General features: G+C 44.7%; 5 protein-coding genes, 2 long non-coding RNA genes and 1 other non-coding gene across 26 annotated transcripts; 3 read left to right on the forward strand and 5 right to left on the reverse strand.

Moving 5' to 3' along the window:
• Positions 1–4,436: 4,436 nt before the first annotated feature.
• On the reverse strand, positions 4,437–6,376 carry LOC129624487 (uncharacterized). Its single transcript, XR_008700985.1, has 2 exons — positions 4,960–6,376; positions 4,437–4,777 (listed from the first exon to the last, which is right to left on the reverse strand). It is a non-coding gene; the product is annotated as an uncharacterized LOC129624487 (long non-coding RNA).
• Positions 6,377–15,596: 9,220 nt separating this feature from the next.
• Positions 15,597–48,537, reverse strand: POLR1D (RNA polymerase I and III subunit D). Its single transcript, XM_055542488.1, has 3 exons — positions 48,376–48,537; positions 26,463–26,537; positions 15,597–16,619 (listed from the first exon to the last, which is right to left on the reverse strand). The coding sequence occupies exons 1-3, from the start codon at positions 48,399–48,401 to the stop codon at positions 16,355–16,357; spliced, it is 366 nt and encodes a 121-aa protein (XP_055398463.1). The 5' UTR covers positions 48,402–48,537; the 3' UTR covers positions 15,597–16,354.
• A 135-nt stretch (positions 48,538–48,672) lies between these two features.
• Positions 48,673–49,293, reverse strand: LOC129624488 (uncharacterized). The gene is made up of 2 exons (XR_008700986.1): positions 49,204–49,293; positions 48,673–49,062 (listed from the first exon to the last, which is right to left on the reverse strand). It is a non-coding gene; the product is annotated as an uncharacterized LOC129624488 (long non-coding RNA).
• A 749-nt stretch (positions 49,294–50,042) lies between these two features.
• LNX2 (ligand of numb-protein X 2) lies at positions 50,043–140,053 on the forward strand. 6 transcript variants are annotated; one of them, XM_055542480.1, is made up of 13 exons: positions 50,043–50,266; positions 51,175–51,282; positions 79,813–79,856; positions 97,438–97,959; positions 106,422–106,526; positions 107,318–107,544; positions 109,006–109,205; positions 112,941–113,309; positions 115,357–115,497; positions 119,205–119,382; positions 124,646–124,877; positions 135,986–136,144; positions 137,820–140,053. In XM_055542480.1, the coding sequence occupies exons 4-13, from the start codon at positions 97,553–97,555 to the stop codon at positions 137,953–137,955; spliced, it is 2,154 nt and encodes a 717-aa protein (XP_055398455.1). In that variant the 5' UTR covers positions 50,043–50,266; positions 51,175–51,282; positions 79,813–79,856; positions 97,438–97,552; the 3' UTR covers positions 137,956–140,053. The 6 variants fall into 6 exon arrangements, with proteins under 6 accessions (XP_055398455.1, XP_055398456.1, XP_055398454.1 ...); XM_055542481.1 differs by lacking the exon at positions 79,813–79,856 and adding an exon at positions 95,123–95,266; XM_055542479.1 differs by lacking the exons at positions 51,175–51,282; positions 79,813–79,856.
• Positions 90,786–184,181, reverse strand: LOC129624485 (uncharacterized). Of its 8 annotated transcripts, XR_008700981.1 has the most exons (6): positions 183,557–183,973; positions 166,339–166,422; positions 153,362–153,449; positions 140,399–140,506; positions 91,965–92,025; positions 90,786–90,919 (listed from the first exon to the last, which is right to left on the reverse strand). XR_008700981.1 is itself a non-coding variant. In XM_055542486.1 (4 exons), the coding sequence occupies exons 1-4, from the start codon at positions 183,928–183,930 to the stop codon at positions 90,878–90,880; spliced, it is 585 nt and encodes a 194-aa protein (XP_055398461.1). In that variant the 5' UTR covers positions 183,931–184,181; the 3' UTR covers positions 90,786–90,877. The 8 variants fall into 8 exon arrangements, 2 of the variants coding, with proteins under 2 accessions (XP_055398461.1, XP_055398460.1); XR_008700982.1 differs by lacking the exons at positions 90,786–90,919; positions 91,965–92,025 and adding an exon at positions 140,200–140,304; XM_055542486.1 differs by lacking the exons at positions 153,362–153,449; positions 166,339–166,422 and having other exon boundaries at positions 183,557–184,181.
• Positions 184,182–199,750: 15,569 nt separating this feature from the next.
• MTIF3 (mitochondrial translational initiation factor 3) lies at positions 199,751–213,392 on the forward strand. 7 transcript variants are annotated; one of them, XM_055542489.1, is made up of 6 exons: positions 199,774–200,380; positions 203,240–203,404; positions 205,202–205,275; positions 209,619–210,064; positions 211,237–211,394; positions 212,325–213,392. In XM_055542489.1, exons 4-6 carry the CDS (start codon positions 209,620–209,622, stop codon positions 212,541–212,543), a joined length of 822 nt encoding a protein of 273 aa, XP_055398464.1. In that variant the 5' UTR covers positions 199,774–200,380; positions 203,240–203,404; positions 205,202–205,275; position 209,619; the 3' UTR covers positions 212,544–213,392. The 7 variants fall into 7 exon arrangements, with proteins under 7 accessions (XP_055398471.1, XP_055398464.1, XP_055398468.1 ...); XM_055542493.1 differs by lacking the exon at positions 199,774–200,380 and adding an exon at positions 200,416–200,794; XM_055542495.1 differs by lacking the exon at positions 199,774–200,380 and adding an exon at positions 200,811–200,949.
• GTF3A (general transcription factor IIIA) lies at positions 212,384–226,874 on the reverse strand. The gene is made up of 10 exons (XM_055543124.1): positions 226,858–226,874; positions 221,697–222,219; positions 219,702–219,802; positions 218,091–218,187; positions 217,164–217,252; positions 215,470–215,543; positions 215,223–215,303; positions 214,387–214,616; positions 213,405–213,458; positions 212,384–212,783 (listed from the first exon to the last, which is right to left on the reverse strand). The coding sequence occupies exons 1-10, from the start codon at positions 226,872–226,874 to the stop codon at positions 212,631–212,633; spliced, it is 1,419 nt and encodes a 472-aa protein (XP_055399099.1). The 3' UTR covers positions 212,384–212,630.
• A 20,043-nt stretch (positions 226,875–246,917) lies between these two features.
• Positions 246,918–246,990, forward strand: TRNAG-CCC (transfer RNA glycine (anticodon CCC)). The gene has a single exon. It is a non-coding gene; the product is annotated as a tRNA-Gly (tRNA).
• The last annotated feature ends 41,368 nt before the right edge of the window (positions 246,991–288,358 follow it).

Here is a 288,358-nt window from a genome sequence, read left to right on the forward strand (position 1 = left end):
GGGCACTGGATGTTTTTATAGTGATGGGAACTGGTGAAATGTCCATGGGAAGCTTGACTCTGTTGTCTGGTGGTGGGCATAACTTTGCTGTAGGCCAGCAGGGCTGGCGGTCAGGGAAAAGCCCAGATGTGAAAAAGGACAGAGAGGCAAGCCAGACCTGCAAGAACCAACTAGAACCCATGAAGACAACCTGGACCTGTGCCTGTCCCTCACCCAGGAGGCCTGGGAAACCCACGGAAGAAGCTGGCCCTCTCCTTACTGAGCTGCATCTGGCTCTGGCCTGGAGCTCAGAGGAGCTGGGGGAACCATAGGCCCAGCCACGCCCCCCATACCCCACCCTCGTGGAGAAGGAGGCCTGCATGTTGGCAGCCATGCGCAGGTCCCTCCATCTTGGGCTTCAAGGGTGCTACTTCAGTTTCCCCATTCAAGTTATGTACAAGTTTCCCTGCAGCCAATCTTAACAAAACCATACAGAAAGGGGATTCTGGGAAACTCAGCTCCAGCTTAGCTAAGTTGATCCCGCACAAAACCGCACCTGCCATTTCCCTCCAAGCTTGCCAGTCCCCTGGGAGCTGTCTTCACCTCTTTGCCTGAGATGTTCCTAATACTGGGCTATGGAGAGGCAGCTCCAGGTTAGTGCAGTGGAGGAAATCATCATGACATTCCTTCTGTGATAACATTATCAGGCAGGCCCCAAGCTTTAGGGACTTCTCGTGTGTGTGTGTGTGCATGCTCTGTCGCTCAGTCGTGTCCAACTCTTTGCGATCTCACGGACTGTAGCCCGCCAGGCTCCTCTGTCCATGGGATTTCCCAGGCAAGAAGATTGGAGAGGCCTGCTATTTTCTTCTTTAGGGGATCTTCCCAATCCAGAGATCAAACCTGTATCTCTTGCATCTCCTGCACTGGATTTTTTACTACTGCACCACCTGGGAAGCTATAGTCAACATTATTCTAGAAAATGCAAATTAATCTATAGTTATAGAAAGGATATCAGTGGACAGAGGTTGTGGAAGAGAGTAGGGTGATGGGTTAGAAGGGGCATGAGAATACTCTGACTGTGATAGATAGGTTGCTTATCTTCTTGATAGATGTTTCATTGGTATAAACATATCCCAAAGCACATCAAATTATACCTTAACATATATGCAGCTTATCATATATCAATGATATCTCAATAAAGCTAAAAATACCAACTATGTAAAGGCTTCGAAGAGTGACCAAAAACAAACAAAAGATCATTCAATCTGAAAAGGAGTCCCTCCCTCCTCCAAAAAAAGAAAAAGAAACTGAAAAAGAAATGTTAATAGAGCTTCAGAGACTATGAACTAATACAAAAAAGTCTGACATACATAGACTTGGACTCTCCAAAGGAGAAAACAAAAGAGAATGAAGCACAAGAAATATTAGAAGAAACAGTGAGAAAAAACTTTCCAAATCTGTGGAAATATATAAACTCATAATTATGAGAGATTTAGCATATCCCAAACAAGAAATTTATAAAGGAAGCCACATCTAGGCACATTACAGTGAGATCTATGAAAACCAAAGAGAAAGTCTTAAAAACACAGAGAGAAAAACACTTTACTCAAAGGCAGGAAAATTACCAGAACCTCTTACCTGCCTCCTGAGAAATCTGTATGCAGATCAAGAAGCAACAGTTAGAAGTGGACATGGAATAACAGACTGGTTCCAAATTGGGAAAGGAGTATGTCAAGGCTCTATATTGTCACCCTCCTTATTTAACTTACATGCAGGGTGCATCATGCAAAATGCCAGTCTGGATGAAGTACAAGCCTCAAGATTGCCGGGATAAATATCAATAACCTCAGATATGCAGATGACACCACCCTCATGGCAGAAAGTGAAGAGGAACTAAAGAGCCTCTTGATGAAAGTGAAAGAGAAGAGTGGAAAAACCTGGCTTAAAACTCAACATTCAGGAAACAAAGATCCTGGTGCACTGGGATGACCCTGAGGGATGGGATGGGGAGGGTGGTGGGAGGGGGTTCAGGATGGGAACACATGTACACCCATGACCGATTCATGTCAATGCATGGCAAAAACCACTACAATATTGTAAAGTAATTAGCCTCCAATTAAAATAAATAAAGTAATTTAATTAAAAATTAAAAAAAGTAAAATACAAATAAAAAACCACACAAAGATTATGGCATCTGATTCCCCAAATAGATGGGGAAACAGTGGAAAGAGTGACAGACTATTTTCTTGGGCTCCAAAATCACTGCAGATGGTGACTGCAGCCATGAAATTAAAACTTGCTCCTTGGAAGAAAAGCTATGACAACCCCAGACAACATATTAAAAAGCAGAAACATTATTTTACCAAAAAAGATCCATCTAGTCAAAGCTATGGTCTTTCCAGCAGTCATGTATGGATGTGAGACTTGCACCATAAAGAAAGCTGAGCGTTGAAGAATTGGTGCTTTTGAACTGTGGTGTTGGAGAAGACTTGAGAGTCCCTTGGACTGCAAGGAGATTCAACCAGTCCATCCTAAAGGAAATCAGTCCTGAATATTCATTGGAAGGACTGATGTTGAAGGTGAAGCTCGAATACTTTGGCCACTGGATGTGAAGAACTGACTCATTGGAAAAGATCCTGATGCTGGGAAAGATTGAATGTGGGAGGAGAAGGGGGTGACCGGATGAGATGGTTGGATGCCATCACCGGCTCAATGGACATGAGTCTGAGTAAACTCCAGGAGTTGGTGATGGGACAGGGAAGTCTGGCATGCTGCAGTCCATGGGGTTGCAAAGAGTTGGACATGACTGAGGGACTGAACTGAACTGAGGAAAATTATTCACATGGGTGCAGACTTAACCAGAACCAATGAGGTCAGAAATAGTGAAAACACATCTTTAAAATGCTGAAGAAAAAAGAATGTCAACCCCCAATTATATATCTAATGAAAATATCCTTTAAGAATATTGTACAGAACAATACAAAATTTCAAATACAAAATTTCAAATAACCTCTCCTAGTCAGTGATTTGTCTTTTTTTTTTTTTTTTTTACAAATTCATTTAAACTTTTCATTTTGGGGTAATTATCAATTCAGATGCAGTTGTAAGATCTCATACAGAGAGGGTCTATTGTACCCTTTACCCAGTTTCTCCCAATGGTAACATCTTGCAAAACCCTAGACAATATCACCACTAGGACATGGGCATCCATCAGTGAAGGCATGGGGCATTTCCATCACCACTACAAGGATATCTCATCACTCTTTTATCCTCCTCACTCTCGCTCTTTCCTTAAAACTGCTGCCAACCACTAACCTAGTCTCCATTCCTATAATTTTGTCGTTCCAAGAATGTCACATAAGTGGCATAATATGCAACCTTTTAGGATTGGATTTTCCATTCATAATTCCTTGGAAATTCAACCAGGGTATGTGTCTATAGTTTGCTCTTGTTCATTGCTGGGTAGTGTTTCATGGTGTGGATGTATACTGCCTTTTGTTTGACCATTCACTCATTGAAGGACATCTGGTCTTATTGTTGCTTGTTATGAATAAGTGAAGTGAAAGTCATTCAGTCGTGTCTGACTCTTTGTGACCCTATAGACTTCAGCCTGCCAGGGTCCTCTGTCCATGGGCTTCTTCAAGCAAGAATACTGCCATTCCCTTCTCTAGGGGATCTTTCCACCCCAGGGATTGAACCTGGGTCTCCCACACTCCAAATTCTTTACCATCTGAGCCACCAGGAAAGCCCCTATTATGAATAAAGCTGCTGTAAATATTTTTGTACAGGTTTTTGTGAGAACATAAATTTTCATTTCTCTAGGCTAAATACTTAGAAATGCAATCACTGGGTTATATGGCAGTTGCATGTAATATATATATATAAATATAAATATATTTTTATATATAAATGCCAAATCATTCTTCATTCCCACCAGCAATATGTTGGTGATTCATTTCTTCACCTCAGAATTTTCTCTCTGTTGTTCTGTTTGGGTAATTTCTATCTATCAGTTCACTGATTCTTTCATCTGGGCTCTCCACTCAGCTGTAGAGCCCTACTATTGAGTTTTTAATTTGGTTATTATAATTTCTATTTGGCTCTTGCTTACACCTTCTATTTCTCTGTTGAGCTGCTCTATTTTATTCACTATCAGAGTGCTTATAATCAATGAAGCATTTTTATGATGTTCGCTTCACATCTATGAGAATTCTATTACCGATGGTATCTTGATATTGTCCTCTATTGATTGTCTTTTTCATTCAGTTTGAGATCTACCTGGTTCTTGATATAATGAGTAATTTATTAATGCAACCTGGAACTTTGTGGTATTATATTATGAGACTTTGGTACTTATTTAAATTTTCTGTTTTAGGTGGCTTCATCTCACACCACCCAAGAAGTGGAAGGGAGGGTGCTTCCTCTCTGCTGCCAGGTGGGAAGAGCAGTCACGTGTCACTGAACCTTCCGAGTTGGCCCCAAGGAGGGCCACCTGCCTGGTGTTGTTTGAGTCAACAGAACGAGACTGAGTCAGATTCGGAAGCAAAGGAAAGCTTTATTCCCTGATCAGAGAACAGAGAGGTGTGAGCTCCTGGTCCAGAGCACAGGCTGTCCTGTAGGCTGTGGGCGGGGCTGCTTTATAGGGTCCCGGTCAGCAGTGAGGGGGCGGGGCTCTTTGCGCACAGCCCTGAGCCCAGGTGTAAGTGCAGCCACTACCCATCAGGAACCCTGGTCTGAAGTGCCGGGTTCGAGGTCTTTGTCCATGGCTGCCTGTGAGCCAGCGACACTAGACTCAGCACTGAGGAAAAGAAGAAAAGGTCAGACTTGATTTTATTACCCAGATTCTGCTTTTATTCTCCTGGAATTGTGCATTGGCTTTGCTGGTGATGAATCCCTCCACTCCCATTTGTCTAACCTCTTGGAGACAAAGGAGATGGTTTAAGATACATGCTCAGATATCAACAAGAGACCGGTGGTTACCTGTCACATTCTCCTGAAAAGGCAGGACTCCAGGTCTTTGGGCTGGATGCACCTGAGTGTCCCTGGCCCATTTTGGTGGTATTTCGGAAAAGAAGCTCCAGGTCAGAGCATGGTTCACGCGAGTGGTCAAGGGGCCCATGGCCCCAGCTTGTTTCTCTGGAGGCTGGGGCTTGGGGGCCTCTTCGCTAGAGTATAGTGTCCCCATGGAGTGGCCCCTGCGACTTCAGAGCAGGGAGGGTGGTGAAGGTCACCAGGTGGCGTCTGCTCCACTTAGGGGTGAGCAGGGCTTGCAGGCTGCTGGTTTTCCAGATTTTCAGATGCGCCTAGGCTCCTGGCTGGAAGGCTGGGGCTGGGTCAGTGAGTGCAAGCAGCAACTGGGTCCCATATTCCATGAGAGCTTTCCTGGTTTCTCCTAACTGGAGCGCACACTTGAGTTGTTCCATTTCAAGGGGACTGAGGTGTCTTTTCTCTCCAGCTATGGAAATGGGAGTTCATTTCCCATTAAGTTCAAGGGCACTTAACCTGGAGCTGACCGCATGTGGAGTAGGGCAGTCAGAGTTTCCTGACATAGCTTGGCTAACACCTGTTTCCCGATCTGATTTGATCTATTTTCTCTATTGATTGAGGTCTCTGGGCTGAGAGGAAGGTCCAGCCATCCCCTTTGTCACTTGAGATTCAAGTCCTGGACCATCATTTGTTGTAGGGATCCTGGGAGCCCAAACCTGGGGATTCTCTCTCTTACTACTGCCTTAGCTGCTTCAGCTGCTGTTTCAATTGTAGCGGGGAATTCTTCTATCCACTCAAAAAATGTGTTTACTAGCACCAAGAGATACCTGAAATTGCCAGCTGCCCTCAGCATGAGATCAGTATGTCAGTCTTCTCCAGGGTATGTCCCCCTGATCTGAATGGTCCTTATCTGGGGCTTTGGTGGAGAAGGGAGTCAGGCGTGTTTCGACAATCCCACTGATTATACCTTTCATGCCAGGAGTTACCGTGACCCTGCTAACCAATGATATAGGGCTTCCCTCCTGGAGTGAGTTCTTTGATGAGCCTCCCTTATCCTTGACAAGCTGCAGTTGGGGAAAGAAGTATCTCCTGTGGTCATTAACTGGCCGCTGCTGGCCTCCTGGATCTCTGTTGAAGTAGCTCAGTCTGGGAGGGCCAGGACGGGGGCCTGAAGGAATTGCTATTTCAATTCTTGAAAGGCCCCTTTGAATTCTGGTTTCCATTAGAAGGATCATCATCCTTTCCATTCAACATTTCAAGTAGAGGCTTAGCTACTAGACTAGGGCTGGGGATCCAGGTGCTGCCATCCCCAGGAGACCCCCAAGAAGTCTTCTAATTCTAGGAGGGGTGAGGCTACATATGCATCTCCCATCTCCTAAGGTGGGCTTCCCTGACCTTCTGTTGAGAATGCTGCCAGGTGGGTGATCCTGGTTTGTGATATCTGAACCCTTTTCTTGGACACTGCATACACTTTATTGGCTAGGTGGTTTGGGGGTGGTTATAGTATTTTTTATCCGAAGCTTCCTTAGTAGGCCTGGTGATCAGACTGTTGTCTACATTTTGGAGGAGGTGATCCCTCCTTCAGATGTAGATCTTTTAGGCCTTTAGCTGTTTCCCCAAAGATGATGAGGGAATTTTTGAATTCTTAGAGCAGTACTGTCTGGAAGTATTGTTTTTGTTGAGTCTTTGGGTCCTGCCACTCAAAAGCAAAAATTCCGTGTGACTTTGGGGCAAATGGAATATAGGAGGTGTGTCTTTTTTTTAAAGTGCTTTTAAAAAAGATTTTTTTGGTGGGGATGTGGATCGTCTTTAAAGTCTTTATTGAATTTGTTACAATATTGCATCTGTTTTTTCAGGTATTTTTTTTGTTCTAGAGGCATTTTGGGATCTTAGTTCCCTGGCCAGGGATCAAACTTGCAACCCCTGCATCTGAAGGCAAAGTTTTAATCACTGGACTGCCAGGGAAGCCCCAGAAGGCATCTTATAAATCTTAACACAGAATACCAGGTCCTGGTGGATAGAGAGTGGCCAGTAGGGTGTATGGAATAGGGACTGTTGGATGTGTTTCTTCAGGGGCTTCATTACTGCCCTGAGGTCCTGTGGGGCTTCCCTGGTGATGCAGTGATAAAGAATCTGCCTGCCAATGCAGGAGATCCAGGAGACTCAGGTTCGATCCTTGGGTCAGAAAGATCCCCCAGAGAAGGAAATGGCAACCCATTCCAGTATTCTTGCCTGGGAAATTTCATGGACAGAGGAGCCTGGTGGGCTACAGTCTATGGGGTCACAAAGAGTTGGGCATGACTTACAGCAACAAAACAATCTGTACCATCCTGCATTCCCCACTGGGTTTCTTTATGCGAAGAGGCAGGGTATTACAGGCCGAATGAATGGTCGAATAAGGCCCTAGCCAATCAGGTCTTGTACAGGGGCAGTCAGTGCCCAACAAGGCCCCCTGATGGCGAGGGTACTGTTTTCTCTTGGGTCATGTGTGTCTGGGTTTTAGATGGACTATTACCGGACTTTCTCTGACAGCTCATCCCATCCGTCCCTGGTCCCAGACCTGGAGCTTCACTTCAGGCAGGTGGACTCACTCTGTCTGGGGAGGTTTGTCCTCAGCTATCAATGTCATTCATTATCTTGTGCCCTTTGTCTATGGGGACCCCAGACTCTAGCTTGTCTCCCGTTGTGGAGAGTAGCCCCTAGTTTATGTAAGATGTCTCTTCCCAGGAGGGGTACAGGGCATTCAGGGACCTGCAGGAATGAATGGGTGAGTGTGTGCTGGTCCACTTTACCTTCGAGTGGCTGCAAATGCCCATTCTCAGGCCTCCCCTGATACCCCATCATTTTACAGCTCTTGGGACCAAGTTTGCCTGGTCTGGTGCTCAGAACTGAGCAAGTGGCACTGGTGCCGACTAAAAGTATATTTATAGCTTTTGTTATATCAACCTTCCCATTGATCATTTCAGATTCTCTTGATTCATTCTTATGAATTCAAGAACAACTCTTATGTTGTTTTAGGTCAACCTAGCTTTGTGCTCACTCACCTCATCTATGTTGTTATTGGCAAAATTATTACACTTCTATATGTTACAGGATCAAAAATACATATTGTTTCTTTCAATTGCTTTTCAAATAATTTAAGAGAGGAGAAAAGAGATGTATTTTTACTATATTTTATAATTACATAAAGTCATGTCTCTTTTGTGACCCCATGGACTGTAGCCTGCTGGGCTCCTCTGTCCATGGGATTTCCCAGGCAAGAATACTGAAGTGGATTGCCATTTCCTTCTCCAGGGAATCTTCCCAATCCACAAATCAAACCCATATCTCCTACACTGAAGGCATATGCTTTACCACTGAGCCATCTGAGAAGCCCCCTTATGTAAGTGAATAAATGTATATATACATATTTTAAGCTAAAATGTTTAAATGGAGGTTGGCAAATGGTTTCTGTAAAGAGCTATATAAATGTTTTAGACTCTAGGCCCACGTGGTCTCTCTTGCATACTCTTGGTTGTCTTATTTTTTCAAACCATTTAAAAACATAACAATTCTCAGAATAGGAAAGTATTCTCTCTATTACAAAGTATACATCTAATTCTCAGTTACCTGAAATAACCTCTCCCCTGAGCCCAACAAAAGCTTTAACATTGGATTTATAAAAATAGCACACTGTTTCATGTGTCATGTATTAGTTTCGTAACTTTTCCATTTGAGATGCACTACCTCCAAAATCACTGCAGACGGTGACTGCAGCCATGAAATTAAAAGACGCTTGCTCCTTGGAAGGAAAGTTATGACCAACCTAGATAGCATATTCAAAAGCAGAGACATTACTTTGCCAACAAAGGTCCATCTAGTCAAGGCTATGGTTTTTCCAGTGTTTTTCTCACATCCATGTATGGATGTGAGAGTTGGACTGTGAAGAAAGCTGAGCACTGAAGAATTGATGCTTTTGAAGTGTGGTGTTGGAGAAGACTCTTGAGAGTCCCTTGGACTGCAAGGAGATCCAACTAGTCCATTCTAAAGGAGATCAGCCCTGGGTGTTCTTTGGAAGGAATGATGCTAAAGCTGAAACTCCAGTACTTTGGCCACCTCGTGTGAAGAGTTGACTAATTGGAAAAGACTCTGATGCTGGGAGGGATTGGGGGCAGGAGGGAAAGGGGACAACAGAAGATGAGATGGCTGGATGGCATCACTGACTTGATGGATGTGAGTCTGAGTGAACTCCGGGAGTTGGTGATGGACAGGGAGGCCTGGTGTGCTGCGATTCATGGGGTCGCAAAGAGTTGGACACAACTGAGCGACTGAACTGAGCGACTGAACTGAACTGAACCTTCATTTTTACTGAGACTTTTTAGTTAAAATAGGTGAAGCACTCTCTACTTGGTTTATGTGACATTTACCAGTGCTCATTTATTTATGTGAATTCAAATTACCCTCTGGGGTCACTGCTTTTGGTGAAAAAATTATAGTGTGTGTGCCAAAAACAAACTCTCTCAATTTTTTTTTTTTGAGTTACTTGAAAATTTTTATTCTGGCCAAGATTTATATCCTCCGACCATCCTAAGTTTTTGTTTATTGGGTAATGTCTTTGTTTTGTCTTCTTTTTTGTTTGTTTGTTTTTTAAAAGATAGCTTTGCTATATCAGATTCTTGATTGACAGGTTTTTTTTTTTCCCCCTTTGGATTATGTTATCCCATTGCTTTTTGCCCTCCACTGTTGCTGATGAGAAGTCAATTGCTAATCTTTATTGAATTTCTTACAAATGGAAAGTCTTTTTTCTCTTGCAACCTCAAGATTTTCACCTTGTATTTGCCTTTCAGCCTTTTTTTTCAAACTGTCACATATCTCTTTGTGGATTTCTTTGTGGAATTTGTGGAGCTTTCTGAATGTGTAGTGTTTTCAATAAATTAGGAATGATTTCAACCATTATATCTTCACATATGTTTTCTTTCTCCTTCTTTTCTGATATTTCTCTTACATGTATCTTTTTTTTTTTATTCATAAGGTTCCAGTCATTGCTGATTTTATTTATTTTTTAATTTTATTTTATTTTTAAACTTTACATAATTGTATTAGTTTTGCCAAATATCGAAATGAATCCGCCACAGGTATACATGTGTTCCCCATCCTGAACCCTCCTCCCTCCTCCCTCCCCATTCCATCCCTCTGGGTCGTCCCAGTGCACCAGTCCCAAGCATCCAGTATCGTGCATCGAACCTGGACTGGCAACTTGTTTCATACATGATATTTTACATGTTTCAATGCCATTCTCCCATATCTTCCTGCCCTCTCCCTCTCTCTCAGAGTCCATAAGACTGTTCTATACATCAGTGTCTCTTTTGCTGTCTCGTACACAGGGTTATTGCTACCATCTTTCTAAATTCCATATATATGCGTTAGTATACTGTATTGGTGTTTTTCTTTCTGGCTTACTTCACTCTGTATAATAGGCTCCAGTTTCATCCACCTCATTAGAACTGATTCAAATGTATTCTTTTTAATGGCTGAGTAATACTCCATTGTGTATATGTACCACAGCTTTCTTATCCATTCATCTGCTGATGGACATCTAGGTTGCTTCCATGTCCTGGCTATTATAAACAGTGCTGCGATGAACATTGGGGTACACGTGTCTCTTTCCCTTCTGGTTTCCTCAGTGTGTATGCCCAGCAGTGGGATTGCTGGATCATAAGGCAGTTCTATTTCCAGTTTTTTAAGGAATCTCCACACTGTTCTCCATAGTGGCTGTACTAGTTTGCATTTCCACCAACAGTGTAAGAGGGTTCCCTTTTTTCCACACCCTCTCCAGCATTTATTACTTGTAGACTTTTGGATCGCAGCCACTCTGACTGGTGTGAAATGGTATCTCATAGTGGTTTTGATTTGCATTTCTCTGATAATGAGTGATGTTGAGCATCTTTTCATGTGTTTGTTAGCCATCTGTATGTCTTCTTTGGAGAAATGTCTATTTAGTTCTTTGGCCCATTTTTTGATTGGGTCATTTATTTTTCTGGAGTTGAGCTGTAGGAGTTGCTTGTATATTCTCGAGATTAGTTGTTTGTCAGTTGCTTCATTTGCTATTATCTTCTCCCATTCTGAAGGCTGTCTTTTCACCTTGCTAATAGTTTCCTTTGATGTGCAGAAGCTTTTAAGGTTAATTAGGTCCCATTTGTTTATTTTTGCTTTTATTTCCAATATTCTGGGAGGTGGGTCATAGAGGATCCTGCTGTGATGTATGTCAGAGAGTGTTTTGCCTATGTTCTCCTCTAGGAGTTTTATAGTTTCTGGTCTTACGTTTAGATCTTTAATCCATTTTGAGTTTATTTTTGTGTATGGTGTTAGAAAGTGTTCTAGTTTCATTCTTTTACAAGTGGTTGACCAGATTTCCCAGCACCACTTGTTAAAGAGATTGTCTTTAATCCATTGTATATTCTTGCCTCCTTTGTCAAAGATAAGGTGTCCATATGTGCGTGGATTTATCTCTGGGCTTTCTATTTTGTTCCATTGATCTATATTTCTGTCTTTGTGCCAGTACCATACTGTCTTGATGACTGTGGCTTTGTAGTAGAGCCTGAAGTCAGGTAGGTTGATTCCTCCAGTTCCATTCTTCTTTCTCAAGATCGCTTTGGCTATTCGAGGTTTTTTGTATTTCCATACAAATTGTGAAATTATTTGTTCTAGCTCTGTGAAGAATGCTGTTGGTAGCTTGATAGGGATTGCATTGAATCTATAGATTGCTTTGGGTAGTATACTCATTTTCACTATATTGATTCTTCCAATCCATGAACATGGCATATTTCTCCATCTGTTAGTGTCCTCTTTGATTTCTTTCACCAGTGTTTTATAGTTTTCTATATATAGGTCTTTAGTTTCTTTAGGTAGATATATTCCTAAGTATTTTATTCTTTCCATTGCAATGGTGAATGGAATTGTTTCCTTAATTTCTCTTTCTGTTTTCTCATTATTAGTGTATAGGAATGCAAGTGATTTCTGTGTGTTGATTTTATATCCTGCAACTTTACTATAGTCATTGATTAGTTCTAGTAATTTTCTGGTGGAGTCTTTAGGGTTTTCTATGTAGAGGATCATCTTACATGCATCTTGATGTACTTAATGGCATTCCACATTTCTTGAGGCTCTATTCATTTTTCTTCATTCTTTTTTTCCTCTTTGTTCTTTGGCTTGCAAAGTCTCTGTCAACTTCAGGTTTGTAAATTGTTCTGCAAGAATTTGGTCCTCTCTAGTTAATTTTTCATTTCAATTGTACTTTTTAAGTCCAGAATTTTTATTTGGTTCTTTAAAAGTTTGTATCTCTTTATTGGTACTAGCTATTTGATGTAACATTGTCAGCATACCTTCCTTTATTTTGTAAACCATGGTTTCCACTAGTTATTTGAACACACTGTATTTATAACTACTTGAAGTCTCCATTAACTGTTAAATCCAACATCTGGTCACTCTCACGGGCAATTTGTGTTGTCGGCTTCCCCCGCCCACCACCACCCCCCCCCACCATGTATAAGTCATGTTTTTCTGTTTCTTTGTATGTCTCATACATTTTGTTGGAAATTGGACATTTTAGATAGTTTAGGATAGAAATTCTGGGTTCTGGTCCCCCCTTCCATTTACTTGATTGCTTAAGTGAAAGTGAAGTGAAGTCACTCAGTCATGTTTGACTCTTTGCGACCCCGTGGACTGTAGCCCACCAGGCTCCTCCGTCCATGGGATTCTCCAGGCAAGAATACTGGAGTGGGTTGCCATTTCCTTCTCCATTGCTTGTTTAGTGACTTTTATTTCAGTGAAGTCTATTTTACACAAACACATGGAGTGTTAAACCTTTGATGTTGCTTCTCAACCAATGGTGTGCAGCCTTGAGTGTGCCCAGCTGCCCTGGATGACAGTGCATTGGCAGGGCTTCTTTTTGGCTGTCTTTTCCCCTGATCGCACCTAGCTGTTAAGCTCCACAACTTGTAGGATAATTGCTCTATTGTTTTCAACAATGCTCTAAGGCATCAGTTGTTCCAGAGACTAAACCAAATAGTTCCTGAGATCAGTGTTTGATATTTGTTATTATCCTAGGAGAGCTACTCCCAGCGCCCCGCTCCCACCCCAAGTTCTCTACTGCAAACTAACAATCTTCAGTTTAGCTTCTGTCTTCAACAAATCTACCAATATCCTCTTATTTCTCACCACAATCTCCAGTTTTTGAATGCATCATTACGCGCGAACTTCTCCATGTTCTTTGGCAAACAAAGTCAGTTTCTCTGGGAAGAGGCTAGGAGCTATCTGTTTATAGCCTGTTTCCTCCTCCAGAAAAATCTCTGAGCCAGGGCTCTGGAACTGGGAAGTGGTATATGGACAGTGATGTGCTTCTATCTGTTATACCCCCACCTTAGGAACTGAGCAGGAGGCGGAGGTGGGTGCAGTGGCTTCAGGTCTTCTTAACGTGGAAACAACTGTCTCATGAGCCGGGGCGAGGGTGATCAGGGACTCAGAACTCCCAGTGGCTTTGTGACCGATAGAGTCTGTGTCCCAATGGGAACCAGATGGGAGGAGGCAGCCTCATCTCCTGGCCACTCTTGCTCAGAACTTAGTCTCAACAACGGGTGTCTGGGGACACGATGAGAAATGCTGGCATCCCGCCCTCTGGGAGAACAGCCTACATGCTGGGGGCAGAGCGAGATTTGTGTTCTGGGCCGCGCAAGTCTGGAGTGGGGTTTCTGTGCCACTGAACTGGGAGAGGGGAGGGAGTGGGTGTGATTAAAAAACCAGACTATCACTATTACTATATCTTTGTTGACTTATACAAAAAAGTGTATGTGCTGCAGTGCCCTTAGTATCATTTCTGGAGACTTTAAATAATTGTTTCTTAGATAGTTTTCACTGGGAGCCCCTCTGCAGAAGTCCTCATCCTGTCATCCTAGAAGTGCACCCCCCACCAACTTACTTTTTCGCTTTTGTCAAAAGTCATTGTAACATACATGTACAGTCGGTTTCTGGACTCTCCGTCTGTTCCAGTGATCTGTTTGTCCATTTTGATGTCAATGCCACATTCTCCAAATTACTGTAAATTTATAATAAGCCTCGAAGTGAGATAGAGCAAGTCCTCCAGCGTTGTTTTTTTTTTTTTTTCCAAAATGGTTTTGGTTACTCTAGGTCCTTTGCAGTCCCATCTAAATTTTAGAGAAAACTTATTAAAACTTGCTAGGTTTTAAAATTGCAGTTGAATTGGATTGTATGCTTATTGTCAACAATCTGGGATGGTATAGGGGGTGACAGGGAGGTTCCAGAGGGGAAACACGTATATACTTACGGCTGATTAATGTTGTTGTATGGCAGAAGCCATCACAGTGTTGTAAAGCATTATCCTCCAATTAAAAAAAAATTAAAAAAAAATTAAAAACATCAATCTAGAAAAGAAATGAAAAATTTTATTCAAGCCGAATTCAGGATTATAACCCAGGAACAACCTCTCAGCTCTGAGATCTATTTTGCCCATCAGAGGTCAAAGCATAGGTGTATAGGTTTTTCAGAGAAAAGTAAAAAGTGAAAGTGTTAGTCACTCAGTTGTGTCTGACTCTTTTTCGATCTCATGGACTGTAGCCCTCCAGGCTCCTCTGCCCATGGGATTCTCTAGGCAAGAACACTGGAGTGGGTTGCCATGCCCTTCTCCAGGGGATCTTCCCAACCCAGGGATCAAACCTGCATCTCCTGCATTGCAGACAGATTCTTTACCCACTGAGCCACCTGGGAAGCCCTGATGAAAGTTTTAAAGACTCTAATAAAAATTTCAGAAGTGGGGTGGAGGTTTTTAAGGGGAAAATGGTTTTGAGGAATGCTTGTCCTTTAACAGCTGTCTGAGAAAGGTAAGTGTGATGAGGCTGAAGCACTTCCTTTACTGTCGAGGGGAAGAACATGCTTATCATGATCATCCCCTTTTTCAGAACAATGAGCTTGCCAGTGTGCTCTAACTTCAGGGCACATAGACAAATGAGAGAGTTCAACTTTTACTTAATTAGAAGTGTTTAAAAACCACAACTCTGTGCTGTCTCTAATAGATGTTTAAGTACAAAACATTTCAAATTTAGCACAAATGATACAGGCTAATGTGTAACTGGACTTGGATAAAGTCATATGAACCAAACCGTCCCTTTTCAGTGTTTGAGAGGAAAGGGTGTTTGTACAAAGTCATGGGGGTGAGGCTGGGTTCTCGGGGAACAGGGCTGTGCAGAAGCTTTGGGTCTGAGCCCCAGGCTTTGGACTCAGAGCAGGCTGAACAGGTGTGGCAGGCGGCTCTGCGGCGGGGGCAGAGTGGGTCCGTTGAACACCCTGAAGCTGACTTTGCGGACGGTCTCCTTTCTAGCACTTAGAAAGGGCTTTTTTCTGCTGCTGGGAAGCAGGGAGCAGGGCTGCGTCAAGTGATTATCTGGGAGCAGCCAGGCATAAGCTCAGATGCTTTGGGAGGTGGGAGGTGGTGTGAACAGAGATTCTTCTTCCTTTCGTGGATGGGGGAAGAGCGTGCTTGGTGACATTTTTCTGAGTATAAAAGGAAGAATACAGGTGTGAGTAATGATAACTGTATGTTAAAAACAGAGCCACACTGATATTGAAAAAAACAGAAAAAAGGCATTGTAAACACACTTTTATTTAAAATTCAGATTTCTGAAACAACTGTACAACACCTAAGAATGGCATCGTACGTCTTTAGCTAAATAAGACATAGCACGGAAATAATAGGAATTTTAACTTTAGAAGGTTCTTTTAAAAGCACCACTTAAAACGTACATATTGTTCTATCTCAGGAATGAGTTTGAAAATGCACAAGGAAAGAGAGAGTTTTTTAACCCCTGGTTATTGATGGTGGGGGGAGGCGCTAAATTCAAAAGGATTTTGAGATTTTCCTACGTTGTTCATTTAAAGGTCAATGGGTGCAGAGCTCTCAAGAATTTCTGGGTAAATAAGGGCTACAGCTTTTCATAAATATGGTCACTGGCCAGGTTTCTAAAATCATCACCCCTAAAAAGTATAGGATCGACAAGTATCTTTCTGTTTTGAGAAATTCTGAGAAAAGACCACAAGTGCAGCACATCAAAAAACAAAAACAAAAACTGGAACTAGTTTTAATAATCTCCAAAAACTTGTAAGTTCTAGATTTATTTTGAAACCAACTTCCAAACAAGACAGAAGAAAACCCAGACGAATGTATATTACACCGCCGAAGCCGCTTAAACCTGCCAGGACGTCGCTGTGCTCCTTCCTTCGTGGAGCCTCGGGTGACTATCCGCCATCAGGACGGAGGCCCTGCTGTAAACCCGTCCTGGTGTCTCCGCACCACCCCAGGCCCGGGCACTGGGAGGGTCTCGCTGGGCCCCGGGCCCCCACCTCACCGCTTGCTGGACCGCGACTGCGATTTCTCGTGGCCACCCCGCTTCCCCCGCTTCCCAGGCGGCGAGCGCCGGGTGTGGACGCTGTGCTTGTACGGGTGAGACCGGTGCTTCTGGCGCCCTTCCTCCTTCTGGCTCTGGCTTTTCGCCGGTTCCTTGCTGTCCTCTTTTTGTTCATGGTCTTGCTCTTTGTGGGAGGGCAGGGTGTTCTTAATTGTGTTAATTAGAAATCTTTTATTTGTCCCGGCAAGAGGACACTTCATCCTGGGGGCAAAGAGAGAACAATCACAAATCAAATGTGGACTCCAGAGCCGAACCCTCCCATCAGGGCCTGTGCCAAAAAATCTTGCTTCCCCGGAGTCAAGTTTCTGAATTTGTTCAGCTTTCCTTGCATGCCACCTAGTGTAAACTCCGAGTACAAGGGGGAAAACCCAGAACACTGAGAATTCCCAGACAGACTGGCTGGACCCTGTCTGAAGACCTTGACCCTGTCTTCCAGGCTGGGACTAATTAAGCCAAGGAATACACACAATGTGTGTACAGGTACTGACCACAACACACATCACCTGAGTCATTTAATTCCTTTTTTAAATTCCTGAGTCATTTATCTCCTTTACCGTAACACCTGATTTGACTAGGCATTAACTCAAAATGCAGATTTATGTTTATGGTGGCCCGCTTTTAAATATCAAAGAATAGGGGTAAATCCCTCTGTGAGGAACAAAAAAAGTATCTCCTGCTATACCCTGAATACTGGATCTACATGATCTACTCTAGAAATAAAAAAATAATAATCTAAAGAGTCTATTAAAATGCAATAACCACCTTTTACCCTCTGAAAAACTCAGTTTCTAATTAAGGACTTTCTGTTTCAGAACCCTGCTCTGCCAGGGAGCTCTGGCCACACATCTCCCCTCCAGGCGAACTTCTGGGCCATGTACATGTCAGGGACTTCATGATTCAAGTTCACCCAGGAGGAAGGATGTCACTGATCATATCATTAATTTACATGTTGACACATATTTACATATGCAGTATTTGTTTTTCAGGTGTAGCCAATCTTTCATTTGGCTACACAAACAAAAACCGCACACAGTGAAAACTTGAACCTCTCTCTTGGCCTTGAGCTCTGGTCTGTAACATAGTAATTAATTTTGCTGAATCTCATCACCAGTTTTTCTTCTGCAACGAACTCATACAATGCGGTGCACACATGTGCTCTGGGGTCACACTGTCTATCAGAGTGGACCTTGGGCATGTCAGATCATCTCCCTGTTGCCCATTCTCTGTTAAATGGGGACCATCATAGTGACCGAGTTAGAGGGCAGGTTGATGGAGGCTGAATGTGCGCTCACAACAATGCCTGGTAGGTAACAGGCACTCAGTAGAGGTTTGCTCTGGTGCATACCCTAGCCCTTCGGCTTCACTGGCTTTGGGATCCTGAGAGTTACCAGATACCTCTGTGCTTCAGTTTTCTATTTGTTAACAGAATCACCCATCTATTGCAGGAGTTGAGTGAGATAACCCACGAAGCACTTAGCACAGTGCCTGGCATAGAGCAAATTCCTGATAAATGGTACCTGTGTGTCTGTGATTTCTTATGCATGATTCCAAAATTTGAAAACCAAGTCCTTTTTTGGACACAACTTATTTGGCAGCCAGACCTGACCTAATCTGACGCTGGGCACTTATTTCTAGTCTGTGTCCCCTTTGGGGTAACATTCATTTGCTTTGCTGGGGAGATGACTGTGTGCTGAACACATACCATGGGGGTAGTTGTCGTGCACGCTGTCTGTGCTAAGGTACCTTTCTAAGAAACTTCTCTGGATCTGAGGGCTTTAAACAAGGGACTGTGGACCCTTCTTATTACTATTCATTATAGTAATAATGTAAAGTAATGTTATTACTGTTCATTCTCCTTTCATGAAAGAGAATATATATAGCACTCAAATTCATATATTCAGGATTTGTCCAGGATGGAAACTCAAGACAACTAAGTCTCAAATCACCTGAGATAGTAAGTTAATTAAGAACATAGCAGAATATCTGATGTCTCTCAATGAAAAAAAAATTATTAAAAAAAAAAAACCTTGAGCCATCAAGAAAAAAATAAGATATTTTACAGAAATGTTCATAAAAATGGTTACAGTTTTAAAGTTTTGGTGCTTAAAATGGTTAAGCTTCTATATCTGCAAGCGTCACTCTCCAGGACACCTCAATTCTCCACTGATGTCAGAGCCAGTGGGCCAGTGGGCATGACCTCTGAGCTTGTTATCTGCATTTCCTAATGACCCGTAAACTCCATATATAGGTACTCCTCAGATACAATAACACTGGAGGCTGGAGTGATGTGTGATCTCAAAGGGCCCTTCCTGTTTGGAGTGTCTCATGTTCTCTACGTTTGTTGACCCTTTGGAAAATGACCGTTCTCTCCTTCACCACATTAGGAAATTATTTCATTGCTCTCTGACTTCTTGTGTCTCAGCTCTCTTTTAGTGCCACTTTTTCTGTATTTGAGATGACACGATATGCTAGTCTTAGATCCTCAACTGTCCTGAAGCCTCTTCCATGTCAGCATTGCGGGGAAAGTGTGAGCCCTGGGGCGTGGGCACAGGCCTGGCTGCTGGGCGCAGGCCTGGCTGCTGGGCGTGTCTGCAGCGGCTCTGTCACTGGCTGTGCCGGGGATGAAGGTGGGGGCCACGGGGTGTGCAGCTGCTTTCCTGAGGAGCTGTGACCCCACAATGTCAACCTTCTCACCCTGGCTGGTTACTCTTATTTTTGGTTCATTTTTGATTTTAGAAAGTTATACTAGCTCACATGGGGAGAGCCAGATTTAAGGTGCTAACAACATAAATGGATATGAAATTCTATAAATAGAATGAGATGCGTTAAAACTGCTTTAGAAAGTACCCATGACAGCAGCGTCAGACTCAAGACCTGGCGTTCTATCCATGTTAAACCAAAAAGTGAAGCAACTTCCTTCTGCTTTCAAAGCTGCTGATGCAGAGCCTGAGAGGAGGGGTCTCGCCTGCCCTGGCAGAGACTGAGATGGACCGAGGCCAGGAGTGTCAGCTCTTCAGCCTGCTCTCCCCATTTCCCAAGTAGGCGTGCTACGGAACGTCCTTCACAAAAATGAGGCACTTTCTCCTGGCAGTAATCAGACTCCACTCATGAAAAACAGTCAACTGTTTTTCATGATTGTTTTGTTTTGTTTTTCATGACAGCCTTGTTTCAAACAAGTGCAGAGAACAGCAGGGGGAAGATAAATGTTTTTTTTTTCTTTCTGATTTTAATACTTTGGACAGAGGTAGTAATATCCAACACTCTGCAGACGTAGAGCTGCCATGTCAATTTCTAAAAGACTTTCATGAATGTGACCCATCGAATAAGTGGTACGTGACCACTCGCCAGTGAGAACCAGGAGGGTGGAGACCATACTGACGGGCAATTCCTGTCACCAGCGTCGCCTCCCTCCATCTCTCCCGCCATTGCCTCTCTGACAGATGCACAGGAGGCTGCACGCTTGTGGGTCCTGAGCTGGGAGGGCATGGAGCCTGGACGGGAACCAGGGCTCTGACTCCAGAGTCCATCCTTCCGGCACGACCCCAGTTAGTAGCCAGCAGGGGGGTCCTCCCTTCGGGACAGATGCATAGAAACTGATAGTATGTGGCGTCGGGTGGGCTCGAGACCCTGGCCGTGCGGGAGCCCAGGTGAGTCTGACACAGACGAGGAGGGGGCGCAGAACGCCCTGGACACACGTGACTTGGAGATCTGCGAATGCGTCAGGCCGGGGGAGATGATGGTGGTTCTTTCTCTGTTTAGGGAAGCAGAGCCTTGGGGTCAGGGAGGCGGGCTCCATGCCTTGTACCCTGATCCAGTCCTTTGTTTTGCTGCCAAAGCCCTTCCCATGCAGGCACACAGCATTTTATCTTCCATTCTGCACTTTTCTTTGTATGCTTGCGAGTAATGCAGAGTAATTAAGGATGAGCAGTGCAGCTATAGGGATTATAACACTCTACTAGAACTTCTCAGGCGGCTGAGGCATTTGATTGCCAGATTAGCACCTGTGGCACCGTGGGCGGTTATGGTGAATGTGGCGCCTTAGGCGAGCTGAGTTGTTACCAACTGCAGGCTCAAGATCCAGGATCACCTGGCTCCTTGGGCTGTGGCGATTGTAGCTGGGCTTCTTTCTGCGGCTGTTACCTCAGACGTACATCTGAAAGCACGCAAAGGAGGTGCAGAATGGAAAATAAAATGCTGTATGGGAAGGGCTTTGGCAGCAAAACAAAGGACTGGATCAGGGTACAATGCATGGAGCCCGCCTCCCTGACCCCATGGCCCTGCTTCCCTAAACAGAGGAAGAACCACCATCATCTCCCATGGCCTGATGCACTTCACAGATCTCCAAGTCACGTGTGTCCAGGGTGTTCTGTGCCCCTGTCCTCGTCTGTGTCAGACTCACCTGGGCTCCCGCAGGGCCAGTGTTCCGAGCCTACCCGACGCCACATACCATCTTCTGTGCGTCTGTCCCAAAGGGAGCAGCCCTGGCGACCAGCGTGCTGACAGCTTTTCTGTAATGAGGTAGGTTTTCAATACACTCCGCCTCCAACACTACACCTAAAAGTAATGACTAGCCGACACATATGTGCATCTGTATCTGCAGTATTGATTTCTAAAAATCGGAGGCTCTTTCATGTGTAAGGCATTATGCTAGGTCCTGCAGCAAAAATACATCCCAGGCTGCCTATGTTTGAGGCGATGGCTAGGAGGGACAGAAGGTGGGACAAGGAGAGGGTCAGAGCAGGGGTGTGAGCAGCGGGGGCTCTGGAACGTACGACAGGGCATGGCCCCTGGGCCCCTGCTCCCTCAGCCATACAGGTCGTCTCCGCCACTGTGTGAGCTGACGGTCGCTCCTTCGGGGCTCCCCACCCACTTTCGTAACCAGGCAGGAAGGGGGGTGAACGTGGGAGGCAGGGGCGGGATGCCCAGCGTCCTGTGTGCTAACAGACGACAACCACTGGGCCCAGGACGAGGAGGGGCAGTGCTGGTCCCCTCAGACGTTTAAATGAATAAAGACACTGCGTGACTGGCTCAAGGCCGGGGAAATGATTCGCTACTGACATAAAATATCAGAAAATGTAGGAGTGCTCACCCATGTCACCAGATTGACCCCAAGCGAAACAGAAAAGCACCCAAAATATCATTCCCCTTAAAACAACTGCGTTATGAAAACTGGAGAATCGTTTTCTGTCAAATCCAACCTTTGGGACTTTTTGTAGCAAAGTACAAGCCTCTCCATGTCTAAGGCGGAAGTTACCTGGGCACTGGACTCGATTATTACACTGGGCTAGGATCAGCCAAAGTGAATGGGACCAAATAAATACAGCTTTGTAGAACATGAAGCTGAGCAAATTTCTGAAATTTGTGCTTATAAATTCCTTTATGTTGACTGAAAGGAAGTCACACGGGCCAATACTTCAGCTTCTCTAAGGCGTCTGTCAAGAACAGCTTCTCAAGAGATTCTTTTTGCTGAAATATGTCCAAGGAAGTACATAGCACCAAATGGTTTCTTTCTTTATGATATAAAAAAAAGTTCATCCCACTTGCATTTTCTCTAGTTCAGCAATCTCTTTCTGGCAACAGCTCAACTGCCTCACTTGAGATCTCTCTTACGGAATATCCAAGAGGAAAAAAAGAGTGTCACTTGCTCTAGTTCTATTTTAAATTTTAGAGCAAATGTAAAAACCTTATAGATGCTTAGAAAAGCAGACCACCGCCCACCAGTAGTTGACCAGTTGCTCCTTTTGGGTATCTGCTATAATGATTACATACATACAGATTGATCCACACTCGATCTTTGCAGTTTATTATATCACTGCATCCATAAAAACGTAAGAATGGATTTCTGAAAGATAACAGCTTAAAAAAATAATAGCAGTACTATAATCACAGCTAAACAGAAGTCAACATCAATTCCTTGTATCATTACATACCTTTTGTTTCAATGAGTCTGGATAAGAATGCAGACAAGGTTACACTTAGAGTTGTCTCAGATCTATTAATTCATGGGGTACTCCTCCTCCCTTTTTGCCATGGAATTCATTTGTTTAAGCAACTGGTTTGTTTGTCCTGTAGAATTCCTCATATTTTTCATTTCTGTAATTTTATCTCTATAGTCATTGAGTATGTTCCTCTGACCTCTATTTCCTGCCAACTAGTAGTTCTCACTAGAGACTTGATCAGATTCAGGTTCTTTACAAGGATGTCTCATAGTGGTGGTACTCTCTTCCTATTGCACCTTTCTGTGGTATAAGGATCGATGGATGAGTCCAGTGTCATCAGCCTGACCCACTCATCAGAAGGTTCCCCATCAGCTTCTCCTCTGATAGATTTAGCAAGTCATAGACAGAGCTTTGCCTAGATTCAGTCTATCATTAGGGATTGTAGAATAATGACATTCTTTTTATTTTTAAATCATTTAAATAATCAAATTTTTAAATCATAAATTTATACGTCTGTCTTCTGTATAAGCAGACATATTTACTGTCTGCTTACACAGAATCACATTTATCCTTTTAAGTAAATAGCGTGATGAGTCTTGACGAATGTGTGTAGTCATGTTATAATCACAACAATCAAGATGCAGAACACTTCCATCACCCAGAAAAGCTGGGCAGTAAATGCAGTCCTTTGGCCCCCACCTCTTGGCAAGCGATGAGTGGGTTCTGTCCCTCTGGGTCTGGCTTTTCTCCGGGTCATATAAATGGAATCTTACACGGTGTCATGTATTGAGTCTGGTTTCTTTCATGAGCGCGGTGCATCTGAGACTCATCCATGCAATATGTTATCAGCAGCTCTGCTCCTTTGTGTTACTGACTAGTATGGTATGTATGGGCATCACCAGGGTGTGTCCACACATCAGCTGATGGGCATTTGGGCTGTTTCCAGTTTTGAGCTATCACGAGTAAAACTGCCGTGGACATTACTGGACAGATTTGTGTGTGGGCTTACATTGTCAATCCTCTGGTCAGCGGTTAGAAGAATAATTCTGTGAGTGCGTATTGTAAGAAACTGCCAGTTGTTCTCCAAGTGGCTGTATGACTTTACATTTCTGCCAACAATGTGTGAGCATTCTAGTTATTCCACATCCTCCTCTTTATCTGCTGCTGTCCGTCTTTTTAAATTTTAGTCAGTCTAGTGCATTTGTAGTGAAAAACTGTGGTTTTAATTTGCGTTTTCCTAGTAACTGATTTGAGGATCTTTTCATATGCCAATGAAAAGATATTGGCCAATTTGATATCATTTTTGGTGAAATGTTTATTCAAATCTTTTGTCTATTCTTAAATTAGATTGTCTTATGATGGTTATGATGGAGTTCTTGAGAATACAAATGATGATAATCTTATTCTGCAGTTCCACATTTAACAGTTGCAATTCTATAAAGAAGTTTTCTTTCATCAGTTGTTATATAACTTTGATGTATAATTTGTACAAGCAAAAGGATAAATACTTGGTTCTTTCTCATTGCTTACCAGTTATACAAACAATGGTTCGGTTCCTTAGCATCATCCAACAGGGACCACTGAGTTTCCTGATGTGATTATTGTTATGACCTTATGGATTGTGACATGTTTTAGGTATCTCTGCCACTACAGCTTTATTTTTTTGATGATTCAATTAGCAGGAGGCCTTTCAAGTTGGTTCCCAGTCTTTCTGACCTGACTACTGTAGTCTTTGAAAGTTTTGCTTTCTGATATGATAAGGTTTTCTGGCTCGGTTTTATATGTGTCCTGACTGCACAGTAAACAGTGGTCTTGCCCACAGAGTGGTCTGGACTTTGCCCTGGCTTCTGGGAGGTAATATCAATTCTGGGAGGCAACGTCATACCTGATAAAATCGTCTCTGCTTGGGGTGGAGCTGGCCACACCTGACCGTGAGGGCTGCCCATGCCAGAGAGACAGTCCACATGATTCAGGGTGGGGATCTGGGTTACTGGGGCACTGGTGGGCAAGAGACTGAGATCAGTCATGTGAGCAATCTATCAATCATCCTACAGAGAGGAACTCCAGTGAAAACTTTGGACACCTGAGGCTCAGGGTCGCTTCCCTGGTTGGCAGAATGCCAAGTACACTGTCATAGGTTGATGCTGGTCATAGGGTTGGGGGGTCGTGGTAACTGTCCTGACTCCATGGGGGGTGGGCAATAGCAACTCTGTGTCTGGAACCTCCCCAGACCATGCCCTTTGCATTTCTTACTTTGGCAGATTTTAATCTGTATGCTTTCCTTGTAATAAACTGTAACCGTAAGTATAATAGCTTTCTGTGAATTACATGAGTTTTTCTAGCAGATCACTGAGGCTGAGGGTTGCTCTGGGAACTCCCTGAATGTGCAGTTGGCACAGGGAGTGCGGGTGGTGCTGGAGGCTGTGAGGAGGCTGTGCCAGCTCGCGTGCAGCTCAGCTGACTCCAGGCTCAGCCTCGGATCTGCAGCCAGTTATTTCTCTAAGGATCTCTGGCTCCTGTCAGTGAGACATGGCCTTGTATACACCCCTATAGTATTATATGCCATCTCCGGGTGCTGGGGGGTACTCACTGCTACTGAGTGGAAGGTCATTGTTTCTAGGGCTTTTCTGTGGACAGAGTTAGAAAAGCTTATTCCTCTCTCTCTTTTTTACATTATTTATTTATGGCTGCGTTGGGTGTTTGTTGCTACGTGTGGGTTTTCTCCAGTTGTGGCAAAAAGGGGCTACTCTTGAGTTGCAGTGCACGGGCTCCTCATCGCCATGCTTCTCCTGTTGTGGAACTCAGGTTCCAGGGTGATGGGCTTCAGTAGTTGTGGCTCCTGGGCTCTAGGGAGTGGGCTCAGAGCTACAGTGCACCAGCTTAGCTACCCCATGGCACGTGGGATCTTCCTGGACCTGGGATCAAATCCGTGTCCTCTGCATTGGCAGGTGGATTCTTCACCACTGGGCCATCAGGGAAGCCCTTTCTTTCTCTTCTAAAGTGAAAATCTAGCACAACTTCATAATGGTATTACCAATTAAAATTTAGGGTTATGGATTTTTATGTCTTTAATTTTATATTTGTAGCTTTTATACTAAAAACCTTAGTATCTCTAACAAATAAATATTTACTTACTCGCTTTATCCTACTATAGAGTATTTTCAGAATAACAGTATCAACATTATTACTAACAATGTGATGACTAGAGAAACAATTTAAAGTTTCTTTCTAGTTCTTGTCTGTCTTTTGGAAATACAGTCAAGTTTCACAGATCACCTGAAATAGTTCCTCTGTGTGTGGCTAAGCTGTCTACTATATGGCACATTTAGGTCCATTTATTTTATGTTGCTTGATTTTTACGAATTGCCTTTTCCCTCCGTTTCTTTGACTTTAACCTTGGTTTGTATCTGATGTAGGCCCTGTTCTTGTAAGAGTCAAATCCATAGACACCTAGCTTGTACTCCCATCCCATTTTTACATTTTACACTGTTTAACAGCATTCCATTAGAGCGAATTTTAAATTGTAGATAAAACATCTAAGTCAGCATATTTATTGGATGCAAATGCTATTGCTAAAGTAACACTGAGAAGAGTAGATGTGGTTTTTAAGGTTAAATTCTTCCTTTGTTTATATTAAGTTTTAACAAGCTCTGTTTAGTAAAAAAAAAAAAAAAAAAACGCAAAGGTTAAACTTTTGTTGTACACAGCTGAACTGTCACAAAACCAAAATACTTAAAATTAGAATTTTTACAAGTAAATTTTACTTTATTGAGGACTATAGTTAAGTCAGAAATTCTTCAACAACGAACACGGACGTAATATTACTCGCACTCTGGTGGCCTCAGGCACAGCAGGGTCGACCCATCTCTCGGGGACTTGTGGGCGGGAGGGTGTTGACACCATGGCAGGTGTTCTTGGCCCGCACCCCTCTGCCCACTGTTCCTTGGCCACAGCACTCAGCAGTGTTCTTCCTCCACCACCTGTCTCTGGGTGATCGCCTCTACACCCATGGTTCTACATTCCCTCTGCATGCTAATGCAAACTTTTCTCTTTAATGTATATTTACATATCTTTAAATTTTTAGGATGATGACTCAAGTACTTACCAGCCCATTGGTCCCATTGTTTCTGCTCTTGTTTTCCCACGTTTTGCCTCTTTCAGCAGCTCTTCTATCGCTTTCCTGGTAGGAAAAAAAGGAAGAAATTTGAGAGGTCGTCACCCCTCTATATTCTGAAAATCTATATATCCCACATATGTGACTCTGGGAAAGGAACAGCTTTTGAGGCATAAAACTTCAAAATTGGGGGACAAATTTTAAAAATTTTCTTAAATGGTTGACAGTTTTGAATACATAAAAATTAAAAAGAAATCCTTTCCATAAAGAAGAAAAATAATGAAGAAAAAATTGAAGGCATCACCCTTCCCTACCCACCAAAAACTTCAACTCCTTTTTATCTGTTTCTCCGTATTTACCTCCAGGTTTCAAACAGTATTCTTTAAAACTGTTTCACCACCCTCTTAGTCCTCAGCAGATATATCTGGCTATTTTTATATTAACATAACTTACATATGTTTTAATACACTCCTATTAATAGTGAGATCTTCAGAAAATGTCATTTCAGCTAACTCAGCAGCTGGATGCTTTCTGGTCCATCCTGGGAGGGCCCACTGATGGGCTGATGAAAAACAGAAACACGGACCAACTTGCCCACTTCTCACCCCTGGACTCAAACCAGGGGTCACAGCCCAGCCCCCTGCTGCCGGGAATACTAAGTGCAGCTGGTCACCACACAGCCTTCTTCCATCTCCTTAAAATAATAATATATCCTACTGATGTGATCTGAGGGCTTTGCCTCATAGGGCATTTCAGGAAAATTTTATCCTGTCTGGCTCCAAAACAGAGATCCCTACTTCACCCTTATAGATGTAAACAAAAAATAATAGTAATCAAAAGGTAAAAATATTCCAAATACACCCCTACCTTCCCATCAATTAGAGAGGTAGTTTTCAAAAAACCAACAAACAAAAACAACTAGGAAGTCAGTCATCCTTGGATCCACATGAGTCTTCCCTCCTGACAGCAGAAACACTGAAAATCATTAGGGAGAGAACTTGCTTGTGCAGGGCCCCAGTCATGAACAAACGAGCCAGGATGCATTCTCCCATAAAAACTGGTAAAACGTCTGCCTGGCTTTCTATACACGCCTACAAAAGCCACTTTGTGTGGTGATACAGTGGAAATGCCATCCATCTGCAGGAGACAATGCTCAGTCAGGACCCTTGCCCAAATCCTGAAGACCCATCCAGGCACTTTCAAGAGGATGTGGTTGGATTGATTCTTCTGTAGTTGTCATTCCTCTTAAAACTGTCTCCAGCGCTGCTGTTAACCTGATCTGCCACAATTAAGGATACCTTCTGATTTATGATAACAGTCCAAGAGAAAAGAAGGTATGAGTATGAGAAGGACCACCTGGCATGTACCAGCTCACGAGTGATGGGAGATGGTGACAGGTGGGCTGCGACGCAGGCCCAGCAGGCTGCCTTTGACTGGGGCGGACCCAGTAATTGCAACATGGAGCAACTCATGTTGCTCCGAGCTCTACAGTTTACAAAGTACTGCCCTATCTGAACATGACTATGTAGTTGTCAATACCAGTTTTCAGATGAGGAAGGAGGTAGTGGGGACACAGAGAGCAGGAGGAAGAGGAACAGAACAAAAGGCCCAGCGTGTTTAAGGCTGCCTGCCTCCATCTGCTTGTACTTCCTGTCTCCTCCACAAGCACTGGCATGGCAAGACCTGGAGAAGTCGTTTTCTCTTTATCATTAAAAGGCACAAAATAAATGGAAAAGAAGAAAAGGGATCTGACAGAGCTGCCACTGCTTCACACTCATTCAGAGAGCTGGAGAGGGGAGGAGGGACCCCGGGGGCTCAGACTTGGTCCTGGGAATGCGGACCTTCTGGCGCCTCACACCCCTGACTCCTCACATGCTCCTGCTGCAGGGCTTTCCTTCCGAACAGGAAAACGACAGCTCCCAGCTGTCCTGTGTTTTGTCCTTGAAATAACAACATCACCTTCAAAATCAAGGAGGAAAAAAAAAGTCAAGTATTTTTCCTCACTCCTGTAGCCTCTGCTGTTTTCCCTGGAACTCTTGACTAACGAATTCCTGGGTAAGGAAATAACAAAGTCAGTTCCTACTGCACATTATCATAGAGGCCAGATACTGAAATGATCAAAGATGACCAAGCATCGGCATCATGAAACAAGATAGTTTTTAATGAGATCGTGAAGCAGGAGTTATAAACTGCAATTAAAGTATAGGAAAAGCAAACAGGAGAATATACAAGAACTAAGTACAAGGAGAACTTGAACAATGAAATTTCAGATACAAAATTAAGTGCCATAATTTTATACTTAGATCATTTACACATCCTAAAGGTTTCTTTGTAAAACAAATTCATTGTATTAGAACAGACAGTGCAATGGAGACAAGAAGTCCAAGGAAGCCAGATCATTAAGCAGACAGCTTTCTGGGCATAGGGACAAACTGCAGTCAATTTTCGATGATCCATGTGTGTATCATCCATAGCCAATTTCCATCCGAGTGCGGCTTCCTCAGGCCTGCCTGTTCGTTCCATTAGCCAGCTGGTACATGCTTACGGAATGTAAACTGATCATAATAGCGGCTTAAATAAAATCCAAGTGGGGACGCAAATCTGGTGCAAAATCGTCTTAAAGTCCAAAGTCAAACAAATTAGTTTTGAGTTTTATCTGGGTCTGTGTTCCTTTTTATTCACATAACTTGACTGAATGTTAACTGTGTCAGTATAGACAAAGGGTATATGCCCTTTGGGCATGCCCTGGGCATGTTCCTATGCCCAGACAAAAGGCGAGATATTCAAGGCAACTACAAGGAAACAACAGAAGTTAAATAATGAACACAAGAAAATGAGATTTTAAAAGAAGTAATACCAGAGAAGCTAAATATCAAGTAATTGCTCAAAAAAGACATCTGCACATACTTTATTGAGAAATGGTGAAAGAAAGTGTTATGGACTCAGACAAATGCTTGAGTAATCTGATTTAACATTACAAATACTAGTCAGTCTCCAAGTATAACTATTCCTTATACTGAACAAAGTCAAGTCATGAGAACCTCCAGAACACTGACCTGAAATCCTGAGACAAGCAAGCAAATGGAAACTTGGCTCGATTGGGAAATGATATTTCCTTATGGCAAAACCTACTGCATTCATGCTGATAAGAAGATCTTGACATGCTCATGTGTCTTTTCTCTTTAGATCACTTGTGGCTCAAATCCTTCCTGGACTCTGAGGCAGTATCCGCTCTGAGGTCAACAGAGCACAGCCCCACATAGCCACAGACCCCACTGTTTCTTCACTTGAGGACACATGTCGGAACACAAGGAGGGTGTTTCCTGGGCTGGGAGCTGCCCCGGCAGGGGACTCGCATGTGTCTGTGATACTTGGGGCTGTGCAGGTTCAAGGAGACTCTCCTTTGAATATCAACATACTAGATAAGCTCTTAACATGCACCCCAGGAATATGATGAAAACTGACAGTGGACCATGTATCTTACACTTCACCCTCACGACTGCTCTAAGAGACTACTATTTCAGTGATAAGGGGAGGATAAGAAAAACTGGAGAAACTGGTGCTGGGACGTGAACCCAGGCAGCTAGCTGACCCTTAGCTGACTCCAAGGCTAGCTGAGGTATGGGAAGGCGAGACCCCAGCCTCACACAGCTCAGCTGAGCGAGAGGAAGCAAGGAGAGGGGTGGCCGCACGTGTTCTGTGCTCACGACAAGCACTGCTGCCATGAGGGCGAGCTCCCGGCCCTTCACCTGGACGTGGACCTTCTCAAACGTCCACACCTCCCCATCCGGGGTGGCCTCTGAGGGTGGGGTGTTATTACTGCGAGATGACTTCTTCAGGTGACATGGGGACCAATTCCTAATAGTTTATTTTTTTAGAGGGAAACCTGATTTCTCAGTTCACAAAACATCTCACCACAGGAATCACCTCATCGTCAAAGTAGCATTTCTACAAATATCTATTCTTAAGTCCTGATTAAGAAAATACAGTGAAAATACACACACAGAAAATACAGTGACTCATTTTCAGTTCCAATTATAAGACTGAGTTAAATGTGCCATGGTAAGCTGTGTATGGGGTTTCCCCAGTGGCTCAGCAGTAAAGAATCCGCCTGCCCAATGCAGGAGACTGGGGTTCGATCCCTGGATCAGAAGATCCCCTGGGGAAGGGAATGGTAACCCACTCTAGTTTTCTTGCCTGGGAAATCGCATGGACAGAGGAGCTTGGTGGGCTATAGGCCATGGGGTCGAAAAAGAGTGGGACATGACTGAGCGACTAAATAACATATCGTGTGTGTTATGAAGAAAAGCAGCTCTTACTGGAAAAACTGTGGAGATGGGATGGGGATGGCAGAGAACTACCTTAGAAATTAGTCAGTTCTGACTAGAAAAGCCTATCAATCACACCATGCCAGGAACAACATGCCTGTTCAATAGGTCAGTTAAGCTTAAAAGTATATACACCTTCCACAAAAAGACTAGTTGGGAGAAATAAACTTGGTCAAAGGACATAAAGTCAAAATAATTATTGAGGTCTCTTACCCAATGACAAACATTTTTGTCATCTCTCACCAAATAGCTGTTTCAAATGCAAAAAGGAAAAAAAAATCACAACAGTTGATACAAAAGAAAATATTCCAGTATAAAGCCTCAAAGGTTTGCCTCTACAGCTTTAACAAGGGCTGACATTTGGAATGCTGTCCTTTGATAAACACACCACATACCAGAAACACCACCTCACTGAAAGTGTGGTCTATAAATCACTCTTAATCTTAAAAGTGCTTCGTTTCACACCAGAGACCAAGGCTCTTGCAGACCGTCCTGGACGGCGCTTCAGAGTCCTTGGCTCTTGGCCCTGAATGTGGCCTGTGCGGTGGAAAGCCTGGTCAGCCCGCGGAAGCTGTTTCCTTGAGTGGTGTCAAGGCTGCAGCAGTCTGCCGAAGACAAGCTGTCCACCCCTTGTGGATGTCTGATTCATCAAACGATTATAAACTATCCTTGGAGCTAAGAGCCAAGGACTGGAGAAGACAGAGAGAACGTTCCAGAATGTGTAGGATTTTCTACTCAACGCCTGCTCTTTAAAAACTGTTTTCATTACAGTGGAATTAAGCAATGTGGAACCCAGGAAGAAAACATACTGATGCTTCTAATTCTTAGAAGTCCCTCAGTGCATGATGAGATGGGAGGGAGAGAAAGCCTGTGTTTTTCAGGTAACAGCTCAGGTTCAACAGCTGCCTGGGGCCTTTCAGGACAAGGCAAGAGATGAAGACAGAGGGTACGGCCCACTCCAAGGCAGTGAGTGCTCCCCCACCCCGCTGTGTGGACCTCCACACCCTGCCACCTCCGGAGTGCCAGGAGTGCCCTGTCTTTCACACTCCAGGGATCAAGGAGAACGTTGAGATGGTGCTTCACCCTACTAAACTGGCAGGGAGAGTTTCTGAAAACGAACAGTACACACACGCACAGGCATCTTCCACATCAGTAACTAAATGGGAGGATCTACAGTACAAAATAATTTATTGAAAACAACCAGTATGTTCTTGTAAACCTCTAGTGTCAAGTTTTCAAGTTGATTTCCAGGGGCTAATGTATCTAACAATGTATTTAAGTAGGACAAGGCAATTTTAAAACCCATTAAAACAAAAACCAAAAACTTACTTAATATACATACAAGTGCTTTGGGGGAAAACTCTCGAGTCCTATAATACAGTTCATGGAACTGAGCGGTTAGACACACAGACCTAACTTGGGGAGTAGTGTCTTGTTGAGGAAAATGTTTATTGCAGTTCAGTGTACTACTTAACTTAGATGGCTCACTGGATAAAGCCAAGGAGATTATGGTTTAGAGGTTAAGAACTTGCCTAAACTAGTTACCTGGTATTTTTTTTTGGGGGGGGGGTTTAATTCACAATTATTTGATTCACAATTATTGTCTTCTCCCTAGAAGCTAGATGGCATGTTTGTCATCCTGGGGAGAAATTAGGACAAGATAGACCGTAAGTCCAACATTACCTTTGGAGTGTAACACTGCGAGGACCAGCACTGGCTGCTATTCAGGTGTAGTTCTGACTGAAACTCACCCAGCCTGGAAAATGTTACTTGAATAATTTGCTATGATTGCTTAGTCATATAAAAATGGAAACCTATGTAAAAGGACCTAAATTAATAACGTCAAAGCATGACAAATCAAAAGCTTTTACTGTGGAAACTGTGTTTTACCTTGGAGGACAGTGCGGTACGGTGGGAGCTAGCCCCACCAGCCGCTGGGTGCTCTGGGCCAGTTGAGGACCTTCTCTGAGCACCTTTCCTCTCCGTGAAAGCAGACTAAGCCCTGCTCACGGAGGCGTTAGGAGAACTCAAGAGATGAGACGTGTAAAGGACTTTCTTTGTATTGATGTTCCTTGGGAGGGACAGGGTTCACTTAGGTATCTGAATTTGCCACAGCATTTTTATTTTAGTCTCAATTATCTCCTTCCATTTATTCTCTGTAAAGAAAAACTTCCAGAATGTTAATTTTTATCTGCTGCACAATTCTGGCTTTTTGTTTTATTTTTAAGTATTTATTTATTTGGCTGCATTGGGTCTTAGTTGCTCCTGGGCCTGTGGAATTTTAGCTCCCCAACCGGAGTTCGAACCTGTGTCCCCTGCATTCCCAGGGGGATTCTTGACCACTGGATTTCCAGGGAACATAATTCTGTTTTGATGAGAAGCTGAGGGATTGTTTATCAATGCAAAGAATATGAAGGAAATTCTATCTTTCTGTGGTTAATAAAGTGGGAGGAGATTTTCTGTGTACAGTGTACCTGATATCAAAATCACCAGCCTGCTTGACAGAGCTCCCCAAATTCCCTCATGACACTGAGTGAGATTTTAAGGGGCCGATAGGGAGATGGGCAGACCCAGTGGGCACACAAAGCCCTCACATGGCCATGACCAATGAACTCCCTGACCAGAAGCACATAATGTGAAAGGTCCTATCCCATGTGTACAAAAAGAAAGCTGGTGCTCCTGGTTCTTCAGCCTTTCCAACAGTTCAGTGTGTTCACTGGAGAACTACGTCTGCTCTGTGCAAAGTCAGGAGCTGGACAACTCCCTGGAGGACGTGACCAACACGGGGACATACTCTGGACAGTTCACCCTTCAGAGCAGAGCCTCTCACCTGGAAAGTTCAGACTGAGCAGAGGTACCTTGATACGTTCTCTACCACATCTCTCGACACTCTTAGAAGAGGGAGTCAGCAGTTCCCTCTTCTTAGGTCTGAATCAAGGACATGTTCGGGTCACCTTAAAAAAATGAGGAAGCAGCCACAATGCGTGGAGAGAGGGTGATTCCACTGCTGCCCTCACTGACTCTGTGACCTTGTCATCTTGGTTACGTACGTCATCTATAAAATGAAGATATTTCTACTACCCTTTCAGAGTTTATATGAGGATCAAATACAGTTATATAATTATTCTGTAACTATAAAGGACTGAACAAATGTAAGGTTTTAAGAATAATTTTAAGTGTGGGTCTACAGTATCGATTGTTACGTTAAACTGTTAACTAAAACACAAAAATACTATATAATAGCATCTATCAGGTGCATAGTGATTAATAGCAGAACATATTATCTCACTGACCCTCAGAAGAACTTTTAAAAGCTATTGTTCCCTTTATCCGTTAGACCAGGAAGGCTCAGGGAGGCTCCCTCGTCCGGGGTCAGCGGGTCAGGGAACACCTGGTCTGACCTGGACAGCTCTGACTCCACATCCAGACAGCCTTCAGCTCACACACACCCTGATTGTATCCCATCCATGAAGATGTTTTCTACATTTGAGGATGATCAAGTGCTGCTTTGTCGGACACGGCCGAGTGACTCAACGAGTGACTCAACTTAAGTGCTGCTTTGGTGTAACATTGATTACAAGTTAATGTATTTAAAGATGATACCCATGAAGTTTAATAGTAAGGAAAATGATGTTTTCATGAACCAAGTTTTGTGCATTCAGTCTGTCAGTCATGTCCGACTCTGCGACCCCATGGACCGTAGCCCACCAGGCTCCTCTGCCCATGGGATTTCCCATGCAAGAATTCTGGAGGGAGTTGCCATTTCCTCCTTCAGGGGATCTTCCCGACCCAGGGATCGAACCCCCATCTCTTCGGTCTCCTACATTGGCAGGTGGGTTCTTCACCATTGTGCCATCTGGGAAGCCAGGTTCTTGACCAGATAGTCTCTAACTCAAGTGACTCTTTTCATGGTTAAGGTTAACAGAAAACAGCCCCATTTCCAACATGTTTCAGCTTGAACTTAGAAGTCAACAAGGGTTACTTGCCAACAGTGCCATCTCTCAAACTGACCTCTTGGAACATAAACTCCAACAGAGCTTTGCTGTCTTCCTGTGAACCTGTGGGAGGTCTGCAGGCAACACCGTGGACACAGTCAGCTGGACCTCAGGGCTTGGGCTGCCCTGCGTTCATATCCACTTACTAGCTGTGCAGACTCAGCACGGTTACTTAACTTCTCCAGGCCTCAGTTTCTTTTTCTATAAATGGGAAAAACGCCATCTACTTTGAAGGAGATTTAAACTGGTTTTTCCACCTGGCTGGTCTTCTTACTTTACAGTCACTGTTACGTGTCTGCTTTTGGCTAGAAATAAGCCTAGCTGGATTCTTCATGTCCTGGCTTGCTATGAAGCACACTCCCCTCAGATGGGGACCAACTTATTACAACAAGAAAACAGAAAGGGAACCCCTGACTGCTACAAGTCTGGGCAGCAGGCAGTGACACACCTGTAGGCTGACACTTTTAAAGACTGACATTTTCAGTAGAATAGGTTCTTTTCTCTTCATTTTATTAAGATATAATTGACATGCAGCACCATATAAATTTAAGATGTACAATGTACTGCTCTGACTCATATACATCATCATGAAACGATGACCATAAATTCAGGGAACATCCATCATCTCATACAGAGGCAATGTTAAAAAAAAAATGGAAAAAAGTTTTTTCCTTGTGATGAGAACTCTTAGGATTTACTCTTAGCAACTTTCATATATAACACAGCATTGTTAAATTATCATTGTCATGCTGTACTTACACCCCTGGTTCTTATTTATCCTATAACTAGAATTTTGTACCTTCACCGCCTTCATCCAATTCTCCTCCCCTCACCTCCTGCCTCTGGAAACCAGAAATCTGATCATTTTTTTCTGAGTTTGTTTTTGAAGTAGAATTGATCTACGACACTATGTTAGTTCCTGGCATAAACACAGTGATTTGATATTTTTAAACATTTCAAAATGATCACCATGATAAACCTAGTTGTCATCTGTCACCAAAGACAGTACATAATTACTGACTGTATTTCCATACTGTGCATTTCATAATGTGACTCATTCATCTTGTAACTAAAAGTTTATACCTCTTGATAGCCTTCACCTATTTTCTCTCCCTTCCCCAGATCCCTCCTCTCTGGCAATTACTTGTTTTTACTCTGTATCATGACTCTGATTCTGTTTAGTTATGTTTGTTCATCTGCTGCATGTTTTAGATTGCATATAAGTGAAATCACACAATATTTGTCCTCCTCTGACTTATTTCATATTATCTTCTAGATCCATGCATGTTGTTACAAACACCAAGACTCCATTCTTTTTTATGGCTGAATAATATTCCACTGTGTGTGTATGTACACACACACACACACACACATCTTCTTTACCCAGTCATCTATCAATGGGCACTAAGGTTGCTTCTGTATCTTGGCTATTGTAAATAATGTTGCAATGAAATAGGGGTGCATATATCTTTTTGAATCAATGTTTTCATTTTCTTTGGATAAATACCTAGGACTGGAACTGCTGGGCTGATGGTAGTTGTACTTTTAATTTTTCGAAGAAACATCACACCATTTTCCACGGTGGCTGCACTGATTTATATTCCCACTAGCCATGCAGGAGGGTTCTCTTTTAACACATCCTCAACCAGCACTTGTTATTTCTTGTCTTTTTGATCACAGTCATTCTGCTGGATGGGAGGTAGGATCTCACGTGGTTTTAGTTTGCATTTCCTGGGTGTTTAGTGATGTGTCAGCAGCAGAATAGTTTCTAATCGTAAGGCCCTAGAATCCCCATTTTTTTCTCATCCATTTGATGACAAAGTACCGTGTTTGCCATGTAGACAAACAAAAAACTAGGAGAACAATCATAGAACCAAGTTCTGAAGGCTTAGATTACAAGGTCTGTGGAGAACATAAGTTGGACTCTTTTACTTTGATGGACACTGAACTAGATGAGAATAGTCGCCTTTCTTTATCTTCAGGGAATGAGATGATAATTGATACTTATTTCCCCAACTGTATATTAATCACTTCTGAATAAAAAACCTGTTAAGTATTCCAAGCACTGGGATTTATGCTTAAGTATGCAAGTATGCAGAACACAGTAAGCAAGCAAAACGGGATCTGAAATGATTTTAGATCAGGCATCTCTATGATACGTGACCCTTATCTTGAAATCTAAGCTCCAATTAAAATTCATTCTGAGATCCCATATAATTTACCAAGTGGTGGTGAGACATTAAGAGTTGTGGACCAAGTCCTTTGAAGATCCAAGAGAAAACTGAAGACTCTGTTGTCTTAGTGTGGAGCCAATGTGATGAACATGGCATAACAGATGTCAAATTACAGAATGCGTAATTTAATTCTGTTTTGGTCTTACGGTATGCTGATTTACTGAAAGAAGTGTATGTTTGGTTTTCCCCCGATTCCTGAGGGCAGGAGAAGGGGCCGTGGCAGAGGGTGAGCTGTAGGATAGCATTACCACTCAATGGACCTGAGTTTGAGCAAACTCCAGGCGAGAGTGGAGGACAGAGGCCCCGGGTGTGCTGCAGTCCATGGGGCCGCAAAGAGTTGGACACGACTCTGTGACTGAACCACCACCTGGGGATGGGGGCTGGTCACCCAGGGCAACCAACTAGTGATTAGAGACTGGGAACTGTCAGTCCCATCCACAGACCCCTGGGAAGGAGAGAGGGGCTAGAGATGAAGTTCAGCCACCAGGGGCCAATGATTTAATCAGTCGTGTCTGTGGAGTGAAGCCTCAGTAAAACCCTGAAAGGACAGGGTGTGGAGAACTTCTGGTTCTCTTTAGATTCTCCAACTTCCGGTTGGTGACTGCATGGAGATTTGAGGAGAGGTGGAGTGCCCAGGAAGGGCATGGAAACTCCCACCCCTTCCCACAGGCCTTGCCCCATGTCCTTCTTCATCTGTATCCTTTATAGTAAACCGATAAAAGGGAGTAAACGTTTCTCTGAAATCTGTGACCCACTCGAATGAATTAACTGAGCCCAGGGAAAGGGTCATGGGAACTTTCAGCCAGTAGGTCAGAAGCACGAGTAATACCCTGGATTTGCAACCAGCGTCTGAAGCGGGGGTGGGCAGGAGAGCCTTGAAGGTCTGAGCGTGCTCTGATACCACCTCCAGGCTGACCGTGTCAGAACCAAACTGCCCGACCGACTGTCGGAGGGGGTGAAAACACACCCTGCAGGCCTCCACGTGCTGTCAGGCCACATAGTGACTGGGGTTTCTGACAATTTTGAACCAGAACAAAGTTGATTTTCAACGGCGAAATAAAACTATGCAACTCTACAACAGTTCACCCTATTAGGTTTCATTCTTTGAAGTGTTATTGATCAGCGAACTCCCCAAATCTGGTGCCATGCAGTAGGTGTGTAAAGTGTAGAGCAGGCACTCACAAAACCAGCCGCCACTGCCTTGGGGGTCAGTGCTCACGACTGTGCGACGCACTCAGTGGGAGCCATTTCCTTTCCTTTCCAGACCCAGAGAAAACAACAGAGCCCACTCGGCTAGGCTCGGGTGAGCTCTCTGCACTCCTCCGCCCCATCAGTGTGTGTGAGATCCGCTTGGTTCCTCCTGTGCAGACTGCTCCACCAGGAGCAGGTCCTCCGCCTCTGCCTGCTCCCTTCACGACCACCTTCTGCCTAATGAACTCCTCCCGCCCATCCCAGCATGTGCTCATCTCCGTATGGACAGAGGACGCTAAAGACCATCAACTACCAGCTGGTGGTTTGCAATCCCTGAGCTTATAGTTATCTCAGCCTCACAAATTCAGATTCAGTGCAATTAAAAGTGCAGGATGCCCATCTTCTATTCGCTCTTGTAATGAATGTTTTATACCAACAGGAGGAAAGGTACCAAACACGCCATGGGAGAGGTGGTGAGGGAGGTCAGCACCTAAGGCTCTCTCGAAGACATCAGAGAGTGGGGTCACCAAGCATGGCCACCTTCACTGAGCTGCTCCGTGATGCGCGTGATGCTCACGCCTCAGCCCTTCCTCCCTTGGAAGCCACAGGATGGGTCTGCTTCCTTGCTTGTCGAGAATTCCTTTTCTTCTTGGAGCTTGTCACTGTCCTGGCTGAGTTTGCAAGTGTCAGCTTGTGAGTGTACATGGTCATGTCAGCGTGATCACAGCTTTCCCTCCCTGCCGGGGCAGTCGTGCTCACTCACACTCAAGTCACGCACGCAGTCATTCATTCACTGGCCTAGCATGAATGAAAGCCTGCTGCCTGCCTGGCCTGTTTCAAGTGCTGGGGACACAAAGGCAAACAGGTAAAGAGCCCTTGCCTTCTGGAAGTCGATGTTCAAGTGGAATTAGACGATAAACAGAGAGATACAGAATATGACGTCAGTTAACGTGAGGACCAGGGAGGAATGAAGCCGGGTCAAGGGACAGACAGTGAGGGCGGTCTGGATGGATGCACACGTGTTATCCTGGAGAAGGCAGCTGTGGGTCGGTGGCCTCTGAGATGGTCTTGGGGATCCCCACCTCTTGGTATTCCTGTCTGTGTACAATCCCCTCCCCCCAGTAGGAGCTGGACCCACTTCTCTCAGACAGAACAGGGTGGACGTGGTGGGCTGTCGCTGCTGAGATGGGGTATGAAGACTCAGCTTCCATCTTGCATTCTCCCTCTTTCCCAGATCTGTTGCTCTGGGGGAAGCCAGCTGCCCTGGAGCAAGGCTGTCCCACGTGAGCGAGCTTGGAAATTAATCATCCCTGTTCAGGCCTTGAGAAGCTGCAGCCCAGATGATGCCTTGATTGCAGCCTTGCAAGAAGTCCTGAGTCAGATTTTTCTACCTTAGCTCCAATTAGATTCCTCTGTTGCTGAGTTTTAGGACAATCTGTTACACAGCAATGGGTAACTGACACAGTGGTCAAGGATGGCCTGAGCAAGTACTCTGGAAAGACACAGCCGGGTGAAGACTTGGGGAAGAGGGGCTGGTGAAGTCAAGGGCAAGCACCAAGGCCCTGAGATGGAACACTCCAGGCAAATCTGAAAGAAACGGGAAGGCCAGCATGGCCTGCGGTCCCAGCTGGCCATGTGGCGAGAAGAAACAGGCAGGGACCCCGCGAATAGAGACATGCCCAGTTCTAGAAGGCAGCTGTTCTAGCCACCACTGATTGTCTTCAACGCGGCCAACATGACAATGGTAACAGTAATGGCTAATGATTGAGTACTTAAGTTTACGAGGAACTGTGCTGAGTGCTTTAGGGCATTTACACTTCACCATAACCCTGTAAAGTAAGTATTACTACTAGCTCTGTTTTACAGATGAGAGGACCCAGGCTCCGAAAGGCTATGCTGCTCTTTCACACATTTGCGAGTTAGGAAGCAGTGAAGCAGAGATGACAACCAGGCCCTGCCTTCAGAGTCCTTACACTTCACCTCTACACAGTCCTGTCCAAAGAGGCCCCTAGGAAGAAAGCCTCTTTCACCCTTAAAAAAGAAAAAAACAAAAACCCAAACCTCCAAACCACAAACTGTTGTTAAAAGCCAGCCGGTCTAGCCCGTCTGACTAGATGCTCCGGGCAGCTTCATCTTCTCCAGGAGCCCTTTGGACAGAACTGTTCTGGGCTTTATCTGCACTTGCTCTGACATCTGACCCAAGTTAGCATGTAAACTAAGAAGAGCACGTGGGTGGTAGCTTTTCTTTTTGACATTTATTAAGAGTCTTACATAGCAAACATGGAATCTATGGAGCACTGGCAGATAAAATACCAATATATTACATTTTATGCAATTAGATGCTTGGCTAGCATATAGCTTGAACCCTGATTCCCCATCAGTATTCACGTACTTGGCACCAAACCAGGAATCCATCTGCTATGGAACTTACTTTTCCTTCCTGCTTAATCTCTGTCTTACAGCTTAAGGAAGACTGTGCGTGTTCCATTAGAATCTTAATTTCTTCAGGAAAAGAAGAAACAATCCACTTATCTTCGATTTTTACCTATATTCAATTATATTAGGAATGCTATTTTATTTAAACTATCTTTTTTAAAAAAAGCAATGGCTTTAGCATACTAATAACCTTCCACACTGCTGCTAAGTTGCTTTAGTCGTGTCCGACTCTGGGCAACCCCATAGACAGCAGCCCACCAGGCTCCCCGGTCCCTGGGATTCTCCAGGCAAGAACACTGGAGTGGGTTGCCATTTCCTTCTCCATGCATGAAAGTGAAAAGTGAAAGTGAAGTTGCTCAGTCGTGTCCAACTCTTTGTGACCCCATGGACTGCAGCCTACCAGGCTCCTCCGTCCATGGGATTTTCCAGGCAAGAGTACTAGAGTGGGTTACCGTTTCCTTCTCCAGGGAATCTTCCCAACCCAGGGATCGAACCCAGGTTTACTACATTGTAGGCAGATGCTTTACCCTCTGAGCCACCAGGGAAGCCCAATAATATCAACAGCTAACACTAATTGAAAGCATGCTATATGGGCCAGATACTATCCTAAGCACTTTGACTCTATTATCTAAATTAATATTCAGAATATCCCTGTATGGTAAGTATTGTTGTCCCAATCTTACAGGTGAAAAAACTCAGGCACAGAGAGGTCAAACAGCTTGTCTGGGGTAACACAGCTAAAAAGCGTAGCACCGAGACCAAGACTCAGGCAGCGTGATTCCAACAGTGTGAGCTCTTAACTCACAGTTATTTAGCCTGAAAAGGGGTGCAGGATTCCAAGCACGTTCACTTCTGCTTCTAAGAAAGATGTGCTTCTCTCAAAAATGCCGAAACCGAAATTAAGGTCAACTCTCTTAATACACATACACCTATCCGTGGATCCCAAACTGCGACCATACCCTACTGCCCCACACAGTAACTCAGATTCTTTACTATCATTACTAGTAATTAATACACAGATTAAAGATAAATGATATGAATTTGGGTACTAATAAAAACTACACACACATCCAATGCTGAAAGTTTATTCCTTTGAAAAGGTTCATCATTCTGCTTTTTCTTGGCTGAGTAACTTTAGTTTATCGCCCAGGAAATTCCGAGTGTATTCTCATTTTTCCACGGTCTCTCCTTTTCTCTGCTCAGGTCGCCACCTCAGAAAAGCCTTTCTTAGATATTCAGACTCTGAGTGCCTTCTCCCCCAAGCCCATGACTCCTCCGCTTCCCATTTACATCACTACCTTAATTACATGGTGCATTTATGGATGCACTAGTTCTTTATTTTCTACTTCTGCCATCAGAAAACAAACTGTACATGGGACACCTTGTTCCCTGCTGTCCATCTGGTACCTAAACCATGTCTGCGTCTAAACTGTGCTCATTTTGCCAAACGAACGAATGAATGAATGAATGGCGATGCTCCCTTTGAGGAGAGCCGCGTGGTATGGGCAGAGGGCAGCAAGGGCTGGTCAGCTCACTGCCCGACTTCCTCTCCCCACCCTCAGTGTCCACATCTGTAGCCCTGGAGTCTAGACCTTGTTAAAGGCAGCTCTTCTGACAGGCAGGGAAGGAGGTTAAGGGTGGACTCGTCAGCAAGGACAGGTGGGGAGAGGAGCTCACGAATCCCGCCGTGCTGGTTTTGGTTGGGGGGCAGTGGTAGCAAAACGCTGGGCTGAAGGACCGGGGCTGTGCACAGCCTCTCACCTGCTTCCCTGGCGGACTCTGGCTCCACGTTATTTTTTTCCACCAGCTTTCTGGTATCCATCTTTTTACCTCCACGTCTACAATGGTACTCTCCTTACATTACACCTGGACTGGTACAAATGCCCCCTGATCCACACTGTCTTCCCACGTTTCCTCCCCCTCGTCCATCCTGCATGGGCATTCCCTAGCTTGAGAATCGGTAATGGCTTCTTTACACTGGGAAAAAGGAAACCGTTTATCTTGGAGCGCTAATTCTTTCACAGGTTTGCCTGCTTCAGTGCTCCATGAGTTATTGGAAGGCACACTGCCTGTGTGGTTTAATTTCTCCAGGGCCCAGGGTAGTGGCGGGCAGGCTGCATGCGCATGGAACGATCTCTGCTACAGGAGTGTCCCTCACCAGTTCCATTCTGTGTTCAGCAGGTAATGCCCTACACTGCACATTAGGGCGCTTCACTGTAAATGCAGTTGGCTACCTTTTTCATGTGTATGGCTCTTGTCTGTCCTCTTCAAAATCAGGGGGCTTTGGAGGGCAGACTCGTATTCTCTTATCTCCACCATTTCTCAGGACTGATACCACTACTAGGTACGTACTTGCTGTTGTTCTTTACTTGTTCAGTCCTGTCCGACTCTGCAACCCCATGGACTGTAGCTCACCAGGCTCCTCTGCCCATGGGATTCTCTAGGCAAGAATACTGGAGTGGGTTGCCATACCCTCTTTCAGGGAAATTTTCCTGACCCAGGGATTGAACCCGTATCTCTTATGTCTCCTGCACTGGCAGGTGGATTCTTTACCACTAGCACCACCTGGGTTATACACTTTCAAATGGCAAAAGAAAAACCAGCATTAAGAATCTGAGCACAGAAGGGCTAGATCTGGGGCCATAAGTACTTGAAAGCAGACTGGTGGATTTGGGCAAATTTCCTGGAAGCCCAGTTTGAGGGCTAGTACAAACGTTCTCTGGTTCTAAATTTTGCTTATAGGAAAAGATGACATTAGTGATCTGGAGACTACCTATAGTCTTAACAACATGTTTAAGGGAAACAAAAAGAAGGGTGAGGAATGGTGGCCACAGAACTTGGTGTGCTTTCATTATTTCTAAAAATGTGAGACACTGGTTCAGAATGACACTGATTGGACCACTTTCTAGGTAGACACCTTTTCATCTCCACAGAGGTTCTACAGGCACCTATGCGTTATAATGACCAATTAGAACACTTAGATGTTGCAACTGTATGCAATTTATAAATAATTTGTAAAGTGCTTTGAAAGTGGGAAGTGCTTGGCAAGTACTCAAGTTGTTATATATTAAAAAAGCCTTTAGCATATAATCATTTTATTTAATAATTGCCTCTTTAAAAGGCATAGATATTTTATAGATGAACAGAATTTGAGCTTGAACCATTGATATTATTGCTGTTTGTAAATCAGAAATACTGAGTAAGTTTTTTCAGTTAAGTAAATACATGATTCATATCAATCTCCCTCACTTTCTCATAGACCAATTCTGCCTTCCCTTAGGTTCTGACAAACTTTTTGCAAAGATTCTTCTCTGGTCTCCAGGACTCTTGGTTATCCTGCCTGCCCTGCCCTGCCCTGTTTTTTCCTTTCACACACCTGCCTTGTGAAGGTGTTTTTGTAAGAACCTGTGTTTAGGGCTGGGCTTGCCTGGTGGCTCAGCTGGTAAAGAATCTGCCTGCAAAGCAGGAGACCTGGGTTCAATCTCTGAGTTGGGAAGATCCCCTGGAGAAGGAAAAGGCTACCCACTCCAGTATTCTGGCCTGGAGAATTCCATGGACTGTGTCCATGGGGTCGCAGAGAGTCAAACACAACTGAGCAACTTTCACTTTCACTTCAGTTTCCCTGGTGGCTCAGTGGTAAAAGAATCTGCCTGCCAATGCAGAAGACGTGGGTTTGATCCCTGGGTCAGGAAGATCCCCTGAAGGAGGAAATCCTCTCCAGTATTCTTGCCTGGGAAATCTCATGGACAGAGGAGCCTGGTGGGCTACAGTTCTTGGGGTCGCAAAGAGTCGGACAAGACTGAAGTGACTAAACAACAAACAGATTCAAGACTCCATGCCAAACCATGAGTGATGAGCCCTTTTAGGAGTAAAAAGGCCACAAGATGTGGCGGGTGGCCACCAGCGGGTACATCCCCCACGGGTACTGTTACTGATTACTTCAGCCTACTGTCACCATTCTGCACTGCTGTGTCCACTAATTAATTAAATTTGGCCTTCATCTCCTAACAGGTCTTGGCTCATAGGTATTAAACTTCATTTAAGTTATCCTGTTTCTGGTCCTCACTGAACTACTCATAGGCAGAACTTTTGAAGAGGCAAATAAGTGTTTGATCATTTCCCACTGATCCCTTTAGGACTTCCCTGTGTCTTCAAGTGCTAGGTTCCTTATGCTGACATTGGCTTTCTGTTAATTGTTTCTTACTGTCTGTCACCCTAGGAGAATGTTCCCTGTCCTTGCCCCGGAACTTTTGATCTTTCCCCACCCACTCCTGCTCCCACTTAAATTTAGCCTCTAATGTCCTACAGTGTATTTTCTTTATTGGAAACCCCAAACGAAGCCATTCTTCTGTTACCAGGGTTAATATTTAGCCTTTGTAGGCACTAAACTAATGCTGCCAGCTGCCCAGTGACTTCTCTGTTAATTTCAGCCGACATTTTTTCTGTCCTCATGTGACTCATTCATCACTCTTCTCTTTGAGAGCGTTGTCTTCCACAACTTGACTTTCTACAGGCTTCCCCACCACCTCACTGGTTGATCTACCAACCTTTAAATACTGAGCTTGCCCAAGGCTTGGTTTGGACTCTCTTCTTTATCACTCCAGTTTTTATGCATTTACCTCATCTTTGTGGCAAGAACTAACAAAGCTGATCTCGACTTGAATCTCTTTGATGGCCTTCAACTCATATCTACTGATTACCTCATTCAAGATGGAACTTCTGATTCTCCACCTCCCAACCAATCCGATCCCTGCAACCCAAGTTTTCCATCACTCTACCTCCCAACGAATTTCCCATTTCAATAAATTTAGCCTCAAATCTAGGTGGAAATCATCCTTCTCTTTCCTCATCTTCTACACCCACTTCCTGAGGTCTACCAATTCTGTACCATTTGGCTCGCAAACATATCTCAAATCCACTCGTCTCCATCACTAGCTTTTGGACCTTACAGCTCTTATAGTTCGTCTGCTTCTACCCTGGCCTCTCCACAGTCCATTCCACCACACTGTCGTCAGATTCCCAGATGCCTTCCCCTTGTACTTTCCAAAGCCTCTGCCCCAGAGCTCTTCCCCTGGAGCCTATCACAAGCCTTTGTCCTCCCTGCTTGCCCTGCTCTAGACATGCAGATCTCCTTTCAAGGCCTTTGATTCCTCAGACCACTGGTGTTCTGCTTCAGAGTTCTGCAAGTGCTACTCCCCCAGAATGCTTTTCTTTTTTTGCACGGCCAGCTCCTTCTCTTCCTGTGACCTCTGGGAGATCCTCTCTGACTTCCATAGCTAAAGCAGATTCCCCTCTCAGATTACTAGGGTGGGGCCGGGGTGGGGTGCTGAGGTTCTAAGGTTGACAGATATGTAGGCTGAATTATCATTCAAATTGGGGTAGGACAGGTATAAGACACAAGGTTGAAGAGGTTAAGTAGGGCAGTTCTTTAGTGTGATTCACCAGTATTTTAGGTTTCCCCAAAAATCATTTTCTGCACATTCAATTTTCCTCCTGTCTTTACTTTCTCTCAAATACTGTTTCTTTTCATGGAACCTTGGGCTATACTGAGATACCTACCCAGAACTGAAAATGTTATCTGGTCATCCCAGTTGTCTCCTCTTATATTAGGGTCCTGAAATTACAGCAGTAAACTGGAATCTTCCTCTAAACACTACCATAAAGATGAAGCCTGAGACCACCTAACTTCTCTCACATGAAACCAGAATTCTCTCAAATTATTTTCCTCCCTTGCACAATCTGCCAATCATAGCAAAGGATGCAATTCTCATAAATTACTAAAAAATATCTAGGAAGAGGCCAAGTCTTCCCCTCACTCCCACCTTTCTTTTATAAACCATCCACAGCCTATGTGGGGTCATGCTCTATGACATAGGGTCTCGAACCTCCCTGCCTCAGGCGGGTACCTCCTGTCAGATCAGCAGCAGCATTAGATTAGAAATAAAGTGCACAATAAATGCAATGCTCTCAAATCATTCTGAGACCATCCTTCCCATCTGCGGTCCGTGGAAAAATATGTCTTCCACAAAATCGGTCCCTGGTACCCAAGGGGTTGGGACCACTGCTCTACAGCATCTTTCCCTCTCCTGTGACTAGGGGAGGGAAATCCTTTTAATTTCCTCCATCAAGGTCTTTCTCTAGGTGCCTGGTTATCTGTTTCCTCACTTTAAACCTTGGTTCAATTAAAAGGAAAAAACCCCCACAAAATCCTAAGAGTCCAGGTCCAGAACAAAGGAACAGAAACCACTCAAATCAGTTTGAGTACAAGAGGGAATTTATTAGAAGAATACAGTTTCTCGCAGGGACTCCAACAGCTCAGATGAGTTATGAACTAGAAGCAGGCCTTTCTGCAGGTCACATCGTGCTGTCACCACAATCTTTTACTTCTTTTGCCAAGAGCACATACAGAATATCCTAGAGGTCAGTTCTCCCTGTATGGTGCGTGAGGGACTAGAATGTGGCTTCGTTTCTGCTGGCCTTTTGATCTTTATATTCCTTTATGCTGGCCTCGAACTTGTCAAGCACATGCTGGCAGACATTCATGAGGTCAGTCAGGCCTCTCTGAAAGGGCTCGACCGCGGGGAGGGCACCTCGGGTCTGTATGCGCAAGTTAATTTTGCTCTCTGAAGGATGGGTTGTAGTGTAACCACAGAATTCCACTTCCGGGTTCTTCATGATCATGTACCGAAGAGAATTTCCTAGGGTATGGTCCTCCTCGTGCAACACAAATGTCACACAGTGTCTATCTGTCCCAGCCGCCTGGACCATCTCCAGGGCTGTCTTCCTCTCGCCTTCAGCCATTGAGGTCTTCACTCCAGACATTTTTCTACACACATAGTTTTTATAAAAATGAGATCATACTGAGTACGGTTTTGAAACTAGCTTTTTTTTTTTAATCTATCACAATTGCAACAGGTTACTGCTCAATTACACAGAACTATTAGCATTAGCCCTTATTATTATCTTCTCCTGCCTCCACCTATTCTACCACTAAATAATTTACTGCCTCCAGTTTCTCCCTACTCCATTTGGCCGTCCACATGACGACCAAGGGGAGTGTCATTCAACAAAAAGTTTACTAAAATATTCTTTTGGTAGAGTCACAAGAAGAGGGGCAGGATTAGAATAGGGTGGGTCCTGCTAAAGGATGAAAAGGGGAGTTGAAAGGCGTGGGGGAAAACGCAGATGATAAAAACAGAAACTAAACTTCATCAACATGCAGTTTTCCAACTACGGTTTCCGTTTACAGGAGGTACGGAAACTAGAAAGTCTGAGAAGAGTCTCCAAGCACGGGGAAAAAAAAGAACTCGGCGCACAGAGACGACCAATTAGCGCTCGGCCCAGAGGAGTGGCCTGGGCCTGGCCCACAGGCCAAGCCCATCACTCGGGGAACGGTATCTTTTACTGACTCTGGCTGTTCCTAACGGGGATGGGCCGTTGGGGACTGAACTCCGCTTTAACAACCCGTCTTCCCTCCTTGGTATCTAGTGCACTGAGCGTCTCCACTCAAGCAATCCAGCTCTCCCCTCCTCCACCCCTTCCCAATCCGGGGCCCCGTTCCCCACCCTGGCGCGCCCACCGCGCCCCCTCCTCGCCCGTCCTCCCGGTCAGGCCCTCGCTGCCAGGCCGGGCCGCGGAGGCGGAGGCCCTAGCCAGCCGCCGGCTCCCAGGGCCCTGCAATGCCCGCTCCTCCCGCCCTCCCCACCCCCTCGGCCGTTACCTCTCCAGCTCCTGGTCCTCTTCCATGGCGGGGGCGGCTTCCGGGATCCTCAGGTGGCGCGGGCGGGCCGGAGGCTCTGCCCCATGCCTCGAAGCGTGCGGGCGCGGCAGGCAGACAGGCAGGAAGGAAGAACCGACGGAAGAAGTGCGGACGGAAGGAGAAGGGAGGAGCCGCAGCGGCGCGGCAGGGCCCGGCTGCTGGGCGGGGCGTGAAGGCTCCGCCCCTGGCCCCGCCCCTGCCCCGCCCCCGGCGCGAGGAGGGTGGAGGCCGAGCCTGAGCCGCTCACCTGAGCTGCTGAGTGAGCCCGCCCCCCGAACCGGTGGTGGCAGACAGGTGGAACCGGGCTCCTGCCCCGCCCCGAGGCCGAGACCTGCCTGTGGGCGCCAGAGCTCGGCCCTTGGCACTTGCCCCCTAAGGTGATGGCAGACGGGGCGGGGCCTTACCTGACTCCCTCAGATCCCCTTTTCCCCCTGGGGCCAGGATCAAGCCTCTTTCTGACTTGCTGCTGGCCCCCTGGCAGTGTAGCATTGTCAGTCGCTTCAGTCATGTCCGGCTCTTTGCGCCCCACGAACTGTAGTCCGCCAGGCTCCTCTATCCATGGGTTCTCCAGGCAAGAATACTGGAATGGAGTATTGCCATACCTTTCTCCGGGGAATCTTCCCGACCCAGGGATCGAATCCAGGTCTCCTGCATTGCAGGCGGATTCTTTACCATCTGGGCCACCGGGGAAGATCTTGGCCCCATGGGGGACGGGATTAATCCCAGCTGGACCCCGCCAGCCCCGGGAGGCCTTTCCGGGGACAACGGACAGCTATAGTTGATCGATACCTTTTGATGAATTTCACAACAGTACAAGATGCACGTGTAAGACGGTATTTGTCTCATCCGCGATCTTGAATGGTTTCACAGCTCAACTGGGTCAAAGGACAAGCGTTTGTTTATTTTTGCCGGGGGGGAGGCGGGAGTGGGGGTGAGGATGAGCGAGTTTGGATGTAAACCGTCCCCATCTCGCATCCCCATCCTTTCCTTCCTGGATCTTTTTCTCTCCCTGGAGTACGTCCTGCCTCGCTTTGGACACGTCCTTTCCTTTTCACCCTTTTGGCCTCTTCAACCTCACCCGCGGAACCTCCCTCTCACCTTCGTTCCCAGGTGCTCGTGCCCCCGCCTCGGCAGCCTTTCACCACCCAGACTCGCTTTCCGCGCCTCGACCCCTCAGGTGTTCTTTACCAAAAACCCCCCTTCTCCCTTCCTGTCCCCCCTCCCCCCCGCCAGCTCCCGTCCCTTCCCCCCACCCCGACCCCCGCTGTCCTCTCGCCCGACACGCCCACAGTCCAGCTTTCCGGCGCCACCTGTTCTCCTTACCCCACCCCGACCCCCTAGATGTTCTCCGCCTCCCCCAGCTGTTCCCCTGTCCTCGCGCGGTCGGTAGTGAGCGCAGAGGCGGCACTGACCCCGGTGCCGGGGGCTTCAAGGCGGACAGCAGAGGGGATGGCTGGGGTTGGGAGGGTGGAGGGAGGGCGCGCGGCGGGGGGGGGGCGGAGCGGGCTCACTCTAACCCGGAGTGACGGCCCGGGCCCGGCCCGCCCTCCGCGCTCTCGGATAGGCGGAGCCGCCCTGTGGCCCGCCCCCTCCCCGCCCTGTGCCGCTGCCAATTGGCCGGGGTGCGTGTCGGCTTGCGTGGCTCGGCCCTGGCGTTCGCCCGCGGGAAGGCAGCAGGGGCGGTTGAGGAGCGAAGTCTTGACTAGAGTTTGCTCCTTGCCAGGAAATCTGCGGCGGCGGTGGCGGCGCCAGGTCCCGGCGGAGCGGAGGCCAGCTGGCCCCCGCGCTCCCTCAGCGGGGCCGCGGAAGCGGAGCCGACGCTCGGCTGAGGCGCGGGAGCCGGGCTCACCCGGTGAGTAACTTTGCCCTGCCCGCCACGCTCGGCGCCTGCTCGCGGTCCGGCCGCGCCTCAGGTGCGGGCGGCGTGTGGGGTGTGGGGCGTCGCGGCGCCCGGGAGGCGGCGGAGGCGGGCGGCCGCTGCGTCCTTCGAGCTCCCCTGGCCGGGCCGGGCTGCGGGGACACGGGGTCCGGGGAGGAGGGCGCGGGGCTGCCGGGCGCCGGCGGGTGGCCTCGGCTCTGACAATCTTGGGGGTCCCGGCCGCCGGGTGGCCGAGCTTTTTGCGTCGTATGCTCTGGTTTTAGGGAGGGGAGAGGTGGGGTGATATTTTTGTCCCCTGAGTATCTGTGGCCGTGGGTGAGAGAGCCACCGGCTGCCTTACCCGGACTTGTCCCCTTTGAAAGGAGCGGGGCGAGGTCGTACACTCCGTCCCAGCCTGTTGCCCGCGAATTCTCACCTTTCCCTGGAGGCTGGAAGAGAGACGTGACACCCTCGAGGGGGGTAATTTGAAAACACGGCCCTTGACTTGGAAGCAGCCGCACACAAAGCACCGTTCAGAAAGGACCTCACTCGCTTTTCAGAACCTCATGCCCAGATCTAGACGAAGGACTTGCGGCTTAGATGTAGCGTCTCTTCGGAGGTTTCTGTGTGCATTTACGGTTATGAATCAAGAGGTTCAGTATATGCCAGGAGCTATAGTACGCTCATGCCTGGGCTTAACTCTGGTAGATGGTTGCTTTTTAAATTACAGAAATGAAGTTGAGCGAAAAGCAGTGGCGATTCAGAAGGGGGAAAACAGTTGTGAGCTTCGGTTTATTGCAACTGTCTTCGCTTTTAAAATTTTGCATTCTGGCCGCAGTCATACTAATTTCTAAATTAGTCTCAGGACAGATTTTGATTTTTTTTTTCTCTCTTCCTTGCAGCATACTGTGACGTAGCCCTGTTGAGTTCATCCCAGTAGATCAATATTATTTACTTGGATAGATTTGATTCCCATCTCCTCACCCCTTTAGACAACGGACTTTCATCTTGTATCCTTTTTGGCCTGTCCGAGCTTTCTAGAGCCACGAATAACAAAAGTTGTGGCCTTTTAGCTTGTCCAAGTCCTGCACGTGAGTTTTCCCATAGGAGGAAAAATATAGGCCTGTTTGTAACCCGGGCAAAATAACTGCTGCTGCTTTTAATGTGGCCCACCTGTGTGTTACCATCCCTAATTCTGTACTTTGTTCCTCTCCTTTGCTCATCAGGTTATACTTTTTCTACTCTTTTTTCATTCAGCAAATGAGTGTCTTCTGCAAACCGGACATGCTTGGCAAGGGTCAGCTCTTGCCCTGAACTGGCTCACAGTGCTGTTTGGAAGCCGATATATGCCTCTCTTCGACCAGCCACCTGAAAGCGATTTGAGCGGGTATTGAGGGACCTTAAAAGAGGGAGAATTTCTGCCTGGAGTTTGTTAGGGAAGGCCTCACACCTGCACTTACTCTTCAGGTGGCTGGGGGATTTTCATTCTCTGCAAAGGGACTAGCGTGTAGGGTGTTGCTTTATGAGAGCCGCATCTGGTTGCTCTGGCTGAAGAACATGGTGTCTGCGGTTGAAGTCGTGGTCAGGGCCTGGGATGTGTTATTCATTTCGGAGCACTTAGCACTTGGCCTTGCTTACAGTGGGCACTCAAATATTTATTGAACTGGGTTGAACAGGAACATAAAGGGTTTTGTGTGCCAAATTAAGAAATTTGGACCTGATCCAGTCAGCAATACGGAGCTGCCAAGTTTAAGCAGGAGAATGTCATGATAACATTTGCCTTCCAGAAGGATGTCTGCGGCAGGCTGAAGGTTGGTGGGGGTCCAGATGGGAGGTAGGGAGCCGGCGCAGGGCCTCTTAAATCCTGGAGGGTTTAAGTGCTCAGCATTTCTCAGTTTACATTGTCTGGGTTTGGATCTGGCTCTGTCACTCATTACGTAACCTCTTTCTTCTTTAGGGTCTTCACTTCATAGGATTTGGGGGAATAAAGCTTGAAAAACATGTATGTTACTTAGAATAGTGCTTGGCACATAGGAAGGACTTGGTAGATGCTGTTTTTTGTTCTCTATGAAGGCAGTGGAAGTAGAGATGATGTGGCATCCATGAGGTATAATTGGTCCAACCAGATAGGTGACTACGAATGATTAATGAGAGAGGGATGGTTCGGAGGGTTTTTGACTTGGGGGCATTGGAGTATGCTGGTTAAGCTGGCTGTGGAGTCAGAACGGGGTTGAATTCCATCACTTATTCTGAGCACTACTGTCCTCATTGAACTTTGGTTTCCTAACATTTAGAAAATGAAGTATACCTGTCTAGTGGGGTTTGAGGATTAAAGGAAATTACGCATTAATGCCCTTGGCAGAGTACCTAGCACATTACAAGTGCTCAATAAATATTGGTTGTTCCTGAAGTGGTTATGACACTAAAGAGCTAGTGGAATGCTGGAAGTTACGAGAAGGAACAGTTAGGAACAGTCGTGGTAGGGATGGGGAAAGGAAGATAGTTTGGGACCAACCCACTGAGGTACACATGGGTGGTTGAATCTGTGATGCCGTTATTAGATAGATGTGTCAGGCAGGAGCTAGGAAAGAATGGAAGATAAAAAGATCAAGAGCTCATATAAAGCCTTTGTGAGTGTGGTCAGCTTTAGGGAGATTTGCAGGGGGTAGGAGTGGGGAAGTTTACATTATTGCAGTGCCAGGAGAGTTGCTGTCACATGCTGGGATCTCTAGCTCTAAAATGTGTTTTGGTCACCATCACAAGGGAACTCAAGGCTCCTGTAACCTGGTGGGCCCTTTGCCCTCATCCTCTGCCTCCTCTTCTCCTTTTTGATTGCTCCTCTCAAAATCCCGGTACTTTTTAATTTTATTATGCAGAGCCATTTAATTTTTCCTGGGGCCAAAGTTCACTTTAGGCCTACCTTCCTATATCAAAATCCAAGGTTTCTAGAAGAATCAGAGGTCTCATCTAATAGGTTTACTTAGGAAGTAATGTTGGTTCTAAAAATAGATGTATATAAGCATATTTTAAATACATATCTGTGTATATCTTGCATGTACAGGTACAGTTGTAGAAGACTTAGTCAGGCCTAAAATGATTCTGTTAAGGGGCCTGGGAGATTGACAAACTCAGTCCCCTTCAGCTTTCCTGTCATACGTCTCTCTTCCTCAGAAAGTACAAAACTGAAAAAATCTGTGGTTACATAAGTTTTTTGGTCAGTCGAGTTAGAAGAAACGGCTGTTTTGTGTATTCACTGATGAGAAGTTGTTAAGAGGAATTTTTTAAGAAGCAAATGTTGGTGATGTACATTATGGTGATGGTGATAGAAGCATCCAGTCAGTGTGCTTTTAAAGAGGCAGATATGTAGGCTCTGTCCTCAGAATGCACACTTCGTAAGAGCAGGTATCCTGATTTGGTCACTGCAGTAGAGTCCCCAAGTCCCAGAACCAAAGATACTAATGTAGGCATGAATAAATGAATTGGATCCATTGACTTTGATCTGTCTTGGCCCACAGACATACTGAAATCTTTGGAACAGTCATTGGTCAGAGGGAAAACAAAAGAGGCATTTGAGCCAGCCAAGCTGCTTAAAGTACTCTATGTTCTTATAGAAGATACCGGAACAGAATTTATGGCCATTATGATTCAGTGATTTTAGTGCCAGCTGCTGTAATTTATTTGCATGATTCCCTTTTTCTCCCCTTTTACTGTGATTGTTGTGGGGTGTAGTTGGGAAGAAAGGTTTCTGTAGGGGTATTGCCTTGTTCAGTGCTAAACTGATGACACCTGTATCGTCATTTTGTCCTCTTATTAGTAAAACTCCAGACCAGATAAGAGATGAAAGGAGCAGAAGTGTTGTGGGTAGAGAGGGCCAAGCACAGTTTAAACCTTAATTTCCCCACCCTTGAGGTCTCCTTCTATTCTTTCTGATGATCAGGGTCCTTCATCAGAGTAATTATGTGGAGAATTTTGTTTCTCAAAATTGGACCGGGAAGGCAAAATGAGAATTAGAAACAAATGCAGAAAATAGGTGATGGGCGACTAAAACTTTACCTACACAGAATATATATGCCTAAGTATACTATAGGAATTACATATATCGTGTATTTACGTGCTTATTGTATGTATAAGCATAAACTACCATGTGTCCACTTAAAAAGCATTCCATTTGCATGTAAACAAAATAAGTTTTGTTTCCTCTATTGAAAGAGTAACCTTCAGTTCAGTTCAGTTGTTCAGTCGTGTCCGGCTCTTTGCGACCCAAAGAGTAATCTTCAGTTCAGTTCAGTCGCTCAGTTGTGTCCAGCTCTTTGCAACCCCATGAATCACAGCACGCCAGGCCTCCCTGTCCATCACCAACTCCCGGAGTTCACCCAGACTCACGTCCATCGAGTCAGCGAAGCCATCCAGCCATCTCATCCTCTGTCGTCCCCTTCTCCTCCTGCCCCCAATCCCTCCCAGCATCAGAGTCTTTTCCAATGAGTCACCTCCTCGCATGAGGTGGCCAAAGTACTGGAGTTACAGCTTTAGCATCATTCCTTCCAAAGAAATCCCAGGGCTGATCTCCTTCAGAATGGACTGGTTGGATCTCCTTGCAGTCCAAGGGACTCTCAAGAGTCTTCTCCAACACCACACTTCAAAAGCATCAATTCTTCGGTGCTCAGCCTTCTTCACAGTCCAACTCTCACATCCATACATGACCACTGGAAAAACCATAGCCTTGACTAGACGGACCTTTGGTGGCAAAGTAATGTCTCTGCTTTTGAATATGCTATCTAGGTTGGTCATAACTTTCCTTCCAAGGAGTAAGCGTCTTTTAATTTCATGGCTGCAGTCACCATCTGTAGTGATTTTGGAGCCCAGAAAAATAAAGTCTGACACTGTTTCCACTGTTTCCCCATCTATTTCCCATGAAGTGATGGGACCAGATGCCATGATCTTCGTTTCCTGAATGTTGACCTTTAAGCCAACTTTTTCACTCTCCCCTTTCACTTTCATCAGGAGGCTTTTGAGTTCCTCTTCACTTTCTGCCATAAGGGTGGTGTCATCTGCATATCTGAGGTTATTGATATTTCTCCCTGCAATGTTGATTCCAGCTTGCTCTTCTTCCAGTCCAGCGTTTCTCATGATGTACTCTGCATGGAAGTTAAATTAGCAGGGTGACAATATACAGCCTTGACGTACTCCTTTTCCTATTTGGAACCAGTCTGTTGTTCCATGTCCAGTTCCAACTGTTGCTTCCTGACCTGCATACAAATTTCTCAAGAGGCAGATCAGGTGGTCTGGTATTCCCATCTCTTTCAGAATTTTCCACAGTTTATTGCAGTCCACACAGTAAAAGGCTTTGGCATAGTCAATAAAGCAGAAATAGATGTTTTTCTGGAATTCTCTTGCTTTTTCCATGATCCATCGGATGTTGGCAATTTGATCTCTGGTTCCTCTGCCTTTTCTAAAACCAGCTTTAACATCAGGAAGTTCACGGTTCACGTATTGCTGAAGCCTGGCTTGGAGAATTTTGAGCATTACTTTACTAGCGTGTGAGATGAGTGCAATTGTGCGGTAATTTGAGCATTCTTTGGCATTGCCTTTCTTTGGGATTGGAATGAAAACTGACCTTTTCCAGTCCTGTGGCCACTGCTGAGTTTTCCAAATTTGCTGGCATATTGAGTGCAGCACTTTCACAGCATCATCTTTGAGGATTTGGAATAGCTCAACTGGAATTCCATCACCTCCACTAGCTTTGTTTGTAGTGATGCTTTCTAAGGCCCACTTGACTTCACATTCCAGGATGTCTGGCTCTAGGTCACTGATCACACCATCGTGATTATCTTGGTCGTGAAGATCTTTTTTGTACAGTTCTTCTGTGTATTCTTGCCACCTCTTAATATCTTCTGCTTTTGTTAGGTCCATACCATTTCGGTCCTTTATCGAGCCCATCTTTGCATGAAATGTTCCCTTGGTATCTCTAATTTTCTTGAAGAGATCTCTAGTCTTTCCCATTCTGTTGTTTTCCTCTATTTCTTTGCATTGATCGCTGAAGAAGGCTTTCTTATCTCTCCTTGCTATTCTTTGGAACTCTGCATTCAGATGCTTATATCTTTCCTTTTCTCCTTTGCTTTTTGCTTCTCTTCTTTTCACAGCTATTTGTAAGGCCTCCCCAGACAGCCATTTTGCTTTTTTGCATTTCTTTTCCTTGGGGATGGTCTTGATCCCTGTCTCCTGTACAATGTCACAAACCTCCATCCATAGTTCATCAGGCACTCTATCTATCAGATCTAGTCCCTTAAATCTATTTCTCACTTCCACTGTATAATCATAAGGGATTTGATTTAGGTCATACCTGAATGGTCTAGTGGTTTTCCCTACTTTCTTCAATTTAAGTCTGAATTTGGCAATAAGGAGTTCATGATCTGAGCTACAGTCAGCTCCTGGTCTTGTTTTTGCTGACTGTATAGAGCTTCTCCATTTTTCGCTGCAAAGAATATGATCAATCTGATTTCGGTGTTGACCATCTGGTGATGTCCATGTGTAGAGTCTTCTCTTGTGTTGTTGGAAGAGGGTGTTTGTTATGACCAGTGCATTTTCTTGGCAAAACTCTATTAGCCTTTGCCCTGCTTCATTCCGAATTCCAAGGCCAAATTTGCCTGTTACTCCAGGTGTTTCTTGACTTCCTACTTTTGCATTCCAGTCCCCTATAATGAAAAGGGCATCTTTTTTGGGTGTTAGTTCTAAAGGGTCTTGTAGGTCTTCATAGAACCGTTCAACTTCAGCTTCTTCAGCATTACTGGTTGGGGCATAGACTTGGATTACTGTGATATTGAATGGTGTGCCTTGGAAATGAACAGAGATCATTCTGTCGTTTTTGAGATTGCATCCAAGTAATCTTAGAGTTCTTTTAAATACCACATTTCCCTAAAGTATGTAATAGGGGGCATTGTAAAAAAATGTTTATAAACAAACTGTGAGGACCTGTATCTTATGTAGAATAGGTGTCTGGTGTTGGTGGTTTAGTAGCTAAGTAGTGTCTGACTCTTGCAACCCCATGGACTGTAGCCTGCCAGGCTCCTCTGTCCATGGGATTCTCCAGGCAAGAATACTGGAGTGGTTTGCCATTTTCTTCTCTAGGGGATCTTTCCGACCCAGGGATTGAACCTGGTCCTCCTGCATTGCAGGCAGTTTCTTTACCAACTATAAACAGGTGTCTACTTGGCTTTAATAAAGCTCCCAAAGGCTCTGTTGGTTATCACTTTGTTTTACTGATAAAAGTGAAGTAAGTCTGGTATATATTTGTACCCCGTGCCCCCTTTACCCCTCAGATAGGGATTTTGGCTACCAAAATTAAAAATTAATCCTTTATCAGAGTTCTTAATCCTGTTCAATTGAACTATCTAATTATTGAGCAAATAAATTGAAGTCCTTATGTCTTATTTCATTGTTTTATTCTATTTCCACTTTTCTTCCACATGATTTTAATGTTTGTAGACTTCCAATTTAATTGTATTCAACAAGCAGCGTACATGATGGGATTGACACTGGGCTGTGTGGGACACAAAACATTCTCTGCCCTTGGAAAGGTTAAAATCTTAAAAGATGTTAAGTCAGAGTTAATCATTCTGAGGCAGAAGATAGATGGACCCTGGGTTAGACATTTACAACTAGCCTCCTGTTTATGCTTTGAGACAAAGATAATAACAGGAACAGGATAAGCAGCTGGATTTAGTCTCCTGTGGACGCCAAGACAACAGTGATGGCAGGAGCAGAGAAGGGCTGAACCCTGGCTAGGTATGGAGGTCGCACATTCCTCATTCTTGGGGTCAAGGCAGTATCCCAGATTACACATGCGCAGAAAGGGTCCTCAAGGGAGGGGGACACTAGCCCATAATATGTCCAGTCAACCTCCCAGAGACCTTCACGCTGGAATCCATCTTGGCTAAAAGATACACAGACACACAGGGGAGGGCCATGAGTCAGACCAAGTGTGGGGTTAAAGCAAGGTAATTGGCCGGAGGGAAACAAAGACCCAGAAAACTGCCTCCATATAGCAACCAGGGCTTCCCAGGTGGCTCAGAGGTAAAGGATCTGCCTGCAATGCAGGAGGCACAGGTTCAATCCTTGAGTCGGGAAGATCCCCCGGAGAAGGGAATGGCTACCCACTCTAGTGGGAAATCTTGCCTGGGAAATCCCACCTGGGAAATCCCATGGATAGAGGAGCTTGGTGGGCTACAGTCCATGGGATCACAAAAGAGTTGGACATGGTTTGTTCGGTCACTGAGTCATGTCCTACTTTTTGCAATTATGGACTGTAGCATGCCAGGCTTCCCTGTCCTTCACCATCTCCCAGAGTTTGCTCAAACTCATGTCCGTTGAGTTGGTGATGCTATCCAACAGTCTCATCCTTTTGTCTTCAGTCTTTCCCAGCATCAGGGTCTTTTCTAATGAGTCAGCTCTTTGCATCAGGTGGCCAAAGTGAAGAGCCAGCTCATTAGAAAGGACTCTGATGTGACTAAACAACAAGCCACCCCAAAAGCACTTGACTCTTTCTCTGAGCTCACCTGCATGTATTTTTCTAATAAACAATTTATCAGTTTCTCTTTTTTCCGTCTTTTTGCTAAAATTCCTTTGCAAAGAAGGCAAGAGCCAGTACCCTGCTTCTGGCCAGTAGTCCCTGGTGGTCTAGTGGTGACGATTTGGTGCTTTCACTGCCACAGTCTGGGTTTGATTCCTGTTCAGGGAACTGAGATCCCACTTCAAGCCTCCACCCTCCATGGCCACCCCCACATCATCTCAGAGCATGACGAACACCTCTGACTTCAAGTACCTTGTCTCCTCTTCTCCTCGACCTTCACTTCCACTGTCCTTGGACATTCCCCCAGTTCTCCACATTAGACCTTATGTTTCTGTACCCTTACCTCTGACCGCAGCCTCTGAGCCTGTCCTTCCAGCTGTCTCACACCCACAGTCCCTCTTCGGTGCCCTTTGGGCAGGGACAGTTTGCCTGCCATCCTGTTTATCCCACCTCCCATCCTGTTGTATTAACATCTGTGGGATCTATATTTAAGCACCTGGAATATGTCTCCCTGGCACCTTAGCTTCGCTTGAACTTGCTTTTGTTCTGTGCCTGCTTCATTAACTCTGCTTCTCCCTGAGTTATTTTGGCAATCCTGTTAGAAGGCCAGGCTCAGGGAATCACTTCTCAAACGGCCCCTCCCCTACATTCCCCTCAGGCAGTTCCCTTTTTTTGGCACCTACTGAGTGCTGCGACACTGAGCTCAGAGTTCAGCGGGCCAGAGTATCTCACAGAGCTTACATTCTGGAGGAGATGGACATTCGGCAAATAGCAGCACACATTATAGTCACAAATACGGTAAGTGCTTTGACGAGAGAGAGAGCTATGCTGTCCAGCACGGTAGGCACCTGCATGCGCAGCTCCTGAAACGTTCCTGATCTGAACTGAGATGTGCTGTCACTGCCCCCTTCCCGATTTTGAAGACTTAGTACCCAAAATGTTAAAATAGCTCAGTAAGTTTTATATTGATTACAGGTTGAAATGATAACCTGGATATATTGGGTGAAATAAAATATTCAAACTAGTTCATTCACTTGGCTGCTGGAACATTTAACATGGTAGGTGTGGTTCATCTTTGGTTGGGTACCTGTGGTATGGGGTGTTGTGGGGTGTTGTCAGGGGTATAACAAGGGAAACTAATCGAGTCTCTGGGGAGCTGGCTGTCCCTGGAACCACCCCGAGGAAGTTGTCTTTGAACCGATATCTGGTTGTGTAGATGTTACAGGTAAAGCCTTCTCAGAGGAAGCAGCAGAGGAGGGTGGCACTTTGCAGGAGGGTGAGGAGGTGGGTAGCAGAAAGTTGGGAAAGTGCAATGGGAGATAGGGCCTGGGAGGTAGGTAGGGCCGGGTCATGTGGGCCCTGTTGGCCCTAATCAGGCTCTTGTTCTTCGTTTCTCGTGAATGATTCTAGACTGTCCTCATTCAGAAACCTTTTATCAAACCCTCTCTTTTGCAGCCTGCAGATAATCTGATCAGTTCGTGAGCACCTGGTTTGCTTTAGCAGATTTCTGTCCCTCTCTTTTCCAGCTTGTCTGAATAAGTCTCAGTTGTGTTAAAGGCTCATTTTTCCATGTGCCCATGATCCCATCCTTCAGAGTCTCTTTTAGGAGACCTTCATCAACCCCCTTCTGTACTGAGTCTCTTTCTCCCTGATGGCTTTTTCACCTACAAATATACTCCAGTTCCAAACTTGTAAAACAAGTACCATTGACCTTACATCTCCTCTAGTTATTGTTCCTAAAAAGTAATGAAATATTTTGCAATTTAATATTTAAAATGTATAATGTGTTAACATGTCAATATAATTATATTGATATATATAATTAATAAGATTTGACTTTTTCATATTATGTATTTGAAATATGGTTATACAGTTTATTATCCCTTGAACAACGTGGGGATGAAGGGCACTGATCTTCCCAGGCAGTTGAAAGTCCATGTACAACTTAGGGTCAACCCTCCCTGTCCACAGTGCTCTGTATCTGATGATTTCAAATGCAGACCGTGCAGTACTGTAGTATTTGCTGTTGAAAGCAAGCTGTAAGTGGACCCATGTAGTTCAAACTTTTGTTGTTTAAGCCTCAACTATATTTTACACGTATAGCCTATCTCTTCAAGAAAATTAGTGATACGAAGGGAACACTTCTTGCAAAGATGGGCACAATAAAGGACAGAAATGGTATGGACCTAAGAAGCAAAAGGTATTAAGAAGAGGTGGCAAGAATACACAGAAGAACTATACAAAAAAGATCTTCATGACCCAGATAACCACAACGGTGTGATCACTCACCTAGAGCCAGACATCCTGGAATGTGAAGTCAAGTGGGCCTTAGGAGGCATCACTATGAACAAAGCTAGTGGAGGTGATGGAATTCCAGTTGAGCTGCTTCAAATCCTAAAAGATGATGCTGTTACAGTGTTGCACTCAATATGTCAGCAAATTTGGAAAACTCAGCAGTGGCCACAGGACTGGAAAAGGTCAGTTTTCATTCCAATCCCAAAGAAAGGCAGTGCCAAAGAATGTTCAAATTACCGCACAATCGCACTCATCTCACACACTAGCAAAGTAATGCTCAAAATTCTCCAAGCCAGGCTTCAACAGTATGTGAACTGTGAACTTCCAGATGTTCAAGCTGGATTTAGAAAAGGCAGAGGAATCAGAGATAAAATTGTCAACATCCATTGGATCATCAAAAAAGCAAGAGAGTTCCAGAAAAATATCTATTTCTGCTTTATTGACTATGCCAAAGCCTTTGACTGATGGATCACAACAAGCTATGGAAAATTCTTCAAGAGATGGGAATACCAGACCACCTTATCTGCCTTCAGAGAAATCAGTATACAGGTTTCTCAGCTGTTGTCAAGAAGCAACAGTTAGAGCTGGACATGGAACAACAGACAGTTCCAAATCGGGAAAGGAGTATGTCAAGGTTGTATATTGTCACCCTGCTAATTTAACTTCTATGCTGAGTATATTATGCGAAACACTGGGCTGGATGAAGCACAAGCTGGAATCAAGATTGCCAGGAGAAATATCAATAACCTCAGATATGCAGATGACACCACCCTTATGGCAGAAAGTGAAGAGGAACTAAAGAGCCTCTTGATGAAAGTGAAAGAGGAGAGTGAAAAAGTTGGCTTAAAACTCAACATTCAGAAAACTAAGATCATGACATTTGGTCCCATCACTTCATGGCAAGTAGATGAGGAAACAGTGGAAACAGAGAGAGACTATTTTTGGGGGCTCCAAAATCACTGCAAATGATGACTACAGCCATGAAATTAAAAGACGCTTGCTCCTTGGAAGAAAAGCTATGACCAACCTAGATAGCATATTAGAAAGCAGAGATGTTACTTTGCCAACAAAGGTCCGTATAGTCAAAGTTATGGTTTTTCCAGTAGTCATTTATGGATGTGAGTGCTGGATTATAAGAAAAGCTGAGCGATGAAGAACTGATGCTTTTGAACTGTGATGTTGGAGAAGACTCTTGAGAGTCCCTTGGCCTGCAAGGAGATCCAGCCAATCCATCCTAAAGGAAATCAGTCCTGAATATTCATTGGAAGGACTAATGCTGAAACTGAAACTCCAATACTTTGGCCACCTGATGCAAAGAACTGACTCACTGGAAAAGACCCTGATGCTGGGAAAGATTGAAGGCAGGAGAAGGAGATGACAGAAGATGAGATGGTTGGATGGCATCACTGACTCAATGGACATGAGTTTAAGCAAGCTTTGGGAGTTGGTGATGAACAGGGAAACCTGGCTTGCTGCAGTCTGTGGGGTTGCAAAGAGTCGGACATGAGTGAGTTGACTGAACTGATCTTAGTGCATATACTAAATTTTCAGTGTGCAAAGTAAAAGGAATCTTATCAAGATAATAATAATCTAACAAAAGTATTTTATACTGCTTCAGTTTTTATTGTGGTAAAAAAAACCATGTCGCATAAAATTGACCATCTTGACCACTTTAAGTGCAGGTCAGGAGTCTGAGGTGTGTTCACATTGTTGTACAGCATGGTTCCAGAACGTTCTCATTTTGCAGAACTGAAACTCTGGACCCTTAACAACAGCTCCCCGTTTCTGCCTCCCACTTTGTCCCTGGTAACCATCATTCTGTTTTCCATTTATATGAATTTGATTGCTTTAAATACCTCAGGTAATTAGAACCATATAGTATTTGTCTTTTTGAAACTGGCTTCCTTCACTTCATATAGTATAATGACCTCACAATTCATCCATGATGTAGTATGTAATAGGATTTTCTTCCTTCGGAAGGTTGAATATTCTTCTCTATGTCTATACCCTTCCTCTGTTGATGGATATTTGGGTTGCTTCCGTCTCTTGGCTGTTGTGATGAGTGCTGCAGTGAACATGAGTGTACAGATCTTTCTTTGAGATCCTGCTTTCAGTTCTTTTGAATCCCAGTTCTTTCAGTCCTAGACGTGGATTTGCTGAATCATGTGGTAGTTCTACTTTTAATTTTTTTTAAAGTAGTTTTCTATAGCTGCTATACAGTTGTAAAATCTCAACAACAGGACTCAAGAGTTCCACTTTCTCTGCATCCTTACCAACCTTTTATCCTGATTTTTTCAGTAGTAACTATCTTAACAGGTATTTAGAGGTATCTCATTGTGGTTTTCATTTGCATTTCTCTGATTAGTGATGTTGAGCATCTTCTCATTATGCTTGTTGACCACTTGTAGATCATCTTTGGGGAAATGTCTATTCAAGTCTTTGGCCCATTATTAAATTGTGTTATTTTATTTTTGTTGTTGATTTGTAGGCATTCTTTCTGTGTTTGGATATTAACACTTTATCAGATACAAATTTGTGAATGCCTTTTCACTTCATTGGTGTGTCTTTTGTTTTAAAGTTTGATATAATCCTATTTGTCAATTTTTGCTTTTATTTCCTGTGCTTTTGGTGTCCTATTCAAGAAATCTCTATCAAATCTGATGTCATGGAACATTCTCCCTATATTTTGTTCTAGGAGTTTCATAGTTTTTAAAATCCAGATGAATCGTATTTTGGATACGGTGTAAGTAAGGGTCCAAACAAAATATTTTGAACATATTTTTGAGACAGTATGTAAAAGCAAAAGGTCTGAAATACATGGAATCGTTTTAGTGGGAGGAGGAAATGGATGACATTGATGAAGGACACAGTTCTCAAATGGTACTTACTACAGGTGGCCCTTGAACAACAGGGGTTTGAGCTGTGTGGGCCCACTTATTTGTGGATTTTTCTTCTCAATAAATAGTGCTGCAGTACTACCCGGCCTGAGGCTGCTGCTGCTGCTGCTAAGTCGCTTCAGTCGTGTCCGACTCTGTGCGACCCCATAGATGGCAGCCCACCAGGCTCCCCCATCCCTGGGATTCTCCAGGCAAGAACACTAGGAGACCACAGATGCCAAGGGCCTGCTGCAAAGTTTAATGGCTTTTCAACTGGAATTTCTGTTTCCTTTTTGTATCTTATACTTGTGAGAGACACCAGTATGGAAACAGCAGCCTAAGGCTAGCTGAAGCTGCTTAAGGTGATTGGGAAGGAGCCAGGTATCAGACTGCATATGGTTGCTTTCTGTGTCTCTTTTACTAAATATGTAAGGTCAGTAGTCTGCCTTTTAAGACCATTCTGTCAGGGGCCCTTTGGTAAGATTTCAGAAGTATCCATCACAATTAGATCTCATATGAAATATTTATTAATCTCATTAATTTCTCTAATTTTAGGCTCTGTGCTTTCATTATAGATGAGATACATTAATTGATACTTCAATAGACTAATTTCAGAGTTTGTTAAAAATAGATATAGTTTTTCTGGGTCTCTGACCTGTTCTTTTTCCAGGTATATGGAGTATATTAGTCAGCATCTTTGAATGATGTGTCCACCTTTGAAGGTTTTGTTGTTGTTTAATAATTTGTGTCTGACTCTTTTGTGGCCCTGTGGACTGTAGACCACCAGGCTCATCTGTCCATGGAATTTCCCAGGCAAGAATACTGTAGTGGGTTGTTACTTCCTACTCCAGGGGATCTTCCCAACCCAGGAATCGAACCTGTCTCTCTTGCGTCTCCTGCATTGGCAGGCAGTTTTTTTTTTTACCACTGAGCCACCAGGGAAACCCTTTGAAGGTATATAATAACATTAAGAAAACTTTCAGGACTTATTCTGAAAATCTGGATGGTGAGTTTTAATATATGTTAGCTGTTTACACAGAGGACTAAAAAAATTTTTTAATGAAACCATTCTGTAGGATACAGAAGGATGATAAAGTCTCAGCTTATATCTAATGTGTATTAACTTTTTTCTTATAAAATGTTTACATGTTATAAAGTTGCTCAGTGTGATTTTAGTCTGTGACAATGTGACTTAATTTTCCTTCTTTATAGTTTGGATTCAGAGGCAGTAAATCAAACCTGATCCTGGAAGAAAGCAAAATAGACCATTAGGTAGTTCTGAAAACGCTTATTCATAGTACAGAGTTCTTTACGTGTCCATAAAGAATTATTCTTGGTTACTTGAGCTTCTTGAAAACAAAATTGCTCTGTTAATAGAAAACAGATTGCTCTCACAGCATACTAGGATTTAAGGAAAGATAATCTATGTGGGAGATAAAGCTTGATGTTCTTGATAATATTTGTAATTCAATATTAAAGTAGTAACATCACCATCTTAAAGAATGTCTTTCTATTTTCTTAAAAGAGAATTGAAAAAAATCAGAAATTGAGATGAATCAGATAACAGTTTTATTACAGTTACTATATTTTGATGCAAATATGGTATTTAAATGGTAAAACATAAGCATAGAGAGTATTGTGGCAAGGTGAAAGTTGATATATCATTACAGTTATAAATTGTAGGTAAAGAGTGGGAGCCACCCTGGTGGCTCAGTGGTAAAGAACCCACCTGCTAATGCAGGAGATACAGGTTCAATCCTGGGTCCAGAAGATCCCCTGGAGGAGGGCATGGCAGCCCAGTCCAGTGACCTTGCCTGGGAAATCCCATGGACAGAGGAGCCTGGCAGGCTACAGTTCATAGGGTTGCAAAGAGTTGGACACAACTGAGCGGCTAAATAGCAACAAAGGTAAAGAGTAGTCTCGAGCAAATTTCAGTATTTTTATGACTGTTGGTCTGGAGACAGCTGAGGTGTCTTTTCTCCTGCTGACTATTTATTGAATGTCTGTTACACGCCAGGCACTGTTCTAGGTGGTAAGACAGTTCAGTGAACAAGACAAAGTGGGATCCCTGTTCTTACAGTGGGGCAGTGGGGCAGGCAGATTAATGAGAAGCATAGTGACAAATGCTGGGAAGAAAATCAGACAGTGTGGTCAGATCTCAGCGATCTGTTACACCGGTGGCTAAAAGCTACAGCTGGTCTTCAGGTTCAGCTATTAATATTTCTGCTATTAGTCGTCTTCTTCACCAGGAAAACTTCTTGCTAACACTGCCCAAAGGACACCAGTAGTCCCATCTGTTTCTTGCCCTTTCGTACCCTCTCCTGGAGATTTTTTACCCGGTCAAATGACTTCAAAGCAGAAGTGGGAAGGAAGGAAGAGGAGAAGCAGGGCATCTGGAAAACTGTGTCTCAGATAATCTGGCTCTGCATGGAGCTGAGGCTTTGTTGACTTTGTACCTGTCAGTCTCTCAACAGCACTTACTGTTTGTAGGTTCTGAATTAGGAAAAACAGAGCCTGCCAGTTATTAGGAAAGGGATCAAGGGAAAATGATTTTATCAATCTTTGCAGTTTTATTTTAAAGTTCTCACATCATTTCGAAAATCCATCGTCTGTGTCACTTTATATATCAGCTGGTGAGACTGTCTTTACGGTTGATGTGTAAGACGTTCATGCCCTGCTTTTTTTGGTACAGAAGAGTTTTCAGTGTGACCCATGACTCATCAGTTGACGTTGCAGAGCATTTTTAGAAACAAAGAATGCAATAGCAGATTTCCCCTGAGCAGCACTAATTAATGCAAGTAAATACAAGAAAACACAAAGTCGTCTGTATCTCCTGGTGTTATTACAGCTGTATGTTGATTCTTAGAAAAGTGTTACAACCCTGGACATTTCAAAGAGCTTAAGCAGAATAGGTATAAACTATGTTGTGGATCCTGAAAAAGATTCTTACTATGCAGCAGTCACTGCATTTCTCCCTTTCTTAGGATATAAAGTCACTTTGTAGATAAATACAGTACTTTAATATTAGGCTTGTGTTTTACTTATTTTTGAAACAGATGAAGCAGTGAAGAAAAGGCATTATCTTGGGGATACTACTTCATTTTTAGTGCTTCATAAAATTGTTTTTATTTTTGATGTGGACATCTTGTTTGTTCACTTAGCTTTTTAATTTCATGTATGTGACAACCAAGCGTGGCTGCTAGAATTTATTATTGTTTAGGTCACTCAGTCATGTCCAACCCCATGGACTGTAGCCTGCCAGGCCCCTCTGTCCATGGGATTTCCTAGGCAAGAATTCTGGAGTGGGTTGCCATTTCCTTTTCCAGGGGATTTTCCTGACACAGGGGTTGAACCCTCGTCTCCTGCATTGCAGGAGGATTCTTTACCACTGAGCCGCCTGGGAAGCCCTACTTCTGACTTTATCTCCTTTTGTACATGCTCCTGCCATGGCATACCCCCACGCACATAAAGTCAGTCTGTACAAATAGATACTTAATGAAAGTGATACTTGCACTTCTTTCCAACAACCCAGCTCCTCCAAAGTTGACTATCACTAGTTTTTTCTCTCTAGCCATGCTTTACACCTATAAACCCATGTGTGTATCTGTACAGACATTTTTAAACACATACTGTTCTGTACCTTGATTTAAATTAGCTAACAGACTGGTTTCAAATAGGAAAAGGAGTTCGTCAAGGCTGTATATTGTCACCCTGTTTATTTAACTTCTATGCAGAGTACATCATGAGAAACGCTGGGCTGGAAGAAACACAAACTGGAATCAAGATTGCCGGGAGAAATATCAATAACCTCAGATATGCAGATGACACCACCCTTATGGCAGAAAGTGAAGAGGAACTCAAAAGCCTCTTGATGAAAGTGAAAATGGAGAGTGAAAAAGTTGGCTTAAAGCTCAACATTCAGAAAACGAAGATCATGGCATCTGGTCCCATCACTTCATGGGAAATAGATGGGGAAACAGTGGAAACAGTGTCAGGCTTTATTTTTCTGGGCTCCAAAATCACTACAGATGGTGACTGCAGCCATGAAATTAAAAGACGCTTACTCCTTGGAAGGAAAGTTATGACCAACCTAGATAGCATATTCAAAAGCAGAGACATTACTTTGCCACCAAAGGTCCGTCTAGTCAAGGCTATGGTTTTTCCTGTGGTCATGTATGGATGTGAGAGTTGGACTGTGAAGAAGGCTGAGCACCGAAGAATTGATGCTTTTGAAGTGTGGTGTTGGAGAAGACTCTTGAGAGTCCCTTGGACTGCAAGGAGATCCAACCAGTCCATTCTAAAGGAGATCAGCCCTGGGATTTCTTTGGAAGGAATGATGCTAAAGCTGAAACTCCAGTACTTTGGCCACCTCATGCGAGGAGGTGACTCATTGGAAAAGACTCTGATGCTGGGAGGGATTGGGGGCAGGAGGAGAGGGGACGACAGAGGATGAGATGGCTGGATGGCTTCGCTGACTCGATGGACGTGAGTCTGGGTGAACTCCGGGAGTTGGTGATGGACAAGGAGGCCTGGCGTGCTGCGATTCATGGGGTCGCAAAGAGCTGGACGTGACTGAGCGACTGATCTGATCTGATCTTGTTGCTAGTCTTTTTGAAATTTAACTCGGTCATTTGTTGGTCTCATCTGAATTATATTACATTAAGAAAAATTGTTTCTCTTGAGAAACATGTGGTGGCTCAGAGGTTAAAGTGTCTGCCTGCAATGCGGGAGACCCGGGTTCAATCCCTGCATCGGGAAGATCCCCTGGAGAAGGAAATGGCAACCCACTCCAGTATTCTTTCCTGGAGAATCCCATGGACGGAGGAGCCTGGTAGGCTACACTCCACAGGGTAGCAAAGAGTCGGACACGACTGAGTGACTTCACTTCACTTCACTTCAAGAAAAATTGTTTCTCTTGAGAAACATGTAAACATTACCATGCAGAGCTTTTCTCTGCTGATTATGATTCTAGGAAAAAAAAGATTATTTGAACTTTTTTTAAACTATACATCATACCCTGTTGCTTATTCCTTTTTAAAAATTTAATTATCTTTATGATGACGTAAGAGAAAATGGAGCATTTGCTGATTTCTACAGCCATGGAAAAGTAGTTGTTTAGTACATTTTATATTTTGCTAAAAAACTTAGTTATTAGAGCCTATTTGGTAAAAATTATGGTGAATTAAAAACTACTTGTTTAGCAAATCTCCTTGCTGATTTGAAATGTCTTGGTGCATCTTACAGTGTTCATCAGTTCTATAGGTTGTATATTTACAGCATTAACATTTGTAGTGGGCACTCTTAGGATACTTTGCAGTTTGAGAAGTGTTGAGAACATTGATTTTATTCTAAAAGTAGAGGGGGGAAAGCAGTCTTTTCATTGAATTCGATTAGAATACAGTGTTAGATGTGGAGGGGGAAAAAATAAATTGTTTTAGTGATTTAAGACTATCACCCTAGAAGGCTTTAATATTTTAACTGTATACAGCCTTCCTTTTGGTTGTGAGGTGTTATTGGGCAGAACTGTAGAACTGCAAATATGAATCATTGCAATAACTACCGTTTGAATGACAACTCTGGCTGTCACCCTACTGGGAGCCTGAAGCACCCTGCACGGAGACGCCCACCCATGTGCATCCCCGGCATGTACAGCCCTTGTTTGGGGGCTTCTTTCCTGCCTGGTGAGTTCACAGCTAGGCTTCTATGACTCCGTGTCGTTATGTAATGGTTACCTGCTGGTTAGGTGGTCAGTGCTCTGAGGGACGGCTCTTCTTAATCTGTCAGATACACTTTTTATCCTCGTATAGTATATGGATACACATGACACTATGTATAGTATATAGTGCATGATACTTAAAAGGAAGTGAGAAAATTTGTGGATTGGAGAAGTGAAATCAGTGAGGATTGTAAGATATAAAAGTTAGAAAGTTAAGTCAGAACAAAGTTCTGCAGAGTGAAATTGGTAGGACTTTGTAATGGGCCAGTTGCGGGAGGTGAGGGTGAGGGCCGCATCACAGACAGCCTCTAAGTCTCTGGATTCCTTTGTCCCAGAGGGTAGAGAATCCGCCTGCAGTGCAGGAGACCCGGCTTCTATCCGTGGGTCAGGTAGATCCCCTGAAGAAGGGAATAACTACCGACTCCAGTATCCTTGCCTGGAGAATCCCATATTCAGAAGAGCCTGGCGGGCTACAGTCCATGGGGTCTCAAAGAGTCAGACACAACTGAGTGACAGACACTCTCCATGACCACATAACCAGTGCTGGGGACCTTATTCACTAGAGGGGACTGAGTTTTGGTGAAAATGATCTTGGGTTTGATTCTGAACATGTTATGCTATCTCTGAGACAACTAGGTATGTATTTTGTTTTATCAAACTATGAAGGAAGACACCTCCCCCCACATAGTTTTGTTTTGTGACTCCTATTTGTTTTCTCAGTCCTGTAAGTATAGTGTGATTTAGGCGTCTCTGGTCCTTGCCTGCGGAGAAGGCAATGGCACCCCACTCCAGTACTCTTGCCTGGAAACTCCCATGAACGGAGGAGCCTGGTAGCCTGCGGTCCATGGGGTCACAAAGAGTTGGACGACTAAGCGACTTCACTTTCACTTTTCACTTTCATGCATTGGAGAAGGCAATGGGAACCCACTGCAGTGTTCTTGCCTGGAGAATCCCAGGGATGGGATGCTGTCTCTGGGGTCACACAGAGTTGGACACGACTGAAGCGACTTAGCAGCAGCAGCAGGTCCTTGTCTGCCTGATGATCTTCCTGATCCTTTTCTTTACCAAATAATTTAGATGGACAGGTTGAATAAGCTCAAGATCAATTATATTCTTTTATGTTGCTCTTGAGGTATACTTAACAGTCCACAGTGGATGTTTGTTACAAAACACAAGTCAGAAGGTGACATTAGTAAGTATTGAGGTTTACTGGTCCTTTCCCTGTTCTCTCACTACCCTCTGTCCTCAATGACCTTATACCTACTTTTCATGGCCTCAGTGCCTCCATATACTAAAAACTCCGTACATCCCTCGTGCAGACCTGTCTTCTTGCCTGCCCATGGGACCTGGGTCCTGGTTAGGATGGCTGTCTCTCACAGTCATGTCACACTATGTTATGACCTCTCCTCCACCAGACCCTAGGGAATGGCACTGCCCGCTCTCTGTTTTAAAAGCCCGAGAATGACCCAGACATTTTCTCTTGCCCTCAGCCCTGCTCCCCCAATATCTAATTCATCCATCTAACCTTCTAAATCTCTCAGACTGCTCCCTTTACACCTCCACCGTATGAGTTCAAATTGGCTTTTTACTCTGCTGGCTTTTTAACCAGACTCCCCATCCATTAGTATATCGGGAATGCAGATCTCATCGTGTCAGTCTCCATAAGTAACCCTTCATTTGCTGCTTTCTGTTTATAGGATAAACACCTGAATCCTTAACATTGTCCATGGCGCTTTGTGAGTTACTTGTGTCCCGCAGACTCCCCAGCTTTCCTCACACCTTCTAATGAGCTTTCTTTCTGTTTCCTTGACATTCAAGTACTTTGAGCCTCCTTGTCACGCTTTCCTAATAACACATTATGTACTCTTCCTGGCTCTTACACATCTCTGTCCCTGGATGCCTGGTGTCTGCACTGGAGAAGCTCTGTGAGGGCAGGCACTGTGAGTGCTCCACAGTCACCCGGTGCGTGGCAGGCAGCATGACTGACAAATATGGGTTGAATGAATTGTGAATTTTCTGGCAGTCAGTTTCTGTACCTGTTATGTGCCATGTTTAGTAAAGTAAAGGGGTCAACAAGGTGAATTAAAAAAATGCATTATGTTTTACTGTTATGTTCTTTGCCTTCAGTCGGTTTCCATGGAAACAGGAAGCAAAAGATTGGGCTGCTGTAATAGTCTCTGGGTGATGTTTGCTGCCATTGTTAACCAACACCCAGAAACTTAAATATTTAGATCTGTGTTTCTCGAGTTTACCATCCCAAGTGTAAAAATTTGAGGAAAGTTGTCAACTATTCACTTTTTTTCCAGATATTCTTTTGAAGCTCTTTATTAAAATAGTCTGCCAGAGAGCAAAGAGTTGCTAAAACACAAGGATTGTTCTGACTAGATACCTTTGTTGTTTGCTTTCATTTGTATTGTTTGTCACTTGTTTTCTTTCCTTTTTTTTGTTTTCTTTCTTAATGAATGCTTTGTAAATAAGTGTTTTAGTTGACATTTACATTGTTAGAACAGAATTATATTGTCTGTAAAATAAGTGAACTTCTCTTACTGGGAATCTTAAGGTCAGACTGCACTGAGGATGCTAGTAGGGAATAGAGATAGTTGTATTTCAAATTATGTAACCCAGAGCTATTGGCAAAAAAAAAAAAAAAAAGGGAATATAGATTTTGAGACATTAATATACACAGTAGTAGTAGATGGCCTTGGATGGCAGCGTCGTTGCCATGAGGAAGTGTAAAGGCTCCTTTTGTACTATAAAGGCACAGGAAGAAAGCTCTAAACATAGTTAAAACCCTCACATAGTACTCTCTCAGTACCCATGAGGACTGGTTCCAGGACCCCCAAGGTCACCAAAATCCAGGGGTTCTCAAGTCCCTGATATAAAATGGCATAGTACTTGCATATAATACTGTACGCATCCTCTCATATACCTCACATCATTTCCAGATGGTATAATGGTATATGAATAGTTATAAATACAATGAAAAAGCTGTATAAATAATTGCTGGTTTGCAGTAAATTCAAGTTTTCCTTTTGGGGACTTTCTGAAATTTGTTTACTTGGATATTTTCCACCTGACGTGGATTGGTTTCAGTGAATCTGCAGATGCAGAATCTACCTATACAGACGGCTGACTGGCCACCCTTTTATTTAAGAAGGCATTCAGAGCCTTGTGCTCCACTGCAGATATAAGTGAATGTTTTCCAGAAAGTGTTTAGAAAGATTGATGAACAGCTCAAAAATGGAGATGCTCTATGGTTATATTTATTCAGATTGATTTTGATATCTGAATGCAGAAACACAAAGGTATTTTAATTTTGTGCTTGTAAAAAGGAATGTCAATTTTGAAAGTTTTATTATGGTAAAAATTAAAATATAAAATTGTGGAAAATTCCTGTGAGATTAAGAAATCAGGTCCATCCAGCATTCTGGCCCTTCTATAAATAGCAGCATGTGTTTTCTTCTGGAAACAAGCCTCCCAGATGCGAACAGCAGAAGATAAATTATTTTCCTATAGGTCCATCATCCATTTATTTGTAGGACTATATGTGCGTGCATGTGTGCTCAGCTGTGTCCATCTCTTTGTGACCCCATGGACTATAGCCCACCAGGCTCCTCTGTGCATAGAATTTTCCAGTGAAGAATGCTGGAGTGGGTTGCTGTTTCCTCCTCCAGGGGATCTTCCTGACCCAGGGATCAAACCTGCATCTCTTGCATTGTAGGCAGATTCTTTTACCACTGAGCCACCAGGGAAACCCATTAACATATGTATGTCTGTGTATACATTTATGTGTGTGTATATACCAGAGAGTGTGTGCCACCTCTACATATTTACTTTGTACTTAATTAAGTACAGTATGTACTTTTAAAATTATAGCTCTGGAGTCAGAGTGCCTGATTTGAATCGTGGTTGCATCAGTTACTAGCTTTGGGCTCTTGGGCAACTTAATGTTTCTTACTTTCAGTTTCCTCATCTGAGAAGTGGGGATGCTGATGATATCAAACTCAGGGTTATCATGAGGATTGAATCTGTTAATTCCCCAGTTTAGTTAATGCCATGCCTGATGGAGGGTAAATAAATATTAGCTCTTACAATTATCTCCTGAAACCCATTCCTTCTAGATGTCAAAATTGCCCCCATTAATCCCTGTTAAGACTGTGTTTCTTTATGACATGAGTCATATCCCTTTTGTCTAACAGCAGAAATCCTAATAATTCTGTCCCATCACATGTTCTAGTTCCTTTCACTCATTCTCATTTTAGTTGCCTGCTTCTCAGTCTTTTTCTGACTACACTGTGTTTTCGTTGAGGTTATCGGACATTGATTGACATTTCACTCAGGTATATGGTCCCTTGGTGTTGAGCACAGTGTTTGCCTTTGGTTGTAAACAATGCTGTGACGCCTCTCCTGAACAGTCCCCCACTCTGCACCCATCAGTGTGCTTCCTGGAGTGTTTGAGCTGAAAGAAGCTTAATGGATTGTCTAGCCCATAGCCCTGGTTGTTTAAAGCAGAAGGCTGGGGCTCAGACCACACTCCTGCTGAGGATGGACATTTTTTTTCTTTTTTTTTTAAATCTTGAAAGAACTTTTATTTTCAGCAGAGTATAATTCACAGATTAAAACAGTAAATGGACGTGTAAATTGGGGAGAGAGTAGGAAATTCTTAGATTTATGACTGAGAAACTCACCTGAATTATAGGGAACATATGTATATTTTGATGGAACATAGGAGAAAAGTTCACTTACAGGTCTATTTTCTTGGATACGTCTGTGATGGTTTTGGTTTGCGAACCCCTTCTTTTACCCTCTTGCCACTCTTTTCTTTTATTTCCACATCCTAAAACCCTGCGCAAATTCACTTTTCCTTTGACTGTTCTGTATCACTTGATAGAGATTTATTTCCTTTAAGAGGTTTTGTTTCAAAAGGAAATAGGTAAGGGTGGAAAAGGTAGTATTGAAATGGAGGAAGGAAAGGACATAGAAAAGGAAAAAAACGGTTAAGAAAACAAAATGTATGAGACAATTAATTAATCACATGTATGTCTCATGTACCTTCATAGGATCCTTTCCTTCTCACTGTCTTTTCCTTTAGAGTTTTTTTTAGAAATAGTTGATCGAGCTTTGTTAAAAGTAGAGAGTTGTGTAATAATAACGAATCTTTAATTCTGTGTGCTAGAACTTCAATCATGTAGATTGAGTCATCCTCACAATTTATAAGTAAAAATAAATAGTATATAATTGAAAATATATTTTTGTTTAATGAATATTTGACCTTTGTTCTAATATTGTTCTGTAAACCAAAGGTTTTCATTTTATACCCATTTTAACTTGAGTGTCTATCTACTTTCCATACTCCAGTGAAATGAATTAAAATGAAAAGGGTGTACATGGAAAACAATTTATCTGGCAAGAACCACAAATAAATCTGAAGCTTTTCTTTTATTATTTCCAATTTTGATCAATTCTGTTAGTTTTCTTGAAAACTACTGTAAAACATACACAATATGTTGAAAATAGAGACTTAAAAAACTGTTTGATTAATAGAATCACAGATAGATATTCAATTTTATTTGCCAAGTACCCAGCCTAGCACAGAGTGGGCACTCAGTAAATATTTGTTAGGTGCAGTTTAATTGACTAAAGTATAACATCAGTGGCCACAAAATGCTCAATCCATTCAGAAGCAATATCCTGAGATGATAATTTGAAAGACTAGTACATTTCTCAGAAGCCAGAAATTTCCTTTTTGTTTCTGTATATGGGTAGAATTATTTAACTTGAAATAAAATAACATCTACCATTTTAACACCTTTACTTTTGAAAACCTGGTTTTCTTATACTTAACAGAAGTTATCATTGGTAATGTAATATATACTTTAAATACTTTACATAATATATATTTTTAATAGAAGTAGTTCAGTTGCTAGGTCATGTCTGACTCTCTGCGACCTTGTGGACTGCAGCACACCAGGGTTTTCTGTCCTTCACAATCTCCCAGAGTTGGCTCAAAGTCATGTCTACTGAATTGGTGATTCTATCTAACACCATCTCATCTTCTGCCACCCTCTTCCCCTGCCCTCACTCTTTCCCAACATCAGGGTCTTTTCCAGTGAGCCAGCTCTTCCCATCAGGTGGCTAAAGTATTGGAGCTTCAACATCAGTCCTTCCAATGAATATGAATAGAAGTAGTTAGGCAACATTATTGGAAATGTGGAAATTGTGGTGAGGGTGTGAATTAATTAATGTTATTGGGCTGTTGGTGATTGGGGTTAGTGCTGAGTGGACTGGAATGGTCCAAGAATAGTAACAGTAGGTTGTTGCAGTTATATCTGAGATGTAAAAAGGCTCAAAAGTTAGTGTTTGGAGGATACGGTCTTAAGGGTATAGGATAACTGGGCATGACCCTTTTGAGTTGATCAAAGATGTTCTCTTGACTATTATGCTTTTCATTGGCATGGAGAGGGTCAAAATTGGACCCTTAGTTCTCAGTAGAGACATCTTCACAGATAGAATTCCACAAATCTGGTGAATCCTTTTTATGTAAAAAGGCTAGATACAACTAAATGACCTCTTGTCACAGCAGTCTTGGGCATTTGGCCTAATTCTGGACCTTCACAGTTACTTCTCCTGCGGAAGTGGGGAGGGGTGGCTTCTGGTCACAGTCACATGCCCGGCTACTTGGGTGGTGTCCTCCGAGTGCGTGGACTTCTAGACAAAGCACTTATGGGGATAGGGAGCTTCCTGGAGTCGGAAAGGGCCATTTTCTGTGATTTCCTTCCTCTGAGATGTCTTTGTGGTCTAACCCGTCCTCTTGTAACAAACACCTCATGTGATATGTTAACTGAAATCTACCGCTTTGGAGAGAGTTTAAATGCAGACATTTTCTGTTTGGCATTTGAAGGAAATAACCCTGCTGAAGAGACTGTGAACACCCATCTGCCGCAGCCGCATGGTGCTCCTGCCGTCGGCTTGCGGGGTGCTGCACACTTACTGGGAAGCCAGGGACGCCTGTCTGCCCCTGTCCCTGTGCAGGTGCTCTTTCTTTCCCTTTTTCATTGACCAGTTTCACACTTTGTTTTTTTTCCATTAATTTGGAGAGTATGCATTGCTTCTTAAATAAACAAACAATTTTTATTGTACAAGTTATACATGGCCATCTTAGAAAACTTTGAAAACACATATAGGTAAACATAAGAAAGTCAGTCACTTGTGATGTACATCTCAGTCAGTACTGCTTTTAATGTTCTACATGCTGAGTTTTAAATTATAGAAAGGATATATTAAAGTCTAACATAGTTCATTTTTTTTGACCAGTTGGCCAATGATTTATAGTTAACTGATGTAAATGGGTATAATAGATGGCTTTAAAATCTTTAAGTAAATATTTTAAAGTGATAAATGTAATCATTCCCTATTCTAGCTCTCTGTAAAGAATCGGCTTGCAATGCAGGAGACCTGGGTTTGATTCCTGGGTCAGGAGGATTCCCTGGAGAAGGAAATGCAACTCACTCCAGTATTCTTGCCTGGAGAATCCCATGGACAAAGGAGCCTGGTAGGTTCCCAGTCCATGGGGTCACAAGAGTTGGACATGACTTGGCGACTAAACCACCACCACCCCTTAAAAGGAGGGCAGTTGCCTGAGTAGCTAAAAGAAGATGATAGTGTTTGAGGGAGAATGTTCTACAAAATCAGTAATTCACTACTCAGTAATATCATTGCTATACCTTTTTATTTTCTCCTCTAACTTTGAAATTTGATATTCATAAGTCTGAGCACTTGTAAATTATATTGTGTAAAGACTGACTCATCTATTGCCCTTTTCAATTATTAAGCACTCTACAGCTAGTATTTTCTATTTACATTTGAGTAGTTAATAGCATTTCATCTACTTTAAAAATAGTACACAGCCTAACTATGAGCTGTTATATAATTAAATAATATTTTACATATGGTGCACTGTACTCCCCCACATCGACCCAACCATATACATCTACCACACGGTGCTTTCTCATGGGTATTTTTGAACTTCTCCAGCCACTGCAAAATACAGCTAAAAGGACACAGTCAGCATCTAGGAAAGCAATAAGCATATGGTATTGAGCTATTTATACCGTGTTCAGTTCAGTTCAGTTGCTCAGTCGTGTCCAACTCTTTGCAGCCCCATGAATTGCAGCACGCCAGGCCTCCCTGTCGATCACCAACTCCCGGAGTTCACTCAAACTCACGTCCATTGAGTCAGTGATGCCATCCAGCCATCTCATCCTCTGTTGTCCCCTTCTCCTGCCCCCAATCCTTCCCAGCATCAGAGTCTTTTCCAGTGAGTCAACTCTTTGCATGAGGTGGCCAAAGTATTGGAGTTTCAACTTTAGCATCATTCCTTCCAAAGAACACCCAGGATTGGTCTCCTTTAGGATGGACTGGTTGGATCTCCTTGCAGTCCAAGGGACTCTCAAGAGTCTTCTCCAACACCACACTTCAAAAGCAGCAATTCTTTGGCACTCAGCTTTCTTCACAGTCCAACTTTCACATCCATACATGACCCCTGGCAAAACCATAGCCTTGACTAGACAGACCTTTGTTGGCAAAGTAATGTCTCTGCTTTTGAATATGCTATCTAGGTTGGTCATAACTTTCCTTCCAAGGAGTAAGCGTCTTTTAATTTCATGGCTGCGTTCACCATCTGCAATGATTTTGGAGCCCCCAAAAATAAAGTCTGACACTGTTTCCACTGTTTCCCCATCTATTTCCCATGAAGTGATGGGACCAGATGCCATGATCTTCGTTTTCTGAATGTTGAGCTTTAAGCCAACTTTTTCACTCTCCTCTTTGACTTTCATCAAGAGGCCTTTTAGTTCCTCTTCACTTTCTGCCATAAGGGTGGTGTCATCTGCACATCTGAGGTTACTGATATTTCTCCCGGCAATCTTGATTCCAGCTTGTACATCTTCCAGCCCAGCGTTTCTCATGATGTACTCTGCATATAAGTTAAATAAGCCAGGTGACAATATACAGCCTTGACATATTCCTTTTCCTATTTGGAACCAGTCTGTTGTTCCATGTCCAGTTCTAACTGTTGCTTCCTGACCTATATATAGGTTTCTCACGAGGCGGGTCAGGTGGTCTGGTATTCCCATCTCTTTCAGAATTTTCCACAGTTTATTGTGATCCACACAGTCAAAGGCTTTGGCATATTCAATAAAGCAGAAATAGATGTTTTTCTGGAACTCTCTTGCTTTTTTGATGATCCAGCGGATGTTGGCAATTTGATTTCTGGTTCCTCTGCCTTTTCTAAAACCACCTTGAACATCTGGAAGTTCATGGTTCACGTATTGCTGAAGCCTGGCTTGGAGAATGTTGAGCATTACTTAACTAGCGTGTGAGATGAGTGCAATTGTGTGGTAGTTTGAGCATTCTTTGGCATTGCCTTTCTTTGGGATTGGAATGAAAACTGACCTTTTCCAGTTCTGTGGCCATGGTGAGTTTTCCAAATTTGCTAGCATATTGAGTGCAGCACTTTCACAGCATCATCTTCCAGGATTTGAAATATTAGGACATGCTTAATAACAGGAAATGACCTGAATATGAGATAGTTTGTAGTATGAAGTAAGTGTTTAGGTGAATCCATTGGTTGATTTTTTTTTTTTTTTTTTTTTAAGGAAAGTACAGTTTTTGAACTTCTGTATTTAAGTAAAGACCTAGGAAATATGGATAAGTTTTGTTTTTTGCAAACTAGGTTTCCTGCTAGTCAAGACTATAGGCACTCTTAAGAGTGAAGATGCATTTTGAAGTGTTATAATGAATTCTGAATATTTTTAGTACATAGGGGAAATGATATAAGGTTCCAATAATTAGAGAAAAATGTTCTGCTTAATTCATGTTTTAGTAGCTTATGTTGAACACCTATCCTAAGTTAGTTTTTTTCCCTAAAAGTGTTAAAGTGTGTGTGTGTGTGTGTCTGTGTAATTGTTTATAAATTAATCCAGATTCAGTCAGATTGTTTCTAGAAACAGAACAGTTTCTCATATTGGACTGCTAAGCAACATATTTTAAAGTTAAAAAAAATCCTAACTCAGTTCTCTAAATACAGAAATTTGAAGAAAGAAGCAACAATATATAAGTTTTGGAGGAGTGGTAAGTGACTATGTCAGATAGCTATTTTATATGTACAATTTAATTCTAAAATTTCAAGAAGTGTTCTTTCAACAAGACCATTAGATTTTATTTAGAGCTAAGATTTAAGAACAGTCAAGAATTATGGAATCTCTTGTTTCTTAGGTTGTCCTTGTTTAAATGTCTCAATGTTAGTGATAAAACCACTGAAATATTTAATGATAATTATTATCATTTCTTAAAAGTTGGAGGCCCTTATCAGGACGACAAAGAAAATACTTAAGGACAAGTTCAGGAACTGTCTTTGAGAATTCTAACAAGAATCTGCATCTTGTATTTTAAAATGGATGTTGATTATGAACATTTTTAACATTTAACATTTATAACCCTTTTTTGCAGTATGATTTGAAGCGAGTTTCCTCCTCCTGTAATCTCTCGCCTTACGTTGTATCTGAAATGGTGAATCTCATAGGTAAAATCTGTAAAGTGTAAAATACTGTAAAAGTAGGTTGAGGCAATGAATGGTGACTCTGTAGTGGCAAAGACCATCAAACGGTTATAGATATAATTGAGAGTAAGGGGCTCATCAACAAGTGAGAACGTGATTTGTTCAGTCTCTTGGTTTGGCACTTACATGTCTCACAGTAAATCTCAAAGTTGGCACCTTGGTCTGTGAGTGGCTCACTTAGGCCGTGGACAGAGTGAGGGAAGAGACTGAGCAGAGCCATCGATAGAGGTGTGTGTCCAGTTTGCAGCACTGAAGCCATGAACTCTGCTCCTTTCCCAGACCTCACCACTGGCTGCTTTTTAACGCATGGTTCCTGATGGGTTGGAGTATCTGAATGACCAGCCTAGAACAGATTAGCAGCAACAGGTGGAGAGTTTGGGGGGTGTATTTGTGTGAGGACAGGCTTTGAGGGGCGTGGCAGAAAAATGAAAAACTAAAATTGACTTATTTATAGCACCATTTATGGTAATGAATTGTTAGATAAAAAGTTATGTCTGCTCTAAGAAGATAAGGAAGTATGCATATAAGAAAAAAGAGGCCTTGAGAAATTGGTGAGGGGAGTGTGGTGTGGGGCGTGGAGAGGAGGGGATTGAGGGAGACAGGAAGGAACCATATCAGGAAGAACCCATCCTGTCAGAGAGGAGTTCCCAGCTCCCCGGTTGCTGGGAGCATGATGGGGTGAGGCATGTGATCAGGGAATGGTTTGCAGCAGCATCCAGCTAGAGCATTCATGTGGGGTAACAGAGACAGACAGATCCTGTTAAGATGCCTGATTGCTCTCCTGAAAGTGAAAGTTGCTCAGTTGTGTCCAACTCTGCGACCCCATGAACTGTATAGTCCATGGAATTCTCCGGGCCAGAATACTGGAATGGGTAGCTGTTCCCTTCTCCAGGGGATCTTCCCAACCCAGGGATCAAATCCAGGTCTCCCACATTGCAGGCAGATTCTTGACCAGCTGAGCCATCAGGGACGCCTAAGAATACTGGAGTGGGTAGCCTATCCCTTCTCCAGCGGATCTTCCCTACCCAGGAATTGAACCGGGGTCTCCTGCTTTGCACACGGATTCTTTTTTTTTTTTTTTTCTTTTGCACACGGATTCTTTACCAACTGAACTATGAGGGAAGCCCTGATCTCTCTCCTAGAATCAGATTTTTTTCTGGAGGGGAATGATAGAATCATAGTTGTGTAGAGATCACCTTAGTGATGGAGAGGTGAAAGGGCAGGCAGGCAGGCAGGAAATAGTCAAGAAGTCATAGGAACCTGAATTAGGACAGACACAGTGGGAATAAAAATGCTAGAAAAGGATCGGGATTTGGTGGGGCAGGCGACATTTGAGGAAATTTGTTCATTCATCCCCTCTGCGTTTCTTGAGATTAACCACATACTTTGTCTGTCAGGAGTGCTCCAAATGCCAGGGTTATAGAGATGAGGCTTGATTCTTATTGCTGTTGTTTTTTTAATTTTTATGTTATATTGGAGTGTAGTTGTTTAACAATGTTGTGTTAGTTTGGGGTGTACAGCATAGTGATTCAGTTATATCTATACGTGTATCTATTCTTTTCCTAATTCTTTTCCCATTTAGGTTATTACAGGATACTGGACAGAGTTCCCTGTGCTGTATAGTAGGTCCTTGTTGGTAATGTGTTTTAAATACAGCAGTATGTACATGTCTGATTGCTGTCTTTAAAGGGACACTTGGTCTGTAGAGAAGACCCATGCAAGCAAGCGCTTGCTCACCCCAGCAGTGAGGAAGAACACAGCGACTGTAGTAATGACGCACTGCGTAAGGGACAGGTGCGTAATTATGTTCTGGTGGATCAGGAAGAGCTTCGTAGCCAAGGGTCTCTTGAGCTGGTCCTTAAATGCATGGGGTTCTGCAGACCAGCAAGGTAGGCAAGGACATTCCAGGCAGAGAACAGCATGCTGAGGGCAGGGGTCATGCACAGAACATGTGGAATTGTGTCAGGAGAGGAAAGTACAGCAGCCAGATCCCAAGGGCGTAGGCACCAAGTTGAGACTTCGGCTTTCATTTTGTAGAAGCAGTTGGGGCTCCAAAAGAGTACTCAGCAGGGACAGTAATATCACTGGTGCTTGGATGCCAGTGTCGTAAAGCATGATGGGAGAGGAAGAAGCTTGCAAAGCCTTGAGTGATGGCTCAGGGAGCCAGTGCAGTGGATAACAGAGCAGTGGTGGGAACCGGGGGAGAGGAGGCAGGGGTAACACATTCTGGAGGTGGAATCGATAGGAACCTGGTGACCAGTGAGGGTTGGGGAGAGGGAGGGGATCAGGCAGTGGGTGAGAGACCCCGGATTCCCTGGCCCTGGTTACAGGATGCTAGGAGTCTAGAAGGGTTGTTAGCAACCACAGTAATAGTATTGGTTAGGGAGAAGTAATGATATGGCTTCTGAACATAAGTGTGAGTTAGACATACAAGAATTAGGACAGTTACTTATCTACTGGGAGACAAAAATGTTTTCATACTGCATTCCAGTTGAATTGAGTGTTATGTTTTAAAATAAACTATGCAAATGAAGAATATAGAGGCAAATCTTCATCTCATTTTGTTATATGTGAGTGTGCTCACTCACTCAGTTGTGTACAACTCTGTGACCCCACGGACTGTAGCCTGTCAGGCTCCTCTGTCCATGGGATTTCCCAGGCAAGAATACTAGAGTGGGTAGCCATTTCCTCCTCCAGGGATCTTCCTGACCCTGGGATCAAACCTGTGTCTCCTGCATCTCCTGCACTGGCAGGCAGATTCCTTACCACTGAGCCCCAGGGAAGCCCTCATCTTGTTATAGAGGAGGGGTTAAGAGTAGTGGGGGAATTTTTAAAGAGGAAAATGAACGCATTCAATTACATTAAAGTTGACAACTTTTTAATGCCTGTAGACAACTAAAAGCAAATAGGAGGAAAAGTAGTTATAATAATGTGATAAAGGATTGTTATCTTAATATATTGTTCGTATCAATTGAGAAAAACACCACTATTCAATAGGAAAAAAATGAGGCCAAGGATATAGAGGCACTCCATAGAGAAATAAGTATAATAATCATAAATTTAACTAGACTCAAAGAGATGCTAATTAAAGAAAAAATGAGGTGTTATTTTGTATTTCAACTGTCAGATTTATAAACGTTTAAAAAATAAAAGTAATCAGGATTAGAAGACTCTTGAGAGTCCCTTAGACTGCAAGGAGATCCAACCAGTCCATCCTGAAGGAGATCAGTCCTGGGTGTTCATTGGAAGGACTGATGTTGAAGGTGAACCTCCAGTACTTTGGCCACTTAATAGGAAGAGCTGACTCATTGGAAAAGACCCTGATGCTGGGAAAGATTGAGGGCGAGAAGAGAAGGGGACGACAGAGGATGAGGTGGTTGGATGGCATCACCGACTCAATGGACATGAGTTTGGGTGAACTCCAGGAGTTGGGAGTTGGTGATGGACAGGGAGGCCTGATGTGTTGCGGTTCATGGGGTCACAAAGAGTTGGACATTACTGAGCGACTGAACTGAAAACTGAAAAGAGTTTGGGAGAAGTTAGCATACTAGGGCTGCTGCTGCTAAGTCGCTTCAGTCGTGTCCGACCCTGTGCAACCCCATAGACGGCTAGTAGGAATCAAAATTTTGTTCACCATGTTGGAGAGCAGTTTAATGAAGTGAATCAGAAGACTTTTTCTCTTGGCCCAACAATTTAAATTTTTTAGAGTTTGCCTAAAAAAAAAAAAAAAATCGGACAGCTGTCATAAAAGAGTGATATGTAGTAAGAAAACCAGAGCCGAGTGGCATAATGTAGACAGCGGAGCAAAGAATTTCAAGGAGAGGGAAATCAATGATGGTGCAGAGAGAGCAAGTACAATTCAGAACTGGGAGGTGACCATTGGAGTTGGCAGCCAGTCACGACGACCATGAGTGGAATCAGCCTCAGCACTCGGAGAGGGTAGAGGCCCTTCGGATCAGGAAATGGAGACTGCAAGCATGGTCGTGTATTTCAGAAATATTGGAGGTGAAATGAAGGTGGGGAAAAGGGTAGTAACTGTAGGGGAGTATTTTGTTTTCATTGTTCAAGTTATTGAAATGTAAACTTCTTTTATGTGGAAGGGAAAACATTAGAAGAGGTTGAAGAAAGATGAAATAAGTGACAAAGGTTGCCAAAAAGAATGGAATATTGAGCCCAAGTGAAGGAGAAGTCTGACCCAAGAAGGAAGTAACTAGGGATGTGTAGGTGCAAATAATGAACTTGTACGTCTTTGTTAACTATTGAGGGGATCCCCAGTAGAGTCTCAGTTCCTCCCAGGATACAGAATTTCCCTTTCTTATATTGCACAGTTTCTCAAAACGATTGTCGGTGCTCTCATCCCTCTTTTCCAGGTGGTCTCTTGAACTCTTTCCCAGGAAGCATTTCTGGGAAATGCCTGGTCCACCAAACCCCTGTCGAGGTCACTGGTGAATGCTGTGTTGCTAAATCCCATGCTTGATTAATTATCAGTCCTAATCTTATTTTACTTGCCTCTCACATCTTACACAGCTAATCTTTCCGTCCTCCTTGAAATACTTTGTACATTTGGTCGGCACCACGCTCTCCTGATCTTCTGCACTGACCACTCCTGCTCGGTTTGGTTCCTCCTTCTCTCCCAGGCCTTACCATACCGAACATGCCCCATGGCCCAGTCCTCAGACCCCTTCTCTTCTCCTTAGACTAATCCACTCCTCTTTGGTGATCTCTCCCAGTTGAATGGCTTTCTGTACCATCTACACACTGATGCTTCCTAAATTTATATCACCAGCCCAGTCCTCTCGCTTGAACTGGACTTGTATACTTAACTGCCTACTCTGTGTGTCTACTTAGAGGTCTAACAGGCATTTCCAATAGAACCTGTTTGAATTTGGCCATACCCATTAAACCTGCTCTCTTACAGACTTTCCCATGTCAGATGTGTTAATTCTGTCTTTCCAGTTCAGACCAAAAGCCTTGGCATCATCCTTGACTTCTGCCACCGGCAGCCCACACACACATTTTATTCATCAGCAAATCATAGCAATCTGCCTTCAAAGTAGATCCAGAATTGGGTCACTTCCCACTCTCTACTGTGTGCACCCTGGTTCAGTCCACTGTCATCTCTTAGAGTATTTTAGTAGGTTCCTGCTTGCTTCTGCCTCTGGTCCTTTCAGATTATTCTCAGCGTAGCAGCCAGAGCGATCCAGATTTTTATGTATGTAAAACTACATAACATGTAAAAGTGACCCTCTGTTAGGGTCTGCTGCGTTTCCTTCTCTCTGCTTGTGTCTCTCATCCACACGGGCCTCCTGACTATTCCCTGGACATACCAGGCACCTTGTCAGCTCGGGGCCTTTATCCTTACTATTAATAAGCCACATAGTTAATATCTGGTATAGAATGTTTATGTCTATAATAAATGTTCTATACCAGATATTAACTATGTGGCTTAGTGGCTTTCTAGTTACATCCTTGTGGCGTTAACTCAGGTGTCACCTTCATAGTGAGTTTTTCCCTGATTACCCTGTTTAAAAAGCCCTCCTTCTCCCAGTATTTTATTTATTTTGTGTGTGTGTTGTCTATCTTCTCCCCAGCCCCCACCCAGAATGTAAACTTCACAAGGGAAGGGATTTTTGTTTTTGTTCAGGGCTGAATGCCTGGCCCTAGAACAGTGCCTGGCTCATAGAAGATTCTCAGTAACTCCTGGACAGACAGACAGACGGATGAAGGGATGGAAAGGAGGGAGGAGGGGAGATTGAAAAGGAGGTTGGGATTGGAGGTTAGGGAGATGGAGATGAGTAGTTTGCTTTTGAATATTTTGTTTGTTAAAGTTTCCTAGTGGAAATGTCAGAAAGGCAGATAATAACTACAAAACATGTAAAACCTGGGATTTTGTTTGACTCTGTTTCTGAAACTTGGGAAACTAATGTAATTTAGGGTGCATTGTTGATCATCCTAACACAGCACAGCCCCTTAACAGTTGCTGGCTTTATGGCACAGACATTTCCCGTCATGTGATGTAGGCAGTTGTACTTTGGAGGGTGGTTTTATCTGTGACACAGCTGAGTCTGGACCAAGAGTCTCATCACATGAAGATATCCCTTTTTATTTTTCTCAGTATTGGAACTGTCTTTAACTCAAAGAACTCATTTTAATCATTAGAACGACCTCTGGGAACACACGAGAGTCATTCTGGATACACACCAAGGCCAGCAAGGCTGTGGTCCCTGTGCCTGACACCGTGGCATGTCACCTGGTCCTGAGAAAGTACCAGATCTGGCCACTCAGTGATGGTCCTTTGAGTCTGGTCCAGAGTCTGGACCAGTCTTGTCTTGAGCTGATCATTCTTGTATGTATTGAAGTATAACTGGATAACTGGGACAAACTGAGCATCTTAAATAGCATCTATTCTTTTAATTATCAATGTCCCTAAATGAGCTTAGAAAGCTGGAGCATTTAAATTTCTTATATCTTGCTCACAGTTAAGATAATGAAGCCTGGGAATCTTAATTATTAGTAATACCACCACCATAAAACCTATCCTGTCTGTGATTTAGTTCCATTTCATTTATTTTATTGTGTGGGCTTGATCACAGAGGAGTAAGTGTCCTGCTGATTTCTTTGCATTTATCGAAGAAAGTAATGCTGAAGAGTTTGTCCTTTTTCTGTAGCTTCAGATGTTTCTTTAATGGGAAAATACGAGATTAACTCTGGAGCAAAATCTGCCATCTAAAACCATGTGTTTATACTACTGACAATTACCTACACTTGTCTTTAAAAAAAAAAAAAAAAGACAAGCTAACTGTATTAGTCCTTCAGATAGATGTACCTGTGTCTCCTAAATGGCATTTTTCTGGGAGCCAGGAAGAAGTTATTTTTGTCTTACAGCACTATAGCATCAGACGTTGTAGCACCATAATAAACATAGGGAGATGTCCAGTTCTATATCTAGCCCTCCTCTCTTGTACATAGACTTGTCTGCAAAAAGAGAAACTTTCAGGTCAGGAGATAAGTGTCTGGTACTATAAAAATCAAACAAAATAAAAAAACAAAAAAGAAACTCAAAAAAACCTCCTGATAAGCTTTGGATTTATATCATCTTTACAGTAATTACAGCGCTGCTGCTGCTGCTGCTAAGTCGCTTCAGTCGTGTCCGACTCTGTGCGACCCCGTAGACAGCAGCCCACTAGGCTCCTCTGTCCCTGGGATTCTCCAGGCAAGAACACTGGTGTGGGTTGCCGTTTCCTTCTCCAATGCATGAAAGTGAAAAATGAAAGGGAAGTCGCTCAGTCGTGCCCAACTCTTAGCGACCCCATGGACTGCAGCCTACCAGGCTCCTCTGTCCATGGGATTTTCCAGGCAAGAGTACTGGAGTGGGGTGCCATTGCCTTCTCCGAATTACAGCGCTGGGTAACAGTAAAGAAAAATGTTTGTCCTTTGGGAACAAATGTGTGCTCAAGCACATTTCTAGAATCATGGAATGAGGGACCTGTAGGTAACTTAGAGCCTGTCTGGTGTGGCCCACTGGTCTGTAGGGAGAGAGAGGGGAAGCCTAGAGAGGAGGAGGGCTGAGCGGGACAGCCTGGTTGCTGGTCTCAGAGCCGAGCATCAGATGCTTTCCTCCTGTGACCAGTCTAGTGGAAGGAGCCCGGGCCACCCAGCAGCCAGCTGTCCGCTCTTATCTGCGTTGTCCCTTACAGGCCTTAATCTACTCCGAAGTTTGTGTTACAATGCCTTGTGGTCTGTGGGAGGGTTTTCTGGGAGTGTAACATTTTTAGCCTCACACTAATCCTGTGCCATAAGCAAGATGCTATTTCTAACAAGAGGAAGTTGAGGTTTATAAACTTCTAATTGCTGTGCCATGTTATGGTGTCATGTTGCTAGTGACTGGTGGGTGGAGCCAGATTTCAAACCTCCAGCAGTGCTCTTTCTGATGCCCTTGGCTTCCTTGGATCACAGAGTTGATGGAGGAGTTCTGGTCCACACTTAAAGAAATTAGGGACTGAAAAGACCTGGAAAATAAGAATTTTATCAATCACTTGAGAACAAATGTTTTCTAAACTTAGTGCAAGAAGATAAATGTTTGAAAGTTTTCACCCTTAAGAAGAAAATCAATCATTTAATTTATTACAATTAGAACATTTGCCTTTGAATGTTATATTGTTGTTGTTCAGTTGCTCAGTTATGTCTGACTCTTTGCAACCCCATGGACTGCAGCACACCAGGCTTCCTGTCCTTCACTACCTCCTGGACTTTGCTCAAATTCATGTCCATTGAGTCAGTGATGCTGTCTAACCATTTTATCCTCTGTTGTCCCCTTCTTTTCCTGCCCTCAGTCTTTCTCAGCATCAGAGTCTTTTCCAGTGAGTCAGCTTTTCGCATCAGGTGGCCAAAGTATTGAAGCTCAAGCTTCAGCATCAGTCCTTTCAATGAATATTCAGGGTTGATTTTCTTTAGGATTGACTGGTTTGATCTCCTTGCAGTTGAAGGGACTCTAAAGAGTCTTCTCCAACACCACAGTTTTAAAGCATCAATTCTTCAACGCTCAGCCTTCCTTATGGTCTAACTCTAATATCCAGACATGATTACTGGAAAAACCATAGCTTTGACTTTATGGACCTTTATCAGCAAAGTGATGTCTCTATTTTTTAATGCACTGTCTATGTTTGTTGTATCCTAGGAGCAAGCGTCTTTTAATTTGGTGACTATAGTCACCATCCACAGTGATTTTGAATGTCATAATAAATAAGTATAAAACTATATCCAGCTGGTAAACATCACATGCAATAAAGCTAAACCTATGCAAACTGCTTCCCCTCATACACCCCCACCGCGTCATTTCTGTAGTGTGCGACTCCTGAATTTGTGATGTCTTTAAGATGTTAGGCAACCATCTCGGTCAGCTGGTGCTGTGCTGAGCTCTGCTGTGAAGCTGTCACGTGTTGTGGGAGTGTGTCTTACCTGTTTGGAAATGTTTAGTGTTCCATATGGTGTGTTTCCTTTTTGAAATAGTTTTATATCAGTTCTGTTTTAAAATTACTCTAACATCATTTAGTATAATTTTTAGAAGTATAACTCTCTGAGCCTACAGGAATTGTGTAGGTAATCGGTCTGGTTTTTGCATTAGAAAAGTTTTCATAGCTTAGTGGTTCAAAATTAGAAGAACTAAAGGCAGAAGGATGTTTGAAATTTGCAAAGTCTTTGGCAGCCACAATTTACCTCCTTTTTATAAAATACTTAGGAGACTATTAAAGTTATCAAAGAACAATAACAGTTGTCAGGACCAGAAGATAAATACAACATATCAGTAAGTATTTTATTGTGTATAAAAAGATATAAAATCATGAGAAGGATGGAGCAAGATTTAAACTCCATGTGTGTGTGTATGTGTATGGTCAGTTACTCTTTAAACAAAGCTGGTAGTACACAGACAAGAAGCCAAGATACCAGAATCTCTCTGTAATTCCAGCATCTAGTAGACTCGGGATAAACATGTGGTGAATGAAAATGAATTGTGTAGTGACCTAATTACCCAGCTGGCATGGAATTCAGAGCCTAAGTTTCATAGCCTCCAGCATTTTTTTCTTAGCTTATTAATTTTCTAGCTTACTAAATAGGGTACATCTAACTACAAGTAGCATCTTAAGAATTTTAAAATGGTTTTTCAGGCATTTCTACTTCATAAAAAGGAAAAAGGAGGCATATCACTGAGTGTGCTGAATCACACTTTTATGTTGACAATGAGAGAATTATAAATTACAGATGTGGAGTTGTTGGAAACTGGTATTTGGGTTTTTCCTCATGTCTTGCAGTAGGAAATAAATTTTAATTAATTGAAGAATAGACTTTCTGTTAGGGTCTCATAGAATATGCAAAGTACTCCGTACGTACAGAGAAATATCCAGACACACATCTTTAGGGTAGAAGGCTCTGGCGAGAGAGCTCCATTCTAGGACAGGCAGACTTATCCAGCATGCACTCACCTCCAACATCTTGCCTTTTTCGATTTTTGTCTTTTTAAAAAGTTGTGTTGGTTGCTGACTGGGAGCTCTTCTTATGGAAGAGGGTGTCAGAACCCTTCAGTACTCTGTGCCACATGTCCACGTGTGACCCAGGACACCCTGTGTTCAGTGGGTCTACAAGGCCAAAACTGTTTTCCCAGGAACGCTAAGATGTTTCCTTCCCTTTTCACTCTGTCTCTCATGAGGGTCCAGTAGAGTTTCCAGAGGAAACTTGACAGGTGAGCTCACAAGACTTCAGATCTGCAAAATACATGCTTCATAAACAGGGCCTCCCCTCACTGTGTTCTTTAATTTTGAAAAAAAGTTATTTTTCATAAAAATGTTAATGTGTAAAAGTGAGCTTTATTGTTTTATTAACAGATGAATAAACATAAACATTTTAATTAACTTAGTTGCATTGTCATTTCAAGAATGTTATATACATGGAATAATAGAGTATGCAGCCTTCTCAGATCAGCTTCCTCACCCCGCATAATTCTCTAAGGTCCATCCAAACTGGTGTGCACGTCAGTAGTTCATTCTTCTTTACTGCTGAGCTGTGTCATGTGGCGTGTCACCTGTTGAAGAACACCTGGGTTGTTTCTGAATTGGGTTTATTACAGATAAGGCTGAACCCGTATTTGTGCGAACGTAAGTTTTCATTTCTTTGAGATAAATGTTCAGGAGTGCAGTTGCTGGATTGCATGGTAGTTTTGGAGTTTTTTTGGAAATAGCCAGACTTGTCCAGGGTGGATAAAGGGATCCTTAGGTGTGAAAGGTTGACAACTGCGGCTTTATACAAAGTTAGCTGTGTGAGCTGATATGTAACATAGACAATACAAGAAGATTTTGTGGTATTGATATCATCAAGCCAAAAAAAAGAGGCAATTTTTCCTTAGACTTTTGAAGATTAAAGGAAGTAATACCTTATTCCTAGTGTGTTTATGGTCATAGTGCAGGGTCCAGTATGTTGACTACTTGCAGTACCACAGGTTAATACAAGATTTTCTCATATATTTACATAGTTATGTAATAGTTATATAAATCTCAGGACTGTACTTCAGGCTCAGTCTCAGTTTTTTTATTGCATAGTATGTGCTGACACATGGGAATACAAGAGAGAAAGCAGATACTGTCTTTACCCTCCAAGAGGTGAGAAGACAGCTAAAAGTGTGAAAGTGTTAATCGCTCAGTCGTGTCAGACCGTTTGCAACCCCATGGACTGTAACAGCCCGCCAGGCTCCTCTGTCCATGGGATTTTTCCAGGCAAGAATACTGGAGTGGATTGCCATTTCCTCCTCCAGGGGATCTTCCTGACTCTGGTCTCCTGCATTGCAGGCAGATTCTTTACCATCTGAGTCACCAGGGAAGCCCAAAGACAGATAAACAAGCATGCAAAGGTAGTAACTGCTAAGAGGAAGGCGTGTGTACAGAGCAGCAGGAACAGGAGGGCAGGCCGTGGTCCTGAGAGCAGGAAGGAGCCTGATGGGATCTGACAGGAGGTAGAGGCAGAGCTGAGACAGGCAGAGCTGAGACAGGAGAGGTTTTCTCAGCTATGTCAGAGGAACCGGTGACGTGTTGTGTCCTGTCCCACCCCAGCCATACTTTCGTGCTAACTCTTACCTTATCATCTTTTATCCTGGGCTGGATCTTCCAGGTTAGGGCCAATGAGGACCCTTTCAGCCTAAATGAAAAGTAACAGTAAGAGAAATTATCTGAATAACATAGTTTGGGAGTGTGCAGATTAACTGAAAACTACTCTCCATCTGAGTTTCTAAGATGTACCAGGATAGTCTTGTCTCATAAACCAGGAACAGCAAGCATATTAATAGTGACTGGAGTTAGGTGGTAAACAGTCTTATAACTCCCTCTCCAGTGCTATTTAAATGTGTTGTAATATTCCCAGCCAGTTTAATAGCATCCATCTATTTACTTCAGAGAATATAATCAATCTGATTTCAGTGTTGTCCATCTGGTGATGTCCATGTGTAGAGTCTTCTCTTGTGTTGTTGGAAGAGGGTGTTGGCTATGACCAGTGCGTTCTCTTGGCAAAACACTATAATAGTGTTTTTGCCCTGCTTCATTCTGTACTCCAAGGCCAAATTTACCTGTTACTCCAGGTGTTTCTTGACTCCCTACTTTTGCATTCCAGTCCCCTGTAATGAAAAGAACATCTTTTTTGGGTGTTAGTTCTAAAAGGTCTTGTAGGTCTTCATAGAACCGTTCAACTTCAGCTTCTTCAGCATTACTGGTTGGGGCATAGACTTGGATTACCGTGATATTGAATAGTTTGCCTTGGAAATGAACAGAGATCATTCTGTCTTTTTTGAGATTGCATCCAAGTACTGCATTTCGGACTCTTTTGTTGACTATGATGGCTACTCCATTTCTTCTAAGGGATTCCTGCCCACAGTAGTAGATATAATGGTCATCTGAGTTAAATTCACCCATTCCAGTCCATTAGTTTGCTGTTTCCTAGAATGTCGATATTCACTCTTGCCATCTCCTGTTTCACCACTTCCAATTTGCCTTGATTCATTGACCTAACATTCCAGGTTCCTATGCAATATTGCTCTTTACAGCATCAGACCTTGCTTCTATCACCAGTCACATCTGTAGCTGTGTGTTGTTTTTGCTCTGGCTCCATCCCTTCATTCTTTCTGGAGTTATTTCTGCACTGATCCCCAGTAGCATATTGGGCACCTACTGACCTGGGGAGTTCATCTTTCAGTGTCCTATCTTTTTGCCTTTTGATACTGTTCACGGATCAAATTGCCAACATCTGCTGGATCATCAAAAAAGCAAGAGAATTCCAGAAAAACATCTATTTCTGCTTTATTGACTATGCCAAAGCCTTTGACTATGTGGATCACAATAAACTGTGGAAAATTCTGAAAGAGATGGGAATACCAGACCACCTGACCTGCCTCTTGAGAAACCTTTATGCAGGTCAGGAAGCAATAGTTAGAACTGGACATGGAACAACAGACTGGTTCCAAATAGGAAAAGGAGTACGTCAAGGCTGTATATTGTCACCCTGCTTATTTAACTTATATGCAGAATACATCATGAGAAACACTGGGCTGGAAGAAGCACAAACTGGAATCAAGATTGCTGGGAGAAATATCAATAACCTCAGATATGCAGATGACACCACCCTTATGGCAGAAAATGGAGAAGAACTAAAGAGTCTCTTGATGAAAGTGAAAGAGGAGAGTGAAAAAGTTGGCTTAAAGCTCAACATTCAGAAAACTAAGATCATGGCATCTGGTCCCATCATTTCATGGCAAATAGATGGGGAAACAGTGGACACAATGTCAGACTTTATTTTTTGGGGCTCCAGAATCACTGCAGATGGTGATTGCAGCCATGAAATTAAAAGACGCTTACTCCTTGGAAGGAAAGTTATGACCAACCTAGATAGCATATTCAAAAGCAGAGACATTACTTTGCCACCAAAGGTCCGTCTAGTCAAGGCTATGGTTTTTCCTGTGGTCATGTATGGATGTGAGAGTTGGACTATAAAGAAAGCTGAGCACTGAAGAATTGATGCTTTTGAAGTGTGGTGTTGGAGAAGACTTGTGAGAGTCCCTTGGACTGCAAGGAGATCTAACCGGTCCATCCTAAAGGAGATCAGTCCTGGGTATTCATTGGAAGGACTGATGCTGAAACTGAGACTCCAGTACTTTGGCCACCTCATGTGAAGAGTTGACTCATTGGAAAAGACTCTGATGCTGGGAGGGATTGGGGGCAGGAGGAGAAGGGAACGACAGAGGATGAGATGGCTGGATGGGATTACCGACTCGATAGACATGAGTTTGGGTGAATTCTGGGAGTTGGTGATGGTCAGGGAGGCCTGGCGTGCTGTGGTTCATGGGGTCACAAAGACCCCATGGGGTTGGACACGACTGAGCAACTGAACTGACTAATCTGTATACTGTGTTCCTGGAATACTAGATACAAATAATGTAGCTTGTGAAGATACACATTTTGCGACATTTTGTCTTTATGTTTTGGAGAGTATTTAAAACTAGTATTTAACTTGTATTTTAATATTTCAGATCCTGCTCATAGAATATCTGAAATCAAAATTAAACATGGGCATATGCTTCTGTATGTATAAGTGTATTTATAGCCACCTAACTAGCAGGAGTGAACAAACATTTTGTTACTCAGTTGGTCGCTCCACATTTACGGAGGTTCACCCCTGTGGGAGGCCCAGGTTGTGAGGAGCTCACAGTTAGTGAGGGATGGCAGTGTGAAATGCTGTAAGAGCCATTATCATGGACTTGCTCCCAAAGTAGAATTAAGTCCTGGGCTGTAAGGAGAGGAGTTGGGCTGGGGGTTGGCAAAGCAGGCTCAGGCTCCCTGGTCTTCACAAAATTCATACACTAAGACTTTCATGAGATACCTTTCTTCTTTCATGTAATTACTTAATGTTGTTCAGTTGCTAAGTTGTGTCCATCTCTTCGCAATGCTATGGACTGTAGCCCACCAGGCTCCTCTGTCCATGAGATTCTCCAGGCAAGAAGACTGGAGTGGACAGCCATTTCCTCTTCAAGGGAATCTTCCCGCCCAGGGATTGAACCCACTCCTCCTGCATTGCAGGCAGATTCTTGACCACTGAGCCACCGGTGGTAGCCAATTACTATTGGGTTATTTTGAAACAAGAAGGAACTGGATTTATTTTCCTTCTCTCTTACTAAGTAATTGTAAGTTGTGTGGCTTTGAGCCAATCATAAAATCTGTCTGAACGTTTATTCCTTTATCTTTGATAATAGTAGTGAGAGCTCATATCTGAACAGCACATATTACGTGCCTGTTTGTTCTGTGTATCACCCCTCTGAGATCGGCACCGTCACTCACCTCATTTTACTTGTGAGCAGGAAACAGCCACAGAGAAGTCCAGTCAGGCCACAGGGCTGGTAAGTGACTGAACAAGGGTTTGAACACCTTGCAGACTGGCTCCAGGGTATATGTACTCTTAACTTTCTAGGGTCTATGGTCTTGACACTCTCTAATCCATACTTACATGAGCATGTTAGTGATTTATCCCTTATAAATTTTCAATTAACATTCGTGTCATGGTACCATGGAGGTATTTCTGGGCTGGCTGTGATGATGCAATTGTTATTTGGAATTTTAAATGGGAGCGTGTTATTTTTCCTCATGAAAAGGTTTTGTGATAAAATAAAAATAAAGAACTAAAAGTTATTTAGAGATTTAGCAAATAACTAAAATATAAAGTGTCTTAAGAGAAATGCTTCCTTAGTCATTATGTGGGAGGTCAGAATTGCAGTATATTTTCTTGAGAAAAAATTAGCGTGAATGCTATTACAAACCAAGAAGAGCAAGGGATATATGGATTTTCTTGCTATCTCACATACCTCGTACTGACAAAAGTTATGGTGCTCAGAGTAAGGCCCATGAGTTACAGAATATGAGAAGTGTTTGCTATCTTAATGCTGTCCTGGTTGTTTAAGATCACAGGCTACTATTATTATTGTATTAAATTGCTTTTGAAAACACAGTTGATCTGAATCAGCTATGCCAACTGAATCTTGTTCCACTCCCTCATAGTTCATGGCAGTTCTTGTTAAATCTCTTAAAATGTTAATATTGTTTTTCTGATAAATACTCCACAAAGAAATACAATAGCATATATATATATATATATATATATATATATATATACACACACACACACACACACACACACACACATATATATGGATGATCAGGGGAGAATTATCACAGAGACAAATGCCAGCAGCATTAACATGCTGTCTGCTCTTTCTCATCTGGTACCGGACCCCAGGTTTCAGGACCGCCCTACCTTGAATTCCTTTCTTGTCTTTGCCATTTCACCTGCTCACGTGCCCAAATTGCTGTGCCAGTTCACGTGTGACTTAGTCGAGCTGCCCTTGTCCATTTTCTCCTCTGGCCACTGATTCCTGCCACCGCCCAGCAGCCACAAAACCAAACTGAGTTAGATACCAGTTCTTCTCCACTTTCTCTGTGTTCGCATAGTGTCCTGTCCACAACTTTCTTAGAAGTTTTAGTGCCTTTAGTTTTCACACTGAGCTTTCTTAACCATCCTCTCCCTACATCCCCTCTCTCCCTGTTCAGTGTTTGGCACCTACCAGGGTCTGTAAATATTCAGAGTTAATATAGCTGCTGCCTTTGGAGGTGAACTTTTAACCCCTGGTCCTGCAGTAGCAAGAGGTATGGAACCTTCCCTGCTGGCCCTGCACTGGAGTGGGCTGCAGTCTCAGAGGAGACACATACATGTACACACACATACACACACACCCCTGTGCTGAGTAAGCCAGAACCAGTGGGTGTGTGGAATAATATGAGCTGAGATTGACATTTATAACATAGCTTATCTCTGTAATTGAATTATAGCAGGTTTTTTTCTCCTAATGGCATATATTGGAGTTTGCCAAGATGTCATTCATATATGCCATGTCTACCAATACAGACAAAATCTGTATTAGAGGGAGAATATTATAATCATACATACGTTCTTTGAAATCCATTTTTTCCTAAACAGTGTAGAGCAAAGGTCATTTTTTCACAGATACTGACTTATCCTTCCAAAGACACCATCTTTGGGATGGCACTGTAAATGTGTAAAAATCCATCAGAAGCAGGGAGCCATGACTGGGATAGCAAATGCAAAGATGTTACATATAATATACCTCAATTTGCACTGTTAGCATACTGTACAGATTAATTGGCATTAAAACTACCATTAAACAGTGAAGTCTTGAGTGATTTCAGTCAGTAGAACATGTGATTCCTGTATTACATCATATATAAATATGACTTCTCTGCTTTTAATCCTGAATTCTTTTCTTACCAATGACTTGGCATGGTTAAGTCATTCTTCTTAGCCAACAAGCAAACTAGTTAATTTCTTTTTTTTTTAATGTTTTAATGGCTAATTTATTACATGACCTAAATTTTAATTTTTTACTAAAAATTTTTTAGTAAAATTTTTATTAAAATGTTAACTGCTAATATTATGTTGATTCTTTTAACCTATGTTGATTGATATTAATTACTTTTTTGGTTATTTTGCTTTGTCTAGTTTAGAAAACCAAGCCTGGGTTTTAAAGGACAGCATCACTGACTTGTAAAGGAAACCAAACCTTTGGTGGAAGTCCAGCATATGAAGACACAGAAATTGCTGCAGTTGATTCACAATGGGAACCACAAGTGACGAGATGGGGTCTGTGGAACAGACCTCATCCTCCTCCTTCAACCCTTTGTGTTTCGAATGTGGCCAGCAGCACTGGACGCGGGAAAACCACCTGTACAATTACCAGGATGAAGTGGATGACGACCTGGTCTGCCATATCTGCCTTCAGCCTCTGCTGCAGCCGCTGGACACTCCCTGTGGACATACCTTCTGCTGCAAGTGCCTCAGAAACTTCCTACAGGAGAAGGATTTCTGTCCGCTGGACCGGAAGAAACTCCACTTTAAGTCGTGTAAGAAGTCTAGCATTCTGGTTCATAAACTCCTGGACAAATTGTTGATTTCATGTCCGTTTTCTTCAGTGTGCCATGATGTGATGCAGCGCTGTGACCTGGAAGGCCATCTTAAGAACAGGTGAGCGAGAGAAAGGGAGAGCGCGGCTCTAGGCTTTGTGGAAAGGCTGCACAAGCAGACAGAAATCAGAAACATGAATATAAAACCTACAGACAGAAAGTACCATTTTATACCTATCAGTATTTTTTTTTAAATAATATTTACTTATTTATTCGGCTGTTTGGGACCTTAGTTGTGGCCATGTTGTGTCCATTGCAACTCTTAGTTGCAGCATGCGGGATCTAGTTCCCTGACCAGGGATCAAACCCAGGCCCCCACCAGGGAAGTCCCCCTATCAGTGTTTTTGGTGGTATAATATGAAGTTGTTACATTCACATGGGTAGCAGGATATGCAAGGCAGTTTCACAGTTTATTTCAAAACTGGAACTGTCAGTATCATCTTACCTAGCATTTCATCCTAAGGACATAATCCAAAAGGAGGGAACATTGTATATAAAGATGTTCATTGCAACCTTGTGCAGAGTTCAATAAATTGGGGTCAAGCTAATTACTTAACAGTGGTACATCAGTGCATCGGGATACTATGCAGCTGTTAAAAATGACAACATTGCTACAACATGGAAATGGGCATAGGCACACCTCAGAGATGTTGCGGGTTGGGTTCCGGACCACCACTATAAAGCGAACATCAGGGAGCATAACACCGCGGGTCACAGGAACTCTTTGGTTTCCGAGTGCTTATGAAAGAAGTTATGTTTACACTGTGCTGTGCTCTAGGAAGGGTTCAACAGCATTAGGTAAAAATGTACCCACCTTGATTGAAAATCCTTTACTGCTAGCAAAGAAAGCCATCATCTGATGACACACAGGACTGCCACAATTTGTAAAACACGGAGTATCTTTGAAGCACAGTAAAGGACGTGCGATAAAATGAGGTCTGCCTGTACCCATGATTCCATTCTTTAAAATCTTATAAAATTCTGTGTTCAGGAACTAGACTGAACAAGAACTAGAGGTTGGAAACATTTTAGTAGGGGTTTTTGTTCTACTAACAAAGGCTTTTTAAAGGGTGAAGTAATCTGTTCAGCTGATTGTTTAGTGAGTTTTAATCATTTGACTTTAATAAAAGACTTGTTCTTTAAAATTGTTTATACACTTTGGGAAGGGTTAAAACTTACCTTTTCTTAGATAGAATCATATAAAATGACCAAAATAAATGTATTGATGTCTACATTTCATAGTTAAACCACTTGTGCAGTGTAAATCTGCAGTAACTGTGAATAACAAGGCTTAATGTAAGATACTGGATTTAGAAATAATATAGTATATGTCTGGTATAGAACAGCTTGTCACTATACTACACTTGAAATCATAGAGTTGAATCTAAGTTCATCCCCTCACTTTATAAATCAGGAAACTGAGTCACAGAGAGTTGGAGATAGGTAAAAGCATGGTTAGACTTAAACTTCAGTGTTCCTGCTTACTGTTCTGCCATACCATGCTGGCCTTACGCAGGGTGAATCCCATTCTCTGCTGTGTGGTAGTAAACGTTTGATATATATGTGAATATGTGTTCATTCTGATCCTAAATATCAGTGTTATACAATGAGTGTACTCATTAGAAATAACTTACATTTATGAGAAAGAATGAGAAGATTTACAAAGGAATTGCTTAAACTTAAGCTCCACTGAACTAAGAGTGGGATAAATGTGTACACTTTTGAAAATGCATGTGGTGTTTATCTTTGATCACCAGCAGGCATAGAATCTGAACACAATAACAGAGGCTTCCTGGAAACTGACCCAGACTTTTGAGTCTACTGTCTGGTTCAGGCCTAGTTGTGGCTGAGGTTGAAGATTTTAGGCTTTTCCGTTTTCTCTCAGTAGAAGTATTCTTTTTAGGAAATGTTTCTTTTCTGGCTCTTATGAACATCAGTTTTGGGATATTAGAGGAACTGAACAGAGTCTCAGTTAATTATTTTGATAGCAGTAAGATAAAAATTACACAATTATTGTAGGAATGTTTACTTAAAATGCATACAAGAATTTAATATGTAGTTGAAGTATCATGAATTTTTTCTGTCAAACTTTTATGTTGATGATGTAAAAACTTGGGAACTGCAAACTGTCCCTTCACTTATAGGTTGATAAAAGCTAAGCAGTTATGTCCAGTTGAAAGTTCCATTTTCCAAGTGTGCTTATTAATATTTGAGCTACTCATTTAATCATTTCCAAAGTGTGTTAGGCTTGTGTTTTGAAAGATAACACTGAAAAAGGTGAATGATTTAAAAAGGTGAGGTGACTTGTTTGATGTAAAGAGCTAAGATTGACTGCTGATTATCAAAATTAGAACTAACGTTTGTTCAGTTAAGTTGTTAATCTGTGTTCTGGTTATCTATTGTTTGGTTGCTAAGTCATATTTGACTCTTGCAACCCCATGTCCACCAAGCTCCTCTGTCTATGGGATTTCCCAAGCAAGAACGCTGGAGTGGGTTGTCATTTCCTTCTTCAGAGATCTTCCCGACCCAGGGATCAAACCAGTATCTCTTGCATTGGCAGGCAGATTGTTTACTGTTGAGCCACCAGGGAAGACCCTGATTTCACTTACCTATTGCCTGACTGACCTCACAAATGTTAAATGTCAGTATTGGTAAGAAACCAACCACTGCAAATATAACCAGATAAAAACAGTGAGCACATGGAAACATATTCCACTCATGGATTCGGTGAGTCCCAGGGACTCAGGGCATAGCAGGGCTGGCTTGTCTCTGCTCTGTCCATTCTGGGCCACAGCTGAGAACTGAAAGCCCAGGACTGCAGCCGTTGGCACTGGAGTGTTTACATCCAGGACAGAAGCTTCATTCACATGTCTGGCACATTGATGGAGGTCACAGGAGGCATGGGCTCAGGCAGAACTCGTCCACAGGAGAGCCTCCAGGTGCCTCTCCAGCACAATGGCCTCCAGCTATGTTAAGTTCTCACATGGGTTCCAATAAATTTGGAGAAGCTGCATGGCCTTGTATGGTCTAGCCTTCAAGTCACATAGCATCCCTTATGCCGTCAGTCATAAGACCCCCCAGATTTGAGGCATAAACTTCCCTTTGTGGGGAGAGAACAAAAAATGTGCAGTCATATAAAACCAGCACAAACTAGCAATAAGGGTGATGTCATGAGAGACAGAATTATGATAATTTTATTAGTAGAAATAGTTTGTTAAATCTGGTAGTTTTGAGTGCAAAATTACCTTCCCTATTTGAACAAAATTCTACTCTTAAGAAATCTGCTTCAGTTTGAGAACAGCTGACATTTTGTCCTAGGGCTAAGAGTAAAACATTTGTGAAAGATGACTGTATTTTTAAATAAAATTACTAGTTATTAACTGATTATATATTAGGAAAACAATGAAGAATTTTAAAAGATATGGGAAAGTGCTCATCTTTGAAGGGAGAACTAAAGCCCTCAAGAAATATTCCATATACTGTATGACGCATGTAACATTTTAGTAATTGCCTTATGAAGTTCTGCCAAGCAACATCAACTGTGAGGATTCCTCTTCCCCTCTCAACCCCATCCTGCCTTATCCTCAGCAATTTAACATTTAAAGCTTATGGTAATTGTAAGTGATAATTTTTTAAAAATTGATCATTTGTGCCCTAGTTTATGGCAAAATTCAGAACCATTTTTTCTTTTCCTCTTAGAACTTGAGTTTAACAGTATTCTAAAAGAATGTACAATGCAGAGAAAAACTTACAAAGAAGTCTTTCTGTGCTGAGAGTTTCTCTAGTTAACATGGTTTTGAACCTTTTAAGGGTTATGGTACGCTGAGAGAAGATTGCTCTTTTAAATTCAGTTTGTAACTTGGAGAGAAGTATGTGTCTAGCACATGCTCACCAGCATTTTTTTGTCCTACATGATGTAAAAAACAGATATATATTTGTAAATCGTATCCAGTAAGGGTCTAGTATCCAGAATATATAAAGAGTTCTTACAACTGAACAAAAACTCAATACAATTTTAAATGGTCAAAGGATTTAGGTAGATATTTCTCCAGAGAAGATATGTAAATGGCCCATAAGCTCATGAATAAATGCTTAACGTCACTAGTCCATTTTAAAAGTGATTGTCTTTTTGTAAGTTTTAAACAGTCTCTGTGTATTCCTGACCCTTATTAAATATGTGGTTTGCAAGTATTTTCTCTTTTTCTGTCAGTTGCCTTTTCATTTTCCTGTGCCCTTTGAAGGACAAACAAGTTTAATTTTTATGAAGTCCATTTTATCTTTTCTTTCTTTGCTTGTAGTTCTGGTGTCATAGCTAAAAAACCACTGCCTAATCCCAGGTAATGAAGTTTTGCGCCTATGTTTTCTTCTAAGACTTTTACGCTTTTAGCTCTTACATTTGGGTCTTTGATCCAATTTGAATTAATTGTCATTGGAGAGCATGTGTATGATTTAATACTTTAAATTTTATTGAGGCTTTTTGTTTTTAGTGGCCTGGCACACAGTCTGTCTTGGAAAATATTCCATTTGTACACAAGGTGTGTTCTACTGTTGATGGGTGGAGTGTTCTATAGATTTATCATAGGTCTAGTTGATATATAATATTGTTAAAAGTCTCTATTCTTTTCCTTATGTCTAATTATTCTATTCATTATTGAAAGTGGAATAGAGACGTCTTAGACTTTTTTTTCCTTTTTTTAAAGACTATTATTTTTTTCCTCTAATTCTGTCATTTTGAACTTCATGTAAATACTTTGAGGGTCTGCTATTGTGTTTGTTTATAATTGTTATAGTTTTGTGAAAAATCAAACCCTTTTCATTATTGTAGAATGTTCTTTGTCACTAGAAAGTATTTTTGTCTTAAAGTCTCCGTTGTCTGAAATTAGTATACCCATTCAACTCTTTATGTTGTTTGCTTGTATATTTTTTTCTCTCCTTCTGATTTAAACCTATTTGTATCTTTGAAATGTGTCTCTTGTAGACAGTATATAGTTGGATCCTGTTTGTCTTTTTAATCCATCCTGCCAATTACTGGTTTTTGATTGGAGTGTTTAATTTATTTATATTTGATTCTATCTTGTTGGTAATTACCAACAAGATAGAATTTATATATTTTTTATTTTGTTATTTGTTTATATATATCATTTCTTTTCAGTTTCTCTAAAGGTTCATCTACTTCTTCCCCTGTTCTTGTTAAATAGATATTTCCAAGAATGCCATTTTAATTCCTTTGTCGTTTCTGTTCATACCTGTTTTTTGAATTGTTTTCTTAGTGGTTGCCTAAGGGATTACAATTAACATATTAACTTCAACAGTCCAGTTCAGATTAGTATGGACTTGATTTCACTGGTACACAAAAATTTAGCTCACATGTACCTTCTGCTGAAACTGTCATTTTTCTTAAATAAATGCATTCCAGATTGCTACTGAACCCTGGCTTATTTCCAGAGTTCAGTAATAGTTCGTACTGAACAATTTTTCCCAGTGTTCGCATGGCTTTATGGAGGAGAGGCTTTTCGGATACCCCAATCTAACAGTTTTACTAATGCCATTTAAATTGATTTTTGCATGCTATAATCCGTAACTATTTTTATCATTTTTATTGGTTCTAAGATGCTCATATTCATTGAGCTTCGTTAAGTGCCTGGCATTGTGCTGGCACTTAATCATGTGTTATTTTATCTTACGTCTACTGTTCCTGCCTGTTCCTGCCGCTGCCACTCCCCCCCCCACTCCCCCCCGCCAACCCCACCACCACTAACACTGCTACTACTAATACAGTGTGTTCTGCTACACTCTGCATCTCCTAAAGTGAGTCATCGTATATCAGGGAATGGTGCCACTATGCCATAAATCAAGCTAGTTCATATGTGATTTTCCTCCATAAGGAGAGCCAGAATAGGGGAGTGAAATTACAACCTTCAGTAGGAAAGAAGTCCCTCAGTTTGCTCTGGCTGCTGCAAGAGCCTTTGGGATTTATTTAGGAAAATTTTAAAGACACACCTGCATGTAGAGGGCCTTCCCTGGGGAGGGACAAGTGCTCGGCCTGTGGCCAGTCACATTGTGTCCAGTGCCCTTGGTGAGGGCCCCCCACTGTCTCAGGGTTCCCCTTCCACCTGCACTGAGTGCACACCTACCCCCATCTTGTTCAGGGCATGTAACTTGGATCAGTGTGCACTTGTTTTCTGCTGTTTTTAATCATGTACAATAGCGTCCACACTAGCCTCCTAGTGTACTCAGTTACCTGCCTCCTGGTGCCAGTTGCGGTTTGTGTTGTTATTGTTAAATGCACCATTTGAAAAGCAGAGGTTTTGTTGTTGCTTGTGAGTTTTGTGTTACCAAGGCCTTTCTTAGTCTAACGTTCTATGACTGTGTTTCTAGGTAGAAGTTTGTGAAAGGAATGCAATTTATGTTTTCTTAAGGCACAGAGATGGGACTCCGTAAGAATGAACTGGGTATGATCCACTATAAAGAGCAGGCATGTTTGAAGTCAGATCTGAGTTTGGGTTTTGACTCTATAATTTGATAGCTCTGTGGTTTTGGCTTAGTTCAGGTTTCCCATTTGTAAAATGGGGATAATAGAGCGCTTGTGAGGATTCAGTGAAATACTGTCCATAACATCTACACAGCAGCAGGCACAGCTTAGACACTCAACACATGCTGGTGTCTTCTTTCTCTTTCAGGTCCAAATGTTTACAGATGGGAGGGACACTGACTCTGGCCACCTGTGTCAGCTTTGCTGTGGTCTATTCGCTCCCTAATTTTTGTTTAAAAATTAGTTTTATTGATATATATTTCATCTACCATAAACTTCAGCTATTTTTGAAGTGTACAATTCAGTGGTTTTTAGTATATTCACAGAACTATGTAACCATCATCACAGTCTAACTTTTAGAACGTGTCAACACCCCAGAAAGAAGCCCTGTACCCACTAGCACCATCCCCATCCCCAGACACCCTGGTTTTGCATGGTCTGCCCCAGCCCTCTTTTCCCTAAGCTCTGTGCAGATTTTGTGGAATGCATGTATTTTGTTAACAGAGCTGCATGTGTTTGGTCTGTGCATCTACCCTCGTCACTGAAAGTGTTCTCTCTAAGGTCACCATGACCTTCTCATTTCCAGATCAAACCAGTGCTGTGGCCCTTATCTTATTTGCCCCTTCATGGCATTGACACACTTGGCTGCTTTTTCTTTGTTGCTGCTCTTATGTGGTTGTTCTATCTCCATCTACTCAGCTGGTTCATCGTATTTAAACATGGGTGTTCCCAAAGGTTCCCTCTCTAACTTTCTTCTGATGCTAGGCAGGCTTATTCTTTTGTATGTTTGTATGGCATCATGTTTAATGTCTTTAATTCCTGTTACCAATTTGCTCTCCTACTGGGAACTTATATAGACCCGTTTCTTTACCTCTCTAGCAACTTTGTTTTGCTTTTTAATATTTAATATTAATAACATATTTAATAACTATTTCTTAGCCTTTATGATTATTTACTTTGTAGGATTTTTTTAGTCATTCGTTAGGCTAATTCCCAGGTGTTCATATTGTTTGTATTTCCTCTTCAATTCCTGTTCCTAGTCCTTTTTTCTAGTCTGTGTAATATTTGTGTATGATATATATTTTGAGAACTAAATCTTTACCTATCTTAGTTATAAGTATTTTTATGATTCTGTTTTTTTGTGTCAATTTTTTGAGTAAAATATTTAAAAAATGAATTTCTAATTAAATTCTAATTACTTCTCGACAGAAGTAATCTTTTCAGTGATATAATTTTCAAAAATATTCACCAGGCCCTTACAGAAACACTCAGTGGAGCGCTGCCCCGCAGTGCAGTGCAGAACATCCACTGTGCCCCTTAGAAGCAAGGTGAAGGGAATGCGAGTCAGGAGAGAGTGCCGAACAGAGAGACTGCATAATGACCTTCTCCAAACCTTGAAATCCAGGACCTAAAATAAATCTTCGGTTCATGTGGGAAATTGTATTACTCATGCTGCTGCTGCTGCTAAGTCACTTCAGTCGTGTCCGACTCTGTGCGACCCCATAGACGGCAGCCCACCAGGCTCCCCCGTCCCTGGGATTCTCTAGGCAAGAACACTGGAGTGGGTTGCCATTTCCTTCTCCAATGCATGAAAGTGAAAAGTGAAAGTGAAGTCGCTCAGTTGTGTCCGACTCCTAGCGACCCCATGGACTGCAGCCTACCAGGCTCCTCCGTCCATGGGATTTTCCAGGCAGGAGTACTGGAGTGGGGTGCCATTGCCTTCTCTGTGTATTACTCATATCCTTAGAGAATAGCTTCTACTTTTAATTGAATTCTGTACTTTAATTGAATTTAATTCTATACTTAATTTGTTTGAAATTTTAGATTTTTTAAGAATGCTGTCATTGAATGAAGGACTGCAGTCCTGAACACAAGACTGTCGTCTACCCTGCCCCACCTTTTCTAAACTTCTTCCCCCAGTAGGAGAGTCGATGGGGTCTGTGGAGTCGTGTCAGGGTCTAGGGGTGTGTGCCTGGCTCTCTCCTTCACAGATGCCTGACTCCTCCTGCTCACTCCTCAGACGGCATTCATTATTCATCCTGTGTCTTGTTGAGGCATCATGTGGACAAGAGCTGGCACCTTGCAGCATTTCCAGTGTGTGTATAAGACTTTCTTTAAATGTTTAAACAAGCATGTATCTTGCCCCCTTTGTTTGCCTAAATAAGTCAAAACAAGCCAAGTAACAGTTCTTATTTCTTGGTACTTATGGAAGTTGCCCCAGAACTTAGAAATACCTTCTTTAGGTTTCATAGCATACCTGTAATTCCCCTGTTGCAGCTTTGCTTTTACAAACCAGGAGGTATGTTTTCACCTGCTTCCGTGTCTGTCATAAAGTAGGTAGTCTGAGCCTTGGCTGAGCTTCCCGCAGCTGGTGAAGCTTCATGTGGATCTCTGCTCCTAGCGGGTGAGGTGCAGTGTTGGCTGCAAGAGCAGAGGCCAGCAGTGCTCAGGGTCTGAGGCAGGGTGCCGGTGGCATGTGGAGAAAGGTGCTCATTCCTACTACTGCGGTTCAGCTATCTACCCTGTGAAAAGGGGGATTAACTGGAGCCTCAGGACAGCCCTCATAGGGCAGAGACTACTGTAGTGCTGTATACTGTGTATGTATTTCTGGTACTAATATATTCCTAAACACAGCTTCTTACTGAAGTATTCTTTGAGATATACCAAACCCTTGTTTGTGCAGATGCCTTGTTTTAAATTTGCTGCATGGAGTGGTAAGAACTTAGTTTCTGTGTAAATTAAGATCAGAATTATGTACTGCTTGCGGGTACTTCTAGGTGCTTTTTGCATAGAAGCCTTTGCTGTTGTTTAGTTGGGGTACAAACTATTAGTCATTTTTTTTTTCCCTTTCACACCGGCTGGAAACCACCTGCTGTTGTCTTTCTAGATGCCCTGGAGCTTCTCATCGGAGAGCTGCCCTAGAGAAACGAAAAACTAGTAAGACTCAGATGGAGATCGAGAATGAAAATGGAACCACTGTCATAGACCTTCCAGCTGCTTTATCACCCGAAACGGACTGCTCAGGGCGGACCCTGACATCGGCATCCCTTCCCTCCTGGACTGAGGAGCCCGGCCTGGACAATCCCGCCTTTGAGGAGAGCCCGGCTGGGGACAGTACGTGCCGCCCCCGCCTCTGTTCTCCACCTTGTCTCAAATCAGGCGTTCCTTCCTTCCTTCCCACCTCTCCCCGCTGCCCTCCCACATGTGTTGTTTTCCTCTTTAAACAATTAACTCTGAGATATGGTTCACATACCACAGAAGTCACCCTTTTAGGGGTATAGTTCTAACAGCTTGCAGCTTAGAAGCAGGATGTGGAACTTAGCCCGAGAAAGGGGACCTTTCCACTCCCTCTTATATTCAGTCCAAGATTCACTGGTCGTTAAACTGCTTCTTACTGTGTTTGTGTTCAAACGTTTGCTTGTCACTTCTTGACTAAGAAAACAACAACATCAAGAGCAACGAAAATAATGACCCCAGTTAAGTGCCTCTTGTGTCAGGCTTCGTGCCAGACCCTCTCCATCCACTAACTGACCCAAAACCTGTGTCAGTGCCGTGAGGAGGTTGTATCAGGGAGAGTCTGGAGAGACTGCTCGGTCAGCATGTGCGGCCAGAGAAGGACTGGGTGTGTCTCTGACGCTGAGGCCACTCCTCTGACTGCTGCGATGCTCTGGTGGCCCCCTCGACTCCCGCCTGCTGGGAAAGCCTATAGTCGTGGCTCCTGGGCATAGCTTGGTGGTTGGCCCTGGGTATTTACTTTTAAATACTTAAATTACTGTTAAATATACTTTGCTTGAAGAAGTTCATACAAATTCAGATTTTGCCTGCCACAGCCATAACCCCTTTTTAAGATGCTCCCTTTCTCAGGGCCTGTGTGACTTCCCTCTCACCCTGTGGTGACCACATATGAGAACTGTCTTTTCTTTATACTGCTGTGCACTGTTGACATTTGTTCCACCCTCCAGGGGCTTCCTTCATAGCTCAGTTGGTAAAGAATCTGCCTGCAATGCAGGATACCCCAGTTCAGTTCTTGGGTCAGGAAGATCTGCTGGAGAAGGGATAGGCTACCCACTCCAGTATTCTTGGGCTTCCCTTGTGGCTTAGCTGGTAAAGAATCCACCTGCAATACGGAAGACCTGGGTTTAATTCCTGGGTTGGGAAGATTCCCTGGAGAAGGGAAAGGCAACCCACTCTAGTATTCTGGCCTTGAGAATTCCATGGACTATACAGTCCATGGGGTCGCAAAGAGTTGGACACAAGTGAGTGACTTTCACACATACCACCCTCCAGACTGTCTCATCAGTTAGGATGAGGTGATGCTCTCTTAATACAACTTTCAGATCTCTGTGTCACCCCTCATGATCTGGTACGTAGTAGCTGGTTGCAATAATTTACTGATCACCTTTAGGAGAAGAAATGTTCAGATAATCTTAGCACACAGATATTGTTTGTCATTCTGTTTTCTTATCCAGTGGTATTGCATAGCTGTTAATGTAATATGACTTCTTTGCCTGAAGATAATCAAGATATAAAATGTTTCTCTTTCCATCTATTTTTCTCTCACTTTTAACTTGGCAGCCACACCACAACCACTTAGCTTACCAGAAGGTGAAATCACCACCATCGAAATCCACCGGTCTAATCCTTTTATTCGGCTAGGAATTAGTATTGTGGGTGGCAACGAAACGCCACTGATTAACATTGTCATCCAGGAAGTCTACCGAGATGGGGTGATCGCCAAAGACGGACGCCTCCTTGCTGGGGACCAGATTCTTCAGGTACTCGTTTTAATTCCTCTGTCACCTTGGCGCTTTCTCGTTCTTACTCATGAGATTAGAACAACATTGTGGTACTGTGGGACCTGCGTTGTATGTAAGTGAGTTTTGCTGTTTTTATTTGCAAAGTGTGTCAGAATTTGTTTGCAATTTCTCCCCTTTCCCAAGAGCTGGCTCGGGACAGGTGGTGTTTTCTTAGCCTTAAGGCTAAGGGGAGAGGGAGGTGAGGCTTCTGTGTGGGATGAAGTTCCAGCCTGGTGCTGGCTTGTCCACCTTCGTCCTTCCAGTTCTGCTTAGCCCTTCTCCCCTCTCCTTATGTGAGCCACTGACCACCTTCATTGCTCCATTCATCACTTGGCACATCAGGACAGTGCACTGTGTAAGTGGACTTGTCTTTTCTGTGTGACCGCAGCCACCCTGATGGAGTGGATGTGGCTCTAACATCCTGCCAGGCATAACCACCTCCTTTATTGAAGTAAACCTGGAACCTCTAGGAATTTCCCCACCCCTAGGTGTATGCTGCCCCTCAGGTATGTTATCCCCACTGTAACACTTGGGCCCCAAACCCTTAGCACAGCTGATACAGACGGAACTTTCCAGCAGGGTTTTGTTTAGAAATACTAAGAAGAAACAGGGTACAGGAAGCGTCACAGTCCTGCTTATGTAAACTCAGCTTCTTGACTGTGCAGTGTTTACCAGTAAGCTCACTCTTGACTGCACAGCTGTGATTGCTCTCACCTTATGACATTAGTCTCTAGCTGTACAAGGCTGGCAAAACCTGTGGGTACCTCACCTGTACTCCCAGCCCCGAGGCTGGGTCCGCGGGCTGCCCCCACATCCTGACATGCGGGCGGTTCAGGAAAAGAAAAGAGCCCAGCTGCCCTTTTCTGCAGCTCATATATTGTCTTTTTTTTGTCCCATTTTCTCCAACTGCCAGCCATTCTGTTAATAAGTGTACATGGGTTTTTCTGTTTTCTTTTTTGCCAATAGTGATATACTAGCATTAGGTACTCTTTTTCTAAATTTTAAAGGTAAAAATAAATACTTTGTTTTCATTTGCATTTGTTTGATTACAACTGAGGTTAAATAGTTTTTTAGGCTTTGTTAGCTAATATAGTTGGGCAGTAGACTTTTTACTCCTCTGTTTTAGAGAATTGTGTTAAGTAATATAACTGAATCCTTATAACTCAACATTACAGTTATCTGAAATTATTGACTATATTTTTTGAAAATTAACTCAAAGCTATATACATTTACACTGTAGAAATTCCAAGGCACTGTTGTTTATGGAGGCATAATACTAATAACTCTAGTAATAGTCATCTGAAATCCAGTTTAATGATTCAAATTGGTAACAAAAGTATGAACACATAACTTGATTAATGAATTCAAAAGGATCTCTGCTACTGTGGGCCCTGACTTCTGCTTGGCCTCTTGACTGGTTGTGCTGGAACCAGTAAGTAAAGCCACACCCCTCACCCACGTGGAGTATTTATTAATGGTCACTCAGAAGTGAAATGGCAACCCATTCCAGTACTCTTGCCTGGAAAATCCCATGGACGGAGGAGCCTGGTAGGCTGCAGTCCATGGGGTCGCAGAGTCGGACACAACTGAAGCGACTTAGCAGCAGCAGCAGCAGCAGAAGTAAATACTGGGAAAGGAGGCTTCTTGGAATTTGTTACTATCTGGTTATCTCCATCTTTGTATGAGCTACATAAATAATACAGGGAGCCCAATTTTAAAATACCCGAGAGTTGTGAAGATGGTATATTTATAGAGCAAAGAGCTCCAAGCCTGTGCTTTTATTTTAGCAAACTATTTGCAGTAACAGGTGTGGCTTTGGTTTTCCCACATTAAACACACACCTTCTTCTGCTAAATAGGCTCTTTGACTAGGAGACCCATATACCTTCAGGGCCTTTTGTGATGCAGCCTTTTGAGCAGTTGGAAGGAAAGAAATACTGCAGGTATAAATTACATCAGTGTCACAATTAAAGATAATACAACTTTTAAAAGCATTATGAAGAATGAGTGTTCTCAGTTGGAGTTATCATCAATGATTGAGGCATGTTCAGTTTTAAAGGAAAATAACCACAGCCATGTGTTGATTGAAAGTGAAGTGAAAGTGTGAGTCACTCAGTTATGTCTGACTCTTTGTGACCCCATGGACTATAGCCTGCCTGGCTCCTCTGTCCATGGGGTTCTCCAGAAAGAATACTGGAGTGGGTTGCCATTACCTTCTCCAGGGGATCTTCCCGACCCAGGGATCGAACCCGGGTCTCTCATACTGCAGGCAGAGTCTTTACTGTCTGAGCCACCAGGGAAGCCCCATGTGTTGATTACACTGGTACAAACCACATTTAACCAAAATGGTAGAGTTTACTCTTCTGGCACTGCTTTTACAAAGCCTAGAAACAATTATTTATTTGGTCTCTTCTTTCTCTGCATTTTCCAGCAACCACACATTCATGAGGGAAAACCTTTTTCCCTTGTGGGATATTCCACACCTACTGCTCAAGGCTAGTTAAGAGGGTATATGCTTTCGCATGCCTACGACTGGGTTTTGGCCAGAGTCATGTGATATCTGAATGCAAGAAAGACAAACGTGAGCTGAGAGCTAGGTCGCTCTTAGCTGAATAGACAGAAAGAATGGTTTTTGAATCATAGATCCATGGCCGACTAGTCTTTTTAGACACTGCTTTAATTATGTACTTGATCCCGTGTTATAAAGTGTTCTTATTGAGGGCTTGGGTAGCTACCAAATGCACAAAAGTCTCAGATTTGGGAGAACAGCAAGTTTGTGTACGATACCTATGAATTTGAAGTTTTAAAGACATCAACAGGCCAAAATAAACAAAATTTCAAGGTAATAGTGTTCAGAACTATCAACCCTAGATTAACAGGAAGTGGGGAGGCCTTGCTTCATGTAGATTAACATGAAAAAAATGTAAGGAGTTCAGGTGATCACACCTACCTCAGCCAGAGCCTTATCCCCCTCACTGTTGCGTTGGGTTGGGAACAGCTCTCACTGTGAAAAATACAAGAGCTAATCTCCTCCCACTGGGTAAACAACTGGAGCTGAGTGTATTTTCTTAGTGATGTTACATGTCTAAGGATCAGTCACTGTACTTATTTCAGAGTTACAAAGTTTAATAAGTGTTCTGTGAGTACAAAATTATGCTTATGTTTGTTAGATACATTACACTTGTGAGCCAAAGAATTAGAGTGAAATTATGATTATCTGCTTTAAAGTAAAAGTCACTCATCTGAAATGAGATACATTTGGAATGCATCAGTTTCCTTAAGTTTATTTTCTCTAACTTAAGTGGATTTCATTTGATCAAGCAAACTTATAATCCAGTAGACCTTCCATTTCTGTTCCACTACAGCTAGTCTTTCATCACCCCTTGCCATACCATTGTTGACTAGTTAGGCTCATCCTGACTCGGTGGAATGGATAGTGGTAAACACATTTTACACATGAGACACTCAAACAAGCTCTGAAATCCACCACAGGTTATCCAGCTATCATTAAAGGCTGTGATCTAAACTACCAATCTCTACATACTGCTCTTCATTTTAAGTTAATTTTAGGAAGTCTGTCTTTTAGAATGTCTTTATAAAGCGTTCTTTGTAAGTAATGACTGTATATGTTTTTCACAAGGTTGGTCTCCTTTAGAAATGTTGCACATTTCCACAACTTGGCAAAATGAGAGTTGTCCTAATGCCTTCTTTCCAGGTCAACAACTACAACATCAGCAGTGTGTCACACAACTATGCCCGGGCCGTGCTGTCGCAGCCCTGCAGCACTCTGCAGCTCACCGTGCTTCGCGAGAGGCGCTTCGGAAGCCGTGCGCATGGCCACCCCGAGGGCGGCTCGCCCCGGGAGGAGGTCTTCCCGGTGGTGCTGCACAAGCGGGACTCTGCTGAGCAGCTAGGCATCAAACTCGTGCGCAGAACCGACGAGCCGGGCGTCTTCATCCTTGACCTGTTGGAAGGCGGGCTGGCGGCCCAGGACGGCCGGCTGAGCAGCAACGACCGGGTGCTAGCTATCAATGGCCACGACCTGAAGCACGGGACACCTGAGCTGGCCGCCCAGATCATCCAGGTGAGCCCTGCCCACGCCCACTGCGCTTGCCCAGTCTCCCCTCAGAGCTCAGTGCGCGTTCTCACCAGCAGGTAACAGCGATCCGTCCGGGGTGGTGCGACGTCACCTCACCATCCAGCCGGGCCACCTAAATTCTTCCACACTGTCTAATCCACGCTAGTCCTGCCTCTTCCCAGCTGATCTGCACCCCCGTGACCACCTAGGTGGGCTGTTTCTAAAGGCCCTTTGGTGTCAGGTGGCTGGTGGTGGTGTCCACACTTCACATGTGGACTTGTGGGAGCAAGACCCCAGGGGCTGTAGTCACCGAGGGTGCGACTCACCTGGTGTCTCCACTCCCCTGCACTTCTCAGTCCATAAAAATAGGGGAAGGTAACTTACTATTCAGAGTATCTCTATAGTGCCTTTTTTTTTTAAATATAATATTTTCTGGAAGTAGGTAGTCATTATTAGAGAAAAGAAATGTGTTTTCAGTAACAGCATCAAAACAGATGAGTTAAAAACCAGAGAAGATCTTTAGGTTCTAGGATGCCATGGCATCTAAGGGGGAGTGGGGAGGCAGGGGGCTTAAGCAAAATGGGTTTTTTTAAGCAGGCACAACACATATTGCAGTGGAAACCAAGCATCTGTTAATTGAATATCTGAAATTAAGGTAGGTTGATAGTCATGAAATATGTATATGTACATAGAATCAAATAACAGTGAGGTTTTAAGACTAAGAGAAGGTTTCACTTCCTCTTTAACCTACTCCTTTTTTTTTCCCCACTTTTTGGTTAAATGTAGCCTTCAGGAAACATGCTCACAGCCATACTGCACTGACAGGAGGTTCAGGCATTGGTCTTATTTCATAGACGTCAAGCTTAAAGAAATCGAATGCCTTGACATTCCCTCACATCAGAGGCAGCACTCAGGGCACCAGGGGCTATACCTGTGGGTCGCATCAGCTGCTGCCCTGCTGAGAACAGTTTATCTTGTGTGTGTGGGGGGGTGGGTAGTTAACCCAGTTTGGAAATTTGTTAAAGGAAATGAGTGAGTTGGATATGCTTTTTGAAGTGAGAAGTTAGTTCAGTAAGATAGCCAGGAAGAGAGAAATATATATTGACTGTGTCTCAGGCAGTGTTCTAAATTTCTAACCAAAATGTGGAAAATATAGTTACACAGGTAGAAAACACACTTAAAGTTTTTCATCAGTAATACATTTATTTGGATTTTTATAATTTAAATAGTTACATCATAATTTGTGTTGTGATTTTTTTTCCCCAAGGCATAGAAAACTCAAGTTGCTCAATTTAAGTTTCTTTTTGAGAAAAATGAATGGGTTAGATCCCTGGGTTGGCAAGATCCCCTGGAGAATTCCATGGGCAGAGGAGCCTGGCAGGCTACAGTTCGTGTGGTCACAAAGAGTCAGCCACAACTGAGCAACTTTCACTTCCAATCATCTTATTGAGGATTGTAAAAATAACATAGATTCTGTGTCTAAAGTGGAAATAAAATACTGAAGATAAAATATTGAAAATATGTTAAAATTGAATTTGCACTAAACACTGCAGGCAATGTCAACATTGTTTGGAGAACATCCTTACAAACTCCTGAGTGTATATGTCCACAGAGTTCTGAATTCGCAGCTTTGTGTCTGCAGTATGTTGTGAACATCCTAACGATGAAAGTAAGTGTAGAACTATGTCCTGATCTTCACCAGCTGATTGACTCAGTCATCTCCTGTTGACAGACTTGCATGTTTTGTTTTCATTTTAAAAGAGAGTTACCCTTCAAGAAGTCCTGGGGAGGAAGAACACCTCCTTGGGGAGGTGGACTGCTCTGCCTGGGTTGTTGGGGAGGGGGTTCTGGGGGGGTCTGTCCAAGAGCTGTGTGTGTATTTCAGCGGCAGACACCTTGAACCACAAGCTCACAAGACCAGCTCCCTTCCTCCTGCCACCAGGCACTCGCAGCCACCCCAGGCAAGGCGCTGGCGCAGTGATGGGAAGTACCTGTGCTCTGTGAAATGAGAAACATTGGTAATGACTGGTGGCTGTGTCTGTATTTCCTCCAGGCCAGCGGGGAGAGGGTGAGTTTAACAATTGCCAGACCAGGGAAACCGCAGCCTGGAAGCACCGTCCGAGAGGCAGGAACTCAGAGCAGCAGCCAGCACCACACACAGACGCTGCCTTACAATAGACCCAGCTCGCATAAGGTGAGGCGCCTGCTCATGGTTCTGAATTCATCCACCCTCCAAGGATAAGTCATTACAAGCTGGTGAGACTCTAATGAGGGCTGTGCACTCCTGGAGAAGGTGCACAGAAGTGTTTGTGCATTGTGTGCATCCTGCCACCTTGGAGAGTGCCTGTCTCAGCCCCTCAGTCATTAGTTTCTTGGTGGGGAAGGCCTCCTGCCAGGTGATTAATGAGAAGTAATTGTCCAGAAATATCTTTGGTTTGTTTAGTTCTGTTTGAAAGTGGGACTTAACTTGCTCATTTAAATATAAAGTTTACATAATTGCAAAGGCATAATGAAGACAATGATTGACAGCCTGTACTTAGCAACTGTAGGTAGCTTGCCTAAAACAGAATTAGACATGTGAATATTAAACACATAACTCATAAATTTTGATAGCTACATGTATAGCATATAATTTTAACTTCTAGAATAGGAAGACTATTCTAGAAGAGGAAGACTACCCTAAATCTTTTTAAAATTCCTGTATGTTTTATCCCTGCTTCTTCAGTATTTCACTGGTTTTGTAACATATTCCAAGGTCTTTTACTTGTGTTGAGAATTTTGATACTGTCTCACTTAAGTTGCAGAAATTTAAAGAGGGTTTGTAGTTCCTTCTTGCTAAATGAGCTTCCACAGTCAATCTCTTTAAGTAAAATTAATTTCTTTATTAAACAAAAACATCTGTTGGTCTGCTTAAAACCACAGGAAGTTCCCTGTGTGTTCAAATGACTTCTTAGTGTAAGGAGAGTATTTGAGAGAATACTTACCTTTGGAATGTCGCAGGGACCCTGAGAAAAGCACCCCTTAACAGCAGAAGTATTTTTGGCCTGTCAGGTGTATCCTGGTTTCCTAGCTTAAGTACAGACTTGTCACTGGTTTCTGGTTTAGTTTATACTTGTAAGAAATTGTACCCACAGGCTCGTTCTCATTTCTGAACTGAAATTGAAGTATATGAAGGAAACCTGTAATTTCGCCTTCATGGTGATGACCATGAAAAAGGACTTACTGTTTTTAGTAGGAATTTCAAATAGTTGTTTCATATGGCTTGTCCTTGCTTTATGCATATAATGTATATTCCTAAAAAATCATAAGGCAAAAATAGATTACTGAATCTATTTTTGAATTTTATATCATTGAATTTTATGGTAATTTGAGATATGAGTGTATGTACATAATTTTAAGACACATAAAAAACTGTACTTGGTCGTTCCAACATTCATATAGAAAACTCTGCTTATTTTATTTGGGGCAAATATTTTTTTTTATTAACTCTCCTGCTAACTCTTGTTGTCTTTAATGTTATATGACAACTGACTGATGCATTTGAAAAGACCCTGATGCTGAGAAAAATTGAAGGCGAGAGGAGAAGGGGATGACAGAGGATGAGATGGTTGGATGGCATCACCAACTCAATGGACAGGAGTTTGAGTAAACTCCAGGAGTTGGTGATGGACAGGGAGGCCTGTAGTGCTGTGGTCTGTGGGGTCGCAGAGTCAGACACGACTGAGCAACTGAACTGAACTTACATGACAACATTTTAAATGGAATAAGTTTAGCATTACTGTGTACTCTGCAAATCTGATTGGTTAGAACAACCATATGAAGTATACTTTAAAGTGCTAGCTATTTACTACGAAAATACTGCATTTGTTATATAAAATCCTGATTTGGAAAAAGGGTCTCCTAGGAAAACAAACACAAATTCACCCAAAAAACCCTGTTCAGATGATTATAATCATTGTAAAAATCACAGCATACATGAGCCTGCTACTAGGCCTCTAGCTGCTTAGATAAACATTTGTATGATTTAGTACTTTAACTGAAGTATACTGAGTATAATCTTTAAAGTTTGGTTTGGTTGCATTCCCAAGGAGAAATTGTATTTCTGAGCCCTCTAGACAACTAAAACAACTAATTGATTAAATACCTGAAAGCCAAAATTGCTTGTAAATATACTCAAGACTACTGAATTTACAGGAGTTGTCTTAACAAAGTGGGTTTTGTCCATTTTTGAAGGATACTAAGATAGATTTCATACCTTTAAACAGGCTTAAGACATTTCCAAGTTTTCTACTAGGTCATAACATTTTCTAGGAGTGCTAGCCAGTTCTTGCAAGTAGCTCCCTTAAGTAAAATTTCAAGAGTTATATGTGTTCTAGGATCAGAGAAAGGGAAATGGGCCTGCAGTTTCAGGGGCTGGATTAACAGGTACATGTCAGTGTTTTCAAATCATGTCATTAAAGGAGTGCTACAGTTCTGTAACCATAAACTCATATTTCTATTGTTGATATTGTTAATAATGTTAATTCTTACCTGCATTTTCTCATAGTTGCTAAATGTTGGAAACCTTCTTACATTAGCTTTCCCTGTGGGATAGTAGTGGTGTGGTGTGGGCGCACACAAACATATGTATACGGAGTGCATCATATTATGTGCACATGTTCAAATATTTGCATCTGCTCAAATCCCTGTGCAGGGACTTAAAGAGCTGTATGATTTGGGACAAGTTACAAGAGCTGAGCTGTTTCCTCATCCATAAAAGTGGGGTGGAGGGGGGGCAATAGTACACTTACTTTGAAGACCACAGTGAAGATTAAATTAAATAATGTATATAGCGCTTCCCTGGTGGCTCAGTGGTAAAGAATCCGCCTGCTAATGCAGGAGAGACGGGTTTGATCCCTGATCTGAGAAGATCCCATGTGCCACTAAGCCCATGCACCACAACTGTTGAGGCTGTGCTCTAGGGCCTGTGCTCTGCAACAAGAGAAACCACCACAATGAGAAGCTCCTGCACCATAATGAAGAGTAGCCTCCACTTGCCACAACTAAAGAAAAGCCTGTGTAGCAATGAAGACCCAGCACAGCCAAAAACAAGTAAACTTAAACAATAATGCATAAAAGCCATGATTTGCACACAGTAAGCCTTCAATATTGTTTTAATATTCCTATTATATATATGTACCTTGATTTTATTGAATTCTATTTTCAAAAGAAAATTGGTTATCAAGAGTATCTCAGTAATAAGTAACAGTAACAGATGTCAATAAAAATAGCTTTTCCTTGAGAATGTAGTTCATTGGGGATTTATTTCCCTGTCATTAACTTCAAAAATTCAATTATTTTATATCCTTTTAGTTTTTCATAAAAGGTTTGAAGGTATATTTGCATCTGCTTCATGACTGAGTGCTCTGATAACCTTTGTTAGTCAGAATCAGAAGATAAGTATGTAGCTTTTTTGTTTTTGGCAGTTAGTAAAATCCACACTTTAATACTACTGTCAACTTTTCTCTCAAAGAATATAAGAGAAAAATGGAAGTAAAATTAATTGGCTTCTCTTCAGGATCTTAAAATTCAAGTGCATTATTTACTTTTGTAGATTGATCCGACCTGGGAGCTCATGGTAACTATATACAAATGATGAGCTTGTTTTACTTGGACTTGCCTGTGTCAGCAGCCCTGAGTGTTTCAGTTCCATGTACAGTCATGTGAAGAGACAGTAGTCCAGAGTTTGCCATTGTGATCCACAGGGTTCCTGTGCCTGTGAAGAACTGTGTATTAAATTTCAATGCTATAGTGATTTTTTTTAATGTCTTTATAATTGCCACATAAATTTTTACTTCAGCTGTCTTTACTTTGCCTATATATATTATTTATTATCCAATAAGTTTTTCCTCTCACATTTAGGATCTTGCCCAGTGTGTAACATGCCAAGAAAAACACATTACTATAAAGAAAGAACCACATGAGTCCCTTGGGATGACAGTAGCTGGAGGCCGAGGAAGTAAGAGTGGGGAACTGCCCATCTTTGTGACCAGTGTGCCACCTCATGGCTGCCTTGCACGTGATGGCAGAATCAAGAGAGGTAAGCTAGGGGCTTGGACAGTTTCACCACATCTCTCAAATTCAGCTTTCATTCTTACAAATAAAGTATATCTAACAAAGGTTTCTCTTAAGCATAGCTTCTTAAAATATCCCTTGCATCAAGAATCTCTGGCCTCCAGGATCTAATGCCTGATGATCTGAGATGGAACTGATGTAATAATAGAAATAAAGTACATAATAAATACATTTATTATGTAATGTGCTTGAATCATCCCAAACCATCCCCCGGTCCCCAATCCCAGTGGAAAAACTGTCTTGCGTGAAACTGGTCCCTGGTGCCTGAAAGACTGGGGACCACTGCTTTACATATGGAAGCATTAGGCTTCTATAAGGTTAGAAAAATTCCTAATGTAAAGGGAAATTGCTGGAGCTTAATAATGGTTCTGTTACTTTCTAACAGTTACTCAGACTGTTGGGTTACTTTATGTTGGAAAAGATCCTCTAAGAGATTTATGTTCCCAGCATTATGGCAGACTAGATACTTGGAAAGATTATCTCTCTTGATTTTACTAACTGCCAGCAGAAATACACTTGCTGACTATTAAAGTGTCTGAGTGGGAGGAAGCTCACAGAAGAGGTCGAGCAGAAGATAAACTTAATAAAAAGGTAGTGGTTTTAGGGATTAATTCATTCACAATTTCACAACCCCTGTCAATACTACTAAAGAAGGAAATGGCAACCCACTCCAATATTCTTGCCTGGGAAATCCCATTGATAGAAGGAGCCTATAGTCCATGAGGGTCACAAGATTTCAACATGACTTAGCAACTAAACAACAGTCAAAACTATATAATTTGTATGGGGGGTGGTAGTTGTAAAAATAGCATTCTCAATATATTTGGTTTGTTTCATATGGAAAAGTAAATCTTAAAAGCTATTTTCCAAAAGTGAAGTTGGAGCCCTACCTTACACCATATATAAAAATTAACTGATCCAAGACCTAAATGTAAGAGGTCAAACTTTTAGAAGAAAATCAAATGTAAATCCTCATGGCTTTGATTAGGCAATAGATTAATCAATGGTTATCTTAAAAACAGTAGAAAAGATCAGTGAAACTAAAAGCTTGTTCTTTGAAAATATGAACAAAATTGATAAACTTTTTTCCAGGCTCAGCAGGAAAAAATGGAGAGGGCCTAAATCAGTAAAATTAGAAATGAGAAAGAAGTTAACAGCCAACACCACAGATATACAAATACAAAGGACTTTAGAGACTACACTAGCAACTATAAGCCAATAAGATGGACAATCTAGGAGAAATGGACAAATTCTTAAGAGAAGTACAATTTCCTAAGACCGAACCGGGATGATATAGAAAATATGAACAGACTGATTACAGGTACTGAAATTGAATGTCAGAAAAAAAACTCCCAGTAAATAAGTCTATTACCAAGTGACTTCATAGGGGAATTCTGTCAAACATTTAGACAAGAGTTAGCACCTGTTCTTCAGAAATTATTACAAATAACTGCAGAGGAAGAAACACTCCCAAACTCAGTGTAGCCATCGTCACCCTGATACTAAAACCAGACAAAAATACCACAAAAAAATAAAAATTACAGACCAGTACCACTAATGAACATAGACTCAAAAGTCCTTAACAAAAGACTAGCAAATTGAACAATACATTTAAAGGATCATATACCATGATCAAGTGAGATTTATCCCAGGGGTACAAGGATTTTTCAATATCTGCAAATCAATCAGGTTGATAAACATTAACAAATTGAAGGATAGAAACTATATGATCATTTCAGTAAATGTAGAACAAGCTTTTGACAAAATGCAACACCCATTTATGGTAAAACTTTCCAGAAAATGAGCATAGAGGGAACCTACCTCAACATAATAAAGACAATATGTGACAGACCCAGAGCTAACAAATTCAGTGGTGAAAAGCTGGAAGCATTCTGTCTAAAATTAGGAACAAGACATGGTTGTCCACTCTTACCATTTTTATTGAATATAGTTTTGAAAGTCCAGGCTACAACAGTCTGATAGAAGGACTCTAAATTGGAAAAAAAGTAAAACTGTCACTTTTTGCAGATGACATATTAATATTTAGAAAGTCCTAAACGTGCTACCAGAAAACTATTGGAGTAGTTTTCAGTGAATTCAGTAAAGTAGCAGGATACAAAATTAGTGCACAGAAATCTGTTGCAATTCTATACACTGAAATAAGTCTATTACCTGCAGAGGAAGAAACACTCCCAAACTCTAACAATGAAAGATAAAAAAAAGAGAAGGGAACAATCCCATTTACCATCACATCAAAAAGAATAAAATACCCAAGAATAAACCTACCTAACGAGTTTCCCTGGTGGTTCAGACAGTAAAGAATCTTCCTGCAATGCAGGAGGCCAGGGTTCAATCCCTGGGTTGGGAATATCCCCTAGAAAAGGAAATGGCAACCCACTCCAGTATTCTTGCTTGGGAAATCACATGGACAGAGAAGGTTGGCACACTACAGTCCGTGGGATCATAAAGAGTCAGACACGACTGAGTGAATAACACTTTCACTGTTCAAGGAGGCAAAACACCTGTACTCTAAAAGCTATAAGATGCTGATGACAGAAATCAAAAATGAGACAGATGGAGAGATGGATACCATGTTCTTTGATTGGAAGAATCAGTATTGTCAAAAGGAGTTTATTTTCAGATTCAGTGCAATTCCTATCAGATTACCAATGGCATTTTTCACAGAACTAGAACAAAAAACTGTAAAAATCTGGAAACACAAAATATCTGGAATAGTTAAAGCAACCTTGAGAAAAAAGCAGAGCTGGCGGAATCAGGCTGCCTGAACTCAGACTATACTACAAAGGTACAGTAATCAAAACAGTATGACACTGGCACAGAAGAGAAATATAGATCAATGAAACAGGACAGCCCAGAAATAAATGCTATAGTCAATTAATTACATACCTATAGTCAGTTACAAAGGAGGGAAAAATATACACTGGAGAAAAGACAGTCTCATCAGTAAGTGGTGCTTGGAAAACTGGACAGCTACATGTAAAAGAATGAATTGAGAACACTCTCTAACACCATATATAGAAATAAACTCAAAATGAGTTAAAGACTAAATGTAAGACTGGATACTATAAAACTCCTAGAGGAAAACATAGGCAGAACACTGATGAAAACTGAAGCAATGTCTGGATCCATCGCCTGCAGTAATGGTAATAAAGACAATTGAGATCTAATTAAACTTAAAAGATTTGCACAGCAAAGGAAACCATAAACGAAACAGAAAGACTACCTACAGAATGGGAGGAAATATTTGCAAACGATACAGCCAACAAGGGGTTAATCTCCAAAATATACAAACAGCTCAGATATCAAAAACTAAACAACAAAACGATCAAAAAACATGCAGATGATGATCTAAACAGATATTTCTCCAAAGAAGACATTAGATGACCAAAAGGCATGTGAAAAGATGCTCAAGATCTATGTATTTATATATATAAAACTGAATCAGTGCTGTACACCTGAAATTAACATGACATTGTAAATCAACTAAAAATCTAAAACAGTAAACTGAACTTTATCAAAATCACAGATTTTTGTGCTGCAAAGAATACATCATTAAAGTGAAAAAACAACCCACAGAATCGGAGAAAATATCTATAAATCATGTATCTGATCAAGGGCTTGTATCTAGAGTACTTATAGAACCTTTATAACTCAATAATAGATAAACCAATATTAAAATGGGTAAAGGATCTGAATAGTCATTACTCCCAAGAAGATACACAAATGGCCAATAATCATTTGAAAAGATGCTCAGTGACACTAGTTATTAGGGAAATGCAAATTCATCACTAGGATGAATATAGTTTAAAAAGACAATAACAAACATTGGCAAGGATGTAAAGAAACTGACTTATAATTTGCCAATAAGAATACAGAATGGTACGATTGTTTTGTAAAACAGTTTAGCAGTTCTTTCAAAAGTTAAACAGTTCTCATATGACCCAGCAATTCCATTCCTAGAAAAATGAAAACGTGTTCACAAAAAACTTGTACATGAAGGTTTATAGCAGTACTTTCCATAATAGCCAAAAAGTAAAAACATCCCAAATGTCCATTTACTAGTGAATGGATGAAGAGAATGTGATTCATCCATACAATGGAATATTAATTAGCCATAAAAAAGAATGATGTATTCCCACATTCTATTGTATAGTAGAAATGAATCTTGGAAACATGCTAAGTAAAAGAAGCCAGTCACAAAAGACTACATGATTCCATATATATGAAATATCCAGATTATATGTCTATATATCTATCTTTAGAGATAGAAAATAGATTAGTAGTTGTTTAAGACTAGTGGTACAGGGTTTTGGAGGTGGTAATAAAAATGTTCTAAAAATGACATGTGATTGTTGTACATCTCTGACTATAAAACCATAAAATTACAGACTTTAATTGAATGGTATATGAATTGTATCTTTATAAGGCTGTTTTTTTAAAGTTATTCATTCTGTTGTGGAATTTGAGGTAATTTTATTTGTTTATATATATATATTTAATTTTCTACAAAGAGAATGTTTGCTTTAATAATCTGAAAAATGATGAATTGGGAGAGGATTACTGTGGACTTTCTTAGTACAAATGTTTGTGCTGCTTATAAAACTAATCCTTTCCTTCCTAACCTTTTATATAAGCTGCATTGCTCTTTTTCATTATATTACTCAGCCTAGCAACAGACAGTTTTTCTTCCTCAAGCAGGACATGTTCGAATCATGAATTTCATTTGTGTTGGCCCAAGGATACCCTCTGTACATACTCTGATAGGTTTGCACTGCGTGAGCTATGTAGACCTGTCTAGATGTATAAAACTGTATAAATATAAACTAGAATGTATTAAAAATCCATTTCTAAGGGCAAAAGATCAAATCATTTTCTTAATTGGAAGGAACTGTAGATAGAGAAATGACAGTGTCCAGGGCCTGTCTGCTGCTACACCAGCGCTGACAATATGAACCCAACTGAATCCCACAGCCACAACTTTTCCTGTATATTACTACATTAAAAAAAAATTTTTTTGAATTGTTTGGGAGTGTTCTCTGTGAACTGGATTTTTCCTCAGTATTCTAGAATTACAAAGAAGAGAAAAATGGTCTCTTATCTCATCAGAGATTTTGGACCTAACCTTTGTTGATTAGTTTACAGATAACAGGATTCATAGGGAAGTAATTACTTGGTAACTCATTTTCCTTGTTTCTTCATTTGAACAGGTGACATCTTGTTGAACATCAATGGCATTGATTTGACCAATTTAAGCCACAGTGAGGCTGTGGCGATGCTGAAAGCCAGTGCCACATCCCCCACAGTGGCCCTGAAAGCGCTGGAGGTGCAGGTGGTGGAGGAGGCTGCCCAGGGCCTGGACGAGCCACTCAGCGCCATCAGCGAGAACGAGTACGACGCTAGCTGGTCCCCATCGTGGGTCATGTGGCTCGGGCTGCCCAGGTGCTGAGGCTTTTCTGTTCTTTTATGGAAAATTGTCATTACAGCCTTTATCAGGGTGTAGCACAGCAAGTTAATGAGGAAGGAAAGAGGCTTTAGTTAGATAAAAGTAACAACCCACTCCAGTGTTCTTGTCTAGAGAATCCTGTGGACAGGGGAACCTGGAGGGTTGCCATCTGTGGGGTCTCACAGAGTCGGACATGACTGAAGTGACTTAGCATGCATGCATGCATGCATTGGAGAAGAAAATGGCAACCCACTCCAGTATTTTTGCCTGGAGAATCCCAGGGATGGAGGAGCCTGGTGGGCTGCCATCTGTGGGGTCGCATGCATGCATTGGAGAAGGAAATGGCAACCCACTCCAGTATTTTTGCCTGGAGAATCCCAGGGACAGAGGAGCCTGGTGGGCTGCCGTCTATGGGGTTGTCCAGAGTCGGACATGACTGAAGCGACTTAGCAGCAGCAGCAGCTACGACTTCAAATCAGGTCAGTTTTTCTTCGTGCTTTGTGACCCCATGGTTTGTAGACCAGGCTCCTCTGTCCATGGGATTTCCCAGGCAAGAATAATGGAGTAGGTTGCTATTTCCTACTCCAGGGGAACTTCTCGACCCTGGGAACAAACCCATGTCTCCTGCATTGGTAGGCAGATTCTTTACCACTGAACCACCTGGGAAGCCCCCAGTTTTTCTTAGGTTATTAGAGTCAAAAAGGTAAATTTAACAATAAGAACTAAGCTGAAGAGATTTACATATGCTTATAAAAATGACCCCTACTAGAGGCTCCCACGTGGGCTGCCGTGAGAGTGGGCGTTCGGTCTCCTGCTCAGAAGACTGTCCTTTACCAGCCTTACTCTGACACGCTGCTGGGAGGTGCTGACACATGCTACTAGAGGCTCCCACGTGGGCCACCGTGAGAGTGGGCGTTCATTCTCCTTGCTCAGAAGACTGTCCTTTACCTTCACTCTGACATATGCTGAGACTCGGGTGTATTCTCCACTGGGAAAACCAGGTCAAAGTGTCTTCCTGTCCCAGAGCTGTTCTAAAAGCCCTTTCTTACTCCTTTTAACTCTTCCTTAAAAGGAATATAAAACTGAGTTTTTACTGGACATAGAGAGTCTGTAGGCCAAATCACTGATGTTCACGAGTACGTGCTCTTAACCCCTGTTAGAAAGAGGTCACGGGTTTTGACCAGCTGACCAGCCAGGACATTCTTCAGCTGGTTAGTGTCTGGTCATGAGACGTTTGGGACCTCCAGACCATGGCTGTGTGGTTTGGTACTGAGGCAGAGAGGATGCCCATTACATTATCATCTTCTTCTCCAGCTCAGTTTAGGTTCTTACTGTAGAGAAGAATACTGAAATTGAACTATGACAGAACATTCTTTTAACCCAGTGTGAAAATGATTGATTCTTTAAGTAGTAAGAATGTACCAGTTTCTGAGCCATCTGGTTTCATTTGGAATAAATTACTAATAGTTAGCATTTATATGGTGCTGTACGGTTTATAAAGTATTTTCACATAAAGAATAACAGAAAAAAGTAAGAACATTATTGAACTTAGTTAGAAGGGGAAAAAAAAGAAGGCCCCAAATTGTTATAGAATTACTGTCACAGAGACCTATAGGGCTCTTGTGGAGAAAGATTTTTTTTTTTTACAACAGAGATGATTAACTGCTTCATAGGTTTATTTCAAGCACCAAAAGTGATCTTTCCGCCCATTAAAAAGTCAACATAGCTATAATGCTTTTCAATTCCTACAGACATGCCATCTAAGTTGTGAGGTGTTGGCCCTGAGAAAGAGCCTAACTGATTATAAACACTTATCCCAAAAGTCTTTGTGTGAAGTTGTGCCCTCATGCTGAGCAGTTCTGAACAGGTACCTCTGCCTCTGGACAGGACAGGACCAGTGAAGTCCTGAAGAAACACCCCTGCTACTTGTAGCTCCCCTTTTCTGTTATCCCAGGCTAGTTTTGGGGTCAGCACTTCTTCCTGTGTTCAGAGCATTTTCTGATGTGCCAGGAACAGTAACAAAGATTTTAGGTGAGAAATACACAATATAGTACAAGGCAATAAACAGATTCAATGCAATGTCTATCAGTGGCATTTTTCACAGAACTAGAACAAAAAGTTTTAAAATTCGTATGGAAGCACAAAGGCCTCGAATAGCCAGAGCAATCCTGAGAACGAAAAACAGATAAGTGGTCAAGATGGTGGAGTAGAAGGACCTGAAGCTCACCTTCTCCCACAAACACATCAAAAATGCATCTGCACATGGATTGAGTCTCACAGAGTGCCTGCTGGATGCTGGCAGACGACCTCAGAGAGCTGAAAGGGCAAAGAGAATCTTGGGCTTCAGAAATGAGACCCGGGAGAGGACTGGGGTTGGCTGTGCAGAAACAGCCAGGGAGTGGTAGGCATCTGCTGCGACTGCAGAGGGTGTACACGGAGGACGGCTGGCCACCCTTGAGACCAGGTGCCAGTGTCTGGGGATGTGCAAGGCGAGGGGCAAGACCCGCCATTTTCCCCATATGCACACTTGCAGAGGGCAGGACACAGCCTGCACAGGATGCAGGAGCCGCCATGAGCCACCACTGCCGCCCGCCCAGACACCAGGAGGGTCACAGCTGCTGCCATCTCCCTCTCGGACTCCAGGTGTGGTCGCAAGACACCATCATGTGAGCCACCACCTGCCCAGATGCCAGAAACAGCCACAAACCACCATCGCTGCTCCCCTGGGACTCCAGGAGTGGTCTCGAGCTGCCTCCACGCCCACCGTGTGCTCTGGGGGTGCACCCAAACCACCCCTGCCACCAGCAACTCCAGGAGCAGGCCAGCCACTGCATCTGTACACCCCCATCAAGGGGACACGACCGGCACATGCTGAGGAGAGGCGGCAGGCATCCATGCTAAAGACAGCCCTCGCACCAAATATATTAAACCTTCACAAGTGACACAGGGATGCCCCCTCATATAAATAGGCCCCCAAGACCACAGTTTCTCCTAAACTCAGAATAAGAGAAGTAGAGGTAAAATAAAGCACAGGAACCATTTCCCGTTAAAAGGCCAAGAGTATTCCCCTGAAAGAACAAACAATGAAAGCCTCTTCAGTCTAATAGACACCAGTTTTAAAAAGGAGATGATGAAAATATTGAAGGAATTAAGAAAGGCTATGGACAGAAATGCAGAGTACTGTAAAAATGAAATATAAAGAAAAACCGAGAAAAATAAGAAAGCTCATTTGCAGAGACAAAAGCTGAGCTGAAGGCAATGAATAGCAGAATGAATAATGCAGAAGAATGAATAAATGGCCTGGAAGAAAGAATAATGGAAATTACCCAGTCAAGACAGCAGAGAGCCAAGTAGGGGGGAGGGGGGCATGGAGTGAAAGCAATAAAGAGTGCCATGGGGTAATATAAAGTGTGCCAGTCTACTCATAGTAGGGACTCTGGTAGGGGAAGAAAGAAAATGAAATCAAAATGTATTTGAAGAAATTATGGCTGAAAATATCCCAAACCTAAAGAAGGAAATAGATACTCAGGTTCAGGGATCACAGAGGGTTGCAAACAATCTAAACCCAAACAGATCTACACCAAGACGTAGTATAATACAAATGACAGAAGTTAAAGATTGGATCCCAAAGGCAGCAAGAGAAAAAGTTGATTACAAGGGAACCCCCACAAAGCTATCAACTGACTTCTCTGCAGAAATGGCAGCAGGCAAGGGAGTGGCAAGATAAATTCAAAAGTCCTGAAAAGAGAAAACCATACCACCCAGGATGCTCTCCCCAGGAAGATTATCATTTAGAACAGAGGGAGAGAAAGGATTTCTCATACAAGCAAAAACTAAAGAATACGGCAATACTAAACATATCCGAAACTCCAATACTTTGGCCACCTGATGCAAAAAACTGACTCACTGGAAAAGACCCTGATGCTGGGAAAGATTGAATGCAGGAGGAGAAGGTGATGACAGAGATGAGATGGTTGGATGGCATCACCAACTCGATGGACATGAGTTTGAGCAAGCTCCAGGAGTTGGTGATGGACAGGGAATCCTGGTGTGCTACAGTCCATGCGGTTGCAAAGAGTTGGACACAACTGAGCGACTGAACTGAAAACATATCTGAAAGGAAAGATCGAAAGGTCTTCTCTAAATAGAAAAAAGTAACAATCTACAGGAAAGAGAAAATCATAAGTGGAAAATAAATCACTTATATAAGCCAGTACACAGATTAACATATCATTGACCAGAGACATATGTTTTTAGAGAATAATACAATTAATGTGCTCAGTTGTGTCCAACTTTCTGTGGCCCCTTGGACTGTAGCCTGCAAGGCTCCTCTGTCCATGGAATTTTCCAGGCAACTTTATTGGAGTGGGTTGCCATTCCTTCTCCAGGGGGTCTTCCTGACCCAAGGATCGAACCCACTCCTCTTATGTCTCCTGAATTGGCAGGCAGATCCTTTCAAAACTGATGCATCACGAAATTTTGTGTTTCTAAAAGAACCCTTCTCAAAGATCCACTTTGTTTACTATTGTGGAAGATAAAAGAACATATTCTAGAGGAAATACCACCCATAGGACTAAAAAAAAAAAAAAAAAAGCCACCAGAAAGTGTAGCATCTGCTTTTTCAGGGAAAAGCACAGTGAAACACTTATGTTTTTGTAATAGATGTTGTGATCCCCTGAACAGAGGAATCTGCCACACTGCCTGCCATGCTTTAATGAAATACTAGAAAGCTTTACAGTAGGACATGTACAAAGTTTCAAATAAATACATTAAGTGCAAAAAAAGTTGCTGATACGATTTGAGTTTACTCAAATGCAGGTGTTTCAATCTTCACTTACATAACAAATTGCTAGCACAGGTGTTAAATTTCTGCAAAGAACCCCCCCCCCCAGTCGATAATATGTTAAAAAAAGAAATAAAAAATAATTCCATGAAAGTGATGACCACACTGAACAACAAAAGAATGAACACGAAGATATAAAAGAGGTCATCAAAATTATATAAAATGTGGGGGAGGAGAGTAATTAAATGTAGATTTTTTTTTTTCCCTCTAAAATGAATTTGAGGCTGTATGACTACCAGTCTAAGGCAAATAGATATAGGAAGTGGGTAACATACTTGAAAAAAGATAACCACAAATCAAAAATATAAAATAGATTGACAGAAACCAGAAAGAAGAGAATGTAAATATAATACAAAAGAAAAACCACAAAAGGAAAAACAAAAAGAAAAAACAAGGGACAAAGAAGAAATATAAAATCAATGGGAAAACAAAGTTTAAGATGACAATAAATACATATATACTACAATAAATATTATGTCTACTACTGTGGACAAGAATCCCTTAGAAGAAATGGAGTAGCTGTCATAGTCAACAAAAGAGTCCAAAATGCAGTACTTGGGTGCAGTCTCAAAAATGACAGAATGATCTCTGCTCGTTTCCAAGGCAAACCATTCAGTATCACAGTAATCCCAGTCTGTGCCCCAACCACTAATGTCAAAAAAGTTGAACTTGGACAGTTCTATAATGACCTTTTAGAACACCAAAAAAAAAAAAAATAAAAATAAAAAATGATGTCCTTTTCATCATAGGAGATTGGAATGCAAAAGTTGGAAGTCAAGGGTTGCCTGGAGTAATAGGCAAGTTTGGCCTTGGAATAAAAAATGAAGCAGGGCAAAGGCTAACAGAGTTTTGTCAAGAGAACGCACTGGTTATAGCAAACACCCTCTTCCATCTACACAAGAGATGACTCTACACATAGACATCACCAGATAGTCAATACCGAAATCAGATTGATTATATTCTTTGCAGCCAAAGATGGAGACACTCTGTAGAGTCAGCAAAAACAAGACCAGGAGCTTACTGTAGTTCAGATCATAAATTCCTTATTGACAAATTCAGGTTTAAATTAAAGAAAATAGGGAAAACCACTAGGCCATTCAGGGATGACCTAAATCAAATCCCTTATGATTATACAGTGGAAGTGACAAATAGATTCAAGGGATTAGATCTGATAGAGTGCCAGAAGAACTATGGACAGAGGTTCATAACATTGTGCAGGAGGCAGTGATCAAAACCATTCCCAAGAAAAAGAAATGCAAAAAGCTAAAATGGTTGGTTGAGGAGGCCTTACAGATAGCTGAGAAAATAAGAGAAGTGAAAGACAAAAGAGAAAAGGAAAGATATATCCATCTGAATGCAGAGTTCCAGAGAATAACGAGAGATAAAATCTTCTTAAGTGAACTTTGCAAAGAAATAGAGAAAAACAATAGAAAGGGAAAGACTAGAGATCTCTTCAGGAAAATTGGAACTATCAAGGGAATATTTTGACCAAAGATGGGCACAATAAAGGACAGAAATGGTATGGACCTAACAGAAGCAGAAAATACTAAGAAGAGGTGGCAAGAATACATAGAGAACTGTACAAAAAATATCATAATGACCCAGATAACCATGATGGTGTGATCACTCACCTAGAACCAGACATCCTGGAGTATGAAGTCAAGTGGATCTTAGTAAGCATTACTAAGAACAAAGCTAGTGGAGGTGATGGAATTCAGGCTGAGCTATTTCAAACCGTTAAAGATGATGCTGTTAAAGTGCTATGTTTAATATGCCAGCAAATTTGGAAAACTCAGCAGTGACCACAGGACTGGAAAAGGTCAATTTTCATTCCAGTCCCAAAGAAGGGCAATGCCAAAGAATGTTCAAACTACCACACAATTGTACTCATTTCACATGCTAGCAAAGTAATGCTCAAAATCCTTCAAGCTAGGCTTCAACAGTATGTGAACCGAGAACTTCCATATGTACAAGCTAGATTTAGAAAAGGCAGAGGAACTAGAGATCAAATTGCCATCATTTGTTGGATTGTAGAAAAAGCAAGGGAATTCCAGAAAAACATCTACTTCTGCTTCATTGACTATGCTAAAGCCTTTGTGTGGATCACAACAAACTGTAAAATTTCCAATGAGAGCCAACTCATTGGAAAAGGCCCTGATGCTGGGAAAGATTGAAGGCAGGAGGAGAAGGGGGCAACAGAGGATAAGATGGTTAAATAGCATCACTGATTCAATGGACATGAGTTTGAGCAAACTCCAGGAGATAGTGAAGGACAGGAAACCTGGCGCGTTGCAGTCCGTGGCGTAGCAAAGAGTCAGACATGAGTGATCAATTTAACAACAAAATACATATCTTAGTAAATTACCTTTAACATCAGTGGACTAAATGCTCTAGTCAAACAGAGTGGCAGCTGGATAAAAAAAAAAAACAACAACAAGAGCCTATAATATACTGCTTATGAGAGACCCACTTTAGGGCAGAGGACACATAGATTAAAAGTGAGGGCGTGGAAAAACATTTCATGCAACAAATCACAAGAAAGTGGGGGCTGTAGTACTCAGACAAAATAGACTTTAAAGGCTATAAAGAAAGATAAAGACGGACACTATATAATGATAAAAGGATCAATACAAGAACAGGATTTTATACTCGTCAACATATATGCCTCTAATACAGGAGCACCCAAATACAGAAAACAAATACCAGCAGACATAAAGGGAGAAACTGATGGGCATACGATAATAGTAGGAGACTTTGATACCCTAGTGACATCAATGGATAGACCTTCTAGACAGAAAATCAGTAAGGCAACAGAAATCCTGAATGATACAACAAAACAGTTAGGCTTAATTTCTATTTTCAGGATATTACATTTTAAAAAAACCCACAACACACTTTCTTTTCATATGCACATGGCACATTCTCTAGGAATTAACCACATACAAGGGCACAAAATAAGCCTCAAGAAATTTAAGAGTATAGAAATTATATCAAGCATCTTTTCTGATCACAATGGTACAAAACTAGAAATTAACCACAGAAAAGAAGAAAAATCAATTACATGGAAACTAAACATGCTACTAAAAAATCAATGGGTCAACAAGGAAATCAAAGAGGAAGTTTTTTAAAATACCTTGACAAATGAGAGAGAAAGCCAGTCATACAAAATCTGGGAATGCAGCAAAATTACAGGGAAGTTCAAAGCAATATAGACCTTCCTCAAGAAAACAAGAAAAATCTGAAATAAACAACCTAACCTACCACTTGAAAAGATTAGAAAAAGAACAAACAAAACCTAAAGTTAGCAGAAAGGAGGAAATAAAAGATCAGAGAGGAAATAAAATAGAGATTTAAAAAAAATTAGGAAAAAATCAACACCAAGAACTGGTTCTTTGAAAGGATAAACAAGATTGACAAATCTCTGGCCAGGCTCACCAGGAAGAAAAGAGAGAACCCAAATAAGCAAAATAAGAAATATAAAAGGAGACATAACAACCAATGCCACAGAAATACAAAAAAACATGAGAGAATACTATGAATAATAAAATACCAACAAATTTGACAATCTAGAAGAAACAGATAAGTTTCTATAAACATACAGCCCACCAAAATTGAATCAAGAAGAAATAGGTAATTTTAGATTACTAGAAGTGAAATAGAATCTGTAATTTTACTGTCTTAGACTTTTTACTTTATATTGGTGTATAGCCGATTACGAATGTTGTGATGGCTTCAGGTGCACAGCAAGGTTACTCAGCCGTATATATGCATGTATATGTTCTCCCTCAACTCTCCTCCCATCTACTCCCTGCAAACAAAAGTCCAGGACCGCATGGCTTCACACCAAACATACAAAGAAGAAATTAAACCATACCTTCTCAAACTCTTCCAAAACCCCGAAGAGGAAGGAACACTCCCAAAGACGTTCTGTGAGGTCACCATCACTCTGATACCAAAACCAAACAAATTGCCAAATTCATTGGATCATAGAGAAAGCAAGGGAATTCCAGGGAAAGCCCTTGATGCTGGTAAAGACTGAGGGCAGAAGGAAAAGAGGGCGTCAGAGGATGAGATGGCTGGATGGCATCACCAATGCAATGGACATGAACTTGGGCAAACTTCAGAAGATGGTGAGGGTCAGGGAGGCCTGGCGTGCTGCAGTTCATGGGTCTCAAAGAGTCGGACACAGCTGGGCAGCTGAACACCACCACCACCTGTGGCTGGCAATTTGTTATGTAAGTGAATATTGAAATGTCTCTGGTCAAATATACTTTTGTGTGACAAAAGACATATTAATACGTCTCTGGTCAATAATGTGTTTAAGTGGCCATACTACCCAAAGCAATCTACAGATTTAATGCTATCCCTATCAAATTACCCATGACATTTTTCATAGGATTAGAACAAATAATCCTAAAATTCATATAGAACCATAAAATACCAGAATTGCTAAAGCAATACTGAAGAAAAATAACAAGGCAGGAGGCATAGTCCTTCAGACATCAGACAATACTACAAAGCTGCAGTGCTTGAAACAGCATGGTAGTGGTACAAAAACAGACATGGGTCATGGAGCAGAACAGAGCCCAGAAATAAACCTGCATACCTACAACCAGGTAACCTCCGACCAAGGGGGCGAGAGTGTACAATGAGGAAGAGTCTCTTCAGCAAGTACTGTTGGGAAGGTTGGACAGCTGCATACAGATCAGTGAAGTTAGAACACATCCACTCACCAGACACAAAACAAACTGAAAATGGCTTGAAGACTTAAAACCAGACACCATAAAACTCAGAAGAGAACATAAGCAAAACACACTTTGACATGATCATACCAATGTTTTCTTAGGTCAGTCTCCCAAGGCAATAGGAATAAAAACAAAAATAAGTGGGGCCTAATCAAATTTACAAGCTTTTGGATAGCGAAGGAAGCCATAAACAAGACAACCTACAGAATGGGAGAAAATATTTGCAAACATGTGACCAACAAAGGTTTAATTTCTAAAATGTATTGATATAAGCCGCTTAAACACTGAAACAACAGCAACAAAGAACAACCCAATCAAAAAATGGGCAGAAGATCTAAATAGACATTTCTCCAAAGAAGAAATACAGGTGGCCACTAGGTACATGAAAAGGTGTTCAACATCACTAATTATTAGAGAAATGCAAATAAAGATACAGTGAGGTACCACCTCACAGAATGACCAGCATCAAACAGTCTACTAATAAATGCTGGAGAGTGTGTGGAGAGAAGGAAAGTTCCTACACTGTGGGGGGGAATATAAACTGCTACAACCCCTATGGAGAACAGTATGGAGGTTCCTCAAGAAATTAAAAACAGCTACCATGGAATCCAGCAATCCCACTAGGGGGATATATCCAAACAAAGCTATAATACAGAAAGATACACGCACTCCTGTGTTGACAACAGCACTTCTCACGATGGTCAAGACATGGAAGCAACTTAAACGTCCACTTACAGAGGAACACATAATGAAATGTGGTACACAACACAGTGGAATATTACTCACCATACAAAAAGAACAGAATGCCACTTGCTGACACATGGACGGACCGAGAGATTATCATGAGTGAAGTCAGACTATGAGAAATATCACATAATGTCACTTATATGTGGAATCTAAAAAGAAAATGATACAAATGAGCTTATTTACAAGACAGACCCACAGACATTCAAAAATAAACTTACAGTTACCAAAGGGGAAACATAGCAACAAGGGATATTTAGCTGTATACCTAAAGCAACATTATAAATCAACTGTGGTGGTGTTTGGTCACTAAGTTGCGTCTGTCTCTTTGCGATCCCACCACGCTTGTGGTGTTACTACATCTCTGGTCATTAATGTGTAAAAAGGCTTCCAGTAGAGAGGAGTCCCATGTGTTGGCCTGATGTTTTAGGACAGTACAGGTTGTTTTCATTATTCTGAATCTTCTGCAGAAGATCAAACAATGCAAATAAGCAGGTGTGTGTACGTGCCAGCACACACAGTGGAAGGGCCCCCGCCCCCACCCCCGCCCCACCAGGGAGAGCAGAGCTGTTGGCCCCAGATGACAGCCCACTGGTGTCAGTGTTCTTTAAATGCTTCTCATTGAGCTAAGAAACCAGAGCACATGTTCTAGCATGTTGTATGTTGCTCCCCGTCCGTAATGGATGCACGGACCATGGTGTGGAGTTACAACAAAGATGAACAGGCTATAAAAGGCCCTCACACTAATTTTTCTTGGTCTCTGTGTTGACAGTGCCCTTCATAGCTGCCATGACATAGTCTTACGAAGAAGCTACTTGGGAAGCTGGGGCTTTAGTATTGTCGGCGGATACGAAGAGAACCACACCAATCAGCCTTTTTTCATCAAAACCATCGTCCTGGGGACCCCTGCTTATTACGACGGAAGATTAAAGTGAGTCTTATTGTGTTTAATGATGTGGTTTGCATTTACTGTGATGGACACGGTCTAGACCAAGGTCAGCTCCCAAGTCCAGCCTGTTGTCCATCCTTGTAATTAAGTTTTATTGGAACATACCCACGTTCCCTCGTTTACCTATCTCCCCGGGCTGCTTCTGAGATGTGATGGCAGAGCCAAGTGGCCAGTCCCGAGACCAGTGACTCACAGAGCCCGGGATGGTAACCTACCATCTGGGCCTTTACAGAGACAGATCTGCCAGGCCTGATCTAGACTGAAGCATCTTGGTACCACAGGTCAGTGCCTGTTGTGAGATTAACAGTAACGCAGAGTCATGCGGACACATCGTGACCTGAAGCTGCCCTGAGCACCTGAGTCCAGTCCTGTCATTAGGTGACTTTCTCTATAGCACTTATGTCAACATAACGCTCAATTCATGCAAGTCCACGTGGGAGGGATTTTGTCACATTTTGTGTTAGATCCCTGGCAGCCAGTGTGGGGCCTTGCATTCGTAGTAGAGGTCTCATCAGTATTGATGGATGATGTGCGTGCCAGGCGTGGTGCTAGGTGCTGGCTATGGGCCCGCGAGGTAGGTGCTGCTGGTGTTCCTATTTTATAAGCAAGACACTGAAGATTCGGATTAAAAAGCTGCCCATAGTCAAATAGCTGGAAGTCGTTGACAGCAATTAATCTAGGAGTCTTGGCCATTCGGCCCCTGCTGTTGTCACCACTGGGCAAAAAGTACCCTCTCAGCCTCCGTGCCGCCTTTCTCAGAGCTCAGGCACCATGAGAAGAAAGAGGCATTCCATCAAGAGATTATACAGACAGAGGAGAGGGGTGACTGTAAGTTCTTGGGACCTAATTTTGGATGCAAGAAACAGTTCTTAAAAAGTGGATGCTGACATCCTAGTCAGAGTGCTGCACAAATCGGGGAGTTTACATTTTGCAAACACAGAACAACAGCTCGAGAATATAGAGGAAAATGCATCAGGGTCAGTGTGCTCCAGACCCCACTATCACCTGGTAGAGATGGAAAAATCACTTCAGAGAAAAGAGTGGGAGGCGGGGATGAAAAAACCGTCTCTTAGCCAAGGGTTCAACCAGTCTGGGTCTCGTGTAAATTTTAGACTAATTAACTTCCACTTCCTAAAAGAAGTTGAACTAGATCACAAGAAAGTAACATATTCATATTCAAAATAAAGATTAAAAATTATAAAAGATAGAAAGGCCTTCAGATTCACCATCCATTTGTGATAATTCAGCCGAAGGACAGTGAGCATCCTTGGCTGAAAGAGGTGTGGGTCTCATTTAATTGAAGCCTCGAATGAATGGGCTGTAAAAAATCAACAATGAAAATAGCAGCCCCCTCCAAATGTACCATGTGATATTTTTAAAGGAGGCAGCAGATTTATTCTCTTAACTATACATTGCTTAAGCTTCTGTGAAAATTACTGTGCTTTCCTTTGAAATCATCCACCAGTTACAGGAGAGGCTGGCACGGGGGTGTTGACAAGGGAAAGCCAACATAGGCTTAAAAATCACCCAGATATTTCTCAAAGAAAGTCATATAGCCTGATCATCGACAGTTAATGGGTAAGTGTGCCAAACAAATCTCAGGACAACATTTCTGATACCGTAAAAACAGTGACTGTTTCTGTCTGTCGTTGTCCAGATGTGGAGACATGATCGTGGCTGTGAACGGCCTGTCGACCGTGGGCATGAGCCACTCGGCGCTGGTCCCCATGCTGAAGGAGCAGAGAAACAAAGTCACGCTGACCGTCATCTGTTGGCCTGGCAGCCTGGTGTAGATTTTGAATTTGGTGTTAAGTCGAACAGCTTCCTTTTTTTTTAGGTCTTGGAAAGAGACCCATTTGGTTTTGTTAAGTTTCTGTTAGGGCCTGCTGACGCAGCTGGGACACACAGGGCCAAACCCACTAGGCTTGTCCTTTTGTTATTAATATTTAAATGCCTCCTCCCCCGAGTTTGTCACATTTCTCTCAGCTCAGAACCCGTCTTCCCCTAACCCTCGTGGGGTCACATTTTCAGAATCCAGGTTCTCAGTTGTCAGAATGTGAGCTGTCATAAAGAATGAAGTCTGCCCAAACCGTGAGCCAGCTGGCTGCATCAGGTGGCTTCCAGTAGCTCTGTTTTCAGTCACTGAGTCATAAAATGAGTTTCATGTGCCCGAGACAGGCCAAGTGGGCTGTCACTTGGGTGGCCAGTGCCATGAGTGGCCGCCTGCTCAGTGTGGAAAAGCCGCTCCCCATTTTCATCTGTGCCAACATTTCAAACTATACTGTTTAAAAGGTCATTTTTCTGGCTTATTTTGTATCTACTTTCATCTCAGTACTCATAGATGAAGACATAAGTCTGAGACCACTAAAGGCATTTTTTTTTAAATAATGTACCATTATTAGAATACTGCAGAATAAAAGATAATATTATCCAATGAAAAAAGAATTTGGGAGGTAATTATAGTTTAGTGCTAGAGATGGTAAAAGCTGCATTTACTTGACAGTCTAAAAGATTTCATTTCCAAAGGAATGTTTTGTTATGTAGGAAAATTTTGAAGCAGTTTTTGCTAAAAATCATTTTCTAGAGTTTGTATTATACTTCTATCAGCAAACTTGGCTGGGAATGTTTTTGTGATTTATGCAATTAGATGATAAAAATAAAGGCATATTGCTATTAAATGCACACTCATATATCACAGCTAAGTAGAAGATAGGCCTTTTAAATTTTATTCTCTTGAGTGTTTTAGAAGCCCTTATTTTCCCCCATTATTGCTTTACTTATGTTATACACTTACTTGTTTCAGGAAAAAGTCTGAAAGATATTAATGTCTGAAACCACCTACTCCAGATTTTAAAAAAAAACTTTTCAGTCAGTCCTTGATCACTAGACTGTCTCATGTTTTTTGACATGTTTTTGAAAACTGACCAGCCCATTTTGTTTATCCTTTAATCATCACAGTTGTCCCCTGGAAGAACACATGGAGTGAATAAGAGGAAAGTCTCTACCTTATGGATATTATGCATACTTGAAAAGTTTCATTTATAAACCTAGTTCAGAATCTGAGCTAATTTACAAGTGCCCTCTGTAATAAACGGTGTTAATGATCAGAGAATGTATTTTAGAACACTACAGTATATTGTGAAGCATGACCATGTTACTTTAAAACCTAGCCATCGCATCGTTTCTGTAGCGTGTCACAGATTATTCCAGTTAGTTTTTAAATTGTTTTTTTAAACATATCTCTTTACTAAACAAGAAATGGCAACAATGACTGTTACGACACTCTAAGGGCAATAGGGAACCAAGACAGATGGAAGGCCCCTGCGGCCGGTCACTGTCCTATGGTGACTGGCTTCTGAAGCAGTCTGGTATTGCTGCTGGTTACTCTAATTGACATGGAACAAGTTTTTTGGGTTTTTTTTCCCCTGTTCCCCAAACAGAATTTTGTAGCCCGTTTTGCTATTTTTTAAAACATTTTAAAAGAATGTGTCATCCTTGGCGAGTGGCAGTCCATCAGCAAACATCCTGACTACCACTTTGTTATAAGTAAAAGGCTTACAGCGGACCCAGGGGTCAAATGAGTATTTTGAAAGGCGACTTTTTTCCAATATTATTTTACTGTGGAAATCTTGAAGTCAACTTAAGCTAATTTGATTTTACTATGAAAGACCAGAGCTTTTGGTCAGAATGATGTTTGGTGATGGATACTTGTTCATAATTTATTGTTACTGAAAAAAAATACTCGAATTCCCTCATCTCAAGCTTCAGTTAAATGTGTTGATTTGTTCTGTGCCTTCAGTTTACATTACTTCAGGATTTTTCAAATGTGTTTAAATAATAATGTGATAATCATTTAGGATGGAAATAAAAATCATCCTTTCCACAAGCGCAGCACTGTCTTTTCTTGCACCGCAGGTGCAGACTCGTGTGCTCCTTACTTTTGTTTGTGGCATTGCGTCACACTACAGCATCCCAAGCTTGACGCCTCGGGATCACACACCCGTCTTCTGATCATCACTGCCGAAGGCGGAGCCCACTCGCTCCCTTCTGACTGTCGGGCTGTCAGCCTGTGCCAGACCTCTGGATGGCAGCCACTGAGCACCAGAAACGTGGCAGGTGCCACGTGCGGAAGTGCGAATACCCTGGATGTATTGTGTAATATAAAGTTATTAACCTCACCAACTTGTTATTTTTTGAATGTGGTTACTAGGAAAGTAAATCTCGAGGGTGGCTCACCTTGCATTTCTGTTGGACGCAACGCTGGTCTCCTTACCCCTTCCTCTCACAGCACCTCTCAGGTGGTCCTCACTGGGGTTTCCATCCTTATAGAACTTTGGGTACTGCCTGCATTTAAAAAAAAAGGTTATTTTTATTTGAAAGTTGGTTCCCAGTTTCCTAGTAAGCTCAAACCGAGGCCTCTGGTCCAACCTCAGTCAGGATTTCTATGGCTCTGCAGCCACACTTACCCCCATCACTCCAGCAGGTGCCCCAGGTCCCACCCTCACGCACGCTGGTCATCTTCCCTCTTGTGTCCCTGTAATGCTGTCCCTTCTCTGCCTGCTCACATGGTCCCATATTTGGAGGCATAGCTTGAATGCTGCCCACTTCCATCTCCACTCCCCACTTTCAAGAGAATGAACCTCCATGTGATGACTCTCAGCAGGCCTTTGTGTTGGTATTTATGGCTCCGATCACCTACTTCCAGGCATAGTTCTAAGCACCATCTTTGATCGCCACCTTGGCATTCTGAACACGCTGATGCCCTGTAACTCCTATAGTCTGTAGACCAAGCATCCTACTCCTATGTGAAGTGAAGTCGCTTAGTCGTGTCTGACTCTTTGCCACCCACCGTGGACTGTAGCCCACCAGGCTCCTCTGCCCATGGGATTTTCCAGGCAAGAATACTGGAGTGGGTTGCCATTTCCTTCTCCAGGGGATCTTCCCGACCCAGGGATTGAACCTAGGTCTCCTGCATTGCAGGCAGATGCTTTAACCTCTGAGCCACCAGGGAAGCCCTACTGCTATAGGGCCCCTGAATTCCAAACCTGAAACATGTTTTCCCAAGCACTTGCCTGCTTCCACTCTTTAAATCCAGACTCCCCTCCATCAGCGTAACTTTAAACCCCAACCCCAGTCATCACCGACCACGTCCTCACCCCGTTCACAAGACCACTGGTTCTGTGTTGTCAGAATGACAGCCCCATGTGACAGGCTCCCCAACACCTGGCCCTGGCCTTCTCTGCCTCTCTGCTAACCCACCACCCATACCCACCCCCTACCTTCCTGCATCACTGTGGCTGGCCTGGCTCAAGTGACATCAACTTGAGAAATCATTATCAATCTCTCAGGGTGAGCTCCTGTCTTCTAAAAGATTTTACTAGCCGACTCACTGGAAAAGACCCTGATGCTGGGACAGATTGAGGGCAGGAGGAGAAAGGGTTGACCAAGGGTGAGATGGTTGCATGGCATCACTGACTCAATGGACGTGAGTTTGAGCAAACTCCTGGAGATGGTGAAGGACAGGGAGGCCTGGTGTGCTGCAGTCCATGGCGTCGCAAAGAGTTGGACACAACTGAGCGACAACAAAACTTTTAACAGACATGGATGTGCACTGGAAAACTTATCAGGCAGATCAAGCAGTTTTTAAAACTAGACATTAAATACCAGATTCTGTACCTTCTGAAGAACCCAAGTTATCCCAGAGGGAAAATGTGGGCCTCCTGGGCTTTTCTGCTTCAGGGTCCCATGAACCACCAGTTGTCAAGTCTCCTTAGGCTTTCCTTGGCTGTGAGGCTCCTCTCGACTTCCCTTGTTTAGGAGGCTCTTGAAAGTGTTGAAGAGGATGGTCAGGGACATTGTAGAACATGCTCCATCAGCATTGTCTGCTGTTCCTCGTGATTAGGTGGGTTGTGGTTTGGGGTAGTAAGAGCACCATGTCCCCATGTCCCGTCGAAGGTACCTGCTGTCAACAGGGTTTATGAACCCCGCTGCTGCCCTTGACCTCCTGGCCCAAGTGTGTCCGGCTTCTCACAGTGAAGTGCTCTTCCCTCCAAGCCTCCCTCCACCCCCAAGCTCTGTCCCTCCTGTACTGTCGACTCCAGTCACCCCTGCAGTCTAACATGGGGACCACTGTTGTGGTCCCTCCTTGTCTTCTCCAGTTCATCGTTATGATTGTTCTGAACAGACAGGATTTGTTTAGATTTAGTTTATAACTACATGAAATACAGAAAAGCTGACACCAGCACCGTGAGTAGTAGTTCTACCATTAGTAGTGGTTCTTATTACCATCATGTCCCACAAGGAACACGAGGAGAAAAATTACTGACACCCCCATCTTCACCACCACACTATTCACAAAAGCCAAGACCTGTAAACCACCTACCTGTCCATCAGTGGCTGAAGACGGTGTATGTAAACAGTGAAATATGGTTCAGCTGTAATAAATAGATCTTCCCATATGGGGCAGCATGGATGGACCCCCAAGGGCATCTTGCTAAGTGAAATAAGTCAGAGAGAAAACAAATACCAAACCATCTCATATGTGGAATGTTAAAACAGACTGCCCGAGTTGGGGTGCAGGTGTGGGAGAAACAGGTGAAAGGGATCAAACGGTGTAAACTTGGAGTTGTAAAATAAGTCGGGGGGCGGGGGAGGCTTCAGAGGGAGGGGATATTTGTATACACATAGCTGATTCACTGTGTTGATACAGCAGAAACGACACTGTAAAACAACCTATGTGTGCTAAGTCGTTTCAGTCGTGTCCAACTCTCTGTGACCCCATGGACTGTAGCCCGCTAGGCTCCTCTGTTCATGGGATTCTCTAGGCAAGAATACTGGAGTGGGTTGCCATGCCCTCCTTCAAGGGATCTTCCTGACCCAGGGATCAAACCCACATCTCTTATGTCTCCTGCATTGGCAGGTGGGTTCTTTACCACTAGCACCACCTGGGAAGCCCCACTATATTCCAAAATAAAATTTAAAAAAATATTTAAAAATAAGTCATGAGGATGGAAAGTGCAGCATGGCGACTATAGTTAATACTATTTCTCTATTTGAGAGCTGCTGAGCAAGTAGATCTTAAAAGTTCTCCTCACAGGGAAAAATGTTCTAACCATGCACAGTGATGACATTAACAAGACTTACTGTGGTCATTCTGCAATGTATACAAATGTCAAATCTTGTACACCTGAAGCTAAAGTTGCAGGACAATTATACCTTAAAAAAAAAAAAAAAAAAGAACACATGCAGGAAACAGGCCAGAAGGGGAATAAAGGCAACATATTGACCCAGCCCAGAGGTCCCCAGCGTCCAGCATCTAATGCCTGATGATCTGAAGTGGAGCCCATGTAATAACAATAGAAATAAATTGCACAATAAATGTTTGAATCATCCCAAAACCACCTCCCTACCCTAGTCTGTGGAAAGATTGTCCTCCATGGGACTTCCCTGGTGGCATAGTGGAAAGAAATCTGCCTGCCAATGCAGGGGACACGGGTTTCATCCCTGGTCTGGGAAGATTCCACACGCCCCAGAGAAACAACACCCATGGGCCTAGAGCCCATGCTCTACAAGAGAAGCGGCCTAGGTGAGAAGAGTAGCCCCCTCTTGTGGCAACTAGGGAAAACCCACCCACAGCAATGAAGACTCAGGACAGCCAAAAGGAAATAAATTTAAAAAAAAAAAATTGTCATCTACAAAATCAGTCCTTGATGCCAAAAAGGTTGGGGACTGCTGACCTAGACGATCTGGCAGCTGGTGCTACAGCCCAGATGTCAGGAGAGGTTTCAGAGAAGTGTGAGTGCAGTGCCGTGGTCACTTCGTTGCCAGCTTCCAAGCTGTATGAAGTCACTAAAGCAGTTTTTTCATTTGCAGGGGATGCGGGGGAGGGGGCAGTTGCATAGATCATTGTCAGCAGCTTGTCCAGAGCAAGGACAGCTTGTGTTAAGCCCAGAGACAGGTCCCATAGGAAGAGTCGGGAGGCAGATCTGGAGGGTTGGTTTTCAGACCACGGAGCCCTACAAGACCACGGCGCCTCCAAATTCTATTGCTGCACCTTCCCGATTTCCATTCTCCTGTGTGTTAAAGTGGACTGCTGCTTTATGATTTCTCAAATGGATGTGTGCATGCGTGCTCAGTCGCGTCTGGCTCTTTGTGACCCCATTGACTGTAGCCCTCCCAGGCTCCTCTGTCCATGGGGTTCTCCAGGCAAAAATACTACAGTGGGTTACCATTCCTTTCTCCAGGGGATCTTCCCAACTGAAGGGTTGAACGTGCATCTCCTGCACTGGCAGGTGTATTCTTTACCACTGAACCACCAGGGAAGCCTCTCAAATGGATAGTTAAAATGAAATCTGAAGTTAACCACCCTGGATAGCTTCTAAGGCCGCATCATCCCATTTATCCTGCCTGAAACTCTAGTGGTGCAGTAAACTCTACCATGTAGAGTGAAACTCCATTCATTCAGATTTAACCAGTTTGCAGTATTAAAGCTTAGAGCTTAAGTAAGATAACTGTTCTTAAAGTGCCAAGTGAAGTCAAGGTGTCAGATAAGTGGAGGGCGGGGTGTTGAAGCTGCATGCAGACATACACTGGTTAAATTGCCTTAAATACCCAAGCACCTTCAAGTGATTGAAGGGTCTCTTTTCCACGTGGTTTTTTTAAAGAAGAATTTTATCTAGCACCTATGTGTGCATGAGACACAGACGGGTCTGAATCACTGCCTTAGAACACCTGACTACCTCTTTCATAACCCAGACTCTCCTCTGTTTGTCTGCACTCGGTGATACACGAAGCCCTAGAGACTCCACCAGCTTGGTGGAGTCAAGTCACTAGACTGCCGCCTAGTCGCAGGCTGGGAATTCAGAAAGGGAGCTTTTCCTGTCAGTCTCTTTGCCTGAAGGGAAGGTTTCAGCTCCTCAGAGTCCTTATTAGAAAGCTCTTTGCTATTTTGTAGTGTAAATCTGTGCCATTTAACTAAGCTACCAATTAGTTTCTATGGCAACGTGGAACCTCTCTGGAAGTAAGGTACAGACGCTCAGGGCCCAGGGTCTGTCTGTACAGAGCTAAGCAAGAGATGGAGAAACTTCTTCAGCGCAGCAGACCAGCAGCCCATGGGGGCCCTGCCACCCCTGCCCGTGGGCCGGGGCACACTTCCCACCCGGAGGGCGCTGCACACACACACACCCCCACCCCGCAGTGAGCACAGAAAACTCCCCCAGCTCTGTTCCCTCTCACCTGCAAGTCATGAAAGCTGGCCTATTTACCAACTTCGATCAGTTCTCACCTGCTTCCCCAAGAGCTTCGGGTTTAGGGATGAACCAACAACCACACCTCCTGGCACTGCCCACAGACTGGTCACCAGTCCTAGAAAGGCCGGGCAAGCGCTGCTGCTTAGACTCTGATGGAAGAGAAGCAACGACTACCCAACGGGAGGCTCCAAGAGTGGAGGCAGCTGTTAAAAAGCAAAGTTTTTCTCCACTTTGCTTAGATTCAATGAAACAGTACTCTGTCGCCCAGGACTCAGAACCAACCTGAGAGTGTCCAAGGTCACGGGAGGTGTGGACTGGCCCCTGCCTCTCCCCGGGCCGTTTGTGCAGATCCACACCCTCCCCAGCCTCCTGCTCCTGGGACCCAGCCTGTGGACCCAGCCAACAGCAGAGTTGGCCTGCGCATAATTTATAAATGTTCTCAGGGAAAAAGAGCTCCTGTCTCACCTTGTTACAGAAATGAACCAGGTCCGGGTGCCTGCCACATGGGGAGCCACAACACAGGGACGCCGGGGTGTGCAGCCAAGTGGGGGTTATCCACAAGGTATCGAAGCAAGAAGATGGCAGACCAAGCCTCAGACCTGTTCCACCGAAGGCGAGGGGTGAGGTGTTCACGTGAAGAGGGATGGAAAGGTAGGCGCTCGGGCGTGGGGGCTGTGGGCAAGGGGAAAGGTGATTGGAAGGTGAGGTTTACAGTTCTGCGCAGGCCTAAAGAGTCCGAAATGCAATCTTCCACGCAATCTCAAAAACAACAGAATGATCTCTGTTCGTTTCCAAGGCAAACCATTCAATATCACAGTAATCCAAGTCTATGCCCCGACCAGTAATGCTGAAGAAGCTAAAGTTGAATGGATCTATGATGACCTACAAAACCTTCTAGAATTAACACCCAAAAAAGATGTCCTTTTCATTAAGGGGCTGGAATGCAAAAGTAGAGAGTTAAGAAACACCTGGAGTAAGAGGCAAATTTGGCCTTGGAGTACAGAATGAAGCAGGGCAAAGGCTTAATAGAGTTTTGCCAAGAAAACCCTCTTCCAACAACACAAGAGAAGACTCTACATGTGGACATCACCAGATGGTCAATACAGAAATCAGATTAATTATATTCTTTGCAGCCAAAGATGGAGAAGCTCTATACAGTCAGCAAAAACAAGACTGGGAGCTGACTGTGGCTCAGATCATGAACTCTGGATCATGATCTTGGAATTATTGCCAAATTCAGACTTAAATTGAAGAAAGTAGGGAAAACCACTAGACCATTCAGGTATGACCTAAATCAAATCTCTTATGATTATACAGTAGATGTGAGAAATAGATTCAAGGGATTAGATCTGATAGAGTGCCTGAAGAACTATGGAGGGAGGTTTGTGACATTGTATAGGAGACAGGGATCAAGACCATTCCCAAGAAAAAGAAATGCAAAAAAGCAAGATGGTTGTCTGAGGAGGCCTTACAAATAGCTGTGAAAAGAAGAGAGTGAAAAGCAAAGGAGAAAAGGAAAGATACACCCATTTGAATGCAGAGTTCCAAAGAATAGCAAAGAGAGATAAGAAAGCCTTCCTCAGTGATCAGTGCAAAGCAATAAAGGACAACAATAGAACAGGAAAGACTACAGATCTCTTCAAGAAAATTAGGGATACCAAGGGAACATTTGATGCAAAGATGGGCACAATAAAAGACAGAAATGGTATGGACCTAACAGAAGCAGAAGATACTAAGAAGACGTAGCAAGAATACACAGAACTATACAAAAAAGATCTTCATGACCCAGATAATCACGATGGTGTGATCACTCACCTAGAGCCAGACATCCTAGAATGCAAAGTCAAGTGGGCCTTAGGAATCATCACTATGAACAAAGCTAGTGGAGGTGATGGAATTCCAGTTGAGCTATTTCAAATCCTAAAAGATGATGCTGCACTCAGTATGCCAGCAAATTTGGAAAACTCAGCAGGGGCTACAGGACTGGAAAAGGTCAGTTTTCATTCCAATCCCAAAGAAAGGCAATGCCAAAGAATGCTCAAACTACCACACAATTGCAATCATCTCACACGCTAGTAAAGTAATGCTCAAAATTCTCCAGGCCAGGCTTCAACAGTACATGAACCATGAATTTCCAGATGTTCAAGCTGGTTTTAGAAAAGGCAGAGGAACCAGAGATCAAATTGCCAACATCTGTTGGCTCATTGAAAAAGCTAGAGAATTTCAGAAAAACATCTATTTCTGCTTTATTGACTATGCCAAAGCCTTTTACTGTGTGGACTGCAATAAACTGTGGAAAATTCTGAAAGAGATGGTAATACCAGACCACCTGACCTGCCTCTTGAGAAATCTGTATGCAGGTCAGGAAGCAACAGTTAGAACTGGACATAGAACAACAGACTGGTTCTAAATTGGGAAAGGAGTACGTCAAGGCTGCATATTGTCACCCTGCTTATTTAACTTATATGCAGAGTACATCATGAGAAACGCTGGGCTGGATGAAGCACAAGCTGGAATCAAGATTGCCAGAAGAAATATCAGTAACCTCAGATATGCAGATGACACCACCCTTATGGCAGAAAGCGAAGAAGAGCTAGAGCCTCTTGATGAAAGTGAAAGAGGAGGGTGAACAAGTTGGCTTAAAGCTCAACATTCAGAAAACTAAGATCATGGCATCTGGTCCCATCACTTCATGGCAAATATATGGGGAAACAGTGGAAACAGTGACAGACTTTATTTTGGGGGGCTCCAAAATCACTGCAGATGGTGACTGCATGAAATTAAAAGACGCTTGCTCCTTTGAAGAGCAACCTAGACAGCATATTAAACAGCAGAGACATTCCTTTGCCAACAAATGTCTGTCTTCAAAGCTATGGTTTTTCCAGTAGTCATGTGTGGATGTGAGAGTTGGACTATAAAGAAAGCTGAGTGCCGAAGAATTGATGCTTTTGAACTGTGGTGTTGGAGAAGACTCTTAAGAGTCCCTTGGACAGCAAGGAGATCCAACCAGTCCATCCTAAAGGAGATCAGTCCTGAATGTTCATTGGAAGGACTGATGCTGAAGCTGAAACTCCAATACTTTGGCTACCTGATGCGAAGAGCCGACTCATTAGAAAAGACCCTGATGCTGGGAAAGATTGAGGGCAGGAGGAGAAGGGGACGACAGAAGATGAGATGGTTGAATGGCATCACTGACTCAATGGACACGAGCTTGAACAAACTCTGGGAGTTGGTGATGGACAGAGAGGCCTGGCGAGCTTAGTCCATAGGGTTGCAAAGAGTTGGACATGACTGAGCAACTGAACTGAACTGACCCATGGTTCACTCTCATCCATAAAGTCATTTCAAAGAATATTATGTCCTTGTGTCTATCAAGTCCCCACACCCTATATACTAAAGTCTATCCCTGCTGCTGCTGCTGCTGCTAAGTCGCTTCAGTCGTGTCCGACTCTGTGCGACCCCAGAGACGGCAGCCCACCAGGCTCCCCCGTCCCTGGGATTCTCCCCACTATTGACCCCCAAATCATAGAACCTTAAAATTGTTTCTGGTATGGGAATCACGTCTATAAAATGGTTATCTAACACCTGCTTGAATGTTCCCATGACAGGGACCTCACTACTTCATTTCTAAGTGTAAGTGGCTTTTTTATTAGAGTTTATTAGAGTTTGTCCCTGTCCCTCTTCCCAGCTAAAGTGTGGAAATTTGGGTGTATTTGGGAAATTTGGGGTGTGAGTCTCTCCATTTAATATCTAAATGAATATCTACTTTTAATATCTAAATGAATATCAGGCAGGTACCATACAAAAAATACTGATTCCTCTTTTCACCCAGAAAATATTTATTGAGCATCTACCGTAGGCCAGGTACTATGCTCAGAATCCACCAGTTACCAACACAAAGCTACCTCCTGAGCTTATATTCTACAGAGGGGAATAACAAACAATCAAATGAAGGGATAAAGTAATTTTAGATGGTGATGAATGCTATGAAGACAGTTAAGCCAGGTACCTGGAGAACATGAGATGGAAATGCACTGGGTGGAGAGGGGGTCGGGGAGGTCTCTCTAAGGAGACACACAGGGCTGCTGTTGCAGGTTGGGTGCTATGTGTCAACTGTGTACTGACCACGGGAAGCTTCTATCCCTTCACAGGCGACCTCACTCCAGGACAGCAGTGGTGACGTAGAGGCTCCAGCTTGGGGCATGCTGTGGACCCCCCTCCCCCCGCCACACACACACACTTCTTACTCAGGCTCTGCAGCAGGAGCACCGACGGAGGCCGGTCCACACACGACACTAACCTAGAGCGAGGGTATCTGCTCCTCACAGGGGATGGAGCCAGAGCCCTAGATCTGCTGTGGCCACTGCCTCCCCAAGAAGAGGGGGCAGTTCTCAATCTCTGACCTCAGCGTCTCATGTGTCAAAGGAGAACACCACTCACCTCACTAGATGGCTGCCCTCTCTAGAGATGGTGCGTGTAGAACGGTGAAGCATGTCGCAAAGAGGTGATGCCGCCTTGACACCGAGAGAATGAGCAGGAATCGTGCTGCAAGTGAGTTCTCTACTGTAGATTCCTTTGAACTCAAGCTTTCGTCTACTCCCCAAATAGTGCGTGTTTCCTGAACACGATGCACTGATCTGCAGGATCACTCACGCACCTGGAATCACAGACCTGCATCCTGTTCCCTACGTGTTGCCGAGATCTGCCCTGGCCGGGCTGTGCTTGCACTGACCCCTCCACGGACACCCCAGCCCAGCCCCTCAAGCCCTGCGGATACTTCCAGCCCAGCCCCAATGCCAGGCTTGCAGAATGGCCTGTCCAGTTCTGACCCCCCGCCTGCAGCCCTGCCCGCCCCTCACCGTTCCTGCTTGTCCCTCCAGTGCCCTTGGTCCTTCGGGCTGTGCCCCCAGGGGCTGTGAGCTCCTGCAGGAGTGGGGGTCGGTTGCCACACCCGACAGTGCCTGGCTCACCCATTTCCATTCACCAGGGTGGGAAGCAGAGGATGAGACTGTGATGCCATCTCTGGATCACATCCTCGGTGACTTTTATGAGAACACACTCCACAGTGGGCTGAGGCTGGGAAGACCCAGGGCTGAGGGCAAGGGAGGGGATAGAGCCCCCCAAGGAAGATGCGGGCTGCACTGGCAAGACATTTGGCGGACATGCAGGTATCTGTGGACAAAATGACATGACATCTGGGATCTTCTTTCAAACTGTCCAGCAAACAAGGAAGAACGTATGGAAATAAGGGAACAGAAGGGAGTAAGGGATGTTTGACATTTTAACAGCAACAAAGCAACCAACAGAAAAGTTTGGAAGTGAGGAAAAAAAAAAAGCTGTCACTGGCCATTTGAAACTGGAACTGTGAGTCTGCACAGGAAACACAGGTGTGGTGTATCTATTTTCGCTTACCCATTCGGACATCATTTCTAGGCAAATTCGCTGGTTTTTGTCTCTCCACACGTTCAAGTGCAAGACACCAATGAAGCCCACACGTCTAATAATTTTTCATACATATCATAGCTTCACTTTCATACTTTCTGCATGTATCACACATTTTCCATTTGATTCTCAGAGGCACCTTATGGGGTCTGTTCAGTACAGATTATTCCCATTTCACAGCTGAAGAAAACTGAGGTCCAATGGCTTATTTGCCCCAAACTGGCAAATGGAAAAATACAGACCAAGTCAGAAGAAAAGATGGTCCTGTTCTGCTGGAGCTCGGAGAAGCCAGGAGTTAAAGTTCTGCTGAGAAGGAGAGCAGCAAGGTTGCAAACTATGCTAAGTCTATGTTGTAACTGCCTCTTGTCCTTGATTCTGAAAAAGATTGGCTTTCTTGGTTTATAGTGTCCAACCTAAAGAGTTCAGCCCATCCTGCATATCGGAGCTCTTTGCTGTCAAAATGTCTCATTTTAATTTCTAACCAGGAGAATGTCCTTGGAGGCCTCTTCTCAACCTCTGCTCTTAGCACTGACCTTAACCGTGTCTTGGAAAGCCTCAAGCATACTTCAGAACTCCGAGATTGCACACATGAAGAACCTGACACTGAAATGCAGTATAAGACCTGGAGAACTGCAGAAATATAGCCATCTCCACCTGAAAATGGAGAAGGCAATGGCACCCCACTCTAGTACTCTTGCCTGGAAAATCCCATGGATGAAGGAACCTGGTGGGCTGCAGTCCATGGGGTCGCTAAGAGTCGGACACGACTGAGCGACTTCACTCTCACTTTTCACTTTCCTGCGCTGGAGAAGGAAATGGCAACCCACTCCAGTGTTCTTGCCTGGAGAATCCCAGGGACGGGGGAGCCTCGTGGGCTGATGTCTATGGGGTCACACAGAGTCGGACACGACTGAAGTGACTTTAGCAGCAGTAGCAGCCACCTGAAAAACATTTTCCACTGAGCACCCATGGGCGTGAGTGTTTGCCTCATATTTCCCCAGCTGCATGGTGGAGAAACTGCCCCCTCCCTGCGTGCCGCCGTGGTGACAGCCAAGGCCCGGCCAGACCTGGTCAATCACTCCCCAGCTCGAAAGCTGCTGCTGGCTCCTCAGTGTTAGTCACTCAGTCGTGTCTGACTCTTTGAGATCCCATAGGCTGTAACCTACCAGGCTTTTCTGTCCATGGGATTCTCCAGGCAAGAATATTGGAGTGGGTTGCCATGCCCTCCTCCAGGGGATCTTTCCAACCCAGGGATCCAACACAGGTCTTCTGCATGGCAGGCCGATTCTTTATGGTCTGAGCCACCAGGCTAAGGAATCTGGACTTTATTCAGTGACCTGAGGAGTCAGCAGGGCTTCCCTGGTGGCTCAGATGGTAAAAAACCCGCCTGCCAATGCAGGAGACAGTGAGAGATTCGGATTTGAACCCTGGGTGGGAAAGATCCCCTGGAGGATCTTTACTGGTGTGGCAACCCACTCCAGTATTCTTGCCTGGAGAATTCCATGGACAGAGGATCCTGATGGGCTACAGACAACAGGGTCACAAAGAGTAGGACACAACTGAGTGACTCACTCCTTCACTTTTTTTTCTTCACTTTTCCTTAGCCTAACTTAGGTTAAGGCTGCGGACCCATCACCTGCTGGTCTCCAGCTGCCTGTGGGGCTTGACCCCTGCTCTCCTGGGAGACCTGCCTGAGACAATCCCTGCGGATCCCCCGCGTTTTCTCCTGTTTGTCCCTCAGCTTCCCTCCACCCTGGATCGCAGCTGGTTCAGTGACCCTTACTGACTTTGCACCGCCCAAGGCCTGAGCATCACCCGCCTAGGGAGGCAGGGAAGGAAGGTTGAACTGGGGCGCAGGGCTGGCAGGCCTGCGGGGGGAGTCAGGGGCACGCCCCATGTCTGTGGCCCCCTTGCTGGGCCGCTCCTGTGGCAGGTCTGTGTGTGCGTGTGTGGGGTGTGGGGTGTGTGTGTGTGTGTGTGGTGTGTAAATTGAATTTCAGTTCCGAATGAGCGCGGACGTCTCTCCTGCACGTGGTTCCTCCTCCCCACAGGAGTGGAGGCAGCGAGGTGGCTGCAGCGGGACGCCCCCCTGCGCTCTTAGCGTCCTTCCTTCTTTGGGGGCGGGGAGAGGTCTGTGCTCCTGGCATGGCAGCCAACGGAGGGCGACGCTCCCCCCCACCCCCCTGCCCGCCTGAGCGCCTGTGACCCCGGCGTCGCGGGGACCAGGAGGCCAGGCCTCGGAGGGACCGCACGTGCGCACCCGGGCGGCGGGGATCTTCCAGACGGGAACGCTGCACTCCATCCTCCTCCGGAGCGGTACCGAGAGCTCACATCCTCACAGTGCAAGAGACAGCAAGGTGTGCAAACACTGCCGACCTTCCCCGTGGACGCGTCTCCGTCCTGAGTCTCCAGGACCGCAATTTGCCTCGTTCCCGGCATGCGAGTTCCCCGCATCTATAGTTGGGGCTCTTTGAATGGCAATGTGATTGAGGTTTTCATAATTATGCACCTTCAAAAGACGTTCCATGTAATTCTGATCATCCTCCTCGGAAAATGCCTCAGATTAAAAGCTTCTGCTGGCTCTTTAGGCCGTGGGCCTGCAATTACAGAAAATGAACCGCCTTTTAGCTTTCCATTGAAATTAATAACAGCAGCTCCCCGGTTGACTCCCCGTGAATAGTTTAATGGAACAAACAGGATACTTCAGTACAATGTGGGTTGGGAAGCCATTTGAGTGAGTTGCTGAATCTCCAATGGGAAAATAATTCATGCTATGCAAACCTTTCTTATGTACACTCAGTGTTCCTCCAAAATAAAAACTGAACTATTTAACAGATGAGTAATGACGCCTGGGTCTGCCTGTTACTCTGCCAGACAAGGAAGGTAAGTCACTGAGCATGGGGCATGGAGGCCTGCAAATAGATGGACCTCCTCTGACAATGAAAAAGCTCAAGTTCGGCTCCAAAATCACTGCAGATGGTGACTGCAGCCATGAAATCAAAAGACGCTTGCTCCTTGGAAGAAAAGTTATGACCAACCTGCTGCTGCTGCTGCTAAGTCATTTCAGTCGTGTTGGACTCTGTGCAACCCCATAGATGGCAGCCCACTAGGCTCCCCCATCCCTGGGATTCTCCAGGCAAGAATACTGGAGTGGGGTTGCCATTTCCTTCTTCAATGCATGAAAGTGAAAAGTGAAAGTGAAGTCACTCAGTCGTGTCCGACTCTTAGCGACCCCATGGACTGCAGCCTACCAGGCTCCTCCATCCATGGGATTTTCCAGGCAAGAGTACTGGAGTGGGGTGCCATTGCCTTCTCCGTATGACCAACATAGACAGCATATTAAAAAGCAGAGACATCACTTTGCCGACAAAAGTCCGTCTAGTCAAAGCTATGGTTTTTCCAGTAGTCATGTAAGGATGTGAGAGATGGACCATAAGGAAATCTGAACACCGAAGAATTGATGCTTTTGAACTCCAGTGTTGGAGAAGACTCTTGAGAGTCCCTTAGCCAAGACGTACATGAAAATATGCCTAAGACCACTAATCATTGGGAAAAATGCAAATCCTAATTGCAATTAGATCTTACCTCACACCTGTCAGAAGGCTAATATCTCAAAAAACAAGAAATCAGTATTGGTGAAGATATGGAGAAAAGGGAACCCTTGTGAACTGTTGGTGGGAATGTAAATTGGTGCAACCAATTATGCCTCCATTAGTGGATGCACGGGTAAAGAAATTGTGGCACACACACACACACACACACACACACATACACGGGCTTCCCATGTGGTGCTAGTAGTCAAGAACCCACCTGCCAGTGCAGGAGATGTAAGGGACGTGGGTTTGATCCCCGGGTTGGGAAGATCCCCTGGAGGAGAAAATGGCTACCTACTCCAGTATTCTTGCATGCAGGATCCCACGGACAGAGGAGCCTGGTGGACTACAGTCCACGGGGTTGCAAAGAGTCAGACACAACTGACATGATTTAGCATTGTTTATTTATCACTCCCATTAATCCATTGTTAGCTGTGGAGCCCGCATCGCTGGAGGTGTCTTTCAGTCCTTCTGAGCAGAAAAAAGTCACAGGGAAGATTGTGGCCTGGTGCTGCCGGAGGTGTTTGGTTACGAATCCCCTCTGGGGCACAGATGCTGTGCTGGAAACTTTGGAACCTCCTTCCCTACTGTTTCAGCAGACCCTGGTCCACCACCCTGCTCTGCAGCAGATAGGGTGACAGAGGCGGTGTTCCTGTACCTGGCACTCCAGTCCCCCTGGTTGCTATGACAGGGCTCCAGGCTCTCATCTGGCTGCCCGCCTCCCAAAGTCCTCCTGACCTCACTCAGACTTCACCACTTTCCCCAGCAATGTCCTTTTGCCATTTCAAGAGCCAAGCCAGGATGCCACTGTGAATTTCATATAAAGTTCCTTTATGTCGTCTTTTCATGCCTGGAGATCTTAATTTTAATGTAGTTGCATTTACAATCTTTTCATATATAATTAGTACTTTGAGGGAATTTTTGACGGGATTCTTCTGTATGCCTAGGTTACACTGCCTCATGCACTTATTTAAGTTTTGCTTCTCATGTTTAAGTCTTTCTTCATCAGAAGTTACCTCTGGGCGTGGTGTCACATGGGGAGGGGGGGCGATGTCGTTCTTTTCTTATGGTTATAGCTATATAATGAGACTTTATATTTGATCTGAAAGTCCCTCTGTTTTTTCCTTCTTTGAGAATTCTTTGTCTATTCTTGATTCTTTACGCCTACGTCAAGTTTTAGATTCAGCCTAACCTAAGGAAGGGGCAAACATGATTCCTTTTCTTGCATACCAGCAAACTGCACAACTGCATGTTTGTTCGTGGACCTGAGCTCTACATTTTTTTGAGGCACAGTGTGTGTTTCATTGCACTAACTCCCATCTGCTAAGGATGTGTTTCCAGAATGAATTTCAGCTTCTATGATGTTTTAAAAAATTATTTACTTATTAAAAAAATTAACCCATTTATTTTTGACTGCTAGGTCTTCGTTGCTATGCAGCTTTTTCTCTAGCCGCAGCAAGTGGGGGCTGCTCTCTAGTCGCGGTGACAGGCTTCTCGTTGCGGTGGTTTCTCTTATTGCAGAGCATGGGCTCTAGGAAACAGGCTCAGTAGTTTGGTGCCCAAGCTTAGTTGCTCTGCAGCATGTGGGATCTTCCCGGACCAGGGATCGAACCCGTGTTTCCTGTATTGGCAGGTGGATCCTTTACCACTGAGCCACCGGAGAAGCCCTATGATATTTTTAAAAGAATTACTTAAAAAAATTTTTTATTGGAGTATAGTTGACTTACAATGTTGAAGAATTATTTTCTAATTTTGATAAAATACACATAACGAAATTCCCCATCTTGACCATTTTTAAGTGTACAGTTCAATGGCCTTAAGTACAGTCATGTTGTTGGGCAACCATCCCCACCATCTATCTCCAGAATGCTTTGCATCTTGCAGAAGTGAAACTTTGTTCCCATTAAACACAACTCCATATCCCCACTCCCCCAGCCCCTGGCAGTCACAACTCTATTTTCTGTCTCTATGAATTTGATGACTCTAGGTACCTCGTGTAAGTGGAATTTTACAGTATTCATCTTTTATGACTGGCTTGTTTCACTGAGCACAATGTCCTCAGAGTTCATCCATGTTTTTGCATGTGTCAGAATTTCCTTCCTCTTTAAAGCTGAACAATATTCTGCTGTATGGATAGACCACATCTTGTTTATCCATCATCCGGGGACACTTGAGTTCTTCTACCTCTTAGTTACCGTGGAAAATGCTGCTCTGAACATCAGGTATAAACATCTCTTTGAGACGCTACTTTTGATTCTTTTCAGTGTCTACCCAGTAGCTTACATGGTTTTTGAAAAAGAAAGAAGTTCCAGAGTTCCAGCACAAGGCTTCCTAGCTATTGCTGCCCCCATCACTCAGGGAAGATGCTGTTTGCCCTAACTGTCTCACAGAGGTCACGAGAGGAGATATATGTACGTCTGACTGGTCTGCTCCAAAGCCCATGTTCTACACACTGTAATTTGCTGTCTCCACCACCAACAGAAAACTACTGGAAGTAATTCAGGTTCCCAGAATCGACACACTGACAGAAATCTACGACAATCAGTGGCTTTCTAATATACAAGAGATAAACAGAAAACATAGTGAATGAGGCAATCCCCTTCACAGAACCTTTAAGAATATGCTTGGAAGGGGACTTCCCTGGTGGTCCAGTGGTTAAGACTCTGTGCTTCCAATGCAGAGGGCACAGATTCAATCCCTGGTTGGGGAACTAAGATCCCACATGCTGTGTGGTACAGCAAAAAAAAAAAAAAAAAAAAAATGCTTAGAAATTAACATACTGTGGCAATTTCAAGATCTGTTGAAAGAAAAATATAAAATTCTTGTGAGAGAAATAAAGGAAGTTTTAAAAAGTTGGGTGTTGGGTTCTATTTCAAGCTACGAAGATACAACACAGTAAAGATTTTTAAAACTACAATTAGTTACAGATAAAGTTCAAACTCCTGGGTGTAAGATAGGATGTATTATACACAATGGGAAGTATAGCCAATACTTTGTAATAACTGTAAATGGAGAGTAACCTTTACATTGTGTTAAAATTAATTAAAAAGTCTACAGTTCAAAAACTAATTAAAAATTTTCACAGGAATTTTACTAAGAATCCAACTGGAAAATTAAGTAGCTAAGAACAGTCCATTGGGGAAGGAAAATAAAATTCTCCAGAATCAGAACTCACTTCCCAGATAATTATAAAATATATAACCAAATGATAATCAATAGGACAGTGACATTGGCTTAAGAACAGAAAAAATAACCAACCAAATAAAGCATAGATTCCAGATACATGCCCTAAACTACTAGGATCAGCTGGAAAAAGAAAACAAAGGGGAAGGGAGCAATTTTTAATAAACATCATTGCAGAAACTGAGTGACAATAATAGCCAATATTTAGTAAGTATTGATGTACTTAGTGTCAGGGGTTATTCTAAAAGTGCAATAACTTATTTAATCCTATTAACAACTTCAAGAGGCATGTTCTATTGCTTTCCCATTTTATGGATGAAGCAACTGAGTCGCCAAGAGGGTGAATAAACTTTTGCCCAAAGTCACATAGCAGCTCTGGCAGCAGAGGTGGGATTCACCCCCACAGCATCAGTCCACACCCAGGCTCTTGAACCCACACTGCTCCTCCACTCACCCCACAGTGAGGACAGAACCTCAACCCAGTTGTTCAAACAGTTAATCTTCGAAAGCCCTGCTAAAACCCACAGACATGGAAAACGAACTGATGATTGCCAAAGGGGAAGGGTGGAGGCGGGGATAAATTAAGAGGATGGGATTAACACATACACACTACTATATATAAAATAGATAAACGAGGTTATTTGGTAATAACCTATAAGGGAAAAGAATCTAAGAAAGCATATATATATATATATGTATATGTGTGTGTGTGTGTGTGTGTGTGTAGCAGCATTGTTCATGGTAATCAAGAGGTAGAAGCCACCAAAGTGTCCATCAACAGATGAACAGATAAGCAAACTGTGGTGTGAACACACAATGGAATATTACTCAGCCTTAAAAAAGGAAGGAAATCTAGACAGAGGCTACACAGTGGATAAATCCTGAGGACATGATGCTCAGTGAAGTAAGCTGGACACAAAAGGACAAATAATGTGTGATTCCGCTTATATGAGGTCCCTAGAGTAGTCAAGTTCACAGAGGCAGAAAGAATGGTGGGTGCCAGGGTCTGGGGGGAATGGAACGGGGAGTTGCAGGGTTTGGCTTTCAGGACGAAAAGGATCCAGGAGATGGGTTGCACACACTGAGAAGGTCTCCAGCGGCATCTCCTGGGAACACCTGTGCCTGGGAATGTCCCCACCAGGCAGAGCTTGGCACACAGAGACTGTCATATGCACGCAGCCAGCATGTCCCCAGTCATGCAGGACTTCCCCTCTATGCAGGCTGAACAAATCCCGAGGCCCAAAGGCCCCTGTGCCAGGCAGACCTGAGTTCCAGTCCCACTTATGTCATTACTTACTGTCAGATGAGAGCAAATTGCTGCACCTTCTTAAGTCTCATTCTCTATAATATAAAAGAACCAGTGTGACCAAACTCAAACACGTGTGGTGGACGATAAGGTGTATGTGTCTGACGAATGAGAGCCGCAGGGTTGGTGTTAGTGTCCAGGGGATGGGCAAAGCAAACCGCATATGCTCAGAGTCCACGTTCACCGCACACTCGGGCCCCTGACCTTCTCTGGATCCCAGGAACCTGAGGGCTGACAGGTCAACTCCCCAGACACTGGGGAGACTGGGCTTAAAGCCTAAGGTCGGTGTCTTGGCCCAGGCCCCCTAGCCGATCAGAGGCCACCCCAGGCCAGGAGAGTTTGCCTTTCCCTCTGCATATAGTGGCAGCTTTAATAAACATCTTCTCTCCTTCCAGCAGTGGCTTTTGGAATAAAGCTCAACACCTTTGGACTAAAAAGACATTGGAATGTTTGTGCGGGCATCACAGCACACAGGTGGGCTTGGACTCCTGGGGTCCTCCAGACCAGCGGGACTCCTGCCCAGGCTCCCTGCATGGGGGACAGTCCTCTCTCCTGGCATGGCATCCCCCCAGTGGACACAATGCTCCTTAGATGGGAGCCTGCATTTCATGTTGTATCCCAGCATGTTGTAGCTGCCCCATACATCCTGAGTGAGGAAATGCATTCTGCATTTCTTAAAAAGAGCCCTGAGATTTTACTCTCTTCTCAGCCTGTATCTGCAGAAAAGCTTCTGATCTTCCCTGACAGCTCAGTTGGTAAAGAACCTGCCTGCAATGCAGGAGACCCCAGTTCGATTCCTGGGTTGGGAAGATCCACTGAAGAAGGGAAAGGCTACCCACTCCAGTATTCTGTCCTGGAGAATTCCATGGACTGTATAGTCCACGGGGTTGCAAAGAGTCGAACACGACCGAGCGACTTTCACTGACTTCTCTGTCAAGCGTGGGGCCACCTTTGCAGTTTGTCTTCTCTTGTGTCTCACTGAATTCAGCAAAGGTCAAAATCATCTGCTGTTTACTTATCAGATATATATCTTAAAATATTTGTTTTTATTTTTGGTTGGGCTAGATGTTTTTAGCTGCATGCAGGCTTTCTCTAGTTGCAGCGAGCCGGGGTTACCTTCTAGTTGAGGTGTGTGGGCTTCTCATCATGATGGCCTCTATTGTGATGGAGCATGGGCTCTCTGCTAGCTCAGATGGTAAAGAATTTGCCTGCAATGTGGGAGACCTGGGTTCAATCCGTGGGTTGGGAAGATTCCCTGGAGAAGGGCCAGTCCAGTATTCTTGCCTGGAGCATCCCTACGGACAGAGCCAGCCTGGCAGGCTACAGTCCCTGGGGTCACAGAGAGTCCGATAGGACTGAGCAACTAAGCACAGCATGGGCTCTAGGCACACAGGCTTCGGTAGTTGTGACACACAGCTAAGTTGCCCCATGGCATGTGGGATCTTTCCAGACCAGGGATTGAACCTGTGTCCTTGGCACCAGAGGGTGGATTCTTAACCACTGGACCACCAGGGAGGCCCACTCATTAAATATTTTTGAGCAGCCTTTATGTGCCAGGCACCATGTTCAGTGTTGGCGGTCTCGCCCTTGGAGGGTGACAGAATACAGTTGTATAAGTTGTATAACCCCAGGCTACAGCCTTCACAGCACAGCCCTTCCCTAAGGCATGGCCGAGGGCTCCAAGCCTGAGGACAGAGGAGCAGATCAGACCCCCCCTTCTCTAGGGAAATGCTCAATTCCGTCAAATCAGGTGCTTGGGAGTCCTACTCAGGTGGAGGAAGGGGGCAAGGCTCAAGGCTCGCCAGCATCTTGTCTCCTAGATCACCCCTACTTTGGCATTTGGGTGCCAGAATACTCCCTGGGGGAGATTCTTTTTCCTTAGTTCCGCACTGGGCTCCAACTTTCAGCATTGGTCAAATTTTCCCAGATGGATTTCTAACCAGTGAAATGGAGGTTTCTAATGGAAATCCCTGCGGCCCTTTACTTAGAACCGTGCTGGTGGGCGCTCCTCTAATTATTCAATTGCCTAATCCCATTTCTCTTGCATGATCCATTATGCACCCCTGCTGACAGGATGCCTCGTCCTCAGCAGATACATGACCTGGTCTAATGGACTCTGGGTGAGACCAACCACACTGACTAAGGGATTCAGCTGGTACCTAATTCCCCTAAACTATTATTTGATAAATGAACAAGGCAGACAGACACATTTTCTGCTTTAGGATAAATATTTTATGAATCGCCGCCCCCCCCCCCCCCCGCCCGATACATCACATTATTAGTACATTATCTGTCATTCCTCTCCAGGGTTTGCAGGGCCTGGGCCTACATACACTCAGGAGTGCATCTGGGTGATTTTATTGAACAAGCCGATTTTAAAATCTGTTTGTATCCGTGGAGAAAAGAAATCATCTTGTCCCATGAAAGGGACTAGGAACCAGGAAAGGTTCTTTAAATGTTGATTTGCTATTTCAGCGAGAAAGTCATAATTTTGGGGACTGTGGGTTTGACAGATGTGTCCTGCGTCTCATTTTAAAAACTCAGTGCATCTTCTTTCCTTGGCATCTCCCGTAGAACCGTGCTAGCCTGGGGTGAGCTCTGCATAGACACAGCAAGGAGCATCCCCCTCATCTTGAAAAGAAAGCATCCTGAGAAAGTCAGTCTTTCTTTTTGGTCAGGTTTCTTTTTTTAAAAAAAGATGCAGCTTTAATACAAAGCCTGTTTCTCACCAAACATGGGCATTTCAACCTGGGGTGGGTCAAGGCACTCAGGCTAGGAATTAGCACATACCTGCCCAGGATGGAAAAAGAAACCCACCTGGAATTGCAGTGGCTTTTCTCTTGTCCAGAGTAAACAGTGCACACTTTTTTTTCATGCTAAGGTCCGTCTAGTCAAAGCTATGGTTTTTCCAAGAGTCATGTATGGATGTGAGAGTTGCACCATAAAGAGAGCTGAGTGCCAAAGAATTGATGCTTTTGCACTGTGGTGTTAGAGAAGCCTCTTGAGAGTCCCTTGGACTGCAAGGAGATCCAGCCAGTCAATCCTCAAAGAAATGAGTCCTAAATATTCATTGGAAGGACTGATGCTGAAGCTGAAACTCCAATACTTTGGCCACCTGATGTGAAGACCCAACTTACTGGAAAAGACCCTGATGCTGGGAAAGATTGAAGGCAAGAGGAGAAGGGGACGACAGAGGATAAGATGGTTGGATGGCATCACTGACTCAATGGACATGAGTTTGAGCAAGCTCCGGGAGTTGGTGATGGACAAGGAAGCCTGGCGTGCTGTAGTCCACGGGGTCACAAAGAGTCGGACATGACTGAACAACGAACTGAACTGAACCATAATATATCCATTATTAAAATGATAAAAAGCTCTAATCGGACTATTATTTGAAAGCCTTCACATGATGACACAAAAGAAGAGGATGCATACTTAGAAAATGCTGAGGGACAGAAGCAACTGATTTTATGATCTCTCCCAGTAAATGGGAGAAATACAGACAAAGATCTGGAAAAAGCGAACAAACCAAATCGTAGGAGTTTTCCAGATGATAAAGAGCCTTCACATTTGTTTCAGATATTATGTCAACATATCTGCTTACAGAAATGAAATGAGTCGTCCTATTTCTTAGGGGTTAATTACAATGGAATTTGTTAGGAAACACTGCCTGCTCACCTTTGATAAATGCCCCGGGGAAGTTGAGACAAGAGTGATGTGGAAGGGAGGTGTAAGTGTGGTTAATGCATTTACACCTTCTTAGAGTCTCCCTTGAGTATATTTTACCTTTGCCATAAAATGAAAACATTTAAATTTCTTTAAAATTACATTTGACTTAATTACACCCAGGCCCTGATACCAGTAAGCACCCCATTTCTGCCTGTTTTTCTGTCATAAAGAGCGACCGGGCTCATCATTTCATAAAGAGTTGTTTTCTATGGGATGCTCGCTATGTGCAGAATGTTAATAGCTGGCTGAATACGAATAGGCTCTGTGGCTCCACTTGAAATACAGAAAAATGGCCCAGACATTAAAAAAGATAAAAGGGAAAAGGGCAGTAATGAATTTAGAGGAAAATGAACATTAATGGTACTAGCATTACTCATGTTCCACATAACAAATTATTGGAAATCTGTCAAGTACACCAAATTATCTACTCGTCGGCGGCTGTGGGGCCCTCTGCAGCCATCCAAAACCAGCAGAAGCAAGACAATTTGAGCTAATTTTACTATTTATAACAATAGAACAGGCCATTAAGATAAATTAATGTCATTATCAAGTTTCTATGAAAATGACAAATACCACTATTTCGAGCAGCTTAGAGGCTGTTGACTATAATGAATTCCCTGCACAGGTACTAAAGAGAAACACTCCAAGTAATTATTTTCTAGTAGCCTGTTTGTTTCCTGACCATTCATTTGCTTTCACCACAATTAGTTCTGTACACAATATGGTGGTAACTAAACAGTCAACACCGCACAGCACTGGGACTAATTGGCCCATTACGATGTGGTTTCTAGCATTTTCCTCCCCAAAGAGAGTCGGGAGTAAACAGACCAGAGACAACAATGAGAGGACCATGCGGGCACGGACGGTCTTCATTTCAAGGAGCTCCAGACGGGACAGTGACCCACCAGGTGAAAAGCTCTGCAGAGAACACCCTCGAGCGAGTAGGGCAACCACCAAGTGGATGGCATGGGAGTGCACCCCCGCACCCCGTTCCCAGGCACGCCGGCCTGCTAAGCCTTCTGAGGTCGCTTCCTTGGGCCCGGAGGAATGCCACTTAGAGGAGCTGAGAATACCTTGTTGAACTGACAAAGGATTACTCTCTAAAATGCATGAGCAGCTCATGCAGATCAATATTAAAAAAAACAAGCAATCCAATCCAAAAATGGGTTTAAAACCTAAATAAACATTTTTCCAAAGAAGACATACAGATGGCCAAAAAACACATGAAAAGATGCTCAATGTCGCTCATTGTTAGAGAAATGCAAATCAAAACTACAAAAAGTATCACCCTACAGTGGTCAGAATGGTCATCATTTAAAAAATCAAACAATAAGTGCTGGAGAGGAGGTGGAGAAAAGAAAACCCTCTTGCATTGTTGGTGCAAATGCAAATTGATATAGCCACTATGGAGAACAGTATGGAGGTTCCTAAAAAAAAAAATAAACGTAGAACTATCATATGACCCAGTAATCCCACTGCTGGGCATATGCCTTGAGAAAAACATAATTCAAAAAAACACATGTACCCCAGTGTTCACTGCAGCACTGTTTACAGTAGCCAGGACATGGAAGCCACCTAAAGGTCCATCAACTGATGAATGGATAAAGTTGTGATGCATACATACAATGGAATATTACTCAGGCATAAAAAGGAATGAAATTGGGTCATCTGTAGAGACGTGGATGGACATAGAGTCTGTCACTCAGAGTGAAGTAAATCGGAAAAAGGAAAACGAAGATTGTATAGTAACACATATATGGAATCTAGAAAAATGGTATGATGACCCTATGTGCAGGGAAGGAATAGAGGCACAGACATAGAGAACAAATTTGTGAACACAGCGGGGAAAGGAGAGGGTGGGACGAATTGGGAGCGTAGCATTGACACATATACACTATCATATAGATAGCTAGTAGGAAGCTGCTATATATAACACAGGGAGCTTATCTTGGTGCTCTGTGATGGCCCAGAGGGATGGGATGGAGGGGGTGGGCTGCTCTGTGGATATCACTCAATAACTGCCCATTGGCCAGACCCACCATCTTTACCCTCTTCCAGCTGAGACAAGGGTTCGGGCATTCGGGATTCTAACACATGGGACACCAACAAATATTCCAGGTCTCTAAAGAACTCAAAGCATGTGAGATGTTCACACAACAACAGAACGGCTAAGAAGACACAGAGAAGAGGGCCTCAAACGGAAGAGGGACAGCGTGACCAGCCAACCACGTTACTTAGGACGTTTGTCTCCACACCCCGTTCAAACTCACACTCCAGTCTCCACTGTCAACGTCCATTCTCTCTTCCCTTCTGCCCCTGAGGAAACTGAGGTTCCCACAAATCAAGAACATGCAACCCCAGATCACCTGGCCAGTGGGTGTGGAGGAGGGATTCAAGCCTGGGCCATCTCGTTTGGGAGGCTTTTCCTCCCTCAGGCTGCTCCACTCCCAGTGCCAGGGACCAGAATCCAAGAGGGTTGAGCCTCAGCTTCCCTGTCTGTAAAATGGGGCTGATCCCGACGCCCTCGGGTGACTGTGACTATGCAGATAAATTCGCTCACGTCCCACACCAGGCAGACAGCCTCCTTCCCTGCTCCCCCTTTCCAGCACACAGGCCTGCCTTGACCCCATCTGCTTGATTTCAGGCCTGCTGGTGCTGCCCGAGCTGATTACTGGCTGCAATAACCTCATTCTGCAAAAATCACACTGGCTTTCACAGGTCTTTACGGGAAGGAAATAGGCTAATGCACTGTTTTCCCGTGCGAGTCAGCAGCCCAGGCTCTCTCTAATGGGCTCAGATTGCAGTTTTAGAACCTAAACTAGGAACTTAAACTCTCCTCAGGACATGCTCAGGACGGGCATCCTCACTCCTCACACTTCCAGTGAAAATGAGAGGAAAACATCCTGTCCTGTCTTCCTCTGAGAAGCCAGGCTCAGACACAGGAGTGAGCCCGGCCCCGGTTCAGTTTTTCCGCCTAAAGGTGAACAAGAGACGGAAAAGTCAGGAAAGTGCTCTGATTTCATAATCACAGTAGCTTCCAGCACTCCTCTCTCTTGCTGCCCCAGGTACCCCCAGTCTGCAGTCTCAGGAACTGCCGAACAGAGTCTCGGGGCAGCCCTGGGGTCCAGGGCCACCCCTCTCTTTGCGACAGCCATTGACCTGCCTGCCCTTCCAGCCTGAACTCTGCAATCATATTCCCTGATCACCTACCAGGCCCCCTAGCTGCCAAGATTGTTGTTACTGTTAAGCAAATAAACTGAACTGCCCTCAGTAAACTAAAACTTCAGGCCAAGATCTCTTGGCAAGCCAACAGTTAACACTTCCTGTGTGCCAGACACCCAGTTGGCACTGGACACCAGCACAGACATGGCCCCATCAGAGGCCAGGCGCTGGGCACACTTCTACATGGAGGGAACAGGCTCAGATGTGCACGGTAGACTTGGCAGAGGTCACCGCAGCACGGTGAGGGACAGGGACAAGACTGTAACCTAGGCAGTCTAACTCTGTAAAGTACCCTCAATTCCTCTGCCATCTAGGGCCTGCAGTCTGGCTAGATCCTTGGTCCTGGCCTCAGGGAGACAGACCTGTCCCCTTAGCACCCAAAAGCCCCTGTAACAAATCACTGGGTATATTCATCGGACAAGCAAAAGGGGCCTTGTGACTTAATCGTTTTACCTGCTCTCCGCCACTGGACCATGTGCTCCATGAGGTCAGGAAGAGCATCCACATTCCCCACTGTCTTATCCTCAGCACTGGTGCCTGGGGGGATAAGAAGGTGGACGGTCACAGATTTGTTGAATAAAAGAATTATGGTAAAAGATGAAGCTCTCTGGCTGGGTGCCCAGCACAGGTCCGCACTGTTTCTGTGGTACTTGAATGTGGTCCAGGAGTGGACTGGCAATGGTCTCCCTCTCAATGCTCACTCGGGTCATGGAACTGTTCAGAACAGATCAGCAAGCATGTGCGACACAGCCCAGGCTTGGAGGCTGAGTGTCCGTGGTCCTTGCTTTCTCATAGCAGAGGGGACGGCACACACCTGGTTCTGGTTGGAGGGTCCGGGGAGCGGGAGGCGGGAGGCTGATTGTCTCCTGGTCCTGCACACAGTGTCTCCTCAAACTCCCAGCAAGGATTTTCTTAACACCGTTTGTCACGTGTTCGGCTTCCAGTAACCACCGGCACAGGAGGGAGTTAGACTTGCCTCTTTCTTCTCAGCCCACAGTAACTGCTACGTGGATTGCTGCCTCCCAGCCTCCCCAGGACCCAGGCACTGGGTGGGAGGCTGTGGCAGGCACACGGACTACATCCGGTTAAGCCCCTGAGGGCCTGGCTTGGCCATGCTGGCTTCTTCACTTTGCTAAATCTGCTGCTCCTGTCTAAATTTAGCAACCTGTTGACTCCAAAGACGAGGCTTAGGCCAGGTCCAGCACAGCGAGGCCAGTGCATCAGTGGCCAGGCCCCAGAAGGGTGCACACCTCAGGGCTGGCAAGAAAACAGTAAGCGGGGAGCCTCAGCCCCCTCCCGGGTCAAGGAGACCTGTGTGCTCCTCTGGAGGCTGGGAGCTGGTCTGGGCCTCCTTCCACTCTGTCCAGTTGGCTTGAAACAAGTATCCCAATCCCTTCAGTCTACCTCTTCTCATCTGGGCTGTGAGTGCTCCATAATCTCAAATTCCATTTTGGTGCTTAAAAAAAAATTCATTGATAACCAACCAGGACCTACTGCATAGCACACCCAACTCTGCTCTGAGTTCTGTGGCAGCCTGGATGGGAGGGGAGTCTGTGGGAGAATGGAGATATGGATATGTATGGCTGAGTTCCTCCACTGTTCATCTGAAATGAGCTCAATATTGTTCATCAGCTACACCCCAATACGAAACAAAAAGCTTTTTAAAATAATGTGTTGATTCCAGGACCATACAGTTTCTGTGACTGTCCTGGATTTTTGTGCTGGATTCAGAATCCTTTCATCAGACACAAGGTCTGATTGATTTAGTTTACTCCTCATTGTGGGTGGGGGTGGGGGAATCCCACCTCATGTACAAACAGGTGTTCCTGGAATGTGCTGCTTCAGCTTCCCTCCAGGGGGCGTCAGACAGAGACTGGCAGGCGCAAGAGCCTCAGAACATCCTCCATCCTCCACCACCATCACTCCATCATCTCCTGAACATCCTCCCAGGTTCACCAAGCACAAGATGGTGACTCAGTGTCTGCAGTGAGTGTGGGAAACGCCCAGTGAAGAAGGAGTTGGTCCAGGGGCAAACAGGTGGTCTTCGTCCTAAGCAACGACAGTGACCATCCAGCAGTTTCCCATTTTGATTCTTAAAACACGGAGTCGAAAGCCAAGCCAAGCCATTTCTGTTTAACTGGGTTTTCCAATTAATTTGAATCTTGTGCATAGAGATTTGTTAAACAGATTTATCGTCTAGATAATGGTGGCGATGAATTCTGACTTCTTGTCATTTTTCAAGTTTATTGATCCAGAGCAGTTGAATTGGAATGTGGCTGTGACGTCCCCGTGGTGTGCCCAAGAGAAGCCTGAGGAGACAGCCAGGTCCAAAGGCAGGCCTGGAAACACTCTTAAATCTGAGCCCAGGTTCTAAAGTGAAGCCAGAAGGCAAATCTGACCCAGAGGGTTAGTGAAAAGGAAAGAGGAATTCATTTCTTCGTGCCCTGTCCTTACTATGTTTTAAATTTTTTAATTAATTAATTTATGTATTTATTTGTTTTTGCTGCGGTGGGTCTTCATTGCTGCTCGCCGGCTCTCTCTCACTGGGGTGAGCTGGGGCTACTGTTCACTGAGTGTGTGGGCTTCTCAGTGCTGTGTCTTCTCTTGTTGGGGAGCATGGGCTCAGCTCTTAAGGTTCCAGACTCTCGAGCACAGGTTCAATGGCTGTGGCACATGGGCTTAGCTGCTCCACGGCATGTGGAATCTTCCCAGACCAGGGGTCAAACCTGCGTCCCCTGCGCTGGCAGGCGGATTCTTATCCACTCGCCACCAGGGAGGTCCCCTTACTGGTCTCTTTTAAGTGTCTGTAACCAACTAATAGCAAATGTTTTCTTAAAGAAATGGTGGCTTTGGAGTGTCACATATCCTGGAAGCTACTTTTTCTAAAATGGTGTCTTGATCCCCAACTGGACCACATCCTAGCCACTTATGGTATTCACAGAAAGAGGAGATAAAGACCCCCGGCCGGCTTGGGGCTGAGAAACCAAGAAAGAAAGCCCACAAAGCAGGGAGGTCCAGCTCAGCCCCCCAGGAAGGAGAGACATGTCTCCCCATTCAGGACAAGGGGAGCAATAAAAAGCCTTAGAACGCAACAGAGGTGGGGGAAGAATGGGTCCACAGCCCAGAGAGACGAATAATACAGAGGAGAGCAAACACCAGCACGATTTCACTCCTAATCAGGATCATGAAGTATTTCACAAATGGACCACTTTCCTCCAACACTTACCGTATTGAGTGGCTCTAGGTAGACCATCAGGGCAGACTCGGCCATCTGCATTTAGAAAATTGCCTATACATTTATTACAGTGAGATTCACCCATTAATTAATGCCGTTCTCCCTGAAGACTCTCATTAACACATTGAGCTAATTACTGAAACCACAGGCCCAAGGGCTGGGTTGTGGTGGGTTGTTTTCATTTTTTCCTATTACAGTAAGATTTGCTCCTGCCTTAGCTTTATCGGATTTAAAAAGAGAAAACAGCAGAGGCAGAAGAACCCTTGGATGCTGGAACCAAATCACTGTTCGGACCGCTTTCAGGCTGGCGGCCTTGTCCTTCTCTGTGGGAGGCCCGGACAGCTGTTATCTCAGCAGGAAATACTTCCAGCGAGGAGAGGACCGAGCATCCAGCCAACACTGCTGTAGCTTAGCCGTGGGGCTGGGATGAGTTAAGAAATAAACTTAGGATGGAACAGCCAAGCTTCCGTTCATGGCTTCCTCTGATCTCCTCTTCCCCACCATCCAGGTGGTCCGACAGGCCCTTCTCATCCAGCAGAAAGCAGAGATCATGAAGGGTGAGGAAGGATTAGACGTATTTCCAAAGCTTCCCACTGAAGTGTCGGTGGTCCAGTGGTAACGAATCTGCCTGCCAATGCAGGTGACACAGGTTCGATCCTTGGTCCAGGGAAGATCCCATATGCTGTGGAGCAAATAAGCCCATTCACAACTACTGAGCCTGCACTCTAGGGCCCACGCACCCTGACTACTGAGCTCAAGCCTCCTAGAGCCTATGCTCTGAAACAAGAGAAGCCACCTCAATGAGAAGCGCGGGCACCACAGCCGGAGAGTGGCCCCAGCTCGCCGCAGCTAGAGAAAGCCTGCACACAGCGATGAAGACCCAGGATAGCCAAAATACAAATAAGTAAATAAAATAATGAAATAATTTTAAAAGTATATATATGTATAACTGAGTCACTCAACTGTACAGCAGAAATTCACACATTGTAAATCAACTACACTTCAATAAAAAAGTTAAAAAAAAAAAAAAGGAAAATGTCAGCTGAAAAAAAAGATGCACAACCTAAAAGTTGAGAATGGTGTTTTACTCAGTGGACGAAACTGAGGACTTAAGCCCAGGACACAGCGTCTTGGGTAGTTCTGAGGGACTGCTCAGGACAGATCAGAGTTTTTGCAACAGAGAGCAGGTAGTCGAAACAGCAAAAGATTCCTGCTAACTAAAGAAAACCAGATGTCTCAAGGTAAGGAATTTACCTCTCTTTTCTATGTTTGGGAAGATACAAGAGTCTGGGATTGTTGAAATGATTCCTTTGATGTGCCACTCTGCTCTCTGGGGCCAGTTTCTCATCTCAGTCCCTCCAGGCGGTTTAAGAGGCTTAAACCAAGAGGCTTAACTCTCCTGTTAACTTATTCATTTATTGAAATATTTATTTTGTGAGCGCCCCCTCTGGCAGGGCTCTGTGCACTGGGCCGGACACACAGAGGAGCCACCGTCTCAGCTTCAAGATGTCCACAGGCTGCAAGCTGCAAAGGTTCAGGGTGTGTTGGAGGCAGAGTCTGCACCCCATCCTCTGCCCACTGACCCAGATGTTCACAGAGAAGGACCTCAGTGAGAGGAATTCACACTAAAGACCCAGGTGGAATGAAAGAAATAGGAGAAAATACTTATTTTTTTTTAATTTTGAAAAACTCAACACATAAACAAAAACAAATGACGAAGGATCCCATCATCCAGCAACATCCTGCCATTCTAGTTTCATCCACACTTTTCCCCCCAAGCCCACCCCAAAGGCGATTGTGAAATGTATGTCTGTTGAAATGCACACAGCTTGTAATTCAGGTATGTGTGCGTCCTCAGTCGTGTCTGACTCTTCGCGACGGTATGGACTGTAGCCCACCAGGCTCCTCTGTCTATGGAACTTTCCAGGCAAGAACACTGGAGTGGGCTGCCCTTTCCTTCTCCAGGGGATCTTCCCGACCCAGGGATCGAACCCACATCTCTCGCATCTCCTGCAGGCAGATTTTTCATCACTAAGCCACCTGGGAAGCACACCTGTGTCACAAAACAGAACACTGCCTTCTCCCAGAAAATTTCCTTGTATCCCTTCCTGGGTAATCCTCACGCTTCTCCGAGGTCACCATGTTCTGAGTTTTTTTCCCTAAAAGCACTTTCTCTTGTTCTAGATCTACGTGAGAGGTGAGCCATGGAGGATGCACTGTTTAGTGTCTGGCTTCTTTCGCTCAACATAACAAAACCCTCTGTGACATCCATCCGTCATTGCATCTATCAATAATTTTGTCTTTTTACTGCTGAGTATGATATCAGAACATATATAGTTTTAATCATTTTATTTATCTATTTACTTATTAATTTTTGGCTGTGCTGGGTCCTTGTTGCAGCTCGGGCTTTTCGCTCGTTGCAGTGTGTGGGCTTCTCGTTGTGGTGGCTTTTCTGTTTGCAGAGCACGGGCTCTAGGGCACAGTAGTAGTGGCTGCTGGGCTCTGGAACACAGGCTCAGTAGTTGTGGCGCACAGACTTAGTTGCTCCATGGCATTTGGGATCTTCCTGGAGCAGAAATTGAACTCAAATCTCCTGCATTGGCACGCGGATTCTTTAGCACTGAGCCAGCAGGGAAGCCCCAGGACTTATGATTTTCAAACTATCTATTTAGCTTTCCTTCAGACAAGCCACTCAAAGACAGGACAACAAAGACACAGAAGGCAGGACCTTTGCCCGCCTTGGGATGTTTGGTCTACCTTCAAGGAAAAGGCAAGAAAAAAAGTGATCCTCAGCTGACTGGAGATGACCTTCCTTCCAGATAACTAGTCCCCTTTTCTTATGCATAGAACCATGTGGTCTGGTCAATGGTGAGCTCTGTCCACTGGTCTAAGAGCCTTGCTCATCTCCTTTTCTCCTTGACATTATTTAAACTAAGGTGGGGCACCTGGCCCAAGATGGGCAGTGAGGTGCCCGGAGAAACACGGGGGTGGGGAGCTTCTATAAGAAAGAGAGATGAAGGGAGAGAGAGAGAAAGCTTGACTCCCTTCCTTCTTTCTTGGATAAGAAGCCGATACTTGTGTCCACAAAGCAAACTGCACCCCAAGGACGGCAGAAGGGGCCAGAACTCCATGACTTTACTGAGGTGCCAACCAATCCCTGTGCTGCCCGCCGCCTTGTTTTTTATATAAACAATACTTATCTTTCTGGTTTCAGGAGCATTCAGCAAATACTCTTATTTGCAGCCAAAGGGAAATACGAGCTGGGCACACAGAATGTTTAAAGGGGTGTCAGGAAACACCTCTGTGAGCACCCGTTCCCCCACACAGTGCTGGGTCTCAGGTATAAAGAAGACACCAAAGTGGAACCAGAGCAAAGGGCCTGAGGCCTGAACAGCGAAGGGGACCTGGAGGGCACAGAGGGCCCATGGGCTGGGCCCCAGGAGGGAAGGCTGTTTGTTACGGCTGGGGTTTACTTTTAAAATATCCACATGGATCCAAAAATATGGAGCTTTGTGGTTTTGGCCAGCGCTAGGGTGTCTTGTCATCATGTCACGGCTCCTCACAGGATGCAAAAAGAAGTCCCTATTTCTGGTGAATAAAGTACAATTTGAAGAGTCGACTCCACTTCCTGGTAAGCACCAGAATAACGGTGTCACACCACATTACAGAACATTTTAAGGTTGTCTTATTTGTGAAGATATTTGTGATCAAAACAGAATCGGTATTTGATGAAAATCAGTTTTGTTTTGTTTTTTACTGTGATTGGGGGTTCCATAACTTTGCAAAGTTATTAAAACTACAGCCCTTGTTATGGACAAAAAGGGACCCCCCCACCACAGTGTTGGTGGGAATGTAAATTGGTGCAGCCATTGTGGAAACAGTATGGAGGTTCCTTAAAAAACTAAGAATAGAATTGCATATGATCCAGCCATCTCACTCCTGGGCATATATTCCAGATAAAATTCTAATTCAGAAACATATATGGGGATTCTCTGGTGGCTCAGTGGTGAAGAATCCACCTGCCAATGCAGGAGACATGGGTTTGATCCCTGACCTGGGAAGATCCCACATTCTGCAGAGCAACTAAGCCCAAGGGCCACAGCTATTGAGCCTGTGCTCTAGAGCCTGGGAACTGTAACTGCTAACCCGCAAATGTAAATGTAACCCGCCAGCCCCAGAGCCCATGCTCTGCAGCAAGAGAAGCCATGGCAATGAGAAGCCCGAGCACCGCAACTAGAGAGTAGCCTCCACAACTAGAGAAAAGCCCACACAGCAACAAAGACCCAACACGGCCAAACATAACTAACTAAATAAAAATTATTTTAAAAAGATATATGCACCCCCATGTTCACAGCAGCACTATTCACAACAGCCAAGACATGGAAACAACCTAAAGATCCATCAACAGATGAGCGGATAAAGAAGATGTGGTGCGTATATACCATGGAATATTACACAGCCATAAAAAAGAACAAAAGAATGCCATCTGCAGCAACATGGATGCAACTAGAGATTATCATCCCAAGTGAACTAAGTCATAAAGAGAAAGAACAAATATCATATGATATCGCTTATATGTGGAATTAAAATATGACACAAATGATCCTGTCTGTGAAGCTATAACAGAATCACTGACTTAGAGAACACATTTTGGTTGCCAAGGGGGCGGGGCTTGGGAGAGGGATGGAGAGAAAGGCTGGGGTGAGCAGATCTAAGGGTTTATATCAAAATGGATAAACAACAAATCCTACTATAGAGCACAGAGAACTATATTCAATATCCTATGATAAACCATAATGGAAAAGAATATTTTAAAAAGCAGGAATGCATGTGTATATATATGCATGTATATGTATAACTGAATCACTTTGCTATATAGTAGTAATTAACACAACATTGTAAATCCACTATCCTTCAATTTTAGAAAAATTCTAAAAAGATTCAAGCACCCTTATGTTCATAGCAGCACTATTTAAAATAGCCAAGACATGGAAGCAGCCTAAATGCCCATGGACAGAGGAATGGATGAAGATGTGGTACATATATATAATACAATATCAGTTCAGTTCAGTCGCTCAGTCGTGTCCGACTCTTTGCGACCCCATGAATCACAGTACGCCAGGCCTCCCTGTCCATCACCAACTCCTGGAGTTCACTCAGACTCACGATATCACTCAGTCATAAAAAAGAATGAAATAATGCCATTTACAGCAAAATGGATGGACCTAGACTAAGATCCATCATAAGGTCCATTTTCATACTAAGTGAAATAAGTCAGACAGAGAAAGACAACATATGATACTGCTGACATGTGGAATCTTAAAAACTGATACAAATGAACTTATTTACAAAACAGAAATAGACTCACAGACACAGAAAACAAATTTATGGTTACTGAAAGGGGAAGGGGGAGGGATAAATTAGGAATTTGGGGTTAATAGATACACACTCGGAGAAGGTGATGGCACCCCACACGACTGAGAGACTGCTGCTGCTGCTAAGTCGCTGTGCGACCCCATAGACGGCAGCCCACCAGGCTCCCCCGTCCCTGGGATTCTCCAGGCAAGAACTCTGGAGTGGGTTGCCATTTCCTTCTCCAATGCATGAAAGGAAAAAGTGAAAGCGAAGTCGCTCAGTCGTGTCCGACTCTTGGCGACCCCATGGACTGCAGCCTACCAGGCTCCTCCATCCATGGGATTTTCCAGGCAAGAGTACTGGAGTGGGTCACTATTGCCTTCTCCAATAGATACACACTACTATTTATAAAATAGATGCATTAACTTGCCTAGAGTCACATAGGAATTCATGACTAGGCCAGGATTTGAGCTCAGGACTTATGTTTCAGTATTGTAAAATTTATTACTTATTTGGAGAGGGGGAATATGGCGTAAAATATAAACAAAAAGACATGAGAAATGTACACATCTGATATCTAAATAGATAAGAACTTATTTAACAACAACTATAATTAACAGTACTATAGGATATGTCAGGAAGTTAAGAGTTGATCTTAACTATTGTTCCTCACCCCCCACCCCACACACAAGGTAATTATGTAAGCCAATGGAGGTCTTAACTAACATTATTATGGTAATTATTTCACAGTAAATGTGTGTCAAATTATCACACTGTACACTTTAAATGTGTGTATCTTTTACATTAATAATATCTCAATAAAGCAAGGAAAAAACTTATATAAGCATAAAGCAAGAAATTTTAAGACAAATTTTTGACAATTAAAATATTTTTACTTTAACTTTTATAAATTAAAAATTATTCATAATAAAGTAAGAAAATTTTAAGGCAAATAACTGAATGCATGTCAAAAAGCACAGCTGAAAAGCAAAAGGGAAACTGGGAGAATATTTGAATTAACTAGGATAAGGAATTAGTATCTTTCACATATAAAAAGCTCACAAAAATCAACAAGAAAAATATTAAGTCTCTGTGAGAAAAATTAGTAAAGGATTTATAGAGTAGAACAACATTCAAAAGTAATATAAATAGCCAAAAGTTGTTTTACAGTCTCAAATAAATATCTTCATAATAGCCAAAAACAAGCATCTGGGAAAAAATGCTTGACTTCATCATTAATGAACTGCTACCCTCAAATATCCTTCTGTTTTGCAAGTTGGCTAAGTTTTTGAAACTTAAAATAAGCAATATTGGTAAAGAGTCCATGAAATTGTTATTACACCCTGCTGATGAGAATATATACTTGGTACAATATTTCTGAAGGACAACTGGTCAATTTTTTCCAAAAGCCTTAAAATTGTTCCTGCCTTTTGACAGGTCCTCAGTAACTGTCTTTAGCAATGAGCACATCTCCTGCACAAGTTATCTTCATGTGCTACCTAGTGTCTGGCCCATCAGAGGGGTGACAAGAGTAGCATCCTGTAGAGCACGCTGCTGGGAGAATTCAGATCTCCCTTGAGATTCTGGGGCTTTTTGACCCAGGAGTAGCTAATCTCAGCTTTATTTTGTCCTCCTCCCCCACTCCCCTCCCCCCATATTCCTCTCCATTATGGATCATTACATCCCGGTGGCTCAGGCGATAAAGAATCCGCCTGCAATGCAGGACACCCAGGTTCGATCCCTGGGTCGGGAAGGTCCCTGGTAGAAGGGAATAGCTACCCACTCCAGTATTCTTGCCTGGAGAATCTCATGGACAGAGGAGCCTGGTGGGCTACAGTCCACGGGGTCACAAAGAGTCGGACACGACTGAGCGACTAACACACACACAGGACATTGAATATAGTTGCCTGTGCTATACCGCAGGACCTGGCTTTTCATGTACTCTACATACAACATTTCACACCTACTAACCCCAAGCTCCCACTCCACCCCTCCATCCCTCCTCCACCCTTTTCCCCCTTGGCAACCACAAGTCTTGTCTGTGACTCTGTTTTGTTCTTCACTGAAAAAAAAAAAAAAAAAAAGCTTCTTGGGTGTGGACATAGTATATAATAACATATTGCAGCCAGAGAAGACAGAATAAAAACTCAAACTCCACAAACGCAGTATCTGCCCCACACCGCTGTTGAGTTTTTCTCGCCTGTGAAATGTTTCAGAGGAGAGAGGCTGGGGTGATGGCCAGGGAGAGTGTGTTAATGAAAAGCAGGATAAATGCTCAAAATGATTTGCATAGAAGGAAGCTGACCGGCTGATATTCAAAAAGGAAATCCCAGTGGAGATGCCCCACATAACCCAGCTTCCTTTGTCAGCCCTGAATCTGAAAGAAGCGTCTGAAATAGCGAGTTCACGGTTTCTCCCTCACCGACCAACGCTTGCAAGCTCCACACCAGCATTTCCAACCGCGCTCCTTGTTAGGGTTCGCAAGGGGCTCATAGCATATAGTTTAAAAATGGCCCATTGTGGTGACCTGACAAACAAGGGATGAAGTCACAGTGGCCACATTGCCCTGGTGGGCATCCTGTTTTTTCCTTAAGGCGATATCCTGTTTCTCCCTGCTGGTGCCAGTTTCTCAAGACTACGTGACCACCCGACTGTGAGACCCCTTTGACTACGTGACCACAAGACCCCAGCTGCAGGCTAAAGATAAACTAAGGCCCCCTCCCTTCTGGGCACGATTTCCCATTGATAGCGTATAAGAAGGCTTGGCTGTAAAGGGAGGGCACTGGTTTCCCTCTAAAGCCAGTCACTTTCTTCCTTTCTTCCTTTAACAAATCCTTCTCTACCCGAATGCCCGGCTTGCGTTCGCCTTACATTCCTCATTCTGCAGTCGTCTGTGTGTTTTTATCGATACTAACCTTTGCTCTCCTGATGCCTGGTAACCCCCCAGGGCACTGCTCTCCATGGAGCCCAGTGCCCCAGGCTTGAGGCTTGCAGATGCTCTGGGCTCTCTCAGTTCACCCTCGGGAGAACAGTGCCAGGGAGAATGGGAAAGGATGCCCCAAACCAGGGGTGCCATTCTGCCATCACCTGGGTCTTCCTCATGGCAGGAACAGTTCAATGGTCAAGTTCAATGTCAAATCCTCTGGCGAGGATTTCCACCAGCTGCCCCACCCTCTGCCTCCCCACACTTGTTCCTGTTAGCATTAGCATCTATGGGGGACTGCTGATGGAGGCGAGGGGAAGGGTTCAGGTCACGAAGGCGCAAGGTGCCCGGAAACTCAGAGCCTTCTCCCACCCTTCCCTCCCTGGGAAGCAGCACCGCAGGTGGGCGGCACTTAGGGGAGCAAGTGTGCTCTGGCCCCTCCCCCACAGTGCCCTCACTCACGCTCAGAAGAATTACAGCAGATGTTCCAAAGCTCTGCACCCAGACCTGGCTTTCCATCCACTTCCATCCCCTCTGGCTGCGAGAGCTTTGGCAAGTACTCATAAGAGGTATTGCTCCTAGTAGAGGCTTGCAGGGAGGGAGTCTAGCCACATGTACAGGTTAGGAGGGGCTTCTTATCTTCCAGAAGGTTGGGAGGATGCTCATGCCTGCTAAGCCACTTCAGACGTGTCCAACTCTTTGTGACCTTGTAGCCCACCAGGCTCCTCTGTCCATGGGATTCTCCAGACAAGAACACTGGAATGGGTTGCCATTCCCGTCTCCAGAGGATCTTCCTGACCCAGGGATCAAACCCAGGTCTCCTGCATTGCAGGCAGGTTCTTTACCACTAGCACCACCTGAAACGCCCCTTGAAGGATAGTGATAGAAAACCACAAGGCCCCACAGAGCTCTGAGCTGCAGAGGTAGGGTCACAGGAAACTTCACCTAAAGGAGCAGATGTCTCCAGTTGTAGCTGTTTACACAGACAAGCCTTCTGCAGATAAGATCCAAAGCTCCTTTCAGGCAGCAATCTCAGTGTTTTCTTTAAGATAAGATCATTTCAGCTCTTGGGTTCTGTGCCCACAGAGCCAGTCTCCTGGGGTGAGTCTCAGAGTGACCACTTCAAGGAGGATACTGTGGATTCTAGTAAACAGGGCCGTGTTGAAACCCAGGGTCCCCCACACCCAAGGAGCAGCCGTCCACAGGGAGGCCCAGTGGTTAGTACTCCCTTATCATTGGGCTCCCGTGGAGACAGGTGCTCTCTGGAAGGTAAGGAAGCACTGTGAGCTGTGCAGGTCCAGCCCCCAACTCCACAGGCTCGGCTTTGCTCCTGGTGAGGCCCCAGCCGAGCATCTCACACTTCACGTAGATTCTGACCCTGCAGGGCTGGGGCAGAGCCTGAGTCCCTGCACTTCCAACAAGCCCCAGGGACACCGATGCTGCTGGACCCAAGGACCCCACCTGCTGTGCCTTGAGAATCCAATGAGTCCAAGGCGGTCCAGGGGGCCACTGGAGTTCCCTCCACTGCAATGCAGATACCGTGCCCAGCTTCCAGTGCTCCATGGGGCTTCAACCACAGCCAGGGTGCTCAGACCTTGGTATCCAGACAAACACTTCTCTCTGTCCTTACAGTCAGGTTGTTAGCCAAATTCAGATCTGCATTATTCCACACAGTAGGGTGGCTGCCATCTAAACCTGACTAGCTCATCTTTTCTGAACTGTTTCTTCTTTTGCTGATTAACTATTTTGATTGAGAACTTCATATGTCATACATATATGTATGAACATAAATAATAAACACAGAATATTCTAACCCATCATTAAAGATTGGTTTGAACTCCACATTGTTGAGGTTTTGTTTTGTTTTTGCAATAGACTATTTTTTTAGAGCGAGCTTCCCTGGTGCCTCAGCAGTAAAAGAACCAGCCTGCCAGTGCAGGAGACACAGGTTCAATCCCTGAGTCGAGAAGATCCCCTGGAGAAGGAAATGGCAACCCTTCCAGTATTCTTGCCTGGAGAATCCCATGGACAGAGGAGCCTGGTGAGCTACAGTCCATGGGGTCACAAAGAGTCAGACACAACTGAGCACCCCACCCCCAACACACACATACATTTTTAAAGCAGTTTTAAGGTTCACAGCAGAACTGAGCAGAAAGTAGAGAATTCCCATCCCCACACAGCCAGGGCCTTCCCCACTATCAACACCCCCACCAGAGTGGTGCCTTTGTTACAATCAATGAACCTACATCAATCAACCTCATCAACACCCAAAGTCCAGTGTTTAGCTGGCTTCACCCTTGGTGGGGTCCATCTTGTGGGTATAAGAACATGGACCCACCATCACGGGGTCACGGAGTATTCTCACTGCCCTCAGCATCCTCTGAGCTCTGCTATGTATCCCTTCCTCTCCCAAGCCCCCCACAGCCACTGCCCTTTCTCTGTCTCCGATATCTGTCTTTTCCTGGATGCTGGAATCAACTGTACCCTACTTCGCTAACTACCTTCCAAACGGGAAGTCAGAACCACAATGAAACAGCAAGCTGCAGCTGGCCCAACCCTGAGACACTTACTCATTCTCTTCAAGCTTCAAACTCGGGGTGGGGCAGCTGAGTTCCGACGTGCCTACACAGGTCCTCTGTGTGGTGTGCACAGCTTCTAGAACACTGGCAGGTAGTGGGTGCCCATGATTTGAGCAATGAATGAATTGTTTTCATTATTTGACTTAAAGGTAGTGATTTGCCTCAACCTTAAAAAAAAATTATTTTGAAACAAAAATATCCTCCAGGGCTTCCCTGGTGGCTCAGTAGGCAAAGAATGTGCCTATCAGTGCAAAAGACATGGGTTTGATCCCTGGTCCAGGAAGATTCCACATGATGCAAGAGCCTGTGCTCCAGAGGCCAGGATCCACACTACTGAGCCCATGTGCTGCAACTACTGAAGCCCGAATGCTCTAGAGCCTGAGCTCTGCAACAAGAGAAACCACCACGATAAAAGGCCCTGGCACCACAACGAAGAGTAGACCCCGCTCACAGCAACTAGAGAAAGCCCATGCACAGCAACAAAGACCCAGTGCAGACAAAAATAAATCAATTAAATTTAAAAAAAGAATTAGTAGTCTCCCAATAAAATACTCTCCAAAGTCAAACTATGAATTTCATCCTGATCATCCTTATTTTAACACTAGTTAAATAACGTCCTTATTTAACACTAGCCTCAAGTCTGGCATAATAACACGCTGCTGCTGCTGCTAAGTTGCTTCAGTGTCCGACTCTGTGCAACCCCATAGACAGCAGCCCACCAGGCTCCTCCATCCCTGGGATCCTCCAGGCAAGGATACTGGAGTGGGTTGCCATTTCCTTCTCCAATGCATGAAAGTGAAAAGTGAAAGTGAAGTCTCTCAGTCATGTCCAACTCCTAGCGACTCCACGGACTGCAGCCTACCAGGCTCCTCCATCCATGGGATTTTCCAGGCAAGAGTACTGGAGTGGGGTGCCATTGCCTTCTCCAAATAACACACTAGTGTTAAATAAAGAAGAGAGTAAAAAAAAAAACTGGCTTAAAACTCAACATTCAAAAAACTAGGATCATGGCATCTGGTCCCATCTCTTCATGGCAAATAGATGGGGAAACAATGGAAACAGTGACAGACTTTATTTTCTTAGGCTCTAAAATCACTGCAGATGGTGACTGAAGCCATGAAATTAAAAGATGCTTGCTCCTTGGAAGAAAAGCTATGACCAACCTAGACAGCATATTAAAAAGCAGAGACATTACTTTGCCAACAAAGGTCCGTCTAGTCAAGGCTATGGTTTTTCCAGTAGTCATGCATGGATGTCAGAGTTGGACCATAAAGAAAGCTGAGTGCCAAAGAATTGATGCTTTTGAACTATGATGTTGGAGAAGACTCTTGAGAGTCCCTTGGACTACAAGGAGATCCAACCAGTCCATCCCAAAGGAAATCAGTCCTGAATATCCATTGAAAGGACTGATGATAAAGCTGAAACTCCAATACTCTGGCCACCTCATGCAAAGAGCCAACTCATTGGAAAAGACCCTGATGCTGGAAAAAATCGAAGGCATGAGGGGAAGGGGATGACATAGGATGAGATGGTTGGGTGGCATCACCGACTTGATGGACATGAGTTTGAGCAAGCTCTGGGAGATGGTGATGAACAGGGAGGCCTGGCGTGCTGCAGTCCATGGGGTCGCAAAGAGTCGGACGTGACTGAGTGACTCAACTGATCCTTATTTTATCACAAAGATAATCTAGACTCTACTAATTTCTCTCTTATACAAAATTATAAAAAGATACAATGCATCACCCTTAATAATTCCTGTGATTAAAGGTCAGAAAAGGATGTAACATTTGTTTAGGGGAGACTGAAGCTTTACATTTTACAGATGCTGAAACCTGGGGCAATCACTTAGCAGGCACGGCTACCTAAAGAATTCTCAGCACACTGATGGTCCACAAAATAAAGATTCGCTAAGGAAACACTCCCCAGGACCTTCCTGACTTTACTTCCTAAGGTTCTAACATACCCGGGGCCCATTCTCCCTGGGACTTACCCTGAAGTCCCCCACATCCTCAGTTCTGATGAACCACCTGTGGAAGAGCACTTACCCTTGCCTCCCTCTGGAGCATTCTAACTCTGCCAGTCCCTGGAACTGGGTCACTGAAAGATACTATCTCATTTGTGGTCCACATGATAACATTTTTACTTATTTTTGTCATCATATGCATGCATTTTCACTCCAGTACTCTTGCCTGGGAAGTCCCATGGACAGAGGAGCCTGGCGGGCTACAGTCCATTGGATCAGAAAGAGTCAGACGTGACCAAGAGACTAACACACACACACGCATTTTAAATTTTCTTCACTTAACACCAAAGACACTGCCGTGTAGTGTTATGTATGGTGCTCATGTACTCTTCACACTCTTTCCTGCCTTCCACTTAAGCGGCATCATGGCCTGGCCGTGGTCTGTGCCAAGCCTGCTCGTGGATGGCCATGCACAGGCCCATAGGGAGATCAGTGGCTGGGTCTCCTGCATTGCAGACAGATTCTTTACCATCTGAGACACCAGGGAAGCCTGAAAAGTCATTATATGGGCCCAAAAACTCAAGATTTCAAGGGCATGTGAGTCTTTATTTAATTTATTCCAAGAACGCTGCTTTAGCTAGAGAGGAATAGGATTCCAGCTGCCCTCCCCGAGCAGTGGGAGTAGACGCTTATGAGAAAGCTTTTGTTCCATGGATGAAGTTAGTAATTACTACTTTCTTTTTTAAACACTACTTCAGCAAAGCCAGAGTGTCACCAATATAGGAGTTGACTCCAAAACAAAGACCAAAATGTATAAATAGCTCCTCTGAAAGCACCACAAAGGCTGGGCTGTGACCTCCCCACAGGAATCAATATTTCAAATGAACCGCAGTGCTTCTGGAAACATAACTCTGTTTTATCACCCCACCCTGGGGCCCTCCCGCCTCCCCCACCGACCCCCGTCTCCTCCACATCATCTCCCCACCACCATCTTCCTCTCACTTCCCAACTCCAAACAAAAGAGCAGCCCCTGCACAGGCAACCAGGATTGCAGGACTGCACACCCAGCCAGGGCTCCCAGCACAAACTTCTAGAATGAACAGGGGACTTAGCAGAGAGTCGGGGCACCAGCCCTATGTTTAGGAAGGCTGCGAAGACTTAGAATGTCTTCCGGAGGGTTCCAAGTGGCCAACTAATAAAAAAAAAACCCCTCTGGCTGGGTCGGGGGTGCTGGGCCCTGTGTTTTTCTGTTCCATGGGGAGCTGCCTGAGGGCAGGACCATTCACTGCAGCTACCACGTGCTTTATAGGTAGAAGACGCGAAAGAAACAGCTAGAGTTTAATTACATTTGTGGGTCATTTCAAGAGTTGGGCTTTGAAAGGTTCCTTCCACGTGGAAGACAAAATCACCCGGTTTGCACAACAGGTGAATGGAGGTGATGCCTTCCAAAGAAAAAGGCAAACGCCGCTCTCCGCCAACCCTCCTGCCCCACTTCCCTGCTTTGTCTCCCACTACCTCCTGGGTCTTCCCGCCGTGAACGTTATCAAGCTCCAGAGATCTAGAAATTTAAAACACAGGCTTCTGTTTAGGGGAAAACTGGACACAAAACGCCTTACCTTATGACCTGAGAAAGACCTGGTGGAGGCACACAGTGGGTGCAGAGGGACGGACACGTGGCTGACTTATTGGAGGGCAGGGAGGCCTCCTTTGAGCCCCCGGGAGGATGGAGGAGGAGGAGAGGGAAGGCTGCCGGGGCAGAGGCCAGGGAGCTCAGGAGCACGGAGGCCACACCGAACACAGAGCGATTGGGAGGAGCAGTTCGGAGGCTGGACCTCCAGGTGGGAGGACGGGTGGAGGAGAAGGTGGGGCCACAAAGAGGCGGCCCACATGCCCCGCCCACCAGGGACAGTGGGGCCTCCAGGGGGCCCTGGAGCAGCATCTTGAAGGATGAGAAGGGGTTCACAGAGAAGGACCTCTTTGAGGAGACCATCTCTGTCGTACCCTCCAGACCCAGCCACCGGCCCCTTCTAGAGATACTCCATCAATATCTGTTGACGAATGGACTAAACGTACTCCACACCAGTGCTGCTCGAACCTTGGCGTGAATCAGAATCACCTGGAGGGCTTGTTAAGCATGACTGCGGACTCCGTGCCCACAATCAATTTCTGAATCGGTAAACCTGAGAACAAACCGCGAAACAACGTTTCCGAGGAGCTTCCAGGGGCTGCTAGCGTTACTGGTCCCCACACCACACCTGGAGTAGCACTGGTCCACCTAGCTTATCCCCTTATCAGTTCATGCCCAGCAAATGCTCAGAGGTAAGTATTTCGAGGGGACCTGGGATCAGGAAATGAAGAATATCTTTACATTTCTATGCCGCTTTATAGTTTCCAAAATAATTTATCCTGTTTTATCCTTGCACTCTTTGACAATATTATCCCATTTTAAGGATGAAGAAGCAAGGGTCCAGAGATTTAAAACTAACTTGATTCATGTCAATGTATGGCAAAACCACTACAATATTGTAAAATAATTAGCCTCCAATTAAAATAAATGAATTTATATTTAAAAAAACTAACTTCTCAAGGAACCTTAGGAGGTAAAAGATGGAGTTGGCAAATAAATCTCCCAACAGAGCTCTGTCCTCCACACGGAAGACAAAGAATTTTGAAAATAAAGTATAAACTAACATAAATATTCCTCTCTAAATGATTTTCAGTATCACCTCCCTACAAGTTTTTAAAGGAAGTTCTGGGATTATAACTCACTTTAAGTCAGACATAGGTGTATAATCAATTTGATAATGTCACTATTTTTATTATTACATAGATAAAATACCACATAAAATGAAATACATAGATAAAATATTATTTTAACTCTCACTGGTAGTACAGTAGGCAAGAGCATGAACTCTGGAGACAAACCTCTGAGGTTCTAATCCCAGCTCTGCTGTTAATTAGCTGTATGATCTTGGTCAAGTTACTTAAACTCTCTTGTCTCAGCATCCTTATTTATGAAAGAATATATAAGAACAAGGCGAAGGGGATGACAGAGGATGAGATGGTTGGATGGAATCACCGACTCGATGGACATGAGTTTGAGCAAGCTCCAGGAGTTGGAGATGGACAGGGAGACCTGGTGTGCTGCAGTCCATGGGGTCGCAAAGAGTTAGACATGACTGAGCGACTGAACTGAACTGATATAACAACAAGAGTAGTACTTAATCAGAAAGTTTTTATGAGAACTAAATGAGTCAATAGATGTAACATGTTTAGAAGGGCGGCTGGCACACACAGTAGGCAGTATACATATATGTGTGTGTAGATATATCACATATTATATCATTATTATTACTAATGCCCTGAAGCCATTCAGCCTTCAGGCCGGGGTCAGGTAGGACCTACAGGGGGCCTTGATTCAGACCAGGACTCCTAGGTGTCAAGGCTTAGTTTTCTGACTCAGAATTCTCAAAAACAAAACAGAATCCCTCTATCAATAAGACCAGTGAGTAGGCGACCTCAGAAAAGAATGTCAGGGAAGGATTCGCAGAGCAGCTGGGACCCAGCCCTGGCCACGGAGGCAGGAAAAGCCACAGCCCCAGGTGGTGGCAGTGGGGTGCAGCAGACCCATGCCAGCCAGGAAGAGCAGGGGGTGGGAAGTGCTGGGGGGTCCTCGGTGGCTGAGCCCCCAAATGGCTGGCATCTTGCCCCTCCTGGATCTGTATACAAGGCTGGTCACCCAGCTGGGGCTAAGTTACAGTGTCCTTTCCAAGAAGCTGAAGCTGCAAATTAGACATCCAGTGACTACACAACACCGCATCCAGTGACCACACAACACTGCGTCCAGTGACTACACAACACCGTGTCCAGTGACTACACAACACTGCGTCCAGTGACTACACAACACCATGTCCAGTGACTACACAACGCTGCGTCCAGTGAATACACAGCACCACATCCAGTGAATACACAACACCATGTCCAGTGAATACACGCCACGTCCAGGGACTACACAATGCCACATCCAGGGACTGCAAACACCACGTCCAATGACTACACAACACCGCCTCCAGTGACTACACAACACCATGTCCAGTGACTACACAATACCATGTCCAGTGAATACACAGCACTGCATCCAGGGACTGCAAACCCACGTCCAGTGACTACACAACACCATGTCCAGTGAATACACAGCACCACATCCAGTGAATATACAACGCCACGTCCAGGGACTACACAATGCCACATCCAGGGACTGAACAACACCACGTCCAGTGAATACAGTACCAAGTCCAATGAAACATGCTGGGCTACACCAAGGGCATCCCCAGGCCTGGGGCTGTGTGTGTGGTGGCCGGGGGGTGGGGAGCAGGTGGGGGTAGGGGTAGGTTACTACTTCCAGGTGCTGGACTTCAGGAAGTTGCTTCCCAGGGTGGTTTGAGCCCTGTGCACTCCCTTTGTCTGGGCTGTTTTTCTCAGTGTTGGTGCTTGATTGACAAACCCTTGCTGTGGTCAGAGCCCCTCCTGCACAGCTTTCTTGTGCATGGCTTTGCTAATGGTTGTGTGTGCTGCCCCCCTCAGGAAGCCCATGGGGCGTTCTGTTGTGGAATTAGGGACACAGTTCACCAAACAGTTCCTGGCCTCTGAGGCCTGATTCCCTCTTAGGAAGGGGTCCTCAGGGCAGGTGAGAATGATTCAATAACAGCACCAGGAGGGAGACCTGCCGACCAGCAAGACAAGATTTTCCCTAAAGAGTCTGATGACCATAGAGATTTTTGTGGGATCTGCAGGACCGATGTCCAGGCCCAGTGTCCACAGAGCGCCCTGGACACGCACACACTTTGGATATGAAGGGTCAACTCAAGTGCAGCCTCCTCTGATGAGAATGTTTAGACAACTGGTGGAGAAAATATGAAACCTATGTTCTTGTGGAATAATAAGCATTACTGTTTATACAGGTTAATTTGTAAAGGAAATCCTATTTACACTCAGGCTGAATTTATAAAATCTCTCTCACTGAAACTGACTCAAAACTTATGCAAAATGTAGCTGTATTTTAATTTGCATTTTATGTAATAAAGTATCCTGTCAGCAGCAGTCCAATTATACTTTCAAGTTATGAAAATCCTGCTATAATGCCATAATTGCTAAGGCAAAAGTATAAAATCTGACCACCCTCAATTCCACGGAATACTGACTCACTGGGGAAAATAAATATATTCCTATCTAATACCATATGAATTGAAATAAATACATGCTGCCTTTTTGCAGAATGATAATTTTAGAAAAATTAAAATGCCATTCATATTTAACATCCCAGTGAGCATTTTACAGGTCACTGAGTGAGATAAAATGGATGTAATACTAAGAACAGAAATTTGGTAAAATGATATTTTTATATAATAAAGATTTTCCTAGAAGAGCTTGGATTATTATTAAAATAATAAATCCTTTGGCTTTTTAAAAATAGCCTTGTGTTCAGTCATGTCCGACTCTTTGCAACCCCATGGACTTGCCCACCAGGTTCCCCTGTCCATGGGATTTTCCATACAAAAATACTGGAGTGGGCTGCCATTTCTTACTGCAGGGGATCTTCCTGACCCAGGGATTGCACCTGCGTCTCTTGTGTCTCCTGCATTGGCAGCTGGATTCTTTACCACTGTGCCATCTGGAACATCCCCAAAATAGCCTTATTGATACCTAATATGAATACACACCATAAAATTTACATCCTGTAAAGTCCACCCATTTTTACAATGGAGTTTTAGCAAATGTATAGAGTTGTATAACTATGACCACAATCTAATCTTAGAAATGCTTCCATCACCTAATTAGAGAAAAAACTTTTCTATTCACAATCCTTCCCCATTGCCAGCCCCTGCTCTAAGTAAGCGTCATCTACTTTTTGTCTCCATATAGTTGTCATTTGGGGATGGTTCTTATAAATGGAAAAACAATACGTGTTCCTTTGTGACTGGCTTCTTTCACCAACCATCACGTTTCTGCAGTTCATGAGGCAGCAAACCTGCTCCCCTGCCACCTGTCCCTGGGTGCACCCTCTGGCAGCTCAGCCTCCCTGGCCCAGTGCCGGCCTGGGGCTCTCCCAACCTCCTGCCCACGCTGAATCCCTGCCGTCCTGCGTTTTCTTCTCCAACTCTGTCACATTCACTGTATGAATGTGTCTCTCAGTCTGGGTGTATACTTCCACTGATGCCAGCACCAGTGGAAAAAAAAACACCTTTGGGCTTCCTTGGTGGCTCAGATGGTAAAGAGTCTCCCTGCATACGGGAGACCCGGGTTCCATCCCTGGGTCAGGAGGATCCCCTGGAGAAGGGAATGGCAACCCACTCCAGTATTCTTGCCTGGAAAATCCCATGGAGAGAGGAGCCTGGAGGGCTACAGTCTGTGGGGTCACAGAGAGTTGGACACTTAGGAAAACAGGTGTCCCCCTCTGCGGCAGCCCTGCAAGTGTGCAAAGCTCCCATGGGAGCACCCCTGGCCACACTCTGGGAGTCCAGCAAGAAGCGAGAGCCTGGCCTAATCAGGTCTGGGGAGTGACGCACCCCCTGCTGTAACTTGGCAGCCGACTCTCCCCGACTTGAGAGAGCAAGTGAGCTGGCAGCCAATTAGCAAAGGAGTAACTTCAAATCCATTCTAATCTGCAAATAATAAAGTCAGTGGCAACATTTATGACTTAAACTATTGCTAGTGTAAAACACTCACCTACACCAGTGGATCCTGACATGATGGCTGAGTGTGAAAGGCGATACTAGAAGTTGTGAAAGGCCATCAGTCACAGCCTATATAGGACGCAGCAGAAATGTGGGGTGGGGAGGGGGCTTCCCTGGTAGTACAGCGATAAAGAATCCGCCTGCCAGTGCAGGAGACACGGGTTCCATCCCTGGTCCGGGAAGATCCCACATGCTTCAGGGCAGTTCTTCTTCTCATTAGTTCTCATTATTCTGTTGCATGCCCTCATAGTGATCATTTAAAGATACAATTATAATTACACATGGACCTGTTATATGATGTCTGATTCTTATAATGAGATTCATGTGAAAGTGAAAGTGAAGTCGCTCAGTCATGTCCAACTCTTCACGACCCCATGGACTGCAGCCTACCAGGCTCCTCCGTCCATGGGATTTTCCAGGTAAGAGTACTGGAGTGGGGTGCCATTGCCTTCTCTGGCCTGAGGTTAATCAAGTTTTTATCACAAAATACAAATGGCGGCAATGGGGAGAGATTCAATTGCATGCCTAATTCATGGGGGGAAAAAAAGTAGCTGCAAAAAATTTTTCTATAGTTAGATAGTTTTTGTTTTTTATGGAGAATAAAAATTCAAATAGATGAAAAGTGTACACAAAGAATTTAAATAACAAACAAGCTTGATCTAAATTGATACTTTCAGATACACAACTTTATATCCATTTAAAAAGCCTGGCATACTATAGAATAAAATGAAAATATCTTGGTAGATCTTGATTTAAAGAGGAAATGAAATATAAAATTTCAAAGTATTTAAATATGAGTGCATTACATGTTATCAAAACATTTGACCACGACAGTCGTAAAAACCCATCAACCACATACAGAAAGTTAAAGAAGTGATTAAGACTGGGTGTTCTAGTTCCTTGTGAACTTTCTGTTTTAGAGGCAGCAAGGTCAACCCAAGGTTATACATGTTTGATGGTTTAATAATCCTTGGACAATTCTTATGATGACTATGGGCTTCTCAAGTGGCACTAGTGGTAAAGAACTCGCCTGCCAATTCAGGAGACCCAGCTCTATGCCTGGGTCAGGAAGATCCCCTGGAGAAGAGAATGGCTACCCACTCCAATATTCTTGCCTGGAGAATCTCATAGACAAGGGAGCCTGGTGGGCTATACTCTATGGTGTCAGAAGAGTCAGACACGACTGAGCAACTGAGTATACACACATGCGTGATGATTATACAGAATGTCAGTTGCAATTATAGAGTCCATAACATGGTAATTAGCACAAAAGTTTGGAGACCCAGCTATTACCCCTTTACAGACACTGAGCTTCCCTGTGACTTTTTTCATAAATAGTTTATAGACTGTTCATGCTTCTAATTCAGCAGGCATGCTACTGAACATAGCAATTTGTTTCAACAAAAGATGCTAACCTCAGAGAGCTTCCCAAGTGGTTTAGAAAGTTTCCTCCTAAAATTGTGACCCAGCACCTGTGGTCTCTGGTTAAGGACTGTCAGCTCCAAGAGAGCAGAGAGGGGGGAAACATCTAGAAGACATGAAATCCTGCAGCAGAGCTCCTACAGTTTATTCAGAGACCCCCATCTGAAAAGGCTTAGGTGTGTGCTTCACAGCCCACAACAGAGTCTTAATGTGCATTAAAGAAATGCAGGTCCAAGGCTGGCCTCTCTGCAGGACACAGGGACCAAGGGGCCCAGCCTTGAAGGTGCTGACACTGTAGAGGGTGGGATGTGCCAACGTCCACGTAAACGCATTAGGAGACAGAGAAAAATAAATGGCACAGAACAAGCATATGAGAAATAACAGGATCTGAAGAACGGAGAAACTCACCCACTTGGGTGAAGGGAGGTTTCCGTGAGGACAGGGTGCTGGGCTGGATTCCAGAAAGAGGGCAGGGTGTGAATGGCAGACACAGAAAACACAAGGAAGATAGGAGCAAATCATGGTCTGGCTGCTTGGCAGAGGAGGGTGAAGAGGGTTAAAGCTGTAAAGATGTTTGGTTTCAATCGACAGACAGATAAGAAAATCCACATCAGGATGTCCCTGGTGGTCCAGTGCTTAACAGTCTGAGCTTCCACTGCACGGGTTTGATCCCCAGTTGGGGAACTAAGATCCCACAAGCCTTGTGGTGCAGCCTAAAGATAGAGAAATAAATAATATGCTTTTAAAAGGGAAGAAAAAAGAAAAAGAAAATCTGCCTAAGAGTTATCCAAAGACAGGAAATGAAACCCTGTGGGCCCCAGGGGATTCGAGTTGTCTTTATTCTGGGCAGCTATGTGCTCAGTTTTATTTCTTGGGCTCCCAAATCACTGCAGGTGATGACTGCAACTACGAAATTAAAAGACGTTTGCTCCTTGGAAGAAAAGCTATGACAAACCAAGACAGCATATTAAAAAGCAGAGACATTACTTTGCCAACAAAGGTCTGTCTAGTTAAAGCTACAGTTTTTCCAGTAGTCAGGTATGGGTGTGAGAGTTGGACTACAAAGAAAGCTGAGCACGGAAGAATTGACGCTTTTGAACTGTGGTGTTGGAGAAGACTCTTGAGAGTCCCTTGGAGTGCAAGGAGATCAAACCAGTTAATCCTACAGGAAATCAACCCTGGAATATGCATTGGAAGGACTGATGCTAAAGTGAAGCTCCAATACTTTGGCCACTTGATGCAAAGAGCCAATTCATTGGAAAATACCTTGATGCTGAGAAAAATTGAGGGCAGGAGGAGAAGGGGATGACAGAGGATGAGATGGTTGGATGGCATCACTGACTCAATGGACAGGAGTTTGAGCAAGCTCTGGGAGAGAGTGAAGGACAGGGAAGCCTGGAGTGCTCCAGTCCATGGGGTCGAAAAGAGTTGGACGTGACTGAGCAACTGAACAACAAATGTGCTCAGCTAAAACCTGGGAGAGGAGAATGGATATCGAATTAGTTTCTCTGCCCCAAGTGCCCTCTGACACCCAGCAAATCTCCCAGGTTGACCGCAAACTGTCATGGCGGATGGACCATTCTGCTGTAGGTCCTGCCTTGGTCCAGTGAGCTGAGAACTGGAGAGGGTCTGCAGGCTGGACATTTGGACTGTGAGGCTCCCCTCTCAGGGGTCATGTCCAGGAGCCAAGATGGAAAAAGGAGTCTGGGCAGAACAAACAAATTGAGCAGCTTGTCGACTACAAAAGGCTAATGGATCATCGCAGAGGGTGAGAAACCCTGCAGTGGAAACTCACAGTCCATTTCAGCAGGCAGGCCGTGCAAAATCACCGGCAGTGTCTCCAGCAAGGCACTGGTGTGAACAGAGCTTTTTACTAAAACAAGATTACCCTGGCAGCAGTGTGTGGGCTGACTTGGAATAAGGTGGGCCCCTGCATGAGGCCAGACGAGATTGAACTTGACCTTGAGCAGAACTTTAGAACTATTAAAGATGCAAAGGCATGTAGAGCAACAGGGGGTAGCTGGTAATATAATGGCAAGAGAGGAGTAAGAAACTCTATAAAAAGAAGAATCACAAATTCAAAATCATGCCAGTGTGGGCATGTAGCAGCATTGATTATGATGGGAATGCCATATACACCATCATATGGAGACGTGTAGTCATAGCAAGACTGCCATTCTTTTTCATTATTATTTTAAACGTTTTACTTTGTATCAGGGTATAGCTGATTAACAATGTTGTGACAGTTTCAGGTAGACAGTGAAGGGACTCAACCACACACAGACATGTATCCATTCTCCCACAAACTCCCTTCCCATCCAGGCTGCCACACAACATGAAGCAGAGCTCCCTGTGCTATACAGTAGACCCTTGTTGGTCATCCATTTCAAATATAGCACTGTGTACATGTCCACCCCAAACTCCTTAATTATCCCTTCCCCCTGGCAGCCATAAGTTCATTCTCTAAGTCTTCGGGTCTCTTTCTATTTTGTACATTCATTTCTATCAGTTCTTTTTAGATTCCACATATAAGAGATGTCATACGATATTTCTCCTTCTCTGACTTCACTCTGTATGACCATCTCTAGGTCCATCCATGTTGCTGCAAATGGCATTATTTCATCCTTTTTTAATGGCTGAGGATACTCCCATTCTTGAAAACAATATTCATTATACCATGCGTCAGAAAGCAGTAAAGTCTGTAATAGATTCTATAAAACACTTTTATTCAAAATGTTAGGAAGTTTTGTGTTCACTTGAGAGGTACGCTTAGGTATCTGGAAGATTAACATCTCTTATACAAAGAATTTCATTTCCAAAATAATAATTAAATGAATCCTCACCAAACTGGAAATCGTTATGCTGTCAAATATATACATTTGTTGTTGTTGTTGTTGTTGTTCAGTCACTTAGTTGTGTCTGACTCTTTGCAGGCTCATGGACTGCAGCATGCCTGCCTTCCCTGTCCTTCACCATCTCCTGGAGCTTGCTCAAACTCATGTCCATCGAGTCAGTGATGCCATCTAACCATCTCATCTTCTCATCCCTTCTCTTCCTACCTTCTATCTTTCCCAGCATCGGGGTCTTTTCCAAAGAGTCAGCTCTTTGCATCAGACGGCCAAAATATTGGAGCTTCATCTTTAGCATCAGCCCTTCCAATGCATATTCCAGGGTTGATTTCCTTTAGAATTAACTGGTTTGGTCTCCTTGCTGTCCAAGGGACTCTCATGAGTCTTCTCTAGCACCATAGTTTGAAAGCATCAGTTCTTCAGTGCTCTGCCTTCTTTCTGGTCCAACTCTCACATAAGTATACAACTACTGGAAAAACCATAGCTTTGACAATATGGACCTTTGTTGGTAAAGTGATGTCTCTGCTTTTTAATATGCTGTCTAGTTTGGTCATAGCTTTTCTTCCAAGGAGCAAGTGTCTTTTAATTTCATGGCTGCATTTACAGGACAGCAGTTGGATGTACAGGTCACATTTACCCTGCTCAACATACAATAGAAAGCACAGCTCTATAGACCCAAGCTCAGCATTTTAAAACTCCAGCTAAATAAATGTATGAAACCCATTCCAAGAGAGTCCAGCCTCTTACATATGGTAGAAATGCAGCTAAATAATACACAAGGCCTTTGTGTGATACAGGACATTCAACGTCAGCCCTGGGTAATCATACCTATTGAACGATGTGGGTTTCCCATTGAGAAGCTAGAGTTTACATGACTCTCCTTTGAAAGACTAATTTCCACAACATTTCCATCCTTGAATAGAAAACATGGACTAACAGAATGACGGGAACATAGAGCGCATGAACAGAAATCTGTGGCCATCTCTTTTGCTCACACAGAGATACAATGAATAATACCATGCTCTAAATTTAAAGAAATACACATATGAAAAGATAAGGGGAGGTGTCTTTGGTAATTTTGAATAAAAACTTGGAAAACTATCCTAGAATGGCTGAAAGCAAAATACAAAGAAGGTTCTAGAAATCTGAGCCTCTGTATCTGGACTGCCAAAGTTGTCCCCCATTTCCAATAGAGATTTTTTTTTTTTTAAACATCCCTCACAGATTATTTTTGACTCAGCCAAGCAGGGAGTCTATTTTAAAGCTCCCAATTTGAAAGTCATGGAAGCTTTATAAAGTTCTCCACCTGCATCTCTTTTTAGGAACAGGCCTTTATCCTCTAAAAGGATGAAAACCTCTAGCATATAAAAACTTTGTTAAGCTGTCACTATCAATAGGATAAAAAAAAAAAAATTAACAGTTGACAAAGAAGAAACAAATTGCATCTTCGAATCAGTTTTCTTAAAGCTGTTGTTAAAAGCTATAACCACCAACGTTAACTAAATTTAAACCCCCTCTGACCTTCGTTGTGGCCCTTAACCTTTTCTTTCTTCTGCTTCCTGTGGCCGCTGCAGAAAACTGGCACAGGCCTTGGAAAAGCGTTCTCTGCAGCACACAAAGGCCCAGCTTTCCTGCTCCCCTGCCAGGAGGCCCCGGATCAACCGAGGGGTCGGCACCTGTGCAGAGAAGCAGGTGACAGTGGCCTAGAGCAAGCTGTAAGAGTGTCTGCCCTTCAAAGATCGCGCTGCTGCGTCAGGCATTCAAGCCACTGAAGTTCAGGTTTTCTTTGTGAACACAGACTTTAAACAAATTCATCTATTGCTGTTCAACTGACTGTAAAATTGGTAGTTTTACTGTTGCAAAAAAAGAAAGAAAAGAAGAAAAACTGAGAGCTTTCATTTCCACTTTGCTAAGGTCATGGATACATCCCAGGCTGCCAGCAAATCACCCTTTAAAATCTTTGCAACTGAACAACTTGCAGGGGAGAAAGCAGCCCATGACAGAAACGCACAGTGGGACTGTACGTGTTCCTCCCCGCAGTGAACTGATCAAACTCCGCAGCCGAGGACTCTCCAAGATGGAATGATCCATTTTTTAATTCCATGTCCCTCAAAGATGGGAAGCGGCAGGAGCACAAGTTTGTTTCACCACTAACATTATATTTGCTGTTAGTCCTTACTTCTTTAAGCAGCCTTGTAACTAGAAGATCTCATGTGAGTGTTTAAACACATTAGTGAATTTTATCACAGAGAATACTCATGACTTGGTCCTGCTTTAGGCTGACTTCACAGTACAAGACAACGCACATTTCCTAAGGGTTTCTGCACCAGCTCTTCGTGTTTCTACACGACGTCTCATGATGGTAACAGAAATTATTTTCATCAAGTGTTTCAAAATGACCAAAGTTAGCTGACTCACTCCTGAATGGAACATCTTTGAAATGGAAGCATATGGCCCTGTTGTTTCTCCAAAGGAGAATTTTGAACCGATTTTCTGCTTTATTTGGTTGCATAACAGGCTGTCTCACAGACAATTAAAGGACCTTTCATATATAAACATGTTTTTACTTAGCAGACCTGTTGTTGAGTCCGACTCTGCTGTTGAGTCACGTCCGACTCTGCAACCCTATAGATGCCATGCACGCCAGGCTTCCCTGTCCTTCACCATCTTCCAGAGCTTGCTCAAACTCATGTCCATTGAGTCGGTAATGCCATCCAACCATCTCGTCCATGTCTTGGCAGACATGAGAACTTTTTAAAAAAAATTCATCACAATTTCATTCATTTGACAAATTTGTTTTGGTCATTCCCAACCACTGTCATGTTTTAATTATTGGTGTTATAACTTTTTTTCCTTGACCACATCACACAGCCTGTGGAATCTTAGTTCCTGGACCAGGGATGGAACCAGTGCCCTCTGCAGTGAAAGTGCAGAGTCTTAATCACTGGATCACCAGGGAAGTCTGGTGCCATCACTTTCAGTAAGAGAAACGATTAATCTGGAATCTAATGTTATGGGAAACTTTTCACATGGTAAAGAAATTTATTCTGAATCTAATAATAATTTAAGAGTATGTGAAGGGTTTTGACACAGACGTGGTCACCAGATGGTGCAGCTCTTCTGAGGAACCAGCAGAAGTAGCTGCCGGATGGATTTAGGTTCGTAAAGAAGGAGTCCCTGAGCCCCTTAAAACACTGAGATGAGCTCCTGATGGAGGGCTGGGTCTTCTTGCCTGGGTTTTGGTGCTTTGTTTTTTAAGTGTCTAGCTGATTACATGTTCAGAATGGATTCATCGCAGTCCTGCCTGGGGATAATGGTAGAGATGCCATAAGAAGGCTTCCGGCTTTCAGGTGTTAAGAGCTGAGGTTTTGAAGTCACCCTCTGTCAGCCAAAGTCCTGAGCATGCCGTGCTTTCTCTGCCCCTTTCCACAAGTTTGTAAACACATGCTCAAGAGAGCAGAGCACAGCTCTTCTCCGTTACTAAATGGCTCCGAGATGAGACAGTGGCTGCCATTCAAGCCAACACTCTCCCTGGACTCAGTCTGCACTGTACAGGTTCTTGCACGTAATAGACTCCAGTTCTTTTGTTTTAGCAAAACAGTTCTAATGGGAGTTTACAATCTAATGGATGGCGGGAAGAGGGTATATAAACTACCTACAATCCATTAATAGCTACTTGTTGAAGAATAGGCTGAGTATTTGACCCCAGACAGGCTTTGCCACATCCACATAACTTCAAACTAAACACAGGACTATTATCAGATTAGCTTCTTAATTTGTTGCAGTCACTGGGGCATCATGAAGATACGGTCTACAGTTAATAACTTTTGATGAAATCACAGAGTAAAGACTCCTGAACCTCAACGACCAGGGCTAAGCAACTGTCTCCCATGCCTCCCTCTGCATCACGGGGGAAGAGAAGGGACTCCGAAAGCTAACAGGCAAGGATAGGGACAGAATTGTTTCCTTTAATCCTTCCTCAGGGCAAAAACACCAATATCTGCAGTATGTGAGGAAATGTGCCATTCAGGGACCAACCAGGAAATAACGTGGAAATTACGCTGTGGTGGAGAATGTAGGAATTTTAGTCACCAGGATGTGAGTCATATTATGGAGTTACAATTTTACATTCTGGGCTTTGTAGGGTTTTTTTGGTGAATTATAGGTAGAGACAATAACAATTGGGAAAGCTCTCTATACTGAGAACCCTCTTCCATGCACATATCAAATCAGACAGCTTCCAAGGGCTTTGTGGCCTAGTCACAGAACATGCCCAAACCAAGGAGGGAGCCTTAGCAGGCAGAGGCCATAAATACAGGGAGGGGTCCTGAAAAAGCCAGCTGCCCGCTCTACTTTCGTTAGTCAAGGGCCTTTAAAGTCGGCCCCCAGTGGGGCTGAGTCCAAAGCTCTCAATGGTTCTTTGAAAGCCGTCTGGTCCCATTTCAGCTGAGGTCAAAGCAGAGTTCAGAAGAGATAAAAAGAGCCTGTTTCTCTCTCTGAGGGCATGTCTGTGACACCCACCCTTTCTGCTCATCTCCTTCCAGGAGCACTAACGTCTGTCTCTTGAAGTTGAGACACCTGACACCGGCAGTCTAGAAAACTCCTCAAAGCATCCACTCTGGCTACACGTACTTCAGAGGTGCTGCAAAAGGGGTGCTGACAGGAAGCTCCAGTTACTGATGATGACTTGGTCATAATCTCACCAAACTGTTATGTCCTGAGTTTGGGTATTAAACTCTTCATTCAGTTCCACACATTTCACTTAGTATCTTCACAGACTTGAACCCCACTGCTTCACTCTTTTCATAAGAGACATTCAGCATTGAGAACACCAACTCTCACACTGGGCTGCCTGGGTGGATTTTTTTTTTTGAGTCTATTAGCTGCCAGACTTTGGGCAAACCATTAATACTTACCTTCTTCAGGCTTCGTTCCACCATTTGTGAAATGGGGTAATTGGCTTTTCCTGAAGATTAGACGACTTGATCCCCACTCCAGTACTCTTGACTGGAAAATCCCATGGATGGAGGAGCCTGGTAGGCTGCAGTCCATGGGGTCACTAAGAGTCTGACACGACTGAGCGACTTCACTTTCACTTTTCACTTTCATGCATTGGAGAAAGAAATGGCAACCCACTCCAGTGTTCTTGCCTGGAAAATCCCAGGGACGGGGGAGCCTGGTGGGCTGCCGTCTATGGGGTCGCACTGAGTCGGACACGACTGAAGCGACTTAGCAGCAGCAGCAGCAGACGACGACTTGATAGAAGGAAAGCATGGAGCACAGTGGTCAGCACCCACTATTTCCCAAGTTTTGTGCTGGTCACTCCATTCCCAGACTTACAGTAAGTAACCACGTTGTTATTAAAGAATATTCCTGGTAAAATGAAACTGAAACTTTAACTCTTCTTATTTAACTTCAAAAAGGTCAATATGCAAATACTAACCATCAGCCTTTGAGGCAGATAGTTTTTCCTGGGTTTACCACTTCATTGTTCATATTCACCTTCTGGGCCGGACCCCGTGATTTGATGAGCAAACAAAAAATTGGCTCATTGCTCTCAAGGAGCTATTCAAGACTGACCTAGTTTCCTCATCTGTGATCAAAGAGGTAATGCTTGAGGAGCTATTTAATGAGAATAAACCGATGCATCCTACTGGATTACAAGTACCCTAAAGAAGTCACCGGTTCTGAAATAAACCAGAGGATTCTCTACCTAGGTGGGTTCAGAGAGCCCCAGCCAGGGATTCCCACTGCCACTGAGGACTTTCCTATGGAGAAGAGGCCAAAGGGGCAGGCCTGGCCAGGCGGGCTGCAGGTTTGTGGACCCCAAAGCCAGTGAGGGAAGAGACCAGGTACTTGGCCCCTCCAGGCTAGAGCTGTCCCTGGAGCCAGCACCTGCCATGCGCGTGTCCCCTTGGTTGCACGCTGACCACTCTGAGCTCTCCTGGGTGGCGGGCCATGCGGGCCTTCCCCACCTGGCCCAGTGCTCTTGCAGGTGGCTAGCGCCCCTAACCTGGGAACAAGGGGAGCCTCTACTTCCCAAGTCTGCCTGTCCACCTGAACTTTGAGGCAGGGCTCCAAAACTCACAGTAAGTATAAAGATGTTTACGAAATAGCTTGTTACCATCCTGTCACTGTCACTGACTGCAGCCATGAAATTAAAAGACGCTCGCTCCTTGGAAGAAACGCTATGACCAACTCAGTTTAGTTCAGTTCAGTCACTCAGTCACGTCTGACTCTTTGCAACCCCATGAACTGCAGCACGCCAGGCCTCCCTGTCCATTACCAACTCCCAGAGTCCACCCAAACCCATGTCCATTGAGTTGGCGATGCCATCCAACCATTGCATCCTCTGTTGTCCCCTTCTCCTCCCGCCCTCAATCTTTCCCAGCATCACGGTCTTTTCAAATGAGTCAGCTCTTTCCATCAGGTGGCCAAAGTATTGGAGTTTCAGCTTCAAAATCAGTCCTACTAATGAACACCCAGGACTGGGGAAACAGTGGCTGACTTCATTTTTCTGGGCTCCAAAATCACTGCAGATGGTGAGTGCAGCCATGAAATTAAAAGACGCTTACTCCTTGGAAGGAAAGTTATGACCAATCTAGATAGCATATTAAAAAGCAGAGACATTACTTTGCCAACAAAGGTCTGTCTAGTCAAAGCTACGGTTTTCTAGTAGTCATGTATGGATGTGAGAGTTGGTCTCTAAAGAAAGCTGAACGCCGAAGAATTGATGCTTTTGAACTATGGTGTTGGAGAAGACTCTTGAGAGTCCCTTGGACAGCAAGGAGATCAAACCAGTCCATCCTAAAGGAAAGCAGTCCTGAATGTTCATTGGAAGGACTGAGGCTGAAGCTGAAACTCCAAAACTTTGGCCACCTGATGAGAACTGACTCACTGGAAAAGACCCTGATGTTGGGAAAGATAGAAGGCAGGAGGAGAAGTGGATGACAGAGGATGACCGAGTGGGTGGACATGAGTTTGAGTAAACTCCGGGAGTTGGTGATGGACAGTGAGCCCTGGTGTGCTGCAGTCCATGGGGTCGCAAAGAGTCGGACACGACTGAACTGGACTGAACTGATTAACCATCCTATCAAAGTAGTATTTTATTAAATAAGAAAGACGTATGCAAGCTGTAAGCCCACTGGGCACGCAGCTACACTGAGGTCGGCGCCAACGTAAGGGATCGAGGGGAAGCGGGCCTCCGATCGCCGAACCACCTGCGGCGGCTGGAGCCAGGGAAGCGGCCACTGCGCGCCCTTTTCTGTCGGAGGACTTGAAGCCGCCAGCCGGAAACGCTCTCCTCCTAACGTCGCCTTCCCTTTAAAGCCGGGAGTCGAGGCCCCTCCCACTACGGAAGGCGAAGAGGGTCTCACCGGGGAGCCCGCTTGCGGGCTGCTGCCGCCAAACCTCATCAATCAGCGGCTCGGTACAGGTAAAGCCAAAGGCCAGGGGCGCTGCGCGAGTGAGGGGACCTGCGGCGGGAACACGGGGTCGTAGGGGCGGGCCTGCAGCCTAGCGCTCGGCCGTGTCGTCGTCCTTTTGGAAGGCCAATGCCGCCCACCTGCCGGCGGACTGCAGACGCTGCCGTGCGGCCGCACTGCGGCCTTGGTGTAAAGTTGTCTTAGAGCCCTGGCTAGGCCGGGCGCCCGTCCTTCCGGCCCTTACGTCTTCCGTCCGGCCATCATGGCGCACGTACGGGGACACACGCACGCCGGACGTTGCTACGCCTGGCTCCTACCCGGGCGCGCCGCAGCGCGTGGGTGGGCGTGGCCATCGCAAGCGCACCTGATTGGTCCGTTTGGCGCGCGTAGCCCCGCCCCTCGGCCCCTGGCTCAGCGCCTGGCAGGTGAGACAGCGCAGAAACCTGCATACCCTTGCTGTCCGCGGCGGCCCAAGGAGGGATGCTGGAGGAAAGTCGCCGAACCATCTGGGATTTCTTTTTCTTTTTTTACCCCCTTTTATCATTTACTGGGCTCCCCGGCATAGGGCTCCTTGAAAAAAGTAAAAACATTTTCTTACTGAATAGCCGCAGTTCCGAGGGCAAGCTGTGAGGTTTTACTGTGCCAGGCGCGGTTCCGGGAAGGGTATGCCACGTGTGTTCCTTGCTTCACAGAACTCACCGTCTAGTGAAGGAGAGAATCAGTAATAATCACAAAATTATAATCGTGGAAAGAGAGGTTATACTGTGGAAATATTTGACCGTTGACCTCGAAAAACAAATGCGGGGGGGCGGGGACGCTTGGGCCGGGGGCGCTTTCAGAGGAGATCTGGCTTAGTCTTAGAGATGATCAGAGGAATGTCCTGAGAAAGACAGTGCTCGGCAGGAAGGGAGTTCCCTAAACCAGCGGGGAAGAGCATTCAAGATCAGCAAGGCCAGTGTGGTTTAGGCATAAAGGAAACTTGGTGTGGAATGAGGCGGGAAGGGCCTTTTGGCCTCCTGAACTGTAGGTCTTTAGTCTGCAGGCAGTTTTAAGGGGGCGAGCACTGCGTGTGGAGCCATCACCAGCAGTACAGAGGGGAGGAGTTCAAGGTGCAAGAGCCTAGTTAGGAGACTGATGGTGGGAGATGTCCTCAGGAGGGTGGTGGCGATGGACATGGAGAGAAGTAGGTGGATTTGATTGATGTTTGGAAGTAACATTCAGAAGCCTTGGTGTTGGATTAGCTGTGGGAGTGCTGGAGAGCAGACCTGGAAAAGATGCTGGTCTCTGAGATGGGGGTTCTGGAAGGTGAGATGACAGATTAGAAGAATAATATACAGGATTTAGTACATATTTTAGTATTGAGTCTTGAACTCAGGATTTAAAAGCTTTTTAAAAAATGTTTTCTGGATGCTTATTTCAATAAAATAACTAAAAAATAAATTTAAAATTTTATGGCTAAAGAAATGTGGCTAAATAATTAGCCAGGATATTATGTTGGCTTTTTCCAGTGTTTTTAGTCACTATTCTAGCTCTTAAACAGCCCATCTCGGTATGGAGAATACTTTGTGCAAAATCAGAGCCAGCAGACAGCAACCTGCAGGCCTGGGGTTTGCAGTGTTCAGCCCCTACCAGAGCGGGCACATGGGGCAGGGGGCAGGCCTGCAGGCAGAAGGACTTAGTGAAACTCCTTTGGAAGACGTGACAGAGGCTTCTTAAAAGTCATCAGAATTGGAAAAATTAATTTCATAAATATTTTAGTCCACTAGAATCCATGTAACTTTTGTTCCAATCTCCCAGGAAATAATAGATATCAATATACAATATCAGCTATGTAGGAAAGAAAAGCAGTGAGTGAACAAGTAAATAGAAGTTATCTTCATCTCATCAGTTGATAGGAGTTTGGTTACAGAGGTGCTGTCAAATTATATGCTTAAGACTTGTACATGTCATTGTTTGTAAATTTTGTCTCAAAAGAGTTGTAAATGAATACTGAACTCTAGGTAATGATATGCCTGCTGAAGTATTTGAGGGTGAAGTGTAGCAGTGTCTGCAGCTTACTTTGAAATGTATCAAAACATAATAAAATGGATGGAAAGAGGAGTAAATATACATATACCAAGGAGAGCAACAGTGGAATCTAGGTGAATGAGTATTGGGGTGTTGACTGTATAATATTTTAACTTTTCTGAATATTTAAGCATTTTCTTAATGAAAGTTGGGGAAAGTTGTCTTATAATAGGGAAGCGCCACTGTATTCCAGTTAATCATTAAAGAAATGTTGCCTGCAAGCTTAAATTACACAGTGGTCCATCTTTAGAAACCCTGCCTCCCAGGTGAAGCTCAAATACCTTTGTTCAGGTCCCGGAAAACACCTTGTCCAGTCCCACCTCTGAATGGCTGCAAGGAGGAAGAAATTAACATATCCCCTCTGGAGTCTGGCTGGAACCTGACTTTACCCCTTTCCCTTTTCATGTAAAAGAAGTCAGAATTCTAACTCAGGGAAGTTGGTTCTTTGGGACACGAGTCCATCATCTTCTCAGTCTGCTGGCTTTCTAAACAAAGTCACCATTCCTCGTCCCAACAACTCGTCTGTCGATTTGTTGGTCTGTCGTGTGGTGAGCAGTACAAGCTTAAACTTGGTAATAGTCCTCAAAGAATGTGATTCCTTTGAGACAACTGAAGACTGATGTGACAGTGTGAAGGATGCAGCCCTACAGGCAGCACAAGGAAGTGCCACACATTTCAGGACTGCCCACTTTATGGCTAAATGTTTACATTCCAGTTCTTATGAAATATATGGATCAAACACAATTCCCCTGTTGTGTACATCTGGAATAATGTAACTTGACATTTTTTCTTATATCATTTAGGACAGTCAGGGATGATGCAGAAGAGCCCCGGGAAGTGGAGTGAGGACAGAAAGTAGCAGGAGCTGCGGAAGAGGAGCCACGACCAGAGGAGACGGGCTCTGGGGATACCTGTCAGTCTGTTCCAGTGCTCAGAGGATGTGGAGTTTTTCAGTGATCCTGTCCCAAGTAAGTAAAGAACAACAGTGAAAAAGAAGCCTTCTGTTTCTCTCTAGAATGTGGAGTTAGCTACTCAATCAAAACTACCAGTAGATGCAGCTAATACAGCACAGCATGGTTTCAGTAAGGTCTGAATAAATACAAAATCAGAAATGGATATCTCATACTATCAAATTGTGCATTTTAAGTAACTGGCTTTAAGGTAACTGGCTCTTAAAATATTTGGATGTCTCAGAAACAGTAGTTGTGGGAGTGACCAAGTGTACCAGTATTGTCCTAAGAACATAAGCATTTTCATTTTGATAGATCTGATTCAGTCAGGCTGTTATATGTTTGACAAAGACATCTCATCAGAGAAACAGGCTTCCTATTTTGCATCAGTCTTGAAAGGTTAAGGGTAGCCCAAGACATCTCAGCGTAAGTTACTTGAATCCACTTATACTGTAATGCTTTATTACTCACTTTCTTATGCCATATTTTTCTGGGGGTCCTAACCCTGGAGCTGTTAACTAGGAGAGGGGTGAGGACACATCGTGGGTTCTGAAAAAGCATCCCCAGATGATGCAGGTGGGCCCCAAGCTTCTGAGAGCCCTTCTCCAAAATACACATTAGCTTTTAGCTACTTCAGTTAGCAGAAAATTGTACACATTCTACCTTAAACTGAAATCATCACCATTTACCAGGTAAGGCACTTTTGGACTTGATCTGATGAAAACCAGATGGAGAAAGAAAGGCAATTTGCAATTAAAAAAAAAAAAAAGTCAGACCATTAAGTTTGTAAAGTTCCTTAGGCTCTGCTTAAACATAGACTTACAGCTAATGAAAGAAATATTTGTTAAGGATACATAAAGTCAGAGTGCCAGTTTATTAAATTACAGTAAATATACAATTACACAGACTGGAATAGTCATATTGGCATGACTAGTGAATTTTTTCCTCCCTGTAGGTTGTTGATTCTTTCTAAAATGAACTTTTTAATTATGAAAAAAAAATTTAAACATAGAAAAGTTGAAAGACTAACAACTAAGCACTCATACAAGCATAATTGAGCTTCTGCAGATGTTGCCATAATCACATTTATTTGCTGCTGAACCATTTCAGAATAAGGAAGCAGATGTCGTGACTAACTCCCTAAGATTTCCTAAGAATGCCATTTTCATGGCTGAGAAAATAGTACTTTTCTGATAGTCTAATCCATCATGAATTTAGGCCATATGTAGTTCTTCCTCCCTTATCCCCATGTGTCTTTTTAATTGTTTCTTTTTCAATCATTGAATTTTATGATTATGTTTCCTTAGTCTTTTAATTCAAGTTCCCAGTGACACTGATTTTTTTGTAAGGCTTAAAGCCAGAGGTCTTGTCCCATAGTCTGGATTTGTCAGTGGTTTCCTTGTTGTGTCATCTGATTTGTTCCTCTCAGAGTCTGGCCCTTACATCCTTGAAAACCAGGAGGCTTGATGCTGTTCCGGTTCAGCCATTTTGGGCAGGCCTGTTTCACAGAAGGATCACCCATCCCACGAAAAGACAAGTGTTAGGGTGTCAGAGTGCTGAGTCTGACCCGTTATGGGGTGACAGCTGGAGCATGTGTTTCCTGCTTCCATTTGGAAGTGTACCTTGGGTCACCCTTTGGCACCCCATGAACTCCTTATTTCCTTATCAGCCTTTTACCTAATGATGTTTGCAACCATCTAGGCCTGAACAAAGAGTCAGACACGACTTAGAAATTGAACAACAAGCCTGAATCAGTGGTCTGATTGGAGTTGGGAAAATGGTGGTTTTCAATTACCTTTTACTTTTCTTCTCCAGATATTAGCTGGCATTCTCCTCTAAAGAATACTTTTCTTCATCGACTGGGGATGATTATAGTTCTTCCTAAAAAGGTAGGATAAATACTTAGTTCTTTTTCTTTAATGACCAATTTCCAAAGTAAGGAGTCAGGGTATTAGTCACGTAGAGTTGTGGCAAACTGTCTTTCTTTTTCATGGATTTTTGCATGGTTGGTGTGTTGAAATGAATTTCAGTCACTGATGTGTAAATGATCCCACATTTGGCCAGTGAGAGTCTCTTCATGCAATCAAGTTGTAAATGAAACATAAACAGAATGATAACTACCAGGGACATCTGAAGCCTGGATATTTGATGATGTAGAGGAATGATTATTAGTTGGGATGTGTACTGTTGTTATTCAGAAGATAAGCAAGTCCTCAGCTCTTAGAGGTGATGTACTCAATTGGCTAATGATGAGATGGGATTTACTGTGAAGTCCTTACTGGATGTTGGGGTCCAGGGAGCAGCTGTTTGTGGAGAGGAAGCACGTTGGCTGGCGTGCTGAGAGTCAGGGAGCTGAGCGATGGATGCTTTGGGCTTCCTTTTGCTCTTTTTTCTGTACGTGTTTGAGAATTTTCCTGATTAAAAGTTTCTTAATGACTTGAATTTGTTATTTGTCTCTCACATTTAATATCACAGGTTTTTTCCCCCCTAACTCTGTATTTATATGTTTATCTATGTAAAGTTTATTTTGAAGAAATGTGTATATCTTCAACTTTGCTGATCTAAAGTCAAAATTCAGCTAGTATTGAAGCATAACTTCTGTGTAAGTCAAGAAGGTTTAAACCCTTTAAAAATTTGAATAATGGTAAAGACGCTTTCGGAGAAGGCAATGGCACCCCACTCCAGTACTCTTGCCTGGAAAATCCCATGGACGGAGGAGCCTGGTAGGCTGCAGTCCATGGGGTCGCTAGGAGTCGGACACGACTGAGTGACTTCACTTTCACTTTTCACTTTCCTGCATTGGAGAAGGAAATGGCAACCCACTCCAGTGTTCTTGCCTGGAGAATCCCAGGGACGGGGGAGCCTGGTGGGCTGCCGTCTATGGGGTCGCACAGAGTCGGACACGACTGAAGCGACTTAGCAGCAGCAGCAGCAGCAGCAAAGACTCTTTAAAAAAAATAAAGGTAAATATACTATTTACCTTTTCCTCTTTTTGGAAAGTGTTTTTAAAGCTTTTTAAAAAAACTATGTTATGTTTCAGAAACAGTTTTTATTTTGTAAATACATAGAATTTATTAGTATAAAAAATACCCCCTCCTTATAAAAATTAGAGAATGATAATTAGGAAGAATAGGGAAGAGAAAATTACTGTCTTCAGTCTTAGGAAAACTCCAGGGTTCTTCTGAAATCCATCTTTTTCCTGTGCCTAGTTTATTTGCTCCCTTGTTCTGCATAATGGATTGCTGATTGATCACACAGGGCATGTGTGCTTTTTCATGATAAATAGAAGTTTTCTCCAGCGTCTTCAGACTTTTCTGCTTTTTTTGCTTTGGGGGCTTCCTCCATGAATAAGTGTCTGATTGTTTGCTGTTGAGCAGTAAGTAGCTCAGCTATTTATTTATTTAATTTTTCATAGTGGTATATATTTAATGGTGTTTTATGATTAGTTATTATAATTATAAAAAATTAACTTATTTTAATTGGAGGCTAATTACTTTACAGTATTGTAGTGATTTTTGCCATACATCAACACGAATCAGCCATGGGTGTACATGTGCCCCCATCCTGAACCCCCACCCCCCCCCCACCTCATTCCCCATCCCATCCCTCAGGGTTGTCCCAGTGCACTGGCTTTGAGTGGCTGCTTCATGCATCGAACTGGGACTGGTGATCTATTTCACATACGGTAATATACGTTTCAATACTATTGTCTCAAATCATCTCACCCTTGCCTTCTCCCACAGAGCCCAAAAGTCTGTTCTTTATATCTGTGTTTCTTTTGCTGTCTCGCATATAGGGTCATTGTTACCATCTTTCTAAATTCCATATATATGCATCAATACACACTATTGGTGTTTTTCTTTCTGACTTACTTCACTCTGTATAATAGGCTCGTTTCATCCACCTCATTAGAACTGATTCAAATGCATTCTTTTTAATGGCTGAGTAATACTCCATTGTGTATATGTACCACGGCTTTCTTATCCATTCATCTGCTGATGGATATCTAGGTTGCTTCCATGTCCTGGCTATTGTAAACATGAGCATTGGGGTCCACGTCTCTTTCAATTCTGGTTTCCTTGGTGTATATGCCCAGTGATGGGATTGCTGGGTCATATGGCAGTTCTATTTCCAGTTTTTTAAAGAATCTCCACACTGTTCTCCATAGTGACTATACCCGTTTGCATTCCCACCAACAGTGTAAGAGGGTTCCCTTTTCTCCACTCCCTCTCCAGCATTTATTGTTTGTAGACTTTTTGATGTGGCTCAGCTATTTAAACCCAGTTTCAGTCCAGTCCTGGGGCCTCTGCAGCGTCTGCAGGTGGGGTCCTTCTGCATGACTCCAGGCGCCTCATTCACCATGGATGAAACATCACAGATCTCATGGAGGGTGGTGGACATTTGAAATGCCAGCTAGGAACTGTTTTCTTCTTTGGTAAAGCATGGGTCATTTTATTCAAGATTTATTCATAAATCTGACAATATTTTCTCATGGTACTATAGAAGATCATCAGAAGAAGCTGACGCAGTGATATGATCGAATACTCCTGGGTAAAAAGACCCTAGGTTTTGGATAAAGGAAGAAGATATAAGGAGGAAAGTTGAGCATTTCTAGAATAGACAGATAGTGCACTTAGCAGCCTTCTGTGTGGCGGGTGGGGTGATGCACCTGAAGGCCCGGGATAATGCCTGCGGACACTGCCTCCCTCCTGACCATCTCCTTTGACTCACACATTCATTCAGCACGTATGGCCAGTCCTCCGTGTCCACCAGTTCTGCATCCATGGATGCAACCAACCATAACTGAAAATACTCAGGGAAAAAAAACTCTGGAAAGTTCCAAAAAGCAAGACTGATTTGCTATGCCAGGCAGCTATTGACATATCATTTCCCCTGTTAGGTTTTGTAAGAACCTAGAGACGATGTGGCATGTGGAAGGATATACACAGGTTACATGCAAACACACAGCGTTTTACATGCAGGACTCGAGTGTCCGTGGATTTGGGTGTCTCCGGGGGCCCTGGATCGGCCCCATGAGGATACTGAGGATGCTGCATGTTCTGGGACAGACTCTAGGCGCTGGGTTAGAACCAGTGGGTTCCTTGCCGCGCTCCTAACCCAGCGGACAGACATGTTTTCTCATGAAGCTTACATTCTACTGAGGGAAGATCACGAACGTTGTGTGGAGATAAATGTCAGCAGTGGATGCTTTTAAAGGGCAAAGTGATGGGTTTGCAAGGATGGGGTGTGTCATTTATAGAGTGGACGAGAACTGAACGAAGCTGCATTATCTGAGGGAAAGGATCACATAGGGGTGGGGGTGTGTGTGTACAGTGTTTACAAGAACAGCAAGGAGCTGCAAGCTTGGAAGAGTGAGTGGAGGAGGTGGGCTGGGTGCTGTGGGCGGAGTGGGGTGGGGTGGGGGAGGGCTCTGGAGTGAGGCGGGGGCCCTGGAGGGCTGTGAGCACAGTGGGGCCATTGTCTGATGTCCGTGCTTTAAGCATGGGTGATGGTCATCAGGGCCAAGGGCAGCTGCAGGAGGCAGTCGGGAGCTGGGACCTGACCCAGGTGAGAGGTGATCACCGCACTTGGGGGTGGGTGACGGCAAGGGAGGGGGTGGGGAGTGGTTGGGTCCTGGTGGCTTTTAGAGGTGGAACAACGGGATCTGCTGATGAACGGCTAAGAGAAAAAGAAGGGCCAAGGATCACTTAGCTGTCTGGGGATCACTTAGCTCTGTATCACACATGAAGTGTGTGTGTGATATAGAAACAGGAGGCCTGAGCTGGGGGCGGGAGGGCAGGTGGAACTCAGTCCTGCACGTGCTGACCCGAGGGTGCTGCCTGGGTGGAGGGCTTGGGCTTGGGCAGGCAGTTACCTCTGCAGGGATGGCGTTGCAGGGATCGACCTGGGTACCTGAGGGGCAGGGCAGTGAGAGCACGCACCTCCCATCACTTCCTGTGCGATTTACTGGTCAACAGTGGGTGTGTGCGGTGGTGACGGGCAAGAGGGCTGGGATACACAGCCCAGGAGGATCAAAGTCGGACCAGAGGGAGTCCCAGCCTTACACACCCCGGCAATGCTCGAGCAGGAGACCTGGGAGCTTCCCCGAGAAGCGCTGTCTGAGGCACTGCGTCCTCTCCCTCACCTCTGACCAGCCGCCTCCGTGCGCCACAGCACCAACCCGCGGGAATCAACGGCTGGGTTTTAACGATCTTTTCTCCCTGCTTTATAGGATGGCTGCTCTTTTCCTCAAGAAGTTAACATTACAAACGGTAAAGACTGAGAATTACTGCATTAGAAGATGTTTGGGCCAATACATCTTACAGGGGCCAGTGCCCACACAGCAGCCCCCAAGACCGTCCTGCCTCATTCACGCGAAAACTTTTAGCACTGAAGACACCCAGGATGAGATGACAAAGAAAAAAAAGAACGCGACGGCTTTCAGTAGTGTTGGGAGAAAAATCAACGAGCGCATCATTCACGTGCTGGACGAGCAGGGCAACGACCTGGGCCACATGCACCGGGCAAACGTGATCAGGCTCATGGCTGAGCGGGGCCTGCGGCTGGTGCAGCGGGACGCCAGCGCGGAGCCCCCCCAGTACCAGCTCCTGACAGGCGCACAGATCCACCAGGAGCGGCTGCGGCTCAGAGAGGCAGAGAGGGCCGCACCCAAGCCGGGTAGGTACCCTGCTCTCTGCTCTCATGTCCCTCGGGCCGGCAGATCTGCAGTTTAAATCGGGCATCTGCCAAGTGCCTGTAAAAACAGGCAGTGAGTAACTGGAATCCGGTTTTACTACTGTGTCCAGTGTTTTTCATCCACTTACTTCTTTTCCTTTTCTCCTTACTACTCTGTATCCATCATCTCTTCCTTTACCCCTGTGTAAAATGAGAGACAGACAAGGCGACCACCGCCAAACGATGGGCGCTCTTTTCCCCTCTGACCGTGGTGGGGCCTCCCAGGGCTGGGACCGCAGAGCGCCGCATGGGGTGAGGTGTGAGAGAGGTGGGGACGAGTTCCCAGTCCTGTCCTGGCCTATCGCCTGCCCTGGGTCCCCTCCTCCTTCTCTCCTCTTATCCCTAAGGGGAGGCAGGCAGTTCATTACAGAGAAGCTCTTCCTAACTCTGAAGTCATCCCCAGAGCATCCCCCATGCCCACTGTGATAGTCAGGGTAGGAACACTCAACGTGTTTTACCAACTTGTCACTTAAACCTTACAGAAGCCGTGAGCTGAATTAAGTGAAGAGGTTTGTTTTTCATGATGGCTAGTAACTGCTGATCACTAGAGGTCAGAATGTGTCGATTCTCTGGACAACACATCTAGCAACAGGGATATTGACTAGAAAACAAAAAATATCCAGAAGAGGCCCGCTGCAGTGCTAAGGGCATCAAACTGCATCACATTTAAAAAAAGGTGAACAGCCTGAGAAGCTTGGTTCAGAGGTGGCAGAAGGGCTAACAGAGGACTCTAACCAGCTGGTAGGAGCTGTGAGAAGCAAGGAGGTGTATCTTTTTAGGAAAATTATTTTTATTTAAATTAAAAAAGGATAAAGAAAAAGTACAGTGAACACCACCCAAAATAAAAAAAAAAAAGTACCTGGTTCTCTTTAAAGGACCATTCTTTTGTTCTTTCATCAAACAATGGTAATGATAAACAGAAGCATTCCCTGTTTAGGTACTCTTACTTGGCAAAAGTGGTATTTCACCTTGTGTCCGTCTCCTCTATTTAACTGGAGGGTGAAAATGTTAAAACCAGGCAGACAGGAGGGCCTGTAGCAGCGTAGACCTTAGGACGCGCGTGTGATAAACACAGGCCTCACACACTAGCCCCAGATCTCGCTCTTTCAACCTAGGACCCACCCTGACCAAGGAGCTGACTTTTTCTTCAAATATTGGACAACATGATCTGGACACAAAGAGTAAACAGATTCAGCACTGGATCGAAAAAAAGTACAAAGTCCAGATTACAGTAAAGAAAGGGAAGAGTGCAGATGAGCCCGAGGACAAAATGGTAAGTGAAGACAGGCCTGAGCGACTGCTTGTTTTCTGAACTTACAAATACAGCTGTGGAAAACCTGGAAAACGTAAAGGCAGAGAAAAGTAATAATTCCGCCCAGTCTTGGTGGCAGCTTTCTAATTGGGTTTTCAAAATGCAAAATGTACACACTTTTTTCCCACTGTAGCGTTAAGTACTTCGCCATGTGAGAACACTACTTTCTCACTTAAGGGCTATATACTATTCTACTTCACAGACTGTAGAGGGTCTAACATTTATATAAGAAAACTAGAGACTGTATGGGTTCATCTTTTTAAGTCCGATTCCTGTTTATAAATGCCTCTGAGAAGCATTCAAGTCAAACTCTTCTAGAAAGTGTTAGTTTACAGTCCCAGGGTAAGTCTGTGGAGGATCTGTGGATTTCACTTTTGGAGTTACACAGCAGCAGATAAAGGCAGCATTTACTCCAGTGGTTTTCAGCCCTAGCTCCAGACTAGAATGACCCAGGCCCTGGGCCCAGTTCAGTCCACCCAGAATCTCTAGAACCGTGTGTCTTTTTCTGACCACCTCAGTGACTCTGTGAAGGACAGCTGGGACCAGCACCGAGCTGACAAGCTAGGGGGATAAGGGACCCTGCCAGTGCCCAAACCCACCACTTTCACTTTTTGTGAGAGGGTGGTTTGGGTCAAACAGCCTCTCAGTGTCATGATAGGGGATTCAAAACTATCAAGCCTTTAGTGCATTGGACTAGTTACATGGAGTTTGTATAACCACCTGGTTATTGTACAGTTTTCGATCAGCTTAACCAGGTCTATACGATTTGACTTAGCAGATCCCTTATATAGAAATTCAAGAATGTTGGCTTTTATGGGTATCAGATAAGCATGAACACTGGAAAGAATCAGAGGTGCTGGTTTTATACTAGCCTTTTGTTTCCTCTTCTAGGAGGAGATGTGTAATCAAATCGTCCAGACCATGTCTGGAATTGCAACCTTCTCATCCCGGCCACAGCCCATCAGAGGAGGCAAGGCTGTGATGTGTGTTCTTCGTCCCTTGAGCAAAAAGGAGGAGGCTGCGTGGAGAGCAGCTCCGGACACCCCAAGAAGAGATGCTCTGAACGGGGGAGACGGGAAGGATGGAGCATCTGGTGTCCTGCCCCAGTGACTTTAATAGACACATGCTTCCAGGGGAGAGAGCTGCAGTGGCTGGTCTGTGGTCCTCCACACAGCGCAGGCGGGTGTGCAGCTGTGGTCAGCATGGTGACGTGGAGAGTACGTGGCCTTCCATGCAGCTCAGCGGCTCCCCATTCATGGGCAAAGGCACAGCGTGGCCCTGTGTCCTTTTAGGAGGGACGTACCCACTGAGCCGGGAGGCCAGGCTCCGCTTCCTACGAGACGGCCTCACCTTAGGGAATAAGGAAGACAGAGCAAGTCAGGCCTCATGTCTGCAAGTTCTGCAGCTGGGTCCACCAACAGCCCATCCAAAGTGTTTTTAAAAAAGGAAAAATTCAGAAAGTTCCAAAAGGCAAAGTTTGAATTTGCCGTGCACTGACAACAATTTACACAGCATTTCCATTGTATTAGGTATCATAAGGAACGTAGAGATAATTCATGGTACACAGGAGGATGTGCGGAGGTTACATGCAAATACAGATGGCCCTGGAACTCGGGTAGGCGGGCAGGGCGTTAGGCACATGGACACGAGCACAGTCGAAAACCTACATATACTCAAGCACCTGCGGACTCTGGTATCCTGGGGGGTCCCAGAGCCAACTCCCCACGGATACCAAGGGATGACTAACTTTAATTCAAAATCAAAACTATCAGAATCGTACGCCTGTCAGGCATGCGACTGCTGCAGCACACAATAAAACTCGGAAATAAGGACGCGAGCGCCACGTGAGCGCCTCGATAGGCCGACAGGCTCCAAACCAATAGTAGTTGAAAATATGCCAAATAGCATATTTAGCATCTGGTTTAAGCAATTCATGTTTTAAAATTAATAGCATGCTAAGTCTCAACTTACTTTGGTTTTCTTCATGTTGGGGTCATGCACAACGGCATGCCTGCTGAGGCTCTGCTGCGGTGAAGGAGAGAGAGACAGTGAGTATATTTGTGAGACACCCTTGGAGTCTGTTCAAGTCCCATGAGTTACTCAGATAAACCAACATCCTTCTTTCTGTTTTGTTCTGTGGAGGGATCTGACCTCCAGCACTGGAGCACACTGCTCCCTCTTCCACTGAAATCCCTGCCTTCCCGCAGGACCCAGGTTAGGAGTGTGTGTGGTCCCCGCCTGCAGAGGGGGCAGGGGTGGGAGGGGGCCAGGTCTGAATGGACTCTTCTGAGCTGAAGGAGGGAGACTCTTCTAATTACCCCGGTGTCTATAGCACCCGCAACACCCCTGGAAAGTGTGGCCCAGGTCTGGTCTCCGCCCTGTCGCTGACCACGACCCTCACCCTCCACTGGCTACTGTAGTTCAGTCACTGCCTGTGACAGCACCAACTGGGCACGGGTCCACAGGGTCGGGGTCCTGCTCTCAAAATCTGGACTAATATCCCGAAGCTCTCAGACCCCACCCAGTTCCCAATCCCCAGACCACTGCAGTTCAAAAGGACACCCAGGACATCAGGAGACTCTTTAACAGTATGCATATGGTGCCACTGGCCACTGGGTCTCAAATTTAGTCACCTAAGAATCACCTGGGAAGTTGGTTAAAAAACAAATGAGTGGACCCATCCCCCAGACTTCTGAGTCAGTGGGTCTGCAGCGGGGCCTGGATGTGCATTTCTGGCAGGTTCCAGCCATGCTGAGGGCTGGACTTCAAGGGGCAGGAGCAGGGGCCCATCTGGTGTTTGCCCAGCTTGGTGGAGAACCACTCCCGCTGGAGCCAGAATGATGGGCCAGACCCCCGCCCTCCAGCCCCTGCATCTCCCAGGAGCCTGGCAGAAAAGATGCAGACCCCAAGGGCGGCCCCCCACCCCTGAGGCGGGCAGTTGGGCAGGGCTCACCTTCATGGCAAAGGTCTTGCCGCAGCCGGCATGCTCGCACACGAAGGGGCGCTGCTGCTCGTGGAAGGAGAGGATGTGGCTTTGGAGGTTGAAGACGGTGGTGTAGGTGCGGCCGCAGCCTGCCCGGGGACACCGGCACACGTCCCGCTCCGGGGCGTGCATCCTCATGTGCTGCCGCAGGAAGTCCTTGCGCTTAAACGTTTTCTGGCACACGCCACACCTTATGTCCTCTGGGGGAGCAGAAGCAAGGGGAGCCCATGTCCCCGGCGTTAACCATAGAGAAAAAGCAAACACTGAATATATCAAGTAATGGGTTCAACGCCAGAAGCCTGATGACAACACACTAATCAGAATGTCGGGTGGAGGAAGCGAACTGCAGTGCTTGCTTCTTGAAGGTCTGCCTTAGCTCTTCTACATTCCTATGTGATACACGGTCCCCCGGCCCTGTTAAGTACAGGGCTTCTCTGCATGGGGCTGCGGGCAGGGAAGCAAGTTACACAGACCCGTCTACTCCCTTGTCCTCGGGCACAGAGGGCACGCTCCCAGCTGCCCCCACAGACTCCAGCCAGGGCCTCCCCATGTGCCTCCCCCGCTGGAGCCTTTAAGATGCCAGGTGAGCACAGGCCTGGAGACCCGGCCCAGCTCCTCCTGAACCTGGGGCTACGGGTCTCTCTGATCATGTGTCCAATACCCAGGGACCCAGCGCTTAACAAGACATACTACAGAGACATACTACAGAGAGTAATAGATGATAATCTATTACTTTCCCGAGCATGTGTAATAGTTCTACAGGAGCAGATATTACATTTCTATCATGTCCCCTGTGCTGGCCTTACCTTTATGGGTTTCTCTCATGTGTTTTAGAAGCTCTGTCCATGTTTTTGCCACAAAAGAACATTCTTTTTGACATATATAGCCTATTAAAAAAACAAACAGATTGGTATGTTGTCTTTTGTGAATATTCAGTATAAACAACAATCAAATTAAACTGAAAGGAAAATGATTATTATCAAAAACAAGCTAGATCAGAGTATTACACACACTACGGCTGTTGTGCCTGTCAGGGTGGGCACAGGGACCTACCCTCGTGGACCTTCCCATGCCGCTTCAGACCGCTGGGGGAGGCAAAGTGTTTTCCACATCCCTCGTGGGTACACCTGGGTTAACAACACATGAGTGTCAGCTGATCGACCCACTCGCAGAGAGAACTAACTACTAAAATAAACAGTATGCTGTCCTACCCTGCCAGTCTCCTCTTCCCACAACTAAAGTAAAAGCGTTGGTCACTCAGTTGTGTTTGCCTCTTTGTGACCCCATGGACTGTAGCCCACCAGGCTCCTTTGTCCATGGGATTCTCCAGGCAAGAATACTGGAGGGGGTCACCACTGCTTTCTCCAGGTGGATCTTTCCGACCCAGGGATGGAACCCAGGTCTCCTGCACTGCAGGCAGATTCTTTGCCGTCTGAGCCCCTCTCAGGAAAGCCCCTCTCCTACAACCAGAGCAGTCACAAAATTGGGACTGCAAATTCAGACCTAGTTGCACGTAAGATGCAAGTCACTTGACCAGCCTTGGGCAGAGTAAACCCAGAAAAAAAAGTTTGTTTTTGTTTTTTATTAATGCTTATGTGATCAAATTTAACACTGTTTCCATCTTTGTACTTTGGTCAATACACCTCATCTCCATGGCCAGAGAAAGATAGCTGGGGTAAATACCCAAGCCATCCTGAATCGTTTGTGTCTGGTTTCCTTAATGCTGCTGCCACGGGATGCTGTGAAAACAGGGCTGTAGATGCATTGCCTCTGGGGAGCCATAACAAGCACACCGCTTCTGCACTCCGGCCACCAGCGGCACGAGAAGAGGCAGCAGGGCTGCGAGCAGGGACCGGCACTGCTGCTACTGCAAGTCCCAGGCCCAGGGCCCGTGAGCTGAGACAGGCGCAGGCAGCTCAGCTCAGCTCGCACACAGCCATCAGCCTGGGCTCTGCAGGGCGGCCGTAGGCAGGCACCCTCTGCAAATCTCTGCCAACGTGTCCAGTCCCCTCTTCTTCCTGAAACCCCTTCTGATGCAGGCTAAGCTCAGTTACCTTTGTTCTACAGGAAAGCAATACTCAGCATCCTCATAAGGACATTTCTTATTATTCAACAGGCTCTATATAGATAGTTAAGCTTAACCACAACTGTAGTAATCTCACAAATGATTCTGAAACACATTACTCTTTCTTTTTTTTTTTTTTTTAGATTTAAAAGCATTTAATGACATCGCATATATTTAACAGATAGGGCAAAAGTTGAGAGGTACAGGTCATACAACTGAGCACCGGGCCTGAGTGACCAACCTCCCTGTCAGGCCCAGCCTCTGGAGTTCATTCCTATCAATGCCATTTTGATTGTGCAGTAAGATGAAAATTTGTCATTATAATCGTTACAGTGACAGAGAAATGCACACTATGTATCAAAGAGCAAGGTAATGAAGCAAATTATAACACAGTGTGGTAACGCACAAGCAAGTAACCATTACGGTAACATGACTTTGTCCAGTAAATGCCTTGGTTCCACTTGTACACTTACCAATGATTTAAAGGGTTTATTATACATCTAGTTTTATTATACTTTAGCATATTCTGAAATGCCCCAATATATACGTGGGCATAGACCGTACAACTCAACAGGAAAACATTGATTAAGAAACTGTTTCTGAGCATGCGCACGCCACCTGTGCATTTTAATCTTATGTCTGCCTGAGCTTGAAGAGGTTTTCACCCATGCAAAGTACCTACTTGAACAGTGGCTCGTTGGTGTGCTGGCACTGGTGGGTTTTCAGCTGCTGATGTTTCTTAAAGGTCTTCTCACAACCTTCAAAACTGCACTGTTTAGTAGAGGTTTGTTAGTCTTGGAAAAAATCAAAGAACAGTTCATAGCAGAATCCTTTAAAGATAAAAATACTGCAGAAGTTATGTTCTTCCTTCTTTCACCCATTTACTATAAAATTCAAGAAGCTTCAAAAAGTAGCACGTTTGAAACAGCAAACAATGTTTCATTTGGTAAAGGTCCATCTAGTCAAGGCTATGGTTTTTTCCAGTGGTCATGTATGGATGTGAGAGTTGGACTGAGAAGAAAGCTGAGCGCTGAAGAATTGATGCTTTTGAACTGTGGTATTGGAGAAGACTCTTGAGCGTCCCTTGGACTGCAAGGAGGTCCAACCAGTCCATCCTAAAGGAGATCAGTCCTGGGTATTCATTGGAAGGACTGAGGCTGAAGCTGAAACTCCAGAACTTTGGCCACCTCATGTGAAGATTTGACTCAATGGAAAAGACCCTGATGCTGGGAGGGATTGGGGGCAGGAGGAGAAGGGGATGACAGAGGATGAGATGGCTGGATGGCATCACCAACTCGATGGACATGAGTTTGAGTGAACTCTGGGACTTGGTGATGGACAGTGAGGCCTGGTGTGCTGCGATTCATGGGGTCGCAAAGAGTCGGACACGACGGAGCAACTGAACTGAACTGAACCAACAATACAATTAGCAAAGAATGTCTGCTTTCAAAATGATACCAATACCAATATTATGATATTATTATTATAGCTAGTGTCAAACTAAATTCAGATATTTGACAGACAAAATTTAGCTGATGAACATTTTAGATACACAGGCAGTAAACATAAAATTTAGGGAATCTGAGCATATAAAATCATTCATACTTACTGTATATTGTTTATGCTGGTTTTCATGTTTGCGTTCAAAATGTTTCTTCAAGTTTGATTTTGTGTTGAATTTCTGTTCACAGCCATTAGCTGTACAACTGTTATGAAATTGTATAAACCAAAATATTAACAAACCGAGGGAAGAGAAATTTTAAGATGTTTACCTCCTCCCACTTTATAAAAGCTATCTACTCTGATATATAGTATAAAATATTCTTTAACAAATTTTGAAGTGTTAAGCCATACCATGGAGGCATCTCAGTTTGATTTCATGTAACAAAATGCATTTTCGGTAAGGCTTCTGAAATTAAGCACAGTGCAGCAGATGTACAGTCGGCCGAGGAGAGGTGGAAACACTAGTTCCGAAAGCCCACAGCCTGCTTAGACTTAAATCACGTTGAAACTGTTCTCAATTTAGAATTTGATCACTTTAATTTTGCTTGAAATGTCTCTACAAACTGCACTTCCAAAAAGACCTCAAAAACAACTGGTTTCAGTTTATCATTAGAGGCAAAAAGCAGACAGAGCGGAACCATAACTACTGTGCCCTCTAGCATCTCACCAAGCTGGGACAGGTCTCCTTCACAAGTGTTTCTATATCTTGATCCTGAATTATCTAAATTCTCTGTGAACTTTTTAAAAAATATGTGCTTTTATTGTGATGACTTTTCATAAATCTGATGGATGAAGCATGGCTTCCTTTACAAGCCCTCATCTTAGCCATCATTTCACTAATAAGTAAAAACCAAAAAGCATGAAAAGGGACACAAATGCACGAATCCTTTCACCCCTGCCTCCTACCCACCCAGGCCTCCCACTGCTCCCAAAACAGGCAAGAATATTTCAAGTTTTGTTCTATAACTTTTAGGATTTCTTTATATAAACAGAAGCAAATACAAATAGAGGTCTTCCTGTTTACCCTCCAGGTTCTTTTTGACACACAAAAAGGTAGCCTGATAAACACCCTCTTCTGAACCTTGGTTTTTCAATTAATGAGCCCTGGAGATTTTCTTACAAGTTTCACAGGGAATGCCTGCCTTCCTTTTTATAGCTGTATAGTATCCCACCATATAGATATACATATACTTTAACTGGTCCTTCCTGATGAGCAGGCAGGCTTCTTCCATCTTTTTAACAAGCCTTCCAGGTGATTCTGAGGCACCCCAAATTCTAGATCCACTGCTTTAAAATAGTCGATTTAAAAGAAAAACAGTATATCCACCCTTTCAGAGATAGGGAGTAACTCTGAGTAGAATGTAATTAATACTGGCATGGTGAGGAGCAGAAGATAAACTGTTACAGTTCTACTTTCTCATGCTTATGTCTGTTATCCCAGCAGCTGATTGGTTCGTAAAGGCCCTGAGGATGCAGAGCCCTCAATCTGCCAGGGAAGCGTTTGAGAGGATCAGACTCAAGAGACCTTCGGATGAACCCACCCCTGAAGTTGTCACACACAATGACACACAAAACCCCGACTCTCCTCCACATATTCCAAACTGAATCTCCTCTGAGGAGATGCAGAAGCCCCACGTTCTTGATCTCATTAGTCATTGATCAATTTTCTGTGCCAAACACAACCCACTTCAAGGCCCAAAGACAGTTCCCCACTTACACAAAGGGCTTTTCTCCGGTGTGAATCAGGGCGTGGCGGCTGAGATGGTAATCCCTGATGAAGGCCTTGCCACACCCTTCATGGTCACAAACAAATGGTCTCTAGCAGGGAGGAAATAAAAAGAATGTCAGTCCTGTCCCAGTCAGTAACTCTGGTGTTACTTAAAGCCTTAATCTGTGTGATGGGCAAAGCCTTGGACTCTGTCTGCAGAGGTGGTTTCCACCCAGTAAGTGCTGAGCACCTGCCGCCTGGGGTTACATGACCAAACTGCCACAGCTGCTCACAAGGTTGCTGCAGCAGATTCTGACCTAGGAACAGCAACATATGAGAAAGGGGGTCAGCCTCCACAGTAACACTACAGCGTCATGAAGCTGCTCCTGACCTACACTGAGCTTCAGCAGTGGCCCCCTCAAAGGTTTCCTGGCTGCTATCAGCACAGTCCATGTCCACTGGTCCTGCCTCCTCTCCCCAGCATCCTCTCATCTGCTCAGAGTCCAGGGCAGGCTCTGTGTCATCCTGGACAAGCCCATCATCTGCTCAGGGAATGTCTGGCACAGCTACAGAGGACTGTGTCACACCCAGAAGAGCTTACGGCCCAGCGTGTAACCACCACTAGGGACCCAGGAGCTGGGAGGAAGGGTCCCCCACATAACCAGTTTGTGTACTGAACTACAGAAAACGTGCCCCACCACCATGCAGGAAGGAGGCACCGAGGCCTCAGATGACAGTACTGGTAGCAAAGCAGGTGGACAGGAAGACAAGAACTGCGCTGCCAGGCAGCTACACAGGACTCTGCACAGCCTGGCACGGAGGAGGCTCGAAAAACGCTGTCAAACTGACGTGTGGGATGTGGGATGACGTGGCTCCTAGTCTTCCAGCCGGCGTGAAGGAAGCTGGGAGTGCCAATATCCTAAACACAGTCCAGGAGTCTAAAAGGAAAGGTAAAAACCCAGGAAACCGGACTGATTCCTAGGCCTCCATGAGATGTCCTTTCCTCATCTGTGACCTCCCAAAGGCTTCCTACAGCCCTCAAAACAAAACCCAGGCTCTAAAGCCATCTGCACCCTGGTCTGCAAACGACCTTCCTGGCCTGCCCCTTAGGTTCCCCTTGGATGGTACCCCCACCCAACCACACTGCCCGGAGTCTGCCCCCAGGACCACACACTCCTTTGGCAGTTCTGCCTGCCCTATTTTTCCCTCAAGTGTCTGCAGGGCGGAAACCTTTCCTTCTCACTCAGGTTAAGAGAGGGCTTTCCCCACCGCCCTCCAGAAGCCCTCTCTTCACTGTGCTGCATTCCTACTTATTCCTCGGTCTGTCCGGATTAAACCGTAAGGTCCGTGACACCAGAAGCCAGGCCTGTCGGGTCTGCAGCTCTCCGGGCTAGAATGGTGCAGAACTACGAATGAATGAACACAGGCTGCTTGCAGACCCTTAGGACTCAGAAGTTCTCCCGCCATTCCAGTCCCAGGAGGCGGGGCCTTTGAAGGCCAATTGGGGTGGGATTGGGGAGGTGAAAAGTGAAAAAAGTTAAGTGTCAGTCGACTCAATCGTGTCCTACTCTTTGCGACCCCATGGACTATAGCCCACCAAGGCTCCTCTGTCCAAGGGATTCTCCAGGGAAGAATACTGGAGTGGGTTGCCATGCCCTCCTTCAGGGGATCTTCCCCATCTAGGGATTGAACCCGGGTCTCCTGCATTGTAGGCGAATTCTTGATCATCTGAGCCACCAGAGGGGTGAGGGTGGGAGAGGGTATTCTAACCTTGCAAGTATTTTCAAGTTCTAGGGAGGCGGTGGCTGGCCATCACTCAAGATCAAAGATTAAAGCGTTGCTTAGTGAGCCCTGGACCCACGACAAGGGTATCTCTTGGTCCTAGAACGACCTCTCTGCGTCCTCGTCCTCGATCCTCCCCTGACCTAAGGAGTGGGCGGCGGCCTTGGCTGCCCCAGGTCGGAGGCCAGCACGCCACGCCCCCGGCGGCCGCAGCCCGGTTACCTCCCCCGTGTGCCGGCACAGGTGCGCGTCCAGCTTCCAGGCCTTGTTGTAAGCGGCGCTGCAGTTGGGGAAGGAACAGATGAACCTCCGAGGGGGCGCCTGGGGCGGCGAGGCGGCGCCATCGCCGGCTGCAACGAATGCATCGGCGATAGTCAGGGACGACACCGCCTCAGCCACCGAGCCCGGAGGCTCCAGGTTGCCCTGGGCCAAGCGCTCCGCCACGTGTCGACCCACGTGCCGCAGAACCGCTGACCACCTACAGCTCCCCCGGACCCTACGCGTGGGCCCACGGCACTTCCGGGAGCGTGACCCCGGAGGGGCGGGGTTGGAGCGCCGGCGTGGCGCTCGCGCATGCTCCGAGAGACTCCGCGCGGGCCCGCGTATGCGTATGCTCCGGGGAGCCCTCTCGGCTACCCGCGTCTCTACCCCTCCCCGGGCAGAGCGGAGGCGAGGAATGAAGGGCTCAGGGCTTCGTCCTACCCCAGCAAAAGGCGCCCGCGAGTCATGGGTCCTCCATGGACCCCTAAGCACTGCTTATATGTATTTTCCATCTGCCACCACCCTTTGCAGAGTACTAACCTTGCATCATCCAAACTATCCAGTTCTTACTATTAAATTTTGGGTTTGCCTTCTTTATGGATTAATTTCCTGCAAGCTCTTACAACTTTCCTCCGCAGTCTCCGGGATAGTGCCTCCTTCCTAAACTGGTTAAAATCACGTGGAGATATTTTAAAACTTCCTAGTCCAGCACATATCCCGGACCAATTAAATCACAGTTTTGGCGGTGGAAAACGAGAATCCACAGTCTGGAAATTCCCCAAGTGATTCCAACGTGCAGACAAATTTGGGACCACTGCTCAATTGCTTGGTCGCACAAGAGTGTGGTCTTGGAGTAGCAGCATCATTAGAAATGGGAACCTCGGACCTTCTGGAATCCGAGAGATCTATGGGTGATTTGATACAAATTGGAATTTGAGCAGCTCTGTTCAGAGGCTTGAATGGTATGGATATCTTGGTTCCTGGGGGACCACATATTTAAAGAACATCCTTGGAGGAGAATAACAATGACAGGATTGTGTGATGTTCTGCGAGGTGTGTATTTTTTCACAAACTTCATCACTCTGAATCATTCAGCAAGCCCTGTCTGAAGGTGATGAACCCTGCAAAGAAGTGCAGTTTTGAAAGCCAGCCAGGGCTTCCATGAGGATAATAGCCTGTCTTGTCAGGTGTCTGGAGGACTGGGAGAGGGTGTCTGGGACATGCCTTCACATGCTGCTTTTCTCTTTTGCTGACCCAGCCCTCTCCAGGGACAAGTCCACACACATCCTTCCTATGACTGTGAACATCGCACATGGTATCCCCCGGTGGTGGTTCTGGCTGTCTCATCTATGTCCACTGCGCCCTGGAAGTGGTGAGGTGTATGGTAAACCTCTTCCACATCCTCCCTCCTCTCATTCTCCTGACACATGCCAAGTCCCACGCTCTGCTTCTGCCTTCCCGATGCCTCCCATCCCCTTAACTATCTGTTCTTCCCAGGTGCTTTTCCATACCCAAGTTTTCATGCTCAGATCCCCTGACGGAAGGTATTATAGTGAGAGAGCACTGGCCTTTCCCAGTTGGTTGTGATCCCACCAGAAAAGTGTCCAGGATCAATCCTCCCCAGACTTCTCTAGACCTCAGTTCTCCCCATTATCCAGCATGCCTTATACCTTCTAACACTGGTACTGAAGGAAAAGAGTGTCTATAGTAGGATTAGAAGAGAAAGTCCTGGAGTCAGGAAGACTGAGAGGCTACTGTTATCAGCAGAATAGGAGGTCCAGGCTCTAGGGAGTGACCACAGGACAGCAAGAAGGAGGCAGGTAGGAGATGTTCAAGTGCACAGGTAAAAAGGCAACTCAGTGAAGGTGGTGGTTAAAAGAATGGGCTTGGTAGTTTGGCAGACCTAAACTCTGCTTGCTGTCTGTAGCATTTACTATTTGACCTCATGACAGTTATTTAATTCCTCTGAACTTTGTGTTATCTGTGCAATGAGGATAGCGATATGTATGCCAGAGCATTGTTGTGAGGTTTATATGAGACAGTCAGTTCATGTGAAGTGCTTGGCTCAGAGCTCAACTTAAAAAAGTAATTAAAAAAAATCAAGCTTCCCTGGTCCAGTGGTTAAGAATCTGTCTTGCCATGCAAGGGACACTTGTTTGATCCCTGGTCTGGGAAGAGCCCACATGTCATGGAGTAGCTAAGCCCATGCACCACAACCACTGAGTCCATATGCTGCAGCTACTGAAGCCCAAAAGCCTAGAGCCTGTGTACTCTGCAACAAGAGAAGCCACCGCAGTGAGAAGCCCATGCATCACAACAAAGAGTAGCCCTGCTTGCCTCAACTAGGCAAAGCCCACATCCAGCAATGAAGACCCACCACAGCCAAATAAATAAATAAATAAATCTTTATAGAAAAAAAATTGAAAAATATTTTCCCCCACCTTGTGCTGGCTTATGCCTTCTATCCTTACATGTGCCCTGGGTTGACAGACTTCTGTGATGGCCCCCTGTGATCACTGCTCCTGGTATCCCATCCTTGTGTAATCACCCCCTCCTTGGGGTAGACTGGACCCCGTGAATTGTTTCCAACTAATAGAATAAGGCAAAGGTAATGGGATGTGGTTAGGTTTACAAAATAATGGGATTTCAATCTTCCTCCCAGACCTTCATTCCCTTCTGGGCTTGTGCACTCTGACAAAACAGCTGCCATGCTGGAGACACCCACAAGGCAAAGAACTGAGGATGGCCTTCCAGCCAATAGGGAACTGAGGCTGTCGGTCCAGCAGCCATGGAGGATCTGAATCCTGCTGACAACCGTGTAGGCTTAGAAGCAGATTCTGCCCCAGCCAGACCCTGGGATGCGACTCTAACCTGGCTGCCTCCTTCTTTGCAGCCTGGGAGAGACCGTGAAGCAGAGAACCTAGGTAAGCCACACCCAGACTCCTGACCTGCAGAAATGGTAAGATAATAGGTGTGTGTTGGTTTATGCCACTAAATTTTGGGGTGGTTTGTTACCCAGCATTGACTAACACACAGTCAGTCTTTCATCACACGACACATAACTCCAATAGTCCTGAATTCACCCCTAGGAGACAACAGCTGAATAAAGAGGGTTCTGACAAGAGGGGGACCCTGACCCAGCATCCAACCACCACACAACTGTCTTCCTATCAAAAGTCAGATACAGGGCATGAAAGAATGCACATAGGTATGGTGATAAGTGGACAAAACAGCTCGAATATGGACTTCCCTGCAGTATACAGTCCCTTAATCCCAACTGTATTCTTTTCTTCTAATGTTTACTTCTCTCATGTCAGTCCAGCACAGCCAAGACAGTCAGCCAGGGCCACTGTCCTTGCAGATCAAGCAAGGCACCAGGGCATCATCCCTGAAGCCCATGTTAAACTTAAAGCTCTGACCTTTTTTTTTGATGGATTTTTTTGACTACGCCATGTAGCTTGCGGGATCTTAGTTCCTTGACCAAAGATTGGACCTAGGCCCTTGGCAGTGAGAGCGAAGAGTCCTAACCACTGGACCACCAGGGAATTCTCTGTTCCTCTTTTATAGGCGTGGGGAAGAAGACCTTTGGATTCAACCCCAGTTGTGACTAACTACTTGCGTATGACTTTGGGCAACCTCTTCCCAACTTGTTTTCCTTCTCTCCTCACACAGTTGTTATGGGCATCACCTGGGAACTTGGTCAATTGACTGACCTCTCTGAACCTTGGTTTCTTCATCAGCCCATTGAGCATAGTAATACTATATCGGAGACAGTGAAGATTAACAAGAAAATACATGTAAAGCACCTTTGCCAACCATGAAGTGCTGTTGTTGTTCAGTCACTCAGTCGTGTCCGACCCTTTGCAACCCCTGGACTGCAGCATGCCAGGCTTCCTTGTCCATCTCCAACTCCTGGAGCTTGCTCAAAACTCATGTCCATCAAGTCAGTGATGCCATCCAACCATCTCATCCTCTGTCGTCCCCTTCTCCTCCTGTCTTCAGTTATTTCCCAGCATCAGGGCCTTTTCCAATGAGTTGGCTCTTTGCATCAGGTGGCCAAAGTATTGGAGGCATCAGCATCAGTCCTTCCAAGGAATATTAGATTGATTTCCTTTAGGATTGACTGGTTTGATCTCCTTGCAATCCAAGGGACTCTCAAGAGTCTCCTCCAATACCACAGTTCAAAAGCATCAATTCTTCAGCGCTCAGCCTTCTTTATGATCCAACTCTCATATCCATACTTGACTACTGGAAAAGCCATAACTTTGATAATATGAACCTTTGTTGGCAAAGTAGTGTCTCTGTTTTTTATGTAAACTATTATGACACTAGGTTCTCAAACACTGGCTCAAACAAAAAGTGAGTGAAGGGTTGAACCAAGGTCAGCCCAAGGACGACCAAGGTAGGATTGAGCAAGAGAGATTCTGCCCATCGGCCAACATCCCCGATACTGCCATCTCCTCGTTGTCAGGGAGCCTCCGGGGTCACTGATCATCTAAGCAGTCAAGAGAGGTCCCCAGGCGTCATCTGCTCTTTTGCCCTTGCTCCCAGCTGTTCCTCTGTCAGCAGAGTCCTCGCCCTCTGGAAGCATCTGTTTCTTGGACCGTCCCCTCCCCCCACGACTTCCCTGGAACCATCAGTGACCAGCGGGAGATCCAAGATCACCCCACTTGGTTGCCTGCTCACCACGCAGTTCCAGCCTGGCTGCTCCAATTAGCCCTCCTCTTGCTTTAGCCTGATTGCAGTGTTCTCCTGCGGCTGTAATTGCCGGGCCGGGGTAGGGCCAGCGCTTAGTCAACCCCTCACCCGCTTCAGATCCATCTAAGCGGAAGCAGCCAGATTCCATCTAGTGAGCAGGGCCTGATTGCTGTCTGATTACTCACAGGGGTCAGGTGCTTGAGTGCTCACAGTTTCTATCTGCAGCCCATGCAAGATGTTCGTGTTTGATAATTTCCTCCATCAGCTTTTCTCATCGAGCCCACAGAGATGCCGCCCTGCCTCCTGGCAGAGATGAGCAGAAGCATTCGCCCCTTTTTGGATGGCTCCTTGGTTTTCCTTAGGGTGAAACCCATCCATCTTTCTTCACCCCCACTGTCTGCATCTCCTTCCACTATTGTCTCACCTGATCTCCAGATGCATCCTGCAGCCAGCTCCTGCTCTATAGTCCTTTCTCCACACCACTGCTAAGGGATCCTTCCCCAGTGTCAGGGATTTCAGTGGCATCCCAGAGCCTTTAGGATAAAGACCCGACTCCTTGCTGTACCCCCACACTCAGCCTCACTGTGCATCCCACCACTCCGGTCCAAGTCTACTGGGCTTCCTTCCTTACTCACACCCAGCCATCATTTACTCCCCGACATGCTGTTTTCTCAGTTTGTATCACTCTTTCTTCTTGATTGAGTCAAAGTTTTCCCAACAGTGCCACGAAGAAATAGGAACCATCTCTCTCCAGACAGAGGGAAGAGACAGGAAGGGCAGGGGTCTCCTGGATCTTTGGGAACGTCTGGAAAGTGGAAGTATTAGTCGCTCAGTCATATCCAACTCTTTGTGACCACATGGACCCACCAGTCTTCTTGCCTGGAGAATCCCAAGGACGGGGGAGCCTTGTGGGCTGCTGTCTATGGGGTCCGCACAGAGTCAGACACGACTGAAGTGACTTAGCAGCAGCAGCAGCAGCTGGACCTAGAGGAATGTCACAGTGGGTGAAGTAAAGTCAGACAGAGGAGAAATATCATATGACATCCTTTATAGGTGGAATCTAAAAAGAACTGATACAAATGAACTTATTTACAAAACAGAAAGAGACTCACAGGCTTAGAAAATGAACTTATGGCTGCCAGGGAGAAGGGAGGGACTCTGGGAAGGTCATGTACACACTGCTATTTAAAATGGATAACCAACAAAGACCTATAGCACATGGAACTCTTCTCAGTGTTACATGCCAACCTGGGAGGGGGGTTTGGGGGGAATGGATACATGTATATGTATGGCTGAGTCCCTTGCTCACCTGCAACTACCACAACATTGTTAATTGGCCGTGTGTGTCTGTGTGGGTGTGTGTGCATGTATGCTTAATCGCTCAGGTCGTGTCCAACTCTTTGTAACTCCGTGGACTGTAGCCCACCAGGCTCTTCTGTCCATGGGGGTTCTCCAGGCAAGAATACTGGAGTGGTTTCCCATTTCCTCCTCCAGGGGATCTTCCCAACCCAGGGATCAAACCAGGTCTCCCACATTACAGGCGGATTCTTTACTGTCCGAGCCACCAGTTAATAGGCTATACCCCAATACAAAATGTTTTGGTGTTTAAAAAAATAAAATTTTTTTAAAAAGAAAAAAGAATTCCTGCTCCAGACAGTGAGTAGAAAACGCTTTTCAAAAGTAACACTTGGGGCAGCTGAGACTAATGAGCCAGCACCCTGGTTGGAATTTTAGATCTTTGGTTGCTTTTTGTGGTATGATTTTAAGTCCCGAAGTTCGTGGCTGTCCCAGTAGGGCTTGTCTTCAGCTCAGGGGGCTCCTCCAGAATCCCACAGGGCAGGAGGCCACAGAGGGGCAGTACTGTCCTCTAGAAGGAAGTGTGTTCTCCCTGGGATGGTGTGTGACAGGGGATCTCAGCCACAAACAAGTAACTGACGTCCTCGCCTCCCACAGAGACGTGACATTTATGACGCTCTCGGTGATGAACGATGAAGGGAGGAGGATCCGTACAGAATGGGTCAAGGTTGGGACTTGCAGGTATTTATTGGGAATCTCTATATGAGATGCTGGGCCAGACCCACATGGTGCTCAGGGGGTGCACCCCAGAGTCTCCGAGGTGACACCTCACAGACACCCGGACCAGCGCTGCGCTAGTGGTTCAAAATGTTAGAAACAGAGTTGAAATTGCCCACTTATTGACAGCAAGCTTGGTGAAGAAAGACTATGTGTTTATGAAGAAAGACTTCATGTTATTCATGCATCACATATAAGGTCTATAAAGCTACTGAGCAATACAAGAAAGTATGTGAATCTGGGAGAAAACCAAAAGGACTGGTTTGTCTTGCAAAATTACTTCAAGCAATAATGAATCATTTGTTTGGTTGTATGTGCAAAAGAGTGCTGTTTGAATATTATAATTGGATTAAAATTTGTGTATTGTAAAATGTATTTAAACAGTCATTTTTATTTAATTGCATGGGGGAGGGGGACAATAAGTAATGAGCATTGCATTTCCTGAGTGGCAGCCACCCAGCTTCAAGCCCCCCGTGGAAGGGGGGCCTGTTTGTGCCCCCGTGATTCCAGGGGTTCAGGAAGAACTTGGCCCTGAAATGGTTCTTTGCTTCCTACTTTAAAGTACACACTGAGGTATTTGGGTACTTGAAAAGAAACTGCAATCTTCCTAGGAAGGCAGCTGTGAAGCCTTCAGGAGCCCCCTGGGGGAATGGGGTGAGTTGAGTTTATTGCTGTACACGTCTGGGAGCCTCTGGCTCTGAGATGCAAATTGAGGAGTTTTGAACTAGATTTTTAGGACCTGTAGCGATTTAAAGGCCACCTCCCAGATAATTTTACATTTCTGAGTCTATCACCAGCCTTCTGGGCGCCAGCATCCAGCAGTCTCCCAAGGGCCCTCCCCAGGGCTGCAGGGCCCCCCACCTGTGGGCCGTTGGGTGGTGGCCTTAGCCAGGGGGACAGGAGAGGCAGCGACTCTGCCTGCAGGGGCAGGAGCCTGGGGCCTTGCCTCCCTCCCCCACGTCCCCTGTCCCACTGGTTCCCTCCAGCACTTCTTCATGCCACAAATCCTGTCCCAGGGTCTGCTCCGGCAAACCAAGATTCAAATCATTTTAAAAGATTTATTCCAAAAAACAACAGGCCTCTGCCACCTCCACCCAGACTCTCTCCAACCTCTTGTTCTCCAGAAGCAACAATTTTACACTCATCTCAGCCTTTTTCTTATTTTTTTTTTTGAGGGGGTACATTATGTTTCTTTATATTTATTTTCTAATAACATTTTCATAGTGCTACTTCTTGATTTTTAAGTTTTAGGCATTTTCTGTTGATTTTCTCTTATGGAATATAAAGATTAACACACACACACACACACACACACACACACTTTCTCCATTCCTAACGGTTATAAATAACAGTACTAACTATGCTATATATATTTTTTTTAAAAATTATATTTCTGTATCTCAAGTTCATCTTAAAAAAAAAACAAAACCTGAATGTGTTACCTAACAGTGTTTTATTTATTTCTTTTTGGCTGCTCTTGGTCTTCATTGCTCTGCATGGCGTTTCTTTAGTTGCTGTGCGGGCTTCTCTGCAGTGGCTTCTCTGTTGTGGAGCACGGGCTCTAGAGCATGTGAAAGTGTGTGCTCAGTTGCTCAGTCCATATACAACTCTTTCCCAACCCTGTGGACTGTAGCCTGCCAAGATCCTCTGTCCATGGAATTTCCAGGCAAGAAATACTGGAGTGGGTGCCATTTCTTCCTCCAGTGGAACTTCCTGACCCCAGGGATCAACCCTGCGTCTCCTGCATTGGCAGGCAGATTCTTCACCCTGAGCCACTTGGTCCAGCAACGAAGACCCCAGGGTGTGTGGGCTCCAGTAATTGGGGCGCAATGGGCGCAGTAGTTGTGGCTTGCAGGCTTGGTTTCCCCGCAGCACATGGGACCTTCCTGGGCAGGAATAGAACCCATGTCCCCTGCACTGGCAAGCGGATTCTTAACCACTGGACCACCAGGGAAATCCTAGGTTTACTCTTGTATAGAATTTGCCACAGGCTAGGCATTGTTCTAAGCCTTTCCTGTGTATTGATTCATTCACTGTTCCCCCAAGCCCTATGAAATAGGTTCGGTTATGATCCCCAATTTACGGATAAGGACATTGAGTCAGAGTGACAGGCCGGCCCACTGACAACAGCTCATAATCAGATTATTATGACCTGGCGCAGGTTTGAGCCTGGGCCGTCTGGCCTTAGGGTCTGTGGCTCTTAGTCACCACATAGACGGCTGGGATTATGACACAGCTTTTGTTAGACCACCTTCAATGTGTTTACTAATACGGTTATATCAGTGCTAGCCACAGCTGATCCAGGCAGTAAACTGTGACGTCTCTTTCCTTCCTGCAAAACTTTTAAATTTACCAAGTTTAAAAACTGTCTGGGTTTTGTTGCTGTTTTTACCTTGGTCTTTTGTGCTTTTTGTACTTATCTCTAATTCAACCTATCTCCTGCCAGTCGTGATCCCTCAGTATGCTCCAACACATCAGGTGTTCTATGAGCTTTACTTTCTTGGAGAAATTCCTGCCGGAGCACATCTGACCTCTCCTCACCTGGACTGGCGGCTCCAGGACCTGCTATGAAACTGGAAACTCTGAGGATCCTCTCCGTCTCTCGGTGTTCTGACATTTCACAAGGACGCACAGAGCCTGTTTGCACCACTGGGCGGGCACAGAGTGGGCTCTCTTAGTCTGGGAAAGCTGTGTCTGGCATCTTTGTAGGTTTCCTTGGCTTACTCTTCAGTGATGCTCCTCCTCTAATGTTTTCACCTGTCGTTCTTATTTTTCATGTTGCTCTATTTCCTGGAAGATTGCCCCAGCTTATCTTCGAAGCTTTCTACTGAGTTTTTAAAATATTGTATACTGGACTTCCCAGTGGTTAAGCACCTGCCTGTCAATGCAAGGGACACAAGTTTGATTCCAGGTCCTGGAAGATCACATGCCACCGAGTGACTAACCCTGTGCCCCACAACTACCGAGCCCAGGCGCCCTAGAGCCTGTGCTTTGCAAAGAGAAGTCACTTCAGTGAGAAACCACACACACAACTAGAGAGTGGCTCCCCACTCTACAACTAGAGAAAGCCTGCTGCAGCAATGAAGACCCTGTGCAGCCAAAAACATTTTTTTTAAAGGGGAAGATACGGACCGATTCTGTAGGCTGTTAGAACTGTCCACATTGGGTATGAAGAAAGGACATCTAATACCAGGAGTTTTAAAAATAAATAAAATATTATATACTATTTTTATGTTTTTCTATTTTCTGCCATCATGTTTAAATTTTTTAAGTTGCTCTTGGATTTTTTTTTAACATATATGCTTTTTAATTATCAATTTTTATCTCTCTTTCATTGTATTCTATGCTCTGGCTTTTGCCCTTAACACTCCTATGAAACATTTGCCTGAGTTTGTTTCTTTCTTTGAGTTATAGTTGATTTACAACATAACACAAATTTCAGTGACCGACAATTTTTAAAGATTATACTCCATTTACAGTTATTGTAAAATCTTGTGTATTCCTTGTGCTTTACGATACGTATCCCTCAGTTCAGTTCAGTCGCTCAGTCGTGTCCGACTCCTTGCGACCCCATGAATCGCAGCACACCAGGCCTCACTGTCCATCACCAAACTCCCGGAGTTCACCCAGACTCACATCCATCGAGTCAGTGATGCCATCCAGCCATCTCATCCTCTGTCGTCCCCTTCTCCTCCTGCCCCCAATCCCTCCAGCATCAGAGTCTTTTCCAATGAGTCAACTCTTTGCATGAGGTGGCCAAAGTACTGGAGTTTCAGCTTTAGCATCATTCCTTCCAAAGAAATCCCAGGGCTGATCTCCTTCAGAATGGACTGTTGGATCTCCTTGCAGACCAAGGACTCTCAAAAGTCTTCTCCAACACCACAGTTCAAAAGCATCAATTCTTCGGCGCTCAGCCTTCTTCACAGTCCAACTCTCACATCCATACATGACCACAGGAAAAACATAGCCTTGACTAGGCGAACCTTTGTTGGCAAAGTAATGTCTCTGCTTTTGAATATGCTATCTAGGCTGGTCATAACTTTCCTTCCAAGGAGTAAGCGTCTTTTAATTTCATGGCTGCAGTCACCATCTGCAGTGATTTTGGGAGCCCCCAAAAATAAAGTCTGACACTGTTCCACTGTTTCCCCATCTATTTGCCATGAAGTAATGGGACCGGATGCCATGATCCCTAGAGTTTATTTTATACATAGTAGCTTAATCACCTACCCCTACCTCCCTCTCCCTACCGGGAACCACCAGTTTTTCTTTATCTGTGAATCTGTTTCCTTTTTTTCATATTCACTAGTTTGTTTATTTTTAGATTCCACACAGAAGTGATATCATACAGTATTTGTATTTCTCTAATTTCACTAAGCATAATATCCTCTAGGTCCATCCACATTGCTGCAAATGGAAGTATTTCATTCTTTTTTGTGGCAGAGCAGTAATGCTGAAAGACGCTGGGAAAGACTGAAGGCAGGAGGAGAAGGAGGCAACAGAGGATGAGATGGTTAGATGTAACACTTACTCAATGGATGTGAGTTTGAGCAAACTATGGGAGATAGTGTAAGACAGGGAGTCTGGTGTGCTGCAGTTCACAGGATCGTCACGACTCAGTGACTGAACAGCAATAATGCATTGTTTGTATATACTACATCTTTATCCATTCATCTGTTGATGGATACTTGGCTGCTTCCACATTCTGGCTATTGTAAATACCGCTGCTAGGAACACTGGGGTGCATGTATCTTTTCAAAATGGTGTTTTGGGGTTTTTCTGGGTATATACCCAGAAGTGGAATTGTCAGATCACTAATTATTAGAGAAATGCAAACTAAAACCACAATGAGCTATCACTATTTAGAGTGGCCATCACCAAAAAGTCTGCTGCTGCTGCTGCTAAGTTGCTTCAGTCGTGTCTGACTCTGTGTGATCCCACACACGGCAGCCCACCAGGCTCCCCCGTCCCTGGGATTCTCCAGGCAAGAACACTGGAGTGTGTTGCCATTTCCTTCTCCAATGCATGAAAGTGAAAAGTGAAAGGGAAGCTCAGTCGTGTCCGACCCTCAGCGACCCCATGGACTGCAGCCTTCCAGGCTCCTCCATCCAATGGGATTTTCCAGGCAAGAGAACTGGAGTGGGGTGCCATTGCCTTCTCCAGACCAAAAAGTCTACAAACAACAAATGTTGGCAAGGATGTGGAGAAAGGGAAACCCTCGTACACTGTTGATGGGGATATAAATTGGTCCAGCCACCATGGAGAACAGGACGAAGATTCCTGTAAAAACTGACCATCCAGTTTGGATAATACCATTGCCCAGGGCTTGCTGCTGCTTCACAAACACAGATTTGCCACACAAGCCCATATTTCTTCTGAGAAGAAACCATATAGAGCCATCTTGTGGTGGAAAAACAACAGGCAGGTTTCAGCCTAAAGCTTGCATCAGATTTCACACTTCACCGGCAGGTGTCAACGCATCTGCAAACTCTTGTGCCCTTGATTCCTCCCACACGGCCAGGCAGTGTTTTAAAGTGGTCGGCAAATGTTGACAACAAACCGCACTTGTCTCACTAACACGTTTACCACAGGTAATTAACTTAACTACCTGATAAAAATGTTATTGGCATGCTATAATGCTTGCTGTTGTCAGAAGAGACTTTGACGGACAGTTACTCAGTCTGGGTCCTGGGTTACCTTTATAGGCACATAATCAAATCAGAATTCAGTTTTTGATCCACTCATCCGTTTGTGAGTGGATCAAAGTAAATAACCACATCGGATAATAAGGATCCATTCCCAAAGATTTGTTATTTGCCCCAACTATATGGTTTGGATTTTTATGTGGTGAAAAACGGGCTTGCCAGGTGGCTCAGTGGCGAAGAACCCTCCTGCCAATGCAGGAGATGCAGGAGACATGGATTCAATCCCTGGGTTGGAAAGATCCCCCGGAGAGGGAAATGGCAACCCACCTTAGTGTTTTTGCCTGGAAAATCCCGTGGACAGAGGAGCCTGGGGGGTTGCAGTCCATGGGGTCACAAAGAGTTGGACATGACTTTGCAACGGAGCGCCAGCACCATGGTGAAAAATAGTAATACATTGGATTGCTCTCCAAGGCTGTCAAAGCTGTGCAGTCACACTGTCTGATTCACCGGAGATGATGTGAGATGCAGAATGTCCATCTGTAGGTGTCAACGACTCATGCTGTGGCTCCTGGGAGCATCGATCATCTCGTGGCCAACTTTTATCTGTGTAAACACAAGTGTGCCGCATTCTCCAGGCCTGCAGAGAGAACCCCCGAGGCATTGGGGGCGACTTTCAGAGTGTGGCTGCCACCTGGGCTCAGGCTGTCTGCGCCTCCAAGCGCCCACGTGACCTGCATTCGCACAGCTTTGCCGGCGTGTATCAGCTGTGACTGGTGATGCTGTGTGCTTTCCTGCATGCAAGCTTCAGCCTCAGGTAAGTGAGCCTAAGCTCCCTGCTGAGTACTCGTCACAAGAGACGTTTCTAGGAATGTGATGGCTGATACGGGTTTCTCTCACTGCCTAGAGATGTGGTTCCTTCAGAGGTCTTCACAGGTGTGGCTCCTTCTCCCACAGGAGGTCTTCTGGACTGTGTTAGGAAAGCCAAGCCTCAGGACCACAGACCTTGGGACTGTGAGAGCCTGGGATGGGGTAGATGTTCCCAGGCACCAAGGGACATCAGCTTGAATCAGGGGATGGTCTTTCATGGATGGCTTTGGCCATGCTCTCGGAGGCAGCTAAGAATTCAGTTTGATTTTTACAACAAGCTGTTTTCCTGGTGTCCACAGGGCAGGCTGGACTGTGCTTCCTTCTCCTCCAGCTGATGCACTCCCATGTGGGCCAGCTTGATCTTTGCCTGGAAGATGAAGAGGCGCCTGCTGGGCCTCAGCCCTGGGCCCACGAGGATCTCTGAGCCCACTGACTTCCTGCCGAGGCCCACAGGGGTCAGTTCCCAGCTCTGCTGGCCTGGCTCGGTTGTTTCTCACTGTTTCTCATGGGCCAGGTAACAGCCACATCCCCCCAGGAGCGATGGGAAGTGGCATGAAGGCAATGGGCAGCCAGTGAGGAAGAGGTGAAAAGTGTCAGTTGCTCAGTCATGTCCGACGCTTTGCAATCTCATAGACTGAAGCCCGCTAGGCTTCTCTGTCCACAGGATTCTCCAGACAAGAATACTAGAGTGGGTTGCCATGCCCTCCTCCAGGGGATCTTCCCAACTCAGGGATTGAACCTGGATCTCCTGCATTAGAAGGCAGATTCTTTCCCATCTGAGCCACCAGGGAAGCCCCAAGGAAGAGGTAATACTATTCATTTTTGGGTTTAACAGATACTCACTATGTGTCAGGCACTGCTCCAAGCATGGAAACATGTCCATGAACAAAGAAATGCATCACACTGTAGATGTCAAATTTGGAGCATGGCCCAGAGTCACCCAGGAGCCTGGGGGCTAGAGACAGGAATAAACTCAGTGTCTCTGGTGACGAAAATGCCCTAATTTCTTGGGCACCACAGGATGCATGTTTGCAAGTGAGGTATAAACTCTAGGCTGTGGTCCTGGAGAAGATTCCTGACAGTCCCTTGGACAGTAAGGAGATCAAACCAGTCAATGCTAAAGGAAATCAACCCTGTATATTCATTGGAAGGACTGATGCTGAAGCTCCAATACTTTGGCCACCTGTTGTGAAGAACTGACTCACTGGAAAAGACCCTGATGCTGGGAAAGACTGAGAGCAGGAGGAGAAGGAGACAACAGAGGATGAGATGGTTGGATGGCATCACCAACACAAAGGACATGAGTTTGAGCAAACTGTGGGAGATAGTGAAGGACAGGGAAGCCTGGCGTGCTGCAGTCTATGGGATCATGAAGAGTGGGGCAAGACTTGGCCACTGAACAACAACAACACTAAGCTCTAGAAGCCCATGAGGCTCCTAGCATCTGAGACACTCCAGTCTCTGGTCCAGCGGGTCTCGCAGAACACGCAGCATCTGTCCAGTGTGGGAGCTGATGAAGAGCAGGTCGGGGACAGGACCAGGCTGTTTCCGGCTGCCTGATAACGCCTGGCAGTGCTTACCTGACACGGCGGCCCAGAGGCGGCAGGAGATGAGGGAGGTTGTTTGTGCGGTGGATTTCAATTACCCTCAGCAAATACTGTCCACGTTGTAGAACAAACAGGATCGCCCAGTCAGCTCATGGGGCAAGAGGGAAAGAACTTTACCCATCATTAATGTTTGACTGCCTTTCTCAAAAACTGTAACCTTTAACCCCCAAGTCAACTCTCAGTTGAGGCTGCTGGGTCAGTTCTGGTGCTGGTTTGTCCATGGGCCAAAGCAGTTTCGATCAGGAGAAACAAACAAACAGAAAGATAAGCTCTCTAAAGCACCCACGAAGCAGACACAGGATTTCCCTAGCAGAGGTAACTAGCCGCTTAGCCCTTGTTTGGGCTTCCCTGGTGGCTCAGCTGGTAAAGAATCCACCTGCAATGTGGGAGACCTGGGTTCGATCCCTGGATTGGGAAGACAAACAAACAAACAAACAGAAAGATAAGCTCTCTAAAGCACCCACGAAGCAGACACAGGATTTCCCTAGCAGAGATAACTGGCCACTTAGCCCTTGTTTGGGCTTCCCTGGTGGCTCAGCTGGTAAAGAATCCACCTGCAATGTGGGAGACCTGGGTTTGATCCCTGAATTTGGAAGATCCCCTGGAGAAGGGCACGGCTACCTACTCCAGTATTCTGGCCTGAAGAATTTCATAGACTGTATAGTCTTTGGGGTCGCAAAGCATCGGACACAACTGAGCGACTTTTACTTCACTTAGCCCTCGTTTGGAGGATAGAGTCCTGTCTGCCCAAGCGCCCCCGCATCTGGGGTGGAGCTGGGCCTTTGCAGTGACGGGTGATCAGAGAAGGCCTTCTACCTGGGGCAGGGTAGCCAGGTGCTGCCTGAGATGCGCTGTGATTGACTTGGACCCAAAGGTGCGGTGAAGACCGGAAGGATTTGATCTTCCACGAAGATGCCACCCTCACTGTTCAGGAGCCACCACCAGATCTTAATGAAATAAGGACTCCTCGTCTGAGTCTGATGTGGGGGACAGAGCATTTACGTGTGAGATGGTCAGGGTCCACAGAGCCCCAGGACCTGTGAGCCAGGGGCTTCTGTGACCACAGTCCACCTGGGAAAGGAGGCAAATTTCCCTCCTCTTGCATTATGAATGACAGGCCATTCCAGACACTTTCAGCTTTACAGATGACTCACACCTTAATTATTTGTGACCTGACAGTGAGCCATTAGGAGTTAGTGTATTATTCACAAACTAAACTTAGCGCAAGACTGGATACACCCAGCGCCCCTCTCAACCACCCCCGCCCAGAGGTCCAGCTATCATGAGGCTTGGCTCCAGGTCCCTGCAGCATAGCTGGGATTCCTGCAGTTTGGGGGGAGGAAAACTGTCACCTGTCTGTCTTGAGCTGGTCATGTGTCACGATTGCCGCTTTTCTGGCTTTTAAATTATAACCTACTGTGGATTTAGCTTTGCTACTGCCCCCTTAGATCAGGGCGAGTGTCTGGTTAGCTCTGCAGTGTGTAGGGGTATGTTAGCATCTGTTTAAACTTTTCTGGTCGTAACACAGCAATGCTCCAAAGCAAACCACCACCCACACCCCTACTGCAAAGTTTAAAATGAGCATAATTCTGCTGAATGTATCTGAGGGGCTCTTTCTCTGTGTCATATGGAAACGGATGGAGGGAGGTAGATCAGAAAGGTTTCAGCTTGTCATGGTGGCCTGTGGTCTGAGTTCTGCAAGTCTGGCGTTACATTGCGCCAGTATGTACAGTCGTAGGCAATAGGTATTAAGCAACCAGTTCTCAGGGGTAAAAATATGTGTGTGTGTAGGGGTAAAAATATGTGTGTGTGTGTGTATAATGTGCTTAATATATAGGTTTATTATACACTATTATTGCATAATTATTATACATTGTATAATAATATATAGGTTTATTATACATTATATGTGTGTATATAATAGATGTATAGGTGTGTGATACAATTTACAAATTTTTTAAAAATATGTAATTTTTTTAAACTTTAAGCTTTTTATTTTGTATTGGGGTGTTGTTGTTCAATCACTAAGTCATATCTGACTCTGAGACCCCAGGGACTACAGCACGCCAGGCCTCCCTGTCCCTCACTGTTGGGGTATACAGCTGATTAACAAGGTTGTGGTAGTTCCAGGTGAACAGCAAATGGACTCAGCCCTACATATACATGTATCCATTCTCCCCGAAACCCTGCTCCCATCCAGCCTGGCACATAACATTGAGCAGAGTTCCATGTGTTATACAATAGGTCTTTGTTGATTATCCATTTTAAATATAACAGTGTATGCATGACCCTCTCAAAGTCCCTAACTATTCCTTCCCCCTCAAAAATATGTAATACTATTGACTGTAAAATCCATTTATCTAGTTGAGTCTCACAGAATGCTGTCCATTAATTTTTGTTGCGCACTTGAATCCACAGCCAACCTAGAGGTGCCACTGATGAACAAACATAGCTCCAACGTAACTGTTAGTTGCTATTTTTGCTCAAGTGTTAAAAAACAACAAAAACTATATCAAAACTTCAGTTATTTATCAGTGATGTGTGTGTACTCTTTACCATGTCAGATAATATTTTCATATACTGGAAGGATACATTTTGAATTTTCCAGATACTCACAATTTAACAGTTATACACATAACATACTTTCTCAGTTTAATCTGCAGTATTAACATTTCCTCCATCACTTTCTGAAGTCTAGACAATCAGCAAAACAATAAATCAAGCCCTGATACATAATCAAGCCCTGAGTGATTTAACAATGAATCGAGCAAGTTTTGCCAGTTTCTATGGTGCACACACTCTCACCAAGGCTGGTTTCCACCTACTGATGTGACATCACTGAATGTGGGGTTGATAAGAGATGCCCAGTAATGCACCCTTATAGGGTTTCCACAATAATCCAATGACCTCAAGAATACAGATAAATAGTAAAATGCAGTAAAAGACAAGTAGTAAGTGATCAACTTTGAATATACCACCTTCTTTTCTTACACAATTTATTGTTCAGAATGACTCTTTAGGGGATGTCCCTGGTGGTCCAGCAGTTAAAAATCTGCCTTGCAATGCAGGGGACACGAGGTCAATCCCTGATCTGGGAACTAGGATCCCACATGCCACAGAGCAACTAAGCCCGCACACTGCAACTTAGAGAGCCTGCCGCAGCAAAAAGTCCTGCATGTTGCAATGAAAAGAACCCACATGCCACAACTAAGACCCAAGACAGCCTAATAAATAAATGTTTTTAGAAAAGAATGGCTGTGTTTAATAACTGACTTGGAAGGTACTAGGAGGTTCTCAGGCGCCTGTACCAGCTGGCCCGGCACACCTTTGTGTCTGCGGCAGTGAAGGTACCTGTGATTTCAGAGAGGCTCTTTCCGTTGCAATGGTGAATGGAATTGTTTCCTTAATTTCTCTTTCTGTTTTCTCATTATTAGTGTATAGGAATGCAAGGGATTTCTGTGTGTTGATTTTATATCCTGCAACTTTACTATAGTCATTGATTAGTTCTAGTAATTTTCTGGTGGAGTCTTTAGGGTTTTCTATGTAGAGGATCATGTCATCTGCAAACAGTGAGAATAAAATACTTAGGAATATATCTACCTAAAGAATCTAAAGACCTATATATAGAAAACTATAAAACACTGGTGAAAGAAATCAAAGAGGACACTAACAGATGGAGAAATATACCATGTTCATGGATTGGAAGAATCAATGTAGTGAAAATGAGTATACTACCCAAAGCAATCTATAGATTCAATGCAATCCCTATCAAGCTACCAACAGCATTCTTCACAGAGCTAGAACAAATAATTTCACAATTTGTATGGAAAAACAAAAAACCTCGAATAGCCAAAGCGATCTTGAGAAAGAAGAATGGAACTGGAGGAATCAACCTACCTGACTTCAGGCTCTACTACAAAGCCACAGTTATCAAGACAGTATGGTACTGGCACAAAGACAGAAATATAGATCAATGGAACAAAATAGAAAGCCCAGAGATAAATCCACGCACATATGGACACCTTATCTTCGACAAAGGAGGCAAGAATATACAATGGATTAAAGACAATCTCTTTAACAAGTGGTGCTGGGAACTCTGGTCAACCACTTGTAAAAGAATGAAACTAGAACACTTTCTAACACCATACACAAAAATAAACTCAAGATGGATTAAAGATCTAAACGTAAGACCAGAAACTATAAAACTCCTAGAGGAGAACATAGGCAAAACACTCTCTGACATACATCACAGCAGGATCCTCTATGACCCACCTCCCAGAATACTGGAAATAAAAGCAAAAATAAACAAATGGGACCTAATTAAACTTAAAAGCTTCTGCACATCAAAGGAAACTATTAGCAAGGTGAAAAGACAGCCTTCAGAATGGGAGAAGATAATAGCAAATGAAGCAACTGACAAACAACTAATCTCGAGAATATACAAGCAACTCCTACAGCTCAACTCCAGAAAAATAAATGACCCAATCAAAAAATGGGCCAAAGAACTAAATAGACATTTCTCCAAAGAAGACATAAAGATGGCTAACAAACACATGAAAAGATGCTCAACATCACTCATTATCAGAGAAATGCAAATCAAAACCACTATGAGGTACCATTTCACACCAGTCAGAATGGCTGCAATCCAAAAGTCTACAAGTAATAAATGCTGGAGAGGGTGTGGAGAAAAGGGAACCCTCTTACACTGTTGGTGGGAATGCAAACTAGTACAGCCACTATGGAGAACAGTGCGGAGATTCCTTAAAAAACTGGAAATAGACATGCCTTATGATCCAGCAATCCCACTGCTGGGCATACACACTGAGAAAACCAGAAGGGAAAGAGACACGAGTACCCCAATGTTCATCGCAGCACTGTTTATAATAGCCAGGACATGGAAGCAACCTAGATGTCCATCAGCAGATGAATGGATAAGAAAGCTGTGGTACATATACACAATGGAGTATTATTCAGCCATTAAAAAGAATACATTTGAATCAGTTCTAATGAGGTGGATGAAACTGGAGCCTATTATACAGAGTGAAGTAAGCCAGAAAGAAAAACACCAATACAGTATACTAACGCATATATATGGAATTTAGAAAGACGGTAACAATAACCCTGTGTAAGAGACAGCAAAAGAGACACTGATGTATATAACAGTCTTTTGGACTCTGTGGGAGAGGGAGAGGGTGGGAAGATTTGGGAGAATGGCATTGAAACATGTAAATATCATGTATGAAATGAGTTGCCAGTCCAGGTTCGATGCACGATACTGGATGCTTGGGGCTGGTGCACTGGGACGACCCAGAGGGATGGAATGGGGAGGGAGGAGGGAGGAGGGTTCAGGATGGGGAACACATGTATACCTGTGGCGGATTCATTTTGATATTTGGCAAATCTAATACAGTTATGTAAAGTTTAAAAATAAAATAAAATTAAAAAAAAAAAATAAAAAAAAAAAAATAAAAAAAAATAAATAAAAAAAAAATAAATAAAATGGAAAATCAAAACATTAAAAAAAAAAATCATAAATCAGAGAGGCTCTTTATTCTTTCAGACATGGTGACTGTGTCCCGTTCTGACTTCTCTCAGCTTATAGCTTGGCCGCCTCTAGGCCTGGCCCACTCTCTTTAGTATCAGCCCTCACCCCTCGTCACTGTCGCAGGTCCAGTGCTCACCCCACGACCAGGACCGACGAGCTGTGGCCACAGAGCCTGTCTACACAGGCTGAACAGGCAGGTCTGCACTTGCAGCCCCTGCGGGACGCACAGGCCCTGCCATAAAGAGGGCTAGCAGCAACGTGAAAATGAAGATGCGAGTGCCAGCCAGTGACTAAAACCCTAGCGCGGCCATAAAAACCTGCCCCGGGTTACGTCTTGAGAAACAAGGTGTTGGCTTTTAAAGTGTTTAATTTTCTCTCCCTTAAAAACTTAACCCAGAACTTTAATTAGAGGCAGATCATAAAACTCAGATTCCGATATCAAAGGACACGTCCAAGGATATGTGTGGATGATTCATACATCTCGCAGTGTTTTATCAGAGGACTAAACGTCGTTTTTCGCCCCGTGTGACCGCACTGGCCCTTTTATTGGTCACGTGTGGAGTTTATTTTTTTAAGTTTTACTTTTTATAATAGCTAATTCTTTTCTAAAAAACCAATATTCAATTACTTTTTTGGCTGTGCTGGGTCTTCGTTGCTGCACAGGCTCTTCTCTAGTTGTGGGGTGTGGGCTTCTCCTTGAGGTGGCTTCTCTTGTTGCAGAGCACGGGCTCTAGAGTGCTCAGGCTTCAGTAGATGTGGCACTTGGGCTCCATAGTTGCGGCTCCCAGACTCTGGAGCGCAGGCTCAATAGTTGTGGTGCTTGGGCTTAGTGCCTCCGAGGCATGTGAGATCTTCCCAGATCAGGGATTGAACCCATGTCTCCTGCAGTGGTAGCCAGATTCTTTACCACTGAGCCACCAGGGAAGCCCATATCTAATTCTTCATGAGGTCTTAACATTTTTTTTCAAAAAGGGCCCATCCATGTGAAAATATAACCAGACAGAAATATTTTCTCCATCTCCCTCTTCCAATTTCTTGTTGGATTGAGCCAGGATCCTGCAGAGGAGGGCCTGACATCTTCCTGCCCACCCCCACCCTGTCCATCCAGATTCTTCCAGACTTGCTCCTGGGCTCTGTTTCCACCACATGGTATTCCAGGAAGGAAGTACCATAGACTTTGAAACTATTCTCTTCTCAGAAGAACCCTCACCTCTGATTTTCTTGGGAGAAAATGTTTTAAAGAAAACCGATAAGCAAATCGTTAATTTGGAGGCCATAACTTTGCTGACAAAGGTCCATCTAGTAAAAACTATGGTCTTTCTAGTAGTCATGTATGGATGTTAGAGTTGGACCAGAAATAAGGCTGACTGCTGAAGAAATGATGCTTTCTAACCGTGGTGCTGAAGAAGACTCTTTAGAGTCCCTTGGACAGCAAGATCCAACCAGCCAATCCTAAAGGAAATCAACCCTGAATATTTATTAGAAGAGCTGACGCTGAAGCCAAAGCTCCAATACTTTGGCCACCTGATGCAAAGAGCAGACTCATTGGAAAACACCCTGATACTGGGAAAGAGTGAAGGCAGGAGGAGAAGGGGATGACATAGGATGAGATGGTTGGATGGCATCACCAACACAATGGACATGAGTCTGAGCAAACTCCAGGAGATAGTGAAGGACAGGGAGGGGTCGCCAAGAGTCGAACGCAACTAATCGACTGAACAACAGCAACGATACTACAGGAAAGATACATTTAAATAAGTGCCTTCTATTCATGTTATATATTAAGTAAGCAGTTGAATAAGAAAAATTAAATCAGTTCTTCTTGACCTAAGAAGCCTGAAAATAGTAGGGAGCCTCACCGCTTTCCGTCTCATAGGCAGGGGAAACTGCAGCCTTGAGATGCAGCAATCTGGTTTCCAGGAGGAACTGGAGACGTAAGGGTGCAGGTAGCACTGGCCAAAACACAACTGTCACCCACAGTCTGAACAACCTGAATGCCGACAGCATTTACGTGCATTCAGATGGACCCTTTTCTTTGTGCCCAGATGGCGTATTGACATAACTGCTTTCATGAAAAGGTCTTTTGACGACAAATGCATTTTAGTTTGGGGAAGAGGGGGGCGTTTCTTGTTGGGCATAATTGATAAGGTTTAAATTTCCCCTTGCTTCTGGTAAATCCAGCTCTCAACTCATCTCATGTGGGGAATCTCAGGGTGTGGGGAGTGATGGACTGAGAGCCTGGTTTTGAAGGCTGTCCTCATCCCCGAGGGGCTCCCGAATCACCCCTCTGGGGTCTCCTCCCTCTGGGTCCCCCGCCTGCTTGTCCGTGTGATGGGTATCCTAACACAGCAATGGCTTCCATCTGGTTCCTAGAGAGGCGGTTAGTCCAGCAAGACAAGCTGAGTGTGTGCGTGCCTTAGCTGGAACTCGCTGCTGCCTCAGCCCAGTGAGGGTGGGGTTTCCACAATTGGCCAAGAATGTAAAACTGGTTGTTTGAACCGTGGCCGTTTTTATGAGCTTATGCAGGTGTCCAGTGTTGGACCACAGTCTGTATATTTATCTATAAATACCAGAAGCCCAAGTTCCCTTCTGAGGCTGGTGGGTGAGGAGGAAGAGGGGTGAAGCTGGACTTCCTTCCAAGAATGAGGAGCTGAGCGAATCAGTCTATCAGCAGCACTTGTGGGGACCAGCCATGAATCCTAGGATGTTACTCACTCACAAGAGATTGTTGACTGAGTCACACTTCACCTAAAGTAGAAAATGATCCTCTGGTATATGCCCCAAATAATTATAGACGAATGGCTAAAGCAGTTGGAATGAAATTCTTATTAAAATGCTTCTGTCTATATTTTGGTCAGATTTCACTTCTGAGAATAAACGTATGTATTGTGGAAATGACAGCCTAAATTAATAAAAACACAGGAAAAAACCTGTAATAGAAACTGGAAATTTCTGTAACTTCTGCCCAATCCAGAAATTTGGGAGATGTTAGATGAGACATCACCTATAGGACCAGGAATTGAGAGCATTTCCTAGGTATTAGTAATAGGTTTGGTTAAATAGGATTGCAACTTCTGGTCACCATTTTCAAAGACAAAGAATCACTCTGACTGCAGGGACTAACACACAACCTAAATGGACATTTAATGAACATTTAACAAATAAACATGTTTGATGCTTATGACAACAATAAGTGCTTTACATATTTGGGTCAGTGTGGTAAAATAACTGTAGGTCTGTATCAGCCATGAGATCACTGGTCTAAGGTCCAAAGAAAAATCATACTTCATATCAGTGTGTTTACATGTTAGATGTAACCAGGGCTCTCACTCTTTCCACATATATCAGCATATGTCATATTTTGTGCTTTTATTTTGTTGGATTTTTCCCCTTTTTTTTTGGCTGCACCACATAGCAGTTTGGGATTAGCAGATGCAAACTGTTGAATATTACATGTGAAGTGAAAGTCGCTTGGTTGTGTCCAACTCTTTGCGACCCCAAGGACTATAGAGTCCATGGAATTCTCCAGGCCAGAATACTGGAGTGGGTAGTCGTTCCTTTCTCCAGGGGATCTTCCCAACCCAGGGATCGAACCCAGGTCTCCAGCATTGCAGGAGGATTCTTTACCAGCTGAGCCACAAGGGAAGCCTCAATATTAGAGAATAGATAAACAACAAGGTCCTATTGTAGAGCACAGGGAACTATATTCAATAGCCCGTGATATGCCACAATGGAAAAGAATATGAAAAAGAACGACAGTGAAAGTTTTAGTCACTCAGTCATGTCTGACTCTTTGCGACCCCACGGACCGCAGTCCGCCAGGCTTCTCTGTCCATCGGGTTCTCTAGGCAAGAATAGTGGAGTGGGTTGCCATGCCTTTCTCCAAGAGATCTTCCCAACCCAGGGATCGAATCCCCATCTCTTACGTCCCCTGCATTGGCAGGCAGGTTCTTTACTAGTAGTAAAGCCACCTGGAAAGCCCCTTAAAAAGAATATATATGTGTGTGTGTGTATGCGTGTGTGTGCACGCACGCATGGGCGCGTGCTAAGTTGCTTCGGTTGTGTCAACTCTTTGACCCCATGGACTGCCACCTGCCAGGCTCCTCCGTCCATGGAATTCTTCAGGCAAGAATACTGGAGTGGGTTGCCACTTTCTCCTCCAGGAGATCTTCTTGACCCAGGGATTGAACCAAGGGCTTCTGAATTGCAGGCAAATTCTTTACCTTTGAGCCACCAGGGAAGTCCAGTGACATCTTGGTGGGACTAAAGTCAGCCAGGGGAGGACTGTTTACATCACAAGCACTACAAACCAGGGTTCATCTTCTCCACAAAGAGCTGGTTGTTAAACGTTTACCAGCAGACCGTTGGACACGCCTAACTGAGATGAGGACTGAAAAAGAGCATTTTCAGATGGAGGGTGCCAAGGACTTCACAGATGAGAAGATACTTGAACTGGGCCTAGCATGCAGAGGAATAATGTCTGGGTTTGGAAGCATCTCTTCACGGACTCTGCTGTCTTTTGCCATTTTTTAAATCAGTCGGGGATTCATTTCTCTGCTCCGGGTTTTGGAAGGAAAATGACAGTGGGAACAGGCCTGTGAGGCACTCAGTATCCTCCTGCATGTCCTCTGAAATCATAGCGGAAGCACACAGTGGCGACCCTGCGCACAGGGATCAAACAAAGGGTGTTCAACTCTTAGCAGAGGATTTTTAAGGTGAGAGGAGCACAGGAAGAAGCTGATCAGGGACTTCCCTGGTGGTCCGGTGGCTAAGACTCTGCGCTCCCAACGCAAGGGTTCTGGGTTCAATTCCCAGTCAGGGAACTAGATCCCACATGCCTCAGCTAAAGATCCCACATGCCACAGCTAAGCCCTGGTGCAGCCAAATGAATAAATAACTAGACATTTTAAAATAAATAAAGAAGAAGCTGATCAGCACCGCAGATAACCTGGATATTTTCCTGTTCAGCTCAACCTAAAGTACCCAAATGACCAGAACAAATCTTATCCATCAGAAATTATCAAATGTATTAATTTGCGTTAAAAGAAAAGAAGTTTCAGGGGCAACCTAGGGGTAGGAGAGTAAGAAGTACAGACTATTAGGTAAAAAAATGAGCTACAAGGATATATTGTACAGCACAGGAAATATAGGGAACATTTCATAGTAACTATGAATAGAGTATAGCCTATAAAAATTGTGAATCACTATACTGTATACCTGAAACCTATATAATATTGTACAGCAACTATACTTCAATTTTTAGAAAATAATAAAATTTTTTAACTAATAAATTTTTTTATTAAAGGATAATTGCTTTACAGAATTTTGTTGTTTTCTGTCAAACCTCAACATGAATCAGCCATAGGTATACATATATCCCCTCTCTTTTGAACTTCCCTCCCATCTCTCTCCCCATCCCACCCTCTAGGTTGATACAGAGCCCCTGTTCAAGTTTCCTGAGCCATACAGCACATTCCCATTGGCTATCTATTAGAAAATAACACAAATTTTCAAAAAAGAAACGTTTCTTCAAGATTATGTGGCTATAAAAATCAAATGAGCTAATTCCACATCAAAAAGTTTTTTCAACTTTAAAGTTCTATATTCAGAAATATAGAAACATTAAAATATTTGTTAAAAACTTCATAGGAGGGTCTACATTCTCCATTCATTTTATTTTCTTATGTTCTAATTACATAAATTGCCTTTAAAACAATTATTGAACCATTGAATGTTTATAAAGGACTCTTGTCCAAATAAGATGCTATGGACTCTTGTATATACATGAACAGTCAAATATAAATACTAAGAGATGAATGTTACATCCATGAAACAGGAAAGGGAGGCAGGCTTTTTTGTACACCCTCTGACAGAGGATTTCTAGGCAGCTGGAGCATCCGGGGAGATTACTAAAACTACCTATATTTGACTTTGGCACCTTTTTAAAAGTCAGAAGAGGCCTTTGCAGAGAGCCGTAAAAAGTCATTACATATGCAGAACAATTGAGGCTCGTCAGCATCTGGGAAGGACACACATCTGTCTCTGTTCCTTTTCCAACTGTCTCCTTGAATAGACTTTTATGGAGGTGGGGGAGGTAGGCGGGTATCGTAAATATCCTGTCCTATTGGAATCCCAGCACTCACAATGGCCCTGTGATTATAAACACTGAGATGCTGTTTAGGAAAGAGGTGCACTCAACTAAGCAGAGATCTTTGTGTCAGTGGCCTCGGTGTGGGCCACAGGCCAGCTAATCACATTACCGCAAAAGCCAAGAGGTGGCCCGCAAGACGGTGGAATAAAGAGGAGGGAAAAGCAAGACTAATCTTGTTACAAGGAAAGCTAAGAGAGACACTGCGGTTCCAGAGCTGCTGGAAATGCCCTGTTTTCCCAGGACTGGGTCACCTGTGCGTCGGGGCACTAGGGCTGGGTCAGGGACTTTGTTCAGCCCCCAACGCTGGCCCTTGTGGGCTCCCTGAGACCTTGTCTTCAGGGTACGGTTTTTAAGAAAAAACAGACCCTACCCCTCTCCATCAACAGCCTCTGGAGATGCTGTTTTTCTTCATCATCCTATTTTCGGTTTGCATGCATGTGCTCTAAGTTGCTTCAGTCGTGTCCAGCTCTTTGAGACCCCATGGACTGTAGCCTGCCAGTCTCCTCTGTCTGTGGGATTCTCCGGGCAAGAATGCTGGAGGGGGTTGCCATTTCCTCCTCCAGGGAATCTTCCCAACCCAAGGATCGAACCCACATCTCTTACGTCTCCTGAAGTGGCAGGTGGATTCTTTACCACTAGTGCCTCCTGGAAAGTTGTCCCCAAGCTGTCTAAAAGGACTAAGTCCTCCAAAAACTTGAACAGAATGTCAAACTTTTTGTGTCTTCTGCAACCTTGAAGAAAGAAGACAAATGAAATCTGAGGAAATCCACTAGATCAGTATGGATTTACAGATCTCAGACTCAATGTGGTCCACAGATCTCTCGGGGGCCCAAGACATTTCCAAAGGGTCACCCAGATCTCTCTTTTTTAACTGCATACCTGTAGGAGGCTGGCCCTTCTTATATGCTTCACCTCAACCAAAACACTGCAACAAATTGAAGCAAATATGAGAACGCAGCTGTTAAAGGGATCTGCAAACTACAAAGCAAGACATGAAAGAGGTCTGCAACAATGGAAAACAATGATACCCTTCTCACTGTTTCATTGTTTAAGTAAATATAATTATTTTAAGTAAAATATCTATGTCAGCACACAGAGGATTTATTTGCTGTTAGTTTTAAGTGAATTAATAAAACTTTTTAAATGTCTGGGTGTTTGTTTCAAATATAGTATATATGAAGTAGATTTAACCCATATAAACAAAAGCTCTTTGGGATCCTCAAGAACTTTCAGGAATTTAAAGAGGTCCTGAGATTCAAAAGTTTCAGAATTGCTGCACTAGGAAGACATGAAAATACTAAATTGTAAACATTGCTCGTGACTCTAAACCTTAATTTTGAAGATGGCAGGCTAACTTAAACACTTGGACAACAATAGGGATTTTCCTCAAACTGTTCTTGAAACCTTCTAATGCCAAAGCCTCAGGTCAGCCTTTGATTGAAGACAATTGACGTACCAAGAATGAAGAAGTGTAAGACCCCCTCAAGATAAGTCATTCACCGACGAAGACGAATCTGGAGACCTGTCCGAGTTGTGCTGTGTACCTGGCCCCATCAGTTTCACTCTTCACTGACTGAAGGACATCGAAGTTGGTGGCAGTTTGGGACTGTTACAAACAAACATTTGTTTATAGGGTTTTGTGTGAATGTCAGGTCTCTATTGCTCTGGAATAAATGCCCAGCAGTGTAATTGTTGGGTTGTGTGTTTCATTTATGTTTAGTTTCTTAGGCAGCTGCCAAAGTGGTTCCAGAGTGGTGCCATCTTATGTTTCCATCAGTCAGTTTCTCTGCAACTTCACCAGCACCTGGTGTAGGTTTTACTTTTTATTTTTGCCATCCTGGTCAGTGCGGAGTGTAATTTGATTGTGGTTCTAACTTACATTGCCCTATGGCTAATGATGTGGAACACATTTTCATGTATGCTTATTTCCCATCTGTGTACCTTCTTCAGTGAAATGATTTTTGCCTATATTTTAATTAGATTGCTCAATTTTTTTTTACAGTTGAATTTTAGGAGTTCTTTATATTCCAGATAGCAGGTTTTTTGCTGCCTATATGGTTTATAAATATTTTCTCCCACTCTGGAGTTTGTCTTTTCATCCTCTTTACAGGGTCTGTCGCTGAGCAAAAGTTTTAAATTTTGAAGTCAGATTTCTCAATTTGTCCTTTTGTGGACCATGCTTGTGGGGTCAAGCCTAAGAATTTTGCTTTATCCTAGATCCTCTCCCATGTTTTTCCTAAAAGTTTCAGAGTTTTACATTTATAACTATTACCCATTTGAAGTTTGTTTTTCTGTCAGATGTGAGAATCAGGTCAAGGTCCCTGTTTTGTTTTTTGCCTATGCACTTGTAATTGCTCCAGCACCATGTTTTGAAAAGGTTATTCTTCCTCCATTAAATTACTTTTACTGCTTTTTCAAAAATTAATTGTTTGTGTGTGGGTCTACCTCTGGGTTCCCTGTTTCATTTCTATTGATTCACATATCTGTCCTTCCACCAATACCACACTCTTGTGCTTATTATACCTATGTAATAAGTCTTGAAGTCAGGAAGACTTTGCAATGGGTCACGTTTTGAATATTTATTTATTTAAGCTGAGTGCTTAGTCTTCACATATAGTAAGTATATTGTAGAAAGCATCTGAGCTTTCTTTTTTTTTTAGTTTGCTGCATTGGGTCTTACTTGAGTCATGTGAGATCTTTCATTGTAGTGCACAAACTCTCTAGTTGTGGCTCTCAGGCTTCCAAGAGCACAGGCTTGGCAGCCGCGGCCCTTGGGCTTGGTTGTACAGTGGCACATGGGATCTTAGTTCCCCAACCAGAGGCGGAACCTGCATCTCCTGCACTGCAAGGCGGACCTCTAACCACTGGACCACCAGGGAAGTCCTTGCATTTTCTTAATATCTTGTCTATGACAGCAATTTAAGTTTTTTTTTTGAAATTCACACTTTTCCCAGATGCTGCCATTTACTCTGCGCAGGTGAATTTATTGCTCTGAATCCCAGTGTCCTTGTCTGTGAAATAGGGGAGAACGGTCCATCATCCTTGGGGGTTGTTCCTGCTTCGCAGGAAGCCCTGCTGGTAAGATTGCTTGAGATTAGCTGTGAAATAGACTGGCACAGCCCCAGGTGTGCAGCAAAGATCAGGCGCTCCTTGTTTCTCTTTGCTCAGAGTAATTCTGTAACTTCCGCTGATAACACGTCAAATTGTTCGTTGTATTTCTGTAACTGGCTCTTGTTTCTCAAACCCAGTGCCATGTGAAGTATCAATACTACACATTTCTTTTGTAATAATCTCTAATGCAGGGGATATGCATGTACTTTATTAAAAAGACTCTTGCTCCTTGGAAGAAAAGCTGTGACAAACCTATTGTGTGTATTGAAAAGCAAAGACATCACTTTGTCGGCAAAGGTCTGTATAGTCAAAGCTATAGTTTTCCCAGTAGTCATGTACAGATGTGAGAGTTGGATCAGAAAGAAGGTTGAGCACCAAAGAATGAATGCCTTCAAACTGTGGTGCTGGAGACTCCTGAGAGTCCCTTGGACTGAAAGGAGATCAAACCAGTCAATCCTAAAGGGACTCAACCCTGAATATTCATTGGAAGGACTGATGCTGAAACTGAAACTTCAATACTTTGGCCACTTGATACAAAGAGCTGACTCACTGGAAAAGACCCTGATGCTGGGAAACATTGAGGGCAGGAGGAGAAGGGGGCGACAGAGGATGAGATGGTTGGATGGCATCACTGACTCAATGGACATGAGTTTGAGCAAACTCTGGGAGATAGAGAAGGACAGGGAAGCCTGGAGTGCTGCAGTCCCTGGGGCTGGTCACAAAGAGCTGGACACGAGTGAGCGACTGAACAACAACAACAACACATTAACCAATGTCAAATTCTAGAAAGGCAGCCTAACCTGCGTTTCTGACTGGCTGACAGCTGCGATGATCTGATTTTCGAAAGGACTCTACCTCCCACATGGCAAATCAAACGGGCCTCCAGAGGCTGCACTTGCAAAGTAAAATCGCTTCCCTCATCACTCAGTCTCCTCTTCCTTGCCCTACAAACACGCATCAAGTGTGAGACAGGAGTTTTATTCTAAGCACAAAAAAATCAATATACTTAGAGTTTGCTGCATCTTCTGCTGTGAGCTACAACCTTCTCTGTTTTATGTTTTCTCTTTACAAAGCATTATTTAACCTGGACTCACAGATGTCTATTTGCAAACTGTTAATTCAGTGAAAATCACTGCTGTTGACATATTTAGATATTTTATTCCCTTACATATCTCTAGTTTCTACAATATTCTTTACATAAGTATGAGTTATATGGTCCAGCAATTCAGTGACATTACAATTATGCCCACGATGGCTGTTATAAGAGTGATATATAGATTTTTATAGACAATACGAAGGAAATTATGTTTCCCATAAACATTTAAAAGCCCTTTAATTAACTTTTTATTGTAACCTTTTAAATTGAAAAATATGAAACCTATCCAGCAAGGTATATACATGAATATCCAGTTTAATAAATAATCATACATTGTATACCTGTGCATTCACCAATCAGGCTGGTAAACAGGACACTTCCAGAACCCCAGATGTCTTTATGTGTTTCTTCTCATTTATTTCCCCTTCTCACCAAGATAACTCCCAGCCCGTCTTCTGTTCTGCTGCTGCTGTGCTCAGTTGTGTCCAGCTCGTTGCGACCCCATGGACTCTAGTCCACCTGGCTCCCCTGTCCATGGGATTCTCCAGGCAAGAATATTGGAGTGGGTTGCTATTTCCTCCTCCAGGGGATCTTCCCAACCCAGAGATCAAACCCGGATCTCCTGCGTCTCCTGCATTGGCGGGTGGATTCTTTACCCCTGAGCCATCAGGGAAGCCCCCACCTTCTATGATGATTCAACAATTGATCCTTGAGTTTAGCACATGTATACTTGTCACTCTTCCTATTGTTTTCTTTATTTTAACATTTATGTATGCATCCTTTAGCAACAGTTTATAAACAGTGTGTATGCATTCTTATTACTCTTTTTATAGCATCTTTTGTAATATTCATCCATGTTACTGAATGTAACCATGGATACTTCCTCTTCATGGCTGTATAATTATCTAGTCTATCAACGCTCAACTGCCTACTGCTTCTAACACCTGTATGTTTCCAGTGCTTCATTGTTGGGAGCAATCTTGTTGGCACATTCATTTGTACTTGTGTCCAGGGACCCATGTGCAAGAATATCTCTGAAGCTCGATTTGTGGGTCGTGGCATTTGTATGTATATTTACCTTCAGTCAGAGCAGGACTCTTTTCCCAAGTAGTTATTTCTATTAATGTTTGACAGGTAATATAGGTAGCCAGTACTGAATTTTAAAGAAATAAAAGGGATATATTTGTTTTCCTCCTTCCTCACATCAACAACCCAGTTCTATCTGTATTTTTTCTTCAAAACAGACTGCAAACATGATAACTTCTGGAGAGCAGTGTTCAGATACTCAGTCAAGAGAGGGGGTCAAGCTGCAGGATTGAGAGCTAGTTTTAAACTCTGAACGAAATTCACCTCTCAAGCGTTGAAGTGTGGAAAGGGCAACTTAGAGGGTCTGTGGTCTGCAGTCTACGGCTTTATTTCTAAAATATACATTGCTTATAAATAAAAAGAGTTCCATAAAAGTGATATTTATGATATCTTTTTCAATTTGTCCTTCTGAAACACTTCGGAATTTCAAAGACCCCAAACTCTGAGCAACATGGTAGGCAATCAGTTAGAAAATAGAGAATTTGAAACCAACTTTTCGGGAACTCATCTGGTCTGTAAATCAGGGCACACCTATCTATATTGGACCTTTATGTCCCAGAAAAAGGATATAGTTCAGTTACAGGTAAATGTTTAATGGAGGAAAGGATTAGTTCATGCACCTGGCCCTGGGCTGAGTCAGTCGTGTAACCAATGCAAACATTTTCTCCCTACTTCCGTCCTCTGCATCCTGGCTTCTGACTGCAAATTTCTTATGCAAAGCACCCACTCTTTGCTGAAACTTACTTTTTTAAAAAGTTTCATATTGCTCCACATTTCAAAACCTTTAGAACTCGAAATCCTTTTCTCTTTTTTAAACTATTTCTTATTTCAAAAATATATAAAAATAAATAGAATAGTAAAATGAACCTCAAGTCCCCACCACCCAGTTTCAATAATTATCAGTTTATGGTCAGTTGTTTCATCTATATCTCCTCCAGCCACCACCAGGATTACTTAGAAGCAGATATAAATTATGATTTAATCTGTGCTACTTCACTATATTTCTCTAAAGGATAAGGATTGAAAAATACCCTTTAGTACCATTACACACAGGATTCCCTGGTGGCTTAGTGGTAAAGAACTCACCTAGCAATGCAGGTGACACAGGTTTGGTTTCTAGGTCAGAAAGATCTTCTGGAGAAGGAAATGGTAACCCACTCCAGTATTCTTGCCTGGAAAATCCCATGGACAGAGGAACCTGGAAGGCTGCAGTCCATAGGGTCACGGAAGAGTCAGACATGACTTAGTGACTAAAACAACCACCACCATCACACATCCATTGACAATAATTCTTTATAATTTCATCAAATACATAGAATGGATATTCTCTTAGTTTCATACTAACTTTGAAAAAAATAATTCTTTGTTTGAACAAGGATCTAAGCAACATCTATGTATTACAATTGTATAAATTCTCCTTAAAATTTTAAAAATATGGTTTGTACACAAGTAGGAACAAGGAAAACCCTGGAAAAGAGCAAAGACCAAGAGAAGAAAGGCTAGCCTTACCACACATGAGAGGGTATTATAAAGCTTCTATAATTAAAAGTTTAATTTTGGCCCAAAGACAGGCAGACAGACAGACCAGAAAAGAAAGTCCAGAAATTGATCCAATTGCATGTGAGAATTTAGTATACCATAAAAGAGACCCTGGGAGCTCAGGCGGTAAAGAATCCACCTGCAATATAGTAGACCCAGATTTGATCCCTGGGTTGGGGAAGATCCCTTGGAGAAGGGAATGGCAACCCACTCCAGTATTCTTGAGTGGAAAATTCCATGGACAGAGGAGCCTGGCCAGTTATAGTCTGCTGCTAAGTCCCAGCAGCAGTGTCCAACTCTGTGCGACCCCAGAGACGGCAGCCCACCAGGCTCCCCGTCCCTGGGATTCTCCAGGCAAGAACACTGGAGTGGGTTGCCATTTTCTTCTCCAGTGCATGAAAGTGAAAAGTGAAAGTGAAGTCCCTCAGTCATGTCCGACTCTTAGCGACCCCACGGACTGCAGCCTACCAGGCTCCTCCATCCATGGGATTCTCCAGGCAAGAGTACTGGAGTGGGGTGCCATCGCCTTCTCCGAGTTATAGTCTATAGGGTCGCAAAGAGTCAGACACAACTGAGCCGCTTTCACATGCTAAAGGAGACAGCTCAAATCCATAAACCAGAAATGGGGGAAGGTTCACCAATTATGTTTTCAAAATCAGAAGTAAGAAGAAGTTAATAAATTCGCTTACATAAACGAACAACAGGGAAACAATTTTTACATGGCATATAACACTGTTACAAAGTAAAAAGACAAAAGACAAATTAGGAAAACCATTTGCACTCGTTATCACAGGGAGTTTTAAAGGTCAAAAAACCTATGGAAAAAGGATGAGAAATTACATGGTTCACAAAGCCAAGGTTCACAAGGTTCACAAAAAACATGGTTCACAAGATAAGAACTACAAGGGGCGCTCGGTCATGACAAAGCCCTCCACCTCACCATATGGAGAGAGTCCCAGAGTAAAATCACCCTGAGATACAGTTTCTGCTGGCAGCTTGGCCAACATGCAGCATTTCAACAATATACAATGTTAGCTAAGCTGGGAGGCAATGCTTCTCATACATTTATGGTGGGAGGGGACCTGGGCAATGTCTTGAAAAGTTATCTATGCCTTTCCTCTTTCACCCAGCAATTCCCCACCTACAAAGGGATCGTCCAAAAGTACACTCATCAAAATATGAAAAAAAATATATGCACTACCTGCAGTAACAAAAAGAACTCAAATGGCCACCAGGAGAGGACTGGTGGAATAAAATGTGGTGCTTTAAGCTATGCAGCTTTGCAAATGATTGAGGAAGATCTCTTCATACCATGGAAGAATCTTTAGGGTATACTGTTACTGTAAAAAGCAAGGCAGAGAAAAAAGTGTTTACTACATGCTGCCACTTGTCTAAGGAAAGAAGACATATGCTGATTTTTAAAAGGATGAATCTGACGGTTTGTAAACAATATCTCAATACAACTCATAAAAATAAACAAAAGCATTTTTAATTAAAAATTTTTTTTCTTTACACAGAAGAATTTTAAAATGGAAGAAAGAAGTCGTAATTCTTTAAATGTTTACCAACAAAAGAATGAAAAGGATAAGCTGAAGGGTACAGGGATAAAGGTAGACTTTTTTTCATACACTGCATTCTATAGAATTTACTTTGGAGCCATTAAATTTTTTTTTTTGAGGGATCATTATTTTATTTTTTCTTAAATTTAATTTTTATTTTATATTGGAATATATTTGATTTACAATACTGTGTTAGTTTTAGGCATACATATGGCAAAGTAATGCAGTTAAATTTATACATTTCTTTTCAGGTTCTTTTCCCATTTAGATTATTACAGAGTATTGAGTAGAGTTCCCTGTGCCATACAGCAGATCCTTGCTGATTATCTATTTTAGATATAGTGTGTGTATGTTAATCTCAAACTCCTAATTTATCTCCCCACACCACCTTTCCCCTTTGGTAACCATAAATCTGTTTTCAAAATTTGTAAATAAGTTCATTTGTATCATTTTTTTAGACTCAACATATAAGTGATATATGATATTTGCCATTCCCTATCTGACTTACTTCACTTAGTACGATCATCTGGAGCTACAAACTGTTTTATGGAACTTCACAAAACAAGATTAAATCAAACAGCAATTCCTACACTGTAAGCTGGCCGCAAATCCTCAGTGGGATGTGCCCAAAGGACAAAAAGACCCGGAAGCCAAGCCTCCTGAGACTTTCAGTCAACATGCTGTTGATGGTCACACTCGTACTGTCGTTCTGAGACTCGTGTCTAGGTAGTAACATGCGTGCTTCAGTGGAGTCTGACTCTTTGCGACCCCATGGACTATAGCCCACCAGGCTCCTCTGTCCATGGAATTCTCCAGGCAAGAATACTGGATGGGGTTGCCATTCCCTTCTCCAGGGGATCTTCCTGACCCAGGGGTCGAACCGGGGTCTCTCAAGTCTCCTGCACTGACAGGTGGGTTCTTTACCCCTGAGCCACCGAGGAAGCCAGAGAGTTACGCAAGACAAATCAAATTATGCTGGTATTTTGAGAACTTTCCATTGTGATTGAAAGAAGACACAATGTAAGACTGACAAAGCAAAATTCCTGTAAATCTTGGGTTTGAATCCCCATATCAGAGGATTTTATGGTTATTTAATCTTTCCTAAAGAACACATATTTTCTAGCTCTGTCCGTGGAAAAGGCCTACAAACAGTGACCCACCTGGTGGTAATTACCCCTCCCAACACTCAGACTGTTATCTCTACACGGCATATCCCGCTAAAAACAATCAGGAATCCTTGGAGAAATGGCCCCTTGCAGATTTGGGCCAGGAAACCTTTACAGATAAGCTAGGAAACAATCACAGGCTACTCAGGTCAAAGCTAGGACAAGTGAAACATATTTTTATATGAATGAAAAGTGCAGTGGGTTGAAAAAGGTCAAATATGTTTAAGCCCCTGAGTTCTCACTGATACAAGAGCCCACCAAAACAATAACTCATTTGATTACCTTTGGATGATATTAAGGAACAAAATCTTTATTCCCTTTTGAATTGCTGAATCAGGGGACACAACCAAGTATTTGTCCTTCTTTTCCTATATGATCTGGACCTGAGAGAAACCAAAGAATTGACGACAGAGGTTTTACTTTACAGCATTCCAGCCAGTCAATGAAGAAGGAATGATAGAATATCACCATCTTGCAACTTGCAATTAAATTAACTGCTAATTTAATTGCTAATTAATTGCTAATTTAAGTAATAAATCTAGACGATGATCATCAGTGATCAGTTACATTATACAAAAAGAGAAAAGCATGATACATTTGCTAATGGATAATACATTTGCTCACACACCCCTAACCAAGCCTCTAGAACTGAAAGTACAAGGGGCAGAAAAGCATGTTATAGGACTCCCACAAGAATCCCATCATCAATGTTCAGCCTGCGAGAAACTCTGAAAGAAAAACAACTCCATTTCTGGTGAAGGTAGGGTGCAGTTAGGGGAATGGGAGGGGGATCTAGAGATTAAAAGACACTCAAGAGACATATATGCCAATGTATGGACCTTATATCTTATATGGATTCCAAATCAAACAACCAAACTGCAAAAAAATATTATTAGGCAATCAGAGAAATGCAAACGTTGGCTGGTTATTTGATACTGAGGATATGATTGTTCATTTTTTAGGTACCATGTTATTGTGGGGTTTTTAGAGTTCATTTAGAAATATTTACTAAAATGTTTACAGAGTTTGAACTATCTGGGCATTTGCTTCAAAATAACCTGGGAGGAGGGGTAGTGTCAGAGAAGATGAAACAGGCTTGGCTATGAGGAAATAGGGTGGGGGATAGGTGGATGGGGGTCATGATATTGTTCTCTGCGTTTATGAATATTCTAGTGTGTTCGGTGAAGACTCAACTTGCCCGCCTGCTCAAGACTCTTTAACTCGAGCAAGGCAGATGGCAGTACTGGGTCCCTGGAGGGGAGTTTAGACAGAGCAGCAGGGCGGTCTCAGTGCTTCCCTTTGAGGGGGCCACCTACCAAGCATGGCATGTGGGACCAGGCACAGATTCTGACCCATACAGAATGACCAAGCACTATTTAGGAGCTGGGGAGGTGGGGGAGAGCAGGAAACACATCTAGACCTTCCCATCACAAGATAACAGATCTCAAATACCTGGATAACAATCTCAGCCCAGCACTGAGATGCGTGACTCAGATACCAGGAGCAAAGGAGGGCAGAGTTGCCTGAAGAATAAAAGACGCCAAAAATCCAGCTTGGCTTTTATCTACTAGAAACTGAACTTTCTCCCTCTGCTCACATCTCTGCCTGCCATCTCCTCCCCTCACCCCTCCCACACCCTTGCCTCCCCACTTCCTGTCCCCTCCTTCTTCCTCCCTTCCCCCTCTCCTGCCAGCATCTGGGGGTCTTTCTCGGGCCCTGTCCCTTCTCTGGGATTCACACCAAATCCCCCCTGTGGAGGCAAGTTCTGTGCGCTTCCTGCAGCTCCTCCCACACCTGGGCCAGGTGCCCAAGCGTCTCTTTCACAAACCCGAGGGGCTGTAGTCTTTGCTCTGTTCCCCTTTTCCTGTATCTGTCTCCTAGAATGTTTCATCGAGAACCCCAAATGAAAAGAAACGACTTCTCTCCTGCTCAGGATGGTTCGATAAAAGCAGCCCCATTTCAGCATCTCTGCAGATGTATCCTGGGCTGTAACAGACCAAGAAAACCCAATCACGTCTCTCTTTTTTTTGTCCTTCTCCCCTTCTTTCTTTCTTTTTTATCTTTTTTTTTTTTTTTTTTTTGAGGCTACTGGTGTGACTGCAGCTGGGATGCACATGTTACAGTTTTTCAGGAAAGCTGATTCAGAAAGACCACCTTGAAAGGCTTCAAGCCTTGAACTGGAGCTGAAGTGTGGCCCACCGGGACGGACTGTCCAGTAGAGGGGAGCAGCTGGGCCAGGCTGAGGGCCAGGCCTGGGAAGTGCCCCGCAGAGCACTCCCCTAGCTCCCACGTCCCCACAGACTGGTGGGTGCACCCAGAAGAGCTTATGATTACTGCTATGGAGTGAATTGTGTCCCTCCCAAATTCACACGTTGAAGTCTTGGCCCCTAGTACCTCAGAAAGAAAGTAAAAGTGAAGTCGCTCAGTCGTGTCCGACTCTTTGCGACCCCGTGGACTGTAGCCCACCAGGCTCCTCTGTCCATGGGATTCTCCAGGCAAGAATACTGGAGTGGGTTGCCATTTCCTTCTCCAAGGGATCTTCCTGACCCAGGGATTGAACCCAGGTCTCCCGCATTGCGGGCAGATGCTTTAACCTCTGAGCCACCAGTACCTCAGAAGGAGATTGTATTTGGAGACAAGTAGTGGCTCAGGTGGTAAAGAGTATGCCTGCAGTGCAGGAGACCCGGGTTTGATCCCTGGGTCAATCCCCTGGAAGAGGAAATAGCAACCCACTCCAGTATTCCTGCCTGGAGAATCCCATGGACAGAGGAGCCTGGGGGGCTACAGTGCATCAGGTCGCAAAGAGTTGGACACAATTGACACTTTCACTTTTCTCTAAAGATGTGATTAAATTAACAATGTGTGTGTCCTCAATCGCTCAGTCATGTCCAACTCTTTGGGACCCCCTGGACTGTAGCCCACCAGGCTCCCCTGTCCATGGAAGTCTCGTTGAAGGCAAGACTACTGGAGTGGGTTGCCATTCCCTTTTCCAGGGGATCTTCCCAACCCAGGGATTGAAGCTGCATCTCCTGCATTGCAGGCAGATTCTTGACCATCTGAGCCATGAGCAAAGCCCAGAGCTCTGCTCTACTTCCCCCGAATTCTTTGTGCCTTTGAAATTATCTGCACCTTTGGTATTTGTCTGTGGCTAAGGACAGTGCCATTCACTTCTGCATCTCCACTGCCTAGTACAGTCCTAGCAGTACCATGGCAGGTACTACATGAATGAAGTCCTAAACCAATGTTGTTTAGGACATATGGACAGTGAAATTGAATGTCGTTGGTGCAGGACTTCAAGATGTTTCTTAAACAAACAAGGAGATCTCATCTATCTTTTTGATACTGCCTGCAACGCAGGAGACTCTGGTTGGACCCCTGGGTCTGGAAGATTCCCCTGGAGGAGGAAATGGCAACCCACTCCAGTATTTTTGCCTGGAGAACCCTAAGGACAGAGGAGCCTGGGGGGCTACAGTGCATCAGGTCACAAAGAGCTGAAGACAACTTAGTGAGTAAAGCACCAGGTGTAGGAATTCAAGATGTTTCCTAAACAAACAAGGAGAGCTTATCTATTTTTTTTTGGTGCTTCTGTTATCATAATTTCCATTTTTCAAAATTTGGGAGGGGCGATACTAAATCTGTCTCATAGGGAAGAGAGGAGGGCGGGAGGGAAGGAGAAGCAATGGGAGGAGCCCCATGCACACCACCTCAGCCTTCCTCATACCCAGCCCCAGGGCGGGTACGTTCTGGTCCTCATTTTACAGATGAGAAAACAGAGTCTTGGAGATGATGCCAAGCGTCCAGTGATGAAGTTGAGGAGAAGAGATTTAAAAACAAGCTGTTGGCAGAGGCCAACACAACACAACACTGTGAAGCAATTTTCCTTCAATTAAAAATAAATAAGTTTGGAAAAAACCCAGGGAAAGTTTGTTATTATATATCCCATCCAATTTCTAACGCTTGATTGTCTTTTAAAATATAATTTGGTGTTATTTATAGTAAAACACACACACACACAAAAAAAACCCAACTGTCTAATTGCAAAGCCCACACCCATTCCCTGCCCTGTTTTCCCCCTGCACAAAGTGTTGGTGTTTCAGGACCAAAGGCACAAGATCCCCACGGCCCATTTCTCTTAAGATCTCTTGAGCGGGTGAGCTGCCTGCCTTTGGGTTCTCTCTATCTGGTCATTGCCATTTGGAAGACTCAGCTCAGCACCACTTCCACAAATGTTGCCAAAGAGTCAGCAGGAAATTTTAAAGGGGGGGGAAATAAAATCAAGCAAAAAGCCCTGCTGCATCTGTTCAGGAGCCTCCAATTACTCATCTGCTTTATTAATATGAACGTGACCTCGGTGTGATTTTTTTTTTCAGAAAAGCCTGGCTGCCTTTCCCTCTGAGCACAACCCACGAGGCCCTCTGACCTCAGACAATATATGTCCGAGAACCGCCTTGGCTTTCCTTGGTACTGCCGCTCTCCCAAAGCACCCCACTACATGGGCTTCTCCAGGTGGCTCAGCCGTCAAGAACCCGCCTGCCAATGCAGGGGACATGGGTTCAGTCCCTGGGTGGGGAAGATCCCCTGGAGGAGGGAATGGAAACCCACTTGTACGAGTTAGCGACTAAACAACAACAAAAACAACAACATCCCATTACACAGATCCCTGGGGAAAATTAATCTGTTAAAAAACAGGAGTGAATACATGTATACAATTCCCTAACGCATCCCTGCCTGGTTGCCTGGCCTACGGCAGGTGCTGGTTACATCTGTTGAGTGAATGGAGGGTCCACACCAACATCTCAGGGCTGGACGGTCAGGAATGACCACCTTCAGCCTCACCTTCACAAGCATCTCGCCTCACCACCCATGGCTACATGGAGCGCCCCTGAGGAATGTTGCTCCCGCGGGTGAAACCTGCCTCCTGACACCTTTCCATGCTGATAAGTCGGGCCTAAGAGGCATGTCTTCCAGGAACAAGTGCCCTTCAAACCCTCTTATTAGTGCAACCCCTCAAGTCCATTATAAAGGAATTTGTAGGGGAGTGGAAGGCTGCCTCTAAGATCTCCCGGCCTCCGGCCATGAATCTCTAAATGTCACAGAGCCCTGGCACCCTGCCCTCTTCCCCCTGCCCCCCTCCCGCCCCCCAGCCTGGAATGCAGGATTGTCCCCCCCACCCGGTGGGGGAGGGCACCCGCCTCCCCCTCCCCCCACCCCCACCCCATCCCTCCACCTCTGTGGAGCCTGTGATGTTTGAGCCCGGCTGGCCTGCCGGCACCCAGGACGCCAGGCAGTGCAGGCCAGGCACACCCCCATGTCTCCCCCATTGATCCCCGGCACCTCGCTGGCCCTCGCTGTAAACGCTTTTATTTTCGCTTCAGTTTATGGCCTCCCCTTCCCAAGGATCACAACTTGTTTAAACCAGCTCTAAACAAAGGCTCTGGTGATTACAGACCCGCGGCTGGTTTTACGGGGGTCTCCCTTTGTCCATTTTCTCTCTCTGTCTTCCTCCCTCCCCGCCCCCGCCGCCAGGCACTCGGTTCTGCCAGCAGATCGTCTGGATCCCCTCAGCCCTGGCTGCTCTGACAGGCGGTAGGGAGGTGGGGGGGGCAGTGAAGCCACCAGGAACCTGCGCATCCCAACCGTCCTGAGCTTCAGCCAGGTCCTGAGCTCCCCTCCCAGGAGTGAGGGGCCTCTGGCCATGTCCTCAGTGGCAGGGGTGGGGGGGCCCACCGGCCCAGACCTCGGCCCTTCTGTGCCCCTTCTGCACAGTCCTGGCCAACCCCAGCCTCCACCCAGCTGGTGCGGAGTCAGCCAGGGCCGGGAAGGAGCCAGGACCCTGCTCCAGCCCCAGGCCTGCCTGCTGCGCGATGTCCAGGTCAGCTGCCCAACCTCCAGCCCTGGCAACTCCCCAGGCACAACCTGCTGGGTGGGGAGCATGGGCCCAAGCTGGTGTCCTCCTAGTCTGTAATTGGCTTGCTGCTTCTGTGCGTGCTCGGACACTAAATCATGTCTGACTCTTTAGCAACCCCATGGACTGTAGCCCACCAGGCTCCTCTGTCCATGGGATTCTCCAGGCAAGAACACTGGAGTGGCTGGGCGTTTCCTACTCCAGGGGATCTTCCTGACCCAGGAATTGAACTCATGTTTCCTCCATTGGCAGGCGGATTCTTTAACCACTCACCCCCCCTGGGAAGTCCGTGCTACTTCCTTAGGTCCAGCTAATTCCCACTTCTGGGCCTCCCCTGGGGAGCTAGAAAGGGCAGAAGCATGGAGAGAGCCTGGGGGACCCCAGAGCACAAAAGCCCTGAGGTTCCCTGGGGCTCGGCAGCCCTGGGGGTGGGGGACTGTGGCCACTGAGCAGACGTGGTCACCCTCCAGGGCTCCACAGACGGAAGGAAAGACAATGAGGCCTGAGAAGGAGACTCCGTGGAGTCCTGTTGCCCGTCTTTGTCTCAGCCTGGGAATTCCGACTTGCAGAAGGCATTTGTTCAAGGGATTCTCAGGAAAGCCTTTGAAGGAAGCGTCTAGGGCTGAGGGGGAAGAGTGTTTGCTAACCAGCCTGACCGGGACAGAAAGAAGACTGCCTCCATCTGGCTCCTGTCCTGGTCACTCAGACACACACAGGTGGCCTCAGCACGACTCAGAGTATGCTCCAGGGGACAGGAGAAAGGCCGTCATGGGGGATAGCCTTTTTCCCATCAGGGTCCCTGGTCATCCCCTCTCCAGGTGGGACACTCTATACAGAACACCTGGAAGGCAGCGCTACCCAGAACTAGAGTGGACACTCAGCAGGTGTGTTTGAAAAATAAATCATAATCTGATTCCCTCCTCAGTTTCCAGGCTGCAAAGGGAACAACATGCGAGGATAAGCACACAGTCATCGCAAGGAAGCGCTAGACTGGGGATGCAGTGGGAGCCCGGAGAGGAAATCCTCCCCCTTCTTCCATCTCCCAGAGCTCCAGCCTCTGAATTTCAGGCCAGTGAAGGAAAAAGGAGCCTCAGAGACCAGATCCCAAAGTTGCTCCAACTTTTACATAACCCATCGTAGGAAGATTGTGGGGGCGTCCCAGGTGGCCCTAGTGGTAAAGAAGTCACCTGCAATGCAGGAGACGCAAGAGACGGCGCTTGAATCCCTGGGTCAGGAAGGTCCCCTAAGAGTAGGAAGTGGCAACACCCTCCAGTATTCTTGCCTGAAAACTCCCATGGACAGAGGAGCCTGGCGGGCTATAGTCCACAGGGTCAGAGTCAGAGACGACTGAGCACACAGGAAGATTGAGCCCCAATCCTCACACGCGCTCCTTCTATTAGATATATATATATATGAACAGCAATTCCATAGTGATTTTTCTTTCAGTCTGCAAACCTATTGCCCTTGTCATACTCATAACTGCTCAGTGAGTATTTCTGTCTTGTCTTTTCGGAAGGGTGATCTAGGTCATAGAAAAGTGACTTACTCCATAAATGGATCTATTGATCAAAATTATTTAAATTAGAATACCAGCAATTTATTTTGTTTTAGAAATTCACAGTCTACTTCCATAATTGGTGGGGAAACATCAAGACCCGAGAATAACTAAGACCCAAGAACAACCACCGGTGGTTCAGCGGTTAACAGTCTGCCTGCCAATGCAAGGGGGCACAGATTCAGTCCCTCCTCTGGGAAGATCCCACAAGCCTCGGAGCTGTTAAGCCCATGTGTCCCAGCTGCTGAAGCCCAGGCGCCCTAGGGCCGGTGCTCCACAAGAGAAGACACTGCAATGAGAAGCCCACGCACCACATCTAGAGAGTAGCCCCCACTCGCCACAACTAGAGAAAGCCTGCATGCAGCATCAAAGACCCAGTGCAGCCAAAAATAATAACTAAATAAATACATAATTTAAAAAATAAAAGAGTCCAGAAACAAAGCCACACAGACACTGGATCGACATCGCAAGCACCCGTGCAGAGAAGTGGAGAGCAAGGTCTTCTCAATAATCGGTGTTACAGCAATCGGTTCTTTACATATATTGGTTCCATAAACGTGCAAAAGACAATCTTGGCCCCCACTCCACACCATACATCAGTTCTAGATGGACTGATGCTCTAAATGTGAAGGACAAAACAAATTTTCTATAAGGAAACAGGAAAATATCTTCTTGACCTTGAGCTCTGGAAACTTTTCAGATTCATAGACACACAAGTAGAAGGATGGTTGCCAGAAGGTGAGAGTTAGCGTCTGATGGGAACAGAGTTTCAGTTTGGGAAGGTGAGAAAGAACAGTTTACAGCCAAGGATGCCCTTGTGACATGATAAAGGGGAAGGAAAGCTGTAAACTAAAAGCAAACATAACAAAGAAAAAGTTCTGTCAAACCTGATGCCCGAGACCCCCCTCTTTTGTGCTTTTTAAATTAGCCAAATCTATCCTCAGTGGAATCTCGATCTTTTGTTCCATGCAACCTTGATCACATTTTTGGAGGTTTCAGTTTAGCTGAGGTTTGCAAATTTGCTTAATGCCTCTGGCTTACCCCACTGCACCGAGCTTTGGAATGAACACACACACAAATAAATCATACACTTTCCCCTCACTGGGGCAATAGACGAGAAAACAGTTTCAACAATGTGGGACTGGTGGCTTTTGTTGTTCAGTCACTAAGTTGGATCCGACTCTTTGCGATCCTGTGGACTGTAGCCCACCTGGCTCCTCTGTGTGTGGGATTCTCCAGGCAAGAATACTGGAGTGGGTTGCCATTTCCCTCTCCAGGGGATCTTCCCCACCCTGGGATCGAACCCTTGCCTCCCACATTGCCAGGTGAGTTCTTTACCACTAACTCTGCTTTATTTCATCTGTGGCTCCCCAAAGTCTTAATGCCTGGATCACAAACTGAGAGGGGAACAAGGAAAGGAAGCCCTTCGTGGGAGGATGACTGGGGAGGATGGGGAATCTACAGGTGAGAGGAAGGACAAGGGTCTAGGAACAAGAACAAGGCAGAAAAGAGGACTGAAGCCCCCTGGTGGGGAGAAGGGGTAGAGGCTGTCAGGGGCAGCCAAGACCCATGGATGGGGTCCCACAAAAGGCTCCCTGGGGACAGCAGAGAGCTGAGGTTTCAAGGTTATTCTTTATCATTTATCTGGGAGAGTGTTGTTGTTTCAACTACTACTCCCCTCTCACAGCCCTACTTTGGTAGTTTAGAGCTTGCAAAGCCCTTTCCCATGTACCTAATTCTATTTCATTTCTGCTAATGTTTGGTACTTCACTGGGTGCATCAGTTATCTTTTGATGGCACAGGTTTTTGTTTTTTTGTTTTTTTTGAAAGATTTTTGGTTTTGTTGTTGGTGCCAAAATACTGTTACTGATACCAAAATTTCTCCTATTGCTTGTTAAACCAAAGTAAAAACTAGACACGAAAGTGCTAAATATGGTTTTCTGTTGCTCGTGCTCAGTCTCTTAGTCGTGTCTGACCCTTTGCGACCCCATGGACTGTAGCCCACCAGGCTCGTCTGTCCTTGGGATTCTCCAGGCAAAAATACTGGAGTGGGTTGCCATTTCCTTCTCCAGGGGATCTTTCTGACTCAGGGAAGAAACCTGGGTCTCCCGCATTGCAGGCAGAGTTGGTGAAGGATACTGCTCAGAGGACTGCTCTGCCCTTATGAAGATTGTGTTGCTACACTGCAGTTTCATCCGGGTGTTGTGGTCCAGGCAAGAGGTAGGTTAGATTTCCAGAGTCAATGGAGCCTGGCACTTTCTACAGGTTAGAGGGATGGCCAGGTCGCAGGGGGACCTGGGAAAACCAGTGCTCTAAGCTGCCAGGGAGACGCTGTGTGGTTACACAGTGCCCCCTCCTGGTCTTACCAGGAATTCAGACAACCTGGAGCAAAATCAGGACTGGAACGTGTGGATTCCTGAGCCTGAGACAGATAGAGAAGAGGGTGTGGCTGCATAATTTTTTCCCCTACACCTTATGAGCATAATAAAACCAGGGAGGACTGGCTGTGTCTATAAACTCCTACTGACTGGAAGCCACCAAATAAAATGGGAGGCTCATGGTAGATGCTGACTGCCCCGGGAGCAGGTCTGGGCTGGGAGTCAGGGAGACGGCCCCAGAGGCTGGCATGTGTTTGCTCACTGGGTCTAGGGCTGATTGAGTCAGGAAGGGCAGGTAGAAACTAACCCTCTCTTCACGTTTGCCAGGAAATGGCCCTGCCAGGCACCAGAGTGTCGAGGGCTCAGCTTGGGCATAGCAGTGTGATGAGCCTATTGCTCACAGAGAGTCATCTTCCACCTGGGATTTTCCGAAGCACCCTCCTTGCCTGGAGCTCACTGTCAAGTCAGGACTTTGCAGGCACTCCTCGAGGTGGGCGTGGCAGCTCACAGAGAACTCCATGGCCAGGAAAAGACGTGCTCGGGGAGCCACAGGCTTGTTGGCATGGCAGGCAGTAAAGCCTAAGAAGGAACTCACCATCTGTGTGGGCCTCGTTGAAGCATCTCCATTTTATTTTGCTGCTGATTAAAGCTAATAAGAACTGATGCCTTCAAATTGGGGTGCCAGAGAAGACTCTTGAGAGTCCCTTGAAACTACAAGGAGATCAAACCAGTGAATCCTAAACAAAATCAACCCTGAATAGTCATTGGAAGGACTGATGCTGAAGCTGAAGCTCCAATACTTTGGCACCTGATGTAAAGAGCTGACTTGTTAGAAAAGACCCAGATGCTGGGAAAGACTGAAGGCAAGAGGAGAAGGGGGCAACAGAGGATGAGATGGTTGGATGGCATCACCGACTCAATGGACATGAGTTTGGGCAAGCTCCGGGAGATAGTGAAGGACAGGGAAGGCTGGTGTGCTGAAGTCCATGGGGTCACAAAGAGTTGGACACGACATGGTGACTGAACAACAAAGCTGTGTAGCTGTGGAAGCCTTGCCCTTTGTTCACATGGAAAACCACTGGAAATGGACCTTGGAGGGCCCAAGAAGACTCAGTCCAGTACTAAATTTTAAATCCTGGTACTTTCAAGATGGAACAAACAAATGTGTAAGGAAGCCGCTTGAAAATCTCACGGAGCTACCCCGTGTGAGAACGGCAGGATAGATAGACAAACAGTATCCTACCGGACCAGGACATGTTACATCCCCACAGTGAGTCCACGCAGAAGAGAGTCCGGAGGAGTCCCAGGGATGCAGTGCGGATGGGCGGGGGCGGGGGCGGATGTGCAGTAGGGATAATGCAACAGGAATGGGACCTGGACCAGAACTCTGGGCTTCCAGCTGCCATCGTTCATTATCCAACCAAACTCTGCGGTTAGGTTCTGACAAGCATTCCATACAGTTTCCTGCCTGGAAGGACCCTTAATGCTGGAAATAACACACCATTACCAACACCACTTCCTCACCACTCGGCGCTCTTTTAGCCAGTAGAGAGACAAATAAATGCTGGGTTTTATACCGAGTATATACTTCATATGGGGGGCTTTCCAGATGATTCAGTGGTAAAGAATCCACCTGCTGGTATGGGAGACATGAGTTAGATCCCTCGGTCAGAAAGATTGCCTGGAGAAGGAAATGGTAACCCACTCCAGTAATCTTGCCTGGGAAATCCCGTAGACAGAGGAGCCTGGCTGGCTACAGCCCATGGGGTCGCACAGAGTCGGACACCACCTAGTGACTGAACAACAACAACTTCGTGTGGGAGGCTGTTCTGAGTACTTTCTGTCATTAGCTCACACCATCCTCCCACCAGGACTTCAGCCCCATGTTACACAGGAGCAAGCTGAGCTGCAGAGCAGTTAAACCACTTTCAAGGGAACCAGGTTACAAACCCTGCCATCTTGCTGCATAGACTGCCTCAGGAACCACCAGCCAAGCCAAGCTCAGAAAGAGGGGGTCTGGACAAAGAATTAATCTCAAAAATATACAAGCAGTTCATGCAGCTCAATACCAGAAAAATAATTGACTCAATCAAAAAGTGGGCCAAAGAACTAAACAGACATTTATCCAAAGACATACAGATGGCTAACAAACACATGAAAAGATGCTCAAGATCACTTATTATCAGAGAAATGCAAATCAAAACCACAATGAGGTACCATCTCACACTGGTCAGAAGAGCTGCTATCCAAAAGTCTACAAACAGTAAATGCAGGAGAGGGTGCGGAGAAAAGGGAACCCTCTTACACTGTTGGTGGGAATGCAAACTAGAACAGCCACTATGGAGAACAGTGTGGAGATTCCTTAAAAAACTGGAAATAGAACTGCCATATGACCCAGCAATCCCACCGCTGGGCGTACACGCTGAGGAAAACAGAATTGAAAGAAACACATGTACCCCAATGTTCCTCTCAGCACTATTTATAATAGCCAGGACATGGAAGCAACCTAGATGTCCATTGGCAGACAAATGGATAAGAAAGATGTGGTACATATACACAATAGAATATTATTCAGCTATTAAAAAGAATGCATTTGAATCAGTTCTAATGAGGTGGGTGAAACCGGAGCCTATTATACAGAGTGAAGTAAGTCAGGAAGAGAAACACCAATAGAGTGTATTAACACATATATATGGAATTTAGAAAGATGGTAATGACAACCCTATATGCGAGACAGCAAAAGAGACACAGATATAAAGAACAGACTTTTGGACTCTGTGGGAGAAGATGAGGGTGGGATGTTTTGAGAGAATAGCACTGAAGCATGTGTATTGCCATACGTAAAATAGATGACCAGTGCAAGTTCGATGCATGAAACAGGGCACTCAAAGCCGATGCTCTGGGACAACCCTGAGGGATGGGATGGGGAGGGAGGTGGGAGGGGGGTTCAGGATGGGGGACACATGTACATCCATGGCTGAGTCACCTCAGTTCGGTCGCTCAGTCGTGTCCGACTCTCCGTGACCCCATGCACTGCAGCACACCAGGCCACCCGGTCCATCACCAACTCCTGGAGTTTACTCAAACTCATGTCCATTGAGTTAGTGATGCCATCCAACCATCTCATCTTCTGTCTTCCCCTTCTCCCGCCTTCAATCTTTCCCAGCATCAGAGTCTTCTCAAATGAGTCAGTTCTTTGCATCAGACAGCCAAAGTATTGGAGTTTCAGCTTCAGCGTCAGTCCTTTCAATGAATATTCAGGATTCATTTCCTTTAGAATGGACTGGTTGGATCTCCTTGCAGTCCAAGAGACTCTCAAGAGTCTTCTCCAACACCACAGTTCAAAAGCATCAATTCATGTCAATGTATGGCAAAAACCACCACAATATTTTAAAGTAATTAGCCTCCAATTAAAATTAACTTTTTTTTTTAAAGAGAGTGTCTGGTGGAGCCAGGGCTGGGAGGCTGCCCCTTGGCGGATATTCCAGGGTTCTTCTGTATGAATGTTTTATTTATTGCACACTATTTTGGATTGTGGAGCCCAGGCCGCCGCCGTCTGCTCCAGGGAAGCTGGGCGGCGTCCGTCCGGGTGCCTGCGGCTCCCTCCGGCCGGAAGCTCACCGGGCTTGTCCGGGGTGGCTGTCTGCCTGCTGACCAAGCCGTGCAAACAAGGGCAGCAGCTGCTCAGTGTGGACGGAAGCACAAGCACAGTTTGCAGAGTAAACGGACTCTAATTTGGACAAACAGTGCCGTGGCCGGGGGCCTGGGGAGGGCAGAGCGTTGAGGGTTGTTGGCACAGTGTTCCCATGGGCTGAGTGGGAATGGGTGTCCCCTCTTCCCCAAGCTCCCCAGGGAAAGGAGACTGAATAGCTAGGACTGAAAAAGAAATTAACCTGGAAGGTAGACATCTATCCAATTCACCGAGGATGCTGCCAAGCGGAGGGAAGACTACGTGGAAGGGTGCGGGGTCTGATCAGGTTAAAATGTTTAAATGTTCCCACCAGCTTAGCAACCCAGCAGGTTAGCCCAGGCCCAATCTCAGAAAAGCAACAGTGAAAGGACATAACACAACGATTCCCATCCCGAATAAAAGTTGATCAAAGAGGCAGGGAGACAGTGCCTTGTCCACTGATTGCATCTCAAACGTTACTGGTGTGCGCATCACTTGGGTACAGGTAAGCTGATCTACCTGCCTCCCAGTGTCTGGGCAAACGGGGAGGCATTGTCTAGCTTCGTTGGATCTTCCCTCTCTCCACTTGTGGTCCGAGGGCTGCTTCGAGACAGACCGAGTGGTAAAAGGCAGAGCACAGTGCCTGGCACATTGTGGATGTTAGACGGCAGATGTGTTGTTAATTTCAAAATTTTCACTCGACAAACACCCAGTGTGGTAGAACCCCAGCGCCCCTGGTGAGAGTATTGCTGCTAGCACAGCTGCGCCTTCTCCAGAGACCTGGCCTCCTCAGGACGCCACCTGCCCTGAAAATGCCTGGAAGTTTACACCTACTGACTTCGTGGTCATTGTTCAGTCTCTCAGTCGTGTCCAACTCTTTGTGACCCCATGGACTGTGGCCCACCAGACTCCTCTGTCTGTGGGGTTTCTCCAGGCAAGAACAGTGGAGTGGGTTGCCATTTCTTCCTCCAGGGGATCTTCCTGACCCAGGGATCGAACTCAAGTCCTGGGCATTGCAGACAGAGTCTTTACCACTGAGCCACCTGGGAAGGCTGCCTACTGACTTGCCTAGGTACAAAAAATCCTGGCCCCCTTGCGGCAGGTGGGACGGCTTTGCTGATCTGTTCATGTTGCAGACCTGTCCCGGGATCAGGCTGAGGCTACATTACATTTCTGTTCAGTGTCCCCCCTGCCTGATCCCCCTCACTGCCTGTGGATTGTCTTTCCCTGAGCACACGCCCTTCCTCAGCCTTTGCATGTCTCAGACCTCGGCCTCTGCCGCTGCCAGACTCCAGTGACCCAGCAGGGAGAATGTGGTCCCTGCGCAGAGATGGTCTGTGGCGGGACAGTGACTGGCAAAGGGAACAATTACAGTAAGAGATTCCACAGCCATAAGGCTGGGATGGTGCGAGAGCTCACAGGATGGGTCCCTGACACAGGAAAATGTTCTTGGGGGACAGAGGCACCTGACCCCGAAGGAATCAGCCGAGCACTGGGGCAGAGACAGGGTTACCTTCAAGGCTCAGCGAGGGCATGGTGAGTCTGAGGGTTCGCAGGGGCCCCTCTAGAGGACAGAGACCAAGGGGCTCCAGAGTAACCCCCACTGCCTTCTTTCCATGGGCCGCAGGAGTTGGGCAGAATTGCCGTGGCAACACAGCCTGCATCGCCTAAGGCTGCCCTCGGGACTCTGCTGTCAGGATGATGGAGATGCCTGCAACCTCTCGTACTGAGGTTCTTGAGCTCTTCCCCATGAGGAGATTTGTCTGAGGTGAACCTGTGCCTTTCTTCTTCCCACCTGCAGCAGAAAGAATAAGGCTGTTGTTGCAAATATGATGTGATTTCTCTTACAGAAGGTACCTGCTACTGCTGCTGCTGCTAAGTCGCTTCAGTCGTGTCTGACTCTGTGCGACCCCATAGACGGCAGCCCACCAGGCTCCCCCGTCCCTGGGATTCCCCAGGCAAGAACACTGGAGTGGGTTGCCATTGACTTCTCCATTGTGTGAAAGTGAAAAGTGAAAGTGAAGTCGCTCAGTCGCATCCGACTCATAGCAACCCCATGGACTGCAGCCTACCAGGCTCCTCCATCCATGGGATTTTCTAGGCAAGAGTACTGGAGTGGCTTGCCATTGCCTTCTCCGGAAGGTACCTGGAGCAGGCAAATTCATGGAAATGGAGAATGGAAGGGTGGGTGCCAGGGGTAGGGAGGAGCATGGGAAGTGAGCCTTTAATGGAAGCAGATTTCACGCGGGGAAGATGGGAATGTTCTGGATGTGGACGGCAGTGACAGCAGCGTGAAGGTGGTCAGTGCCCCTGAGCTAGATGCTTAAAAGTGCTTGCAATGGTAAACTTGATGCTATGTGGTGTTTACATACACCTTTTACAATAAAAAGGTGAAGTAAAGCTATTGCCTAATCTAAACTCGGGGCATGGAGCGATGCTGTGTCTTTTCGTGTAAGACTAAGAAGCTATTGTTTAGTCACTCAGTCATGTCCTACTCTCTCAGGACCCCATGGACTGTACCCCGCCAGGCTCCTCTGTCCATGGGATTTTCCAGACAGAATACTGGAGTGGGTTGTCATTTCCTTCTCCAGGGGATCTTCCCAACCCAGGGATTGAATCCTAGTCTCCTGCACTGGCAGGTGTATTCTTTACCACTGAGCCACCTGGGAAGCCCAAGACTAAGAAGTTACCAGAGACAAAATTTTTGAAGCATCATTTAGTACCAGAAAGCAGATGGCTAGATAACCAGGTAATCGGACCACATGTCTGTAGGTGCTGGCTCCCTCTCCTGGCAACAGCAGCCTGGAGAGTTCTGAGAACATAATGTGATGATTCATCTCTGCAACGAAGGCCTTTCTGGCAAACTAAACCTCTCTCCTCCTGGTCTACCTGTCTAGAATCACACAGAAAGCAGTAAGAAAAATGTGCACACTAAGTTGCTTCAGTCGTGTCCAATTCTTTGCGACCCCATGGACTGTGGCCCACCAGGCTCCTCTGTCCATGGGATTCTCCAGGTAAGAATACCCGAGTGGGTAGCCATTCCCTTCTTCAGGGGATCTTCCCAACCCAGGGATTGAATCCACGTCTCTTAGGTCTCCCGCATTGGCAGATGGGTTCTTTACCACTAACGCCACCTGGGTGTTCTTAAAAAAGAGAGAATGTTCAGTCCTTTCCCCCAGAGTCCACGAGCCTTGATAACAAAATACAATAGGAAAAATACCAACCACTGTTCCTAGCTTGAGCTCACAGAGCATCATTGTCATTTGGGAGCTCTACTCCAACCAGAACAGAAACAGGACCCTGTCTTCCTGTGGCCCTGAGGCTCCAGCAGGGCAAGATGGTCCTCTGATGGCCTGTCCAACACTGGCCCAGCATTGCTAGGGGCCTGGGGATAAGGGAAGAAGCCAGGACAGAGGGAGAAGGGACGCCTGGCTCCCAGACCACCCAGCACCTCACCCGTCCTTGTTAGATATAAGGAATTTGGCCCAAGACAGAGAGGTTAAGTCCAAAGTCACATGCTTTCATTAGGTAGGCGTTGGCCCTGGCTGGGGTCAGAACCTGGCCTCTGGGTCCCTCATGAAGACTGCGTTATCCTAAGACGTGACAGTCGAGACGCCACTTGATGACTGGTTAAGTCTAATTAACTCCCACCTGGAATAACTGAACTTTTGTGCTGCTGATATTTGTTTCTTTGATACTGAGTGTTTGCTCAGGTAGAGTAAACTTTTTAAAGATATGGAGCAGGGTCAGAGGCCTTGGTTTTTACACAGTGATAAGTACGGAAGAGTGGCCATGGCTTCGCAGGTTCATCTGACTAAGGAATCAAGTTTTTGTGGATCAGATTATCCTCCCAAACTGCCTCCCTTGTGTTTGGCCCAAATGAAAAAAATGAAACAAAAAATTATTAAGGCCCGCCAAATGCCAGCCTTGCCCATCATCCCCCTAAATTCTCATGGAAACCCAGGGGCATCATATCCGTGTGGTTACAGGTGGGGCAGCTGTGGGCTGAACAACTAGTCCTAATTCCCCCTCCTCCAGCTGAATCTGGGTGCAGAACTCAGCTGACATTTAGGCTGCATATAAGGCTTCCCTGATTGTTCAGTTGGTAAAGAATCTTCCTGCAATGCAGGAGACCTTGGTTCAATTCCTGGGTTAGGAAGATCCACTGGAGAAGGGATAGGCTACCCACTCCATTATTCTTGGGCTTCCCTTGTGGCTCAGCTGGTAAAGAATCCTCCTGCAACGCTGGAGACCTGGGTTCGATCCCTGGGTTGGGAAGATCCCCTGGAGAAGGAAATGGATACCCACTCCAGTATTTCTGGCCTGGAGAATTCCATGGACTATACAGTCCATGGGGTCACAAAGAGTTGGACATGACTGAGCAGCTTTCACTTCACTTCAGGGCCTGGTAGTTAGCACCTATGTGTAGCATCTCTTGAATGAATAACCCAACTCTTATCCATCTACCCATAGCATCTGTACTCTTGCCCCTCAACTGTATCTATTATCCTTCGTTGGAAGGTGACATATAGACCTTAGAGATTATCCTCAGGCTCAAACAGTAGGGTGACAACGCAGTCAGATGGGAACTAAAAACACCTGATGAAGGAGAAGAATAAGCAAAACTAGTTTAACGAATCATTAAAGCCGATGGAGGTTAGGGAGTGGGAGGGGTGTTGCACAAGTAAGAGCTAACTGTGTTGAGATGTCACATTTTTGGACAATGAAGAGACAGGATTAAACCTGCGTCCTGGAGCTGTCCTTGCCAAAGTCACAACAGGGAGGACCAAGAAGGCTGTCAGGCCAGCAGAGCAGCATGGACGGTGTGTAGACCAGAACACCAGGGTCCTCGGGAACCTCTCCCGTGGCTTCCCCTTCTTTCTCACAAACAGCTGTTGTTGTCATTCAGTCAATAAATCGTGTCTGATTCTTTGCAACTCCATGGACTGCAGCACTCCAGGCCCTTCCACTAACAAGACAGAGTCTAAAACAGAAAGGAGCCTCATGAAGGTTCTGAAACCTCCCCCCGGCCGAGAGCTCTCTGTGTGCTGCTCCCCGCCCTCCCGGCACGAGTGACTTCTGTTTACAGGCTCTGGGAGGACCAGACCTTCCCACTGAGGTTTATGGCCGCATCTTTCCATCAAGCCGAGAAATCATCAATCAGGAAAAGCTACCTGGAGTTCCTGGCCCCGTCAGACATTCCTTTCATGTCTGCCTTTCCCCCCATTCAGTTGTTTATATCCTCGGCCTCAGGAAACCTTGGAAGTTACTCCAGCTAAAGCAAGCAATGCACTGTGCCAGCAAAATGCAGTTGGGACCTGGTGACACAGGGGCTTGGCCGGGATCCACTGCCCTGGGGTAAGACTCTACATTTGTTTTGAAAGTGAGGGGATGGAGAAGGAGGTGGTGAAATCAATACCTCGCATTTCTCCTGACTGGATGGGAGGTGTGTGCTTTCTTTTCCACCCTAGTTGTTGTTGAAGCTGTTTATTGAAAGGTTGTGCAAATATGATCAGTCGGCTCCAGGGCCATTAATAATCTGCTGGACAAAGCCGGCTCCATTCCGATTGATTTTGGATTTTTGAAAATGTCAGATTTCTTGGAACAGAGATGAAAGCCCGGGAGGCGTTGGCCCCGGCACGTGAACTCTTTGCCTCCACTGGGACTGATCCAGTGGGTTCTGGAGGTTGAACAGCGTGATGCCGCCATGAGCTTGCTGATCTGTCCAAGGTTTTGCAGGAGCGCTGGAGGGGGAGGAGGCATCACAAACAAATACTCGACGTGTCAAGACGCCAGGGCACAGCCTGCCTGGTCTACAGTCCAAGAGAGTCATGGGCCACAGTATCACGGAGGAGGTTCACTGAGGTTGCCCCTGTCTGCAGGTTGCTCTGCCCATGTCGTTCCTCCCCTGGGGCCTTCCTGGGGCTCCAGGGACATAATTTCCGTGGTGTGTTTGTTAAAGCCCACATTTAGAACAAAGCCACTTGGAATGTAAACTATGTATGGAGGTTCCCCAAACAGTAAAAATAGTTACCATATAATCCAGCAATCCCATTCCTAGGCATATATCCAGAGAAAACCCTAATTCAAAAAGATGGTGCACCCCAGTGTTCATAGCAGCTCTATTCACAGTCAGTAAGACATGGAAACAAACTAAATGTCCATCAACAGAGAAATGGATAAAGAAGATGTGGTACGTACATACAGTGGAATATTACTCAGCCACAAAAAGAATGAAATAAGGCCATTTGCAGCCACATGGATGGACCTAGAGATCATCATACTAAGTGAAGTAGGTCAGAGAAAGATAAATACCATATGATATCATTTAACAATGAAATCTAAAATATGACACAAGTGAGCATATCCATGAAACAGACACACAGACATGGAGAACAGGCTTGTGGTTGCCAAGGGGGAGGGAAGGATTGGGAGTTTGGGCTTAGCAGATGCAAACTATTATGTACAGGATGGATAAACAACAAGGTCCTACCATATAACACAGGGAACTACATTCAATGTCCTATGATAAACCATAATGGAAAAAAACATGAACAAGAATGGATGTATGTACAACTTAATCACTTTCCTGCCCAGTAGAAATTAACACAACATTGTAAATCAACTTTACTTCAATAAAATAAATTTTAAAAATAAACAGAACAAAGTCATTTGCAGGTGAACAGCTCCTATACAGACTGACATGAGGGGTCACCCATGTAGACAGAAGAGCTTCACGGACGGCCTATAGGAAGAAAAGTTAACCATTTTTTTTTTTTTTTTTTTGGCCACACGGTGTGGCTTGCAAGATCTTAGTTCCCCAACCAGGGATTGAACCCTTTTCCTCAACAGTGAGAGCACAGAGTCCTAACCACTAGACAGCCAAGGAATTCCCAGGAAAGTTATTTTTAATGAAAGCAACATGTAAAGAAATAATAAGTGAATTTAAAACTAGTCAGTTTAAAACACATGGTGATGGAACAACTCAGAACTCTAAAAGAAGTACATGTTTTAACACTCATGTTAAAGTTGAAAAAAAAACAAACAAAAATATAACTTTTTTTTTTCTTAGTTGTGCTATTATACTTAGTATTTTATTTTCAAAAATAAACCCTGGTGTTTCATGCATCTTTGAATCTACCTAGGACATTATGGGGTGAAAAACCCTTCTAAATGGAAGACAGAACACTCAGGACAGTGTGGGAAAATCTGTGCCTAGTAACCATTTTAACCGTTTCTGCTTTGAATGGCTTTACCCTGGGAGAGCAATCACATCTGGCTCTTTACCAAATCGGATTCACTTTGAAAACCAAGTTGCAAACTGAAAAGTGTTGCAGAGGCTGGCAAACTAGACTTTTTCCTCTCAATAACTGTAATATTTCCATACTTCTGGATTGGGCTTCCCAGGTGGCACTAGTGGTAAAGAATCCATCTGCCAATGCAGGAGATGCAAGAGCCACAGTGCAGTCCCTGGGTTGGGAAGACCCCCTGGAGAAGGAAATGGCACCCCACTCCAGTATGCTTGCCTGGAGAATCCCATGGACAAAGGAGCCTGGTGGGCTACAGTCCGTGGGGCCACAGAGTCAGACACGATTGACCATGCACACACACATACTTCTTGATCAGCTCAAATGCTATTTAAAAAAAATCATGGCCATGGGGTGGGAGCAGGGAAGGGGGCTGTTGAGGAAGCCCCGGGCCAGTGTCAGTCATCTGCTCCAGCTTGGTCCAGTTGAGCCCAAACCCACTGGCAGTTGCCCCAACAGTTTATAAAAGTGATGCCAATTAGCCAGAAAGAGCATGGCTTTAATATATCTTGTGGTTTTATGCTGCAAAAAAATTACGAAGAAGAGAGTTCCTAGGGAACATGTTTCAGCTTTGTGGGTAAAGTGGATAAAGACTTGGGGTAATGCTGAAAATGCTAGCAAACTCCAGTATAGGGACATGTATTGCCAGTGAGTCAGGAACACAGGGGTTTTCTCTCTAAACATCTTCCAGATGTCTAGGCCCTTGCTGTGACCTCAAGGGGCCCCCAAGCCATCCATACATCTGGATGTGTGGATGCAGTGGGCAAAGGGCTAGAATGGGCATGAGAGGAAGTCATGGGGAAAACCAAATTGCAAACAAAGAACACATCTGCTGGGTTGTCCCACAAGGACGTTTGTTCAAGGGATGTTAGTAATTCTACCATCCCATCCTTTAAGGGCCCTCTCAAAGTCTTTGCCCCTGAGAGATCATCTTAAAGGAGATAGGGCCAGGAATGATCACTTTCCTCCAGGCTCAGCTGTGCCATGCTCTATCAGGAGGTGTAAGAAATCTGGTCCATTCTTAAACATTGATAATTCTATGATCCAGAGAAAATGTAGTGGTGTCTTCAACTTTCATTGCCCTGCCTTTGAGAGTTGTAGACAATCACAGTGTATTGTTTTGTGTTAAAGTTAACCCAGAGGCATTACAAGCTAGAAATGGGAACTCACGAACCAGATTCTAGTACATGCCTTCCAGGAAGTGCTTCCTGGGTGTATGCGGGGCGGTGGCAGGCAGTTTTTCTAGGGTCTGCTTCCACGCACATCACGGATAGCAGAGGTGGAGAGGGTTAGAGAACTGGGCTGTCCTTTGGCCACCTCCCTGGCATACCTGGCCCAATGCCTGCACTGAGGCCACTGGGGTGAGGCCATCCTGGTGCCACTGACCCTGGGGCAGAATGACGTGGCTAAATGCAGTAACCTCCCTACCTGTGTGCACTTTGTTAGGGGACTGGAAACCTGACACCCCAGGACCAGGCAAGAGTCGAGACCCAGAAATCTCAGCCCCCAGAGAGCTACCTGCAAGGGTGCCTCCACTGGCCCAGGAGGGACAGGCCAGCCCTGAAGATGGAACCAGAAGCAGATGTCAGCTCAGGATGGCAGGGGTGGGTGGGCAGCCAGGATAGACTGGGGAGAGGGGTTAAAAAGTGAAAGTGTTACTCGCTCAGTTGCGTCTGACACTTTTCAACCTCATGGACTGTAGCCCACCAGGCTCCTCTGTTCATGGGATTCTCCAGGCAAGAATACTGGACTGCCATTTCCTTCTCCAGGTGATCATCTTGACCCAGGGATCGAAGCCCTGGGGAGGGGCGGGGAGCTTATGATTTAACCCAGGGATTATTGGGGCAGCCCTGCTCCCCACCCCCCTGAGGATGGTGCTTGCAATGGGCTGCATCACCAGCACCCAGGATGGGTCTCCCTGGGACATCTTATCAGTGATGTGCATATTCCAGAAATTGTTAAACATGAAGGACAAATTGTGGACCATGGGAATCTGGAGGCCTTGGTCAGGACAGGAGCAAGGCCTCACTCTTCCGCATCAGCGTCCCTGAGATTCCTGAGATTCCTGCCTGGAGGAAGGAACAACTGCCTGGAGGCAGGAGGCGATTCCTGGAGGACGACGTCACACGGGACTGAGACAAGAGCCCCCGTGTCTGCAGCGGGGCATCCACACCCCCAAACAGCAGCAGTGTTGGGGGCCGGGGAGAGTCTAACCTACAAGCTCGAAGACAGGTGGGCGGGCCAAGAGGGCCAGTGACCACGCAGCTCCAGAAAGTCCCAGCGTCCAGCAGGGCAGGGTTGCAGCAACGAAAACAAGGGACGGGTTGTCCCTGGTAGAGCAGTGAATAAGAGTTCACCTCCCAGTGCAGGGGATATGGGTTCAATCCCTGGTCCGGGAAGATCCCCGGAGCAGGGGAGCAGCTAAGCCCGTGTGAACCCGGCACACCTAGAGCCCGGGCTCTGCAACTAGAAGCCACCGCGATGAGAAGCCCACACACTCCAACTAGAGAGTAGCGTCTGCTTGCCACCACTAGAGAGAGTATAAGAGCAGCAACAAAGACCAAGTGCAGTCAAAACAAAGTTAATTAATCAATTAAAAAAGTGGCCAACACATCCCCTCAAAATAAAACGGCTATCTGAACTAAAATGTTCCTCCTGACTCTCTTGGGAGGTCGGCAGGCCAGACATGAGCTACTTTCCCACCGTGAACCAGCATATGAATGACCCCGAGGCCCCTGACCATCCCTGGCTTTAGGGGCAGCCTCATCCAGTTCTCCTCCCCAGCAACCCAGGTTGACAGGCCTGGTCCCTGCACTTCACTTCTTGGGGAACAGCGACACTTGCTGGCCGTCATGGTTACTAGGCGCCAGTGCTCGGAAATTAAATGGCCTCTTTCCTCCTTATGTGAAAGCTCTGTGTGAGAGTGGTGTCAGTGTGAGCATGACAGAGACTATACCCTGCTCCACCGTCCGGGGGGCACTTTCAGTCTCCTAAGCAGCAAACATATCTTAAGGAATGTCCATGTCAAAGTATCCTTCCCCCTTCACCCTGCACCGAGGGTGGGAGAGTCTGGGCTTGTGAGCGTGCACACACACACAACTCGATGTTAGAGAAAGAAAGGCACAGTGATGGGACCTGGAAAGGTTGTCGAGAAGGAATATAAGGAACTTCCCTGGTGGTCCAGGGGTTAAGACTCTGAGCTCCCACTGCAGGGGGCGAGGGTTCAATTCCAGGTCAGGGAACTAAGATCCCACATACCAAGTGGTGTGGGCCCCCCCCCCAAAAAAATAGAATGAATCTCTTCCCAGCAGAGCCAAGACCCAGCCACAGCCCAGGCCACCTGCTTGGTGAGTTAATGAGGGCGTCAGCGATCTCTTCAGACATGGGTCAATCCACACATGCAGAGACCTCACTGCTTCCCAGCTCACCGGTTAAAGAAGGGCTCAGGTGTCTTTGTCATTCCTCTCTTCCCTGCTCCTTGCCTCAGGGCAGGCTGGGGCAGGCTGCAAAGCTGGCAGAGGAGCCCAGCTGTGAAAGATGAATTCATGGGTTCATTCAGGAAATAGTCACAGAGTGTGTCTACCGTCTGGGCACCATATGCTGCGAGAAAAGCAGAGAACATGATCAGTAATGCAAATGTGAAATATGAAGGTTGCCCATGTTGCAGGTGGGAGAGAGACCGACAGGAAATAAGGGACAAAGGTGCTTCCTGAAGTCATGAGGGAGGTGAAACCTTGGTGACGGTTTTACGTCGAGGGTGCAGTGTGAAGGACCCCTTAGACTGGTGGCATGTGGATGCATTCATGAGAGTGCACCTGAGGGGCCAGCCAGGAAGGGGAGGACCGTTCCCGGCAGGGGCCGGCAGGGGCACAGCCCTGCGAGGGGACCGAGGGGGCGCGGGAGGAGGGAGGGGTCCATCCAGGACGGAAGGCCACTGTGTGGGTGTCGTCACGGACAGCGACGTTTTATCCTACAGAAGGGGGCACTTCCCTACAGTCCAGGAGAGAACAGGTATATCAGAGTCATGTTGCCGAAGTGGCATTTCCTCTTCAGAAAAGAATGTTTTGCCCAAGATGAAAAACAGAAATGAATATAGCTTTCCCAGGGGCAATGGCTTACTGTAGAGGAAGTAAATTAGATACTGTGTTTGGTTTTCAAATCAAAGGCAGATTTTTATTAGTAAGAGAAGAGGGACAATCTGGCTTCAGCAAGATAGGTGACCCCCCACGTGCTGACTTCACCGCCAGGTGGGGCTATGGACTCAGAAGTGGGGCCTGGTCCAGCCGGCGGCCAGGAACCTGGGCCCATCTTTCCCAGAGGGAGGTGAGATGCCTTCCTTCTCAAAAGTCACAACAAATGTTTGCTTTGCTTTCTTTTCACAGAACTTGTGCTCTTTCCTCCCCCTTTCATATTATCTTGTGTGCAGGGATCTCCTACACCCCAGCATTTGGTCACTGGGCCAGCATGTCCCTGTGGGGAAGAGGGGAAGGGCTGCAAGTTCAGGGTGTTCTGCCCTGGTGGTGCTCCTAACCAGAGCCTGGATGCCTGAGGTGTGAGGCTGGGGCACAAACTCCATGATGGAGACACAGTTCTCTAGGGATCACTTATTCATTGGAAGGACTGATACCGAAGCTGAAGTTCCACATTGGCCACCTGATGTGAAGAACTGACTCATTGGGAAAGACCCTGATTCTGGGAAAGATTCAAGGCAGGAGGAGAAGGGGACGACAGAAGATGAGATGGCTGGATGGCATCACCGACTAAATGGACATGGGTTTGAGCAAGCTCTGGGAGATGGTGGACAGAGAAGGCTGGAGTCCATGGGATCGCAAAGTCAGACACAGCTGAGTGACTAAACAATAACAGGGATAACTTAGGAGATGGAGGAGAAGCAGGGGTCGTCTGAGTCCTTAACAAGCCTGGGGCAGTGCCAGGTGAGCCAACGTCACGGACTCTGAGAGGACGGCCCGCTCTTGGCCTCAATGTAGACAAGGAGCCTGAGGCTCAAGTCGGTCATCCAAGGCACAGACTGGCTCCTGGCACTAAATGCACAGCCAGAAGATTTGCTCCCTGTGAAGTCAAGGACCAACGGGGCATTCCAGATGAGCACAAGTGAGGATGCTGTTAAGTCAGCTGCTGCTTTCCTCTAGTTTGGAAAAGGAAGATGAATCCAGTTCCGGACAAATCTGGGTTTGGTTTGGCAGGAGGCAAGCTTTTGTTCCCTGGAGTGTTTTAGGAAGTTTCACAAGAGGTTAAGTGTTGAAGAAAGGATAGGAGACAGATGGAGCAGGACAGGCAGAAGGGAGGCCCAGACTGGACCAGGGTCTGGACGCAGGACTGGACATGGGGCAGCCCCGCAAGGCCCTCCCCAGCACAGCGAGCAGGACACCCGGGGAAATGCCAGTAGCCAGCAATTTTCTGTCACAGGCGTCCTGCAGTCGTCTGCTCTGCCACGTCCTGCTGTTTTGGGATCTGTGGCCTCTGAGGCTTTGAGTTTTCCACCTGGGCTGGCATTACAGAGACCTGCTCTGGTTAACGGAGAAGGCTATGGCACCCCACTCCAGTACTCTTGCCTGGAAAATCCCATGGATGGAGGAGCCTGGTGCGCTGCAGTCAATGGGGTCACTAGTAGTCGGACACGACTGAGCGACTTCACTTTCACTTTTCACTTTCACGCATTGGAGAAGGAAATGGCAACCCACTCCAGTGTTCTTGCCTGGAGAATCCCAGGGATGGGGGAGCCTGGTGGGCTGTCGTCTATGGGGTTGCACAGAGTCGGACATGACTGAAGCGACTTAGCAGCAGCAGCAGCAGCTCTGGTTAAAGGAGAGGCTAGGTGGGCAAAGAGGGCAGGAATTCCGCCCAGCAGTGGGTGGGTCTCAGACAGTGGATGGCCTTGGACACCAATCAAGACACTGGGGCTTCAGAAAGAGACTCACAGGTACCAAAGTGGAAAGGGGCAGGGGAATAAATTAGAAGTGTGGGATTAACAGATACAGACTACTCTACATAAAATAGATAAGCAGGGACTTCTGTGGTGGTCCAGATGCTTAGATTCCAAACTCCCAATGCAGGGGGCCTGGGTTTGATCCCTGATCAGGGAACTAGATCCCACATGGGGCAACTAAAAGAAGATCCTATATGCTGCAACTAAGACTTGGCACAGTCAAAATAAATATTTTTTAAGTAATAAAAAATAAAATAAATAAGCAATAAGGATTTAGTGTATAAAACAGGGAAATATATTCAATTTCTTATAATAATCTATAATGGAAAATAATCGAATATACATTTACATACAAAACTGATTCACTTTGCTCTACACCTGAAAGTAACACAATATTGTAAATCAACTGTGTGTGTGTGTGTGTGTGTGTGTGTGTGCTCAGTCTCTTCAGTTGTGTCTAACTCTTTACAACCTCATGGACTGTGGCCCGCCAGGCTCCTCTGTCCATGGGATTCTCCAGGCAAGAATACTGGAGTGAGCTGCCCTTTCCTTCTCCAGGGCTTCTTCCCACCCAGGGATCGAAACTGGGTCTCCTGCGTTTCCTGCATGGTGGATTCTTTACCAGCTGAGCCATCAGAGAAGCCCAAATCAACTATACCTCATTAAAACAAAGAGAGGCACTGGGGTTTTCATCCTAAGCCATGAAAGGGCTGGTACAGGGGAATAACATGGGTTTTCAGAAAAATAATCCAGGGGCAGATTTAGGATTGATCCACAAACTGGAAGCTGGGTGGCCAGGAAGATTATGGGACGAGTTGATCGCTTGTGATTTCCTGTTTGCAGCTCCCTCAGACTGGGATGTCCCTTCCTGCCCCGCCCTCCCACTGCCCCCCACCTGGGGACATGCCCCTTCATTCCAACAATCTGGCTAAGGCTCTTCTCTCTGGAAACCTCCCCACCCCCAGCTCCCAGGCATGGCATCTCCAAACGAAACCCATAGAACTGAGCTTGTATAACAGCGCTTTGTAGAACGGTAACAGTTTGAAGGCAGGGGGTGTGTTTTCTCCATTTTTATAACCAGCACTCAGCTCTGCTCGTGATAAACTGTGACGCTAAAAGAATGACGAGGGACAAACAGGGAGCAGCTGGGTGATTGAGGGGATGAACGCTCCTTGGAGACAAGCCCCGGCAGAGTGACCCAGGACGTTTGGGTGAGGACTCGGGTGCATACAGGGCGCCCTCTTCCCCTTCTGACCATCCTCCCAATCTTGGTGGAGCCCCTCTCCGTGTGGACGGGTCTCGTGGGCAGGAACGCTGCAGTGGGGAGTGGGTAAAATTGTTAAGAGAGAGAGTGTGTGTGTCTGGCTGCTTGCTGCCCAAAAGCCAACAAACAGGCCAGCCTGGTGGAAAAGAAAGTTTGCTTTATTTCAGATGTCAGCAACTGGGGGGCCCGGCGGGGAGCAGACATCTGTCCAAAGACTGACTCTCCCCACCACCAACAAGCAGAGGGTAAGAGCTTTTAGAGACGTGGTGTTGGGGTGGGGGGCTACATGCAGAAACAAGCACAGCCATCTCTGACAGTCATCTTCCATTGCTCATCAGTGGTCTGTCCAGCATCACCTTGGTTGTTTTAGGTACAGTTAATCTTCAGTTCCGGGGTCCATTTGTTCTGATTTCTTTGCGGCGAATTCTTGGAATTGTGGCAGGTCTTATCATGGGTACAGTCTGGTCATCAAGTAGTTAACTTCACCTGGGCTCTTAGTATGTATAAGACAGCTCACAGGATATGGCTCAGAATATTATCTATAGCCCTTGAGAAAGAACTAAAGGTCCTTGACTATTCTTAATGACTACATTATTATTATTTAGTCTTCTTTGACTGTTTTCCTTTGTTTCCACAGTTCTCACTTCTCTGAATAAACTTATTCTCTGACCAAAGATAGACAAAAGGCATGCAGAGGTCATGGTGTCAGGGCAAGGACCGTAGGGTCCCGCTCCATCTCAGAATGCCAAACCCACCCAGGGCATTTCAGCTGCCCTGGAGGCCATGCTTTCCTCAGGACCCAGGGCTGCGGGTGCATCTTGATGCGTTGGTCTCTTTTGTATCACCTTTGTGCCACAGGCCATGTGAGTTTTCGACCTCTGGACTTCGTTGTTGCTGCTGTTTACTCGGTTGTGTCCTACTCTTTGAGACCACATGGCCTATAGCCCGCAAGGCTCCTCAGTCTAGGATTTCCCAGGCAAATGAAATGGGTTGCCATTTTCTTCTCCAAAATAGCGATGGAATCCACATCTCCTGCATTGCAGATTCTTTACCTCTGAGCCACCGCGGAAGGTGACTAGAGGTAGACAGATATAAATCACCGTTTTCACATTGTATCAAATATGCTTCTTATGTAAACCCTCATTTAGACCCCTTGTCACTTTTACGTTACTGGCTTGTCACACATCTGACCGTTCTCCACCAGTGACACCAGTCTGCATCGGCTAGTACCTGTGCTTTGCTCAGCGGAAGCTCCCTGAGCCCTGGAAAATGCAGTCCATATATGCGTGCTTTCCGTCTCTGGGAAGAAGCAGAACACCCCAAAGGAGAAAGCTCACAACTGGAGATGTTCCTAATGAGCACAAACACATGGCTGTTTCTCTGGTTGGCCAGCTTGGAAGCCTCCTAGTTCGGGAGGGGTCAGATGGCAGAGTGGTCAAGCCCTACCCCCCAGCTCCGCTCATCGTTGACTGTGTCACCTTGGGTAGCTCACTTGACCTCTCTGAGCCTCAGCATGCCCTTCTGTCAGGCCATGTCAGGGTTACATCTACACAGAGACAGTGTGGGCAAAGCACCACTCCAGGAGCTGTTAACCTCCTTCTAAGCCCACCTCTCCAGCCCTTCCGCTGGAGCTTGGCCCACAGCCAGGGAGAGGCCCTTCTGGTTGCCGCAGAATAAGGACTGAACAGAACTACGTGTGACCAGGTCTCCCTCCGCTCAGCCTCTCAAGTGGGACACAAGGAGGTTCTCAGCAGATCTGCTAAGTGGTTTCTCAGATGATGATCTAGCATGAATCACCGTGTCTGGGACAATCCTGCAGCGACTCCAGCCTTCCTCTGACCTCCCAGGTTCTGCCGGGGCACGAGAGACCTCTCCGTGATGTTGTCCTTAAAAGGCCGGAGTTGTGCCTCCCAAATCCGCGTCTTGCCAGAGACACGTCTGTCCTTCTAAACCCCAATGACCTTGTTTGGGGTTTCAGGCAGAACAACGTGAAGATGAGACAGGATGCCAGCCAGCCATGTGGCGTCACGGCGCTGAGCGTGGGGAACGTGAGAACCCAAGGACGCGGTAAATATTTACTGAGCGTGTTACACCGAAGGTGCAGCCCTTGACTGTGGCCCTCTCTGGGAAAAAATTCACGAATTCCCCAGCCAGTAAGTCAGCTTGTGTTTATCATCTGTGTACTTTTTAACCAAGATGGGTTATGGTTTCCTTTTGTGGTGGGTAATGCTAGCAACCCAGTGACTTTGGACTTTTTCCATCTGGCAGAATAGCCTGAGTTGGGTTTTGGCTTCTTTTTTGTTGTTGTTGTTTAGTTGCTCAGTCGTGTCTGACTCTTTGGGACACCATGGACTGTAACCCGCCAGGCTCCTCTGTCCATGGGATTTCCTGGGCCAGAACACTGGAGTGGGCTGCCATGCCCTCTTCCAGGGATCTTCCCAACCCAAGGGGTCCAAC

The sequence above is a fragment of the Bubalus kerabau genome, chromosome 12, assembly GCF_029407905.1.
Source record: "Bubalus kerabau isolate K-KA32 ecotype Philippines breed swamp buffalo chromosome 12, PCC_UOA_SB_1v2, whole genome shotgun sequence".
NCBI lineage: Eukaryota > Metazoa > Chordata > Mammalia > Artiodactyla > Bovidae > Bubalus > Bubalus kerabau.

Bases quoted from the DNA above. Each gene is read 5' to 3' on its own strand.
- GTF3A (XM_055543124.1), bottom strand. The intron at 219,803-221,696 runs GTAACCGGGCTG...CCTCCCTGCTAG, and splicing joins TGTGCCGGCACACGGGGGAG to AGACCATTTGTTTGTGACCA. The intron at 215,544-217,163 runs GTAGGTACTTTG...TTGTTAACCCAG, and splicing joins ACCAACGAGCCACTGTTCAA to GTGTACCCACGAGGGATGTG.
- LOC129624485 (XM_055542485.1), bottom strand. From the start codon at position 183,930: ATGGTCTCCTCAAAGAGGTCCTTCTCTGTGAACCCCTTCTCATCCTTC. The intron at 169,803-183,556 runs GTAAGGCGTTTT...TTTGCTCCACAG, and splicing joins GGTCTTTCTCAGGTCATAAG to CATATGGGATCTTCCCTGGA.
- LNX2 (XM_055542480.1), top strand. From the start codon at position 97,553: ATGGGAACCACAAGTGACGAGATGGGGTCTGTGGAACAGACCTCATCC. The intron at 113,310-115,356 runs GTGAGCCCTGCC...TATTTCCTCCAG, and splicing joins TGGCCGCCCAGATCATCCAG to GCCAGCGGGGAGAGGGTGAG. The intron at 136,145-137,819 runs GTGAGTCTTATT...GTCGTTGTCCAG, and splicing joins TATTACGACGGAAGATTAAA to ATGTGGAGACATGATCGTGG.
- MTIF3 (XM_055542496.1), top strand. From the start codon at position 209,620: ATGGCTGCTCTTTTCCTCAAGAAGTTAACATTACAAACGGTAAAGACT. The intron at 210,065-211,236 runs GTAGGTACCCTG...CTTTCAACCTAG, and splicing joins GAGGGCCGCACCCAAGCCGG to GACCCACCCTGACCAAGGAG. The intron at 211,395-212,324 runs GTAAGTGAAGAC...TTCCTCTTCTAG, and splicing joins ATGAGCCCGAGGACAAAATG to GAGGAGATGTGTAATCAAAT.
- POLR1D (XM_055542488.1), bottom strand. From the start codon at position 48,401: ATGGAAGAGGACCAGGAGCTGGAGAG. The intron at 26,538-48,375 runs GTAACGGCCGAG...TTTTCCTACCAG, and splicing joins GAGGACCAGGAGCTGGAGAG to GAAAGCGATAGAAGAGCTGC. The intron at 16,620-26,462 runs GTAAGTACTTGA...CTTTGCCCCCAG, and splicing joins ACAATGGGACCAATGGGCTG to GATGAAGTGTCCTCTTGCCG.